Source organism: Centropristis striata, chromosome 11 (assembly GCF_030273125.1).
Source record: "Centropristis striata isolate RG_2023a ecotype Rhode Island chromosome 11, C.striata_1.0, whole genome shotgun sequence".
NCBI classification, from domain to species: Eukaryota; Metazoa; Chordata; class Actinopteri; order Perciformes; family Serranidae; genus Centropristis; species Centropristis striata.
Genome location: NC_081527.1, coordinates 37,254,652 through 37,543,009, shown reverse-complemented (window position 1 = coordinate 37,543,009; position 288,358 = coordinate 37,254,652). Strand labels below are relative to the sequence as shown.

The 288,358-nt window shown below is 36.4% G+C and overlaps 12 protein-coding genes, 2 long non-coding RNA genes and 1 other non-coding gene across 17 annotated transcripts in view; 13 read left to right on the top strand and 2 right to left on the bottom strand.

The window, feature by feature from the left end:
* tgs1 (trimethylguanosine synthase 1) overlaps window positions 1-9,740 on the top strand; it is a 15,455-nt gene extending 5,715 nt beyond the window's left edge. Inside the window, exons 7-15 of the mRNA XM_059343989.1 lie at window positions 1,276-1,396; window positions 1,567-1,653; window positions 2,759-2,903; window positions 4,147-4,471; window positions 5,451-5,615; window positions 7,000-7,146; window positions 7,974-8,192; window positions 8,390-8,466; window positions 9,228-9,740. Coding sequence (XP_059199972.1) covers window positions 1,276-1,396; window positions 1,567-1,653; window positions 2,759-2,903; window positions 4,147-4,471; window positions 5,451-5,615; window positions 7,000-7,146; window positions 7,974-8,192; window positions 8,390-8,466; window positions 9,228-9,341 — 1,400 coding nt within the window. The 3' untranslated portion in view covers window positions 9,342-9,740. The remainder of the gene's footprint in view (window positions 1-1,275; window positions 1,397-1,566; window positions 1,654-2,758; window positions 2,904-4,146; window positions 4,472-5,450; window positions 5,616-6,999; window positions 7,147-7,973; window positions 8,193-8,389; window positions 8,467-9,227) is intronic.
* Window positions 9,741-10,872: 1,132 nt separating this feature from the next.
* Window positions 10,873-25,536, top strand: blvra (biliverdin reductase A). 2 transcript variants are annotated; one of them, XM_059343972.1, is made up of 7 exons: window positions 10,873-11,000; window positions 13,016-13,139; window positions 15,640-15,762; window positions 18,483-18,580; window positions 21,815-21,922; window positions 23,475-23,643; window positions 24,718-25,536. In XM_059343972.1, the coding sequence occupies exons 2-7, from the start codon at window positions 13,021-13,023 to the stop codon at window positions 24,971-24,973; spliced, it is 873 nt and encodes a 290-aa protein (XP_059199955.1). In that variant the 5' UTR covers window positions 10,873-11,000; window positions 13,016-13,020; the 3' UTR covers window positions 24,974-25,536. The 2 variants fall into 2 exon arrangements, with proteins under 2 accessions (XP_059199955.1, XP_059199956.1); XM_059343973.1 differs by having other exon boundaries at window positions 10,876-11,000; window positions 15,643-15,762; window positions 24,718-25,530.
* A 755-nt stretch (window positions 25,537-26,291) lies between these two features.
* On the top strand, window positions 26,292-33,362 carry LOC131979909 (cytochrome c oxidase assembly factor 1 homolog). Of its 2 annotated transcripts, none has more exons than XM_059343986.1 (5): window positions 26,292-26,379; window positions 27,956-28,063; window positions 28,836-28,930; window positions 29,281-29,357; window positions 32,597-33,362. In XM_059343986.1, exons 1-5 carry the CDS (start codon window positions 26,307-26,309, stop codon window positions 32,715-32,717), a joined length of 474 nt encoding a protein of 157 aa, XP_059199969.1. In that variant the 5' UTR covers window positions 26,292-26,306; the 3' UTR covers window positions 32,718-33,362. The 2 variants fall into 2 exon arrangements, with proteins under 2 accessions (XP_059199969.1, XP_059199968.1); XM_059343985.1 differs by having other exon boundaries at window positions 28,836-28,987.
* Window positions 33,363-34,640: 1,278 nt separating this feature from the next.
* LOC131979908 (cytochrome c oxidase assembly factor 1 homolog) lies at window positions 34,641-40,738 on the top strand. Its single transcript, XM_059343984.1, has 5 exons — window positions 34,641-34,723; window positions 34,922-35,044; window positions 37,411-37,562; window positions 38,202-38,278; window positions 40,177-40,738. Exons 1-5 carry the CDS (start codon window positions 34,642-34,644, stop codon window positions 40,283-40,285), a joined length of 543 nt encoding a protein of 180 aa, XP_059199967.1. The 5' UTR covers window position 34,641; the 3' UTR covers window positions 40,286-40,738.
* A 10,209-nt stretch (window positions 40,739-50,947) lies between these two features.
* Window positions 50,948-56,910, top strand: ccr12a (chemokine (C-C motif) receptor 12a). The gene is made up of 2 exons (XM_059343969.1): window positions 50,948-51,045; window positions 55,670-56,910. The coding sequence occupies exon 2, from the start codon at window positions 55,684-55,686 to the stop codon at window positions 56,764-56,766; it is 1,083 nt and encodes a 360-aa protein (XP_059199952.1). The 5' UTR covers window positions 50,948-51,045; window positions 55,670-55,683; the 3' UTR covers window positions 56,767-56,910.
* A 4,639-nt stretch (window positions 56,911-61,549) lies between these two features.
* On the top strand, window positions 61,550-61,736 carry LOC131981144 (U2 spliceosomal RNA). Its single transcript, XR_009395277.1, has one exon. It is a non-coding gene; the product is annotated as a U2 spliceosomal RNA (small nuclear RNA).
* Window positions 61,737-65,568: 3,832 nt separating this feature from the next.
* On the top strand, window positions 65,569-102,024 carry cntnap2b (contactin associated protein 2b). The gene is made up of 25 exons (XM_059343954.1): window positions 65,569-65,929; window positions 75,901-76,011; window positions 76,319-76,512; window positions 79,236-79,383; window positions 80,194-80,397; window positions 81,436-81,620; window positions 82,334-82,477; window positions 83,528-83,786; window positions 84,859-85,008; window positions 85,936-86,098; window positions 87,065-87,171; window positions 88,166-88,285; window positions 89,339-89,454; window positions 90,090-90,174; window positions 91,295-91,451; window positions 91,779-91,906; window positions 92,039-92,209; window positions 94,239-94,457; window positions 95,361-95,597; window positions 96,948-97,181; window positions 97,270-97,403; window positions 97,747-97,840; window positions 99,200-99,430; window positions 99,528-99,602; window positions 101,290-102,024. Exons 1-25 carry the CDS (start codon window positions 65,845-65,847, stop codon window positions 101,487-101,489), a joined length of 3,951 nt encoding a protein of 1,316 aa, XP_059199937.1. The 5' UTR covers window positions 65,569-65,844; the 3' UTR covers window positions 101,490-102,024.
* Window positions 102,025-103,626: 1,602 nt separating this feature from the next.
* LOC131979916 (uncharacterized) lies at window positions 103,627-140,746 on the bottom strand. Its single transcript, XR_009395159.1, has 2 exons — window positions 140,711-140,746; window positions 103,627-103,735 (listed from the first exon to the last, which is right to left on the bottom strand). It is a non-coding gene; the product is annotated as an uncharacterized LOC131979916 (long non-coding RNA).
* On the top strand, window positions 118,415-130,444 carry LOC131979914 (cytochrome P450 7A1). The gene is made up of 8 exons (XM_059343992.1): window positions 118,415-118,711; window positions 121,085-121,325; window positions 121,929-122,138; window positions 124,561-124,755; window positions 125,673-125,872; window positions 127,143-127,273; window positions 127,792-127,970; window positions 128,946-130,444. The coding sequence occupies exons 1-8, from the start codon at window positions 118,629-118,631 to the stop codon at window positions 129,243-129,245; spliced, it is 1,539 nt and encodes a 512-aa protein (XP_059199975.1). The 5' UTR covers window positions 118,415-118,628; the 3' UTR covers window positions 129,246-130,444.
* tmem70 (transmembrane protein 70) lies at window positions 138,415-142,311 on the top strand. Its single transcript, XM_059343979.1, has 3 exons — window positions 138,415-138,654; window positions 139,866-139,965; window positions 141,832-142,311. The coding sequence occupies exons 1-3, from the start codon at window positions 138,478-138,480 to the stop codon at window positions 142,275-142,277; spliced, it is 723 nt and encodes a 240-aa protein (XP_059199962.1). The 5' UTR covers window positions 138,415-138,477; the 3' UTR covers window positions 142,278-142,311.
* A 3,005-nt stretch (window positions 142,312-145,316) lies between these two features.
* On the bottom strand, window positions 145,317-156,122 carry LOC131979889 (dual specificity protein phosphatase CDC14AB-like). Its single transcript, XM_059343964.1, has 14 exons — window positions 156,077-156,122; window positions 155,052-155,142; window positions 154,676-154,751; window positions 153,918-154,010; window positions 153,736-153,815; window positions 151,734-151,800; window positions 151,391-151,453; window positions 150,936-151,023; window positions 150,063-150,293; window positions 148,879-149,017; window positions 147,424-147,643; window positions 146,633-146,718; window positions 145,546-145,680; window positions 145,317-145,368 (listed from the first exon to the last, which is right to left on the bottom strand). The coding sequence occupies exons 1-14, from the start codon at window positions 156,120-156,122 to the stop codon at window positions 145,317-145,319; spliced, it is 1,467 nt and encodes a 488-aa protein (XP_059199947.1).
* Window positions 154,444-241,100, top strand: LOC131979915 (uncharacterized). The gene is made up of 2 exons (XR_009395158.1): window positions 154,444-154,540; window positions 239,162-241,100. It is a non-coding gene; the product is annotated as an uncharacterized LOC131979915 (long non-coding RNA).
* LOC131979886 (xenotropic and polytropic retrovirus receptor 1 homolog) lies at window positions 173,485-218,592 on the top strand. Its single transcript, XM_059343961.1, has 16 exons — window positions 173,485-173,940; window positions 194,688-194,739; window positions 200,640-200,741; window positions 203,291-203,514; window positions 205,064-205,213; window positions 205,457-205,540; window positions 206,871-206,952; window positions 207,495-207,584; window positions 207,717-207,814; window positions 208,888-209,067; window positions 210,390-210,555; window positions 210,639-210,833; window positions 211,901-212,067; window positions 213,641-213,780; window positions 214,827-215,048; window positions 217,212-218,592. Exons 1-16 carry the CDS (start codon window positions 173,872-173,874, stop codon window positions 217,264-217,266), a joined length of 2,076 nt encoding a protein of 691 aa, XP_059199944.1. The 5' UTR covers window positions 173,485-173,871; the 3' UTR covers window positions 217,267-218,592.
* ttpa (tocopherol (alpha) transfer protein) lies at window positions 229,817-241,100 on the top strand. The gene is made up of 5 exons (XM_059343971.1): window positions 229,817-230,097; window positions 233,544-233,697; window positions 235,067-235,260; window positions 237,301-237,411; window positions 238,312-241,100. The coding sequence occupies exons 1-5, from the start codon at window positions 229,918-229,920 to the stop codon at window positions 238,555-238,557; spliced, it is 885 nt and encodes a 294-aa protein (XP_059199954.1). The 5' UTR covers window positions 229,817-229,917; the 3' UTR covers window positions 238,558-241,100.
* Window positions 241,101-250,230: 9,130 nt separating this feature from the next.
* On the top strand, window positions 250,231-287,562 carry asph (aspartate beta-hydroxylase). Its single transcript, XM_059345313.1, has 14 exons — window positions 250,231-250,560; window positions 261,215-261,373; window positions 265,894-265,962; window positions 272,330-272,604; window positions 274,610-274,651; window positions 276,528-277,025; window positions 279,226-279,340; window positions 280,686-280,793; window positions 281,005-281,036; window positions 281,698-281,850; window positions 282,771-283,557; window positions 284,551-284,598; window positions 284,725-284,772; window positions 287,100-287,562. Exons 1-14 carry the CDS (start codon window positions 250,518-250,520, stop codon window positions 287,105-287,107), a joined length of 2,385 nt encoding a protein of 794 aa, XP_059201296.1. The 5' UTR covers window positions 250,231-250,517; the 3' UTR covers window positions 287,108-287,562.
* Window positions 287,563-288,358: the final 796 nt, after the last annotated feature.

Genomic DNA, 288,358 nt, shown 5'->3' with positions numbered 1-288,358 from the left:
GAGGAATTTTGGACCATTTCCACATACACAACAGTTTGATTATATTGGCATTTCAGGAATGTCTTTCATTAGGGCCACGGGGCAATCGCACTACTGTTATACTGTGGATTTCTTCTTCTTCCTCTTCCGGACGCAATTTCGTCCCGCTACTAGTTCTACAACTTGAAGAGTTGCAGGACAAATTATATATCAAAACGTGCGGTTTGATCGGGATCGGTGTGCTATTACTTTTCTCTACAGAATACGAATTTTTCGTGACGTAAGTCGCGAAAAACTGCCCAAAATTTTGCATTGAAGTGAATGGGACGGCCGACAAAAAATGAGCGAAAAAGAACAATAATTGGAGATTTTTAAACGTCTACTTCTCCGGCATAATTTCACCTAGAGACTCCATTTAAACTTTAAACAGTAGACACAAGTCTTGTGTATCGGTGTATTAATCCACGTTTCGATAGGTCATATAGTTTTTTATCAATCCCTGTTCAATGACCATGATCATTTTTGGAGAAATTCTGAGATTATAATGGGTGTGTATTGCACGGAATGTTCGTGTCACAGTGTGTGACATCATCACCAGAGTGTAGAGGGAGAGGTAAAATTGTCAAAAATAAATTTGAAAACTGCGCTCCAGGCCGCAAATTCCACTCTACAGAAATAATTTATACATAGAAACGTAGGAAAATTAGTCTTCTCCCTCACAATCCTCTGGTAAAGCTGTCAGAGTTATAGTTTGGGCGTACGACGCAAAGATGATCCACCAACACCACCAACAGCCTCATTGGCTCCCATATTGAAAACGCAGGAAGATTTCTTAAAGAGGGAGATGCAACAGTTTTTTTAGATCGCTCTTACAAATCGATTTTTTCATTTTTCTTAAAAAAAAACATGTAGCTGTTCAGGAAGAACTCGGATCAATGAAGTCGGATCAATGATAGGTATTATGGTTTTGCCAAAAATGCTTTCTGTTCGAGGCCAGAAATTCCAGTCTGTCCACCTCTGCTGTCACTGCGCCGGAACAGGTGTCAGTTAATTCTGTTGATTGCTTTGATCTTTGATGTGATTACAGTTACACACACAAGCGCACACACTCCTCACACATGCATACACATGCTTCAAACACACACACACAGGTAACTTTATGCGATTTTCGCTACACACACACACACAAATGCGTAGTATCACATATAAGGGTTATAGTTAGGGTTTTGGACCTAAGTAACTAAGTAATAGTGTGTTTGGTGTGGTTGTACTGGTAAACATCTTGTTCTGACCTAGATTCCCAGCAGGCTGCTGGCAGGCCTGATAGACAGTCTGGCTCAAGGAAAAAGATGTCAAATAGAGAAGATGACGATGACGACACACCACCAGAGAGGGGACGTGCTAAAGTCAAACGAAGGTAAGTTTTAAAAAGGAAAAGCACATAATTGCATTCTGTTTTATTAATATTTTACACAGCGTCCACATTTTTATGGAATTGGGGTTGTACAAAACATAAGCATCCTTAACAAAATGTTTATCATATATTTATACATTTATTCATCTTAATGCAGTATTTTCTGTGTGCAGTCATGAGCTGGATTTTGAGGAGAGTCCACATCTGACCCCTGAGGAAGCCTGGAGCAAACTGGGACTCAAACACAACCCCAAGCCTCTGTGAGTCTGTCTCTACTCTCACACACATCAAAGTCATGAAAAAGCACTGTCTGTCTGTGTGGCAACCCTGATTGGTTGACACTGCATTTCATATATTTATTCGTTTATTTATTAACAGGGACAGTGCATGGCTCTCAGCCGTACCAGAATTAGCTACAAGCTAAATTTCATCTGTAGTCTCTGGGCAGGAACAAATAACATACACTACTGGTCAAAAGTTTTAGAACACACCAACTTTTCCAGAATTTAATTGAAAATGATGCAGTTTAGTGTCTCAGTGTTCTCTGAAATTAATGCAAATTTGCAACATGATGATGATGGTGTTTTGAAAGTAAAAAAAAGATTCAAAATCACATTTTATGTTGGACTAAAGGACTAAAAAAAGACACAAAATGACCAAAAAAAGACACAAAATGACAAAAAAAGACACAAAATGACAAAAAAAGACACAAAATGACAAAAAAAGACACCAAAAGACACAAAATGACTAAAAAAAGACACAAAATGACAAAAAAAGACACAAAATGACCAAAAAAAGACACAAAATGACTTACAAAGACATGAAAAGAATTCAAAAATGGACAAAATAGCCCAAGACTCCATAGAGTTAAGTTGTTAACTCATTTCTTGTTCCCTGAAAAAGGCCTACTTGTATAATTCTGAAATGTACATTATTTTCCAGTTTTGGTTAAGCTTACCTTTTTTTATTTACCTCTGGCAGTTCACCACTTACCTTTGGACCCTTTCAAGCTGTTCATTTGACTTGAACTGCTTGAATTTCAATAAAAAACTGGAAACATTGGGCTGTTCTAAAACTTTTGACCGGTAGTGTATATCTAACACAAACAAACAAGCCTTTCAAACAGTAACAACAAAGTTTCACACTCTTTAAAAACAGAATACAACACAGGACAACAACAAGAGTAAAGTCACGGTATTAAGACACAACACAAAACAATGTTAAAATACAACACTTAAGATACAACACATGCTCAAACTAACTGGATCTGGGGCAGAAAAATGTACGCCAAAAAAAAGGTTGTCATATTTCAACTTGAAGTCAAACGTCCCCCTGGATGAGCTTCTTTCTGTGTTTCTATCTCAGGTTCGGCAGTGTGATCAGCTTTAAAAGCAGCGCTGGTCAGAAGCGTCAGAGCAGGTGGTTGGCTAAGGAACACAGCAAACACACCACCTTCTCCCAGAGGGCTGGAGGCAACACACACTCACAGAGCAGCTCTTCTCTCCAGAAGGTATCGTATGGAAACTGTTGAAGGGTTGACGCCTGTAAGACTAGACACAGGGTGGAAGTTTATGATCTGATTGTGGTTGGTGTAGTAATCTTTGCTGACTCATCTGAGTTGCCATGGATACTGGATATTTCAAACCAGATAGATGTGTTGGGAACTGGTAGCAGCAGGTTTGGGTAATAGCAAAGTTACTTATTAAAATTGAAATAGCAATACTAATTCTACTACTTACATTAATACGTTTATGAATTGGAATTAAAAATAACAGGGCACCACCCCCGGCCCCTGACGTAGCGGTTTGCGGTTCAACGTTTGTTCAACTTCGGCATTCTGATCAATAATAATACTCAGCAGCTACACTAGAAGGGCCCACATGTCCTGAATGGTTGATCATTATGATTACTCAAACCATATTGTGATACCCTATCATATAGGAAAAAAGTGGTCAGGTCAGAAGATGAACAACTTCTGTCTTAAAGTCTCAATGGTCGGCACAGCTGGGAACATCTTCAGCCTTTGCAGAGCAAATGTTTTTGGTAGGGAAATAAACTTGAATTGACCGTTTATCGACCTCATTAGTGAGTCTGGCCCTTTAACAAAAATGCATATTTTGTCTCTACGCAGGGAACCAATATTCGCTTGACGGATATTTACCTGACTATTGGTAATTCATATTAGGTGGCTGCAACAATGCAAGGATTTTTATCTCTAATGTTTTGAGTTTGTTTGAAGATACAAATACAATACTGCCTGCAATACAACCTGCACATTATTCCACTATCAAGTCAAGTCAAACTTTATTTATAGAGCACATTTAAAACAACCGGGGTTGACCAAAGTGCTGTACAGATATCACAGTTGCAGGAAATGCGGTAAAAACTAAAATACTAAAATACATAAACACAGCGCAACAATAAAATTAAATAAATTAAAATTTTAAATAAAATTTTGTTTTTGCAAGTTGTCCACTTAAACTTGATTAAAAGCCAGAGAGAAAAAGTGTGTTTTTAAGGAGGATTTAAAAACCTCAAAAGATCCTGCAGATCGGATGTACTATAAAGTTATATCAACCATTTTAGTGGCTTGTGTTGAGATATGGAATAAAGAAAGAGAGCTTGGAAGGTTAAATTACTGTTGTGGATTATCTATGACATCCAAAACTGGAAAGTAGCAGATTGGTTTGTTATTTATTTGTTTGACTGTTACATAGAAGACTCATTAAACGTAGAGTTTTTTTTTTTTTTAGGTCAAAAACTTTCTTGAAAAAAGTCAGAGAGAGACACAGACGACTCCTTGTGATGAAGGTGAGGAGGAAGGAGGAAGCAGACAACAAGCTGAGGACAAGACACTGTTTCTGGGAGAAGGAAATAAAGAGACTGTGGAAGAAGAAGATGGAGCTGCTTCTCTGTCTAGTTTAGCTGCTGAGAGAACTCTCACCTCTAATACTGGGACTGTGGACAAAGAGGAAGAGGAAGAGGAGGAAGAGGAAGAGGAGGAGCCGCCTGGGAGACAGTTAAAATCTCTAGAAATTCCTGACTTTTTTGTGTCGGACACACCTGAAGACAACAGTGGTAAGAATGGCATCTGACTAATGATTATGGCATAATTTAGTAGAAAATCTATTCTGGTGAATTGCTATTTAATTATGGCTGCACCTAACAATTTATCTAGATTTTTATTTTTATTTTTATTATTATTATTATTATTATTATTATTAATAAAATTATTTTTATTATTATTATTTATTTATTATATTTTATTTATTTATTATTTTATTTATATTTATTATTATTATTATTATTATAATCCATTGAGTAATATAACCACAAATTTACCAAAAATAAAATGTTAAACTTAGTAGTAGAAAATCTATTCTGGTGAATTGCTATTTAATTATGGCTGCACCTAACAATTAATCTATCTTTTTATTTCATTATTATTATTATTATTATTATTATTATATTAATCCATTGATTAATATAACGACAAATTTACCAAAAATAAAATGTTAAACTTAGTAGAAGAAAATCTATTCTGGTGAATTGCTATTTAATTATGGCTGCACCTAACAATTAATCTATATTTTTATTTTATTATTATTATTATTATTATTATATTAATCCATTGATTAATATAACCACAAATTTACCAAAAATAAAATGTTAAACTTATTATACTCATTGATATCTCATTATTATGTTGAATAATCTTCTCTTAAAATAAACAAATATATATGCACTGCAGGGCATTCTTCCACAACTGTCTTAACTAATCTCTGTTTTACACTCCAATATAAAGTCTCTCCAAAACAAAGTTATTGCAAGAGTGTGTTTCGTAATTTCGTAATTCAAGTCACTTTTATTAACAATAACAACAGAACAGAACATCTTACAGTAAAAAATGCATGTGCAATTTGATTATCATTTGACTTTTCTCTTAACAGAAAATATTGTAACAATTACATTGTTTCTAATTTCTTTGTGACACATTGACGTATGTGCCCCATCCCTTAATCCCTTGATCTCATGATCTTTATGTATTTATGTGTAGATTTGAGTAAGAGAAATGGAAAGAAGCCAAACAATAAGAAGAGGAGACGAGGGAAGAAGCAGCCAGTCCCAGCAGAGATGATGGCGGACACAGAATTAACTAAATACTGGGCTCAACGCTACAGACTCTTCTCTCGCTTCGATGAAGGAATCAGGCTGGACCGAGGTCAGTCTGCACTCAATAAGTCACTGGTAGTACATTTGAAGTAATATTAATTTCTTCTTGTTACTTTAAGGAAGTCTTTATTGTCCTGGAATTGTATTTAGTATTGTACAAAATAGTATTTAAGTAAGTATTATCCTGTAAGCACAACATCTATTGCACATCACTCCGTCATGGAAGGAGCATTTCTTTCTCAGTTGGACGACTCAAAACAGAGTAAAAAAGGCAACTGCATGTGAAGTTCTACGTGACGTCTTTGCTAAGATATAGACTAAACATCCCGAGGCATTCCTGATAATATTAGGAGTCTTCAATCATGTTTCCCTCTCCTCCCACCTGACTGGATTTACACAGTTTGTTAATTGTCCCACCAGAGAAAATAAAACCCTTGATCTGCTGTATGCTCAGAGAAGCTTACAGAGCTACTGCCTTGCCACCAATAGGAAGATCGGACCACTTAGTTCTTCTGGAGACTTTTTACAAACCCTGTGTGTGGAAGCAGCCTGCAACTAAACTCACAGTCAGGAAATGGACACCAGAGGCTACTGAGGCTCTAAAGGACTGCTTTGAATGTTCAGACTGGAATGTGTTGCTGGAAACAGAGGAGAACAGTATAGAAGTTGACAGACAGGTTGACTGCTTTACTGATTACTAGGGCCGGGACTTTAACGCGTTAATTAAGATTAATTAATTACACAAAAAATGTACGCATTTTAATGGCACTTATTTTTGCACGGCGGAACGTTTCTCACTGGATGAGTTTCAGGAGGAGCGATTATACTGGAGCACCAACTAGCGTTGATGAGTTGAGACAACAACAAACCACAGTGAACATGAAGGAAGAAGCTGATGAGACCTTTGGTTGGCCCCGTGGATGATGGGACATTTAGTTACTAAAAACCAACGGATGGAAGCGTCCATAAAAGCATGGTTGTGTTGCTAGGCAACAAGGAATTCACATATCACCATAGCAGCACATCCAGCCTCAAGTATCACCTCAATGCTAAACATATAGCAGCTAGCGGCTAGTCTGCTAGCTAGCGTGGATTGTGTTTTATTTCAAAAACCAAAGTATTCTAGTTTACAGAAGGTCTACCTACCTATAGGCTACCTGGATTTATGAAATGTACTATATTTATAAATATGCTATTGCTACACTTAATAATAAATGAATAAACAATAATTTTGTTGCTTAAGCTTATGTATAACCGTAGTAGTGCCACGGTCATTTTTACAGATCGAGGAGAAAGTGCATTATGGGAAGTCTCCAAGGAAGCCTGAGCCAGCTCTCATTATGAGCTTTATCAAAGAGGAATGTTTTCAGCCTATTCTGAACACAAAATGTCTAGATTCTGTCTGACATACGTATTATTTCTGTGTGTTTCAGAGGGCTGGTTCTCTGTGACCCCTGAGAGGATTGCTGAGCATATCGCCCTGAGGGTGGAGCACAGCTTCCCCGACTCTCAGCTCATCATAGACGCCTTCTGTGGTGTCGGAGGAAACGCCATCCAGTTCGCCCTCACTGGAAAGAGAGGTAGGTCAGCTGCACAATGACACCTTTCTTCATCAGTTTTGATTCGTCTGGTACTGACTTGTACAAGAAGAGTTTAGCTTATAGTTCAGGCAGGAACTAGACTTCATTTCATGAATGTATCACAGTTGTCCATATGTGACTGACTTGATTATTTATATGTATTTTTTTCTGACTCTTGTTTGATTGTTAGCTGTGGTTGCAAATGGCCTGTTGATCCACTTTTAACGCTTATACAAATTAAATTTTAACTTCCAATGAAAAGTATTTACCAATACAGGATATAAGGCTTTAATTTTTAACAAAAAGTACAAACTGGCAGCACAGTGTTGTAAGTAGTGGGCTGCTCTCTCTGTTATTCAAGTTTAAACCCTGGCTTCAGTATTCTGAATAAACCATTTTTTAAATAGATTTATTAAGTGATTCTCTAAAAAATGTCTTTCCGGTAATAAAACTTGAGATGGAAATATGTCACTTTAGAAATGTGTGGAAAAACAACATTTTATATTGAATAATAATAATAATAATAATAATAATAATAATAATTATACATTTTATTTGTAAAGCACTTTTCATTGTTAAAAGCAATCTCAATGTGCTACAGAGTACAACAAGATTAAAAACAGGTTAAAAGGCCAAAGCACAACGATACATTTAATAAAAGGCTTTTCTAAAAATAAAGGTTTTTAGGCCTTTTTTAAAAGAGTCTGTTGTTTGTGGAGCCCTCAGGTGGTCTGGGAGGGAATTCCACAGGTGGGGAATGAAGTATGAATATTGTTTAATTTGTGCATTTGTCACTTTCTTTGATCCTTCTCTGTGTTTTCTCTCAGTGCTGGCTGTTGATATCGACCCTGTGCGGTTAGACTTGGCCCGGCACAACGCCACCGTTTATGGCGTCGCAGATCGAATCGACTTCCTGCAGGGGGACTTCCTCCAGCTGGCGTCCCGTCTCCATGGCGACATGGTCTTCCTCTCACCGCCATGGGGAGGCCCAGACTACCTGACTGCTGACGTGTTTGACATCAAGACCATGATGCAGCCTGATGGATATCCTTTGATGTTAAAGCAGCATGTTAGCACCTCCTGTCTCCTGTATAGTATATATATATATATATGTTATGTTATGTTATTATACAATAACAACACCATACTCTCAATTCCACCCGAAATTAAGCTTTAAACAGAAATGTTGTGTAAAAAGTGCTTTGTAAACTGTGAAGATTTTTTTCTTTAACTGTAGACACATTTGAGATTTTTCGCCTGGCCAAACTGATATCAGACAACATCATCTACTTCATGCCTCGCAATGCTGACATGGATCAGGTCTGTATGTTCATGTTCGTCCCATGTGTTATTTCACAAAAACACTAACATCATTCAGTCTATTAGACATCCCTGCTTCCTCGGAGGACACAGAGGACACAGGGCACATCCCATGTCTCTTATTTTATGTCTCCTCTATCTTCTATCCTCGATTGAACCTGAAGTTCTTCTGGTGCGCCATCTTTACAACCATCCCAAAGCTCTTATTTGTGCTCGGAGGATAGAGGATAGAGGATAGAGGATAGAGGATAGAGGATAGAGGAGAGAGGATGAATGAAAATCTATGAAATTTATGAAAAGCGCTATATAAATAAAGTTTGATTGATTGATTGATTGATTGATTGATTGATTGATAGATAGATATACTGCACTTTCAAAATAAAAATATATACTGCACTTTCAAAATAAAAAAAAGTAATTGTGCACAAAAATGTCAGTGTATTTGTATCTTCCAAATATACTTAAATGAGATTTTTAAATGAGCTAAAATAAAGGTTTTGAATACCTAAAATATAATCTTTTGCTTAGTTTTTAAATGGGCCCCTCTGATTAAACACTGGCCCTCACAGTAAAATTAGTCTAGAACCGTCACTGCAGTTACCCTCAGAGTTTAGCAGGAGGAATCGTTTTTTCCCCTTTTCTAAAACTCAAAAAGCAAGAGGACCGTTGCTTAATATCACCAAGATCAACATATGTGCGCTCCAAATGAAGCTGCTAGCTAACATGATGAGAACATGTCTGATAATACATTCTGTCCACAGATTGCCTCTCTGGCTGGTCCAGGAGGGAAGGTGGAGGTGGAGCAGAACTTCCTCAACAACAAGCTGAAGACCGTGACTGCTTACTTTGGTGGTTTGATAAAGTCAGACAGCTAGTCTCCCTGGCAACGGCATGGGCCAATAGGAATGTCTTCCTCTCCTACATGAGAATCAAAAAGCAGGAGATCTAAGTTCTGATGTTTTTAAGTACAAGTTGACTTACTGCCATATACTTTTTTCATTACACTTTTGTCATAATGTATGCAGTTAACAGATATTTCAGACTGAATCTGATGATCACAAGTTACATGTTCTGACCACTCTTTAAGTTAACACAAGGGTTTTTAATTTCATGAGCCTCCCAGATAGAGTTAACACTTATTAAGAAGACTGTTATGATAATTTTATACATTTAATTGGGTCCTTTTTTATTATACATTAGAGCTAATAAATGTTTTTTTATTACAATGTTGTTTATTGTCATCTTTGTCGATATGACCATTTCATTACACTATTTAGTGTAGAAAGCATTTTTGGCAAAACCATAATACCTATTATTGGTATTGATTGGACCCACACAACACACGCACACACACACATTTTAAGGTTGCTGTATAAATAAATACTTGAAAAGGAATGCTTGTGTGCACCTTGTATATTATATAGTATCATAAAATTACTAGTATTAATTGTTATAAATCTCATCATAGTGTACACACACCGGCAGTAGCCCTTTCACTATTTCCCCAGAGGAAATGTTCTAGTTGTTATTGTTAGTGCATGTCTCCAGCTGTTAAAGCGACTGACAGCTGATTATTATTATTATTATTATTATTAGTGCATGTCTCCAGCTGTTAAAGCTGACTGACAGCTGATTATTATTATGATTATGATTATTATTAGTGGTAGTGCATGTCTCCAGCTGTTAAAGCGACTGACAGCTTATTATTATTATTATTATTATTATTATTATTAGTGCATGTCTCCAGCTGTTAAAGCCGACTGACAGCTGATTATGATTATTATTATTATTATTTTATTATTATTATTATTATTATTAGTGCATGTCTCCAGCTGTTAAAGCGACTGACAGCTGATTATTATTACTATTATTATTATTATAATTATTAGTGCATGTCTCCAGCTGTTAAAGCCCACTGACAGCTGATTATTATTATTATTATTATTATTGTTATTATTAGTGCATGTCTCCAGCTGTTAAAGCGACTGACAGCTGATTATTATTATTATTATTATTATTATTATTATTATTAGTGCATGTCTCCAGCTGTTAAAGCCCACTGACAGCTGATTATTATTATTATTATTATTATTATTATTATGAAACCAGCTGTTAAAGCCCACTGACAGCTGATCCAGCTGTGATCCGCTGTTGGCGTCATTAGAAACGGACGTCGCTTCACGTGACGCTTCGGAGGGATTCGTCTCATTTCTGTTGAAACGTTTCCTCTCTCCTTGCTTCGTTTCCTTTCCTTACGTCTCTCCATACATCCCTAAGACTAAGACTCAAGCGAACGGCGCAAGTGAGGGACGCACAGGGATGCGAAACAAGGGACATGAGACGCAGCCCATAAAATAAGAGAAATGGGATGCACCCATCGATCACGTGACTAAGCGAGTCACCGTTTTGAAGTGCAGTGTCGCTGAACGGAGGTTCATTACATCAGAGCGAGCCTCGTGTTATATGACCAGAAATGACTGGAAACTAGAAACAGCTCCAGTTCTCAGTGTGTTGACAGGAGAACCATAAAGAAGGTAAGGTTCTAGGTTCTAGTTCTGTCTGTCAGTCAGGGCTGTGTCTTATCTCCACCCTGCAGCAGGTCAGGGTGGGGGCGGAGGGGCAGAGGAGGACGGGACAATATTGGCAATTTGTAATTTCATATCTCTTAAATTATATAAAGTCACAAAATAGCATGTTTTCTATAAGCAAACTGTCCAGAAAAGCCACATAGTAAAACCTTTTGTATACTCCTGTGTGAATTAAATACTCTTGTTAATAATACTCAAATTAAAAGTATTTTCTTATGTATTTTTATTATGTTTAATTGTACAGAAAATATATATTTTTCCATATTTCAGATTAACTACACTGGGATATTCCCATGAGCATAAAGCTTGGCTGCAGGAGTTGAACAATAAAGCTGAATTAATGTAAATTTTGACATTGTTGCTGATAAACACAACTCACAATGTATTTTTGTTATGTTTAATTTTATAGAATATATATATATAATTATTATTTTTTATTTATTTTTATTTTTTATTTATTTTATTTTTTTATTTATTGTTGTTTGCACTTAAAAAAACATACAATCGTTAGGAAATAACAGTACAAGAAACAGTAAAAGAAAATGCAGGAAAGATCAAAGAGCCCAAAGGGCTTATACACAACCCTCCCTCTTAAACCTATAAGTAACTATACTTTACTTAAATTACATAGCTAGATGAAAATAAAAAAATAATATATATATATATATATATCCATATTTCCGATTAACTACACTGGGATATTCCCATGAGCATAAATCTTGGCTGCAGGAGTTGAACAATAAAGCTGAATTAATGAAAACTTTGACATTGTTGCTGATAAACACAACTCACAATGTATTTTTATTGTGTTTAATTTTACAGAATATATATATTTCCATATTTCAGATTAACTACACTGGGATATTCCCATGAGTATAAATCTTGGCTGCAGGAGTTGAACATTGTTTGACATTGCTGCTGATAAACACAAGTCACAGTTTATTTTGTCCAGCATTTTGGTTCCAAGTGGACTTTTGTACACCATAAAGTATGTGCGTGTAGTGTTTTATTCTGGGAGTTGGATTGAAGATTGTTAATGGCTTTGAACTTTGTGATATTTCAGCATCAAGCATTTTTTTGCTGCATTTAATAGGTTTACAATTGGATTGTAATCCCTGAATTGCGATGTTAAAATCAAGCCTGATGTTACGTTACAGTAAAAAAAAAATGGTCCCAGTCAATTCCACACAATGAGACATAAAGCTTATAAATTGAACAAATATGGAGCACAGCTGGTGCCTTGTTCCCTAAAACGATTTGTATCGACGAATACGAAAAGCCCAGGTATCACAATCTGTATCAGAACTTAAAAAGTTTGATCGGTCCACCCCTTGAACATATAAAATGGTTCACTTGGCTATTTATAATTATAGTTTTGATATAAACTCGTTAATCCAATCCAATCCAATCCACTTTATTTGTATAGTCAAGTCAAGTCAAGTCAAAGTTTATTCATAGAGCACATTTAAAAACAACCTCAGTTGACCAAAGTGCTGTACAGTTATTAAAATAGAATAAATCATACACAACTGGGTATAAATAAAAACAATAAAAAGAATAAAATACTAAAAACAGTAAAACAATAAAATAAAATAGTAATAAAAACTCAATCCAAAACAGAGTTAGAGATAAAAAAGACAAATAAAAGGGTAAAAAAGTAAAAAGAAAGCCAAGGATTCTTGCCTAGCTGGGACTGAACGCCAAGGAGAATATAGCACATTTAAACAAAAAATTAAAAAAACATAAAATCAAGAATAAAACAAACAATTCCATATACCAATCAGCAATAAATAATAAGTGTATGAATCTAAAATGATGCCATAAATAAAACAATACAATCAAACAGATAAACATAGTAAAATAAAATAAAGGACGCAGTTAAAAGTAGTAAAATAAATAAAAGAAATAAAAGACACAGAGGACCGTAAAACCACCATTTCACCTCTTTCTTGTTTCCTCAGACAGGATGTTTGGTGCAGTGGTTGTTGGCGTCGGCACAGCTGGATCAGTGAGGATCAGAGACCTGGTGGCTCCTCTAGCTGGCAGCGCTGCAGAGAAACTCACTATCAAAGGATTCATATCCAGGTAACACACACCTGTCAGCATCACAGACCAGCACCAGTAGTCCCATTAGGTAACACAGGACGGGCCTGAAGCAGAGAGGGAGGAAGAGCGCCACCAAGTATGAAGAAAGTAAAAATGTTCTGTAAATAGAAGGTTAGCTAGCTTAACCCATCAAGGCCTAAAACGCCTGTAAAACCTCTGGGCGGTTTTGAAAGAACCCCCTAAAACCTGAAGTTTTTCTGGAAATTCAACAGAAATTCAAAAAATATTTGAGAGCTTATACCCGTGGCTTTCATGAGAAGTTGAGTTTATTTGTCCAAACCTTCAATAAAGTTTTTTTAAAAATCAACAAACTCAGCAAATGTTACATTTGACTGAATAAAAAATCCTATGCATAATACTAATACATGCCCATTAGCAAGATGCAAACATGATATGACCACTGGAAGAAATAGACATAGTTCTCTTTAGCCTACTGTAATAATAAAAATAAATTATCATAATAATAAATAATAATAATACATTTTATATATTGCACTTTTCAGGGTACTCAACGACGCATAAAGTAATATAAGACATAAACAGTCATGATTTCTTATATCATCATCACAATCAATTAGCCTATTATTATTATTAATATTAATATATTAATAATATTATTATTATCTCCAGATGGCCACAAATCTGTCTGTTCTTCGGTGAAAATATGTCGTCTAAAAACATATTCCTCATCCATAAATCTGGTCGATTGGTTCCGAGGGTTCAAAGTCGGATCAGCAATAAAATTATCGGCGCTGTTTTCATCAGATCTCTTCCGTCACTTCCTGCTGAGCTCCTCCGCTATAGATATCTATCTATATATATATATATATATGTATATATAGATATGCCTCTGCTATAGTCGTCTTCCTCCATGATTTAAAGTTCTGGAAAAGTCCCATGATGCATTTCGACACTCCCGCATGTATTCTGATCATGATTCTGATGCATTTCATTGGCCAAGAGACCGAAAATAGGTGGAAAAAAATACAAATACTACAAAATGACATATCCGCTGTCCCGGCTTTAATGGTAGAATAACACAACATCGATCCCGGTTTTAATGGTAGAAATGCGGTAATGCTTTCCCGCCTTAAATGGGGTAAATGGGATCAGTCACCAAGCTCATCCCAACAAATTTCCGCCTCCAGAGGTAGTCACAAAGGAGGAAAATTGGTGGGACTGTTGGAAGCGGGACCTCTATGAACGGGACATCCCGGCACAGATCTTTCCAGTAATATAGCGGGACGTATGCGGGACACAATATGAAAGGGCCTATTTAACTTTTGAGCGATGTGAATTAGTCAGTGCTTAAAATGTCCATTAAGTTGTTTTCATCCGGGTAAAGTCACGACCTACAGAACAGCAGGAGAAGAGGTAGAACAATCTGAATGCAATTAAAGTAATCCTGCTCTCAAACGGAAAATCCTGCTGTTGAATAAAGATGGTAAACAAAGGCCATACATCTTTCATTTTCAGGCCAGTTTTGAGGACAAAATGTTGCTGCAGAACAGGAAGGACCCAGGGGTAATTAGTCTGTCACAGCTATGCAAGGCACAAAACTTTATGGGTCTGTACTGCCCTACAAAGTCTAACTGCAGTAACTACAGTTTTGGTCGAAATTGAGTTTTAACAAAAAATGAACACCTTGATGTATGTTTTATCTTGTGACAAAGTTTCACATTTCAATTTTGTTTTATTTCAGAGAAATAATGATACAAAAATTGCAGTAACTACAAAATCCAACTCAAAACCAAGCAGTAATTGCACTTACCACGGTCTGCTTTGGATATATAAACTAAGTTATACATAAAAGATAATAGAAATTATAAGTTTATTTGAAAGGGAAATTATTATCTAGATAGTGATGACGTACAAAAGTGAGAAAAAATTATATTAAGACTAAAATATAACATTTCTTCATGATATTAAGTCTAAAATATGCACATCTGTGAATAGAGTTGTTAAACACTTTTAAATACATTTATAACAAAATCAATTTGAAAATGTTTATTCACTGAAAACAAAATATAAAAGCTGAAAGAAGACAACAACATTGTAGTGACTGCACTCTGTTTATCATTACTATTAGAACCTTTTACAGCAAAACCAGAGTGCAGTAACTACATTTTTGGGGTCAAAGGTCAAATAAATCATCATTATTTTTGAGCATGAAAATTACATCATCAATACTTGTAGAAATAAGTGTCATATCACTTACCTACCTATAACTAATTTGGCTGGCCAGTTAAAACACGTTAAAAAAACTTTAAAGCAGTTTTTCTCAGTTTTACCTTTTGTGTAGTTACTGCAGTTAGACTTTGTAGGGCAGCGTAGCTGAGATCAAAATGAAGACTGGTTTCTAGGATGGACATGGTTCAAGCAAGGGTCACCCCTCCCACGATTCCCATCACAAGATAGTCATTATTAGTCTTTGAGCCGTCATTCTCATCAACACCACCCTGACGGAGGTTTGTGTCAGCAGGAGGAGCCTGGGCGATCAGCAGGGAGTGAGTCAGATCTCCAGAGAAGAGGCTGTGAGCAGAGAAGACGTCCAGGCGGCGTTCGTTTGTACTGAGAATGTGTCCCACGAGGAAAACATCAGGTAATGTGAACATCTGCAGAAAGAGCCTTGATCTCTGCTACGCTGCTCCATGAACTTAAATAAATTATAACTTCCTTTTTGACAAATTAAAACACAAATACTAATTGATATACACTACCGGTCAAAAGTTTTAGAACACCCCAATTTTTCCATTTTTTTATTGAAATTCAAGCAGTTCAAGTCAAATGAACAGCTTGAAAGGGTCCAAAGGTAAGTGGTGAACTGCCAGAGGTAAATAAAAAAAGGTAAGCTTAACCAAAACTGGAAAATAATGTACATTTCAGAATTATACAAGTAGGCCTTTTTCAGGGAACAAGAAATGGGTTAACAACTTAACTCTATGGAGTCTTGGGCTATTTTGTCCATTTTTGAATTCTTTTCATGTCTTTGTAAGTCATTTTGTGTCTTTTTTTGGTCATTTTGTGTCTTTTTTTAGTCATTTTGTATCTTTTTTTAGTCCTTTAGTCCAACATAAAATGTGATTTTGAATCTTTTTTTTTACTTTCAAAACACTGTCATAAATAATAAATAATAAAGAATTTTAAATGTTGCAAATGTGCATTAATTTCAGAGTACACTGAGACATTAAACTGCATCATTTTCAATTAAATTCTGGAAAAGTTGGTGTGTTCTAAAACTTTTGACCAGTAGTGTATAAAAACTCCCTTTTTGAGTCATCTTAATATCTCACAAACACCATCAACTGAGCATTATCAGTGGTGTCAGTGGACTCATCCACAGCCAGGGAAATAAACTCTGCATGTTTTATTCCATCACACTGTGTCTGCTTGCTGTGGGATCTGAGAGGGGGATTAGCTTAATTTTAACTTTCATTTCTTTTTGTTTTCCTTAAAACATTGTGGTCATCACTTCAGTCATGTATTCTCTCATTATTTCTGCTTCTGAGAATGGCTTCTTGTATTTACCCAAAATAAACGCCACTCTAAGTGAGCACTCTGTTGCTTTTTGTTGTTGTGTCATAGATGTGACAAGAATCCTGCTTGCAGCATTTATTTTTGTTGTTCTTACCTCCTGAATTTTGAGGAAATGTCTCTTCAAAATTCCAATGCTTTGTCTCATAATGCCGTTTCTTTTAGTAGATCATTTGGAACACGCCATTTTTTGTGCAATCTTTTTTTTGTGTGTGCAATCTTTTCTTTTTTTGTGTGCCATCGAGGCTCCTACAGCTGGCAGTGCCAACATGCAAACCGCTCTAAAAAGGAAGTGAAAGTTAAAAATTGCACTGGCAGCACGACCCACAAACAAGCTGTCTGTGTACCGTCGGCATGGAGACTGTGTACCGTTGTCATGGAGACAAGTCCCGATTTACATGTACTGACAAACCAAAACCCATAGTGAAGAAATAACAGTTTGTCCTAAAATATCTAAATTGTCACCAGACCTGATGCGTAACTAAAAAATGCCCTCCTTCTTAGGTAATGATGTGTCCCGTCTTGTGGAGTTGTTGTTTGGTGTCAAAACTATTTCAGTTATTGCTGTGCATCTATTTCATAATGCAGACTTAACAGTTTCTAATCAAAATTAGAAGTATTTTTTTACCAATTTTGATAAAGAAACCTCTCTCCTCCTGTCTCATCAGAACTTTTCTGCAGGCAGGGAAACACGTCTGTGTGGAGTATCCCATGACTTTAATAGTTTTTGATTTTTCATTAGTTTTAGTTTTAATTTCGTTGTCAATTTTGTTTTCAAATTCATTTAGTTTTAATTAGTTTTTAGAGTGAGTTTGCTAGTTTTAATTCGTTTTTATTTTTTGTAAAATCCTTTTTTTTAGTGTTAGTTTTAGTTTGTTGTAATGGGGTATTTGTTGGGTGCCAGATTCAATAAGGTCACAATAAATGTTTCCTTTATTTCCTTTGTCTGATCCATCTCAGCCCCAATAAGTTTATTAAGTCATAAAACCAAATAGATGAAATAGATTTCATGTCAACCAAAAAGCTTTACGTATGAAAAAAGTTAACAAAGACGAAAACTAAGCACATTTTCACTATAATCTTAGCTAGTTTTAGTTAGTTTTGCAACCACAAAATACAGTTTTAGTTAGTTATCATTTCTTGAAAAACTAGTTTTTATTTTTATTTCAGTTAACGAAAATGTTTTTTCAATTCTAGTTTTCGTTATGTCGTTAGTTTTCGTTAACTATAATAAACTTGGTGTGAGGTTCCATTGCACTCAGCAGAGAGTTGCTATAAACTTAACAGTTTCTAATCACAATTTATTTATTTATTTTTACCAATTTTGATAAAGCCCCGCTACTAGCGCCGCTACTAGCCCAGCTACTAGCCCAGCTACTAGCGCCGCTACTAGCCCCGCTACTAACGCCGCTACTAGCGCCGCTACTAGCCCAGCTACTAGCGCCGCTACTAGCGCCGCTACTAGCGCTGCTACTAGCCCCGCTACTGTCGTAGAAAATCTTTAAAGAAAAACACTTGACGACCAGATGAATTCAAATAACAGCCTTGTGCAGACGGAAGCTTGTCGTTTTGTAGTTTTCTTACGGATCCAACATGGCTGCAGCAGACTCCTGTTTCACCACGAAAAAAGATGTTTTAGCCTTGCTTCCGACAGGATTTGGGAAAAGTCTAATCTACTAATCTACCAACTAGCGCCACTACTAGCCACAATTTATAATAATAATCACAATTTATTTATTTATTTTTACCAATTTTGATAAAGAAGCCTCTCTCCTCCTGTCTCATCAGAACTTTTCTGCAGGCAGGGAAACACGTCTGTGTGGAGTATCCCATGACTCTGAACCACCAGGCTGCCGTGGACCTCTGGGATCTGGCCCAGGAGAAAGGTGAGACTACTTCCTAACAATGTTTCAGTACTTACAGGTATGTTCCAGGTGCAGGACAGGAGGGACATTCGATTATTTCATAGATCACAACACCAAGAGTATGCTGATTTACTTCAAGTTCTACTTGTACAGACATAAGAGACTGTTGTTGTGTTTTAGGGCCCGAGCACTGACTGCAGCTTGGGGAAGACCATGTCGGAATTGTAGGAATTATTATTATTTCTCTGCAAATTTAGTGACTTTTGGGTCTATAACCCATAAAAACCCAGGGTGACACCTCTGTAACAAACACTTTAAATCTTCTAGAATCTCCCATATTCAGCTTTATGCTTCACCTTAACTCATTAAATCCCTAAAAGATGTATACTCAACACCCTGGTGTGGTGGTCATGTGACTTTGACAAGAAATGACTTTTCCAAAATGTGGCCGTGACTGGAAACAGAAAAGTGATCATTTTCAAAAAGCTTATATTTTGTTACGAGGCTAAGTTTAAACCTATTTAACAATTCTAATCCGTTAATAAGGTGTCTTGTATTGCATTTAACTTGTTCTGACCAAATTTCTTGAACAAATTAAAGTCAAAATTTTGATATATGTTATGGAGATGCAAAAGAAAAAGGCAAATTTGTGTCTCTGATGTGTATAGTTTTTATTCTATTTTAAAATAACAAATATCATAAACATAAATACCTATGAGCCCATTGTAACATATATATGTCACATCACAGATCTTCGACATTTAGGGGTAGTATTTTTTTTTTTAAACATCAGAAAAGTGTTCTATGTGGTCCACTTATAGAACACATCCTTTAAGGATAACTGGCTCTGGGTTCTTATGGGTTAACATACTCAAAAAGTTGTGACACCTTGCACATGTGTCAGGTCTGGTAAAAATCTAGATATTTTAGGGGTCATGTGGATGGCTCAGTAGTGCTCGCCACAATGTATAAAAGGAGTGTGAGTCAATGGTGAGTTTTCATGTAGACAAATGAAATTTGGTAGGCAGATGCACCAAAAAGGTTCTTGGACTCATACCTTAAAACCAACAGGTGTGCAATTGGCAATTTTAATGCTATTTGTGCCATTTCCATGCTCCCTACTTTTCCGAACTCCTCCCAGAGATTTAATGCCATCGACTTCAAATTTGGTCACTACAATCTTAAAACAGTTTCATTCATTATTAAAGTATGTGGGTTTGGTATCAAATCAATCAAATCAAATCAAAATTACTTTATTTATCCCAGAGGGGAAATTCAGTTAGTCTGGTAACTCTAGAAGTATAAGACAATAAGAGTAAAAGGATCTTTTGTATCTCTACAGAGTTGCTTTAACTTCACTGTACATTTGCCCAAATTTGCCCCACATTAGGCTTGGACCCCTAATAATAACAATGCTAAAAATATGTGCAAATACAATAGGGTTCCTAAGAGAACCATGGCAACAAGTGCAACCACAATCTGGAAAATAAAAACTGAAACATTCAGGGAGGAGGCTACGTCAGGAAATGTATTAATGAGACATGAATGCATAAAGACAGAGAGGAACGAGGAGAGAGGCTGAGACTAGCAGGAGACTTTATCATGACACACTGAGTTGCTATCAGTATAACTAGGGGCTTGTCAACTGTAAGCTGGAGATAGCCCTAACTGTAAGCTTTGTCAGAAAAGAAAAGTTTTAGCAAAGAAACGGCCTGACACTGAGCTTCATTTAAGGCAGTAGTTCTCAACCTTTTTGAGTCGTGACCCCCAATTTAACACGCATGTTGTCCGTGACCCCCGCCCACTGAACACAATCTCACATGCACAGTTCAGATCACCCAAAAAAGAAACAAAATTACCAAAAAAAGGAAACAAAATGAGCAAAAAAGACACAAATTGACCACAAAATGAGCAAAAAAGACACAAAATGAGCAAAAAAAACACAAAATGACCAGAAAAGACACAAAATGACCAAAAAGACACAAAATGACCAAAAAAGACACAAAATGACTAAAAAAAGGAAACAAAATGACCAAAAAAGACACAAATTGACCACAAAATGATCAAAAAAGACACAAAATGAGCAAAAAAGACACGAAATGACCAGAAAAGACACAAAATGACCAAAAAAAGACACAAAATGACCAAAAAAGAAACAAAATGACCAAGAAAAGACACAAAACGATTAAAAAAAGACACAAAATGACCAAAAAAAAGACACAAAATGACAAAAAAAAGACAATGTTTCAGTACTTACAGGTATGTTCCAGGTGCAGGACAGGAGGGACATTCGATTATTTCACAGATCACAACATCAAGAGTGTGCTGATTTACTTCAAGTTCTACTTGTACAGACATAAGAGACTGTTGTTGTTGTTGTTGTTTTAGGGCCCGAGCACTGACTGCAGCTTGGGGAAGACCATATCGGAATTGTAGGAATTCCGATATGACCAGAAAAGACACAAAATGACCAAAAAAAGACACAAAATGACCAAAAAAGACACAAAATGACAAAAAAAGACACAAAATGACCAAGAAAAGACACAAAACGATTAAAAAAAGACACAAAATGACCAAAAAAAAGACACAAAATGACAAAAAAAGACACAAAATGACCAAAAAAAGACACAAAATGACAAAAAAAAGACACAAAATGACCAAGAAAGACACAAAATGACCCAAAAAAGAAACAAAATGACCCAATAAAGACACAAAATGACCAAAAAAAAGACACAAAATGACAAAAAAAGACACAAAATGACTAAAAAAGACACAAAATGACCAAAAAAAGACACAAAATGACCAAAAAAAGACATTAAGTGACCAAAAAGACTAAAACACATTAACACATGAACACTTTAACACAGTGGAGACAGAGCTGACTTCCAAAATGATTTGGCGACCCCCAGAAATCATCTCGCGACCCCAATTGGGGTCCCGGCCCCCAGGTTGAGAACAGCTGATTTAAGGGATACTCTGCTGACTTTTGTATCACGTGTGTCACTGCATTGGACACTTGGCCTGTACTGCAGAGCTGTCAAAAAATCTGCATAGTTTATTACCTTTTAACACGTTTTTTTTAGGTGTTAGTTATGTGTTAACATTATGCAAAAGAAAGCATAGGCCGACATGCATAACCGGTCAAAAATATAATAATCAATAACTGAGATTAGTGCAAAAACATCCAAACCCAGCGGTTAATACATCTCATTTTACTATCTACTGTAAGTAAACATTTCTGTATGTGTGTGTCAGGATTGGTTCTCCATGAGGAACACATCGAGCTGCTGACAGAAGACTACAAACTCCTAAAAAAAGAGACAGAGGGGAAAATCCTGAAGGAAGGGACTCTTCATTTTACTGGTAAGAGACAGGTGACAGTGTGTATGATTCTTCTATGAGATTTAACCAAAACTTTCATCTGTGTTAAAATTGGTGTTGAAATGATTTTCTGGAATTAGTATTTGCATATGGTTTAAAGTCCACATGATGTTGTTTAAATGATGTGTCTCTGTTATGTTCATTTACAAATGTTTGTGGACTCGGCAGACGGAAGCTTGTGGTTTTGTAGTTTTCTTACGGATCCAACATGGCTGCAGCAGACTCCTGTTTCACCACGAAAAAGGATGTTTTAGCCTTGCTTCCGACAGGATTTTGGAAAAGTCTAATCTACTAATCTACCAACTAGTGCCGCTACTAGCGCCGCTACTAGCCCCGCTACTAGCACCGCTGCTAGCCCCGCTCCTAGGCCAGCTACTAGCCCCGCTACTAGCCCCGCTACTAGCGCCGCTACTAGCCCCGCTACTAGGCCAGCTACTAGCCCCGCTACTAGGCCAGCTACTAGCGCCGCTACTAGCCCCGCTACTAGCCCTGCTACTAGGCCAGCTACTAGCCCCGCTACTAGCGCCGCTACTAGCCCCGCTACTAGCCCCGCTACTAGCGCCGCTACTAGCCCCGCTACTAGGCCAGCTACTAGCCCAGCTACTAGCCCCGCTACTAACCCAGCTACTAGCCCCGCTACTAGCGCCGCTACTAGCCCAGCTACTAGCCCCGCTACTAGCCCCGCTACTGTCGTAGAAAATCTTTAAAGAAAAACACTTAACGACCAGATGAATTCGAATAACAGCCTTGTGCGGGATTTAATTGGCAGATAGTAAAAACAGATGATACAACACATCCAAGGTTCAGAACAACTCTGAGATTAGATGGTGTTAGCCAGGCTAGCTAACAGAGTAATATTATGACAAAATATTTATATTCATAGAGTCAGGTGTTACAGTACTTTACCAACATTTTTCTTCGAAACACTTCGGTATGCAGGGACTGGTAGGCTGGACACCGTTCATCTGAATGTGCTGCCTGCGCTGCAGTGAAGCAAAAAAGTTGTCTTTTGAACCTCTTTCTTGTCCGTAACTCCATATCATGCTAAACTCTAAGCCAGCCAACGTTTTAGTGGTCTATTCCAGTGAGAAGGATTTTACCCAAATACCTCTTGTGACTATACAACACTTCAGTATACAGTACAGAAGCTGAAGCATGCTGACTTCCATATCAGTGGGAAGTTCAGGTGTTTTTTCCAGTTTATCAAATGTTTTGGGACCACAGGTATGATGGGCTGATTTAGTTAAATTGGCTATCTTTTCTCTTGTTTTACAGAGTGGTCCATTGTGAGATGACTAAGAGTAAATTAAGCCATTATAATTTATTATAATTAATAGTTATCTATGATAATTATTAATAATTCTCAAAGCCATCTAAACACACTTTAGAAATGTTAAACTAAACCCACACAAGTGGTGCTCAGGATCGACTCATAGTATGTAAACCCCAACAAATGTCATGCTTTCCAATGTGCTGAAAACAAAAGTGATACGAAAAAGTAGTAATAATGTGTGTACGTTGTAATTTGTTCAAGGTGGAGCTCTAAAGCCTGGATTTGGTGCCCTGGTATTCAGTGGCATTGCTCGCCTCACATGGTTGGTCGACCTGTTCGGTGAGCTGTCAGTCACTGCAGCAACCATGGAGGAAGACGCTGGAAAAAACTACAGCAAGATGACTGCAAACATGCTAACTTCTGACAACAGGTGAAGGAGGCTACAACTATAACTAGGGCTGCATGATTAGGGCCAAAATGATAATCACGCTTATTTTGATCAATATTGTAATCACGATTATTAATCACGATTATTCACCATGTTAGGGAAAACATCTGTATTTTATTGCACTACTTTTAAACAAACAACAGGAACAGTTTTTAGTGTCTGGTGCTTGTTGTAAACAAACAGAGATCGCTAAGTGAACACCTCCTGCAGCAGCAGCACATACACACTGTACTGCTACAGAGCTAACTGTTAGCCTGTTAGCACATACACACTGTACTGCTACAGAGCTAACTGTTAGCCTGTTAGCACATACACACTGTACTGCTACAGAGCTAACTGTTAGAGTAACTTTTTGAGTCGCGACCCCCAATTTAACATGCATGTTGTCCGCGACCCCCGCTCACTGAACACAATCTCACACGCACAGTTCAGATCACCCAAAAAAGAAATAAAATCACAAAAAAAAGGAAACAAAATGACCAAAAAAATACACAAATGGACCACAAAATGATCAAAAAAGACACAAAATGACCCCAAAAAAAAGACATTAAATGAGATTAAATTTTCTGGTCAATTAAAGAGATGATTTCTGGGGGTCGCCAAATCATTTTCAGTCAGCTCTGTCTCCACTGTGTCAAAGTGTTCATGTGTTAATGTGTTTTAGTCTTTTTGGTCATTTTGTGTCTTTTTTTGGTCATTTTGTGTCTTTTTTGGTCATTTTGTGGTCAATGTGTCTATTTTTTTGGTCATTGTGTGTCTTTTTTTTTAGCCATTTTGTGTCTTTTTTGGTCATTTTGTGTCTTTTTTGGTCAATTTGTGTCTTTTTTGGTCATTTTGTGTCTTTTTTGGTCAATTTGTGTCTTTTTTGGTAATTTTGGTTCTGTTTTTTGGTCATTTTGTTTCTTTTTTTGGGTGATCTGAACTGTGCGTGATTGTGTTCAGTGAGCGGGGGTCACGGACAACATGCATGTTAAATTGGGGGTCGTGACTCAAAAAGGTTGAGAACTACTGCTGTAGAGGGTTAAACAATAATTTCATGTTTCCGTGTCCTTCTAGACCTCTGACGTGGATCGAGGAACGGGGACCGGGCCTCCCCAGGGCGAAGAATATCAACTTCCACTTTGACTCCTGCACTCTGACCCAGATCCCTCCTGCACCCAGAGGGGCTGTGGGCATTTTCATGCAAGACATGATCCACTTCTCTGCCAAGCTGGCAGGCCAAGTGAGTCCAGAGGAGCTCCAGAGAGAGAAGACCAGGATCCTGCACTGCTTTCATGTGGCGGAGAGGATACAAAAACTGTGCCAAAGTTAAATGGGGACTCCAGTTAATCATAATCATATATCTTGATGGTGGCAAAAATGTTCTATACCAGTATGGGTCATTTCATATCTCAATAGTGATAAATAGTCTCAAATGGCATGTTTCCAATAGACAAATAGAAATAACCACATGGCAAAGCCTGTTTTGTATACAAAATGAACACAACACTTGCAAGTGCAATTATAATAAAGAATAAGGAAATAAAGACAATAATTTGATTTTACTGAGAAGAATTATTGGCTGCATGAGTTGAACAATAAAGCTGAATGAAAGAACAAAACATATTTAATATTGCTGCTGAAAAAACACAATTTATTTTATCCTTTTGGGTTGCAAGTGGACCTTTGTGCTTCATAAAGTATGTGCTGTATGCAGTGTTGCATTCTGGGTGATGGAGCTGAAGTTTGGAGAAGCTTGTGACTGAAAGGTTGCCAGTTGGAATCCAGATTGTTAATCGCTTGAAACTGTGTGGTTACGCCCAGGTTCTTACAGCTGTTCAAGAGTAAAATTCAGTTCAATACACTTTCAAGGAACCTACATTTTTTGTATTCTCCAAGTGTTATCATCACAAAATCTTTTTCAGAAAGCAACATTATACTTCACACATTGTAATGATGGGATCATTTGAAATATTAAAGCATTAATGGTATGCATGAGTGATTCTGAAGATGATCGAACAGCTGATTCCATCCACCTGTGGAGAATCCAGAGCTCTCCCTTAACACCAAAATTCGATAAAACATTCGAAAATGGCAAAAAAAAAAGTGATGGTGTTTTTTTTCTTTTACGAAAAAACATTTAATGCACTAAATAGGAGATGACGATGCTTTTTCCTAATAATTTCTGATGTATCGAACACTTAACTCACAACTGATCAGCTATTTACAACTGATTATTATTATTATTATTATAGTTTATGTATACAGCTGTTAAAGTGACTGACAACTAATTATGATAATAATTATTATTATTATTATAGTTTATGTCTACAGCTGTTAAAGTGACTGACAGCTGATTATGATTATTATTATTATTATAGTTTATGTCTACAGCTGTTAAAGTGACCAACAGCTGCTTATTATTATTGTTATTATTATAATTAGTGCATGTCTACAGCTGTTAAAGGGACTGACAGCTGATTATTATTATTATTATTATTATTATTATTATTATTATTATTATTATTATTATTATTCCCTGCGTCTCTCCATGCGTCCTCGGTGGGCGGGACTACGCGAATAACTTCCGGTTCAAGCGAGGAGGAAGGAGATAGGAGACATAAAAAAAGGGACATGGGACGCAACCATAAAATAAGAGAAGTGGAATGTATCCACAGTGTGTGACGTTTACGGAAGTCAACGCAGCGTCATATTCCTGTCCTGCAGCTGTCGCACAAGGTGAGAATGTTTTCAGATTTTATTTAAAGTGAGCAAAAATATGCAAGGCCCAATCTTTGACCCGGCGGAATGCAGCGCATAGACGCATTATGACGCGTTATGACGCCCGGCACCACGCTGGGTTGATGTTTTCAGTAGACAGCAGAAATAAAGCGGGTTGCCTCGTTGTTCCAATAGTTTCCTAGCGGATTTTTTTTTAGGTAACGTCTAATGACGTCATGACCAGAGGAGACAGTGAAATGCCGTTGGAGCTCACTTAATATTTACATTAAAGTATATGAAAAAATGTTTGGAAGTGCTAAACACTGCAATGTAAATATACTATACAACAATACTTTAAATTTAAATAATCAAACTCTGGCCAAATTTGGCCCTCAGTGTAATTTTATTTGGCCCGCGAGGCAATACCAAATTATTATCTTATTATTGTACTATAAAAGCTGACCCGCCGGTATTATACGGCGCATTTACCGATAATACTACAAATCCCACAATGCCCTGCTGTTGTTTTGGCGCGTCAATCAGGACAGTCGTCATAGCAACCTCAAGCTAGAGCTGTCTCCCAGCTACCCCTTCCCAAAAATGGAGAAAAGGAAGGCAGAATTTATTAACCTGTTGAAAAAGTTTATTTTGATATTTAAATCAGAAGGATGCAAATACAAAAGAGGCATACGGTTTTTATTTAATTTTTATTTAATAAATTAATGACATTGATGTGTTTTTTATTTGAAATTTGATTTTGCATGTCTGCACTATTTAGTTATATATTGTATGTTTATAAGCGTTGCTGGTTCCATATTCAATGTTAAAGCGAAACATGTTTGGTATATATTAAAAGGTTTATTTGTTCAATGTTGGCCCGCGATTTTATTCAAGTTTTAAATTTTGGCCCATTGTGTATTTGAGTTTGACACCCCTGCTTTAAACTACTAGTTAAACAAATACTACGATACACACAAGAATAGAATATAAATAAGACACAGTAATATTAGACAATGGTGGGAGTATAAGTTAGTATTAAAATGCAAAATGTATTGCTCATGAAGCACCATTATTTCACATGAAGATAAACACAGTGGATAATAAGAGTGGAAAGTTCCGGCCAGGTCCTGTAGTTGGGGAACTAGATGATCAGAGGAATACATTGGTACCAACCATGCCGTATCTGGAAGGGGGTGAAACAACACTCCAGAGTTAGGCTTGGCTAAACCAATAAATTTGCCAAATCTGCAACAACATGCTGTATGGCAAAATATCGACTGTTGTCAATGCTCTCAATCAGTGTGTTTTTAACATCGGTAGCCATATCTTTTATTCTCCTTGACACGGTGTCATTTGAAAGTGTCCACACTTCCTTTCGCAGACTGAAGCCACAGCAGTAGTTGAGACGTCTTCGTTATTTTAAAAAACCCATCTCTTGCCATCACCTCTTGCCTGCAAGAGCTACCGTGAATAACTCTTGATGTCAACGGCACTTGAAATTAAGTTGTTAATTAAGTCTAAACTTAATTTGTATCCTTTTTCATTTTCTTGACATTGGTTGATAATATATTTTCAACCACCCCATCCCTTACAGTGAAGGAAGCAAAGATGAGGGTTTCCAACAGTCAACTACAGAAGCTCACCATCTTCACCACTGTACTGACCGGGGCTGGTGTTGGCACCATGTATTATCTCATGCAGAGTGAGTATAACGGAACTGGCTGTGTATATATATATATAGTGTGTATATAAGTGAAGGCAAGTTGTTGTTTGTCTGCTTCTTGAAACTGTTGAGTTGTGTGTAAAGCTCTCTCTCTAACAGCAAAAATGTTGATATTAGAGTTCAGCCTGCCTGTCAGAGCTGGACTCAATGTTGTACATGTATGAGGGATGCCAAACTCTTCAATGAAAATAATTCCAAATTCCTTTACTAAATATGAATATATTCATTTGGTTATAAAGGTTAAGTTAAGTTAATGAGTTCAAAAATTGACAGTGTAGTAAATTTATGAGACTGATTTAGTTCATTCTTTTCTCTGTTTTACAGAATGGTGCCCCATCTCCAGGTGGCTTAGAGTAAATCAAGTCATATGATTTATTGTCATTAATATTTCATGATAATTATTGATAACTTTGATAGGGGTTGCAAGGCTACATTTAGAGCTCATTTTCACAGTAAATGACATCCTGTTTTGCTTCTAGTGTTACAGTCTGTATATTAGCAAAGTGGGTTACTTTTCAACTTCTCTTCTTGTCAACTCACTATTTAGCTGCTCTCATCTTCAGCAGGTTAACTGGTTCATTTAGTCCTCACTCGTTGAATGAGAAGTTTAACAGCTGTCAACTGCTCAACATTTCAACTGTTTATTTTTTAAATCTCTTTCATTTGTTATTTTACAATTTTCTTCATTTTTGTCCACCCCCCCCCCCCCCCCCCCCCCTCTCTCCCCCCTTTCTGTGTACTTTCTAATTAGAGAAATTTGTTGAGTCAGACTACCACAGACTGGCTCTGCAGAAGTTGGAAGCATGTCCACTTGCAATGGAAAGACTGGGGGCCCCACCTTTAAAGGTCCACAACATTCATCTCACTGACAGAAACAACCGCATAGATGAGAGAGTAGCACAGGTATTGTGTTTTAGTAAAACAAAAAGTATTCTGAGAGAAAATTTGTTAATGAAAACACAGCACTGCCTATTGGGAAAGGTGCAAAAAGTGCTACATGAGCATGTTTTGTTATTGTGCATAGGCAACCAAACTAGTTTCCACTCTGCAAATGAAGTTAACTTTCTATATATTTGTCAAACTTGACATTTGTGTGGGAGGCAGATGATGGGTAGCTGTAGCAAAAAATCATGTTGTGAAGAGCTGGTAACTGTCAATACTTGTGCAGATAAATTTAAATTTGCATTGTGTTTCAGATAAAGATCCCTGTGACTGGGTCAGAAACTGGAGGTTATCTGTATACGTCTTCAATTAGAGACCCTGATACCAACAGGTGAGTACATTCTAAGTTGAGTTCAATGCAAATGATGGTGGAAATGAATTATTTTTCAGTTTATTTCGGCATAAAAATAGGTTAACAAAAAAGGAAAATAAGTCAATTTAATGAAATACTCTCCAAGTAGTTAATAAATATATTAAATGTGTTACATTTTAGAGAAAAAACAACAACTATAAGGGCACTAAGAGAGCTCAGCCCTATGCCAAGGCCATGCACTATCTTCCAGTGTTAAGAAAAAAAGGATTGTGATTTAAATCCACTCCAAAATTATTTTTTCCACCAAGTTTTATGAAAATCATCCATCCATCCATTTTCTTCCGCTTATCCGGGGCCGGGTCGCGGGGGCAGCAGGCTAAGCAGGGCATTCCAGGCGTCCCTCTCCCCAGCCACAAGGTCCAGCTCCTCCTGGGGGACCCCGAGGCGTTCCCAGGCCAGGAGAGAGATATAATCCCTCCATCATGTTCTGGGTCTTCCCCGGGGCCTCCTACCAGTTGGACGTGCCCGGAACACCTCTAACGGGAGGCGCCCGGGAGGATCCTTACCAGATGCCCAAACCACCTCAGCTCAGGGTCGGGTGTAGTGGGAGTCGGGCAGCAGGCGACGGCGGGTACCTGGGCGTGCTGACCCCCGGCTCCAGCGGCGAGCTCTGGGGACGTGGAACGTCACCTCGCTGGCGGGGAAGGAGCCCGAGCTTGTGCGGGAGGTGGAGCGTTACCAGCTAGAAATAGTTGGGCTCACCTCCACACATAGCGTGGGCTCTGGAACCAAACTCCTGGAGAGAGGCTGGACTCTCTCCTTTTCCGGTGTTGCCCAGGGTGAGAGGCGCTGACACAAATTGACCACAAAAAAAGACAAAAATTGACCACAAATGACCAAAAAAAGACGTAAAATGACCAAAAAATTCTCAAATTGACCAAAACAGATGCAAAATGACCAAAAAAACACACGAAATGACAAAAAAGACACAAATTGACCACAAAAAATATGTAAAATGGCCAAAAAAAGATGTAAAAATGACCAAAAAAAAGACACAAATTGACCAAAAAAGGCAAATTGACCACAAATTACCTAAAATGACCAACAAATTGACCACAAATTACCTAAAATGACCAACAAATTGACCACAAATAGACGTAAAATGACCAAAAAAGATGTAAAATGGCCAAAAAAGATATAAAATGACAGAAATGATACACAAATTGACTAACAAAATACACACATTGCCTCCAAAAAAGATGTAAAATTACCCAAAAAATACACAAAATTACCCAAAAAAGACACAAATTGACCACAAATGACCAAAAAAGACATAAAATGACCAAAATTTTCACAAGTTCACCAAAATCAGATGCAAAATGACCCACAAAGACACAAATTGAGCAAAAATGCCACCAAATGACCAAAGAAACACACAAACTGAACAAAAAAAGACACAAATTGCCCACAAATAGACGTAAAATGACCCAAAACATGCAAAATGACCAACGTCACACCGGGCGGGTGTGTGGATACTCACAAGCCCCCGGCTGAGCGCCGCTGTGTTGGAGTTCTCCCCGAGAAACGAGAGGGTCGCCTCCTTGCGGCTGCAAGTCGCGAGGAGAAGGTCTCTGACTGTTGTTTGTGCCTATGCACCAAACAGCAGTTCGGAGTACCCGGCCTTCTTGGAGTCTCTGGGTGGTGTCCTGGAAGGGGTACCGCCTGGAGACCAAGGTTATTATAGTTAACGAAAACTAACAAAATAACGAAAACTAAAATTGAAAAAACATTTTCGTTAACTGAAATAAAAATAAAAACAAAAGTTTTTTAAAAAACGACAACTAACTGAAACTGTATTGTGTGGTTACAAAACTAACTAAAATTATAGTGAAAATGTCCTTAGTTTTCGTTTTTGTCACCTTTTTTCATTCATAATTCAGTGTTTCTATTTGAACATGCAACACATGGTGAATATGTTTACTGAGACTGGGATGTTTACACTAGAACCAAAATACAAAACACCCAGAACTGTAAGAGTTAATAACCTTATTGAGGCTGAGATGATAAACCAAAAGAAATGAAGGCACATACCCATTACAAAAAACTAAAACTAACACTAAAACTAATACAAACTAAACTAAAACTAAGCATTTTCAAAAAATAAAAACTAGACTAAAACTAGCAAACTCACTCTGAAAACTAACTAAAACTAACTGAATTTGAAAACAAAAATTCACAACGAAATTAAAACTAAAACTAATGAAAAATCCAAAACTATTATAACCTTGCTGGAGACCCCTATATATATATATATATATATATATATATATATATAGTTCTTCTGGGAGACTTCAACGCTCACGTGGGCAACGATGATGGTACCTGGAGGGGGTGATTGGGAGGAACGGCCTGCCCGATCTGAACCCGAGTGGTGTTTTGGCTTGGTTTCTGGGCCATGTAGGCTGGATTTCTGGCCTTGTAGGTCATTTTTGTCCCTTGGAGCTGCAGGAGACGTGATCAGATCTGCCTCTCTGCAGACCATGCTGAGAAGAGAGATGTTCTCCATGAGGAGTTTGAGAAAGAGAGAGAGGGAAATGTTGATGCTGGTGCATTTTTCATTCAGTTCAGTTAACCTACACTACCGGTCAAAAGTTTAGAACACCCCAATTTTTCCAGTTTTTTATTGAAATTCAAGCAGTTCAAGTCAAATGAACAGCTTGAAAGGGTCCAAAGGTAAGTGGTGAACTGCCAGAGGTAGATAAAAAAAGGTAAGCTGAACCAAAACTGGAAAATAATGTACATTTCAGAATTATACAAGTAGGCCTTTTTCAGGGAACAAGAAATGGGTTAACAACTTAACTCTATGGAGTCTTGGGCTATTTTGTCCATTTTTGAATTCTTTTCATGTCTTTGTAAGTCATTTTGTGTCTTTTTTTTTGGTCATTTTGTGTCTTTTTTTTTTGGTCATTTTGTGTCTTTTTTTAGTCCTTTAGTCCAACATAAAATGTGATTTTGAATCTTTTTTTTTTTACTTTCAAAACACTATCATGCTCAATAAAGAATTTTAAATGTTGCAAATGTGCATTAATTTCAGAGTACACTGAGACATTAAACTGCATCATTTTCAATTAAATTCTGGAAAAGTTGGTGTGTTCTAAAACTTTTGACCAGTAGTGTATACAAATGACCCCTTGTGGCAGACATGTGGCCCTTACAGTAAGCACCACTCTTAACCTGTGTTTGTTTCTTTCCTGCAGGTGGAGTGTAAAGCAGGCAGTTCTGCAGCTCCGGGAAGGACAGATCATCGACCTGCTGGATCCTCCTCCACCAGCTGCACTTCAAACCCAGGAAGGGCTAGAAACCGGGACCTGGCACTGACCAACTCCACGTACTGATGAGAACAATGAAAGTGGACAGGGTCCTACTCCAAAGAAGAGTCTGATTAAGCAAAATTAAATGGAATTTGCCTCACCTCTGGGCTTTTTAAAACTGCTCTGGATCGTTGTGTTGTCTCTAGGTTTGGTTTTGGTTATGGTTAGATATTGTTCTGTAGGCATGTTGTGCACTGGCTGTTTTTTCTTTCAGTAAATTTTCTTTGTTAGTATGACATGCCATGGGTCCAGACCTGCAAGACCAGGTAAATGAAAATCAGATGAGTGTTGACCATGTACCAAGGAGTATGTCACCATCTAAGATATTGCCTTCTGATGTACAAAACTTTTCAGAACATAATCATTTTTGCCATATTACCATGTTAACCCCTAAGTTTTTACTTGAATATGCAGTATACATATAATACAACAAAATGTGGCCTAAGAGGATCTTGGTACATAACATGTTGGTATGTGACATGTTGTTTGTAACCCTTAGTTCAGATTGTTGGAGTCTGGAATATCTACAAGGTTTACATCTTGCACAGTCCACATGAAAGGAAAAGTATTTTTCCGAGTTTTAATCTTGCGTTCCTGTTTTAATTGTTCATTTGTCTCATGATATATGCCAAATATACATATTTTTTTTAAACTGTAGTATTTTTTACATCAAAATCTCTTTTCTCTTCAGTTCCACATGTTTGATGACTCATGCTGTACTCAGGGGCGTTTACAAAAATCAATCCAATCAAATGACACTTTGGTGACTAGCTAGTCAGTTATTGTAGTCATGATTGTAGTAGGTAACACAGAAATATGGCCGTAGATAGGAAGTCTCATGTCACACACCACTACAAATACCCTGTAAACTAGGCAATAGAAACTATAACTTTATACAGACCAGGGATAAACTGAGTGAAATTTTCCTTAAAGTAGCATGAAGAGGAAAACAAAAGAAAAGGTTTCTGACAGCTGATTATTATTATTATTATTATTATTATAGTTCATGTCTACAGCTGTTAAAGGTACTGACAGCTGATTATTATTATTATTAGTGCATGTCTACAGCTGTTAAAGGGACTGATAGCTGATTATTATATTATTATTATTATTATTAGTGCATGTCTACAGCTGTTAAAGCGACTGATAGCTGATTATTATTATATTATTATTATTATTAGTGCATTTCTACAGCTGTTAAAGAGACTGATAGCTGATTATTATTATTATTATTATTATAGTTTATGTCTACAGCTGTTAAAGGTACTGACAGCTGATTATTATTATTATTATTATTATTATTATTATAGTTTATGTCTACAGCTGTTAAAGTGACCAACAGCTGATTATTATTATTATTAGTGCATGTCTACAGCTGTTAAAGGGACTGATAGCTGATTATTATATTATTATTATTATTATTAGTGCATGTCTACAGCTGTTAAAGCGACTGATAGCTGATTATTATTATATTATTATTATTATTAGTGCATTTCTACAGCTGTTAAAGAGACTGATAGCTGATTATTATTATTATTATTATTATAGTTTATGTCTACAGCTGTTAAAGGTACTGACAGCTGATTATTATTATTATTATTATTATTATTATTAGTGCATGCCTACAGCTGTTAAAGGGACTGACAGCTGATTATTATTATTATTATTATTATTATTATTATTAGTGCATTTCTACAGCTGTTAAAGTGACTGACAGCTGATTATTATTATTAGTTTATGTCTACAGCTGTTTAAGAGACTGACAGCTGATTATTATTATTATTATTATTATTATTATTATTCCCTGCTTCTCTCCATGTGTCCTCGGTGGGCGGGACTACGCGAATAACTTCCGGTTCAAGCGAGGAGGAAGGAGATAGGAGACATAAAAAAAGGGACATGGGACGCAACCATAAAATAAGAGAAGTGGAATGTATCCACAGTGTGTGACGTTTACGGAAGTCAACGCCGCAGCAGAGACGTCATATTCCTGTCCTGCAGCTGTCGCACAAGGTGAAAATGTTTTCAGATTTTATTTAAAGTGAGCAAAAATATGCAAGGCCCAATCTTTGACCCGGCGGAATGCAGCGCATAGTACAAATGATACTGCAAGCGACATAGTGAGCGTTATAACGCCCAGCACCACGCTGGGTTGGTGTTTTCACTAGACAGCAGAAATAAAGCGGGTTGTCTGTGTGTGTGGCCTTACAGGGAAGGAAGCAAAGATGAGTTACAGCGAAAAACTCCGTTACCACAATAAACTACTGAGGATCCAGATCTCCTTCTCTGTACTGAACGTGGCTATTCTTGGCATCGCGTATTATTGGGGGAAGAGTGAGTATAACGGGACTGGCTGTGTGTTTATTGAAGTGAAGGCAAGTTGTTGTTTGTCTGCTTCTTTTTTATTTTTTTATTTTTTATTTTTATTTTATTTTATTAATTTAGACAAAACACAACACAAATCACCAATGAACAAACAGAGAAAAACAAGAACAAAACAAAAAACACCACAACAACAAAATCACAAAACCAACCCAAATAAATAAATAAAACCACAATAATAAACAAGTCAAGTCAAATTTATTTATATAGCGCATTTACAGACTGCTGAGCCGCACCAAAGTGCTTCACATAAAAGTGCAAAAAGTGCAATAAAATACAGAATTGACAAAGGTAAAAAGAGACTAAAACAAAACAAAAACAAGAACCTTAACACATCAAAACTAAAACAAGACACAAACATACATCAAACATAATTACCACATAAAACACACAGTATATCAGTAAACTTGATAACCTAAGAAAAAATAAATAGAAAAGGGTTAAGTTAAATTAAATGCCATGTTTGTCTGCTTCTTAGAAATGTTGAGTTGTGTGTAAAGCTTTTACAAGCAATAACGTGGCAAACAAAACAAACAAACAAACCAAGCTCTACAGTCCTGACCAACGATGCCTCCAACAAGGTTATTATAGTTAACGAAAACTAACGAAATAACGAAAACTAGAATTGAAAAAACATTTTCGTTAACTGAAATAAAAATAAAAACTGGAGTTTTTTAAAAAAACGATAACTAACTGAAACTGTATTTTGTGGTTACAAAACTAACTAAAATTATAGTGAAAATGTCCTTAGTTTTCGTTTTGGTCAACTTTTTTCATTCATAATTCAGTGTTTCTATTTGAACATGCAACACATGGTAAATTCAAAAAAATGAATTCACTATTAACTGTAATAGTTAATAACCTTATTGGGGCTGAGATGGATAATAAAAGGAAATAAAGGCAAAAATTATTATGACCTCTTTGAATCTGGCACCCAACACATACCCTATTACAAAACAACTAAAACTAACACTAAAACTAATAAAAACTAAACTAAAACTAAGCATTTTCCAAAAATAAAAACTAAACTAAAACTAGAAAACTCACTCTAAAAACTAACTAAAACTAACTGAATTTGAAAACAAAAATTCACAACGAAATCAAAACTAAAACTGATGAAAAATCCAAAACTATTATAACCTTGGCCTCCAATACAGCAGTAGGGACTGTGCTGTCCCAATTTCAGCTTGGCACTGAATGGCCCATTGCATGTGAGATAGACATTTAAATAAAATAAAAAATACTGAGATTATGTTTGGCAAGCAGTTTTAGAGCTCATTGTATCAGTCTCTCTTACATAGTTTAGTTGCTAACAGCTGTGCTTCCAGCCTTAAAAACATAATCTCCTGGTTACCACAGTGCATTTCCATGAAGATGAACCTTTCCCAACTCCAGCTCATGCAACAAGACTTGACAAATCAAGGTTGGAGGTGACATCATCTGTTTTTATTTGCTCTGTCAGATGAGTGTGCTCACGCTCCCATTCAGACAAATTTCCAACGTGTTCAAAATGTTGATATTAGAGTTCAGCCTGCCTGTCAGAGCTGGACTCAATGTTGTACATGTATGAGGGATGCCAAACTCTTCAATGAAAATAATTCCAAATTCCTTTACTAAATATGAATATATTCATTTGGTTATTAAGTTAAGTTAATGAGTTCAAAAATTGATAGTGTAGTAAATTTATGAGACTGATTTAGTTAAATGTTTTCTCTGTTTTACAGAATGGTGCCTAGAGGTGTGCCATATCGTATCGTTCACGATAATATCGGTATATTTTTTTTATGGTTAAAAAAAATGCATATCGTGATATTGGCAACATTCCTACTTCTTGATGTAGTGGCGTAAGGCTAACGTTAGTTAACAATTAAAGTTGTTTTAATCACAAAAAGCTACTTACTCTCTGTCGTTAAACACATGCAGCTTTCAAAATAAGAGCATGGTGTGTTAAGAGAATCCACCACAGAACTTACAAGAAGACTGTCAAAATAAGATGCCTTAAATAAAACATACAAGAACCTTTATTCTCCTTTACAAAATGTCATCAAAATATGCCCCCGGAACCCCTAAATGGTTATTTTTATTATTTGCTCATACTCGAGTCAAGAGTAATTTTTAAGAGTAATTCTGCTCTCATCTTCGGCAGGTTAACTGGTTCATTCAGTCCTCACTCGTTGAATGAGAAGTTTAACAGCTGTCAACTGCTCAACATTTCAACTGTTTATTTTTTAAATCTCTTTCATTTGTTATTTTACAATTGTCTTCATTTTTGTCCATTCTCCCCCTCTCTGCCCCCTTTCTGTCTACTTTCTAATCAGGGAATCGTGTTAAGGAAGACTACCACAGACTGCCTATGCAGAAGTTGGAAGGATGTCCACTTGCAATGCAGAGACTGGGGGCCCCACCTTTAAAGGTCCACAGCTTTAGTGTCATTGACCGAAACGTCCAAGAAGATGTGACGGGAATAAAGGTATTGTGTTTTAGTCAAAAAATGTTATTCTGTATTCTGTGTCATCAGACTGATTCTCCCAACAGTCGCCTTGGTCAAAAGTGTGACGCGCTGCTAATGTTTGTTTGGCCATCTTGTACTCATATTATCCTTAACTTCCAAGTTACTGCATGGGAACACAAGTCATGATGTTTGGACTTAGTAACTCCTCTCGTTTTATTTATTTTTTATTTTGTAGCTAGGCAATAGGCTTGGGCACTATCTAGGTACTACTATACTACTACTGTTTTGGGGACAATATAGTTCTATGAGTCCTGTTGTATGTTGAGATTTCCAAATTGAAGCCACCAAAATAAGGGATTAAATAATTATACACTCATAAATATCGGATAAAGTAATTCAAATGAGAGAAAACTTGTTAATGAACACACAGCACTACCTATTGGGAAAGGTGCAAAAAAGTGCTACATGAGCATGTTTTGTTATTGTGCATAGGCAACCAAACTAGTTTCCACTCTGCAAATGAAGTTAACTTTCTATATATTTGTCAAATTTGTGTTGGAGGCAGATGATGGGTAGCTGTAGCAAAAGATCATGTTGTAAAGAGCTGGTGTCTGACAATACTTGTGCAGATAAATTTAAATTTGCATTGTGTTTCAGATAAAGATCCCTGTGACTGGGTCACAAACTAAAGGTGATCTGTATGCGTTTTCAATTGGACACCCTCATTGCGACAGGTGAGTACATTCTAAGTTGAATTCAATGCAAATGATGGTGGAAATTCATTATTTTTTAATTTATTTCGACATAGAAATAGGTTAACAAAAAAGGAAAATAAGTCAATTTAATGAAATACTCTCCAAGTAGTTAATAAATATATTAAATGTGTTACATTTTAGAGAAAAAACAACAACTATAAGGGCACTTAGAGAGCTCAGCCCTATGCCCAGGCCAGTGTTAACCAAAGAAAAAATTGATTGTGATTTAAATCCACTCCAAAATTATTTTTTTCTTTCGCTCTTCCACCAAGTTTTATGAAAATCATGTGAGAAGTTATTTTTCCCAATCCTGCTGACAAACAAACAAATAAATAAACCAAACCAAAAACACAACCTCCTTGGTGGAGGTATTAAAGCAATCCCAGCAAGGAATCTATATTTAAAGACAGTAACATCAGTTGAAAATGTAACTGTAACAGAACACAGATACTCGTATTTAGTATTATTAATTAATTATTATTATTATTATTATTAATTATTAGTATACAGTATCCCGTTACTTGAATTCTGTTAGTCCCCAACTGTGGATACAATGGCCCCCATTTATCTAAGGCAGTAGTTCTCAACCTTTTTGAGTCGCGACCCCCAATTTAACATGCATTTTGTCTGTGACCCCGCTCACTGAACACAATCTCACACGCACAGTTCAGATCACCCAAAAAAGAAACAAAATGACCAAAAAAAGGAAACAAAATGACCCAAAAAAGGAAACAAAATGACCAAAAAAAGGAAACAAAATGACCAAAAAATACACAAATTGACCACAAAATGACCAAAAAAAGACACAAGATGACCAAAAAAATGACACAAAATTACCAAAAAGACACAAAATGACTTAAAAAAAGACAGAAAATGAACAAAAAAAAGGAAACAAAAAGACACAAATTGACCACAAAATTATCAAAAAAAGACACAAAATGAACAAAAAGACACAAAATGACAAAAAAAAGACACAAAATGACTAAAAAAAGACACAAAATGACTAAGAAAAGACACAAAATGACCAAATAACACAAAAAAATGACCAAAAAAAGACATTAAGTGACCAAAAAAACTAAAACACATGAACACTTTAACACAGTGGAGACAGAGCTGACTTCCAAAATGATTTGGCGACCCCCAGAAATCATCTCGCGACCCCAATTGGGGTCCCGACCCCAAGGTTGAGAATAGCTGATCTAAGGAGCGTAGAAACGAGCGTACATTTCGTCTTACGACACGGTTCACATGTGATTTATCAAACGATCGTATCTCTCCAATCACAGCGTAAAAAGTAGTTGAATTTACTCGCGAATTTTCGCCCAAGAGACTATTTAGTGCCAAATAATTCCCTCCATTTCATTCTGTCATCAACCTTTGTAGAGAAGTAGCTACAGCAGATAGCTGAAATCACATTGTCACAACTTACCAGGCAGACCGGTGACCTCATCACCCTCCTCCAGGCAAGATCTTTATGGTTCCGGTTGCGGTAGGAGGGTGATGATGTGTCAAAAAGCTCGGGAAGCCCACAGACCGCAACAATAAGTTTCTCCTCCATTTTTCCGGAATAGGCGGGTTCCCGGGATAATGCATGACGTCACTGTCGTCCAGAATCTCAACGCTGATAGGCTGTCCCGACACAGCGTCACGCGAATATTTCGCCAAAGTTGAATTTATTGAACTCACGTGAATTCGCGTTGTTTCATTCGCGCCGCGACATTCGCGTTTCGCGCCGCCGGCAAAAATTTGCGTCTATTCGCGTGTTTGCATTGACTTTGTATGTAATCTTGTCGCGCAAAATATTCGCTACGCGTCCGGTCTGAACACACCGTTACAGTAAGCACCACTCTTAACCTGTGTTTGTTTCTTTCCTGCAGGTGGAGTCTAAAGCAGGCAGTTCTGCAGCTCCGGGAAGGTGAGATCATCGACCTGCTGGATCCTCCTCCACCAGAGGAGCCAGAGCTACAAACCGAGACCTGGCACTGACCAACTCCACGTACTGATGAGAACAATGAAAGTGGACAGGGTCCTACTCCAAAGTAGAAGTCTGATTAAGCAAATTTAAATGGAATTTGCCTCATCTTTGGGCTTTTTAAAACTGCTCTGGATTGTTGTGTTGTCTCTAGGTTTGGTTTTGGTTATGGTTACACTGTAAAACCCAATGCTGCTTGTTTGTTATTATAACTCATTTTTCCTTTTCAATACAACAAAGATTTGTGCAAAAAGTCATTTTAACTTAAAATATTGAGTCAAATAGCAAGATTAATTTGAGTAAACTCCATTGTCTTCGTTGTCTTGACATAAAATTCTTTTGCAGCATGGACAATCAAATATTTTAGTTGAGACAACAAGTTGGTTTTACAGTGTAGATATTGTTCTGTAGGCATGTTGTGCACTGGCTGTTTTTTCTTTCAGTAAATTTTATTTGTTAATATGACATGTCATGGGTCCAGATGTTTCTAGATTATCTCCCCCTCATCTTGGAAATACACGTGCACAAACACACAGATAGCCTGCCACACACACACAAAAGAAAACAAAAGAAAAAAGGAAGGTTTCTGATGCTCCAACTGGAAAATTATGATGTAGGCAGAATTTTCCACAAGGATGAAGGTATTAGCCTCTAGGGGGCATCAGAGGATCCTGCAAGATTATACCCCACATGTGTCAAGCAGTGGTGGGAAGTAACTAAGTACATTTACTCAAGTACTGTACTTAAGTGCAATTTTGAGGTACTTGTACTTTACTTGAGTATTTCCATTTTATGTAACTTTATACTTCTACTCCACTACATTTTGAGGCAAATATTGTACTTTTTACTCCACTACATTTAGCTGACAGCTTTAGTTACTTTTCAGATTCAACATGAAAAAATATTTAATATGATTACACATTTATAAAACATAACAGTGTGTTAAGTAATTAACATTAGTCCTATGTGGACAACAGTAAAATGATACATACATAAATGCATCAATACAAATAATCTTGTAATATATTTAGAATATATAAAACAATCTGAGTGGGTTCATTCTGCATAACGAGTACTTTTACTTTTGATACTTTAAGTACATTTTGGTGCTGATACTTTTGTACTTTTACTTCAGTATGTTTTGAATGCAGGAATTTTACTTGTAGTGGAGTAAATTCACAGTGTTTTATTAGTACTTTTACTTAAGTACGGGATCTGAATACTTCTTCCACCACTGGTGTCAAGCCATGTTGTACTGTGAAGGCTAAATGTCTCGGCCTACAAATCATATTCTACAGACTTAAGAAAATATCTTTGTTTGGTAAACATACTCACAAAAATGGAATATATTCTACCAGAAAATTAGAGTAATGATGCAAAAAATTATAATTGCCTCCAATATTGTGAATCATTGCACATTGAAATATCGAATTAGATATTTTTTTCCAAAGCGTGCTGCCTGAGCCTTAAAATCCTAAAAAAAAAAAAAAAAAAAAAAGCTAATAAAGATTTAATCAAATAATAAAAGGTTCTCGTATTAAAATAAATCACAAAAGAGCAAAAATATATTAAATAATATAATTTATGGAGCTTGTGTTTCATTGTACAAAAATTACATACAGACAAAAGTCTTTACAATTTTAGGCCTTAAAGAAAACATTTATTTTGCAATATCAATATCACTGGAATCATGAATCAATATTGTGTGTTTGCAAGCATTTGCTTATTTCACTGTGATGATTATCTGCTTTCCTCACCTATTTATTATGGTTTTATTTGAGTATTTGAGGTTTTAGATATCTGATAAATCACTATTTGATCAATAGCACACCGATCCCGATCAAACCGAACGTTTTGATATATAATTGACTAGCAGCGGGACGAAATTGCGTCTGGAAGAGGAAGAAGAAAAAATCCACAGTATAACAAAAGTGCTCGGTACGATTGCCCCGTGGCCCTAATAATAATACTGAAATTAATTTTCATGGGTAATAAGAGAACAATACAATTCATGATAATACTGTTTGTTCATTATTTTCATTCAACATTGGTTACACAAGTTTAGAGGAATAGTGAAAAGCAGAGAAAGAAAGAAAGAAAAGAGAAAAACACTGTTATGATAATCACTGTTGTGGCATGGTGATAATAATGGAAAAAGCAATAATAAAGATGGCGGTAATACCGTTGACACTTTTATTAGCAGTGACAATAATAATGAAAACTAGAAAATTTCCTCTGGGGAAATTTTGAAAGGGCCACGGGGGCTACTGCCGGTGTGTGTACACTATGATGAGATTCTTCAGAGATTTCAAACTATGCCCTTTAACCTCAATGTGTGTGTGTGTGTGTGTGTAATTAAAATCACATAAAGTTACTGTGTGTGTGTGTGTGCGTGCGTGCTTACGCGCATGTGTGTGTGTGTGTGTGTGTGTGTGTATCTGTAACTGTAATCACATCAAAGATCAAAACAATCAGATCAAAGCAATCAACAGAATGAACTGACACCTGCCAGTGACAGCAGCCAGAGGTGGACTGAAATTTCTGGCCTCGAACAGAAAGCATTTTTGGCAAAACCATAATACCTATCATTGATCCGACTTCACTTTGAGCGCCCCGAGTTCTTCCTGAACGTCTACATATGATTTTTTTTGAGAAAAATTTTAAAATAGCTTTGTTAGAGCGATCTAAAAAAACTTCCATCTTCCTTCTTCTGAAATCTTCCTGTGTTTTTAATATGGGAGCCAATGAGGCTGTTGGTGGTGTTGGTGGATCATCTGTGCGTCCTACGCCCAAACTATAACTCTGACAGCTTTACCAGAGGATCGTGAGGGAGAAGACAAATTTTCCTACGTTTCTATGTATAAATTATTTCTGTAGAGTGGAATTTGCGGCCTGGAGCGCAGTTTTCAAATTTATTTTTTGACAATTTCTTCTCTCCCTCTACACTCTGGCGATGATGTCACACACTGTGACACGAACATTCCGTGCAATACACACCCATTATAATCTCAGAATTTCTACAAAAATGGTCATGGTCATTGAACAGGGATTGATAAAAAACTATATGACCTATAGAAACGTGGATTAATACACCAATACACAAGACTTGTGTCTAATGTTTAAAGTTTAAATGGAGTCTCTAGGTGAAATTATGCCGGAGAAGTAGACGTTTAAAAATCTCTAATTTTTTGTCGGCCGTCCCATTCATTTCAATGCAAAATTTTGGGCAGTTTTTCGCGACTTGCGTCACGAAAAATTTGTATACTGTAGAGAAAAGTAATAGCACACCGATCCCGATGAAACTGCACGTTTTGATATATAATTTGTCCTGCAACTCTTCAAGTTGTAGGACTAGTAGCGGGACGAAATTGCGTCCGGAAGAGGAAGAAGAAGAAATCCACAGTATAACAGTAGTGCAGCACTGGTCCCTACAGATATTGCTGTATGGGACCAGTTTGGCTGGATATATGGAAAGCTTCTACCCACTTGGACCACATGTCCACTATGACTAGACTGTGTTTTTTGCCCTCTGATGGTGAGAGCTCTATGAAAGCCATTATCAGATGTTTGAATGGTCTGGGTGGGGGCTGATGTGCTACAAATGGGACTTTAGCTAATTTGCCTGGATTGTGGCCTCCACAGATTATACAGGACACACAGTTAAGAAACCTTTTGTAAACCAGTGTGTGTTCATCATGTCAAACATTTCCCCTTTTGACACACGGTCTAACCTTTGTGTCAACTTTGCGTAGTAAAAAAGAGGAAAGAAGTGTTTAGGCAGACACGGATTGCCATCAGGGCCGACCCAAATGGTGTCTTTAAATGTGCTTCTGCTGGATCGCCATGTTTGTTTTACATTGCTCTCATGGCTTGAAACTTTCTTTCCATTCCATTAACTGTTCTGGCTCATAGTTGCATGAGCAGAACAGAGTGTGTGTGTGTCAGCAGAGACAAGTGTGTGTGTGTGTGTGTGTGTGTGTGTGTGTGTTAGCAGAAAGAGGAAATCGTACTGCTGCTTTGGCAGCTGCATCCGCTTTAGCGTTTCCTCTTAACCCCTAATTTCGAGACTAGGTTGAAACCCTGTGTGTGTGTGTGTGTGTGTGTGTGTGTGTGTGTGTGCAGTGCATTTACATACAGCAATGGCAGAGGGGAACAAAATGGTAACCTAGGAGATTTGAGAAAAGGTGATAACTTTGGACAGGGTTACCATCAGATTTAAGGAAGTCCCTACAGCGCTAAATTGCACTGAAGTCATGCACAACACCAAAGACGTAGCAAGAGTCTGTGTAAATTGTAAGAGTCTTACCAGCTGCTGCCTCAGCGAGGGCAGTAAGATCTGCTGCCTGTGCTGAGAGGTAATATGAAAAAGGACTAGAATGGACAATCCCAAAATCCTCTCCTGACCTGTAACATCACTGGTCCTGTTAGAGCAGGGGTGTCAAACTCAAATTACCCAGGGGCCGCTGGATGCAGTATCAAAATGACCAAAAAAAGCCCCAAAAGACCAAAAGAAGACACAAAATTACAAAAAAAAAAGCACAAAATGATTAGAAAATGACACAAAATTACCACAAAACAAAGACACAAAATGACTAAAAAAAAGACAACATTACTAAAAAAAGACAAAATTATTTTAAAAAGACACAAAATTATTTTAAAAAGACACAAAATTACATTACATAACATTTCTACTTCTTCCGGTAAAAACAACACGGCAGATAATAAACGCTCCGGTAGCAGCTGCCTTTCTTTTTGTTAATGTCGTCATAGAAACAAGTGAAACAAAGCTCCAGTTGGAGCAATAAAGGGACCTTCCATACACAACACGTTAAAGTGCCATTCATATAAAACTCACATTAAACTTTCATATCAAGGTGAGGGCCACAAAATATCATCACGAGGGCCACAATTGGCCCGCGGGCCGTGAGTTTGACACCTATGTGTTAGGGCGTAAAGCTTTTACAGCCTCTAACTCTCACCCGGGTTCTTTCTCCTAAACTTGGTCTTACAATCTCCCACAGTTAAACATTGGTTTAACAGTCTTTCTAGCCATGGAGAAGTTAACCTATGCCACCAAGGGAAAAATACAGAGCTTTTTTAAGCTATGGGGACAATTTATTGAATATCTTGAAAGTCACCGATCAAGATGTTGAACACTTGAAAAGGACAATGAAGTGTATAAAGAGAATGTAATATTCAACACAGCAGCTACATAGGAAATACAGGGTTGTACCTTTTTATTTTTTTTTTACTATTATTATTTTTGTATCTATTGTTTTTTTGTTTTACCTTGTTTTGTTTTTTGTTTAGTGGTAATTTGTCTTGTCTGTTTTTTTATTTTTTGTCTAAGAATGTGGGCATGTTAACCCTCATTAATGTATGTGTCATGTTAATTCTAAAAACCCAATAAATATAATTAAAAAAAACAAAAAAAACCTTACAAAACACTCAGAACAAATGAATAAAGTCATTCAATAAATAAAGTATTTCAATAAATAACCATTTATTGAAAGAATCATAGCCAAATGAGTGATTAAAAGCTTCCTTGATGTTACTGAACTTGTGTGATGTAATCTGTGATGACATTAACCTTGTCATTCTGGTTTCCATCAAAAATGTTCCAGTTGGTGCATGCCATGGAGCCTTGGCGTTGTGTAATGGGATCCTCCGACCACTGTGGGGCGCTGTAGCGTTGTAGCTTTTCAGTACTTGTTTGTGCAGATGACGTTGTGGTCTGTTTTTTGCGTTTCATTAAATATTTTTGACATTTCATGAAATATTTTGACGTTTTGTAAAATATTTTTGCAGTGTACCTTCACGGCCACTGTACAAAAAAAAGTTTTTTTTAATGTACACTACCGGTCGAAAGTTTTAGAACACCCCAATTTTTCCAGTTTTTTATTGAAATTCAAGCAGTTCAAGTCAAATGAACAGCTTGAAAGGGTCCAAAGGTAAGTGGTGAACTGCCAGAGGTAAATAAACAAAGGTAAGCTGAACCAAAACTGAAAAATAATGTACATTTCAGAATTATACAAGTAGGCCTTTTTCAGGGAACAAGAAATGGGTTAACAACTTAACTCTATGGAGTCTTGGGCTATTTTGTCCATTTTTTAATTCTTTTCATGTCTTTGTAAGTCATTTTGTGTCTTTTTTTGGTCATTTTGTGTCTTTTTTTAGTAATTTTGTGTCTATTGGTGTCTTTTTTTGTCATTTTGTGTCTTTTTTTGGTCATTTTGTGTCTTTTTTTAGTCCTTTAGTCCAACATAAAATGTGATTTTGAATCTTTTTTTTACTTTCAAAACACTATCATGCTCAATAAAGAATTTTAAATGTTGCAAATGTGCATTCATTTCAGAGTACACTGAGACATTAAACTGCATCATTTTCATTTTCACCATCAAGTTGGTGTGTTCTAAAACTTTTGACCAGTAGTGTATATTTATGTTGAAAATGTCATTATTTATGTACGGGAAAACAGAAAATTTAGGCCACAGGCAGGCCTGGAATTGCGTCATGTTAGGGGCAAGGCCACTTGGCCTTTTGTGTTGTCAATTTTTTTGACGGCACAAAGGCCAAAAGCCAGGGCACCAAGGCCATAAAATATAACAATGATTTTATGTTCACTTCCATAATAAATTTAATTGAAGGACTAGTAATGACGCTTCTGAAGAAGATTGGAGTCTCAGTTGAAACTGTCAAACAGGTAAAGAAATATCTCGTGTTTCACAGCCGGGAAATACCGTATTATAGAATCTTTTTTATCCAATACTGTGTCATTTTTAATTGCAGCAGCCAGCCAGTGTGGAAAAATAGCTGGCTAGATTTTTTTTTTTTCCATAAAAGCCCAAATTTGGTGCCTCTCACACATTCTAATGCCACTATTCCATCAAATACACTGATCTTAATCATTGCATATTTTGAGAACTGTTGTAAAGAAGAATAAGGGTTCATGTATATTTTATTTAAGGCATCTTATTTTGACAGTCTTCTTGTAAATTCTGTGGTCGATTCTGTTAACACACTGTGCTCTTATTTTGAAAGCTGCATGAATCATCATGAACATCATAAATGTGTTCTATGTGGTCCACTTGGTCTGTGGTATATCCCCCATAATTTTCCTTTAAAGATTACTGGGTCTGGGGTTTTCTTATGGGTTAAAAATGATGAGCGAAGAAACAGCGACAATATGAATTTAAATATATAAGTATTTTCAGTATTTTTCATAAAAGCCCCAACATCACCACTGATGATGAATGTCATCAAAAGACGTCTTTTTTCTCAAAAGACGCAGGTGTCAAAGCTGTGTTGACAGGAAAGAGGCAGACTAGAAAACTGAAAAACCACCAGGTGGTTTTGGTCTGTGGCCTCGATGCCACAGACCAAGTGGACCACATAGAACACATTTATGATGTACTACACCTAAATGTCAAAGATCTGTGATGTGACATAAACATTACATTGGCCGTTTATGGTATTTGTGTTCATAATATTTCTTGTTTTAAAATAAATAAACTAGACATTTTCTGCTTACAGAAACACAAATTTGACTTTTTCTTTGCATCTCCACAACATATGTCAAAATTGAGACATTAATAATGCTGTTTAACAACAAATTATCACAAATTTTCAGATTTGTTTTTAAGTAACAAATTAATAATAAATAAAAAAAAACAAATAACCATTTGCCTTTTTGTTTGCATCTCCATAACATATATCAAAATTGTGACAGGAAATATATACACTCTATTAATGGGTTAGACTTGTTAAATGGGTTTAATCTTAGATTCTAGATCAGGGGTCTCAAACTCAAATTACCTGGGGGCCGCTGAAGGCAGTATTAAAATGACCCAAAAAGACACAAAATTACTAAAAAAAGACACAAAATTACTAAAAAAAGACATATAATGACCAAAAAAAGACACAAAATGACAAAAAAAAAGACACAAAATTACTGAAAAAACACTAAATTACTTTAAAAAGACACAAAATGACAAAAAAGACACAAAATTACAAAAAAATACACAAATTAAATAAAAAAAATACACAGAATGACCAAAAAAGACACACAATTTTTCAAAAAATACACAAAATTATTTTAAAAATACACAAAATTACCCCCAAAAAAGACACAAAATTACCAAAAAGAGTAATTGAAGGGACCTTCCACACACAACACGGTAAAGGGCCATTCATATAAAACTCACCTTAAACTTTCATATCAAGGTGGGGGCCACAAAATATCGTCACAAGGGCCGCAATTGGCCCGCGGGCCGCCAGTTTGAGACCCATGTTCTAGATGATTTAAAGTGTTTGTTACAAGGGTGTCACCATAGGTTCTTATGGGTTAAATCTCCCGGTAGCAGTGGTGGTTCTACACAGGGGCCTCCAGGGGCCACAGCCCCTGTGAAGAAGCCCTTGGCCCCTGTTGTGGCCCCTGTGTCAAATTAATATTAAAATGATCAATTTATAACGACGAACAACGGAACAATTCTTACCTATATTGGGTTCAAACAATACCTCATTGTACACAAAAGGAACCCAGCATGTGTACACTGTAAAATAGTTTAATTGTGCAATAAAAGCTTGTGTATTAAGAAAAAAAAAGATCATTCTCACTGTACTGCACTTTCAAAATAAAATAAAAAGTAATTGTGCACAAAACTGAGAAATTTCATTGTTGTACAAAAATAACTGTTATTGTTGGTGTGTCTCATTGTTTCAATCAGTGTATTTGTATCTTCCAAATATACTTAAATTTGATTTTTAAATAAGCTAAAATAAGCTAGTATCCTTCAAATTCCTTTCTTGACATTGGGATACAGCCTGTGACTGTTTTGAATAACTTCCTGTCGCTAAACGCATGCAGCTTTCAAAATAAGAGCGCAGTGTGTTAACAGAATCGACCACAGAATTTACAAGAAGACTGTCAAAATAAGATGCCTTAAATAAAATATACATGAAAACTTATTCTTCTTTACAACAGTTCTTAAAATATGCCATGATTAAGATCAGTGTATTTGATGGAATAGTGGCATTAGAATGTGTGAGAGGCACAAAATTTGGGCTTTTATGAAAAAAACAAAAACAACAATACCTCATGGTACACAAAAGGCCAGCGTGGCATCGAGGCCACCGTGGCCGCAGGGCAGATATGTTTTTCGAGGTCACGAGGCCAAATTGCCTGGTGAAATTGCTGCCCTGGCCACAGGTGACAATTGGAAACATAAAAGAGGAATGGAAGATATTATTGTAAGCAGGGCCTGAAGTAAACTTTTTTGGCCAGCAGCCACTGTGGCAGGTGGATTTTGAAATCCACCTGCCACAGTGGTTTTTTACCAGCCAAAATGTTTTTGTGCCTAAAATAAAGGTGAAAGATAAGAATGGTTCTTGAACTTGTACAGAATACACATTAAAGTGCTGTTGAATTATCAACCAACTTAATCTCATTCATGACTAGACCTAGATCAGTAGTTCTCAACCTTTTTGAGTCGCGACCCCCAATTTAACATGCTTGTTGTCCGTGACCCCCTCTCACTGAACACAATCTCACATGCACAGTTCAGATCACCCAAAAAAGAAACAAAATGACCACCAAAAGACCCAAAATGACTAAAAAAAGACACAAATTGACCAAAAAATACACAAAATAACCAAAAAACACACAAAATGACAAAAAAAGCCACAAAGTAATCAAAAATAGACACAAAATGACAAAAAATACACAAAATTACCAAAAATATGACAAAAAAAGGCACAAATTGACCACAAAATGATTTAAAAAAGGCACAAAATGACCAAAAAAAAGACACAATATTACCAAAAAAGGCACAAAATGACCACAAACTGATAAAAAAAGACACAAAATGACCAAAAAAAAGACACAAAATAACAAAAAAAGACGCAAAATGATAAAAAAAAAGACACAAAATGACCAAAAAAGGTACATAATGACCACAAACTGATAAAAAAGACACAAAGTGACCAAAAAAAGGAAACAAAATTACCAAAAAAAGACACAAAATTACCAAAAAAAAGACACAAAATTACAAAATAGTTAAAGTGTTCATGTGTTAATGTCTTTTGGTCACTTAATGCCTTTTTTTGTCATTTTGTGTTGTTTTTTTGTCATTTTGTGTCTTTTTTGGTCATTTTGTGTCAATTTCTGATCATTTTGTGTCTTTTTTTTTTTTTGTAATTTTGTGTCTTTTTTTGTAGTTTTGTGTTTTTTTAGGCATGTTGTGTTTTTTTTGGTCATGTTGTGTCTTTTTTGGTCATTTTGTGTCTTTTTTTGATCATTTTGTTTTCTTTTTTTGTCATTTTGTGTCTTTTTTATCATTTTGTGGTCAATTTGTGTCTTTTTTGGTCATTTGTTTCCTTTTTTGGTCATTTTGTGTCTTTTTTTGTAATTTTGTGTCTTTTTTGGTCATTTTGTGTCTTTTTTGGTAATTTGTTTCCTTTTTTGTCATTTTGTGTCTTTTTTGGTCATTTTGTTTCCTTTTTTTGGCTTTTTCAGGCTTTAACACTTCATACATTTAAATGTGCATGTGACAGTTGCTCATGGTGAACCTCAAACTTGTTGTGAAATATTCTCAATTTAATAGTGATGGCTTTATGCCACACACACGCACACACACACACACACACACACACACACACACACACACACACACAGGACTGCCACTTTTTCACTATTACTGTTGAGCTCAGTTCGCTGCAGTTATCCTTCAGCATCACTACCTACTTCCTCTTACTGCAGTCCTGCATAGCTGCACTGGTGAGTTAATGAATTAATATATTTATATATATATATATATATACATATATATGCATATTTAGATGGTAAATTGTACTTTGAAATGGGCATGTTTATGAAATGGTAAGGATAAAGATAAAGTGTCTCTTTATGTGGTTGTTTTTAATCAGATCACTAGAAGTAAGTTAAATATTGAACTGAAATACTGAAATTACTCATTAGGTAGAAATTCATCTGTGATAGCAGTTGTAGTGACAAGTCATAATCTGATTCAAACTCATTTAAAAGGCTTATGAACCAATGCAAAGCTGCAGAAATGCACGTTTCTACACTGTAAAAAAAAGATAAACAATAGCTACTCAATAAAATTGAGGCAACAGATTGCACATAATATTATTAATTAAATCTAACTATGTCACAAGTTGAGTTAATAACTGAACAGGAAGTGCCTGTCATTTAAAAACGGACTAATTCTATTGTGTTGGATTCATTCAAAATTCTCTTGATTTAGAATTACAAACACATAAAGATTATATTTAATGTGATCAAAATAAGTAGATTCTATCTCAAACATTTTTATATTAAAGTTACTTAAACAACTGCCTCAAAATCAAGGACGCATTTATATTTAATGCATTTGATCAAATATATTAAGTAAAATGAAATGACTACAGAATAATTTATTACAGTGTATGTGATGTAAGAAGTCTATCCATACTGTTGGTCTTTATGAATAATTATAAAAGTCATGATGATGATTATTTTATGTAAAACAGACAAATCTGCTGAGTACTTAATAAGACAAGCCCTAACTAGACACACTAGTGATGATTGTACACAATACAAAAAATATATATTTCTTTGAGTCTTAACATAGAATCTTTCTTCTTAGTTTAAAATCACTCAACTAACTACAGTTTTCAAGAATAGAAAACGGATTAAATCTTTATTTTTTAGTATAAAACCTGATGAGTGTTTATTCTGATGGGTTGTCAAATAATATCAATAAATAAAATGATGATGCAACCTGATGTGAGATGATGCAACCTGATGTGAGTTTAAACAGAAACCTTTAATTAGGTTTCACAGAGAATATTTAAAACAGATGGTCATGTATGAAACCAAATGTACATCTACTTTGTAACTTACAAATCTAGAATATATTAGCTAACCAGAGTCTCGCTGACAGCTATCACAAAAGAAAAAACAGAACAAAATCTCATCATGTGTCAGTATAATTTATCCATGTGTTAAATATTATTTATCATATGTTCACAATAGCATTGTGCAAGAACATTTGAAGGCTGAAACTACTTTAAGGTTTCCTGTAACTGAGTGATAGAGATCTTAAAGTAAGACTTGAGGGTTAGTTATTGCAGATAGAGTTTGATAAAGTACACGTATATTGTGCTGATATGCTCACATTCATGATTCAGGGGTGACTAAGGCGATGTTGTGTAATTTGTTGCTTCCAGTGTGTCTTAATCATAAGGCACAGAGAAAGCAGAGACTGCTATTTACATTCCTTTTAAAGCTGTAGATCAGAGACAACATCAGCCTGGTGACCTTTAAATATTCATTGAAAATAAATGTCATCCAGTGGCTGATTTTTATCACTGTGGGCTCAAACAGCACACACTTTTGGACACAATTTACACAAGCTCTGCTATCATATCATGCTATCATACTTTGGGCCTGACGCCATGTTTTTACCTCAGCCCTTTGAGCAAGATCTACTGTAGCCTTTGCTGATTTTTTTTCAGATCTGGGTAGGACACATTCCACCCCAAACACATAGACAAGGTTCAGCATATAGATGCAGAACAGCAAAAAAACAAGTATTTCTCAACATTTGTTTTTAGAAATGAAAACTAGGGAGCAGCACTTGTGCTATGTTAGAAAAATTGCATGAGTAAACCTTCAAAATTGAATTATCTGACACCAACAGGAAAATACCTCACCAATTATTTCTGCCTAGTCTTTGATGGGGAAATGATGAGCTGGAGACGTCCGAGTTCTCAGTTTAACGTAGTTTTATTACAATACGTCAAGAAATGTGAATTACAGAGCTCTGGGATTCACTTTAGGAAGGTCACCTGGGCAAAACAATCACTGCTACCCAGGACAAGGCCATGTGACCTGCTAACAAACTTGTTATGACGAACATATTGCCTTATTATGTTCTACAGAAATATAACAAGAGCCCAACTATTCTTCAATATCTACATGTTCTTTTAAAGTTTAAAAAATATAAGACAGACAATACTATTTTTTGTGATTATAGAATCTTAATTAGTTTAAGCAAATGGAATATATGTAATTAAAGTAATCATAGTTTTCTACATCAATATTAACACACAAACACAATCAATGTATCAAAATCATATTACCTGATTAATATAAATGCATAGAGATAGACATTATCAAGGTTTAGTGAATTACGCATGCATAGCGACCTGTGATGACTGTTGGGAGAAAAATCACAAAGAGGAAAAAGAGAGGACAGTAACATTTCATTTTCAACAAGTATAATATTCAAATTATTCTAACAGCTACTTTACAATACTTATCATGTCTGGATGCAAAAAAAACACAAAAAAACCTTAAATGCGTTGAGCTGTGTGACTCATTTCTGGGAACAAGTCTGACACACCAGTTAAGAGAACTTGTACTGCTCAATCAGCAGTTTCCCTTCTCTGTTTTGAGCGAGTAACAACAAGGTGATGGAGCATGCATCATCATTCATTGGACTGTCAGTTATTTCATAACACTACTACGTACTTGTATCTTTTGAACTGTTACTCTCTGGGAATTTATGTTGTTTGGACCCTTTTTAGCTTTACTCATAGCAGCAGCTGCTCTTACCAATCTAAAAGTAATGTGTTATCAATAATATACAGCATAGTATAATAATAATAATAATAATAACTAGAAAATTTCCTCTGGGGAAATTTTGAAAGGGCCACGGGGGCTACTGCCGGTGTGTGTACACTATGATGAGATTCTTCAGAGATTTCAAACTATGCCCTTTAACCTCTAAATGTGTGTGTGTGTGTGTGAGTGTGAGAGAGAAACATGTATGTGGAGGAGTGTGCGCGCATACGCGCGCATTTGTGTGTGTGTGTGTGTGTGTGTAGCAAAAATTGCATAAAGTTACCTGTGTGTGTGTGTAATTAAAATCACATAAAGTTACCTGTGTGGGTGTGTAATTAAAATCGCATAAAGTTACCTGTGTGGGTGTGTGTGTGTAGCGAAAATCGCATAAAGTTACCTGTGTGTGTAATTAAAATCACAAAGTTACCTGTGTGTGTGTGTGTGCGTGTTTGAAGCATGTGTATGCATGTGTGAGGAGTGTGCACACTTACGCGCATGTGTGTGTGTATCTGTAACTGTAATCACATCAAAGATCAAAGCAATCAACTGAATTAACTGACACCTGTTAAAGTTCCGAAAGAGTGACAGCAGCCAGAGGTGGACAGACTGGAATTTCTGGCCTCCAACAGAAAGCATTTTTGGCATTTTTGACCATAATACCTATCATTGATCCGACTTCACTTTGAGCGTCCTGAGTTCTTCCTGAACCTCTACATATGTTTGTTTTTTCAGAAAAATGAAAAAATAGCTTTGTTAGAGCGATCTAAAAAAACTGTTCCATATCCCTTTTTCAAATATCTGACTGCGTTTTTAATATGGGAGCCAATGAGGCTGTTGGTGGTGTTGGTGGATCATCTGTGCGTCCTACGCCCAAACTATAACTCTGACAGCTTTACCAGAGGATTGTGAGTGAGAAGACAAATTTTCCTACATTTCTATGTATAAATTATTTCTGTAGAGTGAAATTTGCGGCCTGGAGCGCAGTTTTCTAATTTATTTTTTGACAGTTTCTTCTCTCCCTCTACACTCTGGCGATGATGTCACACACTGTGACACGAACATTCCGTGCAATACACACCCATTATAATCTCAGAATCTCTCCAAAAATGATCATGGTCATTGAACAGGGATTGATAAAAAACTATATGACCTATCGAAACGTGGATTAATACACCAATACACAAGACTTGTGTCTACTGTTTAACGTTTAAATGGAGTCTCTAGGTGAAATTATGCCAGAGAAGTAGACGTTTAAAAATCTCCAATGATTGTTCTTTTTCGCTCACGTTTTGATATATAATTTGTTTTGATGTATAATTTGTCAAATTATACATCAAAACAAATTATATATCAAAACTAGTAGCGGGACGAAATTGCGTCCGCAAGAGGAATAAGAAGAAATCCACAGTATAACAGTAGTGCAGCACTGGTCCCTACAGATATTGCTGTACGGGACCAGTGCTCGGTGCGATTGCCCCGAGGCCCTAATAATAATTCATTTTATTTAACAGGGCGCCTTTCAAGGCACTCAAGGTCGCCTTACAGCATGGAAAAAAAAAAAAGAATGTTTCATGGAAGTGTTCAGTAAAGACATGAAATATTATAATTGGTTGTGTGGTATTAGGCACATTGTGTTTTTCTATGTGGGACTTAGATGCCGATCAGATCACATTTTATGACAAAGTAATGCAGAAAAAATGAGGTAATTTCAAATGATTAACATACTCTTTCTTGCTACTGTAGACTAACATAGATCTTCCATGTCTCCCAGGTCAAACCTCAGCCATGAGCGATGATGACAACTATGCGTTGTTCAAGGAACTTTATTATGATACCATCAACATGACTGACTCAAGTTATGTGGTCAGTGACAAAGTCATGCTCTGTGCCAAGGAGGCTGTCAACAAGTTTGGTGAAAAATTCATCCCAGCGTTTTACTATGCCAATTTCCTCCTGAGTTACCTCGGCAACGGGCTCGTCCTCCTCATCATCTTCAAGTATGAGAAACTCACCACAGTGACAAACATCTTCCTCCTGAATCTGGTCCTCTCCAACCTCCTCTTCGCCTCCAGCCTCCCCTTCTGGGCAACATACCATCTGTATGAGTGGATTTTCGGCATTGCTCTGTGTAAGATGGTCAGCGCTGCCTACTTCATCGGCTTCTACAGCTCCATCCTCTTCCTCACCCTCATGACATTTGACCGATACCTTGCAGTGGTGCATGCAGTGGCAGCTGCTAAGAGCAGAAAAAAGGCATATGCTGTCATTGCATCAGTGGTAGTTTGGTGCATCAGTATTGTGGCAAGTATTAAAGAGCTGGTTCTCCAAAATGTGTGGGAGAGTCCCCTTAATGGATGGATATGTGAGGAGTCAGGGTACGAGGAGAGCACCATGGAGCAATGGCGTCTGCTTAGTTATTACCAGCAATTCCTGGTCTTCTTCCTCCTCCCTCTGTTCATGGTGATGTACTGCTACATCAGCATCACTGTCCGCATCCTGTCCACCCGCATGAAGGAGAAGTGCCGTGCAATCAAGCTCATATTTGTCATCATCTTCACATTCTTTGGCTGCTGGACGCCCTACAACATCGTCATCCTCCTTCGAGCTATTCAGATCTCCAGCCCCAGTGAGAACGGTGACCCGTGTGCTGTTACAGAACGCTTGGACTATGCGCTGTATGTGACCCGGAACATAGCCTACCTGTACTGTTGCATCAGCCCAATGTTTTACACGTTCGTGGGAAAGAAGTTCCAGAGCCACTTCAGAAGGCTGATTGCGAAGAGGATCCCCTGTCTGAAGAGACACATGAGTCTCAGCAGCCAGAGCACCAGGAGCACCTCACAGAGGACGCCGCACTCTGAGTACTAGCTAGATCAGCTGTTCTCAACCCCAATAGGGGTCGCGAGATGATTTCTGGGGGTCGCCAAATCATTTTGGAAGTCAGCTCTGTCTCCACTGTGTTAAAGTGTTCATGTGTTAATGTGTTTTAGTCTTTTTGGTCACTTTTTTGTGTCTTTTTTTTAATCATTTTGTGGTCAATTTGTGTCTTTTTTGGTCATTTTGGTCATTTTGTTTCCTTTTTTGGTCATTTTGTTTCTTTTTTTTGGTCATTTTGTGTCTTTTTTGGTCATTTTGTGTCTTTTCTGGTCATTTTGTGGTCAATTTGTGTCTTTTTTGGTCATTTTGTGTCTTTTTTGGTCATTTTGGTCATTTTGTTTCCTTTTTTTGGTCATTTTGTGTCTTTTTTGGTCATTTTGTGTCTTTTCTGGTCATTTTGTGGTCAATTTGTGTCTTTTTTGGTCATTTTGTGTCTTTTTTGGTCATTTTGGTCATTTTGTTTCCTTTTTTTGGTCATTTTGTTTCTTTTTTTTGGTCATTTTGTGTCTTTTTTGGTCATTCTGTGTCTTTTCTGGTCATTTTGTGTCTTTTTTAATCATTTTGTGGTCAATTTGTGTCTTTTTTGGTCATTTTGTGCCTTTTTTGGTCATTTTGTTTCCTTTTTGGGTCATTTTGTGTCTTTTTTTGGTCATTTTGTGTCTTTTTTGGTCATTTTGTGTCTTTTCTGATCATTTTGTGGTCAATTTGTGTCTTTTTTGGTCATTTTGGTCATTTTGTTTCCTGTTTTTGGTCATTTTGTGTCTTTTTTGGTCATTTTGTGTCTTTTCTGGTCATTTTGTGTCTTTTTTAATCATTTTGTGGTCAATTTGTGTCTTTTTTGGTCATTTTGGTCATTTTTTTTCCTTTTTTGGGTCATTTTGTGTCTTTTTTTGGTCATCTTGTGTCTTTTTTGGTCATTTTGTGTCTTTTCTGGTCATTTTGTGTCTTTTTTGGTCATTTTGTGTCTTTTTTGGTCATTTTGTTTCCTTTTTTGGGTCATTTTGTGTCTTTTTTTGGTCATTTTGTGTCTTTTTTGGTCATTTTGTGTCTTTTCTGGTCAATTTGTGTCTTTTTTGGTCATTTTGTGTCTTTTCTGGTCATTTTGTGTCTTTTTTGGTCATTTTGTGTCTTTTTTGGTCATTTTGTTTCCTTTTTTGGGTCATTTTGTGTCTTTTTTTGGTCATTTTGTGTCTTTTCTGGTCATTTTGTGTCTTTTTTGATCATTTTGTGGTCAATTTGTGTCTTTTTTGGTCATTTTGTTTCCTTTTTTTGTGATTTTATTTCTTTTTTGGGTGATCTGAACTGTGCGTGTGAAATTCTGTTCAGTGAGCGGGGGTCGCGAACAACATGCATGTTAAATTGGGGTTCGCGACTCAAAAAGGTTGAGAACTAGATGAAGAGATGGTCAGACAACCAGGCAGACTTAAGATAAGACAGCCTGTAGAGTTCACTTTAGTCTGATCTCTTATCCTTGCCTTACGGCTGCAGTAAGTCTTGCCTATATATTTCATAGACAGAGAGGCAAAGGAGCTTACTCGATTTACTTGTTGCCAGACTCCTTTACAGTCTAAAAAGCTCAGTTACAAACGATCAAATCTTCTTTTATCATTACCTTAATGAGATAAGTTTATCAGTTTCAAGACTGCACAGCTATGGACTCCCTAACATCTACTTCTTACATTAAAATTGTTAACTTTCATCAACCTTTATCATCCAAAGCATGCATTGTATTTGTGTTTCTTAAGAAAGCCTTTGTAGGGAACATGCCCCAACTTGGGGAGTCAAAAAGATGTAGCAAACATAGTGGTTACAAATAAAAGTATTAATAAATACTTAACTTGTGATTATGCCTCATCAAGCAAATAAAGGGATATCTAGAGAAAATGAGTAAACAGGATGGACAATATGATGTTAGGGTTTCAAAAGTGGGTTAAGATGGATATCAGGATTGTTAACAATGATTGTAAATAATTATTAATTTTAATAAAATATGATTTAACTTGATTTATTCAAATCACCTCAAAATGGGTCACCATTCTTTAAAAAATAGAGAAAAGATTTTGCCAATTTACCTAAATCAGTCTCATAAAGTTACTAAACTATCAATTTGGAGCACAGATTAATAATTAACATAATAATTATAATCAAATGGCCAGATTCATATTTAGTAGTGGTTGAAGGAATTTGGAAATTCTTTTCGTAGAAGAGGTTGGCAAATCATGCATTCATATGCAACAACAAAAAGGACAGCGTTTATATTCCAAAAGAACATTTATTCTAAAATCAGAGCAAAACGAACAAAATGCACAATATCTAATCTAACAGACTGTTTACAGTGAAAATGTGGGACAATGAGATAATGTCTATGCATGTGAAGAAATGGCCGCCCAGGGTTAGGTTAGGGCAGACAAAGAAGCAGGTAAAATCAAAATGAAACAAAAAAAAGAACATGCTAACTCTCAATTAATGAATGAAAGTGTTTGTTTAAAGGCCAATTTCAAGTGTACTGTATGTGAGTTATTGTAGTAGATCCAAAATGAATGTGTTAGTAAGTAAAGGCCTGGTTTCTGTGTAAACAAAACTAAAATTCAATTTCAAATGGCGTGGCTAGATAAAATCACAACTGTAGTACTTAACAACACACATCAGATCAAAAACCACTGATTAAAGTTTAACAACTTGTTCTTGCTTCTTCTATCTGATCTAGCCGAGAACGTTACCACTGAGTCCGGAGGTGAAAGGGGAAGCAGAAATCCTTTTGGTGAAGAATTAGTTCCCTATTGGGTTTCGGTATTTGAACAACTGCTATTCTAAATGTGCCCAAATCCCCTGAAAAGACCAAAACTAACAATGTGTTAGTCTGTCCCTCACTTTTTATGGCTCCTTACTCTCACAATGGACCTCAGGCCCAATAAATACATCTTTACAAAACAAGTCAAATACATTTTTAAGGCGTATTATTTTGTATAAACTGTCATTTTAAGTGAGCGGTATTTATACATTTGCCCTCTACTAGGTTTTGTCCAGGAACATTACATTTAACAGGAGTGAAAGCCCAATGAAGCACATAGAAAATATTTTTTTAAAGTTGCCATCTTGAGGAAAAAAATGTAAATAGTTTCTGTGTGTTGTTGAATCATTTAATGCAGCAGTTTTTAGACCTGCTCTTGATCTAGTTGTGATTTTTAGTGCCCTAATATATCTATAAAGCAAGAAGCGTGTGTGTGTGTGTGTGTGTGTGTGTGTGTGTGTGTGTGTGTCAAGGTTATAATAGTTTGGGATTTCTCATTAGTTTTAGTTTTAATTTCGTTGTGAATTTTTGTCTTCAAATTCAGTTAGTTTTAGTTAGTTTTTAGAGTGAGTTTGCTAGTTTTAGTTTATTTTTTATTTTTTGAAAAGGCTTAGTTTTAGTTTAGCTTTTATTAGTTTTAGTGTTAGTTTTAGTTTTTTTGTAATGGGTATGTGCCTTCATTTCCTTTGGTTTATCATCTCAGCCCCAATAAGGTTATTAACTCTTACAGTTCTGGGTGTTTTGTGTTTTGGTTCTAGTGTAAACATCCCAGTCTCAGTAAACATATTCACCATGTGTTGCATGTTCAAATAGAAACACTGAATTATGAATGAAAAAAGTAGACAAAGACGAAAACTAAGGACATTTTCACTATAATTTTAGTTAGTTTTAGTTAGTTTTGTAACCACACAATACAGTTTCAGTTAGTTATCGTTTTTGAAAAAACTCTTGTTTTTATTTTTATTTCAGTTAACGAAAATGTTTTTTCAATTTTAGTTTTCGTTATTTTGTTCGTTTTCGTTAACTATAATAACCTTGGTGTGTGTGTGTGTGTGTGTGTGTGTGTGTGTGTGTCTAGGGCATATCTCGCTGACGGTTAGTCAGACTGAACTTGAACATGGTGCAAAGGTGTGCATCTTCGATTTTGAAGATTTTCTAATTCATTTTTCAAAATATAATTATTTACGTAGGACGTATTGCAGCATTGCACTGTTTCCGATCGGACGCCTTTTAGTGTAGCTCCGCCCCATTGTGTGATAGGCCTACACCTGGTCAGTAACACAATTCACTCTGGATTTACACGCCTTAAAGTGTGCTTAAAAGTCAGATTTTCCAACAATATTTGAATAGTTTCCAGCGAATATCAATGTGCAATGTGTATGTGCTGGATGGTGTGCTTACCTTATAAAAAGTAAGTGTTGCAGACGTTGTAGTGTTGCTTATAATGTACGAATACATACTTCCTACAGGCACTGCAGTAGTATTGTTGATTCAATGTTGCATGTGTGGTGTATTTAACACATCATGTCCAATTACTTTGAAATTAACTGTATCTTAACCCTCCAATAAAGATGCCAATCGATTCCCTGTAATCGCTGTCACTTTGTGAGTTTTTTTTCTCTCTCTCAAATTCTAATAAATGACTGTTTCCCTTTTCTGAGAGAACATCTGCTCTGGTGAAGTTTCCTGTCAGCTAAGCACATTTCTCAGTAAAGAAGTGAGCAGCCGTGTGCACCAGCAGTGCGATTAAAAAAAGGCTTTATGGGCGTCCTGGTGGCACACCTGGTAGAGCGCATATAACACGGAGACATAAGCTGTGTCCCAATGTCAAGGATCCTTCCTTGGTAGGATCCTTCCTTCAGAGTCGCGTCCTCCGAAGGCAAGGCAAGAGTCCTTCCTTTGACTGGTGTAATGCACAAATGGGACAGCCTTCGGAGTGTGCAGCTGTGCATCATTGCGTAATTGGACGTCCTGCTTAACTTCAGCGCCGCTCTCGGCCCTTTGGCTAAGATCAAGTGTAGTATCTGTTCTTATCAGTTTAATAAAAAATAAATAAATAAATTCAGCGCCGCAATTTCAAAATCAGTTCACGACATGAATGTGTCTCTGGCATCAGCACTCTGACACATATTTGTGAAAATGGAAGAAGATGCTTTAAGGTTGAATCTCCACGATTTATCAAGTAAAAACCATAAAGTGGATTAAACCTGAATATTTCACTGATCCTGGCTGAATTCGGCCGCTACTTAATGTCATGAATGCAGCGGCGCATAATTCATCATGGAAATATATTCTGTGATTTTTTATTTTTTTATTATTTATTATATTATAAATAACAATAACGGATAATAGCGGACTTTCGGTCCCTGTAAACACAATAAAGAAATGTATAACTTTCTGAATGGCATAGTTGCACATAGTACATCATCATCGGACACATATAAATTAATAAACAATAACTTTAGCGACTGAGACGGCATTAATTAACTTAACCGGCAATGTATCAAGATGACGTTTATTATCTTTAGACAAATATTCTGGCATTTGTTTATGTTTATGTTTTTGCTTGACTTTGAACACACGTTTTGTAAGTTATGTGACAACATTCAGTGTAAACTGTAAATAGCCTACATATTTAAATGCATATTGCGCCGCTAGCGTCGCTGTTTCTACGCTCGCCATTTTTAAATCTCCCGGTAGACCGGTGTGCGCAATGCTTTATGGGTAATGGGAGCGCAAGGAGGATACACACATGCATCCTTGCAATTTGGGCAGAAGAAGGACTCTGTCCTCCGGAGCATCCTCGACATTGGGACAGTCCTTCGGCGGATGTCGATGACGTGGCATCCTTCAAATCCAGCCGTTTGAGCATCCTTCCTTGACTGTGGGACACAGCCATAGTCCTCGAGAGTGGGCAGCCCGGGTTCGAGTTACGACTTGGTGCACTTTCCCACTGTCTCTGTAAAAAATATCGGTAACACTTTCTATGAAGACTACATCTATAGTGCATTATGAGCGCATTCATAGTGAATTATAATGCTCATTATAATCAATCATAATGCATTATGACTGCATTCATAAACACATATAAAGCTTCATGATGCACTATATCAACAGTTATAAACATAGCTTATAATGACTTATAAATCCAAGTGTCTTATGAGTGCTCTTGACTGGTTATAAACTACAGGCTGACTGATGAGGCTTATAATACATTACAACTACTCATAACCCTCTATACACACACCTCAACAATCAATTGTTATAAGGACTCATAGGATGCCATAAGTATAAATAAATGATCAATGTATGCTTTAAGTAAAGTGAGGTTCATATAGACGCATCTATAATGCAGCATAGCTAATCATGATGTTTCATTGTTAGCTATACTGCATTATAGATGCGTCTATATTTATAACTGTTGATATAGTGCATCATGAAGCTTTATATGTGTTTATGAGTGCAGTCATAATGCATTATGATTGATTATAATGAGCATTATAATTCACTATGAATGCGCTCATAATGCACTATAGATGTAGTCTTCATAGAAAGTGTTACCAAAATATCTTTAAAAAAACAAAACTTTATGGTATATAGAGTCGGAGTCTAAGTTATTGCCAGATACGTCTGGGTTCAGAAGGCTACCCTGAGGCATTTACCAGGGAATCAACAAGGCAGGTGAGTCAGAGGCAGGCAGGGTCGGCAACAGGTAATCAGTCCGCAGAAAAATGCTGCATAGTCATCAGTGGCGGTTCTACACAGGGGCCTACAGGGGCCACTGCCCCTGTGAAGAAGCCCTTGGCCCCTGCTGTGGCCCCTGTGTCAAATTAATAATAAAATGATCAATTTATAACGATGAACGACGGAACAATTCTTACCCATTTTTTGTTCAAACAAATCTCATTGTACACAAAAGGAACCCAGAATGTGTACATTGTATAATAGTTTAATTGTGTAATAAAAGCTAAATATAAAGATCATTCTCACTGTACTGCACTTTCAAAATAAAATAAAAAGTAATTGTGCACAAAAAGGAGAAATGTCATGTCATTGTCATACAGAAATAACTGTTAATGTTGGTAAGTCTCATCAATGTAGATCTTCCAAATATGAGACTTTTTGCTAAAATAAAGGTTTTGAATGCTTAAATATAATTTTTGACGATTTTTAATGTGCCCCTCTGATTAAACACTGGCCCCTCCTTGGTCCCCACAGTAAAACTGGTCTAGAACCGCCACTGATAGTCATGCATGAACGCAATGAAGATCCGGCAAACAGTGAGTGTGTGGCAGGAGATTACAGTGGTGTGAAAAGTGTTGGCCTCCTTCCTCATTTCTTATTTTATTGCATGTTTGTCACACTTAAATGTTTCAGATCATCAAACAAAATGTAAATATTACTCAAAGATAACACATGTGAACACAAAATGCATTCTTTAAATGAAGGTTTTATTATTAACCCATTGAGGCCTAAAACGCCTGTAAAACCTCTGGACGATTTTAAAATCAGCCCCTAAAACCTGAAGTTTTTCTGTAAATTCAACAGAAGTTTCAACTCTTCCTACTAAATAATAGATTTTTCAGCCTCTGTAGCAGATAGAAATGAAATTCAAAAAGTATTTGAGAGCTTATACAAATACTACAAAACGACGTATCCGCTTTCCAGGCTTCAATGGGTTAAGCATTCAAAACCTATACTTTAGCTAAAAGTCTCATATTTGGAAGAACTACATTGATTGAAGCAATGAGACTTGTTATTTTTGTACGACAATGACATTTCTCATTTTTGTGCACAATTACTTTTTTTTTATTTTGTAAGTGCAGTACAGTAAGAATGATCTTTAAACTATTATACAATAGACACATTCTGGGTTCCTTTTGTGTACAATGAGATATTGTTTGAACAAAAAATAGGTAAGAATTGTTCCGTCGTTCATCGTTATAAATTTATCATTGTATTATTAATTTGACACAGGGGCCACAGCAGGGGCCAAGGGCTTCTTCACAGGGGCAGTGGCCCCTGGAGGCCCCTGTGTAGAACCACCACTGTAAGAAACACATAATTGTCAGTGCACTCTGCTGGGGCCAGTTCATCGCTGCTTGCAGCTTTAATTTATCTTGTTTTAAGAGTTAACTTCTTATTTTAAGCATTCAACATGTTATTTCTAGAATAATATTCTTAATTTAAGAAATCTTGTCAAGTGAAATTATCTGTCCACGCAGCAAGGCAAGGCAAGTTTATTTGTATAGCACAATTCAACACAAGGTAATTCAAAGTGCTTTACATACACATTAAAAACAGCAAGACACAATTGAAAACAGTAAAAACAGTCAATTAAAACAGGGAAATAGAAATAAAAACATAAATAGGATAAAATAAGATACAGCAGGATAAAAAAAAGAGATAAAATAATAAAAAGCACAAGTCAGCAAGATAATTTCCCTCAGATTTAGTGTTTTTATCTTGGTTTTAGACACACCTTTTTCGCAGTGTGTCTTTGACTTAATTTTTTTTGTTTTGATTTTGTATTTTGATTAATCATTTTTTGTTTGAATTTGGAAAAAGTGTTGTTTGAACATTTTCCCCCAAATCTACATACATATCTTACACATATTTTAATTTTGTATCCTATTATTTTTGCTTGTTCACTGTTTTTGATGATGTTCTGTTATTTTTGTTTTAACTGTTGTATTGCCTCCGTGATAATGTACTTTGTAAAGCACCTTGTAACCCTGGTTTTGAAAGGTGCTATAGAAATATAGTAATAAATAAATAAATAAATAAATAAATATTCCGCTGATGAAAAACACTGAGCTCCGTGTCCTGAGCTTTCTTTTCTCCTGTGTTCCCTCCTGGGACCTCCGCACCTTCTGCTCCCCCCCCCCCCCGTCTCCTCCTCATCCCAGAGCCCCTATACTGTGGTATGGATCGGACCGTACCAAGTGCGGGAGAAAGTGGGGGTGTGTTGATTAGTCCGGCAGCTCAGCGGTTGGACAGCTCCCGTGTGTCTGTTTGTCTGTCTGACCATGCACCTGGAGCGCGAGGCCCAGCCCGCAGCACTACCGGGTTCTGTTGCTAGGCTCGTGCCGCTGGTTGCTAGCCAAAGCCCGCCGCTACCACAGGACGCACGAGACAACAGCCGTTAGTTTTTCGCCTTCACAGCTAATAAAGAAAGAAAGCGGCGACGGAGGATCGGCGGAACAACGGAGGGAACACCGGACTGAGACCCGCCACGAGCCGTTTTATTGTCTCCCTGCGTGGATTTTTATGTGAAGATGTCTCGTCTGACCGTGTTGTTGTTGTTGCCGCCAGTCCTATGTAGCATTATAAGCACCTCCGGCGCTGCATCCTCAGCATCCCGTAAGTAGCTGTAATACACGCACATATATAGGCCACACACACACACACACACACACACACACACACACACACACACACACACACACACCATACACACACACGTCTTCATGTAGTTGTTTTTGAGGAGCCCAACACACACATTTCAGGGTTTGGCATCCCTGTTAGGACCTTCCCTGAAATTCATATAGATGATTAATTAAGGCCTTTACAGGCTATCCTAGCATTTTCTTTGTGAGGACCGGGCAGAATGTCCTTACAACTACAAATAGTCCTCACAATGTTGGTGTCCTGCCAAGGCTGGCCCTCACAACTATATAAAGACAAGCACACACACACACACACACACACACACACACACGTCTTCATGTAGTTGTGAGGGCCACGGTCGTTGAGTTGTTTTTGAGGAGCCCAACACACACATTTCAGGGTTTGGCATCTCTGTTAGGACCTTCCCTGAAATTCATACAGATGATTAATTAAGGCCTTTACAGGCTATCCTAGCATTTTCTTTGTGAGGACCAGGCAAAAATGTCCTTACAACTACAAATGTCCTCACAATGTTGGTGTCCTGCCAAGGCTTGCCCTCACAACTGTATAAAGACAAGCACACACACACACACACTAATTTGGTGGCTTGCTCTTGCTGGGGCCAGGCTGCTGTGCAGCCAGGGATCTGGACTGGAACCAGGACTTCGTATGAATCTAGCAGAGCAGAGACAGCCAGTCTGGGGATCATCATCACATATTCTGTGATGCTGAATCAAAAACATGACCCTTACAGAGCAACATGAATGAATCTGCCATATAGGCCTAAACCATGAAGCATAGTGCAAAACAATCAATTGTGCTGCAAGTATCAACATATAAACTTCAGTTGTACAGATTAAAAACGAAGGGATTTGTAAACCCATCCACTGACAGGTGTTCATGGGTGCTACACACACTGTAAACAATTGTCTTGTAAATTAACAGTAGAATACTGGCAGCAGGGTTGCCAGTATTCTACTGTTAATTTTACATTTCCTCTACTGTTATTTACTTTACAGTATGTTACTGTGATAAAACCACATACTGAATTACAGTAAAATCCTGCATTTCATTGATTTTTACAGTAGACTAAAACACAGTATAGTGCTGAAGCTAGTTGCAATATTGTTGCAGTATACAATGCAGTCATTTTTTGTAAATAGAGCATATTACTGTCTGAAAGCCAATTACTATGAATTAAGCGCTGTCTTCACTGTAACCTTAGTCATTTTAATAAACCATATACTGAATGAGTTAGTGAGTAAAATACAGCCATTAAAATGTGGACAAGAAGAGACATATATTTTATGGGAAACGACAAGCTACCTACAAATATTGCCCAGAATGCATTGTTTTCTACAGTATAATACCTTTTTAATGGAAAACAGTATGTTACTGTCACAATTTGGCTGTTTTCTTACAGCAATTTGTTACAGTGCACATGTGACCAGAAATAGAAGTAGCTTCTGATACTTTGTTGGGTGACATTTTTAACCATTATACCCAAGAAAAGGGCTGATTGTCTCAAACTCATTACTCGGAGCGTTGTAAGATGGATGTGTGATTTTTGTGTGATACCGTGAGAATTACCTTGCTGTCTTGAAAGGTAATGCATAATGTGAAATGACTAATGAAAAACTGATGTCTACAGTTTAGGACCAATGGGAGTGTGTGCTGATGGGTATAATCTTCTCTGCCTGGAAGCAGCATAGTAAAAAGTTAGATGACTTCATCAAAGACTTCAGATGGATCCTGATAGTTTGACTCTGGCGGAACTATTAAGCAAGCAATGGCGCCGGATTTGGCGATTTTCTAACCATTTAGGCATCTTAAATATGGATTATTTATGTTAAAATAGCTTGGGTCAGTATTCTTTCCTGGCTCATAATTATGTTTTTAATCAACCTACCAATACTGCAGAAGGCTACGCCAATAGTAAGCTTTCAGATGAAAGATTACAGTCATGTCTGTATTTTTACGGCTGTGAAATTTACAAATGTGTAGGATATTAATATCCTAAAAAAAATACAAGGTTATTGATGACTCGGCAGTCCCTGGGGCTAGGCCTGTCCATATCTATCCATAACAATCACAATAAACAATAGTATTGTTGATGTTTTAGGACCATTTTATGCCACTGATATAATGATATTAGAGCATAATAATCCAAGAACATCCTTTTCCACAGCAAGTCTTAAATCTCAAGAATATTTAACATTGGAATTGAAATGTTCAAAAGAAATATTAAAATATCCTAGATAACTTAAACATAAATAAATAAATAAACTACAATCAAAATTTATTGTTTAATAAACATTATTCATTTAATAAGCTTATTAATTAAAGCTTAATCATTTTTTCAATATTACAGTGTAAGTCAGGTCTCGTCAGAATTTTTTTCTTCAAGTCTCAGGTAAAACTAATAACATATCAAATACATTTTCCCAAGTATGCTCTCTGTTATAGATAGTTAGATAGATCATGATGCGTTTAAGTAATTTAAGTGACAAGTTTGGTTTTAAGTAGTTATTTAAATCTATAAAACGGAGATGTAATGTTGAGATTGAGAGCTCTTACTGTACTCTGATTGGGGTTTTGCTTGGGAACTCTATGCCATGGCTCACCTGGATGCAGGCTTGAAATGATGTCACAGGTGCAAGATGGCATTAGCTGTATCAGGGATATTTGGGCTTAACTTTTTCTATAATGGGAAGGAAGTGGAGACACATCTTCTATTCATGAGATAGTTAATGAGACAGACAGACAGACAGACAGTCAGAGAGAGACTGAGGCAGACAGAGAAAGTGAGACAGATGGTCATCACCAAACATGGACGTTCTGTTGAACAAACACCTGGAGGTTGGAGCCGAGGGTGCTATGGAGTAGACATGTTTGGCAAGAGCTCCAGAAACTTCGATCTAAAACCTATTTTTTGTGCACTTTTTGTGTACTCATCAAACCCACTGACTCATACCTGGTTAGAAGAGAACAGTATGAAAGGAAGAGGGAAGAAAACTTGCAATTCCATCTCTTCGGAAGGCTTGACAGCCCATTCCGGAGCAGAATTCTTGGGAATGACTGCAAATCTCGACCCATCACAGTGAGATTTCACTACTTGGCGGTTGCAGATCATGTGCTGAAACTGGCTAGAGGGAGCTCTGGACTATGATATGACAACTTTCCAGTGTTCATCTACCTGGGCCTCTCGGCTGATATCCTTCAAAAACATCAACAATTTACTACCATCAGGAAGAAGTGCAAGGCTCGGAGGATATGGTATGAATTTTGTTACCCAGCTAAGTTCATTATCATGGCTGGAGACTGCACTGAGACTTTTGATTCTCTGGTGGAAGCTAGCAAGTGTCTAACAGAGAGAGTAGTGGACTGGGAGCTTTACAGCCTCCTACTGCTTTAGTTTATGGCATTTTCTTGTTTGATGAGTATCACTGCTATTTAACGTGTGAGGTTTCCTTTGAATTTACTGAACATAATGTTACCACAAGTTTTTTCGTATTAGGAGCATTTTGGTTTTGTTGTTCCTTTTTTCCCCGACAGCACAGACTAGGGCTTTTAACCACGAGCATGATTTTGTGGCATTTAATTCACTAAAACGCTATAAAAATGGACCCAACATGATTCCAGTGGGGACTGACATTGATTAGAATGAATTCCTATTTGATCCCTGAGAGTAAAAACACATCCAAAACGTCATCCATTGTGTGGAAGCATTTCGGGTTCAAGGCAAGTCACACAAAACAAGAACAGGTCATATGCAAAGAGTGCCGAGTTATTGTTTTATTTATTTGTATTTATTCTTTAAGGAGATGTGCTGATTTTTGGTGAATGAGACCAATTTTATTTTAATCCACATATTTTTTACATTAGTAGGAAAATAGCACAATATGGATGCGAAAACAGTTATAATAATATGATAATAAAATTAGTTTCTGTTAAGTCAAAAAAATAATCCTGATCATTATTCATGATTTCAATATTGATCAAAATAATCGTAATTATCATTTTGGCCATAATCGTGCAGCCCTAGCAAGGATAAAATGTTAGTGACCATTACAGTCCTTGAGGGTACACCTTTGTTATCATTTAGTAATGTTAGATGAGTAGCCAGTTGGAACGTGAGGGCATGAACAGCCCTGGTAAAAGGGGAAAGGTTTTTGCTCACCTGACGTTACTTAAAGCTAATATATCCTTCCTTCAGAAAACTCATATTTAAAAAGTGCAGCAAAGGTTTTTCATAGTTTCATTGTTTCCAACCAACAAAGCCCCAGGGCCTGGCGGCTTCAGCAAGGATTTAGAGGATCTAACACCATTACTGTTGCATATGATTAACCACTCCCACCTACATTATATAAAGTAAGCATCGCTGTTATTCCAAAACATGGTCAGGACCCCCTATTAGTAGTCTATTAGTATCTTCTTACCGCCCAATCTCAATGCTTCCTGTTAAAGCTAAGATCATAGGGAAGACTCTCGCAGACAGGCTCAAGAAATATATATGTAGTATTGCGCACCCAGATCAGACTGCATTTATTCCAGGGAGCCAACTACATTTTATTTTATGCCGTCTTTTCAATATCTTGTATAGTAAACACTCTACAGAGGCAGCCATTATTTCTTTAGATGCTCAATGTGAATTTGACCAAGTCGAGTGGCCTTACATGCAGATAGCACTAGAATTCTACAATTCTAAAGTGTCATTTAGCAGACGCTTTTATCCAAAGCGACATACAAATGAGAGTTAATACAACACAAGCAACGATGAAGTCAAGAAACATAGCAAGAGTGAGTGCCATGGGTTGAGTTTGAGTCCATTTATTAGGACACAAGTGCTTCTAGGTCACGTGGGCGGTCAGTGCGATACTTATCGTAGTTATCAGTGTAGATCAAGAGTGAAGGTGTTCAGTTAAGACTTGGTCTTCAGTCGCTTCTTAAAGATTGATAAGGACTCAGCAGAACGGATGGAGTTTGGAAGTTGGTTCCACCACCTATAGGGTTCTACAGAGGAGAAGAGTCTGGTTTGAGACGTAGAGGCCTTCAGCGGCGGAGGAGCCAGACGTCCTTCACTGGAAGAGCGTAGTGGGCGGGAGGGTTTGTGGACCTGGACAAAGGAGTTCAGATAAGAAGGGGCTGTGCCCATTGCTATTTTGTAGGCAAGAGATAAGGCTTTGAATTTGATGCAGGCCATGACCAGGAGCCAGTGCAGAAAGATGAGGAGTGAAGTGACATGAGCTCTCCTGGGCTGGAAGTGCATCCACGTTCTGGATCATCTGCAGAAGCTTGGTGGTGCAGCAGGAAGACCTGCCAGTAGAGAGTTGCAGTAGTCTAAACGTGATAACACAACGGCCTGAACCAGGAGTTGTGTCGATTGCTCGGTCAGGTAGGGTCTAATTTACCTGATGTTGTACAGTGCGAATCGACAAGATCTGGCAATTGAGGACACATGAACCTTGAAGGTCAGTTGGTCATCAGTCATGACACCCAGGTTTCGTGCAGAGCTTGTGGGCACAAGTTGCATGGATCCAAGCTGAAGATTGATGGGCTGATATACGGTGGGACGGGGTGGGATGACGAGGAACTCCGTCTTTGGGAGGTTGAGCTGAAGGTGGTGTTCTGTCATCCATGTGGAGATGTCCACAAGGCGAGCTACGAGATACGAGCCGAGACTGTGAGGTCGTTTGGTGGGAAGGAAAGGAACAGCTGGGTATCATCAGCGTAACAATGGTACGAGAAGCCATGATTGCGGATGATTGCACCAAGTGAGGTTGTTTAAATTGAGAAGAGATGGGGGCCTAGCAATGATCCTTGAGGCACCCCAGTGGAAAGGTTTTGTAGTTTGGACACTTCTCCCTTCCAAGATACTTTAAAGGATCTCCCTACTAGGTAGGACCTGAACCATTGGAGGGCAGAACCTGAAATACCAAGTTCTGTTAGTGTAGAGAGGATGATATAGTGGTTAACCATGTCGAAGGCTGCAGAGAGGTCCAGCAGCTATAGAGCTGATGATTGGCCAGCTGCTCCAGCCAGAACAATTTTGGTTTGGGTCCACATTCAGGCAATGGGTAGACATAATATATGCTCAGTACACAGCCTCTGTCATAACCAACCAAACCGTTTCTCCACTGTTCCAAATTCACCGTTCCTCTTTGCCATTCTCATAGAGCTGCTAGCAATCATCATAAGACAAAGTGCCACTATAACCCCTGTAGTTGTCATTGGAACTACCAAAACAAACCCTGCCATGAAATTCTAAACTTAATCAATTCCACCACCTCATTTAAAAAAAAAAATCAAACTTTGCTTTATTAACACCCAAGGATTCCTCTGCTCATAGACAGACATGGGTCAGTGAGTTAGATGAAAAGATAGATGAGGAGTTTAGGGAACAATGTCTGGCAAATATAAATGATTGTTCAGTTAATGCTGGACATAACTTGTTACAGTTTAAGACATTATACTATATTACTGTAGGACCAAGGTGCATATGTTTGACCTATCAACATCTCCACTCTGTAACAGAGGGAAGGTTTCTGAGGGAACACTTGCTAATGCTCTTCGAACTTGTACAAAACTGTCATCTTACTGGTCTCATAGTTTCCAATGCTTCTCTAAAGCTTTTTTAAAGAAGAAATGGAACCCAGACCAGCTTTCCCCGGTCTTGGAGGGGCTTTAACTTTGGCCAGTACATATGAAGCGCAAGCTGTTTCCTTCGGTATTGTACTGCATATGTGGAAAAGGGACTGCACCAAGTTATGAAATGTGGCTCAGGGAAATGGGGAATGCACTAAACCTTGAAAAGATACCACAACAATGATGAACTGAAAGTATATGTTAAGATCTGTTGTACATAAAAGGCTTAGTCTGACACGCTACTGATATTGAACACTTTTGTAAACCTTGTTCAATGTTGGATTTTTTCTTCTTTTTACTCTGTATTTAATTATATTTCTGCTTTGGCTCATCTTATTTTGCCTTCAGTATAAATGTGTAACGCTTGGTGTCTTAATTTGGTATTCTAAAAGGATTTTTTTTGTCAATTCTTGAGGGGTCAAAAATTGTAACATTTAGCACTATATCTATGTAACAAATAGTATCAACCTCAAACATTTCTGCATAACATATGAAGGCCATAAGTCATACATGTAATATCATTAGCACTATACAATTTCAATGAATGAATTAATTAACTAAATTGTTTTAAATATTTATGACTAGGATAACTTGACACACCACAGTGAGCGTTTTCTCAAATTAAGCTACCGGATGATGTACACCATTTCTATGTGGCATCAACTATTTCTGAAAAAATATATATCTGCAGGTCTGTGAATGAGGGCAGCCATTTTTGTTTTTCTACTGAAAGGGCCTTTACTGCCTGCAAGGCATGGATAATTCAGCTGGGAGCAGATACCATGTATCAGACTGTATACAAAAGGTTTTTTCAGGAAAATAGCTGAAGATGCACACTAAACAAATCTAAAGTACAAGCAAATATTCCAACCTATGGGGACAACATACAGGCTACAGTTGTGTATCAAATATGATACAAATGATCAAATATATATATATATAATAATATATGATAGGGGACAGTGTGATGCATTTGCGATGTCACATTCCTGTATTTTTAGCAATGCTTTGCAATTTTAGCTGTCAACATAAACACACTTTTTCTGCAGGAAATGTATAATAATGTGAATGCTGATTCAGCAGCATAATCTTTTAATTTGCAGGTTTTGTTATAATGAGTGACCTTTCCTGAATGTTGCTGTTAAGTTTGGCAGTATAATGCTTAAATAACTCCTAATACAACTGGCAAAATTGCTACAACTATATGGCAAATGACTAGCACTGAGTCATTTAGCTTGATTCTAAGCCATAATGGGATTAACCATTCACACGTTTATGGAAAATAGCATTGCGATCGCAGTAATGTCTGTACAATTTGATCCAATTGTATAACATAAAAAAATGTGTGATCTTATTTACACCATGATATTCTACGTAAAGTAAACTATACAGTGCCTGTTACACATCAGTCATTATGTCTCATTAATAATTTGTTGAAATGCATTTTATTTATGGTGTGGTCTGCTGGTGAAAAAAAAAAGATGCCATTATTGTAATATGGGGATTTGCAAAACCAATACCAATACAATTTTTTAACCAACAGTTTCTCAACCGACATCTTATCTTCTAGTCTTTCTCGGAGAGATGAGATTAAATATTGAGGTTATTTTCCATATTCTTTGTTGATCACATAAAATCTTTGTTTTTTAAAGTGCTTGAGACATGCTTGGCTTGTTGTTTTGTAATGCATATGAGACAACTCATTAACATACACCTGTCTCTCTCTCACACACACACACACACACACACCCACACACCCACACACCCACACACACACACACACACCCACACACACACACACACACACACACACACACACACACACACACACACAGAGAGAGCTGTGCCCCTCCCCCACTGCACTCCCCCCAAAACTCCATCTCATATAAATCCTGATCAATGTGTCGAGAACAAAGACACACACACACACACACAGACACACACACACACACACACAGCCTTGTGTTAAGAATATGTCCAATTACAAGGTTAAAAACCCCAGTTTGGTTTTTTTAAACGAGATCTTTTGGAGTTTATTAGTCACTCTGATATTTTTTAGACTCATTAGAGTCTACAGATGTACCAAAGGTACAGTGGGCCTTTATCTGCTTTCAACTAAATATTAATATAGATTATTGTAGGCATGCTGACATTTAATGTGTGTGGTAATGTTTACCTTCTACACCAGACCTGGGCATTAGGCGACCTGCGGGCCACATCCGGCCCGTTGGCTGTCCTTATCCGGCCCGCGTGAGGTTACCCAGAAATTGGTAATCAATACAACCGCAGTGCTTTTATTTTGAAGGCGGTTTACGTATATCTGCCTGCATGTATACCCACCTGCAAAGACTCGACTCTTTTAACTGATAGTTCACAAGATTTATTTAAAATCGCTCCATGAAAATAACAATAAGACATTCCTTGGTCACATTGTGAATCCACCATAAGAGAAATTACAATCATTATCATTAGCACTTGACCAAACAAGCACTTTTACTATAGTTTAGACAACAAATATAGCCACTAATATATATGACAGAAGAAAATAAACTTTAACAAACGGCACTATAGAAGCATTTTTGATACTTTATATCAACTTTCTATGAATTACGATGCACTCGTTATTATTTACCGTTTTTCATTTGTTTTTCATTTTACCGTTCCACTTGTTATTTCCTGTCGCTACCTTTCAACATAAAAGCACCCGTTTCACACTGGATGGTGCCTTTTCAAAATAAAAGCATCACAACATTGTAAAACACCTAGAAAAATGTGCAAACATGAAAAACAAGCTATATAATACAAAAACACCTATAGGAACCTTGCTAAAGGTAATTTACAGTTATAAATGTTAAAGTGATATAGTGATTGGAGTATTTACTACTTTTTACTGCTATATTTGATTTACTCCACATTAACAGTCTTATCATAACATGTGTTCCTATCAGTAGCAGCTCAAAACCAGATAATTTACTGTATTTTAGAAAGCAATTAAATTAATATCGAGCAAAATTTAGTTCAGAGTTTTGGTCCGGCCCCTGCAACCTTCGTGGTATTGGTCATGTGGCCCCTTGAGAAAATTAATTGCCCACCCCTGCTCTACACCATCTTAGATAATTTGCTAATTAGCCCTACAGCTCAGGAAGGGCATTCAGAAGGGTTTCAGCTGGTATTTGTTAATTGATTTAATCAGTTCTGGACTATTTAAATGTTAGTCAGGGGATCAGAGTCAGTGAGCCTCTGCAGCTGATAAGGAGCTGAACTTTGAATCTGTTTCTGTTTGTGTCTCTCTGTTTCAGGAAAGTGTGAGGACAGCTTGGCCACTCCTCTCCCCTACAGCTCCTTCACCAGCTCCTCAGTGTACGCCAGAGGATACGGAGCCGGTTATGCTAAACTCAGTCGGAAACAAGGTACGCATTTGTAATGTGATATATTGTAGTAGTGGTAGTTCCTACTATTGTTGTACTGTTCAGCTGTATCATCAAATTTAGGGCAAAAATAAATGAATAAATAAGCAGGTCTGCTGCTGGACTATAAATAGCATGATCAATCACTATTAGATGGCATGCTTCTCAATCAGTTTAGATGGCATTAACTCAAGAAGTTTTCCTCGGTGACAATGAGTTACACTTCTGCTCTGTTTTGTCTTCCTGCTCTTTTCCTTTTCTCTTCTTCCAATCTTTCTACCTGTCAACCCTTTAACATTTGCAAAACTAGGTTCTGGAGGCTGGTCGCCCTTGGATACAGACCGTTATCAGTGGTTACAGGTGGACCTGGGTTCTAGGAAGCAGGTGGTTGCCATAGCAACACAGGGTCGCCACAGAAGCTCTGATTGGACCAGCAAGTATCGGCTGCTGTACAGCGACACACAGAAGAACTGGAGGCCGTATCTACAGGATGGAAACATCTGGGTGAGGAAAACGCTCATGTCTCATGTCCCTTTGATATTGTATGCATACACAGAATATAATGATTGTAATAACTCAGTATTAACCATTAACAGTATGCATTAGTTAGGACTCGGTGGAATATTTATTGTTTGAAGTTGTGTTTTTGGCAAAGTTATTGCTATATTTAACAGTGAGTGTGGAATGCTCTACCAGTCAGTATGTTTACATGACACTTGAAAAAAACAAATTATTAGTTTTTTTTTAGTTTTTTTAATCTTTATTGATAATTAAGGAACATTACCATCATGAGGACAAAAAGGGATTTCAAGAAACAAACACATCTCATGAAACAAAGAACTAATCAGGAGAAATAGTCATAAAAAATAAAATAAATAAAAAGAATAATAAAAAGAAAAGAAAAAGCGGTACATACATTGATCATGCAGAGAGTACGAGGTACATAACGTCTGTACATTCATTTTTTTTTTTTTTTCACAAATGACATAAATGTATTCACTGAAAATTGAATACACCAGGGGGTTCAAGAGTCCATTGCCAGTCCTTTAAAATTAAAAGATCAAATCAAACGTACAGTCTTTAAACGGTTGAGTGTCTTTGCAGCTTTGTTGTTGTTTACACCTTCAAGTGTGGTGCCATACTGCTTAAGTTCAATAATAAAACGACGAAACCAGGGTTTGGAGTCAGAGCCGGTCAGATTAGTTATTATCAGTATCGACGGCACAAAGAATCGAACTGAGGTGAACCGGAAAGGAGGCCATATTAACCTGCTGAAACGATGAATATCGCCACCCAGTGGTGAGGAGGAGGACATGCTCCCATCAGTTATCCGATTTTCTCACTTGCAGGGAAACTGGGATAAGGACAGAAGTCCGATAAGACGTCAGAATCGATTTTTAAGCTAGCTCGATTAAACTGTGCATGTAAACGCACTGACCGTGTCATCCCATGGAGTATTGATTTTATTGATATATTTTCAATCTAAATATAGGATGTTATATATGATATTTATAGGTTTTCACAACAGATCATACAGTCACACACCTAGAGGATACAAGCCCATTCTGACTTGGATACTGAAGCCAATAAGTTTAAAACAAATAAAAGAAAACATGGTGACATAATAACATTTTCACAAGGTTTTGTATAATAACCATATAAAGTTCAAATTATGTATTCAATGTAACTTGAAAGTGGCATATGTTGCATTTACATGTTTCCTCTGTTGCGCTGTTAAGCACAGCCCTGCACCAACCTGCTCCGGAGACACAGTACTTACTGGATGTAACATTATCTTCAGTTGTGATGGTAACACCAACAAATCATCTCCAACATGAGATCAGCCTTGGTGTCATCCCTACTAAATATCTTAAAGCGGTTATTGACACAGTTGGGCCCAGTACTTTAATGATCATTAATAACTCTGCTTTTCAACATGCTGTAGACCAGCCTCTTTTTTTTTCTTTTTGTCTTGAGTAATATTTTTATTACATTTTCTATGGACAAAAACAACAATCAACAACACACTGTGGCCACAAAAACAACTATCCAACTGCTTATGATGTAATACAGACAATACAATGGAAAAGCTTTGTCCCATTATATTTGACAGGGATCTTCTAAATACATATCTGGAAAGAAAGAAGAGCAGCAAAAAATATATGTTTTTTACAATCTCTTTTTCCATTTAGAGAGAAAATGCTTTTGTTGTTTTTTAAAGAAAAATTTGAAATAATAATTATCAGTAAATGAATGTCCTGTCTTACAACCCAAAAACATCAGTTAGCCAGTTTTTGTCATTGCCATCTATCATCCCTTTTAATACAATATTTGCGAGTCTTCTCCAGCATATTTAAAGAAGGGTGCCCAGATCTTTAAAACATCATCCATCTTACCCCTCTGTTCTCAGCAATTTGAGGCCGATTTCTAAACTTGTGAAGTAAAGAAAAAGTTGTCCCAACTTTTAAGTTCTAAATGTCTACATTAACATATTTGAGAAGGTTCTGTCTGGTTTTCAAGCCTTACATAGCACAGAAAGTAACCAATGACCTCCTTTTAGCAGCTGACTCATTCTTTTAGACTTGCGTGCTGCTTTTGACACTGTAGACCTGACCAAGCTGTTTTAATTGATACCACAAGGTCCAATTCTATTATTATAGATCCAATGTTATTTTGTACTTAATTGCTCCCACTCATCCAAATAATGAAATGTCACAGTGTCTCTTTTCACTTGTATGCTGACACAGATATAACACCGTCTGAGACTGGAGGACCCAAGAAGCCCAGCTTCAGTTTTAGATTGTCTTGTAATAATTCCAAATCAGAAATCCTACTCTTCAATCCCCCAAACAGAGCCACTGAGTGAAGCAAAGCTCATCTCTCTGCTAATATAAAGCCCAGCTCCAGAAATCTGGGAGTAACTTTTGACTCAATCCTAAACTTTGAACCACATGTCAAAAAAAGTTGTCCAGCCTCTTCCTACAAATAAGAACATTTCCAAAATAAAACCCATGCTCTCACATCCAAACCTGGACATGGTCATCCATGCATTGGTCTTCTCCAGACCTGACTACACTCCTTCCCTCTTCTCTGACATAAACCACAAGTCAAACTCCTGCAAACAAATTCCCAAACTAAATTTGATTTGATTTTGAATGAGTAAAAAACAACATTTCAGAAATTTGTCTGCCAGAATTTTGCAGCATGGTTGTGTCTGTGTATTTCAGACATTTGAGGGGAACGTGAACAGCGAGGGGGTCGTTCGCTACGACCTGCAGCACGCCATCCTGGCTCGCTACATCCGCTTCATCCCAGTGGACTGGAGCAGGGAGGGACGCATCGGAGTCCGGCTGGAGCTCTACGGATGCTCATATTGTGAGTAGAAATCACAGACAAGAGACAAAAATGTGACTACAGCTATTCTGTTGGAAGTTTGTTCTATCAGTAACGGGTTATATACTGGATATACTATATATATATATATGTGTCTTTTTTGGTCATTTTGTTTACTTTTTTGGTCATTTTGTTTACTTTTTTGGTCATTTTGTGTCTTTTTTAAGTCATTTTGTGTCTTTTCCGGTCATTTTGTGAATTTTCTGGTCATTTTGTGTCTTTTTTGATAATTTTGTGGTTAATTTGTGTCTTGTTTTGTCATTTTGTTTCCTTTTTTGGTCATTTTGTGTCTTTTCTGGTCATTTTGTGTCTTTTTTGATCATTTTATGGTCAATTTGTGTCTTTTTTTGGTCATTTTGTGGTCAATTTGTGTCTTTTTTGATCATTTTGTTTCCTTTTTTGGTCATTATGTGTCTTTTTTTTAGTCAGTTTTCGTTTTTTAGTTTTAGTTTTGTTTCTTTTTTGGGCCATTTTATCTCTTTTTTGGTAATTTTTTGATCATTTTGTGTCATTTTGTGGTCAATTTGATTCCTTTTTATTCTTTGTTTTTACTGGACTTTACTTTACCCTGCCCCTAGGTTTATCATAGGTTGCTGTTCTTGCAATGTATATGCTATCTGTCCCAGATGAAGTAATTAGTAATGAATAGTGATAATGGATGAACTGACCTGAGAATGTATGTAGTCTAACTGCCATAAAAGTGATGTAAAGCAACATCAGTGCAGTGAATCTGTTCAAACTTATGTACTAAAGCAGCAATTATCTCATTTTTCTCCCTTTCTTCTCTTACAGGGGCAGATGTGATCAGTTTTGATGGCCAAGGTGTCATCCCCTACCGTTTCAGGAGTAAGAAGATAAAGATTGTGAAGGATGTGATCTCTCTGAAGTTTCGGACCACAGCTGGAGACGGGGTCCTGCTGCATGGGGAGGGTCAGCAGGGAGACTACCTCTCCCTGGAGCTGTCCAGGGCCAGACTGCTGCTCAGCATCAACTTAGGTAACCGTCTCCAAAGTCTGTCTGGTTTTAAGGACGACAAAAGTGTTCTCTAGAGACGGCCATTCTCAACCTTGGGGTCCCGACCCCGATTGGGGTCGTGAGATGATTTCTGGGGGTCGCCAAATCATTTTGGAAGTCAGGTCATTTTGGTCATTTTGGTCATTTTGTGTATTTTTTGGTCATTTTGTGTCTTTTTTGATCATTTTGTGGTAATTTTGTGTCTTTTCTGGTCATTTTGTGTCTTTTTTTGATCATTTTGTGGTAATTTTGTTTCCTTTTTTGGTCATTTTGTGTCTTTTTTTTTGTAATTTTGTGTCTTTTCCGGTCATTTTGTGTCTTTTCTGGTGATTTTGTGTCTTTTTTGATATCTTTGTGGTCATTTTGTGTCTTTTCTGATCATTTTGTGGTCAATTTGTGTCTTTTTTGGTCATTTTGTTTCCTTTTTTGGTCATTTTGTGTCTTTCTTTTCAGTAATTTTGTGTCTTTTCCGGTCATTTTGTGTCTTTTCTGGTAATTTTGTGTCTTTTCTGATCATTTTGTGTCTTTTCTGGTCATTTTGTGTCTTTTTTGATCATTTTGTGGTCAATTTTTGTCTTTTTTGGTAATTTTGTTTCCTTTTTTGGTCATTATGTGTCTTTTTTTAGTCATTTTGTGTCTTTTTTGGTAATTTTGTTTCTTTTTTGGGCCATTTTGTCTCTTTTTTTGGTCAATTTTTGATAATTTTGTGTCATTTTGTATCATTTTTGTGGTCATATATATAAATATATATAAAAGTATATATAAATGCAAAGACAGAGAGATGTTTTAGTTGCTGTCTGCTGCATTATTTGTCCAAAATTCGTCGCATCGACTGAGTTTGTATGATCTGAACTGTGAGATTCTGTTCAGTGAGCAACTTAACAACATGCATGTTAAATTGGGGGTCGCGACTCAAAAAGGTTGAGAGCTCCTGCTCTAGAGACGGCCTTCTACAAACTGTATCGTCTACTGCTGGTAAACATTTCCAACCTGTTGTCTGTGTGATGTATCTTCTCTCAGGCAGTAACCAGTACGGCTCCATTCAGGGCCACACCTCTGTGACTAGTGGGAGCTTGCTGGATGATGACCACTGGCACTCAGTAGTGATAGAGCGTTACAGGAGGAACGTCAACTTCACTCTGGACCATCACACTCAACAGTTCAGGACCAACGGAGAGTTTGACCACCTGGACCTGGACTATGAGGTAAAGACTACATTTATCATGTCACCCTCATGGCAAAATCCTGTGAGAGTTGTAGTGGCCCTTCTAATATGAAAACATACAGAACTACATTACTGGTCAAAAGTTTTAGAACACACCAACTTTTCCAGAATTTAATTGAAAATGATGCAGTTTGATGTCTCGGTGTACTCTGAAATTAATGCACATTTGCAACATTTAAAATTCTTTATTGAGCATGATAGTGTTTTGAAAGTAAAAAAAAAGATTCAAAATCACATTTTATGTTGGACTAAAGGACTAAAAAAAGACACAAAATGACCAAAAAAAGACATAAAAAGAATTCAAAAATGGACAAAATAGCCCAAGACTCCATAGAGTTAAGTTGTTAACCCATTTCTTGTTCCCTGAAAAAGGCCTACTTGTATAATTCTGAAATGTACATTATTTTCCAGTTTTGGTTAAGCTTACCTTTTTTTATTTACCTCTGGCAGTTCACCACTTACCTTTGGACCCTTTCAAGCTGTTCATTTGACTTGAACTGCTTGAATTTCAATAAAAAACTGGAAAAATTGGGGTGTTCTAAAACTTTTGACCGGTAGTGTATGTAGGCCAGTGGGGCTGCACGGGGCCATATGTTTGTTTCGTAAATGAGACCCAAAGTGTTTAATTTTAGTTTTATTTCAGATAAAGTTGTCATTCATACCATGTTGCTTTGCTTTGCTGTGTGTCCTCAGATCAGTTTTGGAGGGCTGCCTGTCTCAGCGAAGCCCGGCTCAGTAGGAAGAGAGAACTTTGTGGGCTGCATGGAGGGAATCACCTACAATGGAGACAACATAACAAACCTGGTCCGCAGGAAGAAAGTGGACACGTCCAGCTTTGTAAGACAACTCGTGTGTGTGTCTGTGTGTGTGTGTGTGTGTGTGTGTGCGCTGACTGACACTGATCCATCAACTGAGCATCATCAGTGGTGTTCAGTGAGTTAATAACGGCTTTTCCACTGGAAAAAACTGCTGCTGCTGATGGAAACGATGTTAAAAACAGTGAAACCTAAGGAGAACTGCAGTTTTATACCAAGCTATACCTCTCACATTACACAAAGTGTTTTGATGTATTGTGGGTTTAAAAAAAATATATATTGCTTTTGATAGTTTGAAAGATTCAATACTTGCAAGACTGAACCAGCATAATCTAAGCCAGCGGTTCCCAAAGTTTTTTAGCCGTGCACCCCCTAAAAAAAATAAAAAATAAAATGCAATAAGCTTTTTTATAGCCATATTGAAGGCGGCATGTTTAATCATGCTCAAATGAGAACACACATATAATAAAATAATCACCATCACAACAATGCGGCCTTGCATTTGAATTAATCTGAAACACAGTTTCAATATAATGCAACAAAGTTATGCGCAAGCTTCCACTTTTAAGAGCAAAGAGGATGATGACAGGCTCAGGATCAGAGGCAGAAAGCACATAAATTGGGAAAATGTTATAATATTTTGAGCCGTTTTGAACAAAAATTGCAGCAAGTTTAAATGAGCGTGGAGCTAAACAACCCGTCATCATAACACAGGCTGGAAACATGGAAGAAGAGAACTTCTTCTATGCTTCATTTTAAGATGGAGTACATTATGAATAGCCTGCATTTATTAATTAATTAATATTACAGTTTTTGATTTTACATTTTACAAAGGAAATGTTTATTTATGCGTCTTTATTGTGTGGGGGGAAAAAAAAATTAATTGTGTAATCATCAGACCGCCATTACATTTTTCATCTTGCGCAGCAGCTCGTGCACCCCCAGGGGTCCACGCACCACACTTTGGGAATCCCTGATTTAAGCTCTGGTGAAATAGTACTCCTAAAGAAGAGTTAACGCACAACAACAGGTCAAATCTTCTCTCTCTCTCTCTCTCTCTCTTCCACTACAGCGTAACCTGACGTTTTCCTGCGCAGAGTCCAAGTCCTTCTCTGTATTTTTCAACTCGACATCCTTCCTGCAGCTGCCAGGTCAGAGTGACAGCGACACTCTGTCAGCCAGCCTCTCTTTCAGGACCTGGAACCCCAACGGGCTGCTGATGTTCACACAGCTGGCTGACGGCTGGGTGGAGGTGGGGCTGACGGAGGGCAAAGTCACCGTCTATATGAACGTGACACAAAAGAAGAACACACGTATCGACATCTCATCAGGTGAGTTTAGCTCGTTGGTCTTCAGAATGGAAGTTCAGAAGACCTCGCTAGTCTAGACGGATTTCACAATAAAGGCCTTCTATAAGAAGTGAGGAGCATTTATGGGTACAAGTCAGGAACCGGCCTACCTTACATATCTCAAGGGTGCTGAGTCCAAAAAAAATGGTTCCCAAGCAAAATTTTGAGTTTTTGACCTTCTAATTTGCATATCAAAATGGCGGCCGTTGGTCGTTGGACCATTTCCCCTTAGTTTTTTTGTAAGTAGGCAATCAAAGATGAGGAAATTAAGTTTCTGGATCTATAGTCTAGAGTCAGAGCAAGGATATAGTGGAGGCTCAGTGCCTTTTTTATGCATATATATATGCAAAATACCAACTAGAACATTTAAAAGTGATATTGATTGAATATTTATGTCGGCCTTAAAAAAATGACACAAATAATGCTTAATTTCACCTTAAAAGTTGGTATTTTGCATATATATATATATATATATATATATATATATGCATAAAAAAGACACTGAGCCTCCACTATATCCTTGCTCTGACCCGAGACTCTATATATATACTATATCCTTCCTCATCTTTGATTGCCTACTTACAAAAAAACTAAGGGGAAATGGTCCAACGACCAACGGCCGCCATTTTGATATGCAAATGAGAAGGTCAAAAACTAAAAATTTCGCTTGAGAACCATTTTTTGGGGGATTCAGCACCCTTGAAATAAGTAAAGTAGGCTGGTTCCTGACTTGTACCCATAAATGCTCCTCACTTTCACTTTTTGGACAATTCCGTCTAGACTATAAGATTAAGATTAAGATTTCCTAATAAGTCCCACAATGGGAAGCTCTGCATTTAGGTGCCTTGCTCAAGGGCACATCAGTCCTTGACCTGTCAGTCCTGGGATTTGAACCGGCCACCCTCTGGTTCCAAGCCCGAGGGCCACGGACTGCCCACTTAGTTCAATTCGTTCCACCTTTATCTGAATTTTTATTTTTGTGCTTTCTCCATTTATTGTTGTTGCCAATTTTATCTCTAAGTTTCGTAGAATTAAGGTTGTTTTTCCTCCCCAGGCTCTGGTCTGAATGACGGCCAGTGGCACAGCGTCCATCTGAATGCTCTGGAGAACTATGCTATGCTAACAGTGGATGGAGACGAGGCGTCCACAGTCAGAACAGCTATCCCCATCCAGATCCAGACCGGAGGAAGCTACTACTTTGGAGGTGATTCCTCAACAACATAACTAGTAATCCAAAGTCATATACACTACCGGTCAAAAGTTTTAGAACACCCCGATTTTTCCAGTTTTTTATTGAAATTCAAGCAGTTCAAGTCAAATGAACAGCTTGAAAGGGTCCAAAGGTAAGTGGTGAACTGCCAGAGGTAAATAAAAAAAGGTAAGCTTAACCAAAACTGGAAAATAATGTACATTTCAGAATTATACAAGTAGGCCTTTTTCAGGAAACAAGAAATGGGTTAACAACTTAACTCTATGGAGTCTTGGGCTATTTTGTCCATTTTTTAATTCTTTTCATGTCATTGTAAGTCATTTTGTGTCTTTTTTTTTGTCATTTTGTGTCTTTTTTTGGTCATTTTGTGTCTTTTTTAGTCATTTTGTGTCTTTTGGTGTCTTTTTTAGTCATTTTGTGTCTCTTTTTTGGTCCTTTAGTCCAACATAAAATGTAATTTTGAATCTTTTTTTACTTTCAAAACACTATCATGCTCAATAAAGAATTTTAAATGTTGCAAATGTGCATTAATTTCAGAGTACACTGAGACATTAAACTGCATCATTTTCAATTAAATTCTGGAAAGTTGGGGTGTTCTAAAACTTTTGACCGGTAGTGTAGATAGATATAGAGACCTGTTAAGGGGTAGGACTCGATACGTTTTTTTTACTTCTTCCTACCCCCTTTCGAGCTTGCAGAAAGTGTCTGTTTTCTCAATTTTTTTTGCTTTTTTGTTTTGTTTTTTATTTATTCATCTATTAATATTTAAACTTGTTTTGTTTTTTTATTTGCTTGCATGTTTGAAATTAAGACAATCAATCAATCAATCAATCAAAAAAACAACAGTTAAGATTGACAGACAGTTCAGTATTTCTGTAGTGGTTGCAATAATGACCTTTAACCCCCTACACCTGTCTCCAGGTAACTTCCTGCACAGCAACCCCCGGTCCCTGCAGCGCTCCTTCCAGGGCTGCATGCAGATGATTCACATAGACGACCACCTGGCGGACCTCAGGGCTGTGGAACAGGGCCTGATTGGAAACTTTGAAAATGTCAGCTTGGATATGTGCGCCATTATAGACAGGTATACAACTCGGTCAGACTTTTAAACTAATAGTCTAGACGGAATTGTCCAAAAAGTGAAAGTGAGGAGCATTTATGGGTACAAGTCAGGAACCGGCCTACTTTACTTATTTCAAGGGTGCTGAATCAAAAAAAATGGTTCCCAAGCGAAATTTTGAGTTTTTGACCTTCTCATTTGCATATCAAAATGGCGGCCGTTGGTCGTTGGACCATTTCCCCTTAGTTTTTTTGTAAGTAGGCAATCAAAGATGAGGAAATTAAGTTTCTGGATCTATAGTCTAGAGTCAGAGCAAGGATATAGTGGAGGCTCAGTGTCTTTTTTATGTATATATATATATATATATATGTATGTAAAATACCAACTTTTAAGGTGAAATTAAGCATTATTTGTGTCATTTTTTAAGGCCGACATAAATATTCAATCAATATCACTTTTAAATGTTCCAGTTGGTGTTTTGCATATATATATATATATATATATATATATGCATAAAAAAGACACTGAGCCTCCACTATATCCTTGCTCTGACCCTAGACTATAGATCCAGAAACTTAATTTCCTCATCTTTGATTGTCTACTTACAAAAAAACTAAGGGGAAATGGTCCAATGACTGTGCAAGATGGGCAATTTGGTGGCCATTTGATACAAATGAGAAGGTCAAAAACTCAAAATTTCGCTTGGGAACCATTTTTTTTGGACTCAGCACCCTTGAGATATGTAAGGTAGGCCGGTTCCTGACTTGTACCCATAAATGCTCCTCACTTCTTATAGGAGGCCCTTTTTCTGAAATCCGTCTAAACTATAAAGATTATCATAAAATAAGAGAAAATCCAGGCGTATTATATGCCTGATTTGGTGGCTGGTGTGCCTCACAGCAGATATTGTGTCTCTGAAGCTGGTCTGCTGTGTTTCTGTCTGTGTTCACATGAGTTTTCCTTCCGTTGTCCGTCTGTGTTTCATGTCAGGTGTGTTCCCAACCACTGTGAGCACGATGGGCGCTGTTCTCAGACGTGGGATACATTCAGCTGCAACTGTAGCGGCACTGGATACACTGGAGCTACCTGCCATACCTGTAAGTTTTTGCACAAACACAGACACAATCTTCTTTCTCTTTTAGGGAAATTAGATAGATAGATAGATAGATAGATAGATAGATAGATAGATGGATGGATGGATGGATGGATGGATGGATGGATGGATGGATGGATGGATGGATGGATGGATGGATGGATGGATGGATGGATGGATGGATGGATGGATGGATGGATGGATGGATGGATGGATGGATGGATGGATGGATAGATAGATAGATAGATAGATAGATAGATAGATAGATAGATAGATAGATAGATAGATAGATAGATAGATAGATAGATAGATAGATAGATAGATAGATAGATAGATAGCTAGCTTAGCTTAGCTTAGCTTAGCTTAGCTTAGCTTAGCTTAGCCCAGCCCACTTCATTCAGCACCGAAGGGAAATTCGGTTGTCACAGCAGTCCGGTATTCAAGTACGATAAAATACAATAGAATAAAATACTATAATACATAAGCTTGCATAGAATCTTGGATACTAACCCAGACTTTAACTACTACTAGCCTAACCTTGTCCTAACCCTAACCGTAATCACTGACTCTAAATAAACTTTTAATAAGCTTTTCTCACCAACTGTATAAGCCATGTGCTGTGTGTTCCTTAAGTTGTGCCCACCCACACACACTTAGGCCCTCATTTTCAAAACAAACGCACAAAACGTGAAACGTGCTAAACAATAATGATGATTAAACTAAAGAATTAACTAGCAAAACAAAATATTATCAAAATAAACAAACGTCTAGAATAATCAAACAATACTCATTGTTAATAATAAACTAAACAGACAACTAAATACTAACAAGAACTAAATAGCTCCAACATATTTAAATGACACTTTTTTTCAGCTGCCACATTAATCATCACCAGATTATTCTTACGCTGTGTGAAGAATCACACGTGACCCTTGTTGTAAGATGATTTATACGCTGGTTTCTTGATTGATAAATGAGGCCTTTGTGTGTGTTTGCAGCGATGTATCAGCAGTCCTGTGAGGAGTATAAACACCAGAGGAAAGGATCAGGGAGCTACTGGATCGACCCAGACGGCAGCGGACCCATCACCCCGTTTAAAGTCACCTGTGACATGACAGGTGAGCTTCAGTCAGTGCTTGTTCTTGTGTTTTGTAGCATTGCTTACTCCACTCCACACAATGTCTTCCTGTCTCTGTGTGTAAATCAGTCAAGAGCTGTGTTTGTCAATGAGACAGCAGCTTCTGTGTTAGGGAAATATGCACCTGTCATACTATTCTTTCCTCATACACTACCGGTCAAAAGTTTTAGAACACACCAACTTTTCCAGAATTTAATTGAAAATGATGCAGTTTAATGTCTCAGTGTACTCTGAAATTAATGCACATTTGCAACATTTAAAATTCTTTATTGAGCATGATAGTGTTTTGAAAGTAAAAAAAAGATTCAAAATCACATTTTATGTTGGACTAAAGGACTAAAAAAAGACACAAAATGACCAAAAAAGACACCAAAAGACACAAAATGACTAAAAAAAGACACAAAATGACCAAAAAAAGACACAAAATGACTTACAAAGACATGAAAAGAATTCAAAAATGGACAAAATAGCCCAAGACTCCATAGAGTTAAGTTGTTAACCCATTTCTTGTTCCCTGAAAAAGGCCTACTTGTATAATTCTGAAATGTACATTATCTTTCAGTTTTGGTTAACCTTACCTTTTTTTATTTACCTCTGGCAGTTCACCACTTACCTTTGGACCCTTTCAAGCTGTTCATTTGACTTGAACTGCTTGAATTTCAATAAAAACTGGAAAAATTGGGGTGTTCTAAAACTTTTGACTGGTAGTGTATATATGTGCCAAAACTTTGCATAAATAAAATTTATATAAAAAAAAAAAGACATAAGAAGAAAAAATATGTTCAATCATCAGGTTAAGAAAAATATGTACAGAAGAAATAAATATTTCCAGTTTTACCGACACAGTGGTGCTGAGTGTTGCTCATCAGAGACTTTAGACCGTTTTTTTTAAATGTGAGGGGTCTGCAGTAATGTTTCCGGATGATGTTTATGTTATTATGCATCTGCTAAAATATTGTAAATCAGAATCTTTGCTGAAGAAGTTGTGGGCACTATTGATGACTGATTATTTATTTATTTATTGGTCTTTTAGAGGAAAAGGTTTGGACCACGCTGAAGAACAACCTGTCTCCTCAGACATTAGTCACACGTGCAGACCAGGAGGGGAAAGCAGTGCTTCAGATCAATTACAATGTGACTGATGAACAGGTAAATAAATCAACACACACTGACTTTAAGTAGTTCACCTGCAACACACACACTTTCTGTTGGTAAGTGTAGTTTAGCACTGAGTTCACTTCACATCAGGTGTTTTGTGTCTTGGTGCTAATAGTTATAGGATACAGCCACAAATGGAAGTTAGTTAAAGTTTAAATTCACCAAAAAACGGAATGAATGAATAAGTGTCTGTCAACATGTTTAAAAGTGACTTTAAGTGGTGAATCTGGGAGAAAAAAAAGTTGCTTTTTTTCCACTTTTTTCTCGTAAATCGCCGACTTTTTTCGCACAGATTTGCCACTTTAAATCTCTTAAATCTGCGACTTTTTTTCTTGTAAATTTGCAACTTTTTTCTCGAAATATTACCTGAAGTTACCAAATATAGTTCGCCTTGCAGTTTGCCTGATAAAGGGAAACAAAAGACAACAAAAAAATATCTGTGGTGGCAAATTATTTGCATGATGAATTGTAATCATCTCCAAATAGCTGCGACTAACAACCATGAGTTAAAAATGAAACGTGCTGTATGTAATAATAGAAGTTCTCTCTTTCCTGTGTGTGCGTGTGTGTGTGTGTGTGTGTGTGTGCGTGTGCGTGTGTGTGTGTGTGTGTGTGTGTGTGTCCAGGTGTTGGCCGTTACCAGCAGTGCAGAGCATTGTGAACAGTACATTGCTTATGCCTGCAAAATGTCTCGTCTGCTCAACACTCCTGGTAAAGTATTCCTCACAGCTATCATCAGCTTCACCTGCAATTTCTCTCTCACTATTTTTACAGATTTGCAAATCCTATAAAGCAGGTAGTGGTGTGTTAATGAAGCCTCAAGAAGCATTTTCTTTATTTTCTGAGCCCATTTGATGGTGTTGTCTGACCAACAAATGGCTGAAATCACACTCCATTACCATTGCCTGCTAGCCTGGCTAACACCAGACTAATCACAAATGAGATTAGTCTGGCAACCAGCCGTTCATTTCTCCGTAGAGGAGGTGTGGTTTACGATCCTCTGGAGCCGTTTATTGGACGCTTAGAATGTCTATCAAAGCGTCTGTAGGTAGCTCTTAGCCAATCAGATCAGTTATACCAGATGACGTAGTAGAGCAACAGAGATGGATGCTTACATCTATGGTTTACATAGCCAGACTAGCCCATCTCTACTTTGAGACTAAAATGCTCAAATCTGCTTCTGCAACGTAGTTAGTAGGGCTAGTAGCGGCGCTAGTAGCGGGGCTAGTAGCGGGGCTAGTAGTGCCGCTAGTAGCGGGGCTAGTAGCGGCACTAGTAGCGGGGCTAGTAGCGGGGGCTAGTAGAGGGGCTAGTAGAGGGGCTAGTAGCGGCGCTAGTAGCGGGGCTAGTAGCGGGGCTAGTGGCGGGGGCTAGTAGAGGGGCTAGTAGCTGGGCTAGTAGCAGGGGCTAGTAGAGGGGCTAGTAGCGGCGCTAGTAGCGGGGCTAGTAGCGGGGGCTAGTAGCGGGGCTAGTAGCGGCGCTAGTAGCGGGGGCTAGTAGCGGGGCTAGTAGCGGGGATAGTAGCGGCGATTGTAGCGGGGGCTAGTAGCGGGGCTAGTAGCGGGGATAGTAGCGGCGATTGTAGCGGGGGCTAGTAGCGGGGCTAGTAGCGGGGATAGTAGCGGCGATTGTAGCGGGGGCTAGTAGCGGGGCTAGTAGCGGGGATAGTAGCGGCGATTGTAGCGGGGGCTAGTAGCGGGGCTAGTAGCGGGGATAGTAGCGGCGATTGTAGCGGGGCTAGTCTAATACTGTATATCATTGTACAAATATTCTCCATTTCAAACATGTTATTGAATGAAAGGTAAAGTAAACTTGCTGGTTTGACTGTCAGATGGCGTTCCCTTCACCTGGTGGGTAGGACGAGCCCACGAGAGGCATTCCTACTGGGGGGGGTCCGGACCAGGGATACAGAAGTGTTCCTGTGGCATCGAACACAACTGTACCGACCCCAAGCACTACTGCAACTGTGATGCTGACCTGCGCGGTTGGTGAGTGGAGCATTGCTCAGCCTAAAGTTACACAGTTAGTATCTTCACACTAGGAATGGGCTCTTTGGACTAAAACATTTATACCGATAATTTCTGGTATTTATCACGGTAACAATAAAAATGACGATTAATAAACACCAATTCAGCCTTTTTGACTAATAGAATAGAAGAGAATATCTAAATCTGAGACCAAATTACAAAAAATGAAAAACGGATAGTAAATATTATTTTCATGCAATACAGGCAAATTTACTACCAATTATAATGGAATCGGAAATTGTTTTTCTCTGTGTGTGTGTGTGTGTGTGTGTGTGTGTGTGTGTGTAGGAGGGAGGATGACGGCTTGTTGGTGTATAAAGACCATCTGCCCGTCAGTCAGGTTGTGGTTGGTGATACGAGTCGAGCTGGATCTGAAGCCAAGCTGACAGTCGGGCCTCTCAGATGCCGTGGGGACCGTGAGTGTTTCCCCCCCCCCAACCCCATAAAAACACACAATAAACACAATAAACAACAGATTCTATGAGATGTTTAATATGGTAACAGAATGTTTTTTTTTCTTCTCCATCTCCTCCTGCTGTTTTCTGAAGGGAACTTCTGGAACGCAGCCTCCTTCAGCAGCCCGGCCTCCTACCTCCACTTCCCCTCCTTCAGAGGAGAAACCAGCACTGACATCTCCTTCTACTTTAAGACTTCATCCACTCACGGAGTCTTTCTGGAGAACCTGGGACCCACCGACTTCCTCCACATTGAACTCAGAGGTGAGTCTGTACATTTAGAATCATCTCAAGGATGAATAAAGACTGCCGGTTCAGATACAAGTCAAACATTTGGTAACGCTTTATAATAAGGTCCTTAATAACCATTAATTAACAAGTAATAAGGCATTGTTCTCGCTTTAGATCCGGTAGTAGCAAAAAGCATAGTTAACTTATAGTTAACTTATAATAGATGAGCAATAAAGTATATTTTAATATCAATAAGCAAACAAAATAAGATTAATAAAGGCATGGCAAAGACATAATGGGTGGGTCATGGGTGTTTGTAATGCCATTATTAACACTTATATAAGCTTATAAACACACAATAATGTTAATAAGCATCTTGTAAGGACTTACAAGGGCCTTATTACTTGTTAATTAATGGTTATTACAAGGACCTTAATATAAAGCATTACCAAACATTTTTATCCAATGAATGCATATAGATGTGACGCTATGTTGTGCTTTCCAATGTGTGTGGTTCCTCCAATGTATTCTGGCATTTTTATCATGTTTCATATGAGTAATTTCCTGGCATCAATGTTGATAAGCCACACTATTTGCCAACTATTTTTGTCTGTGGCAAGAACTTTTGTGCTTGAAGGTTTTGGTAACGCCTTTTCATGATTTTTTTATAACTCTGAACTAACTGAACCTTCAATGTTTGAATCTTATTTTATTGAAAACAATAACACAGCAGTATTTTTCTTTAACAAATAAAGGAAATCACAATGTCTGAGGTAGTTAATAAAATACTGAACTTAAAATAAATAGCAACAATTTACAGGACAAACTAACAAAAGAACTGCAACCACAAAAACCTTCAAGCACAAAAGTTCTTGCCAGAAATCCACAATGTTCTTGTTCAAAATGTCTCCAAGTACCTAAGTAATCATATTCATGTTGTTTTACTGACATTTTTTTAATAACTGGGTGCTAAAGTCTTACCACATAAGCATACATTGCAATATAAGAATATTTTATAATTACAAAAAATGTAAATCAAATTGTTATCAAAAATCTTCACCCGAGATTTATTCATCACGTCTCAAAGTCCCAAAATGATTAAAAACTCACTCTCAACCTGCATCTGGACCTGTTAATACCTGAATGCAGGTCTAGTTTTAGAGGTTGCAGTATTTCCAAACAAATAAGAAATCATGAATGGACCTTCTTAAAAGTCTTAAATTTAGGGGTGCACCGATTGTAATTTTCTGGCCGATCCCCGATTTTTAAAAAGCCTGACCTGCCGATTCCGATTTTGGCCGATACCGATTTTTTTATAACTCTGAACTAACTGAACCTTCAATGTTTGAATCTTATTTTATTGAAAACAATAACACAGCAGTATTTTTCTTTAACAAATAAAAGAAACCACAATGCCTGAGATAGTTAATAAAATACTGAACTTAAAATAAATAGCAACATTTTACAGGACAAACTAACAAAAGAACTGCAACCATAAATAAAGTGTCGTTGGTTTCGTTATAGTACAACATACATACAACTAGGGATGGGCATCAATTTTCGAATATTCGAATAGTCATTAAATCAAAAAAATCGAATAGTTCATCATATCTGGAAGGAAAAAAAGTTGTATTACTGGAGCCTTCCACACGGGGGCAGCGTAGCATTTGATGATACAGTGTGGCGGCTAGATGCCAAACTGTAGAAAAAGAAACAGAGTGTCGGTGCTTGTTGTAAACAAACAGAGATCGCGAACTGAACACCTCCTGCAGCAGCAGGAGGTGTTACAGAGCTAACTGAGAGAGAGTGCTACAGAGCTAACTGTTAGCTTGTTAGCACATACACACTGTACTGCTACAGAACTAACTGTAGCTAGCTGCCGCTAACGGTGGCTCTTCTTAACGAGCCGGCCTCTGAGGTAGATAAGATCGGTTTGACGTAAAAGAATCGGCTGATCGCCGATCCCGCAAAATTAAGGAAATCGGCGCCGATCGATCGGTGCACCCCTACTTAAATTGTCTTAAATTGTTCCTAATGTTTAGTTTTGACCCCGTTGCTCCAGGAGGCTCTGTGGTCGTCTTCTCTTTTGACGTGGGCAGTGAGCGGGTGGAGCTCAGCGTTCACTCGCGGGTTCCTCTGAACGATGACCAGTGGCACCATGTGGAGGCTGAGAAGAACATCAAGGAAGCCGTGCTGCAGCTGAACGGACAGTACAAAGAGGTCAGACACATGCCTCCACAGGGACACAGCAAGCTGGAGTTCTACAGCGAGCTGTATGTTGGTAAGATACACACACACACACACACACACACACATTCTTGTTAGTTAGGCGGCTTGGGACCAGATTTAAGAATAAAGGGGACACGTCGGACAAAAGCACCAAAATTTTTCCACATGCTCTCTATCACTATAGGTTTCAATTTTTGGTAGGAGCCACTTCATCAAGATTGCAGATCGGAGATGGCAGCCATATAAAGTCTATGAGAAACAATACATCTTCCAAGCCACTTAGAAGGTCAATCTTGGTGTCAAAATATACATTTTCTGTTGGGCAAAATTTATATACAAGATCTGACATGAGATTAAAGCTTTCCCTTGATTTTATTTAGCAGTGTACATGCCAGCTAATCCGCACTCTCCCGTGAACATAGATTCCAAACATTTTCAAGTTAGGATTCCCTGCTACAGCACTTGAAGACCTACCAGTCTGGGTGAAAATGAACATTTCTATTTGATCAAATAATCATCTAGTGATATTCTCAACAGCTTTAAATGATTCCTTGACCCAGAAAACGTATATTTTGACACCAAGATTGACCTTTTGAGTGGCTTGGAAGATCTATTGTTTCTCATATACTTTATATGGGTGCCATCTCCGATCCGCAATCCTGATGAAGTGGCTCCTACCAAAAATTGAAACCTATGGTGATAGAGAGCATGTGGAAAAAATGTGGTGCTTTTGTCCGGCATGTCCCCTTTATTTAGCTAAGCCGCCTGACTAATTACTTCTATCTTTGTGAGGACCCTCATTGGAACAGTGAATTCCCTACCAAGGTTATAATAGTTTTGTGAGTTGATTTTACACAGATGCTGTTGAGCCAGTAGCTGTGAAGCATGAATGAAACTGCTGCAGACTTCAGTGCTTTGACTAAACTAAAGGCTTGCTTCATTTCTCATTTCCCAGGAGCCTCCAGTGGTCAGAGGGGTTTCCTGGGCTGCATGCGGGCTCTGAGGATCAACGGTGTGACCTTTGACCTGGAGGAGAGGGCTCAGGTTTCACCAGGGGTCAATCCAGGCTGCAAGGGCCACTGCAACAGCTACGGGATGCACTGCAGGAACGGAGGGAAGTGTGTGGAGCAGTACAACGGATACAAGTGTGACTGCTCCCTGACTGCATACGATGGAGCCTTCTGCACCGACGGTACGGCACTCAGTGGGATTCAGGAGTTTACATCATGTTAGATTAGGTGATGCCGCCTTTTATTGCATCTGATTAGCTGCAGCAACAAGCAACAAAGAGTGATCAGCAATGTTAAGATGTTTTTAACCCTTTGATGCACAACATATAAACACCTTCTAATGCACAACATGAGTCAAAAATGACCCGCATTTATTTCTTATGTTATTTAATGCTGGCTGTGTGTTTGAATATCTTTTTTTATTATAACAGATCATTATATCCATTTTTCCTTTCATACTTAATGAAGAAAAATAGTTTTTGTATTATTACATCAAGTTTACACACACGGGTCTAAAATGACCTTGTGCATTAGAAGCGTAGTGATACAAAAAATTATACACTAAATTAACAATTTGAGTATATGTGTAACTGTGTTTGTCTTATTTTGAAGGTTTAACTTTAAAAGAGTTGTTAGAACCACCAGATTACATTGGAAAATCATATATTTTAACATTTGAGACTTATTAGAGCCACCAAATAATAATCTCCATTGGAAAAACACCAGTTTAACAAAATAGGATAGTTAATATTTGTGTTTTCTTTGTCAGGTTTTAAATTGGTGATTGGTGAATTGATGACAACATATAAAGACCTTCTAATGCACAACATGGGTCAAAAATGACCTTGTGCATTAGAAACATAGTGATAAAAAAAGGGTTTTGTTCAAAAAGTAAGAAATGAAAACAAAAAACTAGGATTTATGATGATCAAATACAAGTTATTTGAGAGAAAACCTGCAATACTGAATGATGAAATTTATTTATTGCAAAGACATAGAATATATAAAAACTTAGTCGGGTCACTTTAGACCAGGGGTCTCAAAGTCGCGGCCCGCGGGCCAATTGCGGCCCTGGTGACGATATTTTGTGGCCCTCATCTTGATATGAAAGTTTAATGTGAGTTTTATATGAATGGCACTTTACCGTGTTGTGTGTGGAATGTTATGTAGTGTAATTTTGTGTCTTTATTTTGTAATTTTGTGTCTTTTTTTTTTATTATTTTTTTTAGAAATTTTTTGTCTTTTTTTTGTAATTTAGTGTATTTTGGGGGTCATTTTGTGTCTTTTTAAAGTAATTTAGTGTTTTTTCAGTCATTTTGTGTCTTTTTTTAAGTAATTTCGTTTTTTTCTGTAATTTTGTGTCTTTTTTTTGTAATTTTGTGTCTTTTTTTTTTTAATTTTGTGTCTTTTTTGTGGTCATTTTGATACTGCCTCCAGCGGCCCCCAGGTAATTTGAGTTTGAGACCCCTGCTTTAGACCCATGTTGTGCATCAAAGGGTTAATGAACCTTCCTTCTTCTGTGTGTGTGTTAGATGTGGGTGGGTACTTTGAGACAGGAACCCTGGTGCGTTACGACTTCCTGCCAGAGACGGAGACTTTGCCCCTGCAGGACACGAAGAGCGTTTTAGGGGTTGGCGTTCCTCGGGAGTCCAATCTGACCCAGGAGGAGCTGGTGTTCAGCTTCAGCACCTCCAGTGCTCCCAGCATCCTGGTCTACATCAGCTCCAGAACCCAGGACTACCTCGCTGTGGTGCTCAGACACAATGGTGAGCTCATCCACACTCTACTCCAGATATGAACCGCTGCTCCATCATTCTCCTGTGTTATTAAAATGCATTCTGCATGTGTGTTCAGGTACTCTCCAGATCCGTTACAGTCTCGGGGGGCTAACAGAACCTTACACCATAGACGTTGACCATCGTAACCTGGCCAACGGACAGCCACATACTGTCAACATCACCAGGAACTTAAGAGAGATACGGCTACAGGTGAGTGCTTCCTGCCACTCCACTGTTTGGACAAATATAAATTTTCGCCACAAAGACTGTAAGCAGCGGAACAGAGCTAGCCTGTCTCTGTCTGAAGCTCTAACTAACCTACTAACACTACTAAATCTGATTCATTAACGGGCTATATCTTGTCTTTTGTTGACTGTGACAGGAAATAAAAAGAAATGCATTAATAACAGTTAGTTGTTTTTGAGGTGGAGTGACATGCATTGTTTCCCCTTAATTTAAGTCCCAAAATGTTGACTTTAAAACACATTTCTACAGACTATATTTTCTTTGAAAAATCTTTGACTTGTACCTCTCCTCTGTCCACATTCTTTAGCTGGACCACTACCCAGTGTCCACATACACCCTACCCGAAGCCTCCGACACCCAGTTAAACTTGATCAAAAGCATCTTCCTTGGAAAGGTCTTTGGTAAGTGTGAAGTAAAGATGAGTAGGATGTTTGTGGAGGAGAGTAGCTGTGTTTTGCCCATGTGAGACTAAGTTCTGTCCACTCATTCTCATCATCCCTTCCATTTGAAAGCAGAGCTCCAGTCTGAGGTGTTGTGAGGAAGCGAACATCTGATGTTGTTGCTGTTGTGGCTGCTTACACTTAAATGTGTGTGCATCTTTGCAGTTTGTGTGATAAACTTCTTCTGTTTTTGAAAATATCTTTGCCACATTATAAATGATTTTTGTGTTTTATGTGTGATTTATGTGTTGTGAATCTAGGGTCTAAACTTTTCAACCATTTTGACATTAAGCAACACGCCGAATCAGACTGCTATACCAACTACTGCCACCAGATGTGACTGATGCCATTAACAATCATGGCCAAAAATATTGGCAGCCCTGCATTTCTGTCAGATAATTGTTGCAATTACAAATGTAAAAAAGCTTTAGCTCCTGAACATTTAACTCCAGATACAAAGTTTCTCAAGGCAACTCTACAAAACAAGTTTTCTTGGTAAGTTTTGTATGATTGTTAAAGTGTTGGAGAAGATAAGTCAAGTCAAGTATAGTTTATTTGCCCCAACTTGGGCAATTTGTTTGCAGTCTAGGTGTATAAAAAACATTAAAAAAATACATTCCAACACACATACATACATACAACAGATCACAGCATATCTAAAGATAAAACAAACAAAACAATAGTGCAGGGGTCGGCAACCTTTACTTAGAAAAGAGCCATTGGTGGCCAAAAAAAGAGAAATAATGTCGTAATGGAGCCACAAACCTTATTATGAGCCTTACTATAGATAAGCCAGCCAACTAACTCTAAATCAGCCAGCCAGCATTACTAATAGCAAGGACCCAAGTGCAAATAAGAGGCTGGACACCAAAGAAATATCTCAGGAGATTCGGAATTAAAAGCTAGTCTAGTTAGAGAAACTCAAAACTAGACTTGAAGTTGGAAAAATTTAGGTTAAGGCACTGAGCTGTAGACTTTTCATAAGCTATGGTGCATATTTTTGGTGACTAAAATGTTTTCAGTGCTGTATAAAAGATACATTTTTTTTTTACAGTTGAAGAATACAAATTGCTTTGGGACTAAACCAATGATAAATTAAAATTAATATGTAAATAAATAACCATTTCATTAATGGTAAAAATAAATTTAATGGTGAAAATAAATTTCACAGCCACAGGGAGCCACTGCAGACTCCCTGAAGAGCCGCATGTGGCTCCAGAGCCACAGGTTGCCTACCCCTGCAATAGTGCAACAGAAGGCAATTCCAGGTGAAGAGTCAACCACATAATAAATAAAGCTCTTGTTGTGTGTTTCTTGTAGAAACAGGACAGATTGATCCCATCCTGATCGAGCGCTACAACACACCAGGCTTCGTTGGCTGTCTATCAAGAGTTCAGCTCAACAGTTTGGCTCCGCTGAAAGCTGCCCTGCGCTCCGGCCTGGCAGCACCCGTCAGCACCCACGGGATCCTGGTCCCATCCAACTGTGGAGCCTCTCCCCTGACCATCTCCCCCATGGCCTCGGCCAGTGACCCATGGCACAAAGAACCAGGTACAGACACAGACAAACAAAACAAAACAACAAAAACTCAACATTTCAAACAGTGAAGTGTCAGAATTTAAAGAAATGACAATTTTTTTGTCCACAGCTGGAGCTGTTTTCCCCTTTAGTGAAGAAAAGGCCATTGGTGATGGAGTGGATCGCAACTCTGCCATAATTGGAGGTAAATGTAACTTCCAACCAGCAAGTGTGTGAGCTGCAGCTGGAAACAGTCCTTAACCCATTGAGGCCTAAAACTGCCTGTAAAACCTCTGGGCGATTTTAAAATCAGCCCCTAAAACCTGAAGTTTTTCTGGAAATTCAACAGAAGTGTCAACGCTTCTACTAAATAACAGATTTTCAGCCTCTAGCAGATAGAAATTAAATTCAAAAAGTATTTGAGAGCTTATACAAATACTACAAAACGACGTATCCGCTTATTAGCAACCCACATAATACTGTTTCCATCAACATCAAGCAAACATAGAAAATATAATGAGTTTTATCATGAGAATGTAGGCTTGTACCTGTATCAAGACAGAAGTGGACATCCATCAGAAGCATTTGGCTCCGCTAGTGGAGAGGCATGTTGGGAACAGAAACCACAGCAAAACTCTAGCGCAGTAGTTCTCAACCTTTTTCAGTCGCGACCCCCAATTTAACATGCATGTTGTCCGCGACCCCCGCTCACTGAACACAATCTCACACGCACAGTTCAGATCACCAAAAAAAGGAAACAAAATGACCAAAAAAGACTCAAAATTACCAGAAAAGACACAAGATGACCAAATATGTATTTGTTCCCTATTTCTAAAAGTTAGTCTTTCCATCTCTAAACTTCACAGGATAACTTTAAAGTAATTTCTCTCAGTTCTGCACTCTGCCTAGTTACTGCCTTTTTGCTTTGTAGGGCAGCATAGTGCTGCTGCAAGAGATTGGTGTTCTGTCATTGTTTCTGTCTGTCTGTTAAGATTGGGTCTTATTATCCTCTGAGGTGAATTTATGCACAAAGAGTTCTGGGAGGTTTTTCACAGATCCTTTTCAGATGGGGTTGATGGAGAGAAAAGAATAATGGCTGTTGTAGTTGCAGAAATTGCTCTAAAAATGTCCAAAGGGCACGAGGAGTACTATAGTCTAGACGGATTTCAGAATAAAGGCCTTCTATAAGAAGTGAGGAGCATTTATGGGTACAAGTCAGGAACCGGCCTACCTTACATATCTCAAGGGTGCTGAGTCCAAAAAAAATGGTTCCCAAGCGAAATTTTGAGTTTTTGACCTTCTAATTTGTATCAAATGGCCACCAAATTGCCCATCTTGCTCAGTCGTTGGACCATTTCCCCTTAGTTTTTTTGTAAGTAGGCAATCAAAGATGAGGAAATTAAGTTTCTAGATCTATAGTCTAGAGTCAGAGCAAGGATATAGTGGAGGCTCAGTGTCTTTTTTATGCATATATATATGCAAAATACCAACTGGAACATTTAAAAGTAATATTGATTGAATATTTATGTCGACCTTAAAAAATGACACAAATAATGCTTAATTTCACCTTAAAAGTTGGTATTTTGCATATATATATATATATATATATGCAAAATATATATATATGCCATTTTGATATACAAATGAGAAGGTCAAAAACTCAAAATTTCGCTTAGGAACCATTTTTTTTGATTCAGCACCCTTGAAATAAGTAAAGTAGGCCAGTTCCCGACTTGTACCCATAAATGCTCCTCACTTTCACTTTTTGGACGATTCCGTCTAGACTACTATTGTTTGATTCCTGCGTCTCTCGTCAGCTTCAAAAACATCCGACGGCACATTTCATCCTTCCAGTTTACTATAAATGAAGTGCACGTTGTCTTTGTTTACAGGCATCATCTCCATGGTGATCTTCACCGTCCTCTGCATCATGGTGTTTGTGATCCGCCACATGTTCCGCCATAAAGGCTCGTACCACACCAACGAGGCCAAAGGAGCCGACTCGGCAGACTGCGCCGACGCGGCGATCATCGTCAATGACCCCGCCTTCACTGAAACTATTGACGAGAGCAAGAAGGAGTGGTTCATCTGAGCCGCTCCGCCACACGGACACATGACAGTAGGATGTACGTAGTTTTCTAAGCATAGGGAGTCGTAGTGGGGGTCACCACGTGTGAAACCTTGAGAATGTGCTGTGAGTGGTTTATTTAAAAACTTTATTATGGACAATGGACACCATAGCATTACAGTGTGGGTATTACAGCACAGGGCGCCGTGCTGCCTAGCAGAGCCAATGTGGTTTCCTTTAACTTTATTTACAACGGACAGTGTGACAGGATGACAGCCTTCAGATGGCGTAGAGGACGCTCCATCAACTGAAAGGCCATGAATGAGTGAATGTGCTCTATAGCTTTTATTTTAGTATTGGTTTTTTTTTTTTACATTTTTTTATTTGATTTCAGTTCAATTTATTTATTTATTTATTTGTATCTAATTTATATAATTTATTGCCTTCTTGCAATGTGCTGGTATTTCAGAAAATTATGCCATTAATGGTAATGATCACTGATACACATCTGACGCAATGTAATTTCATCTTTTTTTAAGTATTTAATGTCATTTGTTGACTTTTGCCTTATTTTACATTTCTTTTAGTCGAGGTGATGAACTGGTGTGTGTGTGTGTGTGTGTGTGTGTGTGTGTGTGTGTGTGCGTGTAGTATTGTTTTTTTTTACATTTTTTTATTTTGATTTCAGTTAAATTTATTTTATTTATTTATTTGTATCTAATTTATATTTATTGCCTTCTTGCAATGTGCTGGTATTTCAGAAAATTATGCCATTAATGGTAATGATCACTGATACGACACAATGTAATTTCATCTTTTTTTTAAGTATTTAATGTCATATGTTGACTTTTGCCTTATTTTAAATTTCTTTTAGTCAAGGTGATGAACTTGTGTGTGTGTGTGTGTGTGTGTGTGTGTGTGCATGTGTGTGTGCGTGTGTGTGTGTGTGCGTGTAGTATATTTTTTTTTTTTACATTTTTTAATTTGCTTTCAGTTAAATTTTATTTATTTATTTATTTGTATCTAATTTATATTTATTGCCTTCTTGCAATGTGCTGGTATTTCAGAAAATTATGCCATTAATGGTAATGATCACTGATACGACGCAATGTGATTTCATCTTTTTTTTAAGTATTTAATATCATATGTTGATTTTTGCCTTATTTTAAATTTCTTTTAGTCAAGGTGATGAACTGGTGTGTGTGTGTGTGTGTGTGTGTGTGTGTGCGTGCGTGCGTGTGTGTGTGTGCGTGTAGTATTGGTTTTTTTTTTACATTTTTTTATTTTGATTTCAGTTAAATTTATTTATTTATTTATTTTTATCTAATTTATATTTATTGCCTTCTTGCAATGTGCTGGTATTTCAGAAAATTATGCCATTAATGGTAATGATCACTGATACGACGCAATGTGATTTCATCTTTTTTTAAGTATTTAATGTCATATGTTGACTTTTGCCTTATTTTAAATTTCTTTTAGTCAAGGTGATGAACTGGTGTGTGTGTGCGTGTGTGTGTGTGTGTGCGCGCGCGCTCTGACTGGCTTGCTTGTTTGTTTGTTTGGACTTAGAATGGAAAGAAAGGAAACGTCACACTTTTATTTATTTTTGCATCAACATAATTGACAAATGTCTCTTAATGACTTTTAAGCATTGATTGTTGAAACTGTTGAATTATTGCATATTTTTATTTTACTGATTCTGCTGCCAAATGAGGTGAGGGGTACGAGCATGAACTGAGCCCTGGCAGTCCACTAGAGCTCCACTCGCTGCTTTCTTTCTTTGTTTTCTTTGTTTTTTTTCATATTTCTCATTTGTACATGATACTGCAGAACATGCTTGTCTACAAGTGGAACCATATACCATAAGCTTTCTGTTTCAGGAACATTACAAAATGTGGAAATCTTCTTGAGTCCGATCAGAGGAAACATACACTACTGGTCAAAAGTTTTAGAACACACCAACTTTTCCAGAATTTAATTGAAAACGATGCAGTTTAATGTCTCAGTGTTCTCTGAAATTAATGCATATTTGCAACATTTAAAATTCTTTATTGAGCATGATAGTGTTTTGAAAGTTAAAAAAAAGATTCAAAATCACATTTTATGTTGGACTAAAGGACTAAAAAAAGACACAAAATGACCAAAAAAAAAAGACACAAAATGACCAAAAAAAGACACAAAATTACTTACAAAGACATGAAAAGAATTCAAAAATGGACAAAATAGCCCAAGACTCCATAGAGTTAAGTTGTTAACCCATTTCTTGTTCCCTGAAAAAGGCCTACTTGTATAATTCTGAAATGTACATTATTTTCCAGTTTTGGTTAAGCTTACCTTTTTTTATTTACCTCTGGCAGTTCACCACTTACCTTTGGACCCTTTCAAGCTGTTCATTTGACTTGAACTGCTTGAATTTCAATAAAAAACTGGAAAAATTGGGGTGTTCTAAAACTTTTGACCGGTAGTGTATGTTGGAGGGTGTAGCACAGAGAGAGGTGGGCTGAGATTAGCCTAGCTTAGCACAGAGAGTGGAAACTTGACTAGCTCGATCACAAGTGAACCGATATAATTCATCTTCCAACAAGCCAAAAGCTCTTCTATGAACTCATGGACAGTTTGAGTCTCTTCTCTACTGACAAGGCTACTAGTTGGTTAAGAAACATAACAAACGTGTCCAACTAGACTTTAACAAGGTTACTGTAAAGTTAGCGAGCTAGCACGTAGTGATATAGTGGGTTATGAATCAATGGTTATGAAGGCTCAATGAATCAAACAAAGATACAGTACAGGCCAAAAGTTTGGACACACCCTCTCATTCAATGCGTTTTTCTTTATTTTCATGACTATTTACATTGTAGATTGTCACTGAAGGCATCAAAACTATTAATGAACACATATGGAATTATGTACTTAACAAAAAAGTGTGAAATAACTGAAAACATGTCTTGTATTTTAGATTCCTCAAAGTAACCACCCTTTGCTTACTAGAAAATAAGACATGTTTTCAGTTATTTCACACTTTTTTTGTTAAGTACATAATTCCACATGTGTTCATTCATAGTTTTGATGCCTTCAGTGAGAATCTACAATGTAAATAGTCATGAAAATAAAGGAAACACATTGAATGAGAAGGTGTGTCCAAACTTTTGGCCTGTACTGTACGTTGTATTATTGGTATGAGCGATACTAAATCAGACCACATACCTGGTCTGTCGGAGCACAAGTACATATTTATTTCTGCAGCATGTGATTCATGATTTCTAATGGCTTTTATATCACATTATTGTTTAAAAAGATGTATTGAATCATGCTCAATTTTATTACTTATTTACTTACTTACAGTTACTTCAATTTTCCTTGTAGTTTAGAAAACTAGTATAAGTTTACTTGGAGATTTTTAGCAGGATCTGCACTGCAAAAAAAGAAAAGTTGGGTGAACTCAAAATTTCAAGGCAACAAACTTCGATAAAATTTTAAGTTGGACAACTAAACTAAATATTTTAAATAATTTAAGTTTTGTTTTTGAGTCTGCTCAACTCTGAATTCAGATTTTTGTCAACTCAACTGTAAGTTGCCGCTAACATCAGTTATCCGCTAAAATCAGTTAGCCGCTAGCATCAGTTAGCCGCTAGCATCAGTTAGCTGCTAGCTTTCGCTAATGACCGAATTTCACCGCTTTCCCACATTTCCCAACAAAGAAATAAGAGTTATCAGAACTATTGTCCCTTGTTGTGAACCCCAACTTAAAGATATAAGTAACAACAACTCACCAACTTGTTTTTGAGCAGACAACTGGCTTCCTTTGTTGTGCTAACTTACATTATTGCCCTAAATGTCAATAATTTATATTTCCAAGTTTTACCAACTTAAATCACTGTTTTAGGCCAAAAAATACAAGTTGGCTTTTTTTGCAGTGTGGGTGAGGAGTGAGACTGGAGGCTGAGAATAAGAACAAATAACAAAACATCTCCAAGACTGGGACCAGTGTGGGAAACCAGAGTCAAACTTGTGGAGAAGTTGAGTCCTGCAGCTGGTTGGAAGGTGTTTTTTTTCTTCCACTTGATGGAGCTAGACTTGCAGTTTCCTCTTGCATCCAGTCTGTGTTGAGTGGGACTAACATGACCTTGACCTATCTCTGTGCTCGATGGAAGAAAAAACAAATAGAAACTGATACTGATCATTTTGTCCAAAAGTGACAAGCAAAGCAGGTAACTTAATATTAAAACAAAAAATGTTAGTTTCTCTTTCCTTTAAATCAGGGGTCTCAATCTCAAATTACCTGGGGGCCGCTGGAGGCAGTATCAAAATGACCAAAAAAAAGACACAAAATTACTAAAAAAAGACACAAAATGAAAGAAAAAAACGAAATTACTTAAAAAGACACAAAATTACCCCAATAAAGACACAAAATGACTGAAAAGACACTAAATTACTAAAAAAAAAGACACTAAATTATTAGGAAAAAGACACAAAATTACAAAAAAAGACACAAAATTACATTACATAACATTCCACACACAACACGGTAAAGTGCCATTCATATAAAACTCACATTAAACTTTCATATTAAGGTGAGGGCCACAAAATATTGTTACGAGGGCCACAATTGGCCCGCGGGCCGCGACTTTGAGACCTCTGCTTTAAATGGACAAGTAAACAGCCTCTTAGCTGCATGATTACATTTCCTCCAGCTACTGACAAAGTCTTTTGTGTTTACATTTAATGTAGTATTTTAAAAAAGATCAAAAAGTGTTAATGATTTTGAATGTCTAGGGTCTGGAGAACAGTAGGTTTATAGCCATGTTGAGGCCAACAACACAACAAAACTCCTTCTGACTGACTCTTTAGATCAGCCATTCTCAACCTTGGGGTCGGGACCCCAATTGGGGTCGCGAGATGATTTCTGGGGGTCGCCAAATCATTTAGGAAGTCAGCTCTGTCTCCACTGTGTTCATGTGTTAATGTGTTTTAGTCTTTTTTGGTCATTTAATGTCTTTTTTTGGTCATTTTGTGTCTTTTTTGGTGATTTTGTGTCTTTTTTTTGGGTCATTTTCTGTCTTTTTTGGTCATTTTGTGTCTTTTTTGGGTAATTTTGTGTCATTTTTGGTCATTTTGTGGCTTTTTTGATCATTTTGTGGTGATTTTGTGTCTTTTTTTGGTCAATTTTGTGTCTTTTTTGGTCATTTTGTGGCTTTTTTTTTTGTCATTTTGTGTCTTTTTGGTCATTTTGTATTTTTTTTGGTCATTCTGTGTCTTTTTTTTTATCATTTTGTGGTCAATTTGTGTCTTTTTTGGTCATTTTGTTTCATTTTTTTGGGCCCTTTTGTGTCAAATTCCTGAGTTTGTATGATCTGAACTGTGCGTGTGAGATTGTGTTCAGTGAGCGGGGGTCACAGACAACATACATGTTTAAATTGGGGGTTGCGACTCAAAAAGGTTGAGAACTACTGCTTTAGATAGACTGAGAGGCCTCTTAGTTCAGGGTTCTTTGAAAATGTGTCTTTTAAAAACCTGCTTTCTGTCTTTGTTTTTTTGAAGCAGGATGACATTTCTGGGGAAAAAGTAAAGTTTGTTACCCACATACAAAACTATGACATACATCCTGACATTTGATTGTATTGCATTTGTATTCCTTTTACTGCACTGCAGTGTAACGGCATGCTGTTTGACACCGAATGACACATATATTTCTGTTTTATAAGTCACTGTAGCAACACATTGCCTTTTCTTCATGTTAAATGTATAAAACTTTGCTTAACAGTTTTTATAGCTGATTTCTCATTCTTTGTGCTTTCCTCATTGTCTTAAAAATGTAATGTTTCCTGTTTGGAAGAACAGTAAAATATGAGTAAATCTTTCATTGGCTAATCTTAGTTTTTGTACTTGAACAGGTACAAAATGACATGTTCATGTGGTAAAGGTCAGATATCAGAGGAATATCTGGAATATCAATCAGATGTCTCCTTTATTTCCAGCCAAACATACGAGTGGTGCCCCGTAATGGGATTATTTACATAGACGCTGCATTGGTCAGTTGGACCTCTACCAAGGTTATTATAGTAAAACTAACGAAATAACGAAAACTAGAATTGAAAAAACATTTTTAACTGAAATAAAAATAAAAACTAGCTTAAACTAACTTAAACTGTATTGTGTGGTTGCAAAACTAACTAAAACTAACTAAAATTATAGTGAAAATGTCCTTAGTTCTCGTTTTTGTCAACTTTTTTCATTCATAATTCAGTGTTTCTATTGGAACATGCAACACATGGTGAATATGTTTACTGAGACTGGGATGTTTACACTAGAACCAAAATACAAAACACCCAGAACTGTAAGAGTTAATAACCTTATTGGGAATAAGATGATAAATTAAAGGAAATAAAGGAACATTTATTATGACCTCTTTGAATCTGGCACCCAACACATAGCCACAAGAGATGGCTCACTATTGTCATTTCTAATTAATTGTGTTGGCTTTAAATTAAAAAAAAGTTTTAAAATATTTGTGAGAGTTACTGCTCACTTAACCCATAAGAACCCAGACCCAGTTATCCATCAAGGAAAGTTATGGGGGATATATCACAGACCAAGTGAACCACACAGAACATATTTATGATGCTTGTTTGTTTTGTTTTTTTGTAATTTTGTGTCTTTTTTAGTAATTTTGTCTTTTTTGTGTCTTTTTTTTTTAAGTAATTTAGGTTTTTTTCTGTCATTTTGTGTCTTTTTTAAGTAATTTAGTTTTTTTCTGTCATTTTGTCTTTTTTTTGTAATTTTGTGTGTCTTTTTTGTGTCTTTTTTAAGAAATTTTGTTTTTTTTCTGTCATTTTGTGTCTTTTTTCTAAGTAATTTAGTTTTTTTCTGTCATTTTGTGTCTTTTTTAAGTAATTTAGTTTTTTTTCTGTCATTTTGTGTCTTTTTTTTTAATTAGTAATTTTGTGTCTTTTTTAAGTAATTTTGTGTGTCTTTTTTGTGTCTTTTTTAAGAAATTTAATTTTTTTCTGTCATTTTGTGTCTTCTTTTTTAGTAATTTTGTGTCTTTTTTTTGGGTCCTTTTGATACTGCCTCCAGCGGCCCCCAGGTAATTTGAGTTTGAGACCCCTGTTCTAGAATATTTATAGTGTTTGTTACATGGGTGTCACTGTGGGTTCTTATGGGTTAAGACATGACATCAGCAATATTAAAAACATATCAGAATTGTCAAGATCCATAAGATTATTTTAGCTAACGTGAGCAATAAGACAATGACCTCTCACCCAAATTACACAATTGTGTTACACGATTTTTATTATTTTATTCACTTATTTTACGATCTGATTGAATCCCATCATATCCACAGACAGATAATTGATCCATTAACTGAAAGCACTATCACTGCTCTACACACACACACACACAGACTGAGTTTCTTATCGCCTCATGGGGCAGACAGCAGTAGATAAGGTTGATATTTCTAATGTTCAAGGTCAAGAGAGCAGCAGATACTTTACTTATAGTTGAGATTAGCGTTCATGGACAGTATGAGGCAGTTAAAACCAAGGTTATTATAGTTAACGAAAACTAACGAAATAACGAAAACTAGAATTGAAAAAACCTTTTTGTTGTTAACTGAAATAAAAATAAAAACTAGAGTTTTTTAAAAAACCGATAACTAACTTAAACTGTATTGTTTGGTTACAAAACTAACTAAAATTATAGTGAAAATGTCCTTAGTTTTCGTTTTTGTCAACTTTTTTCATTCATAATTCAGTGTTTCTATTTGAACATGCAACACATGGTGAATATGTTTACTGAGACTGGGATGTTTACACTAGAACCAAAATACAAAACACCCAGAACTGTAAGAGTTAATAACCTTATTGGGGCTGAGATGATAAACCAAAGGAAATAAAGGCAAAATTTATTATGACCTCTTTCAATCTGGCACCAACACATAGCCCATTACAAAAAAACTAAAACTAACACTAAAACTAATAAAAACTAAACTAAAACTAAGCATTTGAAAAAACTAAAAACTAAACTAGAAAAAACTAAACTAAAACTAGAAAACTCACTCTAAAAACTAACTAAAACTAACTGAATTTGAAAACAAAAATTCACAACAAAATGAAAACTAAAACTAATGAAAAATCCAAAACTATTATAACCTTGCTTCAAACTTTAACCTTGGATACTACAATCTAGTTTTTGCAACAGGCTCCAAAAATTCCCTAAAAAAAGGAGCTTTACTTGTAAAAGAGTATATATCTACAATGTGCTCATGCATTCCTTTACTTCAATATCATATATAATATGTGTTCTTCTTCCACCACTCTCAGTCTAGAGTCACTTTTATCAGCTTTGATTGCTGACAATAAGATGATGAAAACACATGAAATTACTCCTGTAAGTGAAGTTTATTTTGTAGAAAGCTGTCTTATTAAAAAGCAGGAGAAGTTCAGAATAAAGTGATACAGAGCTTTGACATCATTGTTGGAAAACAGCCATTAAAAAAATAATTCAGTTGATTTAATTGACTACAAGTCTAAGATTAGAACCCATATACCATTTGATATTTTCTGATATTTCCAGTATAATTACTGCGATGTTACTATTCACACTGTTTGATATAGATTTTGTATTTTATTTTAAAACAGCCATCACTTAAACTTGTCTTTCCAACTTAACTTTTAGGCCCCGTTTACACGAGGACGCTTGCGGGTAAAAACGACAAAATATTTTATGTGAAGTGCCTTTCGTTTAGACGGTGACGGCGTTTTGGGGGCTTAAAGACTCAAAAATCTGAAACCACCCTCCAGAGTGTAAAAGTGTAATCCTCTCCTCCGTAGCGTGTCGTCTACACTGACAAGACACAAAACTCTGATCTGATCTGCTCACGTCACGTATGTGTTTACGTCACATACATGCTCCAGGACAGGAAATAAAGAAACGTGGGATTATTTCCATGGTGGGACCTTCAAGCTGCTCTGGCAGCTCTAATAAACTTACAGGAGTCTTTCCACCAAATGTCCAGGATATGTACAGATAGTATTAGTGAACAGAGAAGGATCTGGAATTACCTCCATCACATTCTGGATGCAGCGATTGGTGGGAGGAGCCAGACGGCTGTGAACGAGACCTGGGAGATCTAGTGATGGTGGAGAACTTTGTGGAAGGAGTAGCTGATGAAAATGTGTGGCGTGAAAACTTCTGCATGCCCAAAGATGCTCTTATGGCTTCAAGTGATGCCGCCTGGCTGCATACAATCACATTTCACACACTTTTGCGTCACCGTATGCAGCAGATTTCCTCCTGAAAACGCTCGTCTAAACGTGTCGTCTGAATTCAGAGTTGAGCAAACTCAAAAACAAAACTTAAAATATTTAGTTTAATTGTCCAACTTAAAATATTATCGAAGTTTGTTGCCTTGAAATTTTGAGTTCACCCAACTTTTCTTTTTTTGCAGTGTGTGGATGTCCATGTATGAGCATTCATTCATATTTTATATCTTTTGGAATATATTTGGATGGAGAGACAGACCCAGCTCTACTTCTTCTCTAGCGTATGGAGCCACAGACAGACTGTACCAACAGGGAACCATACAACTTGAAGTTGAATGTAAATCTTGTTTTGCGTCAGTACATTTTGTTAGCATAGTTACATGTCTTCTTTAACCCGTAGCCCTTGGACAGCCTTTCATTTCACCTTTATTTATTCAGGGAGGGCCAATTGAGAGTAAGCTCTCATTTCCAATGGCGCCCTGATTACAGTACAAATACAATTTTAACACATTACACTACATATCCATAATAATATACATACATACACATTCAGAATTCATAAGATTAATAAGAATGTCTTTAAAATGATTAAAAGGAATCAGTGTATCCAACTGAAGCTGTGACAGTAAATTATTCCATTTAAAAGGAGCGAAATAAACAAAAGCGAATTTCCCGACCTCCGTTTTAATAGCAGGGATATTTAGAGCCAGTGGGTTATATGATATTATATTATTATATCTAAGAGCCAGTGGGTTATATGATATTATATTATTATATCTAAGAGCCAGTGGGTTATATGAACGAGTTGGAAAGTTAAAAGATCTGAAGCTCACTAGGCTCGATAAGTAGAATGGTAGTTTTTTTTAGTAGTGCCTTATAAATAAACAATAAACAGTGTTGCTCCCTTCTTAGAACCAGGGAAGTCCAACCAACATTATGATAGAGATGCAGTGATGGGTCATGAACCCATCGCCAGTAATAAATCTAATAACAGAATGATAAATTGTATCAAGTGGTTTTAGGACAGAGGGACAAGCATGCATATAAATAATATCACTGTAATCTAAAACGGATAGAAATGTGGCATTCACTATCTGCCTTCTACAGTGCTGCCTTAGTCCCCACTGCTCAGAAACTCATATTTATCCTGCCTCCCTACAATTATCTTGCAGTCTTACCGTCTTTATTACAGCTCTCTGAATATCCCTACTTCAACTATTTAGCTGGGTTTCAGTGAAACTAAGTAATGTGGTTAAATGAGTTATTTTCATGTTATAGTAATGCTGTAAATGTAGAGGATATTTTTTTTGTCATGTTAAATGGACAAAAGTGCTCATATAATATATATATATATGTGGTTATGTGTGCTTTTGTAGGCAGTTCAACAGTGAAATAAGAGGTAAGAGGTTACAGACAACAGTTTTTAATATACTGGTGAATTTATTTAATTATATTAAAGTTTTTGTTATTATTATTGTTATTATTATCATCTTCATCTATTTATTTTTCATTTGTGTGGTTAAGGAACTGCTCTAATCGCTACTTTTCTGTTAGCTATTCTACCTGCTCTGCAAATAATGCTCAGAATCACCATGACTACAGAGAAAAGGACACTGTTTGACAGTAACACAGTATCAGAGCAGAGATAAGGCAGCAGAGCACTGAAGGTACACAGATCTCAAGGTCACTAATGTGTGTGTGTCTCTATAAACTGTTAGAATGAGGCTGATCAGTCCACTCCATCCAGTAGAAATGTCCTGATTCAAATTATTTCACATCTTTTCAATAATTTATCCCTAAACACTTGAATTATGCTACCAAAAGTTGAATACATTGAAGAGAAATCCTGGCATGATTTCAGTTCAGTCATTTAATCTTTCAGAGAGATATTCCAGTTTAAATGGGGTGAAAGTCAAATTTGAGACAAGAGGCTTTGACAGTGTCACATTTATTATATATGTAGAAATAGGTTATTGTATTTTTGTGGTTCAGACCAATCCAATCCCCTTTATTTATATAGCACAATTTTAGCAAACACAAGGTTTCCAAAGTGCTGCACAAACAATAAATACATAACACAATACAAAGAGATGTAGTAAACAATAGAACAGTAAGATGCAATAAGATAAAATAAATTAAAAATGGGATAAAAATAAATAAAATGAAATGTAAAATGTACTGCCCACACAAAATAAAATATGCATGAATACAATAAAAACAAAAAAATAAAAATAAATATAAAAAAAATCCACAGACCCACAATAAAACATATTTTAATTACATGGTGAATCAGAAGATAAATAAAATATAAAACTTGTGACACACTTGAGTTTAATCTGTGATCTGTCTTCACTCCAGTATGAAACTACAGAGATGGATCTGATCTGATCATCTACAGCGTCCAATCAATAACCCAATTTATTGTTCAATTTAGGGACTAAATTATGGATAAAACATTTTCCCATCTGGCAAAGAACTTCATCTCTGTAAAATGCTTCAAAAGATGTCTAAAAGCTCATTTAACTGCTGTTTTAAAATTCTAATTCACACACAAATACACTTTCTTAACATGTTCATTTTTGTTTTTAATTGTTTTTGTTATTGTCATTATAACTTGTTGATGTTATACATTTGTTTTTTATCTATTATCAGTTTATTACTTTCTAATAACTATGAAATTTTAGGTGGAGGCTTTAAATAAATAAGCCCATGTGGGCTTTCTGCCTCTCCCTGCACTTTACATTATATGTTATCTTTGTCATTTTATGTCATTCTAACTGTGCAAATAAAATAAAACCTAAAATGTCCAGTAAGGGGGCGGGGCCACCGCTAAAAGACTCTCCTCTCTCTTCTCTCCTCTATCCTCCGAGCAATAATAAGAGCTTTGCACTCCACAAAATAACTCATTGGATGAACTCAATTCAATTGTGGGCAGAATTTCCATCCAACAAATATATGTAGCCCAAACTCAAAACAAGTGCATCTACAACTGGTCCAGAATGCTGCAGCGCGTCTTTTAACAGAAAAACAAAGAAACATGAACACATCTCCCCAGTTCTGGCCTCTCTGACTGGCTTCCTGTCCGTTTCAGAATAGATTTTAATATCCTGAAGTTTGTTTTTTGAAATTTTAAACGGATTGGCTCCAGCTTATTTGACCGAACTGATACAGGTCCACAGAGCGACCAGAGCTCTGAGCTTTTCATATCCGCTCGTCAAAGACTTTGGACAATTTTAAATCTTCTCTTAAGACTATTTTTTTCTCCCAGGCTTTCCAACCTGCGTGAGAAGAAAGTTGTTTCTGTGTGCTGTATTGAACATCTCATGTAATATATTATTAGATCAAATTGTCTCTCTATTTTTATTTGTGAGTTTATTGTTATTCAATTATGTATCTTGTATTGGATTTTGTTGTTGTTTGTTATTCAGTTATGTAAAGCACTTTGGTCAACCTTGGTTGTATAAAAGGTGCTCTATAAATAAACGTGACCTTGATTTTGCATCGATGCAATATAATGTATTTGAGTTAATGTAGCTCACTTTTTTACATTTGGTCGAACTCAAATGAAAAACATGTATGTATAGTATTTAAATTGAGTTACCTCAACTCATTTATGTCGAGGAGAGCTGAAATAAAGAAACTGTGTTCGTTCAACCTAAAAACATAGAATTGGAAAACTGAAAGTCATTCTTTTTGGGTTGAAGGGAAGGACAGGGGAGTGAATGAATACATTTTAGGTTACACTTCTTAAACTACTTTTGATTTGATTTTAATTGATATATTTTCATTAGACCAGCTATTCTCAACCTTGGGGTCGGGACCCCAGTTGGGGTCTTTTTGGTAATTTTGTGTCTTTTTTTTGTCATTTTGTGTCTTTTTTTTGTGTCATTTTGTGTCTTTTTTTTTTTTTTAATCATTTTGTAGTCAATTTGTGTCTTTTTTTTGGGTAATTTTGTCTTTTTTTTGTCATTTTGTGTCTTTTTGTGTCTTTTTTGGGTCATATTGTGTCTTTTTGGGTCATTTTGTGTCTATTTTGGTAATTTTGTGTCTTTTTTTATCATTTTGTGGTCAATTTGTGTCTTTTTTGGTAATTTTGTGTCTTTTTTTGGTAATTTTGTTTCTTTTTTTGGTAATTTTGTTTCTTTTTTTGGTCATTTTGTGTCTTTTTTGGTCAATTTGTGTCTTTTTTATCATTTAGTGGTCAATCTGTGTCTTTTTTGGTCATTTTGTTTCTTTTTTTGGTCATTTTGTGTCTTTTTTGGGTGATCTGAACTGTGCGTGTGAGATTGTGTTCAGTGAGCGGGGGTCGCGGACAACATGGATGTTAAATTTGGGGTCGCGACTCAAAAAGGTTGAGAACTACTGCATTAGACAAACAATACATTAATGTGTCACATCTAAGAAGGGCTTGAATCATTTTTTTGAGTGTGGGACGGTCGTAAAGATGGCGCACCAGAAGAACTTCCAGTTCAAGGGAGGAAAGAGGTGACATAAAATAGACTTAGATTCAAACCAAAACACTCACGCTCCAGTGCATGCTCAAGGGGGCGCGCCTATAATGTGGGGAGGAGGACTATGACTATGGCTATGAATAAAGCTGGTATTTGAGCTGTGATGAACAAAGAACTGGTGACACAAAAGGGGGTTATATCCAGGGCTAATGGGGGAGTGATGAGACACAGTTGTGGAAAACACAATCAGGTGCACAGAGACGAGGAGAGGGACAGGAAGCTGAAACAGAGACATAATAAGACATGAAACACAAGACATGAATGGAAAATAAAATTCTTAACAGACAGTGGAAACATGGCAATAATTGATATTGACAATAAAAGGGTTTCTCAGCAGTTGGTTTCAATAAATAATGAATTAAGTCATGTTTATTGGACAGAACAACTTGACACGGTGCTGAGCTGTATTTCTAATTAATCTTCAGGTTTCAGCTGATGTTCACCACTTCTATGTGGCATTTATTGTTGACCTGCTATCTCCCCCTGAACATCCACTGCCCACAACCACCAATTCTCAAAAAAAAAAAAAAAGTTTCTTGGTTCTCGTCAGTACACGTCAGTCAGATTTTCGCAATGTTACATAGGTTAACCTCTTACCATTCCAAATCCCTTTTTTTTATTTTTAGAATTGATGGTTGTAGCAATGGATGTTTAGGGGGAGATAGCAGGTCAACAATAATAAGTGGTGTTCATCATCTGAAAGCTAAGAAGCAGCTCACTGCCGTGTGTCAAGTTGTTCTGGTCAGAAGTATCTCATAAAAATGACTTAATTAATTATCTATTTATTTAAACCTATTGAGGTGTATAAGGGGATGATATGGGTTCAATGGGTTTGGTTATTTTGGTCACTTTTGTTCTTCAAACTGCTGAGAAACCTTATTAATATCCTGAGGAAAGCTGCACCTATTTTCATTGTGATTGCATGACGTCAGAGGTCACATGACCACTTTGAAAATCACCATTAAACATTAAAAAAGCATAACTTAGCAGCATTATTTCTAATTTCATATGATATCCGGATCTCCAGTATATTCCTAATATTGAGCCCGCTACAGTTGTTGTAGAAAATCTTTAAAGAAAAACAACTGACGACCAGGTCGATTGGAACAGCAGCCTTGTGTGGGATTTATTTAGCAGGTATCAAAAAAACAGATTCAGATGCCAAAGGTGTCAGACGAGTTCATGTGTCATTGTTTCATTGTAACTAAGGTTCAACGTTGTGTAATTTCCTGTTATGAAATACACTTTATATAAGAATACACTTGTGATTTCCTAAATAAGAGCTATTCATATCTCAATCAAGCAGAAGTTTCCTGTAAAGAAACTGTGACTGTTGGTCAGATTTCTGTGTGTTTATCAAAACATGTTTGATGCATATTTAAACCCCTATATGTCAGATATTTTAATACATCCTCAAATTAATTCTACGACACAACCACATGTATTGTATTTAAATTGAGTTACCTCAACTCATTTATGTCGAGGAGAGCTAAAATAAAGAAATTGTGTTCGTTCAACCTAAAAACATAGAATTAGAAAACTGAAAGTCATTCTTTTTGGGTTGAAGGGAAGGACAGGGGAGTACATTAATACATTTTAGGTTACACTTCTTAAACTACTTTTGATTTGATTTTAATTGATATATTTTCATTAGACCAGCTATTCTCAGCCTTGGGGTCGGGACCCCAGTTGGGGTCTTTTTGGTAATTTTGTGTCTTTTTTTGGTCAAGTTGTGTCTTTTTTTAGTCATTTGGTGGTCAATTTGTGCCTTTTTGGTCATTTTGTGTTTTTTTGTCATTTTGTGTCTTTTTTGGTAATTTTGTGTCTTTTTGGGGTTATTTTGTGTCTTTTTAAAATCATTTTGTGGTCAATTTGTGCCTTGTTTGGTCATTTTTTTGGTCATTTTGTTTCTTTTTTTGGTCATTTTGTGTCTTTTTTGGTCAATTTGTGTCTTTTTTGGTCATTTTGTGTCTTTTTTGGTAATTTGTGTCTTTTATTGGTCATTTTGTGTCTTTTTTGGTCATTTATGTCTTTTTTTGGTCATTTTGTTGATCTGAACTGTGCCTGTGAGATTGTGTTCAGTGAGCGGGGGTCGCGGACAACATGCATGTTAAATTTGGGGTCGCGACTCAAAAAGGTTGAGAACTACTGCATTAGACAAACAATACATTAATGTGTCACATCTAAGAAGGGCTTGAATCATTTTTTTGAGTGTGGGACGGTCGTAAAGATGGCGCATCAGAAGAACTTCCAGTTCAAGGGAGGAGAGAGGTAAAATAGACATCCTCAAATTAATTCTACGACACAACCTCCGGCAAAAATAGTTTTTCGCCATATTAAACCAGACAGTTAAGGCAGTCCTTGGAGTTTGTTTTATATGAGCGCTAAAGGACAGATCCTGATCACAGATAACTCCAGGATTTCTTACCATGGTTCTGGAGGCCAAGGTAACGTCATCCAGGGTTATTAAATCTGTAGATAATACGTTTCGGAGATTGTTTATCAACTAGATTTCACCTACAATGGTACAATGGTATGTATGAATAGGTCACACACACACACATGCATATACACACACACTTACACACATACAGAAGCACAGTGGGGACCTTGAATCTGTTTGGCAACTCATCTGCACTATCACTGTACAGCCCCTCAGGTAACACTGTCCATGGACTCCGGTCAAGGCCATCACACAAACACACACACACACACACACACACGCATGCACGCACACACACACACACACATGCACACACGCATGCACACACACACACTGAGCTTACATAATTGCATCATATCTTGTAGAGAAAGCCAGATTATATATGATTATATGCTACATCATCTACTATTTGAGATAATTTACTAGAAGACACCATGTGACTTTTTATTCTGTTAACACACATAAACAACATAAATTCCACACTAACCATGTGTGGACTTCTGTTTCTGCACACACACACCCACACACACACACACACACACACACACACACACACACACATAAATACTTTTTTTTTTTTTTTGGTTTTCATGTGTGAGCCAGCTGACCCAGCTGTGATGATATCACAGCATTCCCCTGAATCCTCCCTCAGGTCCACCCTTATAGTCAGCAGGTATAAAAACCACACTGAGCCACTCTGCTCTCTCAGGCTGCTGCACAGTTTAGAGTGACAACTAGTGTCAATGTGCACTCTGAGTCTCTGAGTCGGGAAACTCCTGGATCTTAGGTCAGCATTTCTAATATAGTTTCTTTCATCGAGGGCTGTTGACTTCAGTGACTCAGGCGACAGTTTATGAGTTTATGATTATTTCTGTGTGCAGCATTAGTAACGTTTAGTAACTCCTGCAGGGTTTGATCTTCTGTCATTGTCATCAACATCATCACTATGATAATTAGCATAGCTCTGATCTGGGCAGTAGTGGTTGGATTGTGCTGCCTTCTTTGGCTCGCTGTGGGAATACGTCACAGGTAAGACTTGACATTGGTCATGCAGATATTAGACATTTCTTATTATAGTTTAATTATCTGACAGTTTTTTCGATTATGCATGATGAACAAAATTGGTTAAGTTCTGTCCAGTGTGCATGATGGATGTGGCCATCTGTGTAACCCAGGGATGGGCAACTGGAGGCTCGGGGGCCACATACGGCCCGCACCCTCACTTGAAGTGGCCCTCAGTACAGCTACATGCATTTGAGCATGAAATCTTAAAAGTGCAGTGTAGAAATGCACAAAATGACTTCTTGCAATTAATGTTGGTCTGCTGTTGTTGCACTGAAAAAAAAAAGAAATCACAGAAAGTGGTTATTTTTTATTTGCTTCAAACCTTTTGTATTCCTATTTATACTGTTAAACATGCATTAGAGCATGAAATATATTAAGTTACTGCACTGTAAACAAATAGACACAAAATAAACAAACAGTCACAAAATGCCAAAAAAAAGACACAAAATGAAAAAAAAACCCACACAAAATGAACAAAAGAAGAAACAAAATGAACAAATAGACACAATATGACCAAAAACATGAAATCTTAAAAGTGCAGTGTAAAAATGCACAAAATTACTTCTTGCAATTAATGTTGGTCTGCTGTTCTTGCACTGAAAAAAAAAGAAATCACAGAAAGTGGTTATTTTTCATTTGCTTCAAACCTTTTGTATTCATATTTATACTGTTAAACATGCATTTGAGCATGAAATATGTTAAGTTACTGCACTGTAAACATATTTAAAATTGCAGTTTCATCATATCTGGTGAAGTGAGGCTCCTATATGTGGCCCTGTGGTCGTGAACATGAAGAAATGCATTTAAGTTGCCCATGCCTGGTGTAACCTGTTATGTAGCCACAATGAATGCATTGTACAGATGTTGGAATTTGAGTGGTATGCTGTCGAGTCACAAACTGGTGTGCTGGAGTGTCATAATGTCATTTCGGCTGGTATTTAACTAAGGCAACATTGTTCTGTTTAGAAAACGTGATTATTGATAAGATCATGGTTTAACTAAGCAAGCTAGACAAGCTAGTGAAAAAGTCTGACTGAGTTTTAATGAATACAAGTGCATCTCAATAAATTAGAAAATCCTAGAAAAGTTTATTTATGTCAGTAATTCAATTCAAAAAGTGGAAATAACACATTCCATTACAGATCCATTACACACAGAATGAAACATTGCGTGTCTTAATTTATTTAATTTCTTCTAAATCTGCAGCTCTTCTGTGTGGAGTTTGCATATTCTCCCCGTGTGGGTTCTCTCCGGGTACTCTGGCTTCCTCTCACAGTCCATGCACTTAGGTTTAATTGGTGACTCTAAATTGCCCGTAGGAGTGAATGAGAGCGTGAGGGCATGTCAGTCTGGCGACAGCTGGGAAATGCACATTTGTGGATTCCAACTATTTTTCTTTGTCTTAGACCAGGGGTGTCAAACTCAAATACACAATGGGCCAAAATTTAAAACTTGAATAAAATCACGGGCCAACATTGAACAAATAAACCTTTTAATATATACCAAACATGTTTTGCTTTAACATTAAATATGGAACCAGCAACGCTTATAAACATACAATATATAACTAAATAGTGTAGACATGCAAAATCAAATTTCAAATAAAAAACACATCAATGTCATTAATTTATTAAATAAAAGTTAAATAAAAATCGTATGCCTCTTTTCTATTTGCATCCTTCTGATTTAAATATCAAAATAAACTTTTTCAACAGGTTAATAAATTCTGCCTTTCTTTTCTCCATTTTTGGGAAGGGGTAGCTGGGAGACAGCTCTAGCTTGAGGTTGCTATGACGACTGTCACAGAGGAGCGTTTCTGGGTCCTGTCCTGATTGACGCGCCAAAACAACAGCAGGGCATTGTGGGATTTGTAGTATTAGCTGTAAATGCGCCGTATAATACCGGCGGGTCAGCTTTTATAGTACAATAATAATATAATAATTTGGTATTGGCTCGCGGGGCAAATAAAATTACACTGCGGGCCAAATTTGGCCCGCGGGCCAGAGTTTGACACCCCTGTCTTAGACAATGTTGTTTTTCTGATTGAATTTAATAAAATTACATTTTGAACATGCAAGGTTTTTATTGGACAAGAAGTAAAACCTTTCATGAGCTGGATAGAGGTTAAATCACTGTTGATAAATATCAGTAACATTAGCATACCTCCTATTAAAACATAAAGGATTCCTACTTACTCACTACGTCCCTCACAGCCTCTCTTTACAGTCAGCTGAGCTCAACTCTAGAAAGCACATTCCCATCACTTTCCATCACTGGTCATTTGTTTTCATTGTTATTGAATATTGACTGTAATCTCTTTCTTGCCACCGCCTGCAGGCAGCCAGGTGAGCCTGCAGTGGAGAATGGTTTGATCCCTTACCTGGGCTGTGCTCTGCAGTTCGGAGCCAACCCTCTCCAGTTCCTCCGGAGCCGTCAGAAGAAGTACGGACATATTTTCACCTGCAAGATCGCAGGCCAGTACATCCACTTCCTGTGTGACCCCTTCTCCTACCACTCAGTCATCAGACAGGGACGACACCTGGACTGGAGGAAGTTCCACTTTGCTACATCGGTTAAGGTATTTTTTTTTTCTTCTGTTAACCCTCTATGGTACGCATTATGATGCCAGTTAGGGAAAAAAATGTTTGGAGTGATTTTTTTTGTTGTTGAAGTTTTTGGGGTTTGTTACCTGTAGGCAAGTGAAAAAAAAGTGAAAAAGAGAGGGGTTTTTTTTTCAATTTGAACATTATTTATTTAATAGACATGTGTAAAATATTCAGTAGCTTCAACAGGGTACAATACAAAACATTTTAAATTTAAAAACATCATGAAAGGAACTTTTTAAAACCGGTTTCTTGTCTGTAGTAGCAATATATATTTTTCCAGATGGAAAAGGGCCAGGAAATGACATTTTGAGTGATTTTTTGTGGCGCGAAATGGCAAAGCTTTTTCCTTTGGAAAAGTCTGCAAAAAAGGGTTTCAATATGGCCTCCTGGAGGTCATGTGACACATTAAAGCATTGCTATTGGTTCCCTATACTCTTTACTCTTTTTTAAAGTATTGCATCACTCAAAAACATGCATTCTACAAATTTAACAAGCCAAAAATGGGTATGTTGACTTTTTCATGCTACCAGCGAGTAGTTCAGTGGTCTTTAACCTCTTCTTTCCACCGTCTCCAGGCTTTTGGCCATGATAGTTTTGACCCTCGCCATGGTCACACCACAGAGAACCTCCACCAAACCTTCCTGAAGACCCTGCAGGGTGAAGCTCTGCCCTCCCTCATAGAGACCATGATGGGTCACCTCCAGGACGTCATGCTGAGGTCTGACACCCTCAGCCCCAGCAGAGACCACTGGGAGGTGGACGGCATCTTTGCTTTCTGCTACAAGGTAACTAACACGACTTCAGAAGCATTGAAGATGAATTAACCCTCTATGGTACACATTATGATGCCAGTTAGGAAAAAAAGTGTTTTTATGTCTTAAAATAGACTAAATAAACATAATCTGAAAAATAAAAAAATGGGGATGGGGTTTGTCACCAACATAGTCCCATAACGGTGCACAAGTGAAAAAGAGAGTTTTTAAATTAATTTTAACATAATTCATTTAATAAACATGTGTAATAGACTCAGTAGCTTCAACAGGGTACAATACATAACATTTTAAATTTAAAAACATTATAAAAGTCACTTTTTTAACCAGTTTCTTGTCTGAATGTTGCCTGTAGGAAACATTGTACCATTGAACCAACGACCCATTGAAATGTATTTCTTGAAAAGTCTAAGTGTTTGAAACTATCAAAAATGAAGGTTTACTCACCTATTAGTAGGAATATATTTTTCCAAATGGAAAAGGGCCAGGAAATGACTTATTGAGTGATTTTTTTTGTGGTGCAAAATGGCAAAGCTGGGTTTCAATATGGCCTCCTGAAGGTCATGTGACAAATTAAAACATTGTTAGTGGTTCCCTATACTTTTCCCCCTTTTTTAAGTATTGCATCACTCAAAAGATGCATTGTATACATTTCACAGGCCAAAAATGGGTATGTTGCCCGAGGGCAACACCGTACCATAGAGGGTTAAGATACTGCTAGAAGTCAGATTGACTCACAAAATTGACTTCTAAATTTTGTCCAGCAAAGTAAATTGTCAAGGCTTGACAAAAAATAGAAACAAAATTATCCAGGAGGGACTAGAGCAGTAGTTCTCAACCTTTTTCAGTCGCGACCCCCAATTTAACATCCATGTTGTCTGTGACCCCCACTCACTGAACACAATCTCACACGCACAGTTCAGATCATACAAACTCAGTTGATACGACAAATTTTGGACAAATAATGAAGCAGACAACAACTAAAACATCTCTCTGACCAAAAAATGACATAAAATTAAGCAAAAAGGGACTCAAATTGACCACAAAATGAGAAAAAAATGACCAAAAAATTACACAAATTGACTAAAAAAGACACAAAATGGCCAAAAAAAGACACAAAATGGCCCAAAAAAGACACAAAATGACCAAAAAAGACACAAAATGACCAAAAAAAGGAAACAAAATGATCAAAAAAGACACAAAATGACCAAAAAAGACACAAAATGACAAAAAAAAACCCACATTAACACATGAACACTTTAACACAGTGGAGACAGAGCTGACTTCCAAAATGATTTGGCGACCCCCAGAAATCATCTCGCCAAGGTTGAGAATAGCTGGTCTACATGGTAAAACAATTATGACTTATATAATAGATTCATTTCACAGATGTTGTGTCCCACAAAATATCAGTACGACCTGTTAAACACAATCCCACATAGACACACACAACAAACCCTCAGTACTTAAATAGTTGAATTCAAAATATCAAACTATTCATATATCTATTTGTTATTGTAGAATCACCACCTAATTGTGTTATTTATTTATTTATTTATTAATGTAACTTTATTATTAGTGTTATGTAGTAGTATGATTGTTATTGTCTGAATTGTATTTATTTATTTGTTTTAGGGAACCAGTAGGTTATTAGGTCAGAACCAGCTAATATTACTTAATCAGGACAATGCTGATGCTTTTTCCTTTACACAAACACAATAATACACATATAAAGCCATATTTAACACATTTATTATGGCCTTTATTCCATCCTTTTTTCTTTCTCATTTTTCAAAATTAATATATTTAGCTTACCAAGAAAGAAACATAATAACCAAAAAAAGACACAAAATGACCAAAAAAAGGAAACAAAATGACCAAAAATGACACAAATTGACCAGAAAATTATCAAAAAAGACACAAAATGACCAAAAAAAGACACAAAATGACTAAAAATAAAAAACAAAATGACCAAAAAAAGACACAAAATGACCAAAAAAGACACAAAATGACTAAAAATAAAACACAAAATGACCAAAAAAAGACACAAAATGACCAAAAAAGACATAAAATGACAAAAAATAAAACACAAAATGACCAAAAAAATACACAAAATGACCAAAAAAGACATAAAAGGACCAAAAATAAAACACAAAATGACCAAAAAAGACACAAAATGACCAAAAAAAGACATAAAATGACTAAAAATAAAACACAAAATGACCCAAAAAAGACTAAACCACATTAACACTGACTTCCAAAATGATTTGGCGACCCCCAGAAATCATCTCGCGACCCCAATTGGGGTCCTGACCCCAAGGTTGAGAATAGCTGGACTAGATGAACAATAATTTTCCAAATGTATACTCAGTTTGCATTACATTTTGAGTGTTTGGAAGCGTACTGACAGGTCTCCGTCTGTCCTGCTGTCCTGCAGGTGATGTTTGAGTCTGGCTACCTGACTCTGTTTGGTAAAGAGCTTGGTGAAGACAAGGTTCAGGTCCAGCAGGCGGCTCAGAAGGCCTTGGTGCTCAATGCTCTGGAGAACTTCAAAGAGTTTGACAAGATCTTCCCAGCGCTGGTGGCTGGCCTGCCCATCCACGTCTTCAAGAGCGCCTACAGCGCCAGAGAGGTCAGTGGGCCTTTATAGTCTGGAAGGAATTGTCCAAAAAGTGAAAGTGAGGAGCATTTATGGGTACAAGTCAGGAACCGGCCTACTTTACTTATTTCAAGGGTGCTGAATCCAAAAAAAATGGTTCCCAAGCGAAATTTTCAGTTTTTGACTCTCATTTCCCATCTTGCTCAGTCGATGGACCATTTCCCCTTAGTTTTTTTGTAAGTAGCCAATCAAAGATGAGGAAATTAAGTTTCTGGATCTATAGACTAGGGTCAGAGCAAGGATATAGTGGAGGCTCAGTGTCTTTTTCATGTATATTTATATATATATATGCAAAATACCAACTTTTAAGGTGAAATTAAGCATTATTTGTGTAATTTTTTTAAGGCTGACATAAATATTCAATCAATATCACTTTTAAATGTTCCAGTTGGTATTTTGCATATATATATACATAAAAAAGACACTGAGCCTCCACTATATCCTTGCTCTGACCCTAGACTATAGATCCAGAAACTTAATTTCCTCATCTTTGATTGCCTACTTACAAAAAAACTAAGGGGAAATGGTCCAATGACTGTGCAAGATGGGCAATTTGGTGGCTATTTGATACAAATTAGAAGGTCAAAAACTCAAAATTTCGCTTGGGAACCATTTTTTTTGGACTCAGCACCCTTGAGATATGTAAGGTAGGCCGGTTCCTGACTTGTACCCATAAATGCTCCTCACTTCTTATAGAAGGCCTTTTTTCTGAAATCCGTCTAGACTATTACTGCAACTATCAAAGGAAGCAAAGGCAAAATAAACTGCTTTGACCTGATTCTATAACTCCTCTGTGCAGCTATTTCTAAAAATGTCTAGCAGTATAAACTTTATCTACACTCAAATATTTCAACACTTTTTTGTACTCTGTATTCTTTTCAAATATCTAGAACCTGGCAAAGACCATGAATGCTGAGAACTTGTCCAAGAGGGAGAACGTGTCTGATCTGATCGCTATGAGGATGATCCTGAATGATTCCTTATCTACCTTCAATGATCTGAGCAAGGCCAGGACCCATGTGGCTCTGCTCTGGGCCTCACAGGCCAACACCCTGCCTGCCACCTTCTGGAGTCTGTTTTATATGATCAGGTAACAGTCGCAAGGTTCATTCAGAAAGTACAGTGATGAGTGACGCAATAACAAAACACAATTTTTGCTCTTTCTTGTTCTCAGTAAATTACAAATTAAGCCTTTACTTGTCAATTGATTGTATTGAGAGAGTAGTCAAACAGTAGACTAGTATAGTCTACATCAGTAGTTCTCAACCTTCTCTCTGTCTGTGCATTTATATATGTTTTTATATTCTATTGTTACTTTTAATCCTTTGCTATCAGTTTAAAGGTCCATTCTGACCTCCTGAGTGTGTAACAGTCAGCTTCAAGCCAGAGACTCCTTGGAAAGTAACAACTTGATACTTTGGGATTTGTAAAAAAAGACACAAAATTACCCAAAATAGAATCAAATTGACCACAAAATGACACAAAATGATCAAAAAAGACACAAAATGACCCAAAGATTACATAAAATTAAGCAAAAGAGGACTCAAATTGACCACAAAAAGACACAAAATGGCCCAAAAAAGAAACAAAATTACCAAAAAAAGGAAACAAAATGATCAAAAAAGACACAAAATCACTGCTGACGCCGCACCAAACCGCCTGTCCATCTCACGCTCCGTTCTACCCTCACTGCTGAACAAGACCCCCAGATACTTGAACTCCTTCTCTTGAGGCAGTACCTCTCTCCACCCAGAGGGGGCAGTCCACCGTTTTACGGCAGAGAACCATGGCCTCTCATCCCAACCGCTTCACATTCGGCTGCAAACCGCCCCAATGAGTGCTGGAGGTCTCGGCTTGATGAAGCCAAAAGAACCACATCATCTGCATAAAAGCAGAGATGCAATTCTAAGGTCACCAAACCGAATCCCTTCCTCCCCCGGCTGCTCCTTGAGATCCTGTCCATGAAGACCACCAACAGAATCGGAGACAAGGGGCAACCCTGGCGGAGGCCAACACCCACCGGGAACGTGTTTGACGTTGTGCGGAGTATGCGGACACAGCTCTCACTTTGGTTATATAGGGACCGGATAGCTCGTAGCAACGAGCCCACGCGGTCATAAGCCTTTTCCAAATCCACAAAACACATGTAGACTGGATGAGCAGACTCCCATGACCCCTCCAGGAGTCTCGCCAGGGTAAAGAGCTGGTCCATTGTTCCACGGCCAGGATGGAAGCTGCACAACAACAACAATGAGTTATAATTATAGGAAAAGAGTACTTCTTCCTGACTTGGCTGAAATGAGTTTAAACTGGCCACCAGTGATAGTAATGTGTCTAACAGACTCTGTATCTGTGCTCAGGAGTCCAGATGCTATGAAAGGAGCTCGTGAGGAAGTTCACAGAGTTCTGGAGGATGCAGGTCAGACGGTTGACCCTAGCAACCCCACGCTGAACCTGACCAGGGACCAGCTGGACAACATGCCTGTTCTGGGTAAGATTACCAATAGATTACTTGAAAATAAAAGTTATTTGTAGTGGCGGCATCAGACTGTCTGTATAAAAAGCCACCAGCTGCATGCAGTGAGGCAGTGTGCAAAAAAGTTTGGTAAGGCTTTATAATAAGGTCCTTAATAATCATTAATTAACAAGTAATAAGGCATTGTTCTCGCTCTAGATCCGGTAGTTGCAAAAAGCAAAGTTTACTTATAGTTAACTTATAATAGATGAGCAATAAAGTATATTTTAATATCAATAAGCAAACAAAATAAGATTAATAAAGGCATGGCAAAGACATAATGGGTGGGTCATGGGTGTTTGTAATGCCACTATTAACACTTATATAAGCTTATAAACACACAATAATGTTAATATGCATCTTGTAAGGACCTTATTACATGTTAATTAATGGTTATTACAAGGACCTTAATCTTAATATAATCTATGTGCAGAATGTGGGCGAGGAATAGTCAAAACATATTATAAACCTGGTTTCTTTCTTTTTGTCTGCAGACAGCATCATAAAAGAAGCCATGCGTCTCTCCAGTGCTTCCATGAATGTACGTGTTGCGAAAGAGGACTTCCTGCTTCACCTTGACAACCAAGAAGCTTATCGCATTCGAAAAGATGATGTCATCGCCCTTTATCCCCCCATGCTGCACTATGATCCAGAGATCTACGAGGATCCCTATGTAAGTTCCTCACTCTATAGTTTTGGATATTTCATTAGTTTTAGTTTTAATTTCGTTGTCAATTTTTGTTTTCAAATTCAGTTAGTTTTAATTAGTTTTTAGAGTGAGTTTGCTAGTTTTAATTAGTTTTTATTTTTTGAAAATGCTTAGTTTTAGTTTAGTTTTTATTAGTTTTAGTGTTAGTTTTAGTTTTTTGTAATGGGGTATTTGTTGGGTGCCAGATTCAATAAGCTCACAATAAATGTTTCCTTTATTTCCTTTGTCTGATCCATCTCAGCCCCAATAAGTTTATTAAGTCATAAAACCAAATAAATTAAATAAATTTCATATCAACCAAAAAGGTTTGCGTATGAAAAAAGTTGACAAAGACGAAAACTAAGGACATTTTCACTATAGATAGATAGATAGATAGATAGATAGATAGATAGATAGATAGATAGATAGATAGATGGATGGATGGATGGATGGATGGATGGATGGATGGATGGATGGATGGATAGATAGATAGATAGATAGATAGATAGATAGATAGATAGATAGATAGATAGATAGATAGATAGATAGATAGATAGATAGATAGATAGATAGATATACTTTATTTATCCCAAGCTGGGAAATTACAGCGTAGCAGCAGCATTACACACAGAGACAATGACAACACAATTAAATAAAAAGAACAACCTAGGCATACTTCAAGCAATAAAATATAAAAATACAATACAAAATAAAGTGTCTAAAGAAGGAGTATGTATTAAGGAGTAGAATAGAATTCCAGTGCAGAATAAATATGAATATACAATATAAAAATGTAGGTGCTATGAAACAAATAAGGTGCAATGAACAGTGTGCATAGTTAACGAAAATGTGTTTTCAATTCTAGTTTTCGTTATTTCGTTAGTTTTCGTTAACTATAATAACCTTGCCTGCTGAAGACTCATCTTCCTCTCTCCCTCTCTCCTCCTCCTCACCCTGCAGGAGTACAAATTTGACCGTTTCCTGGATGAAGGTCAGGAGAAAACCACCTTCTACCGCAACGGGCGGCGGCTGCGGTACTTCTACATGCCCTTCGGCTCCGGGGTCACCAAATGCCCCGGCAGATTTTTTGCTGCATATGAGATAAAGCAGTTCCTGACTCTTGTGCTGTCATACTTTGACATGGAACTATTGGACCCTGCTATCAAAATCCCTCCTCTAGATCAGTCCCGTGCTGGTCTGGGAATCCTCCAGCCCACCTACGATGTGGACTTCAGGTACAAGCTGAGATCTCACCACTAGGCTCGCTGATTGAACTACATATTGTACATAGTGTATAAAAGGGTGCTAAGTTAAAGGGGCAATATGTAATTACTGGCCAAATGCTCCAAAAATATGGGGTAGCATTTCATTTCATCTTGTGCAAGATTTGCATAATTTACTAAATGCAGCAGTGACACTGTTCAAGATTGTGTACAGTTAGACACATAATCAACCATGTAATGCCCTCAAAAATGTATAGCAACATATAGTCTAGCTACCCTATATATATATATATTTATATATATATATATCATTCTTCTACATTTTGTTGTTGTTTGTTGTATTGCTGTATAGCTCATTTTACCATTACATGATAGAAATCATTGTGGATTGATACACACATTGCCCCACACATAAACAGAAAAATGTATATATATGGTATTATATCTGTGTATTTATTGCAGACCATGTACACTGTAAAAAAAAATCTGTTTAATTTACGGTAAAATACCCGCAGCTGTGGTTGCCAGAACTTCACCGTAAGAAATACAGTGAGCATATGTAAATGTAAATATCAGCCAAAAAACTGTTATTTTGTCCAAAGCGACTTACAGTAAGTGATAAATTAATGATAAATAAATGTATACTGAATAATCCCATTACTTTCTGGATAATTGTGTCATCATGGTATTTCTCCATTCATTTTACATGAAAATTGTTTAATTTTACAGCACAACTGTGTGTTTTCTACAGTTTATGACAGTAGAATTTAAAGTTGTATGCTATTCTTTGATTTACAGTAATTAAAAGTATCTACTACGGTTATGTACAATGTTCAATTTTACGACCTATTTCTGATGCAATTTGACAGTGTTTTACTGTAACTTCTACAAACATTTTTTACAGTGTAGAAAAATCTGTGTGAAGACATTTGGTTTTCCATTTTGCTCTATCACCACTTTGATACTTTGTCATTTTGTGTCAGTTTATCTCAGGTGAAATTGCTGAGTGCAGCATGACCAAACTGAAAAAAATGCATTACTGTAATCAGTGTCATTTACTGACTGAACCTTGAAGTGACAGATAGCGCTCCCATCAACCTTGAACTCTGCTCTTGTGCTGTCTAACTGTTCAAGACGTGTCTGATTATTGACTGAACTTTATAATGTCATGTCTCAGTGTCTCAGCCAACGTGGCTACCATGTTTCTTTTATTAATGTGTGATGATGATTTCTGTATTAAAAGGCTAAAAAACGAGAGTGTCCTGAGTTTTATTGTCAGACTTGCAGCCAGTGGGCACAGAAAGCCATCAACATGTTCTCATGCTGACTTCTTCCTTTATAGGCAGTTATTTAGACATTTACACCTTATGCCATCCACATAATGAGTAACTATAACTCATTGTTATTAATCAGACATTCTGGAGCTCTGAAACATTTCAAAATGTGTCCTTGCTGATTGTGAGGGGCCAAACAAAAAGTTAGGGAAAGAAACATGGCTTCTTGGAAAAATATGCTTTCTAATTTTCAAAAAAGTAGTTACAAAATCATCAAATAAATAATCTGGCTTCAAAATCAACTGAACTAAACTAAGGTAGGGGTTTAACGGAAAATTAACATCAAGATGGTCTCAACACACAATGGGGGCTTTTATATATATATATATATATATATATATATATATATATATATATATATATATATATATATATATATATATATATATAGTAGCTGATCAGGCCAGACTATGTCAGACAATTAGACAAAGTGCTATAAACAAACTACAATAACACATGCCAGCCTAATGCAACCTAAGAAATAAAAATAATAACAATAAGAAGGAAAATACAATAATATATAAAAAAGAGAGCAATCAAAACTACCTCCCTATGGCAGTGATTCCCAACCGGGGATAATGAATGAATAGCTAAATCAAGCTTTGAAAAAAAACAGGAAAAATGTTTTGCTACTCAGTCATGAGTAGTTCCTTCCTATGGAGTTCCCCAAGGGTTATATGCAGGTCATAAGAAATGAAACTTTCCAACATTCCTCATTCATGGAAAAGCTACTACACACACACACACACACACACACACACACACACACACAGTATTTTGACCCATAGGATTTTTGAAATAGTTGTATCCTTCCACAGGAAAGAGGGAGCACATTAAAGATAATAGGTGAGGCTGGCAGACTTGAATTTAATTCCATGGTAGCCTATACTATCTCTAAATGTAGAAAGCCAGACAGACAGCTTAGAAAATGTTCGCCGACCTGTCATAGTGTAAAGAATTTGATGGGGCTAAGCAGAACCCAGAAGCCTGAGACAATGCAACGTAAAAGGGAAATTTACAGTCCAAAAAAATGAACTAAAGCTAAGAAGGTTAGTGGAGGTTAGTGTTCTGAGAGGGAAGGTCCAAAGGCTGCAGGAATGGTGCTGAGTAATCTGGTTTCTGAGTCCGTCCTCAGAGACGTCCCCAGTTAGCCATGGTTTCTGATGGGCACGACACTTGATGGTTTTGACCACTGTCACATCATCAATGCATTTAATGTTGTAGCTGCTGACAGATTCTGTGTATTCCTGGAGGTCAGTAACGTTGTAATGTTGCTGCCTCTCTGACAATGTCCCACTGTGTGCTCATATATGTTAAGTAAACTTAATTTTGTACCTATCATTTCAAGTCAATATCAGTATGCCTATGCATAAATAACTAAATCCTTTCATCAAGAGCCAGATCAATGCTCTCATAAATTTGATCCAGATAAAACAGACTTTTTTCACAAAGTGCTGAACCATGTAAACATGTAAAAAAGCAACTTTATGCTTACAAGTTTACCAAATCAACTGAAAAGGTGATACTACTCAGTCAGTGTGTATTTACAACTTGTTTATGTAGCCAAACAAATCTGTTCTTACAGGTTTTTGCAGGAAACCAGATACCTGTTCAAGAGGTTTCCTTTGGCTATGGGATAATATATGTATGGGATATAAAAGGAAAATTTGCAAAAAATCACAACTGCATAATAAAGCCAAGTAGTGATCCAAAGGATTGGTTGTGTCACTTTGTCTCCTTAATAATTAATAAAACATAGACGGGTTGAACCCATTCTCTCATTTCTGATACTGATTTTCCAAAACATGCCTTTTACTAGTTAATATATATATGAAAAATATAGGATGCATCTAGCAATATTTATTTATTAAAGCTGAACATGAAGTAACCTGTAATAACCCCGTTAGCCTTAGGTAACCTCTGTAGTCCAGACAGTTGACACCAGGATGGAGAGAAAAGCTGAGTGATGCCTAAAACTGAATTAATGAGTCACGGATTATATGTGTTGCTGATAACACACACACACACACACACACACACACACACACACACACACACACACACACACACACACACACAAACACACACACAGAGTTGTCCAGTCAAGGCCAGTTTCTCTGACACGTGGATGTATGAGTGTCACAACCCGAGTTTGTGTCTCGGGATAAGGGGAAGTAACACAACGCCAGAGTACTTAAGTACAAACAGACATTTATTGATTAGGAGCAAATTTGGCAAGGAATAACAAAAAGAGAAGCTTCTTCAGGCTGATAACTGAAGTATGGAGGTGAGGCAGTGAACAAACTCATAAAACAATCTAAAACAATCTTCCTACCGCTGTTTTCCCCCACTTTCTTTTTGTTCAAAACGAACACAATAAATGAAAAAACTCTGCCGCTTAAACAAACAAAAATACATCAATGCAGCCACCCATAAAGTAGTGAGACTAACAAATGGAATATCATAGCACAAAGATATATAAGACCCTTATGAATGACCTAATTGATGAAGACCAAACCGGTTTCATCTCAGGGCGCCAAACACAAGATGCTGAAAAAGCTTTTGATAGCATCAATTGGAATTTCCTAGTAGTAGTGGAAATGGAGGATACATCATGTTCATCAACATTATGTGCGCTGTATATGAACAAGGTGAAAGTGCCGTTTATTGTGCAGTGACGGTTTCTGTATTTCAGTTAGTCTTTCCTTATGCTCCTGGCTTGTTGTAGATGTGGCTGACAGCAGGAAGTGGTGCTCTGGTGATCTGCTGGGCGGTTTTCACCACCTTTTGCAGCGCCTTCCGGTCTGAGGCCGAGAAGTTCCCGTAGCAGACTGTAACACAGTTGGTTAGGATGCTCTCGATTGTGCTGCGGAAGAAGTTCACCAGAATGTCTGAAGAAAAGTGTTTTTTCTGTTTCTGTTTCTGGGGAGAACAGTTGAACATGGACTGGACTTTAAAAAGCGTACCCTAATGTTATGACCCTTTATTCACTATAATTAAGTCATTTTTATTAGATATTTTTGGCCAGAACGACTTGACACACAGGAGATGTGCACCACTTCTTTGTGACATTTATTGTTGCCCTGCTATCTCCCCCTAAACATCCACTGGCCAAAACCACTAAAAAGGTGTTTGAACAATAACAGGATAAACACTGATAAGAAACCCTGACCTAAGGTAACACCGTGAGAGGTTACTGCAGGTGAAACCATCAGCATACTAGTCAGCAAGACAATAGATGTGTAGATAATATTCCACTTAAGGTGTGTATATTTAATGTGAAAGGCTGACAATATTAATGACTTCATTTTTTTTTTACTTGACTATTTTAAACGATATGATGTCATTATACAGCATGTTTAACATTAGCTTAAGTGTGAAGAAATCCTAAAATATTAATATATGTGTCATTTCAGCAGGAACATAGTTCACATGCAGAGGTTTGTCAGGAATTTATAAATAAATAACACATTTTCCTATCAATATTGTCATATTTTTAAAATAGCTTTGGTTTCCTGCCCTGTTGGGTGTGTATTGGAGAGAAATGGATGGGTAAATGCTCTCCTTCACCTCTCTGGATGAACTGGAAAAGCCTCCACAGATGAACCCATGTACCTGCTGGTCAAATACAGAGAAACTGAGTCCCTGGAAATACTGGAAACTGAATTCACAAAATTAGTTTTGATCCCTTTACCTACTGATTAGATTTGGGGTGTCCACGCTGTCTCCAGCAAAAGCTTGTGAGGAAGTAGCTGGTTTTGCTTAAATGCCTTCATTAGAGTGATTAAACTCAACTTAGGGCTGTCAGTATTTACAATATATAACAGTAATGTGAATTGTATATTATGATGGCCACATGAACATGGACCAACCATCTCAACCCTGCTAACACTGGGCTATTTGGAATTCAATTTTCTCAGCACTGAAGGTTCGGATCAAGAAGGGACAAGACACAAATATTAAACTAGCTTGAAAACAAATGAGTGTCTCTTAAACAGAAGCAGACGAGACAACTGCCCTCTACCTTAAGAGGATATAGGAAGGGATTCGCTTTGACCTACATGACAACCTTGTCGAAAATCCATCGGAGCTCAGGAAGGCTTATCGCATTGTTGAGGAAAATCTTTGACAAATACTTTAGATGACAAAAGTTAGAAAAACAGCCTTGTGTGGGATTTAATGAAAGGTTACTAAAATTCAGATACAAAAGTCAAGATACAAAAAAGTGAGTTCATTTCTATTCTCGGCTCTTTATACATTTGTGCATCTTCACTCATGTGATTCAGACTCATGATTTCCTGTTTATTCCATTCTGGTGCATTGGGAACTCCTAAATCACCATCTTATCTCAATCCACCAGCACCTCAGAACAGACTTCATGTGGGATGTTAGTCCAAGCGGTAACCTCCGGTCCTGAGTTGTGAAGCCTATGTAGAAGTACCAAAAACTGCAATTCCAGACCCTCATGTTAAAACGACCTGGTTCAAAAGATGCCTCTATTCTCAAAAGCTGATTTCCCCTTCCATGACAACTCTGAGGAGGGTTAAAAAAAAATGTATATCTCACTCTTTAAGTTTTGAAAATTCTGCATAATTGAGGGCTGCGCTTTGAGTGACAGGTGACGTAGCTGTCCGTCACTAGCCGCTAGCTGCCTCTAGCTACTAGCACTGCAGCAGTAGATGTACTGTATATTTTACAGTAACTTACTGGCGAAACTGCTGCCAGCAATTTACTGTAATTTTACAGAAAAAAGTTTTACAGTGTATATTTCCATCATCTCTTATTATTGGATGTTCGTATTCTTTTCTATTGACAGATATTCTTTGTCTCTTTAACTAGTACATTGTTATGGGTTTAATAAAAAAAAAAAGTTCTAATCATTACAAATTGATGAGGTTTTTATGTTAAATCTTGACCTGAAAAGTACCTGGCAGCTAAATGTACATTATTTGCCAAAAGTACAGTACTTACTTACTTACAGTAAATGTACATAGTTAAATTCCACCTCTGTTGGTCACACAGTGCTTGCAGAGGGAGCACGTAATCCTAACCTGATATTTTGATTAAATAAAAATCAGTTCAACAGTGCAGGCAAAAATTGAACTTCCCTGACTACAGAATAGGTCTTTTGACATTTCACTGGAGAAAAAGTACAGCTGGAGATAACTTAATGATTGAAACATTGACAAATGACATTTGTTGTGTACATTCACATTCTCTAAAGCAGCGGTTCTCACCAACCTGATTATTTTGAGGGTAAGAGAGTAAGAGACTAATCAAACAGTATATCGCCAAACTTTAACTATTAGATCAGTAGTTCTCAACCTTTTTGAGTTGCGACCCCCAATTTAACATGCATGTTGTCCGCGACCCCCGCTCACTGATCAGAATCTCACTTGCACAGTTCAGATCATACAAACTCAGTTGAATTTTGGACAAATAATGAAGCAGACAACAACTAAAACATCTCTCTGACCAAAATGACCAAAAAGTTACATAAAATTAAGCAAAAAAGGACTCAAATTGACCACAAAATGACAACAAATTACCACAAAAAGACACAAATTGACCAAAAAAGACACAATATGACCAAAAAAAGAAACAAAATGACCAAAAAAGGAAACAAAATGACCAAAAAAGACACAAATTGACCAAAAAAAGACACAAAATGACCAAAAAAAGACACAAATTGACCAGAAAAGACACAAAATGACCAAAAAAGACGCACAATGACCAGAAAAGACACAAAATTACCACAAAAAAAAGACACAAATTGACCAGAAAAGACACAAAATGACCAAAAAAGACGCACAATGACCAGAAAAGACACAAAATTACCACAAAAAAATGACACAAAATGACAAAAACACACACAAAATGACCAAAAAAAGACACAAAATTACCAAAAAAGACACTTAAACACATGAACACTTTAACACAGTGGAGACAGAGCTGACTTCCAAAATGATTTGGCGACCCCCAGAAATCATCTCGCGACCCCAATTGGGGTCCCGACCCCAAGGTTGAGGATAGCTGGTTTAGAGCACAGTAACAGTAAATTATTGTTTAGAAGATTTTGCATTTGAATGTTTGCAGCCTTATGTAAACTTTCTGGATTGACACAAATGTGGAGCTGTGCTGCCCTCTGTGGTAAACCTGGAGTAGCTGTACTTGTAATAAGAGTAATAAGCTTCTTGTAATGCATTTATTTCTTGTCATTTCTTGTTAAGTATTGCAATGGCCTCCTCACTGGTCTGCAAAAACTGTGGGCAGATTACAGCAGTTTCTAAACGCCAGATGGAAATTGTTCTGGTCTGTGTATGTTTTATTTTCAAATAAATAGAAAATTGCATTTTAATTTTAATTGCGACCTAAATTATGAGTGTCCTGTTTAGGATTAAAACAAACACTCCATAGAATAGGCCAGCACCCTACAGGGCTTTGCGGTCACTACAATGAACCAGAAACAGTCAAACATGTGCTGGTAGAATGTAAAACGTACAATGATGAAAGAAAGAGACTTCTAGAGCAGTAGTTCTCAACCTTTTTGAGTCGCGACCCCCAATTTAACATCCATGTTGTCTGCGACCCCCACTCACTGAACACAATCTCACTCGCACTGTTCAGATCACCCAAAAAAGAAACAAAATGACCAAAAAAGACACAAAATGACCAAAAAAAGACACAAAATGAACAAAAAGACACAAAATGACCCCAAAAAGAAACAAAATTACCAAAAAAGACACAAAATGACTAAAAAAAGACACAAAGTTACCAAAAAAAGGAACCAAATTGACCAAAAAAGACACAAAATTATCAAAAAAAGACACAAAATGACTATTAAAAAAAACACAAAATGACCAAAAAAAGACATTAAGTGACCAAAAAGACTAAAACACATTAACACATGAACACTTTAACACAGTGGAGACAGAGCTGACTTCCAAAATGATTTGGCGACCCCCAGAAATCATCTCGCGACCCCAATTGGGGTCCCGACCCCAAGGTTGAGAACAGCTGTTCTAGAGGATGGGAAACACAGTAACACCCTGGAAAGTATTCTTGGGGAAAAATCATGCAAAGAAAACAAGCCTCTATTTGATTACCTGAAGGAAATAGGATTTATAGAGAGAATTAAGTTGTGTATTTAATTTTTTATCTTTGTATTGTAATGTGCTATTATTAGGGCCACAGGGCAATCTACGGTGGCCCTGAAGTGCAAATCGCAATGGCAAATCAGAAAACACAACGACAAATCAAAAAACACACAACAAATCAGAAAACATAACGACAAATCAAAAAACATAACGACAAATCAAAAACACACAACAAATCAGAAAACATAACGACAAATCAAAAACACACAACAAATCAGAAAACATAACGACAAATCAAAAAACATAACGACAAATCAAAAAACACAACGACAAATCAGAAAACACAACGACTCAGAATTTCCGCAGAGGAAATTTTCAAGTTATTAGTTATTTTCTAGTTATCTCTCTCTATTCAATTGGCTTTATTGGCATGACATAACAATGTATATATTGCCAAAGCAAGCATCAGAAAAAAAGATAACAAGATAAGGAAAGCAATATTTACAATAAATTATTATAATTCTGTTATTCATTTTAAATGAAATGAAAAGAAAAACTAATAACAATAAAAGAAAGCAATATTCTAAAATATTATTATTAATATTTATTTATTAAATATTATTATTATTTATTCTATAAATATCTCTATCTCTCTCTCTCCTTAATCTACTGCTCCTCACTCCAGTCCAGCAGGTGGCGGTAATGCGCCTGTACGTTGGTCTGCCAATAAAACTCAAAAGAAGAAGAAGAGGTCAAAGAACCGGAAGCGGAAGCAGTATGGCGCCTGTCAGCTGTTAGCTAGTGTGAAACATCAGTCAGTGTCGGTAACTATCTAACAATGTTTTCTGTGGGGGTTCTGCATAGATTACGACCCTGCCGTGTTTCTCAGCTCTTCAGTAACAGACACGTCACGGCCACGCGACATGTAGCGACGCTGAGCGCGTGCTGTGTGAGGACAGAGAGCGCGAGGAGGCTCCGCGCGGAGGGAAGGTCGCTGCTCTCCCTCAGCAACAAGGTAAACACTGAGCTCACTGTGTGTCTTTACATGGACAGCAAGCTAATGCCTTAGCTAGTATGATAGCAAGAGATGGGCGGATGGAGCTTTGTGAAGCTTTTGCGGCTTTTCTCTAATTGTATCGAAAAAAGAATCGAAGCTTCCAAGCCTGAAAGACAGACAGACCCTACCAGTGACATCTAGTGGTGAGCTGCAGGTATAGCAGCCACAGACTAACAAATGATTCACACATCTTATTGATTCCAGTCCCAACACAAGAACAATAACATCAGTATTAACCCTATAAAGCCAAGTGTATCATATTTGATACACAAGTTTTTGAGACCTATACATCATCAGTGTGATATTTTTTTCCTGAAAAACCTGATGTATACATGTGTTGAAGAAAAAAAAACTGAGCAACAAATTGCACAAAAATACAAGATATAGCAAAATGTATATGCAGGTTCCACTGGTGGATCAGTCATTGCTGCGTGAAAACTTCATATCAGCAGATGTATGATGTTGTGTTATATGGAAAAAAATATTTTGCATGTTTGAGGAAAATGTTAAAAGAAAGTAAAGCCTTAAAAGGTTAAAAATGTTGGGTTTTATATGTTTTTGTTAGTTCAAGAAAAACAAACTGTGAGCAACAAATTGCACAAGAAGAACTGATGTATCAAATATGATACAAATTAGAATCATATATCCCTATTGTTTTTGGATTTTTTAAAAATTATCTGTCAGCAGGTTCAATAAACACTCAAGTTTAAAAAAAAAGAAGAATTTTCTGGCAATTATTTAATGGTTCAGGCTTTATAGGGTTAAGCAGCTGTCTTTTTCTTACATGACAGTGTTACAACACTTGGAAATGTCATTGCTAATAACATGTTTACATGTGTTGTAACAAATAATATGAAAATATTCAAATTCAACAATGTAGAAGTACTTTTGTTTGAATGATTTTGAAGGACTCCCTTGTGCCACAATATGAGAGGATAGAGGAGGTATATCGGGCACAAGCGAGGATACATGAGAGCATCCTATGCGGAAGTCTTTTAGTGTTGTGTATATATATATATATATATATATATATATATATATTGCATCTCTAATAATGTCTACCACATGAATGCCTTACTTTGACTTCTAGTCAATACTTAAAACAGAGCAGCTGAGGACTGCCAAAGCCAGCTTTAATTGTTTTGTTTTTTTTGTATTTCTTTGAAAAGGTGCAGTCCCACCTTCCATTCACCCGTTGTCTCTTTGGGGCAACCAACTCTGAAGATGGCAACCTCATTTACACTGGCAACCTGGGCCGCACTGTTCGAAGTGAGCTACTTTCATTTTATCTTTCTACATCTTTTTCCTTTTTCCCTTTATCTGGTATGTATAATGGCCTGGGCCATTACATGATCGCCATTAGTGCTCGCAATCAATTTCAGGTTGATTACGGTGATCAACTGTAGAAGGAACAGGTGAATGTTTGGAAAGAGCAAAGGAAATGAATGCAAACGCAAAAGACCAGCATACAATACTTTGATAAGATAAGAAATACTTTATTCATCCCAGCAGAGAAATGTAGCTGTTCCAGCAGCCAACATACACACAACACAACACAACACAACACAACACAACACAACACAACACAACACAACACATGTATACATACACTACTGGTCAAAAGTTTTAGAACACACCAACTTTTCCAGAATTTAATTGAAAATGATGCAGTTTAATGTCTCAGTGTACTCTGAAATTAATGCACATTTGCAACATTTAAAATTCTTTATTGAGCATGATAGTGTTTTGAAAGTAAAAAAAAAAGATTCAAAATCACGTTTTATGTTGGACTAAAGGATTAAAAAAAGACACAAAATGACAAAAAAAGACACCGAAAGACACAAAATGACCAAAACAAAAGACACAAAATGACAAAAAAAAGACACAAAATGACCAAAAAAAGACACAAAATGACTTACAAAGACATGAAAAGAATTCAAAAATGGACAAAATAGCCCAAGACTCCATAGAGTTAAGTTGTTAACCCATTTCTTGTTCCCTGAAAAAGGCCTACTTGTATAATTCTGAAATGTACATTATTTTCCAGTTTTGGTTAAGCTTACCTTTTTTTATTTACCTCTGGCAGTTCACCACTTACCTTTGGACCCTTTCAAGCTGTTCATTTGACTTGAACTGCTTGAATTTCAATAAAAAACTGGAAAAATTGGGGTGTTCTAAAACTTTTGACCGGTAGTGTACATATTCCACCTAAACAGAACATGAGCCCACAATAAATAGCCTTGTATAGAAGAAGTGGAATGGATGGTCCATGTGCATTAGTAGCTGTTACTCATAGATAACAGTTACAGCAAGTGTGCAAAAATACAGTTTGGTAAATACAGTATAAGCAGCTAAGCTAAAATTTAAATAAATATTAAAAGATTTACCATTTTCCAGAGTGGGGTTGCGAGATGATTTCTGGGGGTCGCCAAATCATTTTGGAAGTCAAACCACTGTGTTAAAGTGTTCATGTGTTTTAGTCTTTTTGGTCACTTAATGTATTTTTTTTTGGTCATTTTGAGTGTGTTTTGTCATTTTGTGTGTTATTTGGTCATTTTGTGTCCTTTTTTGTGTCTTTTTTATATACTTTTGTGGTCAATTTGTGTCTTTTTGGTCATTTAATGTCTTTTTGGTCATTTTGTGTCTTTTTTGGTCATTTTGTGTCTTTTTTTTGGTCATTTTGTGTCTTTTTTTGGTCATTTTGCGTCCTTTTTTTGGGTCATTTTGAGTGTGTTTTGTCATTTTGTGTGTTATTTGGTCATTTTGTGTCCTTTTTTGTGTCTTTTTTTATCATTTTGTGGTCAATTTGTGTCTTTTTTGGTCATTTTGTGTCTTTTTTATCATTTTGTGGTCAATCTGTGTCTTTTTTGGTCATTTTGTGTCTTTTTTGGTCATTTTGTGTCTTTTTTTGGTCATTTTGTGTCTTTTTTTTGGTCATTGTTTCCTTTTTTTGGTAATTTTGTGTCTTTTTTTTTTTAGTCATTAAATATAAAAAAAATATTCTTCTGTCCTTACTAAAAACCACATACCAGCATACAATACTTTGATATAATGGATATATGCCTGATGATATTGTATGTAAAAGTTTACCGTCACATCTGTTAAATGTGTTCTCTGAATCTTGTATTGTTCCAGCGGTGAAGATGTTTTCCTACGGCACCAGTGCAGTCAGCATCGTTCTCGTGCCCCAGATCTTCCTGAAGTCAGAACTAGTGGCCCAGAGCCTCATCGCCACAGCTTCTATGTATGGAGTCATTGCATTCTTCACCTTCCTCACCCCCGTCCTCCTCCACTACCTGACCAAGGTCTACGTGCTCCGCCTGTACCATAACCCCGACACAGACACCTATACAGCCATTACCTGCAATATCGTCCTGGCTGAGAAAAAGACAGTGTTCCACCAGAGACAGGTGAAGGTCCCAGCGGTCAGCCAGATGTTCACCACCTTCTACGCTGACAAGAAGGGTCTGCTGGTCAACCCGGACTTGTTTCTTCTCCCTCAGGACTACAACCACCTGATGGGCTACGATAAACCCTTCAGCTTTGACATAGACGACGTAGAGAAATCTGAGAAGAACTGAGCTGCTGATAGTCTAGACGGATTTCAGAATAAAGGCCTTCTATAAGAAGTGAGGAGCATTTATGGGTACAAGTCAGGAACCGGCTTACTTTACTTATTTCAAGGGTGCTGAGTCCAAAAAAAAATGGTTCCCAAGCTAAATTTTGAGTTTTTGACCTTCTAATTTGTATCAAATGGCCACCAAATTGCCCATCTTGCACAGTCGTTGGACCATTTCCCCTTAGTTTTTTTGTAAGTAGGCAATCAAAGATGAGGAAATTAAGTTTCTGGATCTATAGTCTAGGGTCAGAGCAAGGATATAGTGGAGGCTCAGTGTCTTTTTTATATATATATATATATGCAAAATACCAACTTTTAAGGTGAGATTAAGCATTATTTGTGTCATTTTTTAAGGCCGACATAAATATTCAATCAATATCACTTTTAAATGTTCCAATTATTTTGCATAGATATATATATATATATATATATATATATATATGTATGCATAAAAAAGACACTGAGCCTCCACTATATTCTTGCTCTGACTCTAGACTATAGATCCAGAAACTTAATTTCCTCATCTTTGATTGTCTACTTACAAAAAAACTAAGGGGAAATGGTCCAACGACTGAGCAAGATGGGCAATTTGGTGGCTATTTGATATACAAATGAGAAGGTCAAAAACTCAAAATTTCGCTTGGGAACCATTTTATTTGGATTCAGCACCTTTGAAATAAGTAAAGTAGGCCGGTTCCTGACTTGTACCCATAAATGCTCCTCACTTTCACTTTCTGGACTATCACTATGACTACAAACAGGTCAAATGTAGTGTTAGTACATGGATTATATCCACAACTCCAAACTGTACAGAACATACGCTCAACCTTGATGGATGTTTCATTTTAATAAATTACAACATTATCATGAGCTGTTATTTCTTTGAAACTGTTTCCTTTTGTTGGTCAGTGCAGCTGGTTCGTGATTCTGCACATTACAAGCTGCTTTGTAGAACAGAAGTAGCCACATTTCACAAATGTTTGTTATGCTTTAGTTAGTCAGGTCCAGGTTCAGCAACCATATCTGGCCAGTTGAATATACTGAATGACCAGGTACTTCAGTCATGGGAATTTTTCTAACTTGACAGCACTGCATTATCCTAGATAACAATGCCACGATTCTCCAGGTTATTTCTGGAGTGTCTGCAGAAATAGTGGTCCATGGAGCATGAAAAGTGACTGTGCAGAGCGACTGATTTGTAACAATTGGGGACATTTTGCTCAGAGCCTCTGTAGACCGTTAGAAAATACTCAGCCTGAGTTTGAAAAAGTAGTGATAGCGTATTTTGTTGATCCAGGTGGAAGTGGCCGTGGCCTATATCCAGAGTTTCAGCTGAATGCAGTGAACATGTGCATGTAATTATTTTTAATGAACGACATAATATGTGGGAGTTATGGACCGTGACATGAACATGTGTCATTTTTGCTGTACGTCGGTTTAGGCTGCAGTATGAGTTTTTTTTAACGTAATAATTACATTTAAATCTGAGCGATTTCAATAGGTGCAAAGCAACAGCGATCCCAGTAGCAGCGGTGCTCTAAAAATAATTTTTCTGATTTTTAATAGTGTATTTGAGGGCCGATATTTTCTTCATGCACCATGCAAAAACTGTTTTTACTTTTTTGGACAATGTATATTACCGTCATCATGAGGCCAACCCTTGTATATCATCTTTATTTAAAAAAATAACCCCTACAGCAGAGGTGTCAAACTCTGGCCCGTGGGCCCAATTTGGCCCGCAGTATAATTATATTTGGCCCGCGAGGAAATACCAAATGACAACCAGAGCTGGCCCGCCGGTATTATACAGCGCAAATAATACTACAAATCCCAGAATGCTCTGCTGGTGTTCTGGCTTGAACACAGTAGATCAGTGTGGAGCAAACTGAGCAACAATTAAAGTTGTCTTTATGCACTTTTTCTTGCTAGTCCAAGGCTTGAATGGCTGCACATTCATTGAAGGATATTATTATTAGTCATTTGGTTTATTATTGTTATTTTATTCTCACATTTATTTTTAGCCTGTGGAAAAAGATTACTGTTAAATTAAAATTTAAAGAAGGCAGCATATAAAATAAAGGGACATACGATTTTTATTTTTATTTTATTTAAGAAATGAATGCCATTGATGTGTTTGTTTGATTTTGCATGTTTGCAATATTAAGTTATATCAAGCTTTGCTTGTTCCATTTCGTTTGAACTTGTTTAGGTCCATTTTTTCAATAAATATCAATGTTGGCCCGCGACTTTGTCCAAGTTTTACATTTTGGCCCACTGTGTATTTGAGTTTGACACCCCTGGTCTACAGCAACACCAAAGAAGCTATCTCAGTACACTGAATGTCTCAAAATATTTATTTATTTTATCTTTTATTAACCAACTAGTGAATTGTCAATACATGACTAAAACAACAGCAGCAATGATGATCACACATAATTCACCACCAGGTTAGTATATTTCATGTATAGAACATTAGCTTTGAAAATACATATTATACATTATACACATTATATAACAATATCCTAAATACATATGTTTTCTCAGAAAAGACATGTTTTAATAAAGATGGGTCCATGTTTCAAGCAATGCCATTTTTATTTTTTGATTATATATTTCTTTCTGTATTCTTGTTATTTTATCTCATTTATTTTACTTTTGAGTGTGAAAATGTTATGCTGTGTTCTATAGTGTTTTATATAGATATAGAACACATATTGGTTATGCTGGTATAATAATTATAATTCCAAATCTAACATGTACCCATACCATTTATCCTTTAAAGTGCAGTGATGTACAGGTTATTATTTGAAACTAATACAGGTTCACTACAAATATATGGTACATACATACCTAGTTGTCAGTTAATACAACAAATAAATATGTGTCTCTACTTTGAGTGGACTCAAAGCTCTTGATTCCCTTTACTGAGACCAGACATGTTGGTCATCCACTTGTTTTTACTTCATCTGTCGACTTCACAGTCCAAACAGTCAGTCAGGGATCAGTGAACAGCAGCAGGTCTGGTGGAGCTGAACAGACCCAGACTGAAGGGACTAAAGAGAGAGAGAACAGTGAGAATAACACCAGAAGTATTACTCATGTCTGCAAAATGGTGTGTAACAGAATCACATATATTACCTGTTTCATCTTATTTACCTGATAGTAGTGCTGTTTAGTTTTGCATTTCAAAAGTGCATTTAAAGTTAACGAAACCGAACATGGACTCTCACCTTTTGATCTGTGTGGCAAAGGAGGAGGAACTTCGTACCAGCTTCTTAGAAGAGGAGGAAGAGAAGGAGAGGGGGACTCTAGGGGGCTTAGAGGGAGGAAGAATAGAGCAGGAAGAGATCCTGGACAGGTTTAACCTGAAGAACAAACAAAGAACAAGACAGTCGCTGTTTCTTGTGTGTTAATAACTGAAAATTACAGAGTTACAGAGAAAAAGTAAAATGATATGTTTTAAAACATTAAGGATACCAAGAGACATCAAAATTAGATCAATCCAATTTAGGATTCTCAACTGCTTTTATTGGATGCCACCGATGCTGCGCTCATCGGTGTGTGAATGTATTCCTGGTGGTGGCAAGTGGCACCATGCCACCAGCATGAATGTGTGTGTGAATCGATGAATGAGTGCTCTCTGTAGTGTTAAAGTGCTTTGAATGGTTGCTAAGACTAAAAGAGCTATACGAGTGCAGTACATTTACCGATTTTTAGATGGTATTCCCATGCATTTAAAGTAAACCTGGACCCTGATTCTGAAACCGCTTTATTTGGCTTTTCTAACACTTTGGACAACATGGGTCGAAATGTTACTACAGTGGTGGCTTATGGTATGGTCATAGCGAAAAGATGCATTTTGAAACTGTGGAAATCTGACTCACCACCTAAATTCGAAGCCTGGCAAAGGGAGTTGGTAGGAATCCTCCACAATGAAAAACTGAGATAAGAGATATTCGGCAACTTACATAAATTCTATGGTGTATGGAGATCCTGAAGCACTTGAAACTATAGTTAACCCCCCTAAAGTCTACCTAGTCTGACATATTTGACTCACTCAAGTGGACACTCACTTTTGGCATTATACTGTGCCTCTTTGTTTGTAATTTGTTTTGGTATGTTATGGTATGTGTCAAGTTTTTTATTTTATTTATTTTTTGTCTCGTTTCTTTATTTATTCATCTATATTTTTATTTTATTTATTTTTATTAAAAAAATGAATAGGCGTGTTTCCCAAAAAGACAAACCATAAGAGCTACATGTCTAACCCCCACCATAACCATAACGCTAGCCAAAAAAGCTATAATGAAGTTGTACCTTGAGGAGGAGGAGGCTGATCTCGGTGGTCGTTTCCCCTTCAGTGCTCTGAGTTTGTCCCCCTGAGTCGGACTGTCCTCCTTATTCTGAAAGAGGGAGGATTGTCAATATGAAAAAAAATCAACAAACTTTAATTGTAAATATAAAGCACTGGTCAGATGTAATACTGCAATCCTCATTTTCAAGGAAGCAATAATCAAGATGCCAGGAATGTCCTCCCCTTACCTCAGGGATTCCCAAAGTGTGGTGCGTGGACCCCTGGGGGTGCGCGAGATGAAAAATGTAATGGCGGTCTGATAATTACACAATTAAAATTTTTTCCCCCACACATTAAAGACGTGTTATTAATTAATTAATAAATACAGGCTATTCAATTTTGTGACATTTTTTGTTCATTTTTGCATCTATTTTGGTCATATTTGCATCTATTTTTTGGTTGTTTGGCAATTTTCTACATGTATTTTTGGTCAATTTGTGTCTATTTTGATAATTTTGTGTCATCTTTGGTCATTTTTGCATGTATTTTTGGTTGTTTTTGATCTTATAATGGAGCGTAGAAGAAGTTATCTTCTTGTTCTTGTATCATTTTTCCAGCCTGTGTTATGATGACGGGTTGTTTAACTCCACGCTCATTTAAATTTGCTGCAATTTTTGTTCAACGCAGCTCAAATATTATAACATTTTCCCAACTGTTTTTTTTTTTTTGAAATTTTTTGATTGGGGGTGCGTCAACCCGGTTGGGACATAGAAGGGGGTGCACGGCTAAAAAAGTTTGGGAACCTCTGCCTTACCTCATCCAAGCTGTATGATTTATAGAGCGTGGTGTTGATTGACAGGTCGTCCATGCTGGAGAGGAGGCGGGACATAGCTTCCTGTCCTCCCTCAGAGTCGGAGCTGGGAAGCTGCTTCTCACGCTCCTGCTGTAGCTGCTGACGTCGACTCAGTCTCTGCTGGATGAGTTTCTGTTTGGAGCGATGGACGTCACCCTGGACCCACAAACTGTGCTGTTTCCTACACACACACACACACACACACACACAAGTAACAGACATTGCCCATTACTCAAATACTTGAGTCAGGTATGATTGCTGGTCAAAAGTCTTTTCAGTGCACAAACATTGATAATAAAAAAATATCAGAAATGTGTCCTGGTTTTACAAAATCCATGTTTGTATTCATCTTTTTGTACCTTAGATAACACAGTTCAGCTTCCAAATGTAAGATTACCATTTCACTTTGTTTTTAGCAAGATTTTATAAGAATTTTTTTTTTTTTTCTGCATTTTTCAGTTATGCAGTGATTTATTTCAGCTTTTAGCATTCACACACATTTTATGTAGGAAATGCATTCTGCAGTTGTGTTTGGTCCTTTAGGGCCACCATATAAATATCTTACTACAAAATTACCTTAAGATTTAGCTCAAAAGTCTACAGCCATGCCAACAACTGTGTGAGGCTGCACTGAATTGTGGGTTAACCCTTTATCAGGCAAAGAACTATATTTGATAACTTCAGGTAATATTTCGAGAAAAAAGTTGCAAATTTACTAGATTAAAGTGGCAAATCTACAAGAAAAAAAGTTGCAGATTTACAAGAAAAAAGTGGGAAAAAGCTACTTTTTTCTACCAGATTCACCACTTTAACCCTTAATAGGACACTCATTGAAATACTTGCAAATTCCAAATTTCAACCCTAGAGAATATTGGAGGATATTACATACAGCCAGAATGTGTAAAAAAAAAAACATACGAAAATAGTATTTTGAGAAAAAAAGTTTACGAGATTAAAGTGGCAAATCTACTAGAAAAAAAAATTGCAGATTTATGAGATTTAAAGTGGTGAATCTGGGAGGAAAATTATGCTTTTTTCCCACTTTTTTCTCGTAAATCTGCAACTTTTTTTGCACAGATTTGCCACTAAATCTCTTAAATCTGCGACTGTTTTTCTTGTAGATTTGCCACTTTAATCTAGTAAATTTGCAGCTTTTTTCTCGAAATATTACCTGAAATAACCAAATATAGTTCTTTGCCTGATAAAGGGTTAAAGGCTAATGTAAACATACAGGCTATAACAGGCTAATGCTGACAATGCTAACATGCTGATGTTTATCAGGTACAGTATAATGTTCAGCATCTTATTTTAGCATGTTTGCATGCTAATTAGTGCAAAACCCAAAGTCCATCTGAGGCTGATAGGAACACATATAGACGTAAGGTATTTGGTCATTAAAAAAGATTTAAAACTCACTCTTCTAAGAAGTTCTGCTGAGGACCAATGATGGATCCAGGTCGGCAAATTCTGATCCATGCGATGGCCTCAGCTGCAGTGAACCGGAAGTGCTTCATCAGGTAGCAGCCAATCAGAGTGCCTGTACGGCCCAGGCCAGCTGAGATTGAAATCAGTATTTATTAAGAAAAGGTTAGATGATACAACTCTGAAACAAATGAAGAAAAAGACTAGACTAAAAAGACACCTAGACTTATTTACACCAGTAGTTCCCAACCTTTTTAAGTCGCGACCCCCAATTTAACATGCATGTTGTCTGCGACCCCACTGAACACAATCTCACACGCACACAGTTCAGATCACCCAAAAAAGAAACAAAATGACAAAAAAACGGAAACAAAATGACCAGAAAAGACACAAAATTACCAAAAAAAGACACAAAATTACCAAAAAAAGACACAAAATTACCAAAAAAGGACACAAAATGACCAAAAAAGAAACAAAATTACCAAAAAAAGACACAAAATTACCAAAAAAAGACACAAAATTACCAAAAAAGGCACAAAATGACCCAAAAAAGACACAAAATGACTAAAAAAAGACACAAAATGATCAAATTAAAGACACAAATTGACGACAAAATGATTAAAAAAAAGACACAAAATGACCAAAAAAAGACACAAATTGACCACAAAATGATCAAAGAAAGACACAAAATGACCCAAAAAAGAAACAAAATTACCAAAAAAAGACACAAAATGACCAAAAAAGGAAACAAAATTACCAAAAAAAGACACAAAATGACCCAAAAAAGACACAAATTGACCACAAAATGGCCAAAAAAAGACACAAATTGACCATAAAATGATAAAAAAAAGACACAAAATGAACAAAAAAGGCACAAAATGACCAAAAAAAAGACACAAAATGACCAAAAAAAGACACAAAATGACTAAAAAAAGACACAAAATGACCAAAAAAGACACAAATTGACCACAAAATGATCAAAGAAAGACACAAAATGACTTAAAAAAAAACACAGAATGACCAAAAACGGACATTAAATGACCTAAAACACATTAACACATGAACACTTTAACACAGTGGAGACAGAGCTGACTTCCAAAATGATTTGGCGACCCCCAGAAATCATCTCGCGACCCCATTTGGGGTCCCGACGCCAAGGTTGAGAATACTCCTCCTACCTTTACAGTGCACGGCCACAGCTCCTTCAGTACTTTCACACACATGCAGGAAGCGCCTGATGATGATGTCAGAGGGCGTGGTCCCGTCCAGGAAGAAGAGCTCATGGTGCTCAAACCCTGCGTCCTCAAACCTCCTGCTGTCATACAACTTCCTGTTCAAACGCACAACGGCTGTCACGTCATTTTGGCGAAAGTATGCAAAATACGCCTCCGGTGCATGGAGAGGATAACCTGGGAAATTAAATGTGTTAAATTGTATTAGCACTGAGTAATAGTGTTCAATAAAGCATGAGACATTTCTGGTTAAATACTCTGTACATGACATAAAAAATTAAAATAAATAAATCAATGGTATCAGTGGTAAAAATGTAGACTGTGCGACCTTTGATCAGAAAAAATGAAATTCTCATGCTGACTTTAAATTATTGAATTCAAATAAATTATATTATTATTATTATTATTATTATTATTATAAATTCTATTCCTTCTGAACAAGAAAGATGCCATCCCTCCGTGCCACACACTTTGGATCAGAAGTACTTTATATTATATGAAATTGGAAAAAATAAAACACACACTTAGAGGTTCAGCTGGCAAATTCAATAAGATTTGGCAAACTTTTCTGAAATATGTGGAAGAGAAATCAGAGCTGCATGACTCTCTCCCTACTTCTCTAATGTTTTTTGCTTGTTTTTTTTGTTTTGTTTTGTTTTTCTGTAAAATTCTCTCCTTTTTATGTTTATAGATGTCCTCTTTTACAACATACTTAACTTATATTGTCTTAGATATTTTTGTGGTAACCTTACAAAACCCAAGATGGGCCCTTGATAAAGTATTTTAAAGCCAGTAGTTTCTAAATAGAATGAGACTCACCGTTGTCTATCTTACTGTGAGGGTGAGGACTGCTGAAAGCCAAAACTTTCCCTGGAATGATCCAGTTCATATCGCCGTTTTCTACTCGCTAAAAACACAGAGAGACAATAAAGACATTCAGTGTGTGTCTGAGGTACTCCAACAAAGTCTCACATAACAGGAAACATAACAAATGTTTGTCTCATAGCTACATAACAGCATGTGAAGTAGTTAAAATGAGCTAAAAAAAAATACCTTTTTCTCACAATTCTGCAATTTTTTTCTTGCAAATTTTCCACTTTAATCTCAATTTATTTATTTTTTGTCAAAATATCACCCCCATCATGTGTAGTCCTTTATGTTAAATGCAATTTAAATGCTTTTATGTTTTTAATTTGCCTTGTAAGTTTATTTCATAATTATTCATATTTTCGTTTTTTGTCAACTGTAATGGACATGGGTCTGAGTGTCCTCACCTCATAATATTCATATTCCTCCACATCAAAACTTTCAAAGTCAAAGAAACTATGTTGCAATGCCTGGAAGGAGAAGAAAGGGTAAAAGAGAGAAAAACCAGAGGGACAGTGAATGACTAGGACACAATCTACATGGTTGCCCCTAATAATTGGAATAATTTTGTTTTGAGACACAATCTTCTAATTATGGTTTCATTTTGATTGTAATATATCTGGAAGAGATTGATTCATAAAGTTTTAAGAAGATATACGCTTTATCTGTCAAGAATAAATCACATTGTCACAATCATTTCATTTCATTCCACTGCAGTTTAGTGTCGATGTTGTTGTTGTTGTTGTTTACCTTGCGTATTCCGTGTAAGCAGTCGAGGACAGTCAGGTTGAAGGAGCACTCTCCAGCTGTTGCATCCCTGTGAAGTAAAAACATCAATGTCAGTTTACTAGTTATTAGTGGTTGCTTTTCATGACATTGACATTGATCCTGTTCATTTTGCTGTTGTGTTGTGCCAAAACATAACACACATGCATGGATCTCTATCAAAAAAGACTTTGCATTTGTATTGTAGTGTAATATGAATAAATGCAATGATTTTTAATTAACAATAAAGAAAACAATGTTGCAGTCAAAAACAGCAGGATTCATTTCACCAGAATATTCCATTCTGTATGTTACAAATCATCCAAATATTTAATCATTTTCATGTTAGTTGGTTTGAGCTGCAAAGTGTCTCACATACACTACCGGTCAAAAGTTTTAGAACACCCCAATTTTTCCAGTTTTTTATTGAAATTCAAGCAGTTCAAGTCAAATGAACAGCTTGAAAGGGTCCAAAGGTAAGTGGTGAACTGCCAGAGGTAAATAAAAAAAGGTAAGCTTAACCAAAACTGGAAAATAATGTACATTTCAGAATTATACAAGTAGGCCTTTTTCAGGGAACAAGAAATGGTTAACAACTTAACTCTATGGAGTCTTGGGCTATTTTGTCCATTTTTGAGTTCTTTTCATGTCTTTGTAAGTCATTTTGTGTCTTTTTTGGTCATTTTGTGTCTTTTTTTTTGTCATTTTGTGTCTTTTGGTGTCTTTTTTTGGTCATTTTGTGTCTTTTTTTAGTCCTTTAGTCCAACATAAAATGTGATTTTGAATCTTTTTTTTACTTTCAAAACACTATCATGCTCAATAAAGAATTTTAAATGTTGCAAATGTGCATTAATTTCAGAGTACACTGAGACATTAAACTGCATCATTTTCAATTAAATTCTGGAAAAGTTGGTGTGTTCTAAAACTTTTGACCAGTAGTGTATGATATTTTGCACCAACACAAAAATGTGTTTTGTCTGTTTCTGTTTCTTATTTTTGCTGAGCATACAAGGAGGAGATTGACACAATCGTCATATCTGTTTCTTGAATATGGAGCGTCCACCAGCAGCCAGTTAGCTTTCCTGAAAGACTGGGAAACAGCTAGCTCTGTGCAGAAAAATACACCTATGTTCTTGCATATTTAAAGCAAAAAAATTAATTAATTAAGGTTGGCAGCTCTGTAAATTTAACATTTCAAAAAAGATGTGCTCGATGTATTGTAACATATTTCATGTTTTGGTAACGCTTTATAATAAGGTCCTTAATAACCATTAATTAACAAGTAATAAGGCATTGTTCTCGCTTTAGATCCGGTAGTTGCAAAAAGCATAGTTAACTTATAGTTAACTTATAATAGATGAGCAATAAAGTATATTTTAATATCAATAAGCAAACAAAATAAGATTAATAAAGGCATGGCAAAGACATAATGGGTGGGTCACGGGTGTTTGTAATGCCATTATTAACACTTATATAAGCTTATAAACACACAATAATGTTAATAAGCATCTTGTAAGGACTTACAAGGGCCTTATTACTTGTTAATTAATGGTTATTACAAGGACCTTAATATAAAGCGTTACCGAATAATTATAAGTTGGGAAATTTAATCTAATTGCTGAAGGCAAACAGTGCTGCTCAAAGGTTTGTGAACCCCTTGATAAAAAAAAATACTAAAATAACATTTTTAAATGTTAAGTTATGAACCAATTCACAATACTGATATTCCAAGTAATGGACTCAAACAAAATAAATGGTTATATTGTCATTCTTTATTTAACTAAAGTGGTTGATTTAAGAAAAATATCCGATTTCATGGGTGCAAAAGTATGTGAACACACAATAATGTTAATAAGGCTCTTGTAAGGACTTACAAGAGCCTTATTACTTGTTAATTAATGGTTATTACAAGGACCTTAATATAAAGCGTTACCCATGTTTTAAACACAAAGGCATTTTGTGAATGTGTGTGTTTGTGTGTGTCTACCTGAAGGGCAGGTAGCCTGTGTTGTTTCCTAAGATCAGAGTTCTGTAGGCTTCGTCTGGGCTTCTTTTCAAATAGATTACCTGTATGGGGGAGAGGATAGTGGATTAATAATGATGGAAAGACAGACTGATATCAGACAAGAATGTACAAAAGGATTGTTGGATAAATAAAGAGATATTTACAGCGTAAGCACCGATGAGTAGAGCAGCATTTGCTCTCTTCTTCTGGTCATGACCAGTGTAGTGAACCAGTTTCTTTCTATACATCATTAAGGACTGAAGTGACAAAAAAGTGTCAATATATAATGAAATATCACTAACAACAACAAAAAAGCAACCTGGTCTCACAGGAATCCGTGAAATAGCCACAGATTTGCTTAACTCAAAATCCGTGGAATAGCCACGGAATCACTCAAATTTCCGTGAAACTGACACGGATTTTGCTACAATGCAAGTTAATGCCAGTCATATCCCGTGGCTATTCCAACATACAAAGTGATTATGTACATTCACTGAGTGAATATTTAGAAAATAAAACATATATTTCTCGCTAGAAATGTGATCAAAATCCATTTTTATGCAGAAACTAAGTCAAAATATTGATTTTTCACTAAAAATGAGAGAACTGTCCGCCATGTTTTTTGACCTTGAAAGTCACGTGACTTGGAACAAACCAATAGGAACAAATATCCATGGAATAGCCACGGGATATGACTGTCATTAACTTGCATTGTAGCGAAATCTGTGTCAGTTTCACGGAAATTTGAGTGATTCCGTGGCTATTTCACGGATTCCTGTGAGACCAGGTTCCCCACACAATGTAGACTATTAATTGACACCACATTGCTTCATGTAAGCCTAAGAAAGTTGCTTAAATGTTTATTTTCGGCATTTGTGATGAGTTCTGTCTTGCATGTAAATTGCAGTTCTGTTCCTGTTACCTTGAGTTTCTTATTGACTTTGCTGCAGTATCTGTACAGCATGGCCAGGTTTAGGGGCCCAAAGTCTGCATAGAAACTGTAATGCACAGAAACAGATGCTATCAGTCATGTTGTCTGTACATACAATAATTCATTCATTCATTCATTCATTCATTCATTTATTTATTCATTAATTATGTTGAACCACTTAACTACTGGTAATAGGTAGAATATATAAATTATTTACTGTTTTGGTGCACCTGCCAGATATTAGAAATGTCTTTCTGTCACACTGCCTGGCACTGGAACCTGTAAAGTTTAGGGTTCTGTGGCCTCATAATTGGTGGAATTGACTGAATGATGTTAATTAGATCCAGCTGTTTATCACAGAGCTTACCTCTCATAGATGAACTCCTCGTCCATGCTGAAGTAGTGTGTGTTGGCTGTGTTCTTTGGTTTGACACGTAGAGTGACAAAGTACAGCCGGTCTTTGGTGTCAGGAACACAAACACAGAGACAGACAGACAACATGGCGTTATGAGGTTCTGCAGGTGGAACACAGTCATGCTGTTTAAGCACTTGTCATCTAGAGCAGCTATTCTCAACCTTTTTGAGTCGCGACCCCCAATTTAAAATGGATGTTGTCTGAGACCCCTGCTCACTGAACACAATCTCACACGCACAGTTCAGATCATACAAACTCATGATGCGACGAATTTTGGACAAATAATGAAGCAGACAACAACTACAACATCTCTCTGCCCAAAATGACCAAAAAAATACATAAAATTAAGCAAAAAACGACTCAAATTGACCACAAAATGACAAAAAATGAGCAAAAAAACCCACAAAATGACCAAAAAAAGATACAAAATGGCCAAAAATAGACACTAAATGACTAAAAAAAAGACATAAAATGAGCAAACAAGACACAAATCGACCACAAAATTACCAAAAAAGACACAAAACTACCCAAAAAAGACACAAAATGAATAAAACAAAAACATAAAATGACCCAAAAAATACATGGAATTACCAAAAAGACTAAAACACATTAACACATCAACACTTTAACACAGTGGAGACAGAGCTGACTTCCAAAATGATTTGGCGACCCCCAGAAATCATCTCGCGACCCCAATTGGGGTCCCGACCCCAAGGTTGAGAATAGCTGCCTTAGACTATTCCACACAGTTGTCTTTATATCTAAATATGTTGTTAAAATATTAAAAATCTTATATTTTCCTATAGAAGTCTGATTGTCCATAGTGAATTTATTTTAGCGACCCAATTACATCTAACATTATCTTAATCTCACAGGATTCATTTAGGTATAGCAGAGATATTTTTGTACAACAAGGTTTATTGTTCATTTCATAATTCTTATTCATTACAAAGACAAATAATTAATGTGTAACTTACCTTTGATAAACTCTGACGCCCCGGACTGTTCATATTCCTCTGCCATTTGTCTCACTAACAAGTAAAATCTGTAATTATATGATTTTCATATATAAAAAAGTCTTCTGTTTTAGCCTTTACAAAAACGTAAAAAGTTATGTTTTATACTGCCATAAAATCACAAACTCTGTATAAAATAACAGCAGGTCCATTATTCAGCTTCATTAAGCCTTTCTTGGAGTTAATAATGTAATTCTTTTACAAACTGTTGAGTTACATGACCATTTTCACAGAGGATGAGGCGAGCCACACGCATGAAAAGTCATGAAAATTCAGCCCCAACCTCCATTTCCTTTCCCTTTGAGGCTATTGACTGTTTGGATGATGAAGTCCCTCCATGTCTTCATTCAGTCGTCTCCAGAAATAGTCCAGTAAACAGACTGAGGGCTGAGGACAAGACACCACGACATCCAGAACTAGACTGAGCGCTAATCTCTCTACTGTTCTGCACATGCTCAGTCCGTCCTTCTCCTGATTCCTGCAACTAAACATGAACTATTTAGTTTCAGACAGTTATTCTTTCATTATATCTGCCCTCCTCCTAGATTTACTATAATATGGTGTAACATAAGATCACATGGTAACACTTTACAATAACCATCATTTATAAATGGTAAACAGATAGTTTATTAATGTTTAATCATCATTTATAAATCGTATATAGGCCATTTAGAATGGTAAATACATAATTTATTAATGTTTAACTAACTAAATCACTTATAAATGGTAACTAGATGGCATATTAATGTAAGTTTATAGTTACTTTACCACTAACAAACAATTAAATTATAATGGTAACACTTTACAATAACCATCATTTATAGATGATAAATAGACCATTTATAAATGGTAAACAGATAGTTTATTAATGTTTAATCATCATTTATAAACCGTATATAGGCCATTTAGAATGGTGAATAGAAAATGTAATAATGTTGAACTGTAATTTATAAATGCCAAATAGATTACTTTACCATAAACAAGCATGATTATTAGTTTATTAATAGCTTTACACTCATTATAACATTTTTAACACCATATTAAGTATGTAAATTATTTCAAAATTATTCTTATGCCTTTAAGAAATGGCTTGAAAACATTTAAAGATTAAATATGTATTGAATTTTGTAAATGGTTAATAATAATTGGTTTATAAACCATCTATAAACATCACTTAGATGGTTATTGTAAAGTGTTACCATTATAATTAATAGTTTATTAATAGTGTTAGTTGCACTCATAACATTTTTAACACCATATTAAGTATGCTAATGGTTTTGAAATGATCCATATGCCTTTAAGAAATTGGTTGAAAACATTTAATAGATTACTTATGTACAGCACTTTGTAAATGGTTAATAATTGGTCTATAAACCATCTATAAACATTAATTAGATGGTTATTGTAAAGTGTTACCGATCACGGTAACACTTTACAATAACCATCATTTATAAATGGTAAACAGATAATTTATTAATGTTTAATCATCATTTATAAATCGTATATAGGCCATATAGAATGGTAAATACATAATTTATTAATGTTTAACTAACTAAATCACTTATAAATGGTAACTAGATGGCATATTAATGTAAGTTTATAGTTACTTTACCATTAAATTATAATTAATAGTTTATTAATAGTTTTAGTTTCACTCATTATAACATTTTTAACACCATATTAGGTATGTTAATGATATTGAAATGATTCATATACCTTTAAGAAATTGGTTGAAAACATTTAATAGATTACTTATGTACAGCACTTTGTAAATGGTTAATAATTGGTCTATAAACCATCTATAAACATTAATTAGATGGTTATTGTAAAGTGTTTCCGATCACATTATAGTACATATTTATAATAGCAAACCCTGCAGATAGGCAGTCTGTGCTGAGGAATGTAGCATGCTAATGTCACCCAAGGGTGTCGTGGGTTCACCGGGTGCCAAATGTCTGAGCTCCCTGATTGCCGGTCTGAGCTGTGAAATTCACATGGAGCCAACAAAGTTGTATAACTGTTTGAGATGGTGGTGATACAGCAGATTTTTGCTTGTTTATCAAATAAAATCCCTTTATTTTAGATTCTTCCTGGAATTTCCCTGTAGAAATGTGTCGTGGTACTCACACTGCAAAAAAGCCAACTTGTATTTTTTTTTTGCCTAAAACAGTGATTTAAGTTGGTAAAACTTGGAAATATAAATGATTGACATTTAGGGCAATAATGTAAGTTAGCACAACAAAGGAAGCCAGTTGTCTGCTCAAAAACAAGTTGGTGAGTTGTTGTTACTTATATCTTTAAGTTGGGGTTCACAACAAGGGACAATAGTTCTGATAACTCTTATTTCTTTGTTGGGAAATGCAGGAAAGCGGTGAAAGTCGGTCATTAGCAAAAGCTAGCGGCTAACTGATGCTACCGGCTACCTGATGCCAGCGGCTAACTGATGCTAGCGGCCAGGGCCGGTTCTAGCCCATTGGCTGCCCTAGGCGATATTGAGATTTTGCGCAAAATACGAATAAATAAATAAGAAAACACAGATCTCCATCAAATTAAGAATGGCAAAGACTGAAAATAAATAAAATGTAGACATACAAATGCAATAAAAATAAACATAAAAATGAAATTTAAATGTACATTTATATTTGATACATGAACTACATACAGGCAATATAATGGTCTCAACATTTTAATTTTTAGAAACTTTGGAACTTTACCAACAACAACTGAATTGAAAATAAGAATAAATAAATGAGAAAACACAGATCTGTTGATTGTAAAGACTGAAAATAAATAAAATGTACAAATGCGCCAATTTGGCGCCCCCTGCCAATTTGGCGCCCTAGGCAGCCGCCTTGGTGGCCTGTAGGAATAACCGGCCCTGCTAGCGGCTAACTGATGCTATCGGCTAACTGATGCTAGCGGCTAACTGATGCTAGCGGCGCTGCTTGTTACAGCTACAAGAGTAGCCATTAGCGTATCAATGCTAACTCAAAATTATGGTCGCAACATTAGCTGACATTTCATAGCGGCGTTACAATCGTGCCAATTCAGCACATTGCAGAAGTTAGCAGAAGTAAGGATTAAAAGTTATTACAATGTAAAATTATAAGTTCAAAAATCTGAATTCAGAGTTGAGCAAACTCAAAAACAAAACTTAAGATAATTAGTTTAATTGTCCAACTTAAAATTTTATCGAAGTTTGTTGCCTTGAAATTTTGAGTTCACCCAACTTTTCTTTTTTTGAAGTATAGGCTGTAAAGCAATACAAGTGCAATGAACAGTTTTGAATGGACTTCTTAGTCTCTTTCAAACTAAATCAATGTCTGTTTTTAGAAAATTATTGTATTGCCATTTTATTGACAGTGAGTCTTTCAAAGGTGTTTTTTCATAGAAGGACTTTCTGTCAAACTGGAGCAAAATGTAAATGAAATATGTTTCATTCTTGGATACACTGTAAACAATTGTCTTGTAAATTAACAGTAAAATACTGGCAGCAGGGTTTCCAGTATTTTACTGTTAATTTTACATTTCCTCTACTGTTATTTACTTTACAGTATGTTACTGTGATAAAACCACATACTGAATTACAGTAAAATCCTGCATTTCATTGATTTTTACAGTAGACTAAAACACAGTATAGAGCTGAAGCTAGTTGAAATATTGTTGCAGTATACAATGCAGTCATTTTTTGTAAATAGAGCATATTACTGTCTGAAAGCCAATTACTATGAATTAAGAACTGTCTTCACTGTAACCTCAGTCATTTTAATAAACCATATACTGAATGAGTGAGTTAAGTAAAATACAGCCATTAAAAATGTGTACAAGAAGAGACACAGTTATTTATCATATATTTTATGGGAAACGGCAAGCTACACTGTCAAAAATAATCTGTTAAATTTACGGTAAAATACCGGCAGCTGTGGTTGCCAGAATTTTACCGTAAAAATTACAGTGAGTGGGTTTTCTACTGTAAATTTAAATGTTAATATCAGCAAAAACTGTAATATAACAGTCCTGAGTAGTCCGTTTATTTAAAGGTAATTGTGTCCTTGAGACAATATAGTATTTCTCCATTCATTTTACATGATTTTTAAAAATATTTTTACAGTAAAACTGTGTTTTTCAAAAGTTTTGTTCTATTCTGTGACAGTAATTAAAAGTGTCTATTATGGTGATATGCAATTTTTTTTATTTTAGGCCGTATTTCTCATGCAATTTGACAGCATTTTACTGTAATTTCTACAAACACTTTTTACAGTGTACCTACAAATATTGCCCAGAATGCATTGTTTTCTACAGTATAATACCTTTTTAATGGAAAACAGTATGTTACTGTCACAATTTGGCTCTTTTCTTACAGCGATTTGTCACAGTGATAAAGCTATTCAATAATATAACTTTTTCTTGGTCATGTTGTTCCGACCTGAGTCTCTCTATCCTCTAACTTGGACACTCCCTCCAGTAGCTCTCTGAGACGTCGTCCTATTCCTGGTCTTAGCTTCATCTGCTCTACTTAGCCAATTAGACATGAGATTAGCAGGAGGAAGGAGTGAGCAGGGTCATCGTCCAGGACACCGTCACCATGAACACAGACTAGAATACAAGCTGAAACAGAGCACTGTTGGTAGATTAAAAAAAAAATGAATTAATGTCATATTTTGAAATGAATTAATCCAGATTGATACATGTCTTTCCACTAAAGTCTAAAGGATCTTAAATGACATATGAAATACAAAAGAAAACACCAAATTAATGAGTAACTAACCATTAAGGGGTGTAAATTTTAAGGGTGTACAACTGTTTAATAGCATAATAAACAGATGCAGGTTTTTAAAAAAGTGTAAAAATGACATTCTGTGGTAATGATATGAAGTGTGGTGTTTCTCATGTCGTGTAATTCTTGTCATGAAAGACTGCCCTCTCATGTTCATACAAATAATATCATCATCTAGATTTAAAATGTAGTAATGTTAAAACTTTTTTTTTTCTACTACTTTAATGTTCAATTACATTGTGGATTTGGTTCAGAGAGCCTTGATCAATCCAATCAAATCCACTTTATTTATATAGCACAATTTTAGCAAACACAAGGTTTCCAAAGTGCTGCACAAACAATAAATAAATAACACAAGACAAAGAGATGAAGTAAACAATAGAACAGTAAAATACAATAAGATAAAATACATTAAAATTGAATTTAAAAAAAATAAAATGAATAAAATATACTGCCCGCACAAAATAAAATATGTATGTATACAAATAAAAACATAAAATCTACGTGGCTCTACGTGGTGTTAAAAGCCAACGAGAAGAGGTGGGTTTTAAGAAGAGATTTAAAATGAGACAGTGAGGAGGCCTGTCTGATGTGCAGCAGCAATTTGTTTCAAAGTTTTGGAGCTGCAACGGCAATGATCAAGTCTGGATTAGCAAATAGGGAGAGCAGGTAGCAGCCTGGGAACAGCTGGTTTGTGGTGATTTCATTAATGGCACATTTGTATTGTAGAGGCCCTGTATATTAAAACGAGCATGGTGTAAAACATTTGCAATTTACCAAATAACCTTAAAAAGGGGCCAATAGGAGTCTACAGCTCATTCTTGCCCTGGGGCACATGAGAACTTCTCTATACTCATCTTTATGTGTCTTCTTAGATCTGTGCAGAATGATTTGACTCCTGATGTTCATGGCTCATAGATGTAAAAACTGCACAGAGCAAAGTGTGTGCATGCAGTGGTGGACTCAGACTGTTATAAGGGCGAAAAAATAAAAAGGGCACATTCTGCACAACATGGAGCCCCACCAGGTAGCCAAATTATGATGCATCATGTATGATGAAATATTAGCATTAAGTTAAAGGGAGTTCCAGATCAAAGTAATTAATGATATGGTACTGACAATTAAAAGTATCGAACCAAACCATCTAGGGGGGTCCGGGGGCAAATTTGTACATTTTTAAGTAAAATGCATCTATTTTGTGCACTTTGAGAGCTAAATGAGAGCAAACATATCACATAACATTATTCACAGTTCGGTGATACCGTATTATAGAATCTCTAGAGGGCACATCATCATAATTTATTGTATAAAGGGGAACCGTAGAGGGCAATCAATAAGTTTTTTCATGTGTAAAGGGCAGCCAATAAGGCACTTTTCTCTCATTTTCACCATCTAGAGGCACTTTTTCTTTCAGCTTTCTTTCAACTTTCAGCTTTTTCAACCACAGAAGCACCAAACAGGAAAAAGGGCACTAGAAGGGCACTAGAAATTTAAACTCAGAATTCTGACTTAAAAAAAAATTCTGAGAATAAAGTCAGAATTTTGAGGATAAAGTCAGTACTCAAATATTTTTTTCTTGTGTGGTTCTAATCATCTTCCGTACATTCATACTCGTGTTCAAATGAAAATTGTGTAGTCTTTTTAAAGTTGTTTAAAAAGACTACACAATTTTGTTGTAAATTGTATTTATTATCATCTTTTGTTGTAAAAAAGAAAAAAAGCACCCTTTTTTTAACTTATTGTTGACTAAATTACCTTCAGTGTAAGATAAGATAATTTCTGAATGTGTTTTAATCAATTTTCTTGCTCATACTTAGTGCTTTTAAAGCTTTTAACCCATAAGAACCTATGGTGACATGGGTGTAACAAACACTTTAGTGACTTCTCCAAAATGTGGCTGTGACTGGAAACAGAAAAAGTAGCTAATTTCAAAAAGCTTATTTTTTGTTACGATTTTTTGTTTAACCCCATTTAACAATTCTAATCCGTTAATAGGGTGTCCTTTATTGCATTTAACCCTATTAGGGTTTGTTGTTTATTTCTATTTTTTATTATTGATTTATTATTATTTTGTTACTAAAAACAAATCTGAAAAATAATTTGTTGTTAAACAGCACTATTAATGTCACAATTTTAGAAAAAGACAAATGTGTGTTTCTGTAAGCAGAAAAGGTGTCATATTAAAATAAGAAATATCATAAAAATAAATACCATAAACACCCAATGTGACATATATGTTACATCACAGATCTTTAACATTTCGGGGTAGAATAAAAATATTTATATATTTTTTATTGGAAATTAGCATTCATAAGCATCAGTACAAGACATAACTTATTCCACAGCTGTTTTCCACATTTTTGTTTTTTAAAGGGTACATTAGAACAAAGAACCACAAAAGAAAAATAAATATAAATACAAAACAAAAAACATAGTATTATAATAATAAATAATAATATATAGGGAGGCAAAAAGCAGAGAAACAGAAACATTAACAATTATGCTAATAATACCAATACATAAATAAACACAGGATGCCAAGTATGCTCATTAAAAAAATAAAAAATAAAAAATATATTTTAAAAAATACCTTAATAAAATAAATGAAAATTGGATGCATCAGATCAACTCAGTTGGGGTCCAGAGAGGTGAGGGTTCTCACATATGTGATGACAGGCTGCCATCTTTTATAAAAATTGGCTAAAAAAAAAAAAAAAAAAAAAACATCATTAATGTGCTCTATATGGTCCACTTGGTCTGTGGTATATCCCCCATCATTTTCCTTCAAGGATAAATAGGTCTGGGTTCCAGTGGCAGTTCTACACAGGGGCCTCCAGGGGCCACTGCCCCTGTGAAGAAGCCTTTGGCCCCTGCTGTGGTCCCTGTGTCAAATTAATAATAAAATGGTCAATTTATAACGATGAACAATGGAACAATTCTAACCTTTTTTTTGTTCAAACAATATCTCATTGTACACAAAAGAAACCCAGAATGTTACATTGTATAATACTTTAACTCTATGGAGTCTTATTGGGCTATTTTGTCCATTTTTGAATCCTTTTCATGTCTTTACATGTCTTTGTAAGTCATTTTGTGTCTTTTTTTGGTCATTTTGTGTCTGTTGTTGTGTCTGTTTTAGTTATTTTGTGTCTTTTTTTTGTCATTTTGTGTCTTTTTTGTCATTTTTATGTCTTCTGTGGTTTTTTTTGTTATTCTGTCTTCTCATTTTGTGTCTTTATTTGGTCATTTTGTGTCTTTTTTGTTGTTGTCATTTTTATGTCTTTTGTGGGTTTTTTTTTTTTGTTATTCTGTCTTCTCATTTTGTGTCTTTTTTTGGTAATTTTGTGTCTTTTTTGTCATTTTTATGTCTTCTGTGGGTTTTTTTTTGTTATTCTGTCTTCTCATTTTGTGTCTTTATTTGGTCATTTCGTGTGTTTTTTTGTCATTTGTCTTTTGTGGGGTTTTTTTTTTGTTATTCTGTCTTCTCATTTTGTGTCATTTTTTGGTCATTTTGTGTCTGTTGTTGTGTCTGTTTTAGTTATTTTGTGTCTTTTTTTTGTCATTTTTATGTCTGTTGTTGTGTCTGTTTTAGTTATTTTGTGTCTTTTTTGTCATTGGTGTCATTTATGTGTCTTTTTGTGTCTGTTTTAGTTATTATGTGTCTTTTTTTGTCATTTTTATGTCTTCTGTGGGTTTTTTTTTGTTATTCTGTCTTCTCATTTTGTGTCTTGATTTGGTCATTTTGTTTCTTTTTTGTCATTTTTATGTCTTCTGTGGGGTTTTTTTGTTATTCTGTCTTCTCATTTTGTGTCTTTATTTGGTCATTTTGTGTCTTTTTCAAGACTTTTTCATTCAAAGATTTTCTTCTTACGGGTTAAAGCCAACAGCTGAATAATGTGACAGCATCCTCCCCGCAGGAGGCCTATCCCGGTCTCAAGGGCAAAGAGGGGGAGGGGAGGTAGTGGTGGTGGTGGCGGAAGAGAGAGAAAGAGGGGGGGGGGGCATCTGTCTGCATGGTGACGTCATCCCGCCCTAGCCGCTTGAAGCTTCTCCTGTGCGTAAACCACCGCCCGCACGTCCGCACTGTCCGGGAGGATGAACCCAAACACTGTGATTTCATTTAACAAGTCCGTCTCACAGAATAAAACTATTAACCAAGATCCTTTAAACCCTGCATGGAGGAGGAAGATGGTCCTGAGAAGAGAAGAGGGCAGGTTGATCTCCTTGTTCTTGGATTAGGATTTGGAGAGAAGAGGAGGAGAGGAGGAGGAGAGGAGGAGGAGGAGAGGGAGCATGGAGAGGCTTCGGGATGGATCCTGGAGGAGATGATGCGACAAGCTTTCACTGCAGATGTCGACGCTTCATTCTGGTTCTGCTGGAGACACACAGGCCTGCTGCCTTTTGTTCCTTAAATAGACGCATGTAAGTTGGATCAAAGGGGAAATTTCTGTTGATGTATTTATATATTTCTGAGCTCCTTTCACGTTATGTGTATAGGCTATTTTTTATATTCATATTGTGTCAGTATTTGGTGGAGCATATAGGCTATAAGCTAACGCTGCATGGTCCGGCCTGCATACTGTAATATTCTGATCCATATGATGATGTTGGGAGGGCTGATGTGGAAAAAAAATCTCTTATATAACATTCCTAAACGGACATTTTGTTTGTTTGCGCTTGTCAATATTGAATTTATGTGACCTTCTTCATTCTTATGATGTATGTAGCCTATATATATATATATATATATATATATGTGTGTGTGTGTGTGTGTGTGTGTGTGTGTGTGTGTGTGTATTTGATCATCACTACAGTATTCCAGCAGGGACAATATGTGTCTCTAGTACTCAGTGGCTTGTTTACAGTACTGCGGTGTCTCTAGGATGTTTTTTACCCCTTGTTTATTTTTATATTTTTCTATTTAAGTAAATAGACCATCATAACATTTAAATATCATCATTGTGAATATTTTTATGCTATTTTAAATATTTTTTCTTGAGTAAAATGACTGTGTTGTCACCATTTGGATGAAAAAATGACAACAGAATTAGCATATATCTATATATAGGCCTATATTTAAATTGATTAAACACTTTATGATAATGTCATTCATCTGTTTACATTCTGATGAGGCTCCATTAAATCTGGTCTTAGTCTCATTTAAATCCCTGCATCCGGGCTCTACTCTGTAATGGCTGCCTGCTTGATATGTCCTTGACATAAAAAATAGAATATTATTTGTGTTTGTGCAGTATTTTTACTTCTGAAACCTGTCTATTAAGGCAGGCTGTTGTAAACAGCTGAAGCACAGATGGAAAGGAAAATGATCAGCATGCAGACGATGTGTGACCTTTAAATATTATCGGCAAGGAAGTATATTCTGAAATAACTCACACAAAAAGGTATTTCCCTTTGTCACTTAAAAATAAAGTTAATTATTTGGGATTTCTACTGAGAAATGCATTGCTGCTGCATGCAAACATGGCAACTGATGCTTTACATCTATTTGCAACTGAGATATTCAGTTGAAATGTGTTCTACTGGACAATATACAGTCCGCCAAACACAAAAAAAAGGATTTAACCTCAGCACTTTCTACCTCAAGGTTATTGTTGGTGCTTTCTCCTGTGACTCTTGGCTTCCTCTCTCAGTGTTCACAGTGGACCTTGATTTAAAATCAGTCAATTAAGGCACGCGGTGAATGCCAAGAGAGGAGCCTCGCTGCTTCAGACGGGCTGCCATTTATTAGGGAATGTGTTCTGTATATATGAGAGTATGCTGCATACAGTTTTTCCCTCAGGAATGAACATTATAGCTCACAATTTCATGCCCTTCTGTGTTCGGAAAATGTCTAAAATCATTTATTGTCTGTGAGAGGTTATTGTTCTGATAAGCAATGTATTCTCCATGTATAATGCTTTTAACAGAGAGGGATATTATCTACAGAATTATCATTGTTCTTTTGTTCTGACCTAATTAAAAACACTATTAAAGCAATACTGTGGTAACTCTTCCCTTTGCTGTTAAGTGGACTCAATGATGCATGTTATAACACCAAATAAGAAGATATACACTACCGGTCAAAAGTTTTAGAACACCCCAATTTTTCCAGTTTTTTATTGAAATTCAAGCAGTTCAAGTCAAATGAACAGCTTGAAAGGGTCCAAAGGTAAGTGGTGAACTGCCAGAGGTAAATAAAAAAAGGTAAGCTTAACCAAAACTGGAAAATAATGTACATTTCAGAATTATACAAGTAGGCCTTTTTCAGGGAACAAGAAATGGGTTAACAACTTAACTCTATGGAGTCTTGGGCTATTTTGTCCTTTTTTGAATTCTTTTCATGTCTTTGTAAGTCATTTTGTGTCTTTTTTTAGTCATTTTGTGTCTTTTTTTGGTCATTTTGTGTCTTTTTTTAGTCATTTTGTGTCTTTTTTTAGTCATTTTGTGTCTTTTTTTGGTCATTTTGTGTCTTTTTTTAGTCCTTTAGTCCAACATAAAATGTGATTTTGAATCTTTTTTTTACTTTCAAAACACTATCATGCTCAATAAAGAATTTTAAATGTTGCAAATGTGCATTAATTTCAGAGTACACTGAGACATTAAACTGCATCATTTTCAATTAAATTCTGGAAAAGTTGGTGTGTTCTAAAACTTTAGACCAGTAGTGTATATTTAAAGAATTTATTTATTTTAATTGTATTCATTTATTTCAATTTTTTTTGCTTTTGCCAAACAAATGTATACAATGCAGATTAAGCCTATAGCTGCCTTTATTTTGTAGTACTAGTGCAGGTGCAATGTTAGATTTGTGCATAAACGATCAGCCAAACAACTTCACATGTGATAATGTAAGTAAGTAAGTAAGTAAACTTTATTTATATAGCACCTTTCACAGACAGAAGTCACAAAGTGCTTCACATAAAAATCATACACATAACATAAAAATGTACATACAAGTTTTAAAAGACCAAAACAACAGCAATTTAAACAACCATAGCAGTCCCGAAACAATTAATCAAAAGCCTGAACAAATAAAAATGTCTTCAGTTGGCTTCTAAAAGTGACAACAGAAAAAAAAAACTTACTTCAGACCGTTTTAATGTAATAAAACAATCTTTCCAAATGAATATATACCACTTTTTAAATGTGTTTAACATTTAATATAAGGAAATATGTCCATGGTCTGGCATGGGCTTACTGAATGGAGCCTTTTTTAGCCCATGTGTGTTTCAAATAAGCCCACAATATGACATAATGATAAATAAATATATGTTTTAAATTAAACAATACAAATCTACAGTCTCTTAGGTCTCAACAAGGTTTCTTAATATGAAGTCTCAGCTCCTATCATATGGTCTGTACATGGTATTTGCACAAGGAGTGGCTGGTATGTTTGCTGTGTTAACAACAAAGAAAAAGCTAAATTTGTAGCATGTAGCCATAACGCTAGTTATGGCAAGGCAAGGCAAGTTTATTTGTATAGCAAAATTCAACACAAGGTGATTCAAAGTGCTTTACATAAACATTAAAAACAGCAAGACACAATTGAAAACTGTAAAAACAGTCAATTAAAACAGGGAAATAGAAATAAAAATATAAATAGGATAAAATAAGATACAGCAGGATAAAAAAAGAGATAAAATAATAAAAAGCACAAGTCAAACATTGTGTAGTTATGTACAAAATCAACCTCTAATCATTGCTTTTCTAACTTTGTGAAACAAATTTGTTACAATAAATATGTATGGAAGATATTGATGTAGATATTTGTTTTAAAATGATATAATCTAATCATGAATTGATGAGTTGGTGAAGTCATGGGGTTGGTTCAAGACAGCATACACAAAGTACATTTACTCAAGTACTGTACTTAAGTACAGTTTTGAGGAACTTGTACTTTACTTGAGTATTTTTATGTTACTTTTTACTTGTACTTCATTTCATTTTTAGGCAACTATTGTACTTTTTACTCCACTACATTTAGCTGCCAGCTTTAGTTACTTTTCAGGTCGAGATTTAACATAAAACATAATAGATTTTAAATTTGTACTAATTAGACCACACAAAAGTATATTAAGTAGTTAAAATTAGCCCTACCTTGACAACAGTAAATTCAAAGCTAACATAAATGCATCAAAAATAATAATACAATAATATATTTGGACAATCTGAGTGAATCCATTATGCATTGCGAATACTTTTACTTTTGATACTTTAAGTACATTTTGATGCTGATACTTTTGTACTTTTACTTCAGTAAGTTTTGAATGCAGGACTTTTACTTGTAGTGGAGTAATTTCACAGTGTGGTATTAGTACTTTTACTTGAGTAAGGGATCTGAATACTTCTTCCACCACTGGTTAAGATGTTAGCTAGATCACTGTTCATCCTGGCCTAGTGATGTCACCTGACTTATGCTAACGATGGTTAGCTCACTTGACGTTAAAGTAAAAGTTTGGCAGACTAATTAATGGAAGGTGGGCTAGCATTTACTAAAGATAGCAAACATAGCCGCATGCTAGCTAACTAATGTGCCCAAATGAGCTTTGAAGCAAGAGATTTCATCTGACTCTCTTTTAAACTGGTTAGCTTAGGCTAATTCAGAAGCTTGGCAGGCTAACATTAAATAACTAAATGAAAGGTGGAACAGTATTTACTAAAGAAAGCGTCCATTTAGAAAAACAAAAAATTGGTGCTGTAGCAAAACTATTACAAATTTAGCAACAATATGAGCTCATCTTAAGCACTTCTTTACGTCCTCAGCAACACACCTGACACACACACACACACACACACATAAATTCTTGTCCTTCTATCTTTGTGAGGACCCTCATTTGAACAGTGAATTCCCTTGCAAGGTTATAATAGTTTTGGATTTTTCATTAGTTAATAATTCAGCACCAAGTGTGCAACAAATGGTAAAAACCCACAAATTTCTGCAACAACTTATGGGACATAGTTGAACAAGGAAATTAATTTCAGATAGCAACATATTAATGTTATGAACCCATATAGACCTTAATAGGTTGAATTAATTCAATAATTAATAAATGGACAGAACAACTTGACACAGTGCTGAGCTTTATTTCTATTAATCTTCAGGTTCACAGCTTTCAGATTATGTTCACCTTCTATGTGGCATTTATTGTTGACCTGCTATCTCCCCCTAAACATCCACTGCCCACAACCACCAATTATATATACACTGTAAAAATGTATAAAAAATCTGTTTAATTTACGGTAAAATACTGGCAGCTGTGGTTGCCAGAACATCACCGTAAAAAATACAGTGAGCATATGTAAATGTAAATGTAAATATAAGCAAAACTGTAATTTATACTGAATAATCCCATTACTTTCAGGATAATTGTGTCATCGTGGTATTTCTCCATTAACTTTACATGGAAATTTTATATTTTTACAGCAAAACTGTGTGTTTTCTACAGTTTATGGCGGTAGAATTTAAAGTTTTATACTATTCTTTGATTTACATTAAAAGTATCTACTACGGTGATGTACAATGTTTAATTTTACAACCTATTTCTGATGCAATTTGACAGTTTTTTACTGTAATTTCCACAAACATTTTTTACAGTGTAGAAAAAAAGGACTTGGAATGGTAAAAGGTTAAAAACATTATGTCACAGGTAAACTAAGCGATCTACTTTAAGCTGCATTTGTAAAGATACTTTTCTTTAATTGTGAGTCTACAGGATGGGGTTTAATAATTTACATTTTCCCTTTGAATTAAGCAAACATTCCACAACGGTTATATAAAACGGTGAAATAATTTCTGTGAGAAAAAAATGGCTTCCAAAAATTGGGACATGGCTGCCTGATTTAATATAATAACTAGCAGCATTAGCACAGATACAAGTTGATTTTAACTTATCTATTTAATATTTCCAAACAAGCATTTAAGTTAAAAAATAAAGGGCAATTAACAGCAACGAGTGGCAACAAGATAAGAGAATAGGTTAGTCTTTCATTTGAAACAAAGAATCAAAAAGTACTGGATGCAATGTCAAAGTTGAACACTAGAGGATGTTGTTAATCTGATTATCACCAACCCCCTTCAGATAATTAAACATTTCAACTACTATTTCATAATAAGAGCTGAATGGTCAGAAAGAGCTACAACAGCATCACCATCAGCAGGTAACATCATTTTGTTTGTTTTCTTTTTGACTGGGATTTAAACCTGCAACCCTGAAAAAATATTGGATGTTCCATTAACAAGTTGAGGTGATCTCTACTTTAAACGAAAGTTCACCCTCATGAGTCTTTGACATAATTATTTTATTATTATTATTATTATTATTATTATTATTATTATATCTATTTAATTGCTGTGCAAAGACATCACAGATATTTCTTGTGTGACTAATGGCATATTATGTATTGTGTTTACAGTGTGACCAATAAACACACTTATGGGATTTTTTTTTTTTTTTTTTGATTGAGAGAATTTATTTGAACACAAAATAAAAGATGAACATTTAAAAACAAACGAACAACAATAAATACAAGACAACAACACAAAATGAAACAACAACAAGACTCAACACTTATTTGTGTTCAAAAGAAGTCAAAGCTTATTAAATCCCCTTCTCCCTATGTTAATTTACTATATTCAGTTATATAACAATAATATTTATATATATGTATGTATAACACATAGTAATGTAGTTTATAAACTCATTATTACCATTATTATTAACACACATGGAATGACAGTGAGATTTTTTTTAAAAGACAAAGAGACCGAACTCATTGATTTGACTAGCCACTACAGACAGCAAAGGTTAATTTATTTAACGTGGCTTGTTGTAATACGAGTATTTAATAGAATAGTAAACTGAAATGGATGTGTTGATGACTTAATTAGCTATTAAAAAAACAAATCATACATTTATTCCAGGTGCTTTAACAAAACATATTTAGCCCCTCCTTCAGAGGAGGCTCTGGAATTAATTCATGTATATATGAAACATTTAATGTGGAAAAAACATCTAAATTCTTCATCTCACATTGTTAAATAACAGACAGTACTTAAATCACCAGGACAACATTGCAATCTGTGAAGGCTATGAAGATGGTTGACTTGCATGGTTCATTTCCCCTGGGAATGATCTAACTACTGGTATAACATTAATTTATTTAGTCTATTTGATCGTTTTTTGATGTTATATGCTGTATTTACATACTCAGCACAGAAAAATATCAATAAAAATAAAATAATTAAAGGTTAGGCTGCTTACTCTCTGTTACTAGGTACATATAATTTCGCAACATGTCTATTTTTGGATTTTGTAGCTGTATTCCCACCAAGCCAGGCTCCAACACAGCCAGAGGAAAGGTATTTGATGGTAACTTTCCGTTCAATTCTCCCCCTGACTAAAAAAAACATCTACATGTAGTACGTCATCATTTCCCAAAGGTGGCTAGCGACGTCACACATGGGACATTCACGCATCATCAAAATACATAGTAAATATAAGGTTTGTTCACTGATATGCAGGCAAAAGACAGAGTTGAGGGGAAAAAGATACATTAAAAAAGATTAGCTGTGTTACAAGCATGAGCAAGAACGAATTATGATAATTATTATTATTGTTAAAATGAAAACATCTTTTTCTCAAACTGAATAGGAGTCTCTGTGAGGCTAAGGGAATTTAGATATGCTAGTCGAAGGCTTTTAATGTGAAGCAGCTAGACTCTAAACAATAAGTTCAACAAAATGATTGTAGTCAAATCCAAAAAAAGCATTGTTAATAAGGAAAACACTATGTCATGATGAAAGTTTTATTTTGCAAAAGCATACCAAAAGTGACATCGTCTCTAAAGATAGCGGCTGGAAATAATATGATTTTTTGTTTAATGTTGTTATAAATGTTTTTAATAATAATTTAATGTGAATGTTGACCCAGAATGTTTGTATGACATCACATGAGAAGAAGACATGGTCTGTGATTTCAATGTAATTTTCAAAGAATGTGCATAAATTGTCATTGATATTAAAGTGTAGTCTAATACGAATACGAAAACTTTATTATCCACTGAGTGGAAATTCCTCTTTGGTTTCACCATAGACATGTCTCAAAACAAACGGAATAAATAGTAAATCAATAAAGAAAAACATTTCAAGGATAGAAAAATATAAAATAGCCTACAGCAATAACTGTACTAAGTACTAAGTAATTCTTTAGAGGGATAAATGTTGTTCATAATTATAAAATGTGTTTCTTTCATTTTAGGGGGTATAGGAAATTTTTAGGTACATCGTTCTTAGTTTATCAATCATGAAGGTTTAGAACGGCTCGTTTTTTGACTCTCCTAATGTCATCTCTTGATTTTGTTATGTCACTGAAAAATCAATAAACAAATGTAAAAAAAAGAAAAAAAAGAAAACGGCGAGTTTACCCGTCCTGCTTAGATGACGTTTCCTGCAGGAGACTTTTTAGACCACACCTTGTTTACACCCATCAACAAAATGCTCATGTATGCTCGAGATAAGGTTGTTGTTCACAATTCCAACTGCACCTGAAGGCAGCGGGAGACAGGAGGCGGAGAGAGATAGCCTCGAACAACAGTGAGACAGGAGGAGAGACAGACAGCAGGAGAACAGTGAGACAGGAGGCTAGACAGCAGGACAGCTAGCGCCAGTACAGAGAGCCTCTTTACCACATTATCTGCGCTATTTTTGCGGCAGTGGCGCTTCAGATAAAACCACATTTAAACATTTATTTTAGCTAAGATGTGACTCCGCCAAAAAAATGAGCGCCGGCAGCTAACGTTAGCTAGCTTAACGTGAAAACAAAAAGGGCATCTCTTCTCTTCTCTTCTGCCTTTGAAATATTCGGATGACAGTTTTAGTGGGAACCAGTTAACCAGTTCAGCTGCTCAACTGGTTAACAAACAAACCAGTGCTGGTTACAACAAACAAACAAGGGGAGGAAAAAAACAGCAAAGTGTCAAGATGAAATTCACGGAGCATCTCTCGGCTCATATCACCCCGGAGTGGAGGAAACAGTACATCCAGTATGAGGTGAGTTAGCATCCTGCAGCTAGCCACATGCTAGCTAAATGTGCAGCCACATTATGTATGGTATGTGTAGATGTCTAGTTTCATATAAAAAACATTTTAATGGGGTTGGAGCTGGAGATGGCTTCCTTTTTCCCCACTCTCCTGTTGTTGTATAAGGAACAGCTTTATTATTTTTTTTACACCAGCTAATCAGGTAACAGCAGCCCTCTAGCTAGCTAGCAAACTAGACCAGCTGGATCTGCTGTTTGTTAGTTGCTCAGCCAGTTATACACCAGCAGAGCCTTGTGTGTCTGCCCTGTATGTGTGTGTGTGTTTTGGAGACAAAAGGCATTTAGCTGAGTCATCAATTATTGAGCTAACGTTAGTTAATGTTAAGTAGCCTGTCTGAACCCAAATGCAGACCCACTCAGCAGTCTTGCTGCTGGTGTTTTATCATAAGGCTCACTCAGTGACAGAGAGCTGCTGATAACTCAATCTGCAACCTTTGACTCATTAATGCCATTATAAATGTACAATTCAACTGTTATCTTTATGGTGCTTTTATTTGTTCACACGGCTGATGGTAAACACATTATATAAAAAGCTGCCTTTACATTTGTAATAGTGTTTTTTTTAATGTTTTTATTCCAAACATACTTGTTAAGGATTAGGGGTGGGCGATATGGCCCTAAAATAATATCACGATATTGCAGGCATTGCAGTTTTTTTTGGTCGCAAGTAGCATCCTTGATGGGAGATATAATTGGGGTTAATATACCATGTAACCCGATTATTTTACTGTTAAATGATGATTCTCAATTACTTTTTAAGTTTTCTCAGAGAAGCAAAGCAGCAGCAAAGAAAATGTTAATACAAAGATGGAAACCACCACATGCACTCAATATACCTCAGTGGCTGGCCCTATTACGATATTGCAGGCATTTTTTGCGATAACAATATTCTTGACGATATTAGGAAATACCTAAAAAGATATAGAAAATGTGATTTTTTTTAGTCTGCATAAATAAATAAAAATCTAAAATGTAGTTTGAAGTGCAAATCTCAACACTTGCCAAATAGAAAAAATTTACTCTTGACTCAAAGCAAATAATAAAAATAACCATTTAAGGGTTCCGGGGGCATATTTTAATGAAATATTGTAAAGGAGATTAAAGGTTCTTGTATGTTTTATTTAAGGCATCTTATTTTGACAGTCTTCTTGTAAATTCTGTGGTGGATTCTCTTAACACACTGTGCTCTTATTTTGAAAGCTGCATGTGTTTAGCGACAGGGCGTAAGTAGCTTTTTGTGATTAAAACAACTTTAACCACCACATCAAGAAGTAGGAATGTTGCCAATATCATGATATGCATTTTTTATAACCATGAAAAAAATATACCGATATTATTGTGAACGATACGATATGGCACACCCCTATTAAGGATATATATTGGATCCGTTGTATAGTGTATTTTTACACAGCAGGAACATGGTGCAGATCCCTTAGAACCCTATATAAGAGGTATATAGGGTTCTAGGGTCCTATCTGCACATCCTGTCCCTTCCTCTGTTATGTGAAAGCAGATGGCTAGCTCTTTATCTACCACCATCAACTCTGATTACAATTAATTACTTTATTAATCCCACAATGGGGAAATTCAACCTCTGCATTTAACCCATCCTTTTTTACACACAAGTGAACACACCATGCAAGGAGCATTACTGCGCCCGGGGTTAGGTTAGGTGCCTTGCTCTTCCTAACCTCTAGGCCACGGACTGCCCTCTGGAGAGAACAGTGTATTTGATCAGTTATTGATTTTAAGTAATTTTTTGGAATCTGTACTTGGGCAGAATAGATAGATAGATAGATAGATAGATAGATAGATAGATAGATTACTTTATTCATGCCCGAAGGGAAATTCGGTTGTCACAGCAGTCTGGTATTCAAGTACAATAAAATACAATAGAATAAGATACTGAGGTAGCATAAATAAAAACAACAATAGAAAAAAACACAGAATAGAACAAGGACACAAGTTAAAAAAAAGCAGATCAGTTGGTAGGATGGTTGGCAAGATGATGGTAATGATACTGATGATATGATGGCAACGATGCTATGGTGACTAGACGGTATATAATTGTAATAATAGTACAGTATATAGTATATAATGTGTAATAATAAATAAATAGTAACAATATAAAATAAAGGATGGTCCGTGCAGAAGGAAAACACTAATGTTGTCAGCTAATGCCTTAATTAAAAGCTAATTACTTTTGACCCTTTCACCATGCTTGGTGAACATGTTTGTCCCTTAAAAATATAATTTTCACTGTTCACCAAGTACTAAATGAGATTATAAATGAGTCAGTGGTTCATTTTGAATTATAGATGCACCTTTTTAACCAAACTAGCTAACTAACACTCAAGTTCTAAGACAAAAACACAGTGCACTGTGGTAATGTGGTGTTCTTTATCTAACAGCTGTACAACCTACAGAATTTACAAAGAGTCCAAAAAACACACTGTCTGAACCCCCTCAGACAGTCAAACGATACTGCTGCAACACACACTAATACAATACTCCTAACCACACAAATTGATGTGGAAGTAGGTGGTCTGTCAGCTCCAGAAGGTCCAACCAACTCCGGGCAACCTCACAGCTGGATTTACATAAATGGCAGAGTAATGCAGAGAAACAATACAATAGATAAAGAACGGCAGCCAGCCGTAACAGATGTCACACATGGCTCAAGTTGATCAAAGTCACAAAACCTGTTCTCAAACTCTTGCCCTGTTTATGACTTGAGGACTTTTCTGCAGCTTTGTCAAAAGCCCCAACTGCAGAAGCATTATTATCCAGCACTGACTGCACTGAGGAAAAGTGCAGCACTTTTTTCTCTGTGAATGCACAGAGGAAATGTTCTTCTTTGCTTTAAATGCATTTTCAGCTCTTATCATGTCAGCAACAATCTTACCTTTGCCTTGCAGCTCACATTCAAATCATTCAGTTTAGCAGTGACGTCCACTAAAAAATGCAAGGTCAAAAAGTCAAAGTTTGCAGCTCTAAATTAAGCTTCAGTTACTCATAGTGACTTTTTCACCAGCCTAATGAAAAAATATCACCATTTTCCCAAAGCTTACATGCACACTTTTCTTTAACTGTTTGATCATATGAACAGAAATACATTGAAAAACAATTGATTTTGCAAGCATAAAGGTAGATCTCCTGTTTTTAAATATTTTTAAAATTGTTTTGGAGTTGTCCCCTCAGACATTTTCACAAGGCACAATTGAAAATTGTGATCATTTAACTTCCTAATTTAAATTGTTTGCTTTTATCTGTATTTGTGGCAATCATATCCTCAGATGTAAAGTATGCTTGAACATTTGTATTCTATAAAGTGAGGAAAAAAATTGATAAACTGTTTTTTTTACATTAAGTTTCCTTATGTTTTTAATGTGTTAGGATCCTGATAGAAATGGACAATTTTGTTAAAAAGTAAAAACCCTTTTGTTTCAACAGAAACAGCTATATTTCACTTGCCAAAGACACCAGACTCCATTGACATAAACACTAATTTCACCGCGTCAAAAACACACTTTAATCACCAACTAAGGAATGGTCAGAATAATCACTTAATTCACCCCTTTGTCATTTTTATTTTGTTTCTGTCCATAGTGTGTTTTATGACCTTTACTGTTTTTGTCAATGGAGTCTGGTGTATTTGGTGAGCAAGATGTAACTGCTATTTACAAAAAAATAGGATGCTTTTATTTTATTCACTGTTAAAATCATTAAAAAGCACAAGCAGCGTGTGTCTGTGTTGCCAACTTAGCGACTTTATCGCTATATTTATTGACTTTTCAGACCCCCCTTGTGATTATTTTTTAAAAAAGCAACTAGCGACAAATCTAGCTACTTTTTCTGGTGTTATTAGAGACTTTTGGAGACTCCCTCGTCCCAAAGCACTCACAAGCGGCACAGTCCTCGCGTCACTCCCAGCTGCAGTCAGAGCAGGAGATATTAACCCCTCTGCAAATCACGCATGCGCGAAGTCGCCGCTGGCTGTCTTACAGTCAGAGTTTCTCTTTTGGGTCACTATTGCCAGTCCTGAGGTCAGATAAAGGAGGAGGGTTGGAATTGTGACAGAAGACAGTGCATTTGCAGTTCTAAACATATTTAAGGTGTTTTTTACTCTCTTTTTGTCTTTCCCACAACGTTTTTCCTCTCTCCTACAGCATCCAATACAAGTACATGCAAGTAAATTGCAAATTAGGCGTCATCTAGCGCCTTTAGGACAGCCAACAGCTACTTTCCTTACTGAGGAGTTGGCAACATTGGTGTGTCTACATTCAATATACCACTATCAGTTGCTTACAGCATAAAAGTTCTAGTTAATGACTGATTTGCTGTACTCTGCTAATGTTTGCTCCACAGGTTTTTCCTTCTATGTGATCGGAAAAATGCTTACTTGCTTACTTTTCAAAATTCACATGAACCACTCTTCACATTGGCAGAAATTAAGTCCACGGCACAGTATTTATTTAGAAAATAATAGTAAGTAATATTAAAAGAAAATGTTACTTTTAAAGCTTATTCGCCTGTTACTGCTATTTACTTCTTCCAAAATCAGTTCTCACTAGGAACTAAATTATGACTGATGTGGTAAACTGCGTGCAAATTACCCAGAGCCAAAAAGGCTTAATTCCCTCAGAAGTTGCTGCATGACTGATTTCTAACAAGCACGTAGTAGAATTTTTAAGGCTATTTTTCTAAACTGAGACCTAAGATATTCTTTGTCCTGGCTGGTACGATTAAAGGGGAAACACTAGGATACAATAATTCTAAAAGTTCTTGTGCACTTTTCAGATTATTTTCACAACAGTCTCATGTAGTTGGTTTTCCTGCTCATGCAGTGTTTGGATGCAGACCAGATGTAGCTTGTTGTTGCAACCAGCTGTAAATCTGGCTCTGGGCCCAGTTAGTTTTAGTCCTGTGAGGATGTCTGAACTAGCCTTGTGAGATTTGCAGAGCCATGCTGACAAGGGCTGTAACATGCATGCCATGTTTTGTCATGCCAGCTGTGTTTGTGTCAAACACTTAGCAGGACAGTTAAACTAAGCAGGACCCTGAGCTATTGTGAAGTATTTTAAAAAATGATCTCACAGGATTATACTGGTTGGATTGGATGTCTGAAGATGATTCTGAAGATTTGGTTTTTGATCTTGAAATCCAATCCAACCTTTAATCTGGACAAAATTCTGCATTGACAATGAGTGTGTATTTCTTAAAGTTATGGCATATGGCCCCCAGTTTTCTAATCTGTCACCATGATGGATGGCCTTCAGATTGTTCATTGGTCATTGTTAAACAATATTCAGTTAATGTGACCCCTGCAATGCACACAGAATGTTTAGCTCCATTTGAATGCACCACATTCAATGTGTTTGCATCTGTGGAAATTTTTAGGATCCGAGCACCGACTGCAAGGTAGGTGAGGACCCTACTGGAATTGAAAGAATTATTATTATTTTGTACCAAATTAATTTGCTTTTTGGAGGCTTCATCATACTTAAAAAGTTGTGAAACTCTGCACATGCGTCAAGATCTGGTGAAATGTACATATTTTAGGGGTCTCATGAATTGGTGTGGCAAAATACCTCAGTGGCGCCACCTATAAAATTTAAACGTAGTAGAACCCAATGGTGAGCTTTCAAGTAGACAAACAAAATTTGGTCATGCCAGCTGTGTTTGTGTCAAACACTTAGCAGGACAGTTCAACAAAGCAGGAGCCTGAACTATTGTTAACCCCCGGCCAGTATTTAGAAATGATCTCACAGGATTATACTGGTTGGATTGGATGTCTGAAGATGATTCTGAAGATTTGGTTTTTGATTTTGAAATCCAATCCAACCTTTAATCTGGACAACATTCTGCATTGTGGCACAAATTTTGGTCAATCTGATGTCAAAATTCTAGATCCTTTGGATCTCATCTCAGAGGTGCATTTGGCTTAGATTGACAGTCTAGGCTTGATTTCTACCACTTATTATCACAAAAGATGTTTGATAATTACATTAAATTTCATGTCTCCGTTAAATGTACCCTTTTTTAAAATTTTTAATTTTATCTTTATTGAGGCCAACAGGTTACATACAACATAGGATATTTTCCCTTCTTAAAAAACAAAACATAATTTCTCTTATATGTACAGGTTCCTGATACATAGGAAAAGCAAAGAAAGGAAAACAAAACTAAATCATAGAAAAGATAACCATCAGGATTTTCATTCTGTACCCATAGATATACATCAACATCAGTTTTCTTCCCAGGCCCAATTTTTTTACATTTTTATGTATTAACATTATGAACAGTTCGAACATAAGAGGGAGTTTCACTTTAATTCTCTGAAAGAAAATAAATAAAGAAAAAGGAACATGCATACACATAGATAATTACAACAAGACAAAAACAAAAAATACTCAAACAAAATCTGATTTTAGGCCTATATGATCAACATACCCAGTCCATTTAGACCATATTCTAGAAAATTTGTCAGTCTGGATTTTGAGGGAGTAGGATAACTTTTCCATTGTACATATATCATGGACCACATCTAGCCATTCTCCTATTGTAGGTGGGTCTTGTTTTAACCACCTTCTTGAGACTGCTTTTTTGCTTGCCACCAGAAGTATAAATGTACCCTTTCAAATGTGAAAATTTTGAGTTCAGACAGAACCAGATAATGGAGATAGTTTGACTGACAATCACAACAAAACAAAAAACATTAGAGATGGCCTTTTCCTCTTTTATATATGGCTGAGACAGCTGAAGTGGCAAAGGATGAAAACTAACTAACTAAGAAAACAAACTAATGACCGATGCCCAAAATAATATTTTTTTAAATAAAATGTGATGTCATGTAACTTCATGCAGTAATATACTATATACACCACTTTATGAGCTGGCAAGCTGTACCTTATAGTGTCAGTGTGGTCTTCATCTGCTTCAAGGTAGTGCTTTCAGAGATGATCTTCTGCATACCTTGGTTGTAACAAGTGATTATTGGAGTTACTGTTGCTTTTCTATCTAACCACTGGTGTCAACAATGCATTTTGCCCCAGAGAAATGCCGTTCACTGGATATTTTCTCCAGAATAAAATGATGAAGTGATGATATTTTCAAATCCAAAAGGTCAACTTCATGGCAAAGTCGTTTTTTTCTGCAAAAACACTTTTCTGGCTATTTTTCAAAGACGTAAATCGTTGTTGGGACTAATCTTGGGTGTCCCCCTCGACACTGTGGTAATTAGACCTTCTGTGCTGCCGAAGTGAATATGTGTGACTCATCCACTTTTTAGAATTTGTTTCTTTGCAGCAACATCCATATTTATATCTACTGTCATGGCTACATGAGTCCAGACAGACATGGATGCAGTAAAATATCTGCCAGGATCATTTTCCTTTAGTCACAGGGTGTCACTATATAAGAGTATATATAAGTGTGGAAGCAGAATGCTAACCTCTCTACTATGCAGAGAGTGGCAGCACCTTCTTTGTAATGTTATTTTACGTATGCAATTGTGTTTTGTTTAGACATGATAGTGTGGTGAGGTCTTTGAGTTCTTTGGTGGAAAAACCATGGCGCAGCAGCCCTCGTTCATGGGAAGTTAGTTTGCTGATGGTAGCTAGTTTCAGTTGGAGTGATGAATATAGCGGCTGACAGAAAAATAAGGGTGAATCAACTATTTCCTTGCACTCATAGTCTGCAGTTGGGAGTCTGAGTCAGCAGACATGTAGAGAAGAGTCTCTAAAACTACACTGACAGACTTATTAAACACTGCCAAATAGTCCATTTTCACGAAAATGTGTGTGGGATTATTGTTTTGGGATTTAAAAAAAATGAGTTATATTGTACACAGCCTGGCCAAAAAAAAAGTAAAATTGGTAAGAGACTTCCATTGGATAAAAGATGGACTTCACTTCCATTAATTATGATAAAAAATATAGATACCTCTAGCATTTAACTACATAAGATAATGCAATTAAAAACATACAAGCCGAGGTTGAGGAATATCAATCTTTGAAATTATTAAAAAAAAGTCTAAAATTTCAGAAAAGCTTCTACAATTTCGCTTTCTCAAAACTCGGATCTCAGAAGAACAGTTAAGAACTTTGGGATTGAGAAAGGCATCCTCGACCTTTGACCTGTTTGACTTTTAGGAGTAGACAAGCCACAGTGTGAAAAGAGAAGGAGTAGTCTTAATTGTTAACATGTATGTGTTTGCTGTGGGAGAAGCAGGAGCACCTTGGAACAACCAGACACAGATGCACAAATTCTGTCATTCTATTATTACCTGTTTTCATGTCAAAGCAACTAGTCTGAAACAAAATGAACAGAAAAGAGGTAGTGCCACCACAATCCCTTGATTTTCACCTTGTTTAAAAAGCACAGTAATTGTGATGCTATTTATAGAGAAACTTCAGACACTCCGCTTCCATCACATTTCGCTGTTGTATTCTATTAACCCATTAAGGCCTAAAGCGCCTGGAAAAAAATGCCTGTAAAACCTCTGGGCGATTTTCAAATGACCCCCTAAAACCTGAAGTTTTTCTGGAAATTCAACACCTACTAAATAATAGATTTTTCAGCCTCTGTAGCAGATAAAAATGAAATTCAATAAGTATTTGAGAGCTTATACCCATGGCTTTCATACGACGTTGAGTTTATTTGTCCAAACCTTCAATAAAGTTTTTTAAAAAATCAACAAACTCGGCAAATGTTACATTTGACTGAATAAAAAATCCTATGCATAATACTAATACATGCCCATTAGCAAGATGCTAACATGATATGACCATTGGAAGAACAAGACATAGTTCTCATTAGCCTACTGTAATAAAAAAAGAAATAATTATCATAATAATAATAATAAATAATAATAATAATAATACATTTTATATATTGCCCTTTTCAGGGTACTCAACGACGCATAAAGTAATAGAAGACATAAACAGTCATGATTTCTTATATGATCATCACAATCAATTAGCCTATTATTATTATTATTAATATTAATATATTATTAATAATATTATTATTATCTCCAGATGGCCACAAATCTGTCTGTTCTTCGGTGAAAATATGTCGTCTAAAAAAATATTCCTCATCCATAAATCTGGTCGATTGGTTCTGAGGGTTTAAAGTCCGGATCAGCAATAAAATCATCGGTGCTGTTTTCATCAGATCTCTTCCGTCACTTCCTGCTGAGCTCCTCCACTATAGTCGTCTTCCTCCATGATTTAAAGTTCTGGAAAAGTCCCATGATGCATTGCGACACTCCCAGATGTATTCTGATCATGATTCTGATGCATTTCATTGGCCAAGAGACCGAAAATAGGTGGAAAAAAATACAAATACTACAAAATGACATATCCGCTGTCCCGGCCTTAATGGTAGAGTGACGCAACATCGCTCCCGGTTTTAATGGTAGAAATGCGGTAATGCTTTCCCCTGCGCCCCGAGAGCGGATAAACGGTGAAGGATAATGTATGTATGAATGAAGTATGGGGGCTTGGCATGATGGCGAAATATGGTGTTTTCGTGATTAAACAGGAGTTTTGTTTTGAAACAAAATTTTGAACTGAGCCATGTTGGTTTTGAAAAAGCTGACTCTTCAGAATGAAACAGATCACTTTTCATTGTGAGCGAAAAAGAACAATAATTGGAGATTTTTAAACGTCTACTTCTCCGGCATAATTTCACCTAGAGACTCCATTTAAACTTTAAACAGTAGACACAAGTCTTGTGTATTAGTTAATTATTATTAGGTAACAAGTTTTTTTTTTTTTTTTTTAGAGAAGACTGTACGTTTTCGTCAGACATATAAATATTGACACGAAGTCATAGAACCCCTTGCTGGCAACAGGAAGTAACATTTTGGATTATGATGTCCTGCTCCTAGCCGGTTCACCGGATCAACTTTAAAATGGGTCAGAAGAGCCTCAAGATGTTGATAATGCATTGTTGTGAAGATTGTGTATTTTCATCAAACGGCGTGCCTCTGGCGGTGCAGCCAATTTCGAGTTCTGGCCATGAACAGGAAGTTGCTCTTCAGCGTACATTGTCCAATCTGCCCCAAATTTCTCCTGCGTGATGGGAGTCCAGACCTGAACATCCACACGTCAGTACTGACGTACATAGTCATAGGCAACAGGAAATAAGACGTTTTATCATTTTTTATACTTTGTCTTGCTCTGACGCATGAACTGTTTCATCATCATCGATTATTTTCCCTGTACTCTTTTGGAAGTTTTGGGAGAACTGCCATAGTGACAGTTTGCCCTGCCACCTATTAGGGGTGTGCCATATCGTATCGTTCACGATAATATCGATATTTTTTTTTTATGGTTAAAAAAAAATGCATATCATGATATTGGCAACATTCCTACTTCTTGATGTAGTGGCGTAAGGTTAATATTAACTAACAATTAAAGTTGTTTTAATCACAAAAAGCTACTTACTCCCTGTCGCTAAACACATGCAGCTTTCAAAATAAGAGCACGGTGTGTTAACAGAATCCACCACAGAATTTACAAGAAGACTGTCAAAATAAGATGCCTTAAATAAAACATATAAGAACCTTTATTCTCCTTTACAATATTTCATTAAAATATGCCCCCGGAACCCCTAAATGGTTATTTTTATTATTTGCTTAAACTCAAGAGTCAAGAGTAATTTTTTTGTATTCGGCAGCTGTTGAGATTTGCACTTCAAACTACATTTTAGATTTTTTTTTATTTATACATTTTCTATATCTTTTTAGGTATTTCCTAATATCTTCAAGAATATCGTTATCGCAAAAAATGCCTGCAATATCGTGATATTCTTTTAGGGCCATATCGCCCAGCCCTACCACCTATAATTAATTTTTTTTGTTTTGCTGATGAAGTTTAAAATAATCTAGTTTAAGCTTCTCAAATGTGACAGTTGGCTGTTTTTTTTTCTTTACTGTAACTGGGTTTTATACAGTTTTATGGACAAAGCATGCAATCTGAAGATTTCTTTGGTAGAAAAATATTGTGATGGGACATTTTTCACAATTCTGTGATATTTTATAGATTTGATGGAGGTTATAATTTGCAGATTAACTGATAATGAAAAAAATGCTGGCCTACACTGTCATACAGAACATATGTTGATTTTATACTAACAGCAGGTAGATCTATAGACAAACTTCTTGATTTTGAAGCACTAAATCTTTTAATATTCACAACAGTGAACAATATCTAAAAATTAGCTTCAGTCAGTTTAATTCATTTTTGCATTTTATAAGAAAACCAGCCTATATTTTCAGTAATATTTTCACCTGCAAATGTAATGTAAATAATGGACAAAAGAAAAGGAGGAAGAAAAAGTAAAATTGAAGAAAAAATAAAAGGGATTTGGGAAAACACGCGAGGAAATACCAAATGACAACCAGAGCTGGCCCGCCGGTATTATACAGCGCCAATAATACTACAAATCCCAGAATGCTTTGCTGGTGTTTTGGCTTGAACACAGTAGATCAGTGTGGAGCAAACTGAGCAACAATTAAAGTTGTCTTTATGCACTTTTTCTTGCTAGTCCAAGGTTTGAATGGCTGCACATTCATTGAAGGATATTATTATTAGTCATTTGGTTTATTATTGTTATTTTATTCTCACATTTATTTTTAGCCTGTGGAAAAAGATTACTGTTAAATTTAAATTCAAAGAAGGCTGCATATAAAATAAAGGGACATATGATTTTTATTTGAATTTTATTTAAGAAATGAATGCCATTGATGTGTTTGTTTGTTTTATTTGATATTCGATTTTGCATGTTTGCAATATTAAGTTATATCAAGCTTTGCTTGTTCCATTTCGTTTGAACTTGTTTAGGTCCATTTTTTCAATAAATATCAATGTTGGCCCGCAACTTTGTCCAAGTTTTACATTTTGGCCCACTGTGTATTTGAGTTTGACACCCCTGGTCTATGTGATAAAAAACAGAGACAAACAGAACATTTGAAGACGCTGGAACAAATTAATGTCACATACTGTAGCTTAAGAAATGTTCTAGTTGGTAACTGTTCTTTAATGTGTATTTTTCTAAACTCAGAACAAACAAAGCGACCAAGAAGAAACAGTCACTGTTCAGAAACACAACAACATGTACAGACAAAGCAGTGTTTCTCAAGATTCATTCTTTTATTTATTGTAAAAGACTGTCAATTATTTATCAAAAATTGATTTTGGTAAAGGCCTCTTATTAAAAAATATCTGCAACAAAGCTGGTCCCACAAGTGTCCACTGAAAATGTGAAACAACTCTATAATTCCTCTTTTGTGCGACTGCTGTCTTTACAGTAACAGGTTAACAGCCTGTTGGAGGTGATAACAAGTCATGAGTCTGGATCAAGGCAGACGTATGTGAGAAAGAAAAGAAAATGCCCGCAACTTGAGTCAGGCCAGCAAGAGGGAGTGAGCTCCTGTGAGAGAGGTGGAGAGGGGGAAAGTAGGGTAATCTGTGAGGATAAGCAGAGCTGCCCTCCTTCCTGTTGAGCTGCGTGCGTTTTGTTTTGGAAACTTGCGCTTTAGCACATGCTGAGTCTGCCGACTGACAACTCACACATAGACGCACAGTTTCACACACGTGCACATATTCTGCGGGCCTCAGGAGTGTGGGAAAGCATGACGCTGTGCAGTTATTACTCAGATGTGTGTGTGTATATTTTGTGTGTTCGCTGCTGATGATAGCATGTTGAAAGCACTCTGTCACCACAGATTATCGTCTGATTACAAGAGACCATGTATCTATCTGGCTGTGTGTTTAGACATTAGGGCTCATATAGCTCCGCGACACATGCACAGTTCAGATCACCCAAAAAAGAAACAAAATCACAAAAAAAAGGAAACAAAATGACCAAAAAAGACACAAAATGACCAAAAAAGACACAAAATGACCAAAAAAGGAAACAAAATGACTAAAAAAAGACACAAAATGACCAAAAAAAGGAAACAAAATGACCAAAAAAAAGGAAACAAAATGACCACAAATTGACCACAAAATGACCAAATGACCAAAAAGACACAAATTGACCACAAAATGATCAAAAAAAAGACACAAAAAAGGACACAAAATGACCAAATAACACACAAAATGACCCAAAAAAAAGACACAAAATGACCAAAAAAGACACAAATTGACCACAAAATGATTAAAAAAAAAGACACAAAAAAGGACACAAAATGACCAAATAACACACAAAATGACCCAAAAAAAAGACATTAAGTGACCAAAAAGACTAAAACACATTAACACATGAACACTTTAACACAGTGGAGACAGAGCTGACTTCCAAAATGATTTGGCGACCCCCAGAAATCATCTCGCGACCCCAATTGGGGTCCCGACCCCAAGGTTGAGAATAGCTGACCTAAGGCATCAAGTTATTTCTCATTATTCACAGATCAACAACACGAGCTTTGAGGTTTAAATTTAATTTAGACTTACCATGAAAGTAAAGCTAGTGGTTGTGAGTCCCATCAAAGATTTACTGGATGACAATACATATGTAATGCGAACAAGAAAAAAAAAACTCCTTAAAAAAAAAGGGGGGAAACCTCAGGGAGAGCAACAGAGGAGGGATCCCCCTCCCAGGACGGACAGACGTGCAATAGATGATGCAATGGATGTTGCAATCATAGACTTTATAAACAGTGGAGGTATTGACGTCACCCGTTGGTTTGTGGCCCGTTTGAGGCATCAAGTTTGGCATTACACTCGTCGCCATCTTGTTTTTGGGAACATGGAGCAGACCATATTTGGACTGTGGAGGAGAGAGAGGAATCTGATGACACCTCAACCTGACTGAGAGAAGTCACTGCTAATTCATGTTAGCATTAACTGTGATGTTCATTTTGGCAAAAAAAAAAAACTAAATGTACGTTACTTACGTCAGAAAAATGAACAGTGACTCCTTGGAGTGTCTGTTAGTCCAACCAAACACTGAACAAGACATTTTTAACCCATTGACGCCTAAAACACCTGTAAAACCTCTGGGCGATTTTAAAATCAGCCCCTAAAACCTGAAGTTTTTCTGGAAATTCAACAGAAGTTTCAACTCTTCTACTAAATAATAGATTTTTCAGCCTCTGTAGCAGATAGAAATGAAATTCAAAAAGTATTTGAGAGCTTATACAAATACTACAAAACGACGTATCCGCTTTCCAGGCTTCAATGGGTTAATTAACAAAATGTTGAAATAAACAAAAACAAAAAATGATGTCAAAATACAGTATGAAAGGGTCAAAATTATGAGACCAAACCGATAAATGTCCTTTTATTTCTTTTCAAACTTTGTTGACACATTGCCGTGGAAATGCATTGCATTTCTTCTCTTCTGATGACAGCTCGCCTTGTCACCTGTCAATCAAAGGTAGCCACGCCCCAAATCATACGATTACATACATTCTTTATCTTCTGTTTTCTTCTAAATGAGGCCATACATAGTGTCAAACCCTGAGGGTTTTATTAGAGTTAAGTGAGAATGGTGGAGTCATTGTTTAACGTTACAACAATGTTTTCTCAAACTATTTTCCAACTCACCATCACTCCTTGACTCTTCACTGTCTGACTACATCTGTGAACAATGGAGTCGTAGCGCCCTCTGTTGGATAAATGTGATGACGCCATATACTGGTATAAATCGTGATTATATGGTTACATTGTCACAGAATTCCCATGATGCATGGCAGCAAAGAGAGTAAACTAAAATTTAAGTTAACTTTTCCATTTTTCGAAAATGCAAAAAATACAATATGTAACTTTATGATTTATGATGTTTTAAATATGTCTAATCCGAACATAGTATTTTTACTTTTTGTAATAGTCAAAAAAAATGCACAATGTCTAAAAAAAAAGACACAAAATGACCAAAAAAGACACAAATTGACCACAAAATAATTTTAAAAATGACACAAAATGGCCAGAAAAGACACAAAATGACCAAAAAAGACACAAAATGACCAAAAAAGGACACAAAATGACCAAAAAAGACACAAATTGAGCACAAAATGATTAAAAAAAGACACAAAATGACCAGAAAAGACAAAAAAATACCCAAAAAAGACATAAAATTACCCAAAAAGACACAAATTGACCACAAAATGTCTTAAAAAAAAGACACAAAATGACCAAAAATAGGAAACAAAGTGACCAAAAAAGACACAAATTGACCACAAAATATCTTAAAAAAAAGACACAAAATGACCAAAAAAGACATTAAATGACCAGATGAATAAAACACATGAACACTTTAACACAGTGGAGACAGAGCTGACATCCAAAATCATTTGGTGACCCCCAGAAATCATCTCGCGACCCCAATTGCACTGATCCACATTTTCCTCCTTTGGGTTTTCTTCTGAGACAGGGTTCTGTAGAAACATCTCAACTCATCTTGCTTGTTTTTGCATCAAACTGAACAACGACTGATATTCTGGCTAACTGTGGTAAAAGCTGAGCTGCAGACAGTGAAAGGGAACTTTGTTTTGCTCACCAGGTGGGCGTTCCCACAGAGCAGTGGTGTTATGTGTAAACTATGAAAAGGACAATATGGCGTCCTAATGGACGTTTTGAGCTCCTCACCTGAGAATATTTAACACTGAAGCCCTGCATCATTCATATCTATATCTTTTCAACCAACTAAATGATTTGTATCTTTTTTTTTCACAATCGTGTACAGAATCATATTCAACATATCTGCTGTTTCATACACATGGTAACACTTATGGTACATCAAAAAAAATACAGAGACTATAATGACAAAGAAAAATATAAATTAAAATGGAATAAAAGAAATAAAATTATATCAGTTTACCCATAGCGGGGCACCACCTTTTAGTGAATATATGTTTTTGAAGTCTTAAGGAGTATGTTATTTGTTCCATTTGATATATTTCTTTTATTTTTTCAGACCACATACTATATGTTGGGGGGTCAGGCTTCAACCACAATTATTTGTATCTTTATCTGAATTCAGAATGGACGGAATTTTTTTGTTCCTTTCATGAAAGTGGACAACAAAATGTGTACAGAGACACACTCTACACCTTCATGATTAGAAAGGAGCAGCAAGAAGAAAACATTTCTTATGTTTGTCTGCCAAAATGTCTGTAGATTTTACGGTGAAAAACTGCTAAACCATGAGAGTAAAATGATAAATGGGTTAATTCAGTTTCAGTAACAATGAAACATCGTAAATGTATATATCAGCCAAAACAGTATTTTTTACATTTAAAAAAAAAAGAATACATTACTCCACTGTAAAATACACTGGCACCATGTTTGTCGTGCAAAAAATATACTGTAATATATATATACAAGCCGTCATTTTTGCATTTATTATTTTTTTTAAATACTTTTCTGTTAAATGTACTAAACACCATATCTCCAACAGAAATATACTGTAATATTTAATGGTAAAATCTGGCATTTATAAAGTGTTTCTTGTCAGTTATATGGCAGAGCAGCGTTTCTTTTGATGGAAAAACTTTTTATTTTTATGCTAAAATATGGACTAAAATGGCATCTTAAACGGGATATCAACAGTGCTAATACAATTTTACTGTAATATTACAAAAAGTTGCACCGTATTTATTACGGTAAAGTTCTGGCAACAACAGCTGCCGGTTTTTTACCGTAAAAACAACAGGTTTGTTTTTACAGCGTACTTGAACAATAAAAGTAAAAAAAGATGGTCTGACATCACATACAATGGATTTTCAGTAAACTTTGATTATAACAAAACACTTAAAACAACAAAAACAAACAAGACAAAAAACAAACAAAAACCCATACAAGCACATGTTATCATCTCAAAAACAAAAGACCAAAAAACAACTGATCATAAACAATCAGTTTAAGATTCTAGTACATATTGACAATTTTTTCTGCATTCATACATTTTATTAAATCTATTAATGTCTGTACAACCTTTTAAATCCTGTAGTTGGGAATTCCATATTTTTACACCAACAACAGAAACACACATTTGTTTTAAAGTAGTACGAGCAACTTGGTGCTTACAATTAAATCTTCTTCTATGATTTTCTTCTTCTGCAGTGAACACAAATAGCTTTTGCAGGTTTACTGGTAAAACTCTGTTTCTGGCTTTGATCATAATTAAAAGTGTCTGGTAGGGCTGGGCGATATGGCCCTAAAAGAATATCACGATATTTCAGGCTATTTTTGCAATAACGATATTCTTCACTATATTACGAAATACTTAAAAAGATATAGAAAATATGATTTTTTTAGTCTGTATAAATAAATCTAAATCTCAAATGTAGTGTGAAGTGCAAATCTCAACAGTTGCCAAATGCAAAAAAAATTACTCTTGAGTATGAGCAAATAATAAAAATAACCATTTAGGGGTTGCGGGGGCATATTTTAATGACATTTTGTAAAGGAGAATAAAGGTTCTTTTATGTTTTATTTAAGGCATCTTATTTTGACAGTCTTCTTCTAAGTTCTGTGGTGGATTCTGTTAACACACCTTGCTCTTATTTTGAAAGCTGCATGTGTTTAGCGACAGAGAGTAAGTAGCTTTTTGTGATTAAAACAACTTTAATTGTTAGCTAATGTTAGCTCGTGGCTAACGAACGTGGGGGTTTGACTACATCAAGAAGTAGGAATGTTGCCAATATCATGATATGCATTTTTTTAACCATAAAAAAATATACCGATATTTTAATGAACGATACGATATGGCACACCCCTAGTGTCTGGAGTTCTATTATTTCTGTAAGTTTCAATAACCCTGATTTAATAAATAAACCATCTGCCCTGTCTTTGGCTGTTTGTTTGTCTGTGTTGTTGTTTACATTGTTGTGAGGCTGCAGTGGGCGGGCCCAGTGGGCCCAGTGGGCTATAGCATGACCTTGACTCTGCTGCTCCTGCAACAGGACATTACCAAAAAAGACACAAAATCACAAAAAAAAGACACAAAATCACCAAAAAAAACCACAAAATTACCAAATAAACCCACAAAATCACCAAAAAAATACACAAAATCACCAAAAAAATACACAAAATTACCAAAAAAACCCACAAAATTACCAAATAAACCCACAAAATGACCAAAAAAAACACACAAAATGTCCAAAAAAAGACACAAAATCACCAAAAAAAGACACAAAATTACCAAAATAACCCCACAAAATTACCAAATAAACCCACAAAATTACCAAATAAACCCACAAAATTACCAAATAAACCCACAAAATCACCAAAAAAATACACAAAATCACCAAAAAAATACACAAAATTACCAAAAAAACCCACAAAATTACCAAATAAACCCACAAAATGACCAAAAAAAACACACAAAATGTCCAAAAAAAGACACAAAATCACCAAAAAAAGACACAAAATTACCAAAATAACCCCACAAAATTACCAAATAAACCCACAAAATTACCAAATAAACCCACAAAATTACCAAATAAACCCACAAAATCACCAAAAAAATACACAAAATCACCAAAAAAATACACAAAATTACCAAAAAAACCCACAAAATTACCAAATAAACCCACAAAATGACCAAAAAAAACACACAAAATGTCCAAAAAAAGACACAAAATCACCAAAAAAAGACACAAAATTACCAAAATAACCCCACAAAATTACCAAATAAACCCACAAAATTACCAAATAAACCCACAAAATTACCAAAAAAGACACAAAATCACCAAAAAGACACAAAATCACCAAAAAGACACAAAATTAAAAAAGGAAAAAAAAAAACGCTAAAAACTGGCTGTTTCTGGCTTTGAACATAATTAAAGTGTCTGGAGTTCTATTATTTCTGAAAGTTTCAGTAACCCTGATTTAATAAATAAACGATCTGCCCTGTCTTCGGCTGTTTGTCTGTGGTGTTGTTGTTTACATTGTTGTGAGGCTGCAGCAGGCGGCCCAGTGGGCCCAGTGGGCTATAGATGACCTTGACTCTGCTGCTCCTGCAGCTCTAGCTCTCTTGCTCTTTGACTGGCTGGCTGGCTGGCAGACTGGCTCACAGTGCAGCCATTGTGGTCTTGTGCTCTGTTGGCATTCTGAAACACTGAGTGAATGACCACTCTACTATCTGAGCCTTCAGAGAGCATATGAAAGAGGGCGCCTGTCCTGCTGTCCTGTAGTACTTGCTGAGACTGAATGACTGCAGAGACGAGCTGCAGCAAACACTGCAGATTTCCTCTCACACAGCATGAAGGAGACTGGCTGGCTGCATCATTGGCACTGCATTATTACAGGGAAGGCAACAAAAGGCCAGATTATACTAATTCACCAGTGCAATGTCAGCGACATTGATGAATGAATTGATAATGAAACCAGTTCTGGCTTTTATTTCAATCTTTTTCACAATAACTGACCTCAAACATGCCCAGTTAGTGTATGGTGCCTTATACTTAGCATGTTGTGCCTGTAAATCCTGAAGCCATCAGATTTTTTTTCCTTTCATATGAAACTACTGTAGAACAGCTATTCTCAACCTTGGGGTCGGGACCCCAACTGGGGTCGGGAGATGATTTCTGGGGGTCGCCAAATCATTTTGGAAGCCAGCGTGTGTTAATGTGTTTTAGTCTTTTGGTCACTTAATGTCTTTTTTTGGTCATTTTGTGTCTTTTTTTTTGGTCATTTTGTGTCTTTTTTTGATCATTTTGTTTCTTTTTTGGTCATTGTGTCTTTTTTTGATCATTTTGTAGTCAATTTGTGTCTCTTTTTGGTCATTTTGTTTCTTTTTTTGGTCGTTTTGTGTCTTTTTTTGTCATTTTGTTTCTTTTTTGGTCATTTTGTGTATTTTTTGGTCATTTTGTGTCTTTTTTAGGTAATTTTTTGTCTTTTTTTGATCATTTTGTTTCTTTTTTGGTCATTGTGTCTTTTTTGGTCATTTTGTTTCTTTTTTTGGTCGTTTTGTGTCTTTTTTTGTCATTTTGTTTCTTTTTTTGGTCATTTTGTGTATTTTTTGGTCATTTTGTTTCTTTTTTGGGTGATCTGAACTGTGTGTGTGAGATTGTGTTCAGTGAGTGGGGGTCGCGGACAACATGCATGTTAAATTGGGGGTCGCGACTCAAAAAGGTTGAGAACTACTGCTGTAGAAGATCTAAAGAATCCATTAGTGTCAACCATGCCATGCTATCCTGTCAGGACGGATGTGAAGTAACATACCATAGCTATGCTATTTTATTTTTTAGCAAGCTGTCCTCTGACCTCAACATATCTGAATGAAAATGGGCTCTTAAAATGTGTTCTTTTTGCCTTTGACAATGTAAAGTGGATGTACAGTTACTTTATTGTGAAGGGGTAAAGTAGTATGGTATTCAAGTTAAGTTATGTGTTCAGTAAAATTTAAGCATATTAGTGAATATTGGAACTTATCACAGTAATTGTGTACATTACAATTTGGAATTTTTAATCTATAATAGCACTAAATAAATTCTGCTTAATTCAATGACAACAAAAAATCCTTTGAGCTTGACACTTCACTGTATGTTATGACAAAACATTTATCCAGCGGGATATAAGGATACATCTACTGACATTATGTAACAGGGCGTACATTAATGGGACATAAGATAGCACAAACCTTTTTAACCTTGTGGGGACGTTTCACAAGATTTCAAATATCTCAATTGTTTGATATTTAACGAGTTGATCAATTATTCTTTCTTTGTGTCTGTAGGCTTTCAAAGAGATGCTCTATGCTGCTCAGGACCAGGCCCCATCTATTGAAGGTATTTATTACACACACACACACACACACACACACACACACACTAATAATAACAAGCCGTGTGGAGCTGCTGTTTGCATTAAAAACAGGAAGTTGCAATGCAAAAGCAAATAAGCAGGAACCCTATGAATGTGAACCAAAATTTGATCTGTTTTCTTTTCATGACTTAAAGGAACACACCAGTATTTTCACAGAAAATCCTTTGTGCTTACAACGTTTTCTGATCTCATGCAAGTGGAGTCGTCATTTTTAATGATGTGATTCTCGTACCTCCCACTTAATTTTAGTGCACTCTTAAATTAGCATGCAGTCATGAACTTGCTCAACTTAGCTAATGCATCATAATGAAACACACACTTTGTTTTGGTTATACTTATTTTAATTGAGAGCTTTTATAGTGTTAAAAAATGTGGAGTCATGGTTATTCATAATAAGTCATTGTCTTAACAAAAAACTAGGTTTGCTGAAAGTTTCCAAGGAGTCCTCTTCAGAATGACCCAAGCTCTTACCATGTCAAATGTGTAAAAACTGATTTTACTATCTCACTCCAAAATAAATAAGGTGGCCATCTGGCCACCTTAAAAAAGAAATTGAAGTTAAAAATTAGTTTTTTTATAAATGTGTTTTTTCATTCTGTGAAATGTGCATGTGACCTGTTATAACCTTGCCCCTCAAAGAATCAAAATCATGAACCGTTAATCACCGGAATTAATACGCAGAATTGGAATCCAACCCTTGTCTTGCACGATTTCCTCAAATGATAGTACAGTTAGTCAGTGGTTCCCTTTTTCTGTAAAGAAAAATATCCCACAAGTTTTCATTCAACAAAACTGTATGTTCTGTAACAGTGGTTTGCAAACTGGAAAATTAGCAAATATTTTTACTCTGTTTTATTTACGTTTTATACAACACCCCTTTTTTTTTTTTTTCAATCAGTGTGTTATATACACTATATATATTGCTGGCTGAAAAAACTTACTTAAAATGCCTTTAAGCATACAGTATGTTTCATTTTAGTGCAGCAAGTGAAACAGACAGCTCATATTAATGGCTTAGGGATAGGGTTAGGGTTGGAATGGCATTATGGTTTTCTATATCATCACTACCTTTTTAGAAACTATGATAATCAAAGTGTTACCGGCAAGAAGCTTTTGCACCAGAACCAATCAGTTAATGTTGTGGGCAGAATCATTTATAGATATTTATGGTCCTACTAACTTGAATGATGCCTGGACTTCTCTGCCATTACGAGGTTTTTGGTTTTGAGTGAAAAGTCTCAACGATTATCAAATAGATTGCCATTAAAGTTGGTACAGCCATTCATTTAGGATTAATTTAAACAACTTTGACTTTATCCTCTGACGATTCCTCCAGTGCCGTCACATGGTCAGGATTTTGATTACTTGCCAAAACATTCTCAACAGCCTCAGTTGTGTTTTGTATTAATTAGTTTAGAGTAGTTTGCAAACAGTGAACTGATGCACTCCAGGCCTAGTACATCCATGCAGGCAGGACAGTGATCCAAACACTTCAAAATCTACATAAATATGGTGCACTGGCTGCAAGGTTTTCACAAAATGACTAAAAAAAGACACAAAATGACCAAAAAAGAAACAAAATGACCAAAAAAGTCACAAATTGACCACAAAATTATCAAAAAAAGACACAAAATGACCAAAAAACACACAAATTGACCACAAAATGATCAAAAAAAGACACAACATGACCAAAAAACACACAAAATGACCAAAATAACCCCCAAAAAAAGACATTAAGTGACCAAAAAGACTAAAACATATTAACACATAAACACTTTAACACAGTGGAGACAGAGCTGACTTCCAAAATGATTGTGGCATACACATTTTTGAGAATAATTTAAGTATATAATAATATATGTTTTATTTCATTATAAGAATGTAGTGTTTCTTTCACCTATGTTACTTGAACTAAAGGTTAGATTTTTGTCAATATTTTGAATGAAATATCTTGAAGATAAACAATAAATCATTTTTCCGCTGTATATGGCTCTGTGTTATAAAGAAGTTGTGATTCAGAGGTTGTTCCATTCTCGTCTCCTGACTTTGAATAACTCCACCTGACTGTTTGTCCTCACACTGACTGTCATTGTGTTTATTTCTTCCCCTTTACTTCCCTTCATGGTCTTGGCTTCAGAGGCACATCTAACAACCAGCAGGATTAGTGATACAGTCGTCTGGAAGAGTCCTTCATTCAGCTGCTCTTCCCAACAAATTACTTTTAACAAATTAACTTACATACTGTTCAAGTACACTACCGGTCAAAAGTTTTAGAACACACCAACTTCCCAGTTTTTTATTGAAATTCAAGCAGTTCAAGTCAAATGAACAGCTTGAACCAAAACTGAAAAATAATGTACATGTCAGAATTATACAAGTAGGCCTTTTTCAGGGAACAAGAAATGGGTTAACAACTTAACTCTATGGAGTCTTGGGCTATTTTGTCCATTTTTGAATTCTTTTCATGTCTTTGTAAGTCATTTTGTGTCTTTTTTTGGTAATTTTGTGTCTTTTTTTAGTCATTTTGTGTCTTTTTTTGGTCATTTTGTGTCTTTTTTTAGTCCTTTAGTCCAACATAAAATGTGATTTCGAATCTTTTTTTTACTTTCAAAACACTATCATGCTCAATAAAGAATTTTAAATGTTGCAAATGAGACATTAAACTGCATCATTTTCAATTAAATTCTGGAAAAGTTGGTGTGTTCTAAAACTTTTGACCAGTAGTGTATGTGTGTTTCCTCCTTTAACCGTCAACAAACAAATTGTAGTTAAAAACCTATTGAACAACCAGCACAAGCAGACCAATCATTTCACTAATCCAAGAGAGGCTACATTGTTTTATCAATCCCACAAACCATCTATCTATTTACTTATCCTTTCATCTTGAACCAAGGCCTCCCTCATGATTGGCATGTCTATTTCTTTTCTTCACTCTCTCTTTTATACATAAAATAATTGTGTAACTTCAGTGTTTTCGCTACAGCATCAGTGAATGCTGGCACAACAATGGAAGACAGACTAATAACACAAATGTCTCATGTACAGTTTGGAAAGGACCACCTGCAGAAAATGTACAAATGTGCATCATGACATAATGAATACACAGGATTTTAAGCAGCATTTCCAGATCCAAAACAGAGTTAAAGATAAAAAAAAGACAAATAAAAGGGTAAAAAAGTCAAAAGTGAAGCTGGAGTGAACCATAGAAGTGCTGTTTTGGTAAAAAGAGTTAGTATACAAAAAAAGGCTTTACAATATTGTTTCATTAAGACTTTTGATTTACTCTAAATGACCATCTATGAATGTTCTTATCCTTTCATTACAAGATGAAAGGGTAAGTAGATTCATAGATGGTTTGGTGGGATTCATAAAACAATGTGACCTCTCTTGGATTAGTGAAAAGCTTGTTGTGTTTGACTGTGCTGGTTGCTAAATAGATAGATAGACTTTATTTATCCCAAGCTGGGAAATTACAGTGTAGCAGCAGCATTACACACAGAGACAAAAACAACACAATTAAATAAAAAGAACAACCTAGGCATACTTCAAGCTATAAAATATAAAAAATACAATAAAATGTAATGTAAAAATAAAAATAAAGTGTTTAAAGAAGGAGTATGTATTAAGGAGTAGAATAGAATTCCAGTGCAGAATAAATATGAATATACAGTATAAAAATGTTGGCGCTATGAAACAAATAAGGTGCAATGAACAGTGAGCATAAAAAAACACATAAAGTGCATAGACAGTATGTAATGAACCAGACTATTTGTTATTGTACAGTGTGATGGCATGTGGCAGGAAAGATTTTTTACATATAAACATAAATAGGTTTTAACTCCACTTTATTTGTAGATGGTCGCTCCCTCTAACTACTGTTCAACTGGAACAAAACACAAAACAAGCTCACCTGTGCAATGTCTGACTTTCAGGTGTGAATGTGTGTAACTGTGAAAGTAGAGCGAAAAAACATCAATTGTCAAATGTAAAGTATAGACTATTACTGAGAGACAGACATGTCATAATGATAATAATGATCATAATTATGATGACATGAGTCAAGACACGGAGAGAAAAGAGCAGAATAAGGTTGAATAAGAAAAAGAGAGAGAGAGACAGAGGGAAGTAGTGGTTGGGACACTCCAATTTAGTTAATTTGGTGTCTTGTCTAAAAGGAGCCAGTCTGAAAGTGAATCACCGAGTCTGCAGAGTCTGACTCAAAACCACCTGCCCGGCCTGTTGTTGGGTTGTTGTTGACGTGACAGAGTGTTCATGTTTGTGGTTGGACACAGGTTCTCTGTGACCATTTTTGATGGAAATTACAGGACTCCGTTCTGGAAAAACTATAAAAAAAACCATTTGACTCAATGGGAGGAACAGGCATTAAACCTTTTAACATGGTATTTGGGAGTAACAAGTAAATTTAGCATTGTTATCGACATAATTATCCAAAACAACACAAACCAGATGCTGTTATTCAACACAATGTTCTTGGAGACGATCCCAAACCTTAATGGAAAACTTCCTGTGCACTTTAAACAAAAAATTGTTTTTCTACATTTTTGTCTGTCTTATCTCTCTTATTTGTCTTATGATCTTTGATTTTTCACAGACCGCAAAAGGGTCTTGTGAATGGATGTCTGAACTTTGAAAGTGATTAATCAGTAATATAGACACTTTGTGGGGATAAAAGCATGGTGTTGAATGTATCTAAAATTGAGATGTTAATGGTTAACGTTTTAACTGTTAACCGACAAGAATTTTGACAGAATTAATACTATCAGTTAAAAAAACAAGCTACCAAGCTCCTTAATTTAGTAAACAAAAGTATGAGTTTGTTGGCCCAAATGTAAACCTACAACCCATTTCCAAAAAAAGTTTGGACGCTAAAAGGCCCAATAAGAATAAACGGGAGCAAGAGACAAAAAAAAATGAGTAGGCAATTTATTGAAAACTGCTTTTAAACTCAAACAGGCTGTTCATCCACTGATCAAAGTTTAAGACCATAGCCTTAAAAAGTCAAAATCTGTGCAGAACTCTGGCTTTCATGTAATTTTCTATCAGACATTTTACACTGTCATGATCTCCTGAAGGTAAAGGCAAAAAGGCTTTCCATCTTAGCAAGGGAGCACTGTTTTTTGTTTTTTTTAGCTATGGTCTTAAACTTTCAATCAGCTGATGAACAGCCTGTTTGAGTTTAAATGCAGTTCTATTACTGCATATATAATAATAGAGAGAGCACCACTCAAAACACACAAGCTTAGCAAAATTAGCACTCTAAAAAAAGTGCCATATGGCCAGGCGGCCTATTTAATATGTACCAACCAAATGAGGAAGCAGTCCTGTGGTGTGTGTGTGTGCGTTCAAAACAGAAAAATAAATTCTTCTCAAATAGAAGCTTTAAAGGTTCTGAGAACAATCATTTTAAGTGTTCCAGGTTTTGAGGTTAACAGTACGCCTTCTCCTGTTCTGTTTCCTCCTCCAAGTCTGCCCAAAGCCCATATCAGTCATAAAATGAAGGCTGAAAAAATCCAATTGTTCAAAGAAAATGACAGATTTCAGCTTGTGTTGACAGAGCTGGTTGCTGTTCCACTACTCCCCCTGCTGGTCACAGCAAGAAAGTACAAGGCTTTGCTGCACAAATCATGAACTTTTACATTTACACTCTCAATCCTTCGTCCTGACTTGTCCTTGTTCTAACTTTGCTGTTCTGTCTTTACCTTTTTCCCCCTCCTCTCTCTTGTTAATTTTCTATATACATCGAGGTGGATTAAGGTGGTTTATGCAGTGCTGGGTTGGCAAATATTCTTTACTTTGTTGTTGAAGGTTCAAAAATCTAACAATTATTATTATTTTCTTGCAGTCACAGATGAGGACACAGTTAAGAGGTACTATGCCAAGTTTGAGGAGAAGTTCTTCCAGACATGTGAAAAAGAACTGGCCAAGATCAACACCTTCTACTCAGGTAATGTATTGATGAGCAAATTCCCATACCACCCTCTTCAAGTCCAGTCTGCGTGCACATTTATTGTCGATACTCAGTATGGCCAGCCCCGACAGTCTCTCTTGTGCCATGGTGCTTCTCAGATAAGTCTTAATTAATTTAAGTTTTGAGAATGATCTTTCGGCGCTTGCGACAGTTACAGGTAGAGTGAGAAACAGTTTAATAGCCGTGGCAACATCAGGCACACTTGCTAATATGGAGTGGTGCTTTATGAATAGAGTGTGTGCCAAATCTTGAACTGAGCCACGCTCGATTTCTTTTATGGTGGACATGAATGCGGTTCTAAATGAAAGCACTTGTTCTGGAAAATCCGCAGACAAGTCATCTTTGTATTGGTCTGCTAAAGCACTTGCTGATTTATACAGTTCATCACTGGATTGTGACAAAAGTTCCTGTGGGCGTAAAAACCCAAACCTCCGTGGGAGCCACCTCCTGCATGCCCTGAAACCTGTGTGTCACCTGCACAATGGCAATGTCTAGAGCTGCGTAACATACTGACACTGTGAAGTGCTGCTCTGCTTCGATAGCCTTTCATCCTCGCAGAACTCACCAAAGTGTCTTTTGGTGCGCCTTGCGCGTTTTTGTGGAAATGAAGGCGGAATACCTCATGACTGGACAAGATTTTGCGCAGTTTCTTTAAGGTTTTGAAACTCCCCTCTGAGTGACACAAGGGTCTCAGATGCACCTGCTAGATATTTGCTTGCCTACAAAATATCATTGTTTTGTTTTTGGAGACTTCATGAAACAATAGTTTCCAGAATTTTACCCTGTATCACTGTTTTTATTTTAAATATTTGTTTTATTTTACGCTCAAAATACAGACAATATCATGACCTGAACCCTAAATGTTACGGTAAAAAAAAAAAAAAAAAAAGAAAAACGTTTTTTGTTTTACAGGCAGGGACGGGGCCCTATGGTATGGGGGGCCCCCCCGCCTCGCGGGGGCTGCAGGGGTATACTTTACGGCCCAGGGATGGGAATAGGGAACTCACTGTATCAACATATTTGCTAAAAACTACACTTGTACATTTTTGGAGATGTACGGGTTTCTTTTCTATCTCTGTGGGATAAAAAAAAACTGCCCAGGCATGTTAAGGCTTTGGATGACACACTTTCAACAGAAGAACTGTAGGGCCAAAATACATGTATGAGGCTTCATCTTCTAATTTCTGCAGTTGCTCATATCTAGAATCTATCGTTTTAATCTCTCTCTTTTTTTCTTCTCTCATATATGGTAATTTTGTGTCTTTTTTGGTAATTTTGTGTCTTTTTTTGATCATTTTGTGGTCAATTTGTGTATTTTTGGGTCATTTTGTTTCCTTTTTTTGGTCATTTTGTGTCTTTTTGGGTCATTTTGTTTCCTTTTTTTGGTCATTTTGTGTCTTTTTTTTAGTCATTTTGTTTCTTTTTTTGGTCATTTTGTGTCTTGTTTTTGGTCATTTTGTGTCTCTTTTGGTCATTTTGTGTCTTTTTTGGTCATTTTGTGTCTTTTCTGATCATTTTGTGGTCAATTTGTGTCATTTTGATCATTTTGTTTCCTTTTTTGGTCATTTTGTTTCTTTTTTGGGTGATCTGAACTGTGATACATGGCCAAAATACATGTATGAGGCTTCATCTTCTAATTTCTGCAGTTGCTCATATCTAGAATCTATCGTTTAAATCTCTCTCTCTTTTTTTCTTCTCTCATATATGGTCAATTTGTGTCATTTTTGATCATTTTGTTTCCTTTTTTGGTCATTTTGTTTCTTTTTTGGGTGATCTGAACTGTGATACATGGCCAAAATACATGTAGAAGGCTTCATCTTCTAATTTCTGCAGTTGCTCATATCTAGAATCTATCGTTTCAATCTCTCTTTTTTTCTTCTCTCATATATGGTAATTTTGTGTCTTTTTTGGTAATTTTGTGTCTTTTTTGTGTCTTTTTTTGATCATTTTGTGGTCAATTTGTGTCTTTTTGGGTCATTTTGTTTCCTTTTTATGGTAATTTTGTTTCTTTTTTGGGTCATTTTGTGTCTTGTTTTTGGTCATTTTGTTTCTTTTTTGGGTCATTTTGTGTCTTGTTTTTGGTCATTTTGTGTCTCTTTTGGTCTTTTTGTGTCTTTTTTGGGTCATTTTGTGTCTTTTTTTTAGTCATTTTGTGTCTTTTTGGGTCATTTTGTGTCTTGTTTTTGGTCATTTTGTGTCTCTTTTGGTCATTTTGTGTCTTTTTGGGTCATTTTCTGTCTTTTTTTGGTCATTTTCTGTCTTTTTTTTGGTAATTTTGTGTCTCTTTTGGTCATTTTGTGTCTTTTTTGGTCATTTAGTGTCTTTTTTGATCATTTTGTGGTCAATTTGTGTCATTTTTGATCATTTTGTTTCCTTTTTTGGTCATTTTGTTTCTTTTTTGGGTGATCTGAACTGTGATACATGGCCAAAATACATGTATGAGGCTTCATCTTCTAATTTCTGCAGTTGCTCATATCTTGAATCTATCGTTTAAATCTCTCTCTCTCTTTTTTTCTCCTCTCCAGAAAAGCTGGCTGAGGCTCAGCGACGATTTGCCACACTGCAGAATGAGCTGCAGTCCTCATTGGACGCCCAGAGGGAGAGCTGGGCTAACGGGCGGGGCCTGAGGAAGAGGAAGACAGTGTTTGCCCTGTCGCAGCAGGAGAGGTGCAAACACAGAAACATAAAGGACCTGCAGCTGGCCTTCTCAGAGTTCTACCTCAGCCTCATTCTGCTGCAGAACTACCAGGTGCATAGTCACACACTCACACTTCATTTCAGCATCGCACTCCGAAAAAAAGAAATGCAAAGATGATGTGACAGATTTTCATACCTTGATTTAATTGTCCCGTCTCCCCATGAATGAAGACCATTTATTTTATTGCATAGGATTATTTGAGGCAAGGCAAGTTTATTTGTATAGCACAATTCAACACAAGGTGATTCAAAGTGCTTTACATACACATTAAAAACAGCAAGAAACAATTGAAAACCGTAAAAACAGTCAATTAAAACAGGGAAATAGAAGGATAGGATAAAATAAGATACAGCAGGATAAAAAAGAGATAAAATAATAAGAAGCACAAGTCAAACATTGTGTAGTTAGTAGAGCAGATAAGTGTTAAAGTTAAGAGTACGCTGCAGTAAACTATAGTGTTTTTAGTCCTGATTTAAAGGAGAAATGTTCTATGATCAAAAGAAAAAAAAATCTAAATGGTCCCGAGATGGCCTAAAAGGCTTATTAGTATTTGTTGTCAAACCATGAACCCGTAAGTTATTTTCTTCACAAGTAGGGGTGTCAGGATTAACCGGTTTTGCAATAACTTCATCTGCATAACTGTAAGAATTGTATCCTGATTCCTGCATTGTTGCTAAGACAAACATTCCCTTAAATCAGCAGTGTGGGAGCATTTTGAATATCTACAACATGGCCAGGGAGTAGCTGTAGACCAGGGCTGTCAAACTCAAACACACAGTGGGCCAAAATTTAAAACTTGGACAAAGTCGCGGGCCAACATTGATATTTATTGAAAAAATTGACCTAAACAAGTTCAAACGAAACGGAACAAGCAAAGCTTGATATAACTTAATATTGCAAACATGCAAAATCGAATATCAAATAAAACAAACAAACACATCAATGGCATTCATTTCTTAAATAAAATTCAAATAAAAATCGTATGTCCCTTTATTTTATATGCGGCCTTCTTTAAATTTCAATTTAACAGTAATCTTTTTCCACAGGCTAAAAAAAGGGCCAGCTCTAAGTCATTTTTTGTCTTTTTGTGTCTTTTTTTGGTCATTTTGTGTCTTTTTTTAGTCATTTTGTGTCTTTTTTTTGGTCATTTTGTGTCTTTTTTTAGTCATTTTGTGTCTTTTTTTAGTCCTTTAGTCCAACATAAAATGTGATTTTGAATCTTTTTTTTTACTTTCAAAACACTATCATGCTCAATAAAGAATTTTAAATGTTGCAAATGTGCATTAATTTCAGAGTACACTGAGACATTAAACTGCATCATTTTCAATTAAATTCTGGAAAAGTTGGTGTGTTCTAAAACTTTTGACCAGTAGTGTATATTCAACTGAAAACTGTACAAATGTAATTTAATGTTAAAATGTGAGGCTATACTGCAGTGTGCATGTTGTCTGATTGACTAAATACTGCTGTAGCACATGCAGAGTCTGATGTCATATTAACATCATTTAAAATCTTTCATCAGCTGAGTTTAATCAGCTGGTTTCGACAGCTTTCATTCTTCTTTTATTCATCACCTTTCTCCCCTTTTCTTTCTCTGTAGAACCTGAACTTCACAGGTTTCAGGAAGATCCTGAAGAAGCATGACAAGATTTTGGAGACATCGAGGGGGGCCGACTGGAGGGTGGTCCATGTTGAAGTGGCTCCGTTTTACACATGCAAGAAAATCACACAGCTCATCTCTGAGACTGAGGTACACACACATATTTAAAGATATTCATATAAAGATGTTCAAATTCCTTTGTGCCTTGTTGACCTTGCTTAGTGCAGTATTGATAAACCAGGGTGTACAATAACTAATGTCAGTATTATTCTGATTATATTTCAAAAGTAAAAGTAAGGACAATTTTACGAGCCATCAGTATGACTCAATATTTTATCAATTACTACAAGTTAGGAAGAGATCACCCCTTAAAATTGTCTTTGTGTTTTTCAGGCTTTGGTCACAACAGAGTTGGAAGGAGGTGACAGGCAGAGAGCCATGAAGAGGCTGAGGGTTCCTCCCCTCGGAGCTGCACAGGTCAGACACACACACATTATTCATTCTTACAGTTGAAACCAGAAGTTTACATACACTATATAAAAAGACACATGCTTTTTTTCTCACTGTCTGACATGAAATCATTCAGTCATTTTTCCTGTTTTAGGTCCGTTAGGATTACCAAAATTATTTCTATTTGCTAAATGTCAGAATAATGAGAGAAGGATTTTTTAGACAATTTTTTATTACTTTCTTCAAAGTCAGAAGTTTACATACACTAACATTATTATGCCTTGAAACTATTTGGGAAAGCCCAGATGATGCTGTCATGTCTTTGGAAGCTTCTGATTGGTTTATTGACAACATTAGAGTTAATTGGAGACACACCTGTGGATGTATTTTAAGGCACACCTGAAACACACTGCTTCTTTGTGTGACATCATGGGAAAGTCAAAAGAAATCAACCAAGATATCAGGAAGAGAATTGTGGACTTGCACAAGTCTGGTTCATCCTTGGGTGATATTTCCAGATGCCTGAAGGTTCCACATTCATCTGTTCAAATAATTATACCCAAGTATAAACACCATGGGAATGTCCAGCCATCATAGCGCTCAGGAAGGAGACGGGCTCTGTGTCCCAGAGATGAACGTGCTTTGGTCCAAAATGTGCAAATCAACCCAAGAACAAAAGCAAAAGACCTTGTGAAAATGCTGGCTGAAGCTGGTAAAAGTGTGTCATTATCCAGTGAAACGAGTCCTGAGACATGGACTGAAAGGCCACTCTGCCAGGAAGAAGCCATTACTCCAAAAGAAACATAAAAAAGACAGATTACAGTTTTGTCAGACCAAAAATTAAGGTCTTTGTCCCTGTGTGCATTTCCAAAAGCGACTTACAATAAGTGCATTCAACCTGAAGGTACTAGACATAGACCATAGGAACCAATTAAGTACAGAACTTTAAGAGCCAACTGTCCTCGCTAAAGGAGTGCTATATGTTAAAGAAGAAAAGAAGAGAAAAGAATAGCAGAAAACCATAAATATAGCAGAAACCCACAGCAAACAGAAAAGCTGCAAACTGGAATCACTGACTCACTGTCAAGATGTTCGAGGCCATCCTGAAATACCCGGATCATCCACTACACAAAACCTTTATGGACCAAAAAAATGTCTCATTCTTCAATAATCTACAGAAGAGCTAACAGACTAACTGAATTTCCCCTTGGCGATAAATAAAGTATTTTTGATTTGATTTGATGTATGTCTTTTTATTTATATTTTATTTTTCATAAAATCTGCCGTTTTTGCCTTTGACTCTTGGTCAGATTGTCCTGCTCTGAGGGGTTGACTGTGTTTTTCTTTCTGCTTCCAGCCTGCTCCTGCTTGGACCACCTTTAGAGTCGGGCTTTACTGTGGAGTTTTCCTCGTCTTAATTGTTACTGTGGTCATTACAGGTAACACATACATACAATTCTCAAACAATTGTAACATAAATTGTGCATCTAAGAATATTGTAAGAACGTCTGAAATGTTTAATCATCTCGTGACTCAGTTTTCACTTTCTGGAAAATAACAGACAGCGTGTCCAGGCCAGAAATGTACAGTGGTTGCAGTATTTTGGCAAACATTGATCAGAAATGAGTCTGCATTTCATCGTTTGTTTGTTTTTTTAATCTTATAACCTACTTATCTATATTTTGCATTATGTATATTGTTTCATATTACTTAGGTAGACTGAAGGATTGTGTTTTTCTTTTAGTTTGGTCTGTGCAAATAATTAAAATTAAAATATCTTCTGTGCTTTGCAGTATCAAAATATGATGTAGGTAATATTGAAAAAAAAGCAGCTGTAAAAAGTGGCTTTAAAATCATTACAATGTACTATATCACCAAATGTCAACATTGTAAAATTAGCTCTGGTTTTGTACTTGTATCATTTTTCTCTTTCTGCCCATACATTGTACACTCTTTTTTTCATGTCTCTTCCTGTTACTAGGAGCTGTGGTGATCCGTAGTGCTGATGTTTGGCCTATGGTCAGGATCTACAGGGGAGGCTTCCTGTTAATAGAATTCCTTTTCCTGCTAGGTATAAACACACACACACACACACACACACACACACACGTAGCGTATCACAGCCATTAGCGTATCAATGCTAACTCAAAATTCTCTAAAAATGTACAGTCAGTTCTTTATCTGTTTTTTTTTTATTTTGCAGGCATCAACACCTACGGCTGGAGGCAGGCGGGGGTGAACCATGTCCTCATATTTGAACTCAACCCCAGAAACAACCTGTCACATCAACATCTGTTTGAGGTCTGAGCTTATGCATTCAAACATTCTGTCCAACAAACACAACACATCACTCAAAATGACAAATAATAACTCAATATAGAATAGAATAGGTCTTTATTTGTCATTGTCACATGTACAAACGAAATTCAAAGTGCTCTCCAGTAAGTGCAACATTTAAGAGTCTATAAAAATATACCGTATTTTCCGGACTATAAGTCGCTCCGGAGTACAAGTCGCACCAGCCATAAAATGCATAATAAAGAAGGAAAAAACATATATAAGTCGCACTGGAGTATAAGTCGCATTTTTGGGGGAAATTTATTTGATAAAATCCAACACCAAGAACAGACATGTCATCTTGAAAGGCAATTTAAAATAAAAATAGAATAGAGGCAACAACAGGCTGAATAATTGTACGGTATGCTTACGCTACATGACACAACTGAGAACGTGCCTGGTATGTTAACATAACATATTAAGAGTTATTCTGATAACTATAGCATAAATAACATGCTAAGAAGTTTACCAAACCATCCGTGTCACTCCAAATAACTAAAATCCAATGAAATCTTCATCCTCGGTGTCACTTTTAAACAACTCCGCTAACTCCGGAGGTAGAAGATGCGGCACTTCTTCTTCTACGTCGCTTACGTCAGACTCATCCTCATACTCGGCCTAGAGCGCCCTCTGGCGGTTTAGTGTGAAAATAACATGTGAAATGATATACTGGTAATAATGTGTTAATAATTTCACACATAAGTCGCTCCAGAGTATAAGTCGCACCCCCGGCCAAACTATGAAAAAAACTGCGACTTATAGTCCGGAAAATACGGTAAATATAAAAAGAAAAAAATATGTACAATTCAAAATACCCAGTTTAGACAAACACATAAACACACCCAGACATACATGCATAGTCGCACAGGAAAAAACAACAACAAACAAACAGCATGAACACACAGTCGAGACAAACAACAGCACAGAACCATGAGCATTTCTGTCAGTTGCTTTTTTACAAGTGTTTATAATCTGGATATTAATTCAGCCTCCCTGGATTTCAGATGCTGATGAATATTGTGTGTGATTGTGTGCAGATTGCAGGTCTGCTGGGCGTGTTGTGGTGTGTCAGCCTGCTGTCCTGCCTCTTCAGTGATAGCATCCTGGTACCGATGCAGGCTAACCCTCTAGCTCTCTACGGCCTCTTCCTCCTCTTCCTCATCAACCCCTTCAAGACCTGCTACTACAAGTCGCGCTTCTGGCTGCTCAAACTCCTGGTATTGTCACTCAATTACAAATTATTGTCTTTCTGTTGTTCCCATTAAGGTTCTGTCACCGCTGTTCATCTTTTTATTTTTTATTTTTTATTTTATTTTATTTTTTTATTTTTTATTTTTTATTTTTTATTATTTTTTATTTTTTTATTTATTTTTAATTTATTTTTATTTTATTTTTTTATTAACGAATAAACAAAGAAAAGAACATTGGATTACTTATTAGGAGCCACAATATAAAAACAAAACACTAAAACACAACAGACAACAAAGACTCAGAAACATATTTACAAATTAGACATAATGTACACACAAATAACATACAAAGAATAATATAAGGATAACCACAACAACAAAAATGAAAACAAGGATACACCAGTACAAAGCCACACGGCGAAAACAGACAAAAAAACAAACAAAAAAAAACAAACAAACATGAATTTAGCCCAAACAGAAATATAGAGAGACTGGTAATATACACAGATTCCAAGATAAAACGAGAATCATATGACTTGTTAATTAAATTCAAAGTAACCCTTGGACCACAGCGATAGCTTTAGACCAGTTGATTATGGTTTCAGGTGTAGCATTATTAATCCTGGCTGTTGACCTCTCAAGAAGACAGACATCAAAAAACAATAAAAGCCAGGTTCTCTTGACATTCGTGACAGGTTCAAACCAGTTCTTTATGAAGGTTTTCTTGGCTCGTGAAGCTGCTAATATTATTCTTTTCTGCTGAAATGAAACTAAAATGTTGGGATTAGATCCAATAAGATATAGAATAGGACATAAGGGAAAAACTTTATCTATAGTAGTGTTAGTAATATAATTTATATATTTCCAAAGAGGTTTGACAACTGAACAGGACCAAAACATGAACACCGCTGTTCATCTTTTCTGTGACTGTGTAGTATATTTGATGCAGCAAATTATGCTTATTGTCATTGACCAAGATGTTTTAGAGTGTTTGACTGTTTTAAAATATCCAGTATTTAACATTTTGGGGGGAAAGTTGCTCTATCATGCATTTAAGTTGAGGTATGGTTGAGCAACAGGCAGACAACTACAAGAAATAATACATATTGCTTTTTTGCTTATAAAAATCAATGAGATTGGGTTTGACCATTGGACCACAAATAATCAGCTTTTGGAATTGTTGGTAAATTGTTTTTTGATTTGATCATATAAAGTCACAACACACAGTGGCTTGCAAAAGTATTATCCTTTATTATGAGTGAATGACGGATCCTACTAATGATTGTTCAGGATTCTGAAGAGAAAGCTCTAATAACTCCCTCTGTCCTCTCCATTCCTTTCTTCCACAGTTCCGAGTGGTGACCGCTCCTTTCCACCGTGTTGGCTTCGCAGACTTCTGGCTGGCTGACCAGTTAAACTCTCTGGGAGTGGTTCTGATGGATCTGGAGTACATGATCTGTTTCTACAGTTTTGAACTAGACTGGAAAAAACACGATGGACTGATAAGCAGTGAAGGTGAGACTGAACAATTAAAAGCTATAAGATGAATATCTAGAGATGATCCAGACCACGTTATGACCACCCTCCATTCTCTGCAGGTAAAGATGTGTGTAACTCCTACTCCTATGGCGTCCGTGCGGTGATCCAGTGTCTTCCTGCTTGGTTCCGGTTCGTCCAGTGTCTGAGACGTTACCGGGACACCAAACGAGCCTTCCCTCACCTGGTCAACGCTGGGAAATACTCCACTTCCTTCTTTGTTGTCACATTTGCTGCTCTTTACAGCACGCATAAAGGTAGAATGAGAATTTCTGCACACATATTTATAATATTCAATGCACAGACCTATATATATATTCTCAATTTTGAAAGATGTCTATTTGCCTGATCTTCTCCTGCTTCACTGTTTTCTTTCCCTTCTTGTTTTCCTCTTGCAACAACAATACAATAATAATAATAATGCATCAACAGGAGTCAGCCCTAGTGACTCCTGCACTGATAAGGCCGCCAAGCACTCTATAAAAATGCCACAACATATTTGAAAAGGGGTGGGAAGAAGTAAAAACTTGTTCAATCCCACCCCACTTCATTAAACAATATTAACAGGTCAGAAATCAAAATCGAAACTCAAACTCAAAACTACCTGTTTCCTTCAGACTCATTTCTCATTTTCATGACATCAATTCTGTGTATCAACACTTGCATATCTGTACACCATACCGATACACATAGATGCACACAAACATACCAATACATTTCCTGTATGGAACCCAAAGGCTCTTTGTTAACGCCCATAGATCAGCTATTCTCAACCTTGGGGTTGGGACCCCAGTTGGGGTCGCGAGATGATTTCTGGGGGTCGCAAAATCATTTTGGAAGTCAGCTCTGTCTCCACTGTGTTAAAGTGTTCATGTGTTTATGTGTTTTTGGTCACTTAATGTCTTTTTTTTGTCATTTTGTGTTTTTTTTTGTCATTTTGTGGTTTTTTTTGTCATTTTGTGTCTTTTTTTTTGTCATTTTGTGTCTTTTTTTGATCATTTTGTGGTCAATTTGTGTCTTTTTTGGTCATTTTGTGTCCTTCTTTTGGTCATTTTGTGTCTTTTTTTGGTCATTTTGTGTCTTTTTGGTCATTTTGTTTCTTTTTTGGGTGATCTGAACTGTGCGTGTGAGATTGTGTTCAGTGAGCGGGGGTCACGGACAACATGCATGTTAAATTGGGGGTCACGACTCAAAAAGGTTGAGAACTACTGTTATAAAGTGTTACCCACATCTCTTATCCACCCATCCATGACATAGAAATAAAAAACATTTATGATTAAAGATTCATTTTTAGTGTATAAATCTGTCTTTTTTCCCTCCTCAGCTGAAGCCCATGCTGACGCCCACATCTTCCTCTACTTGTACATCGCCTGTTTGGTGGTCAGCTCGTGTTATACACTGATCTGGGATCTGAAAATGGACTGGGGCCTGTTTGACCGCAACGCAGGAGAGAATACCTTCCTGAGAGAAGAGATAGTTTACCCACATAAGGTCTTTCTCCACACAGGAACAATCCTGATACAGCAGGGGTGTCAAACTCTGAGGCAATACCAAATTATTATCTTATTATTGTACTATAAAAGCTGACCCGCCGGTATTATACGGCGCATTTACAGCTAATACTACAAATCCCACAATGCCCTGCTGTTGTTTTGGCGCCTCAATCAGGACAGGAACCAGAAACGCTCTCCTCTAAATAATAATAATAATAATAATAATACATTTTATTTGGAGGCGCCTTCTTGGCACTCAAGGACACCGTACAAAAAAAGAGAGAAAAGATTCAGCAATAAAATACAATAAAACACACAGAATTAATAACAATACAATACAAAAGATAGATTGGACAGGGTAATTGTGATCAGAGGGAATAAGCAGTTTTAAACACATGTGTTTTGAGTTGTGATGTGACAGTCGTCATAGCAACCTCAAGCTAGAGCTGTCTCCGAGCTACCCCTTCCCAAAAATGGAGAAAAGAAAGGCAGAATTTATTAACCTGTTGAAAAAGTTTATTTTGATATTTAAATCAGAAGGATGCAAATAGAAAAGAGGCATACGATTTTTGACACATTGTGACATTAATAGTGCTGTTTAACAATAAATTATTTTTTTAGATTTGTTTTTAACTAACAAAATAATATTAAATCAATAATAAATAAAAACAAATAACCATCTGCCCTTTTTTGTTTTCATCTCCACAACATATATCAAACTTGTGACTTTAATAGTGCTGTTAGACAACAAATTCCATTTCAGATTTGTTTTTAAGTAACAAAATAGTAATAAATCGGTAATAAATACATATAAATAACACTGCCTTATTGGATGGCTTCACCGTGGGTTCTTATGGGTTAATGTTAAAGCAAAACATGTTTGGTATATATTAAAAGGTTTATTTGTTCAAGACACAAAATGACCAAAAAAAGGAAACAAAATGACCAAAAAAGACACAAATTGACCACAAAATGATCAAAAAAGACACAAATTGACCACAAAATGATCAAAAAAGACACAAAATGACCAAAAAAAAAGACACAAAATGACCAAAAAAAGACACAAAATGACCAAAAAAGACACAAAATGACCAAAAAAAGACACAAAATGACCAAAAAAGACACAAAATGACCAAAAAAAGACACAAAATGACCCAAAAAAGACACAGAATGACCAAAAAAAGGAAACAAAATGACCAAAAAAAGACACAAATTGACCACAAAATTATCAAAAAAGACATAAAATGTCCTAAAAAGACACAAAATTAACAAAAAAAGACTTGATGTGTTTTGTATTTGAAATTTGATTTTGCATGTCTGCACTATTTAGTTATATATTGTATGTTTATAAGCGTTGCTGGTTCCATATTTAATGTTAAAGCAAAACATGTTTGGTATATATTAAAAGGTTTATTTGTTCAATGTTGGCCCGCGATTTTATTCAAGTTTTAAATTTTGGCCCGTTGTGTATTTGAGTTTGACACCCCTGTGATACAGTAATTTGATCCTTTCAAAATAAGAGCCTGATGAACTGTCATGTGATGACGTCCCTGTTCTCTCTTTCCCTACAGGCTTATTACTACAGCGCCATCGTGGAGGATGTGCTGTTGCGTTTTTCATGGACTTTAACCGTCTCCCTCAGCACCGTGTCTGGACTTCATGGCATCTCTGACATACTGGCGACAATACTGGCCCCAATGGAGGTCTTTAGGTACACACAGTCTTTCTATCTAATGACTTTTCTCTCTTTTGCGTTTTCTTATCCCACTTATTTTCTTCCTCCCCGTATTCCTGTATGGTTAATATTAAAATGAATATTTTCACTGATCCATTAGTCTATAAAATGTTGGAAATAGTTTCCAAGTGTCCAAGGGGACCGAGTTGCTTATTTTGTCTGCTTAACCCTTTATCAGGCAAAGAACTATATTTGGTAACTTCAGGTACACACAAGCACTTTTACTATGGTTAAGACAACAAATATAGCCACAAATAGATATGACTAAACTTTAACAAACCTTGTGTCCTGTCAGCCACTATAGAAGCATTTTTCATACTTTATATCAACTTTATATGAATTACTACGCACTCGTTATTATTTACCGTTCGTTTTTCATTTAACCGTTCCACCTGTTATTTCCTGTCACTACCTTTCAAAATTAAAGCACCCGTTTCACACTGGACAGCACCTTTTCAAAATAAAAGCATCACAACATCGTAAAACACCTTGAAAATGTACAAACATGAAAAACAAGCTATATAATACAAAAACATAAATAGGAACCTTGCTAAAGGTCATTTACAGTTTAAAATAAATGTTAAAGTGATATAGTGATTGGAGTATTTACTACTTTTTACTGCTATATTTGATTTACTCCACATTAACAGTCTCATCATAACATGTGTTCCTATCAGTAGCAGCTCAAAACCAGATAATTTACTGTATTTTATAAAGCGATTACATTAATATTGAGCAGAATTTAGTTCAGAGTTTTGGTCCGGCCCCTGCAACCTTCGTGGTATTGGTCATGTGGCCCCTTGGGGAAATTAATTGCCCACCCCTGATCTAAGTCCTCACCCATGCCCCGACTTGGAAGAACACATTTTTGACTGCTGACTCAGTATGTTATGGTGATTAGCTGATTTGAGGATTTGGACCATTGTTATTCACTATCGTTAATATATATATATATATATATATATATTTAATATGTGAACCGTAAATCAAACTGGTCACTGACTTAGTGTTTGTTCTTCCAGACGTTTTGTGTGGAACTTCTTCCGGTTAGAGAACGAACACCTGAATAACTGTGGTGAGTTCCGAGCGGTCAGAGACATCAGTGTGGCTCCGCTCAACGCTGACGACCAGACGCTGCTGGAGCAGATGATGGACCAGGAGGACGGGGTCAGGAACCGCCAGGGCAAGAAGAGCTGGAAGAGGAGCTACAGCATGAGCCTCCGCAGACCACGCCTGGCCTCACAGTGAGTCTCTACAGGAGCACATGTCAACCTGATACAGGAACAGATGACCACATTTAGCAAACAAGTGTAGAAATCAGCGTATATTTTATCTTACGACAGGGTTCACGTGGGATTTATCAAACGTTCCTATCTCTCCAATCACAGAGTATAAATGATCGGCTGTTGATAAATATGGCGGCTTGAAACAAGCCTCATTTAAATATCTACACTACTGGTCAAAAGTTTTAGGACACACCAACTTTTCCAGAATTGAATTGAAAATGATGCAGTTTAATGTCTCAGTGTACTCTAAAATTCTTTATTGAGCATGATAGTGTTTTGAAAATTAAAAAAAAGATTCAAAATCACATTTTATGTTGGACTAAAGGACTAAAAAAAGACACAAAATGACAAAAAAAGACACCAAAAGACACAAAATGACAAAAAAAAGACACAAAATGACACAAAATGACTAAAAAAAGACACATAATGACCAAAAAAAGACACAAAATGACAATAAAAGACACCAAAAGACACAAAATGACTAAAAAAAGACACAAAATGACACAAAATGACTAAAAAAAGACACAAAATGACCAAAAAAAGACACAAAATGACAATAAAAGACACCAAAAGACACAAAATGACTAAAAAAAGACACAAAATGACTAAAAAAAGACACAAAATGACCAAAAAAAGACACAAAATGACTGACAAAGACATGAAAAGAATTCAAAAATGGACAAAATAGCCCAAGACTCCATAGAGTTAAGTTGTTAACCCATTTCTTGTTCCCTGAAAAAGGCCTACTTGTATAATTCTGAAATGTACATTATTTTCCAGTTTTGGTTAAGCTTACCTTTTTTTATTTACCTCTGGCAGTTCACCACTTACCTTTGGACCCTTTCAAGCTGTTCATTTGACTTGAACTGCTTGAATTTCAATAAAAAAATGGAAAAATTGGGGTGTTCTAAAACTTTTGACCGGTAGTGTATATATTAAATATCAGCAAGATAGCTTACATGTTGTCTACTTCCATTATTTTTGGACACAGCGATCATTATTCCCTGAGCTGATGATAAAAGTAGTGAACGAGTGAGCCATGATGCTCCTTCCTCATTTCTGTTGAAAGACGTAGTTGTTCCTGTGTAGCTGTTAAATAATAGATTAGCATGATATCCCTCCGGTTCATAGACTCATATATTGCTCTGTAATAGAAGATGTGTGTGAACTTAATAAACTAAACTAAAACACTGTAGCTTTTTTGTAAATGTGGAAGTGCTTATAAATATTTTTTTTTCCAAAATGAGTCTACAGTAGAGTCCAGAAGAGACGGTGAGGCAAAACGTTCTCTTTGCACCAATCAACATGCCAACTTGTGCTGTCACCCTACAGTTTTCACCTATACATCAGCTATTCTCAACCTTGGGGTCGGGACCCCAATTGGGGTCGCGAGATGATTTCTGGGGGTCGCCAAATCATTTTGGAAGTCAGCTCTGTCTCCACTGTGTTAAAGTGTTCATGTGTTAATGTGTTTTAGTCTTTTTGGTCACTTAATGTCTTTTTTTTGTCATTTTGTGTTGTTTTTTTGTCATTTTTTGTCTTTTTTTGGTAATTTTGTTTCCTTTTTTTTGGTCATTTTGTGTCTTTTTTGGTATTTTTCTTTTCTTTTTTGGGTCATTTAGTGTCTTTTTTTGGTCATTTGGTGTCTTTTGGTCATTTTGTGTCTTTTTGTCATTTTGAATCTTTTTTGGTCATTTTGTGTCTTTTTTTGATCATTTTCTGGTCAATTTGTGTCTTTTTTTGTAATTTTGTTTCTTTTTTTGTCATTTTGTGTCTTTTTGGTTTTTTACTTTTCTTTTTTTGGGTCATTTGGTGTCTTTTGGTCATTTTGTGTCTTTTTTTTGGTCATTTTGTGTCTTTTTGGTAATTTTGTGTCTTTTTTTGGTAATTTGGTGTCTTTTTTTGGTCATTTTGTGTCTTTTTTTGGTCATTTTGGTCCCTTTTTTTGTTCATTTTGTTTCTTTTTTGGGTGATCTGAACTGTGCGTGTGATATTCTGTCCAGTGAGCGGGGGTCGCGGACAACATGCATGTTAAATTGGGGGTCGCGACTCAAAAAGGTTGAGAACTACTGCTCTACATAGTCCGTACTGTAAACACTTTCTTTCTTCTCCTCATTCCAGGTCCAAGACCCGTGACACCAAGGTTTTGATAGAGGACACCGACGATGACTCCTGACATCAGGCCACGCCCCTCGCCTGGGTCCAGAATCTATTCAAAGGAGGAAACTCCACCTCCTAACCGAGAAATCACCCAGCGAGTCGGGCGTCCGTTGAACTATTAGCAAAGCGCGGGTTCAAACTCTCATGCCTATGTAATCCTTTCTCCAATACTTGAGCCTCTTCATGGCTTCACAATGATTTGAAGTATTTCGAGCGAGGAAATTTCCACCTCATGAACAAACAACCCAGCACCATGGCCATCAGACTTCTACTCCCACCTTCAGTAATAATAACCAGGGGTGGGCTTATAACTTAAACTCTACTTGTGGGTCATGCACAGCCACCCAGAGGAGGTGGTCTCTTAAACTGCTCCCACTCCTCAGCCATTGCTTAGGCTCTCCTAAAAGCCTCGGCCTAGCATGAAAACGCAGCTTAAAGGAATGCAAGCAGCTCACCTTAGCAGGACCTTAGCGTCCCTGCTCTCCATCGGTGCCACGCAGCTTCCACACAAGGAGAAACGGCGGGAAACTTCAAACCAAAAGGATTTCTCCCCACCTTTTAGCTATTCGTCTCAACCGAAACCGCACCTCAACTTGTAATTTGGACCTCAGAATAAGTTAAAAACTTGCTTAAATCTGCCTTTTACCCAGAGGATAAGAAGGTTTAAGAGGCCTTGTGACCTTCTTTCTCCCCGACAACAGACGATGCTGACGAACATTTGGTAACACCAACCAGTCACTGGCTTTGACTCCTTGACTCCTTGACTCCTTGACTCCTCTGCTCTTCAGCTTGCCCCCTTCAAATCATCACAGAGCTGCCTACCTGCACCTTACACGCTTTAGAAAAATACACACACACACACACACACACTGAAACATGCACTTTGTAGGAGTGAACTGGAGTGGAATGCCTCTTGTGTGTTCACACACAAACAGTGATTTAATACTTTTTATTGTTCATGGATGTTTCAACATTTAACCATACATTTTTGAGACCCTGGGGAATAAGAACACACTCAAGTAAGTGATTATTTATGACCGTGGTTGTAAATATGAAATGGACCAAAGTAGGAGATGGTGTGAAAATATTCCGAAAATATTAAAATACTTCAGACAGACTGCATGGACCAGCAGCTGGAATGACGCTACTTTTGATTCCGAAAAAAAGAAGAAGATCACCATAAATCATAATCGATAACTCTGTCATGTGGAAAAAAATCTACTGGAACTGGTTTTACTGAATGTATGCCAAATGATGTATGAATGAATGGGAGAGATCACCAGTCAACCCATGCAGGCTGACACGTTTTTTTTAAATTAAAAACAAGATGAGTTCCAAGAAATTTTAATTTGTCAACTAAAATCTTGATTGAAGACTGATTGAAACAGTAAAGTGGTTCATTGTGATGAAAAGGGGAGTTCACCTGTCTGTCACATTAAACATGAGATACATGCTCAGGATCCATAAACACTCCAGTTTGCACTTATAGAAACACTTCAATAAATAACATGTTTGTTTTTTTTACTATATTTGTGCTGTTTGTTCAGTACAACAGTATGTAATCGGACTCTTCAACACATTCTTTAAGTCTTTTATTACCTCAGTAGCAGAGAGATGTAGGGCTTTATTATAGTCTAGACGGAATTGTCCCAAAAAGTGAAAGTGAGGAGCATTTATGGGTACAAGTCAGGAACCGGCCTACTTTACTTATTTCAAGGGTGCTGCATAAAAAAAAAATGGTTCCCAAGCGAAATTTTGAGTTTTTGACCTTCTAATTTGCATATCAAAATGGCGGCCGTTGGTCGTTGGACCATTTCCCCTTAGTTTTTTTGTAAGTAGGCAATCAAAGATGAGGAAATTAAGTTTCTAGATCTATAGTCTAGAGTCAAAGCAAGGATATAGTGGAGGCTCAGTGTCTTTTTTATGTATATTTATATATATGCAAAATACCAACTTTTAAGGTGAAATTAAGCATTATTTGTGTGTTTTTTTTTAAGGCCGACATAAATATTCAATCAATATCACTTTTAAATGTTCCAGTTGGTATTTTGCATATATATATATACATAAAAAAGACACTGAGCCTCCACTATATCCTTGCTCTGACCCTAGACTATAGATCCAGAAACTTAATTTCCTCATCTTTGATTGCCTACTTACAAAAAAACTAAGGGGAAATGGTCCAATGACTGAGCAAGATGGGCAATTTGGTGGCCATTTGATACAAATTAGAAGGTCAAAAACTCAAAATTTCGCTTGGGAACCATTTTTTTTGGACTCAGCACCCTTGAGATATGTAAGGTAGGCCGGTTCCTGACTTGTACCCATAAATGCTCCTCACTTCTTATAGAAGGCCTTTATTCTGAAATCCGTCTAGACTATTTGGAACAGATTGATATTCGAGCCATTTTATTGTAGTGAGACCATTTCATGAAAGTTGAGCTCAGTGATTTAAAATGAGCTGCTGTGACCTCCAGGATAATCAGCCTCTCGACACTTTACAACCACCAACTAGACACCTAGAGCATTCAAAAGATGTTTTTCATACCAAATCACAGCCTTATTTTTTTTTTTGGTTTTCAGTTCTTGGTGTCTTAATGTGGCATGTTGGACGGATTTTTTAACATTTTTTTTAACCAATTTTATCAATTCTCAAATGGTCGAAAATTGATAAATGTATTTTTATTTATTTTTATTATTATTATTATTATTTTTTAAACATTTGTTTATTGATTTTTCAGTGACATAACAAAATCAAGAGATGGCAATACGAGAGTCAAAACAGTGTCAAGTGTAACAAGTAAAATAATAATAATAATAAAAATAATACATAAAATAAAATGAAATCAGATAAGGAATAACTAATAGTAAGAAGAATTACCAAAAAATAAATAAATAAATAATTAAATAAATAAAAATGGAAGCGAACAACAAATACACAGAACAAAACAAAAACACAAATAGGTCACCCACTGCTAAATAAAAGTCTAATAATAAATAAAAAACATTCCCAGCATGCTACAAAATCACACAAGAAAAACTCACGAAAATTGATAAACTTATAAGACATAATTGAGTCTCATAATCATATAGTTCCATCATAATGTTCTAGCTCTAATAAATAAATCAGTATAATGTACATAATGTCACACTCCTCATGCTGCTGTGGTTCCTCTTCTCTAACACAAATACTCTTTTCTTTCACTTATTAATTCCAGTTTTTTGATTTCGCATTTTTCCAAATTGCTGTTTACCTCCCATCAATGAAACTTCCTGCAGAAATGCTTTAAGTGTGGAAAGATCTACCAGAAATGTTTCTTTGACGGCAGCTCAACGTTGATCAGAGCAGCAGAGCAGACTTAGTTATGTGGAAATGTACATTTTGCTTAATACACTATGTGAGCGCCATTGTTGTTGGCTACAGGTCATTTCATCCCTCTTAACCCTTTATCAGGCAAAGAACTATATTTGGTAACTTCAGGTAATATTTCGAGAACAAAGTTGCAAATTTACTAGATTAAAGTGGCAAAACTACAAGAAAAAAAGTCGCAGATTTAAGAGATTTAAAGTGGCAAATCAGCGCGAAAAAAGACGCAGATTTACGAGAAAAAAATGGGAAAAAAACAACTTTTTTCTCCCAGATTCACCACTTTAACCCTTAATAGGGCACTCATTGAAATACTTGCAAATTCAGCATACAGCTAGAATGTGTAAAAAAAACAAACATACAAAAATAATATTTTGAGAAAAAAGTTTACCAGATCAAAGTGGCAAATCTACGAGAGAAAAATGCTCAGATTTATGAGATTTAAAGTGGCAAATCAGCGCGAAAAAAGTCGCAGATTTACGAGAAAAAAATGGGGGAAAAGCAACTTTTTTCTCCCAGATTCACCACTTTAAATCTCATAAATCTGTGCATTTTTCTCTTGTAGATTTGCCACTTTAATCTTGTAAACTTTTTTCACAAAATATTATTTTCGTATGTTGTTTTTTTTTACGCATTCTGGCTGTATGCTGAATTTGCAAGTATTTCAATGAGTGCCCTATTAAGGGTTATTTAAGTGGTGAATCTGGGAGAAAAAAGTTGTTTTTTCCACTTTTTTCTCTTAAACCTGCGACTTTTTTCGCACAGATTTGCCACTTTAAATCTCTTAAACCTGAGACTTTTTTTCTTGTAGATTTGCCACTTTAATCTAGTAAATTTGCAACTTTTTTCTCTAAATATTACCTGAAGTTACTAAATCTAGTTCTTTGCCTGATAGAGAGGCTTGGTGGGGTTTAGGGTCACCTCTCAACTACAGAGGGAAACATTTTCTGTTTTTTGATGAACGCAGGTAGTTGTGACAACACTGTTAAATTAATGTTTCTCTAAGTGTTTCTTATAAAACGAAGATATTGATTTTGTTCGCGTTTTTCACATTCCTAGAGTGACACACTGGTTAAAGTCAAATATCAGCTCATGTTGTGGTCTGACATGAATTGTTAGCTTGTGTTTTAGTTGATTCACTTCTGTTCAGGTTTGATTATCTTCTACTCATTCTTTTATTAATCAGCTGTTTAATACAAACCATCCTGCTTCATGGTGTTTCATCCACTGTGTGACTATTTGGAGTGAATGAAGGTGGCTGACTTGAATATTTACTGCCCTCATTGAAGTCCCTCAATGATTATGTGCACTTTAATGCCAAACTTCATTCCCCCCACATTTTCTTTGTCTTTGTAAACAAAGAAGCTGCATAGCATTTTAATTTAATTGTAAAGTTTCAGTTTTAGTTTGTAGTAGCACTTGTTTGAAGAGTAGGAATATGGTCTCACAGGAATCCGCCACAAAAAATCACTCAAATTGTAATTTGCTGGCCCTTTAAAAAAAAAAAAACTAAAATTAATTAAATAAGGAAAAAAATTGTTTTAAATTTAAAATGTTTTGTATTGTACCCTGTTGAAGCAACTGACTCTTTAACACATGTTTATTAAATATATAGTGTTCAAATGATGGATAAGTTATGTTAAAAAACACTAACAAACACTTTTTCAATTATTGTGCACCAACCCCAAAAACTTCCACAAAAAAAATACAAATTATAAAATTTCTTCAAATTATGTTTATTTTGTCTATTTTAAGATGAAAAAACACACATTTTTTCCTTACTGGTATCATAATGCGTACCTTAGAGGGTTAAAACATTTATTTAGCAACACCTTTGATTATATACATAAGTAGAAGTGTTTTTTTGTGTTGAGAGAACCTTTCTAGAACCTCAGTGATGTTTTTCGGTATAAACACTGGCTTCTTGAAGGCAAGTGTTGAAAATAAAATGCGTAAAAGTGTCTATAAATGTAACCTTTCAGTAAGAATAACATTGCAGAAGTGTGTTTTCAGAGGTGAGCAGCAGATTTCATTCTATTATTGTACAGTAAAAGAAGAAGCTAGGGATAGATAGAGTAGGATATATATCTTTAATCAGAACATTTGAGGCCTTTTAAACTTAGTTTTCTAAAATGTTTAAGCAGCGAGTACAATCATTCCATCAAAAACAACTGTTAGGTTTCTGATATTCTATGCAGTGCATTTGTTCAGGGCTTTTATTGTGCTTATTTGTTACTGTAATGAAGAAAAAATACAGGAGAGTGGAAGGTGATATGCTAGATATGATTTGAACTCAGGAGCATATTAGCACCTTTAGCCTCCGAACTCACAATCAACACTGAAGCTTCCTGACTTCCTGTTTTCTTTAAGAATGTACCATTTGAAACCTCACTCCATGAATGTATTTGTTTTTGACATGAATACACCAAAGCTTAGCAAAGCAACCTCTAGAAAGTGATTGTAGAACCTGATCATGTAATAAATTCCCGATAATGTAATAAAAATCTGCACTTGAGTCCATTGAAAATGTAATAAAACCTGATAATGTAATAACTTTCCGATAATGTAATAAAGTGCATTTCCCAATAATGTAATACACTTTTTACCAATAATGTAATAAAGTATAACATTAGTGGAAGGTTTTTGATAAAATCAAAGATGGCAGAAAATCCAATATGGCCGAAAAACCCCATTGAGGATGCATTGAGCTCTGATTGGCCGAAAGGGTTCCAGTGATACATCCTTTGATTAAAAACGGATGAACGGGTCAAAAGTGAATAAACATTCAACTTTGACCTGTTGGTGGCGCTAGAGCTCTGGAGCTAGAGTTGATACACAGTATCAGTATAACATTAATGGAGGTTATTACATTATCAGGTTAGCCTTCATTTCCCAAGTCCTGATAATGTAATAATTCCCCAATATTGTGATAATTTAACAGCAGACCACCCATTACTTGGGTTCAAGTGGTGATACTGTGTATCAACTCTAGCTCCAGAGCTCTAGCGCCACCAACAGGTCAAAGTTGAATGTTTATTCACTTTGAACTGGAACCCTTTCGGCCAATCAGAGCTCAATGCATCCTCAATGGGGTTTTTCGGCCATATTGGATTTTCCGCCATCTTTAATTTGATCAAAAACCTTCCATTAATGTTAAACTTTATTACATTATTGGTAAAAAAAAAAAAAGTATTACATTATTGGGAAGTGCACTTTATCACATTATCGGGAAGTTATTACATTATCAGGTTTTATTACATTTTCAATGGACTCAAGTGCAGGTTTTTATTACATTATCTGGAATGTATTACATTATCAGGTTCTACAGTGATTATTTTTAGGTTTTTGGAATCAAATCGATGCCAAATGCAGCAGAATGATCTCCAAAAACTTCCTGTGTTGTTGGACAGCAGAGTCTCCTGCTGTTTATTTTTTACCTCTGAACATTTGAACATTTCAGCTACATTCCAACCAGCGACCCACATGAACACCACACGGCTTTATGTTGCCATGTTTGAGACTGAAAGACAGGTGAATCCCCCTTTTAAGAAGCTCAGTTGTCGAGGGTAGGGCTGGGTATCCTCAATACTTTTTTGCAGAAAAGAGTAAATGATTCCCAGCTCTTGTCCAGTGTGCTGACATATGCAGAACCAAGCAGAAGTTATGTCTGAATGTCCTAGGAATGTTTCATTATTATCCTAGTTTTTATTTCCTCACATGTTACATTGTACCGGCTGGTTTTGCTTCACAACAAAGCTAACTTATTGTTGTTCATGCAGTGTTTTCTTGTCCTTTCCTTTAACTTTTCTCTGTGAGTTTGTTCCAAGTCATTCAATGAACACAAACTTGTTTTAAATCGCTGGTTTTAACTTGATGAATGTCACTTGTTATACAAAATATGCTTTTGTGAGATCATTAGTTTAATGGACACGCCTCAGATTGCCAAGTTTCCCAACGCAGAGCTTCAAGTAAACAAAACATATTTAATTTAGCAGTGTCAGATATAAAATATTAATAGAGCTACAAACATGTCATCAGAGCATTGAAGAGGGAATGGTCTGATAAGAAGTTAGAAAAATGTTTTAACATAGTTCCATGTTGATGTTGCAAGTAGTGATATGATGAACACAATATTCATTTTTGCACAAGGTCAATTTTTGTTGTGTACTTTTTTTTAATTATTATTATTTTGGAATCACCTTTAAACTGCTAATTTCATTCAGGTTAAGGCATTGTGACTATTACGTCAAATGGCTGATTCCCCTCTTTGGGCTCTGTTTATGACTAGTCAGGCAGGTCTGGATCACAAAAATTGGAGAATTACTCGCACATGCTACTTAAAAATAAATCTGTTTATACAGGAGTTTCTTCCATGAGGTCCAAAATCTTACTGTCCTCTAAAGTTTTCTCTCTGGAGTCTCTTCTAGAGTTGGTGGATGCAGCACAAACCACAAAGACTTCCTCTGCTATTAATAGTTTTGATGGTTTGTTTACAGGTGCATCTCAACAAATTAGAATATGCACTGCAAAAAAGCCAACTTGTATTTTTTGGCCTAAAACAGTGATTTAAGTTGGTAAAACTTGGAAATATAAATTATTGACATTTAGGGCAATAATGTAAGTTAGCACAACAAAGGAAGCCAGTTGTCTGCTCAAAAACAAGTTGGTGAGTTGTTGTTACTTATATCTTTAAGTTGGGGTTCACAACAAGGGACAATAGTTCTGATAACTCTTATTTCTTTGTTGGGAAATGCGGGAAAGTGGTGAAATTTGGTCATTAGCGAAAGCTAGCGGCTAACTGATGCTAGCGGCTAACTGATTTTAGCGGCTAACTGATGCTAGCGGCTAACTGATTTTAGCGGCTAACTGATGCTAGCGGCTAACTCATTTTAGCGGATAACTGATGCTAGCGGCTAACTGATGTTAGCGACAACTTACAGTTGAGTTGACAAAAATCTGAATTCAGAGTTGAGCAAACTCAAAAACAAAACTTAAAATATTTAGTTTAATTGTCCAACTTAAAATTTTATCGAAGTTTGTTGCCTTGAAATTTTGAGTTCACCCAACTTTTCTTTTTTTGCAGTGTGATGGAAAACTCCATTTCCAGTAGAATAAATCAAACAGCCCGAACCAAGTATTGAGTCATATAGATGAAATACGTTTCAGAGGCAAACATTTCCATATTAAACACACTTTTTAAAATTGGTCATTTGTAATACTCAAATTTTTTGAGATACTGAATTTTAGGTCATAATCATTATAATTAGAAAAAAAAAAAAAAAATTATGACATGAAATGTTTCATTCTGTGTGTAATGGATCTATATAATGTGTTATTTCCACTTTTTGAATCGAATTACGACATAAATTAACTTTTCTATAATATTCTAATTTATTGAGATGCACCTGTAGATGTCCATAAGAAAGCATTAGATCTGTATGGAAGATGTGTAATTCTGTATAGTGAAATAGTTCTCAAGATTTTTTTTTAATCACAATTGAGTGGTATGATTATGTCCTAATGTTGATAAAAGACTAATGCAGATTATTACACAGTTGGAATCTCCAATATGTTATATACCAACCTGGTCTCACAGGAATCCGTGAAATAGCCACGGATTTCGCTTAACTCAAAATCCGTGGAATAGCCACGGAATCACTCAAATTTCCGTGAAACTGACACGGATTTCGCTACAATGCAAGTTAATGACAGTCATATCCCGTGGCTATTCCAACATACAAAGTGATTATGTACATTCACTGAGTGAATATTTAGAAAATAAAACATATATTTCTCACTAGAAATGTGATCAAAATCCATTTTTATGCAGAAACTAAGTCAAAATATTGATTTTTTTCACTAAAAATGAGAGAACTGTCCGCCATGTTTTTTGTTCTGACCGCCGGGACCTTGAAAGTCACGTGACTTGGAACAAACCAATAGGAACAAATATCCATGGAATAGCCACGGGATATGACTGTCATTAACTTGCATTGTAGTGAAATCCGTGTCAGTTTCACAGAAATTTGAGCGATTCCGTGACTATTCCACAGATTTCTGTGAGACCAGGTTCTATATACGCATTAAAAGGAAATCAGGGTTTTTGATTTTGATCTTCAGGTTGCTGATGTTTCTGTCCAGTGAAAGGGTTGTCATGGTGATCTTTGGTGTCTGGTGATCCCTGTGGAGATACTGTGTGTCCTTTTACCTGTTTGGACCACCTGTTAGCCACCATACACTTCTATACACAGCACTCATCTTCTTTAATTGTCTTTTTACATCACAAACTTGTCTGTTTTTTTATTTTTTATTATTATAGTAATTTGGTTTATTCAACTCAGCTGAGATGCTCACTGGTCCAAAGCTTTCTCTGTGTGGAACATAAAGTCGGTTGTGACAAACAAAACCAAGATCAGAATTATCTGACATCCATATAGTTTAAGAAACGAGAATACAAAGGGGCCAAAAACAAAATCAGACAGATGTTTTCTGGTTCGTCTCCATGTACCAGAACTAGTGATATTCTCTGATTGAAACACAGCATTCTGTTCCATCTTCTCACCCACTATGGTGTGACCCAGAGCTGTTGATTATACAATACAGTATATATTGATGATATGTTGATTAGAAGCATTGTATAATCGTGACTGTGCTGTGGCTGTTGTCTTGTATGTACAGTAGCAGCGTGATGCTACAGGTGCCTGGTTCACCAGACACTAGTCCACTTTTTTCCAGTAAAACCAGCTAAAGCTTGAAGAGAAGAGAGTTTGTGACTGGGAGTCTTTTCTGTTCTCAAACATACTGTCTGTTTCCTACACACCTTCTTTAAAATCTCTTTTAAAGTATTACATGAAAGGGATGAAATGATATTAGAGTTTAGAAAAACAATTTTTGGATTTGAGATGCTCACTGAAATATTCAGCATTGTTAAATATGACACACACAGACATACATACATATATATATATATATATATATATATATATGTATATAGTCTACTTTCCATCAATACTACATTGATTCAACTATTTTCAATAGAGTCCAGGCTTTGACTGGCCCATTAAATGAAACTAAAATGTAGCACTGAGTGACAAAATTCAGGGTGCAAGCACATTCTGATGGTTGTTTTAATATTTACTGGCTAAAAGAAAAACTCTTGAATTCCTTTTATATAATTCTAATAGATAGATAGATTACTTTATTCATCCCCGAAGGGAAATTCGGTTGTCACAGCAGTCCGGTATTCAAGTACAATAAAATACAATAGAATACAATAGAATAAAATACTGAGGTAGCATAAATAAAAACAACAATAGAAAAAAACACAGAATAGAACAAGGACATTTAAGAAGTTAAAAAAGCAGATCAGTTGGTAGGATGGTTGGCAAGATGATGGTAATTATAATTATACTGATGATATGACGGCAACAATGCTATAGTGACTAGACGGTATATAATTGTAGTAATAGTGCAGTATATAATATATAATATAATATGTAATAATAAATAAATAGTAACAATATAAAATAAAATCATAAATAAAATAATATGATATATAATATATAAATAAATATATAATAATAGTAATAATAATAATACAGCCGGTATAATAATAATAGTAGTATATTACAGTATATATAATAATAATAATAATAATAATAGTAGTAATAATATTAATAACATAGCAATAACACAGCTTTATGCTGATGCTCTTCGGTTAGGAACCAGTCAGATAGTAATCAAAGGCAAGGCACTCTGAGATCTCTCAATAAATGAACTAGTGTGTGTGTCCACGAAAAAGGATAAAGTAACAATGCAATGAATAACTGAATATGATCTGTGTGTAAACACTAGCATGCCATGTGTGATGAGGGACGATGCTGCTGTTGACCAGCAGGGGGCGATGTTGGAGCACTTTCTGCATGATGCTTCAATAACTGATCTCTCCGGCATAATTTCACCTAGAGACTCCATTTAAACTTTAAACAGTAGACACAAGTCTTGTGTATCGGTGTATGAATCCACGTTTCGATAGGTCATATAGTTTTTTATCAATCCCAGTTCAATGACCATGATCATTTTTGGAGAAATTCTGAGATTATAATGGGTGTGTATTGCACGGAATGTTCGTGTCACAGTGTGTGACATCATCGCCAGAGTGTAGAGGGAGAGAAAAAATTGTCAAAAAATAAATTTGAAAACTGCACTCCAGGCCGCAAATTCCACTCTACAGAAATAATTTATACATAGGAACATGGGAAAATTAGTCTTCTCCCTCACAATCCTCTGGTAAAGCTGTCAGAGTTATAGTTTAGGCGTAGGACGCACAGATGATCCACCAACACCACCAACAGCCTCATTGGGTCCCATATTAAAAACGCAGGAAGATTTATGAAAAAAGGGAGATCTAACAGTTTCTTTAGATCGCTCTAACAAAGCTATTTTTAAATTTAAAAAAAAAAAAAAAACACATGTAGACGTTCAGGAAGAACTCAGGACGCTCAAAGTGAAGTCGGATCAATGATAGGTATTATGGTTTTGCCAAAAATGCTTTCTGTTCGAGGACAGAAAGTCAGTCCACCTCTGGCTGCTGTCACTCTTTCATTAACAGGTGTCAGTTAATTCTGTTGATTGCTTTGATCTGATTGCCTTTGATCTTTGATGTGATTACAGTTACAGATACACACACACACACACATGCGCGTAAACATGCACACTCCTCACACATGCATACACATGCTTCAAACATACGCATGCGCACACACACACACACACACACAGGTAACTTTATGTGATTTTAATTACACACATACACACACACACACACAGACACACATTTTGTTGAAAAGTGCATAGTTTGAAATCTCTGAAGAATCTCATCATAGTGTACACACACCGGCAGTAGCCCCCTTGGCCCTTTCAGAATTTCCCCAGAGGAAATTTTCTAGTTCTAACTTCAACTTTAAAACCAAGCTTTAACCCTCAAACAGGCTTTTGAAGAAGTGAGAATCAGTCGAAATGTCCTTACTTCACAAAAAATGTCCTCACTCTGTTGGTTAAGCACATGTTCCGGTTCTCACTATGTAGAAAGGACAAGAACATAGACAGAAACGCGCAGCTGCAGCGGCTCTGGGACCTCCCCGGCTGCAGCCAGTCTATGAGCCCTCCCCGGCTGCAGCCAGTCTATGAGCCCTCCCCGGCTGCAGCCAGTCTATGAGCCCTCCCCGGCTGCAGCCTGCTGCCAGTGACATGTAGCCGGACCATAGACTGTATATAAATGTAGCCGGACCTGGCTGCGACATGAACGGGCCGCAGCTCAGTGAACTCCCGGACGAGTCGGAGCAGCTCGGGCCGTATGTGCGCGGCCTGAGGCGGAGGGCCCTGCAGAGCAGCGAGCTGTGCGCTGTCAGGACCTTCTCCGACGAGTTTCTTCTCAAGTTTCTGCGGGCCAGAGACGTGGACGTGGAGCTCTCTGTGAAGGTAGATCACTCTCTCCCTGCAGGGAAACAAATCACACACAACATAGTGAAAGTAGACGAGGCTGCAGAAGCTTCTAGTGAGTTTTGGGAAATTCAACTCTGACTTTATCGAAGTTAGTACATTCTGTTCACTGGCTGTGCAGCACACAAGTGGTTTTCTTTTTATAGTCCAGAAGGATTGTGCATCATCATTCAGCACATAGCTGCATGTGTAGCTCCATTTACTTCAGACGGATTTTCTGTATTTAGCACTATATTGTACAACATACATTTTAATCAAATTAATTGTTCTTTTCTAATATTTAGCTGTTGTATAGCTGGAAGTTGTGCATTTATTCACTGTATAGTCTAAACTGTTGATTAGACTCACTTTTCTATGGAGATTTTTTACTGACATGAATTGTGTTGCTACTTACTTTTCCTGCAATGTATATAACTATAACTATAACTATATATAATGGACACTCCTCCACAGTATAGAGAACCTATACCCTATTTAATGTTTGTTTGGCTCTTACCACCCTGTTCAATACCCTGAAGACTGTTTTAGATAGATAGATAGATAGATAGATAGATAGATAGATATACTTTATTTATCCCAAGCTGGGAAATTTTGTCGAAACATTGGTAAATCATCAAATAAATAAATATAAATATATATATATATCGTCACCCTGTTAAAATAATCGCCTCAATAACTCATTTTTTCAAGTTTTGCAGGAAACACAAAAAACTTCACCAAAAGTGTAACATATGACATTTATTGATCATTTCACTCAAAAAGGATGTAACAAAGGATGGCTATTGACATAGTAATAACACTGTGTGTAAATTATGTAACTTAAGAGAAATAAATGACTTAGGCAATTTTTTGAACATGCCTTTGTGACTTAAGCAAGATATGGTAACACTTTATTTTGAAGGTGTCTACATAAGAGTCACACAAGCCTGTCAGAAACATGACATGACAAGTATCATGAACATTAATGTTACTTCAAAGTGTCATTAATGTTCATGACACATCCCATGTCATGTTTATGACACGCTCATGCCACTCTTATGTAGACACCTTCAAAATAAAGTGTTACCATATCTTGCTTAAGTCACAAAGGCATGTTCAAAAAATTGTCTAAGTCACATTTTATTTTGACTTAGGCATAATAAATCTGCTTAAGTCACACACTTGACATAGGCCATTATCTTAAAGAGGTAAAATCACATGATCTGATCAACTGAGGATGTAGGTGATTTTACCATAGGTGGCTATGAGGAGATGATTTAGGCAAAAAAACAAAACAATTTTGACAAAAAATAACTTTAACAGTGTGACGATATATTAATTGTTATTGTTAGCCAGTGCTTCACACGGTGAGGCTGTTTTTAAACCTGAACAGTCAGAACAGTGAGATTATATAGTGAAGTAGCACAGTACAATTATAGTTATATATTTATAGACGTTTGACATGTCGCTGTAGCAAAAACACAGGATTCAATCATTAGATGAATGGTTGATGAATGCTCCTGTTTCAGGGTTCTGGTGCTGTTATTGTTGGCTCACTTTCCCAGTTAATAATATTAGTAACACCTGTGCTTTTCCTACTACGGCAAATCAAAATGTCTGCTATCAAAAAGGCCTATTAGGCCACTAGTTCTCAACCTTTTTGAGTCGCGACCCCCAATTTAACATGCATGTTGTCCGTGACCCCCGCTCACTGAACACAATCTCACACGCACAGTTCAGATCATACAAAAAAGAAACAAAATGACCAGAAAAACGAAACATAATGACCAAAAAAAGACAGAAAATGACCAGAAAAGACAGAAAATGACCAAAAAAGGAAACAAAATGACCAAAAAAGACACAAATTGACCACATAATGATAAAAAAAAGACACAAAATGGCCAAAAAATACACAAAATGACCAAAAAAGACACAAAATGACCAGAAAAGACGGAAAAAATGACCAAAAAAGGAAACAAAATGACCAAAAAAGACACAAATTGACCACATAATGATAAAAAAAAGACACAAAATGGCCAAAAAATACACAAAATGACCAAAAAAAGACATTAAGTGACCAAAAACACATTCACACATGAACACATTCACACAGTGGAGACAGAGCTGACTTGGCGACCCCCAGAAATCATCTCGCGACGTTATAAGTTATATGTTGTGATGTTTGTTTGTGCCATGCACCCTCATCTAGTTTCACTCCAAGTGACAGACGCCAAGAAAAACTTGTTTTCAGTCATATAACAGCAAACAGCTCAGACAGACTCAGCCCCACTACTTCTGTCCTCTTTGGCCAAAAGTTTATTAAGATGCCTTTTACAATCCTCTGTTCAAACAACTGTGACTGCAAATTCCTCTTTAACAGAACTAGTGAACCAGGGCTGTATTTAGTTCAGACTGTATTCATAAACGGGTCCAAAGTGTCTGCACGCACAGTGAGTTTACAGGGACTTTGTCGTACTTCACTGTGTTTTTACAATTACATTTTTAAGACTAGGTGTAAAATCACAGCAGTCTTTGATTTGAGCATGTTGTGTCTGTCACTGTAGGTCTGTCTTAGTTTCTTATGTTCATGTGGAAGCAGCTGGACAGTGAAGTGGGTCTAAACCATAGACTGTATAAAGGTCTAAGCTCAGCACTCTGTACTGGAGACTTGATCAGTGATACACTGACTTTTACCACACAAATAGTTATTTGAATTCGCTTTTATTACAACATCACAGCCCAGGCTCGTATTTTTATTTCCTGTTTGACCCAGCAGCAGGAATATTTACTCAGAGGGTTTGGCACAGATAACAAGAGTAAATTAAAGCTTTAAAGCTAATAAAACAATTTAATGTGTGTCAACTCCTGAAAGCTTCTGTGTTTTTGGCACATCCCATCTGCAGGAACTTTTGAAGTTTTTAAATCCTCCTTAAAAACACACTTTTTCTCCCTGGCTTTTAATCAAGTTTAAGTGGACATCTTGCAAAAACAAAATTTTATTTAAATTTTAAATTTATTTTATTTAAATTTTTAATTTATTTTATTTAAATTTTTAATGTATTTTATTTACATTTTTAATCTATTTTATTTAAATTTTTAATTTATTTTATTTAAATTTTTTATTTATTTTATTTAAATTTTTAATCTATTTTATTTAAATTTTAAATTTATTTTATTTAAATTTTTAATTTATTTTATTTAAATTTTTAATTTATTTTTTTATATTTTTAATTTATTTTATTCTATGGTTGCACTGTGTTTATGTATTTTAGTATTTTAGTTTTTACCGTATTTCCTGCAACTGTGATATCTGTACAGCACTTTGTTTTAAATGTGCTCTATAAATAAAGTTTGACTTGACTTTTAAGTGCAGTCACGGATGATGACTGATACCGTAGAACCCTATGAGAACCTCTCACCTGATGCCCTGCATGTTGCATGTGCAGCTCTTGCTGAACTACCAGCGGTGGAGGAGAGAGAGTCCTGAGATCAGCACCTGTCTGTCTCCCTCCTCAGTGCTCGGCCTCCTCAACACCTCCTACCACGCTGTCCTCCCTCGGAGGGACCACACGGGCAGCAGGGTCCTCATATACAGGATAGGTTAGTACACGTGTGTGTGTGTGTGTGTGTGTGTGTCACAACTTCAGTGCAAAAGTGTTTGTTTTTTTTAAATCACAGCTTGTATTATTGGCTTTAGCTCTTTGGCTTTTGAGTGTTTGGATACAAAAATACCAATAAAATTCCCAATAAATCTCAATTGTGTTCATATCTCTGACAAATTACTACAGAAATAGCTAAAATTGAAGCAGCTGAGTAAAGAAACAAGAGTTCAGATTTATACATTAAGGAAAGAAGGACACACAAAGTCGAAACAATAAAAACCCAAAGACCTGATTATTATAGTAAAAATGTGTTATAATAAGTTGTTGTTTTGTTTGTTTTATCTTTATATATATATATATAATGAGGCTGTGATCTGTTGTATGTATGTGTGTTGGAATGTATTGGTTTTTTTTCTTTTTTTAATGTATTTTATACACCTAGACTGCAAACAAATTGCCCAAGTTGGGACAAATAAACTATACTTGACTTGACTCTTTATATAATAATCACACTTATTTTGTTGCAATGAAATTATGATCTTTTTTTTTTACAAATTTGATCTTGCTTCCAAACTTTTGGCCTGTACTGTAGGTACACTTTGCTAGCTCATAAAGTATTTGGTGAGTATATGCATATTAGAGGCACCATTCCTTTTTACATTTTCAAGAGGTGATGTCAAACATAGTCGTACATATAGTTTCATGGTATTTCACTGTTATTATAAAATACAATATCTTAAAATGCCATGTTTGTACTATATGAGAAAAATGGGGTGCACAGGATTAGTCAAAAGTGGGCGTGTCTGTTAAGCCAGTAGTTCTCAACCTTTTTGAGTCGCGACCCCCAATTTAACATGCATGTTGTCCACGACCCCCACTCACTGAACACAATCTCACACGCACAGTTCAGATCACCCAAAAAAGACACAAAATGACCAAAAGAAGGAAACAAAATGGCCTAAAAAGACACAAAATGACCAGAAAAGACAGAAAATGATCAAAAAAGACACAAAATGGCCTAAAAAGACACAAAATGACAAACAAAATGATCAAAAAAAGACACAAAATGATCAAATAAAAGACACAAAATGACCAATTGGGGTCCCGACCCCAAGGTTGAGAACAGCTGTGTTAAACTATGACATTGCCTTTAGATTTCTTAGATCTTCAAGTTTCATATGATACCAGTATTCTCAGTTTAGCTTTATAACTGAGTCCATTACATCCTCTGAAAGAAAAGAGTTGGCAAAAGTTGTGACTGCTATGAAAGTAAGGTTTTAAATGGATTACAGAGTTAGCCCGTTGGGTTTCCTTGATGTTTTCCACAGTAATCCTGGTTGAATCACTTGTGTCTCCTCTGTGTGCAGGACAGTGGAAGCCTAAAGACTGGTCAGCGTTCCAGGTGTTCAGGGTCAGTCTGATGACATCAGAGATCATCTCCAGGGAGACGGAGACCCAGAGACGGGGTCTGAAGGTCATATTTGACCTGCAGGGTTGGAGTTTGGGCCACGCTCTGCAGATTAACCCTTTCCTGGCCAGAAAGATCTCCTCCGTCCTCTCGGTAGGCCTCAAATGTTGCAGAAAATGATCAGGTTGGATTTACTGTGAATTCAGCTTATACCATGTGCTATAAAGCAGCTGTTCTCAACCTTGGGGTCGGGACCCCAATTGGGGTCGCGAGATGATTTCTGGGGGTCGCCAAATCATTTTGGAAGTCAGCTCTGTCTCCACTGTGTTAAAGTGTTCATGTGTTAATGTGTTTTAGTCTTTTTGGTCACTTAATGTCTTTTGTTTGGTCAATTTGGGTTTAGTTTTTTTGTCATTTTGTGTCTTTTTTGGTCATTTTGTGTCTTTTTTTGATCATTTTGTGGTCAATTTGTGTCTTTTTTGGTCATTTTGTTTCCTTTTTTTTGTAATTTTGTGTCTTTTTTTGTAATTTTGTGTCTTTTTTAGTAATTTTGTGTCTTTTTTTAGTAATTTTGTGTCTTTTTTTGTAATTTTGTGTCTTTTTTTGGTCATTTTGTGTCTTTTTGGTCATTTTGTGTCTTTTTTGGTCATTTTGTGTCTTTTTTTGGTCATTTTGTGTCTTTTTTGATCATTTTGTGGTCATTTTGTTTCCTTTTTTTGGTCATTTTGTGTCTTTTTTTTGTAATTTTGTGTCTTTTTTAGTAATTTTGTGTCTTTTTTGGTCATTTTGTGTCTTTTTTTTATCATTTTTCGGTCAATTTGTGTCTTTTTTGGTCATTTTGTTTCCTTTTTTTTGTAATTTTGTGTCTTTTTTTGTAAATTTTTTTCTTTTTGGGGTCATTTTGTGTCTTTTTGTGGTCAATTTGTGTCTTTTTTGGTCATTTTGTTTCCTTTTTTGGGTCATTTTGTTTCTTTTTTGGGTGATCTGAACTGTGCGTATGAGATTGTGTTCAGTGAGTGGGGGTCGCGGACAACATGCATGTTAAATTGGGGGTCGCGACTCAAAAAGGTTGAGAACTACTGCTATAAAGCATGACACGTCACTCTTCAAATGCTATGGTGCTATGCTTCATATTCACCTAATCCACAATATCATTTTTATTTCTATAAAGTTGACATCCAACACTTTAAACAGGTTCCAACAACAAAAAGGAGAACTTTAAATCTCAACTAACTACATTATGACAGTATGTTTCACCACAGGAAGGCCGTTGGATGTCATCACTGTAACTTTCCAGTCAAAGATTAGGAAAACGGCTTAAACAACACACCGTTGATGTCACACTCTTTCTTTCTCTAAGACATAGTTGTGCATGCATTTGTTGCACAGTGGCGAAATAATTGTCATGTCAACCTACAAGATCTGCCCACATTTTCTATTATACAGTCACAAGAAAGAAAGAAATGTTGTCACTGTAATTATTTTTGCCCATTCTAATCAAAAACAGGTAAAACATCTGTCGATATAACTCATTTTTAGTTAACACAAGCTTTTGAGGAAAGAGTTTGCTGAAAAAGACTAGCAGTGTTTATCAAGAGCATTAAATGTGTAATCTGTAAGTTATGAACACATTTTTATTTTCAAACAATTTAAAAATGAACTAATATTATCAACAGAATGTGAAGAGGTGAAAGTGTTGATGTTGTGCAAAATAGTCTAGATGGAATTGTCCAAAAAGTGAAAGTGAGGAGTATTTATGGGTACAAGTCAGGAACCGGCCTACGTTATTTATTTCAAGGGTGCTGAATCAAAAAAAAATGGTTCCCAAGCGAAATTTTGAGTTTTTGACCTTCTCATTTGCATATTAAAATGGCGGCCGTTGGTCGTTGGACAATTTTCCCCAAGTTTTTTTGTAAGTAGGCAATCAAAGATGAGGAAATTAAGTTTCTAGATCTATAGTCTAGGGTCAGAGCAAGGATATAGTGGAGGCTCAGTGCCTTTTTTATGTATATGTATATATATATATATATATATATATGCAAAATACCAACTTTAAAGGTGAAATTAAGCATTTGTGTCAGCATGGAGCTCTACTGCAGAGGTTATGGAATATTAATTACAACTAGCCTAGTATCACAGCTGTGTGTGTGTTGTATAGACCTAATATGCTGACCATGCGTGTTGCATGTTCAGGACTCCTTTCCACTGAAGGTTCGAGGAATCCATCTGGTCAACGAGCCGATGTTCTTCCGGCCAGTCTTAGCCATGATCCGTCCCTTCCTACCAGAGAAGATCAAACAAAGGGTAAGAAACTAGTTTTCACCACAGATACACTACCGGTCAAAAGTTTTAGAACACCCCAATTTTTCCAGTTTTTTATTGAAATTCAAGCAGTTCAAGTCAAATGAACAGCTTGAAAGGGTCCAAAGGTAAGTGGTGAACTGCCAGAGGTAAATAAAAAAAGGTAAGCTTAACCAAAACTGGAAAATAATGTACATTTCAGAATTATACAAGTAGGCCTTTTTCAGGGAACAAGAAATGGGTTAACAACTTAACTCTATGGAGTCTTGGGCTATTTTGTCCATTTTTGAATTCTTTTCATGTCTTTGTAAGTCATTTTGTGTCTTTTTTTGGTCATTTTGTGTCTTTTTTTAGTCATTTTGTATCTTTTGGTGTCTTTTTTTGTCATTTTGTGTCTTTTTTTGGACATTTTGTGTCTTTTTTTGGTCATTTTGTGTCTTTTGGTGTATTTTTTGGTCATTTTGTGTCTTCTTTTTGTCATTTTGTGTCTTTTGGTGTCTTTTTTTGTCATTTTGTGTCTTTTTTGGTCATTTTGTGTCTTTTTTTAGTCATTTTGTGTCTTTTGGTGTATTTTTTTGTCATTTTGTGTCTTTTTTTGGTCATTTTGTGTCTTTTTTTTAGTCATTATGTGTCTTTTTTTGGTCATTTTGTGTCTTTTTTTAGTGCTTAAGTCCAAAATAAAATGAATCTTTTTTTTTTACTTTCAAAACACTATCATGCTCAAAAAGAATTATAAATGTTGCAAATGTGCATTAATTTCAGAGTACACTGAGACATTAAACTGCATCATTTTCAATTAAATTCTGGAAAAGTTGGTGTGTTCTAAAACTTTTGACCAGTAGTGTACATTAACATGGAAATACCTTCAAAAATCAAGTCAAGTTCCCTCTCTCTCCACTGTAGATCCATATGCATGGGGCTGATTTCCACGACTCTTTAAGCGACTTCTTCTCATCACCTGTGTTGCCTCCAGAATATGGAGGGGAGGGGCCTGACATAGAGGAGGCGTGTAAAGACTGGACCAATCAGCTGCTCCAATCAGAGAAGCTCCTGCAGCAGATCGCCTCTCACCCAACAGGTGACATCGCTATTACACCTGAGGACTCCTTGATCTCAGAGAACGTGGAGAACGAGCTCTCAGAGGGATGATGATGGCTCACAGATACATTCTGATGGGGGTTTTTAATACTTTGGATTAAAATAGCCTAACACACTCTTTGGCAGCCATTTAAGGCCTCACTGTGCACGTTGTTGGTTGCATCAAGCAACCTGGTCTCACAGGAATCCGTGGAATAGCCACGGAATCACTCAAATTTCCGTGAAACTGACACGGATTTCGCTACAATGCAAGTTAATGACAGTCATATCCCGTGGCTATTCCAACATACAAAGTGATTATGTACATTCACTGAGTCAATATTTAGAAAATAAAACATATATTTCTCACTAGAAATGTGATCAAAACCCATTTTTATGCAGAAACTAAGTCAAAATATTGATTTTTTTCACTAAAAATGAGAGAACTGTCCGCCATGTTTTTTGTTCTGACCGCCAGGACCTTGAAAGTCACGTGACTTGGAACAAACCAATAGGAACAAATATCCATGGAATAGCCACGGGATATGACTGTCATTAACTTGCATTGAAGCGAAATCTGTGTCAGTTTCACGGAAATTTGAGTGATTCCGTGGCTATTCCACGGATTTTGAGTTAAGTGAATATGTGGCTATTTCACGGATTTCTGTGAGACCAGGTTGTTAAAGTAGCTTTAAACATTTCAACTCTGGTCCATCTGATTTACTTTGTGTTTACTTGAAGTTTGCCTGTTCACACTCTTCCTGGTTACATTTAGTAGACACAATGAGAAATTATAAGTTGTATCTTATAATTGAAATATGCAAATGTATTACTTCTTGGGAGACAAACTGCACAATACTGCATGGTGGTATTTGTCAGGAAATAATTAGAGTATGCAACCCCCAAAACCATATTGTTCTTTTTACATTTCTGGTCATTTACAGGAAAAACAAACAATACACTGTGTAAAGAAGAAAGCCTTAAAGATGGACATTTTTTCCCCCTTACTCTCAACAAGACCAGGTCTAAACCTTGTTTATGGCTGACCTGATTGGTCAATGTGATTTTGAGATTTTGTGGGCAATGCGTTACAGGAATAGTAATCTCAGGAATCAAGGTGTCTATGTGTGAATATGTTTTATATATTAGTAGTTAGTATTTTGTCCCAGTAATACGAACAAGTAATAATATGCTCTGCGTGTGTTTCACAGCACATCAAATAGTATTCCGTTCTTTCAGATTAACTGAGCCAACTCTTCTCAAGCTACTAAATGTTCTGGCCTGGATTGGAAGGTGCCATAGTTTACTGTAACCTGTGTCACTTTAACAGGAATGTTGCAAGATGCTATTGTATACACCAGCTGTTCTCAACCTTGGGGTCGGGACCCCAATTGGGGTTGCGAGATGATTTCTGGGGGTCGCCAAATCATTTTGGAAGTCAGCTCTGTCTCCACTGTGTTAAAGTGTTTTTGGTCACGTAATGTCTTTTTTTGGTCATTTTGTGGGGGGTTTTGTTTGTTATTTTGTGTCTTTTTTGGTCATTTTGTTGAATTTTTTGGTTATTTTGTGTCTTTTCTGGTCATTTTGTGTCTTTTTCTGTCTTTTTTTGATCATTTAGTGGACAATTTGTGTCTTTTTTGGTCATTTTCTGTCTTTTTTGATCATTTTCTGTCTTTTCTGGTCATTTTGTAGACAATTTGTCTCTTTTTTGGTCATTTTCTGTCTTTTTTTTGATCATTTTGTGTCTTTTCTGGTCATTTTTTGTCTTTTCTGGTCATTTTCTGTCTTTTTTGGTCATTTTGTTTCTTTTTTGGGTGATCTGAACTGTGCGTGTGAGATTGTGTTCAGTGAGCGGGAGTCGCGGACAACATGCACGTTAAATTGGGGGTCGCGACTCAAAAAGGTTGAGAACTACTGGTATAGATGTCACACCAAGACAAGATGTTATTTCCTTCAGGGATTGCTGTTGTTTAGTTGTTCTACAGTTAGACATTAGGAACCAGCAGCCAATTCTTCAGTGGCACTCAGATGGATAGTTAGGAGGTTTATGTAGCCGCTGCAGAGGACCAAGAAAGAAATAATCAACTCATCACTCCATCAAGACCAATCCATCCAGTATTCTGTTGTGGTTCATCATTTTAACTTTGGTTTTCACAGTTTAAAAGTTTACCTTCTCTCTTTGCTTTCATGACAAGTAACATTTAACAGTGTTTGGACCAATATTATGAAAATCTTATATAACGTGGTGAAAAAAAAAGAGAGAAAGAAATGTGAAGTTGCACACACACTGAGTTTATAATTACATATTTCTAATTTATTTGCATTGCCCTTTAAAAAAGAGAATAATTGTATCTTTTTTGGTGTTTGAGTCTTTCTGGGCACATAAAATAGTATTAACTTTAAAGTTACATAAAGGGAAAGTAAACACAAAGACTCAATTTATTTTAACACATTTTGAAGTGTTTATACTCATTTGATGTACACAGTATGAATGAAGTTATTAATATATGAAGCAAAGCTCCACACTGTATTCTTGTATGTCTGGTCATTGTTAACATTAACAAGTGGATGGTATAAATGTTTGGTATTATTGTGAATAAATGATGTGATGTCTATGCACAGGCTCTAATTCATATTATTTATCATTATATATATATATATATTATTAATTCATATTCTTCTTTGGCTCAGCTTCTTATAGAATCCTATAATGCCCATTGTTACATAAACACAGCTAATAAACAATGAAGTGACTTTACTGATAAAATGAAGCACTGAAAAAAAACTATATTATAATATGTGTAGCCTATAATGTATATAATGAAACTGACTTTATTATTTTACAATGTAATGTTCAGTAGTATCAGTACATTTTTCAGATTTTAGCCTTCCTGTGCTGTTTCTGTTTTTGTGCACTTCACTGTCCAGACCTTTGATCAGTAAACATCTGTCAGCCCTGCTCAGTCTCCTAAACATTATCTACACTGCAAAAAAAGCCAACTTGTATTTTTTGGCCTAAAACAGTGATTTAAGTTGGTAAAACTTGGAAATATAAATTATTGACATTTAGGGCAATAATGTAAGTTAGCACAACAAAGGAAGCCAGTTGTCTGCTCAAAAACAAGTTGGAGAGTTGTTGTTACTTATATCTTTAAGTTGGGGTTCACAACAAGGGACAATAGTTCTGATAACTCTTATTTCTTTGTTGGGAAATGCGGGAAAGCGGTTAAATTCGGTCATTAGCGAAAGCTAGCGGCTAACTGATGCTAGCGGCGCTGCTTGTTACAGCTACAAGAGTAGCCATTAGCGTATCAATGCTAACTCAAAATTGTGGTCACAACATTAGCTGACATTTCATAGCGGCGTTACAATCGTGCCAATTCAGCACATTGCAGAAGTTAGCAGAAGTAAGGATTAAAAGTTATTACAATGTAAAATTATAAGTTCAAATATCTGAATTCAGAGTTGAGCAAACTCAACAACAAAACTTAAAATATTTAGTTAAATTGTCCAACTTAAAATTTTATCAAAGTTTGTTGCCTTGAAATTTTGAGTTCACCCAACTTTTCTTTTTTTGCAGTGTACTCTACAACTCTGCAGCACCAACATGCCTTGTGTCAATCTATGGTTTAAATAGTGTCACTGTTGACAAGACCACTAGAAAGATGGACTGAGACATTTTTCCCAACTCATTTAGGCCTTTGTGCAATCCACAAATGCTTTGATATACTTTTCCAAACTTTCCCCCATGTGTTGCTGACTATGTGAACAGACAGCGTGTCCCTATCAGGTGTCATTTGCAGCAATATATCTTCCATCATGTCTCCAACCACTAACTTCCTCTTAAGGCAATATTGCAATAGTGTTTGGTTGACATTTCAACATGTAGCATGCATACACAACTCACAATCAGTGAGATGCACTTCTTCTGTTTGACCAAGCACACACCCAAACAGATGATCATTAGACATAGTTAGAACAGCCATATTGTGCTTCTCTACAGACTTTACTGACCTTTATTCCTCAGTTATTTTTTGTCACTATTTTCGACGGATGTGATGCAAATAGACTGGAGGAAATCCACAGGTTAATCAACAGCCCTGTGTCCACATGGTTCCTCTGAAACACAGGCTGCAGTGACACTCATGGAGTGTCCTTCAGTGGAATAAGATAAGATATCTTTATTGTGAATGTACAAGTACAATGACATTTTCCAGGAGCTTTCAGTGTACGTGTATACACTACTGGTCAAAAGTTTTAGAACACACCAACTTTTCCAGAATTTAATTGAAACATATGCAGTTTAATGTCTCAGTGTACTCTGAAATTAATACACATTTGCAACATTTAAAATTCTTTATTGAGCATGATAGTGTTTTGAAAGTAAAAAAAAGATTCAAAATCACATTTTATGTTAGACTAAAGGACTAAAAAAAGACACAAAATGACAAAAAAAAGACACAAAATGACCAAAAAAAAGACACAAAATGACTAAAAAAAGACACAAAATGACTAAAAAAAGACACAAAATGACTTACAAAGACATGAAAAGAATTAAAAAATGGACAAAATAGCCCAAGACTCCATAGAGTTAAGTTGTTAACCCATTTCTTGTTCCCTGAAAAAGGCCTACTTGTATAATTCTGAAATGTACATTATTTTCCAGTTTTGGTTAAGCTTACCTTTTTTTATTTACCTCTGGCAGTTCACCACTTACCTTTGGACCCTTTCAAGCTGTTCATTTGACTTGAACTACTTGAATTTCAATAAAAAACTGGAAAAATTGGGGTGTTCTAAAACTTTTGACCGGTAGTGTAAGTGCACGTCTATGAAAAAATATTTAGAAAAAGCTATGTACAAACAGTGCAAGGTAAAAAAAACAAAAAAAACAAACACTATAACAATACTATCAAATAGTAAGAAAAATACTATTATACACACAAGACTATAATATAAATAAGACAGAAAGTGATGGTGCTCCAATGTATCCTGAGTGAAAAGTATGCAAAGTTGAATTAGAACATGAAAAAACATTGTTGCACATTAAGATAAGGAGTGTGGGAAAATATTACACATATGGATCAATACAGTCTACAGAGTTACAGTGGACTCAGAGAGTTGTGAGAAGCTGTTGTGGTAGTCGAGCACTGCAAAAAAAGAAGAGTTGGGTGAACTCAAAATTTTAAGGCAACAAACTTTGATAAAATTTTAAGTTGGACAATTAAACTCAATATTTTAAGGGTTTTTTTTAGTTTGCTCAACTCTGAATTCAGATTTTTGTCAACTCAACTGTAAGTTGTACTAACTTATAATTTAACATTGTAATAACTTTTAATCCTTACTTCTGCTAACTTCTGCAATGTGCTGAATTGGCACGATTGTATGAAATGTCAGCTAATGTTGCGACCACAATTTTGAGTTAGCATTGATACGCTAATGGCTACTCGTGTAGCTGTAACAAGCAGCGCCGCTAGCATCAGTTAGCCGCTAGCATCAGTTAGCCGCTCAAAATGACCAAAAGAGACACAAAGTGACTAAAAAAGACAGAAAATGACCAAAAAAGGAAACAAAATGACCAAAAAGACACAAAATGACCAAAAAGACACAAAATGACTAAAAAAAGACACAAAATGACCAAAAAAGGAAACAAAATGACAAAAAAAGATACAAAATGACTAAAAAGTCACAAAATGACCAAAAAAAGACACATAATGACTAAAAAAAAGACACAAAATGACCAAAAAAGGAAACAAAATGACAAAAAAAGATACAAAATGACAAAAAAAGTCACAAAATGACCAAAAAAGACACAAAATGACCCAAAAAAGACACAAAATGACCAAAAAAGACATTAAGTGACCAAAAAGACAAAAAGACAAAAACACATTAACACGTGAACACTTTAACACAGTGGAGACAGAGCTGACTTCCAAATTGATTTGGCGACCCCCAGAAATCATCTCGCGACCCCAATTGGGGTCCCGACCCCAAGGTTGAGAATGGCTGGTCAAAACAGCAACGTCCCCATTATCTCTCTCTCTCTACCAGGAGATCAAGAGGGAGGACACACACATTGGGACGACTGGAGATCAGCTGTCTGTTACAGTAACACTAATGCAGCATGTATCAGATAAAGTGGCTCTAAAGAAATGAGGCCATCTAGAAAGATAGATGTGTTTGGTGATTGTCAGCAGAGGGCGCCAGAGAGCTGCTGGACAGAGACAGATATGACTCATCACTCACTCAACCTGGTAGAAAAATGCTTTAAAGTTCAATTTAAAAGAAGCCATTCTTCAATCCTCTCTTTGTTGGAGTCATTATTTTTCCGACAGCATGTGAGCCTGCAATTATAGCATAAAAAGTCAATTGGAAGCATACTGGCTGGCAGTACAGGGAGGAGTCTGTGGCTATACTAGGCAGGAACATATTTAGTATCTATATGTTCTTGTTAGATCTACATCTTGTAACATGCTTCCCTTTATTGCTCCCTTTTCTGTATATTCTTGTGTCAGGAGGGACCTTCATTTGAAATTGTTGGTAATTACACTACAGGCCAAAAGTTTGGAAGAAAGATCAAATTAGTACAAAAAAAGATCAAAATATCAACAAAATAAACATGATTATTATACAAAGAGTCACTTATTATAACACATTTTTTACTATAATTATCAGGTCTTTGGGTTTTTATTGCTTAGACTTTGTGTGTCCTTTTTTTCCTTAATGTATAAATCTGAACTCTTGTTTCTTTACTCAGCTGCTTCATATGAACGAGATATGAAGACAGACAAATTTATTGGGAATTTTGTATCCAAACTCTCAAAAGCCAAAGAGCTAAAGCGAATAATGCAAGCTGTGATTTAAAAAAAAAAAACTTTTGCACTGAAGTTGTGACTCTTCCAAATCTTCTCAACTCATAAAATAAGCCCTCCTTTTTTTTTTTTGAACAACTGTGAACAGAAAATGTAAGTTGCTTCCAAACGTTTGGCCTGTAGTGTACATGCAACAATAAATGCTACCATAGCATTCAGTGGAGTGTCATTCAGACATGAATGTCCATTGTGCTCAACCATGCCATCATTAACGCCCATTAAAACCAACAAACTTTTCTTCAATCAATCAATCAATCAATCAATCAATCAATCAATCAATCAATCAATCAATCAATCAATCAATCAATCAGCCTTTATTTGTATAGCACTTTTCATACAAGCGAGATGCAACACAAAGCGCTTTACATAAAAAAGAAAGGAGAAAATAATGATAATAAAAAGATAACAAAACATAGAAACAAACACCCTCCGCCCCACCCATCCTATTAAAAACAAAGCACAAACTGAGGAAGTGAGGAAGCTCCATCTCAACATGGAGCAGTGAGGAAACACTGGAGGCAGGTTAGAAATTAATTAGATAAAGGATAAAGTAAGATAAAATAAAATAGCTGCAATTTTTCTTTCCAAACGACTCCATTTGACTGGAACAGTCCCCCTGCCCCCTACCATCAAACAGCCCTCTAGCACCCAGCCCCCCATAGATCACCAGCAGATAGTGTGCTGCTGCTTTAAGCTACCTGTCTGATCTAAGAGGTCACAATGCAACAGGTTAGCTGCAAAACACAGAATGTGGCATGTTGCTTAGTTACTGTGGTATATTACAGCTTTTAGCAGCTATTTCAACCTTAGGCGGGACCCAATCGGGGTCGCCAAATCATTTTGGAAGTCAGCTCTGTCTCCACTGTGTTAAAGTGTTCATGTGTTAATGTGTTTTGGTAACTTAATGTCTTTTTTGGTCATTTTGTGTCTTTTTTTGGTCATTTTGTGTCTTCTTTTGACCATTTTGTGGTCAATTTGTGTCTTTTTTGGTCATTTTGTTTCCATTTTTGGTCATTTACTATAAGCCAGTAGTTCTCAAAGGTTGAGAACTACTGGCTTATAGGATACTGTGAATCGGTAGGAGCTGCAAACATGAATGCTGTGGGCCTTTACCAAACAATATTTGATCAATGGAAAAAAAAAAAAAAACTGGCAGAATGATTAGTAATGAAAATTATATTAAGTTATCCCACAGATATTAAAAGGTGAACCCTGAATTGAAGCATGAGCTGAATGCAAACCAGCTTGTATTGTTTGACTGCCAGTGCTATTAAAATGTCATGCACTGGAAGAACATTTTTAAAACAAAGGTTTCCCACAGTGAAATTGCATTCCCTCTAAAACATATGAGTAAATACAAATTGATTGTTTTTGGACATACACTACTGGTCAAACGTTTTAGAACACACCAACTTTTCCAGAATTTAATTGAAAATGATGCAGTTTAATGTCTCAGTGTACTCTGAAATTAATGCACATTTGCAACATTTAAAATTCTTTATTGAGCATGATAGTGTTTTGAAAGTAGAAAAAAGATTAACATTACATTTTATGTTGGACTAAAGGACTAAAAAAAACACAAAATGACAAAAAAAGACACAAAATGATTAAAAAAAGACACAAAATGACCAAAAAAAGACACAAAATGACTTACAAAGACATGAAAAGAATTCAAAAATGGACAAAATAGCGCAAGACTTATTGTTCCCTGAAAAAGGCCTACTTGTATAATTCTGAAATGTACATAATTTTCCAGTTTTGGTTAAGCTTACCTTTTTTTATTTACCTCTGGCAGTTCACCACTTACCTTTGGACCCTTTCAAGCTGTTCATTTGACTTGAACTGCTTGAATTTCAATAAAAACTGGAAAAATTGGGGTGTTCTAAAACTTTTGACCGGTAGTGTAATTCATAGGAGAAAGGGTTGACATGATCATGGTATTTGTATCATCCAAATCAAGCTGTACAGGGAACTAGTTGGAGTTTTTAATGTTACAGTTTACTGGTGAATGAAGTCAAATGTAACCCCCACAAACACCCAGCATGCAAATTCCATTCAATTCAGGTGATTAGATCCAAAACCACCTCTCCACACAGTGATTAGGTCAATTCAAAGCTCTCGCCAATCACTGAGCCATGTGAGAACAGCACACACCCAAAGCTGACCAAAAGGGAGATAACCATATCAGTGATCTGCTGTAGTGTGTGTGTGTGTGTGGTTTTGCAGGAACTTGTGAAGGCTATTAAAGTGCAAATTTACCATTCATGTTTATGTAACACGTGTGTCGTTGGTCTCTATGTGCTATGCTAACAAAGGCGTGGGTGTTTGTTGGTTAGCAAGTCATCTGCATATAATTTGTATTGTCTGTTTGGGAGACAGATGCCTGGAAGTTCTGTGGGTTACATCTAGTTTAGTTTTTTATATTTTGAACATGTGTGAGTAACACAACAAAGTAAACACATCCAATGAGAATAATCAAAAAAACAAGAGCAATAGTCAAGACAAAAGCTATAATGTGAACACAACATGTCCAAAAATGTATTTTATTTTATTTTATTTTATTTTATTTTATTTTATTTCTGTCTGTTTTTGGTGTCTGTCTCGGTTGTTTGTAAGTGTCTGTATTATATGTTGAAAAATTAAAAATTAAATAAATACTTTAATAATAATAATAAAAAAAAAAAAAAAACATGTCCGAAAAGGAGTAGGATGAAGCATATGCTTATTTAAACCTAAACCCCTTCTCCATTACTACTAATACATATTTACAAAAAAATAGAAAATAAATAGATTAAATAAACAAATACATAAATCATTTATCATTTTTGAAAACACCCAAAGCCCTTCTTCCTCCCTGTACCTGGTGAAAACCATGTGTTTGTACAGCTTTTTAAACTGGATCATGCTTGGACATTGCTTGAGAAACTGAAGGACAAAAATGTTTTAATGTTGTACGTACTTTTTTTTTTTTTGAGTATTTCCAGGAAGTAGATTGTTTATTGGATCTATGGAGCAAATATGAACACAATCATTGTCTAGCAGACAGCTTACTGTTAGCTTATGTAAAACCAGTTTATGAATCACCATTGCAAACCATGTTGGCATCATGTTGGTGCAATAAATAAGGTTTAAAATATTATTGAAGGTAATTAAGTAAATGCAAAGGTTTTATGTTGTTATGCTTAAGGGGAACCTATCAGTGCTAAAGTTTCATGGAGTCCTATCAAACATCAGTTGAAGCTGATATATATATATATATATATATATATATATATATATACACTTCTGATCAAAAGTTTTAGAACACACCAACTTTTCCAGAATTTTATTGAAAATTATGCAGTTTAATGTCTCAGTGTACTCTGAAATTAATGCACATTTGCAACATTTAAAATTCTTTATTGAGCATGATAGTGTTTTGAAAGTAAAAAAAAGATTCAAAATCACATTTTATGTTGGACTAAAGGACTAAAAAAAGACACAAAATGACAAAAAAGACACGAAAAGACACAAAATGACTAACAAAGACATGAAAAAAAAGACTTGAACTGCTTGAATTTCAATAAAAAACTGGAAAAATTGGGGTGTTCTAAAACTTTTGACCGGTAGTGTATATATATATATATATATATATATATATATATATATACATATATATATATATATATATGTATGGATTTTGTTAATTCTGGTTAATGGCCAATGAATTCAAAGACTCAAAGGCAACTCTGACTGAGCATATGTCACTGTTTATTCTGTACTGACAGGAACTTTTCTTTTTTGAACATAAATACAATGTAAAGGCTTAGAGTTGTATTAAACGTTAATAAAGTTACAGTTGTATTATTCATATATATTCACCGTCAACAAAATTTCTTAAAGAAAATGAACACATAGCCCAACTGAAACTGTATACTACAGTCCCACATCAAACGAAGTGGATTAAAAAAATGTCTCTGTGTTGTGTTGAGGAAATTATAGAATATTACTCTAAATAGGACACAGAACGTTTAGTCAGATAAAATAAATGTATCTAGAGTAATCATAGTTCTCTTACAAAAAAAATCTATCAGACAGCTTCAGCTAATTCAGAACGCTGCTGCTCGAGGACTCACCAGGACCAAAAAATTGGATCACATCACCCCAGTTCTGAGGTCTTTACACTGGCTTCCTGTCACTCAAAGAATTGATTTCAAAATATTAATGTTGGTTTATAAAGCCCAAAATACATTACCGATCTGCTGATACGTTATGAGCCGTCCAGAGCCCTTAGGTGGTCTGGGACAGGTCTACTTACAGTCCCCAGAGTTATATTATATTTATATATATATATATATGTATATATATATATTAGGACTAAACAAGGAGAAGCAGCGTTTAGTTTTTATGCACCAAATCTCTGGAACAAACTCCCAGAGAACTTGAGGTCTGCTGCAACTCTCAGCTCTTTTAAATCACGTCTGAAGACTTTTCTGTTTCCATTTTAACCTGTCATTTTTATTCATTCGCTCTTAAATGTTTTATTCATTCACTTTTTTTTAAAATTCGCATTTAAATGTCTTCTAATGTGTTATATGTATTTTAATCTTGCCCCTGTAAAGCACTTTGAATGGCCCTTGTGTCCGAATCGTGCTATATAAATAAACTTGCCTTGCCTTGCATGATTAATCTATAAATGCACAGAGAGAAGGCACACACACAGTTAGTGAATTACGCATGCATAGATAGTGACCTAGTCAATCAGAAAGTGATCCAGAAAAAGAAAAACAGAGATATAATAACAGATTATTTCTAACAATTGATATATTTAAGGTTGAAATAAAATTGGTACAGGCCAGAAGTTGCCAGATCAACCATATTGCCACGTTCCAGAGGGGCGGGGGGCGGGGCCGAGATAAGACTATCCACACGGTTGAATAAGCTCGACGCCTCTCGCAGCTGATTGGTCGAATCATCGTCATGACCCGCCTACTTTTGCGTCGCAAGCCTGCGATTGGTTCAGAGCGCAATCAGTCCCAAACTGGAAGAGGTGGTTCTGAGCTTTATGAGACAGGAGAAGAGATTCTGATTCCTTTCCACTGCTAGAAGTTCAACCTCCAGCCGCTCCAACCTTCTCCTCCTCTGCTCCCACAAGCCCACCGACTCTCCTGCTGCAGACTCGCCATGGCTTCCAAGAAAAACGCGAAAGTTCACGTCAAATCCAAAGGTGCGTGGCTGCTTTTGTTCGTCTCCTTCCATTAACAGTGATGCCGCTTTCACTGGCAGGCCTTTACAAGTTAATCGGGTGTCAAGCTGTTATTTCATCAGGGCCCTGGTTGGTGCTAGCCAGCTTAAACCAGCTGTAGAAAATGCTGTTAGCCATGTTAGCTGCTCCGGATAAAGTGACTTTAAACAGCATTTAAACGCGTCATAGCTCCTCTAAATGTGCTAGCACTACATTAACGTTTTTGCGCCTCTTGCCTCTTCTGACGTCGTCTCTAATTATAGTTAGCCTACTATCCTTATCTGTGTTGGCAAAATAAAGCTCATAACGTCCCGTTAATTGCACCCACGGTGTGTTTTAATGATGCATTAAAGAGATTGCCGTGCAGGAATACAGCAGTTGTTTATCCGGAGCCCATCCAGGCTGGTGAACCATGGCGACTCACTCCCACTGGTGGGATTACAGCTGAACAGCAGCTCGCACGGGAGACATGCCGTTAGTGTGTTAGTGTGTGTTAGTGTGTGTGAGTCCTGCCTGCAGGCCCGAAGCTTAGCAAGACATCCAGGCCTGTCTATCTATCTGCCGTTTGGTTTCAGGCAGAGTTGCACCAGGATTGCTGTGTGTGCACCCCGGGGCGCAAAGCGCAAAGCACCCCGCCCCCAATTTAGTCCAGTCACTCTTCCAAATGCTCACGTGTCAATATGAGGACCCGTGGGTGGGGTTATACGTGGCTGTTTGGAAGAGGGGGTCTCTCCGTTAGTACCCGGACCCCATGCACTAATTCATATGAATATAATATCGCTTTTGTTGTATCTTGGAGTATCTGCGCGGCTACATTCAAATATCCTGCAGAGTCACTTTAATTGCATGCGTAATCCAATGCGTAAAGTAAATAAAATAAACGCTGCACTTTGTCCGGTAACTCCCATGGAAGTTTATCTTAATTTGCAAAAGCTCAGGCTGAGTATAGAGTGTCTAGTGGGGCAGGAGTCACTTTCAGCCCCACGCTGACTTGTTGCTGAGTGGATGAGTGTGAAACCATGACGCGTGTTGATACAAACTCTAAGACCCAAGTGTGGCACAACTTTGAGTACACGTTGTCCTCTACCGACTGCAACATGTGCTAATGGCCCCTTAAAGTGCAGTTAAATAGGATGATATCCGGACACCACACCGGAACCTTAAAATATTTATATAATTGTTGCAGAAACTTTTGGCTGCATTTGTTGGTCTTTAAACGCAGCGCGTAAAACCCCAGACCAGTCTCTGGATGAATGAGAGCTGGTAATGATGGCACACAGGGGAAAAGTAATGCAGCCTTGTTCGTTTTGCTTTCCAACTGATTGTAGCTTGATTTGAAGAGTTCATAATGTCTCTGTTGTAGCCGATCAAAGGGCAGTGTTACGTTAGAAAGGCCCAGGGAACAAAATGTTCAGTTTTTTCGTGTCTTTTCTTAGCCCCGCCCCCCACAGCCCCTGCATGCTGTACCGTGCAACACTTTCTATTGAAACAAGAAGCGAGAACAAAAGGCTTTGAGATATAAAGGAGGATTGGCCAAATGCACAAATTTATGCATGGGATTTTTAAAAAAACAAACTTGAATATTGTATTTTTATTTTATTTCTAAAGTCCACAGCCTGCTGCTGGATGATCTTTATGTCCTAATCTTTTATTTGAAAGGAGAAAATGCTACTACAACAACTCACAACTGAAAGAGAAAGACTTGTGTACATTCTTTGTATTTATTTGGGTTACATCATATTATCAAATACTTAAAGCGGCTCATCAAATATTGATTTTGGCTCTCTCAGCAAAGTTTACTGGAGAGTGTAAACAGTAAATTGTATGTCTCGAGTTTTGAACACAAACTAAACAGTTTGGATGAATTTCTTCTGACATAGCTCAATATTATTGATATTATTTTTAGTATATTTGCACTATACTTAAATCTTAGCTTCATATTCACCCATATATTTTTGTTTTTTCTTTTGTTTGTCATGCAATCTTTACTTTTCTTTACTTTTTTTTCAACATTACGCATCATTTCAGCCCCCAGGCCTCTCCTCCCTGTCCAAAGGGCTGGGAGTTGCTGCAGTATGCACAGCTGAAAGGGTAAAAACCTGAATGTTCCTCTGAGACTGGTGTGCCATGCTGTGTTGTGTTCTTTGCATGGCATTTTACATTTATATATTACAAGGCAATATTTTATTGACACAGTTGCTTGATGCATTTATAAGTTACTAGTATTTCAAATGCAAAAAACGTGATGGTACATTAATCATTTTTGATATGTTAATTTCACTTAAAGAACGATTTTGAATTCAAGTTGCCAGTTGCTGAAGGTGTTATTGTTCACGTTGTATTATTCAGAATACCTGTACAGGAGATTATACACATTTACATTCAGTGAAGTTGGAATAAGTATAAAATGTTCCATTTTTCAGGTGCAGGGAACATGTTTGACATAGTTGCTTGGCAATCCCAACTAAGATGAAAAGACTGAAAACTGTATCTAATTAGATAAAAAAACATATTGGCGGGTCCTTTGGTCAGTTGAAAAAAGGAATAAATTGCAGTGAATCACAATTATGTCATTGCAATACCCAGCATGTCTCCAAATGTTTAAAATTGCAGTAATACGGTATATTGAGTAAAGTGTTGTAATAACATTATATTGATAGATAGATAGATAGATAGATAGATAGATTACTTTATTCATCCCCGAAGGGAAATTCGGTATTCAAGTACAATAAAAATAAAATGGAATGGAATAAAATAAAATACTGAGGTAGCATAAATAAAAACAACAATAGAAAAAAACACAGAATAGAACAGAACAAGGACACTTAAGAAGTTAAAAAAGCAGATCAGTTGGTAGGATGGTTGACAAGATAAAGGTAATTATACTGATGGTATGATGGCAACAATGCTATAGTGACTAGACGGTATATTATTATAATAATAATAATACAGTATATAATATATAATATATATATATTGTGAGGCCCCTGGTACTACATGGTGCTTTTCTGTTGGTGAATTAAACCTTACAGCACAAAATCAAAGATGAGAAAATCAAACCTGAAGATCCTTCTCTCTCTGGTGATCACACAGACTTATTATTACTCATTATAAGGACTTTATGACAATGCCTGATGGAAAACATTCCAAGCTGCCATTTCTGCATTGTTTCCATCCAGACCTTGCAGAATAAACATTGTTGAAACCGGTTTTGAAGTTGTGAACTTGAAGCTAAACCACTCTGCTTGTTTGCCCTGAGCCAGTGTTATAATCTAATTAGTTTGACACTAATACGTGTGACTTTCTGTAGATTTCTCACATCAAAGCCAGGCTTGAGATGAGATAATATAGGATGTGTTTCCTGCCTTTCCAGGTGGTTAAAGGTTGGTCCGTTGGGTCTTAGTGACAGTGAAAGGCATACAAACCTGCATATGGGTGTACATAGATGAACACGCATGCATTTTAAAAGCCAGAGGGAAGAAAAGTTTGAAGGCGGTGCACATCAGGCCTTACATAAGACTTAAAAGGAGCTGCTCAGACTGAACAATGTGTACTGAGCCTCATAGAAGAGACAGAGCAGAAAGAGTTAGACATTTGTTTGGGAAATCGACTGTAATTGTGTTTGCATGCACGTGTTTATGTGTGTGAATTAGCTGCAGAAATGGAGTCTATAGAAGAACACTGGGGTATGTTACTGCATGGTTTTTAACTTGGTGCACAGCTGTTTGGCATTTGTGGAGGTGTTCAATGACCTTTTTGTTGGCCTGTGTGTGAGCTGTGTGTCCATATTAGACTGCACCAGTAAAGGTTTATGATGGGAGAACTCTGACTACCACAGTGGGAGTTTTTTGTGTAAATGGTCTAGGGGTGTGCCATATCGTATCATTCACAATAATATTGGTATATTTTTTTTCATGGTTAAAAAAAATGCATATCATGATATTGGCAACATTCCTACTTCTTGATGTAGTGGCGTAATGTTAACATTAGCTAACAATTAAAGTTGTTTTAATCACAAAAAGCTACTTACTCTGTCGCTAAACACATGCAGCTTTCAAAATAAGAGCACAGTGTGTTAACAGAATCCACCACAGAATTTACAAGAAGACTGTCAAAATAAGATGCCTTAAATAAAACATACAAGAACCTTTATTCTCCTTTACAAAATGTCATTAAAATATGCCCCCGAAACCCCTAAATGGTTATTTTTTATTATTTTCTCATACATTTTTTTTTTTTATTTGGCAACTGTTGAGATTTGCACTTCACACTACATTTTAGATTTTTATTTATTTTTACAGACAAAAAAAACATATTTTCTATATCTTTTTAAGTATTTCGTAATATTGTCAAGAATATCGTTATCGCAAAAATAGCCTGAAATATTGTGATATTCTTTTAGGACCATATCGCCCAGCCCTAAAATGGTCTTAATTATGCTGATGCACATCAGACAAGCCTCCTCACTGTCCATTTTTAAAAGTCATCTTAAAACCTATTTTTATTCCTTGGCTTTTAGCCACGCATGAGACTCTGCTCTTGTTTTTTTAGTGTTTTATGGTTTGCTTTTATTATTTTTTAAATTGTCTTAAAAAGCAATGAATCAATTTATTTTAGTGTTTATTTCCTGTTTTATTTATTTTATTGTCTCTTGTTCTGTTTGTTTATCTACAGCACTTTGTTGCGGTGTTTGCTAGGACATAAGTGCTTTACAAATAAAGTTGAGTTGAGTAATTAATCAGTAGGCTTGTTTTGTATCATTAAATACTAATAATACATTTTATTTGTAATGCACTTTACATTACAGGAAATCTCAAAGTGCTACAGGTTAAAAGCATAACATTCTAATTATAAAAAGGATAAAAAAAGAAAAACAGCTAAAAACAGAAAACATACATACATAATCTAAGAACCATCTAGATGGGAGGAACCAAAGGTTTTGCTAAAAAGGAATGTTGATTGAGAACAAGTTATAACAATTCACTGAATAATACAAAGCCAAGAATCAATTGAAACTGTTGCAAATTTGAATAACAATGACTGTAATGTGGAAGCCTGAATATCTGGCTGTGTCAAATATGTCACCATACAGGTACTGTGTTCAGTGACACTATGAGCCCTGTGGCTCTTAATTAAAGAAACACTGCTGTAGCATATGGTAAACCAGTGTTAATCAGACAGGATCGCTTTGCAAACAGTTTTCTAGTCAGAGACCTGCCTGAGTTCTACTTTCAGTGGTTGCAGACTTTATCAGTGAACCAAACTTAAGTTATCTTTCATTTTTACATTATTAATATAGTTTTACATGTTTTTACATTCATGTGACAGCAGTGTCGACATATTTAACTAAAATGCTCCTTATTTCTGCATGCTTTTTATGATTTAGTCAAAATATTTTCTATGCAGTTTGGTACATAAGCCAGCCTATTATGCAAATGAATCAGGGGTGAAAAGGTGCCCAAGATGAATTGCCACCAAAGCTTTGGACAGAAGATGTGTATGTGAAGAAGTGGATGGATGTGAGAGGAAGATCTACCACTTGGTGAACAGCTGGCCAGTTAGCTAGCTAGCTAAAAAAGCTAATTCTGTCTTGCTCTCATCCTACACTGTTTACAGAAAATAAGCTGAACACAGTTCACTCATCTGACAAGAACAGTGTACTCTCCTATACAGGGACAAGAGTATGTGGTTAAAAACATTACCTTGTTGACTTTTATTTATTTAGTGGTTTGCTAGATAGTTAGATAGATCTTCCACATTTAAAAAAATGTGCTAACAGGATACATAAGACCAGATATCAGACCCCCAATGATTCCAATGATAAAAAAATCCACAGTGGACTTTTTAAAATTCCACGGTGGACTTTGAGACTAGTTTCTTTGCAAAAACCTTAATATTCCCAACAGATCAAAGGAAGGCATACACAATTATTGAATATAAAACCCATTCATTCAAGTTTTTTAATGCAGAAACATTCATGTTTTCCTGTTTTTCTTACTATGACATGAAAAAAAATAAACCTTCAATGCAATTATAAAAATGTCTACTGCGGTTTTGTCAAGGAAAAGACTGGATTCATGTGTAGCTGTTACTCCATGTAAAGAATCAATGTAAGAACATTATGTAAACCATGTTTAAATACAAGTGTAAAATACTCATTTGACTCTTTGGATGGGCATGTAACAGAGTGCAGCGCGTTCATTACTCCTACAGTTCTGATTGGAGGAGGATTCTTCACACAGGTTTAGGTTTGACAGCAGTCAGTGATATTTATTTAATATTAAGATGATCTTCACTGCTGTCAGTGCCAGGAGCAAACAATTTGTCACATCAAAATCTCGTAATTTTCTGTTGTATGCAGTGATTTAAAATTTCTGCAGTGTGTTCAGATTCAGGCCTGATATATGGGTCAGTGACAAATAAGGGTTGGCAAGATGTCAAACGGTGTAACCACAAAAAAAAGATAAATATAAAATACTTTGTCCACCTACATCGCATTTAAGTGGACTTCTACATATGATTACTTCATTTTAAAAAAACCTGAAATGATTTTTTTTTTTTTTTATCACTACTACATTTGCACATTTTCGTCAATATTGAGCAGAACATATTCTAAATACAACCCTTTTTTTTGTAAAGTTTTGACAAATTATGTAAAATTTGTTATATACAATAATGTTGGAATGTAAACATGGATTGTATTTTTTTTCTCATTTTAGTTCACATTTATTTTCCTGTATATGATCAGATTTTTATGGGGGAAAATGACACAGTTACACCAACTGACACTGGGTTAGATGACGTCATTGACCCGTATCATGGTGTCAATCAACCATAATTCATTACGGCATCACAAACTATCAGGTTTAGGGAACATCACGAAAACTTTAACATGCGTTTTCAACAAAAGTTTGTTTAACGAGATAAATTTATACCACCATGTCAAAGTTGTGAGCCAAAAACAAACCAAGTTACATTGACATTAATAGGATTATCTGTTTTCAGTCTTGACTTTTTGTGAAGTACTGATGTGCTGGTCTGATTTATTTATTTTTGCCAACATTCTCTAAATCAGCTATTCTCAACCTTGGGGTCGGGACCCCAATTGGGGTCGCGAGATGATTTCTGGGGGTCGCCAAATCATTTTGGAAGTCAGCTCTGTCTCCACTGTGTTAAAGTGTTCATGTGTTAATGTGTTTTAGTCTTTTTGGTCACTTAATGTCTTTTTTTGGTCATTTTGTGTCTTTTTTTGATCATTGTTTGTCATTTAGTGTCTTTTTTTTGGTCATTTTGCGTCTTTTTTGGTCATTTTGTGTCTTTTTTTTGGTCATTTTGTGTCTTTTTTGGTCATTTTGTGTCTTTTTTTGATCATTTTGTTTGTCATTTTGTGTCTTTTTTGGGTCATTTTGCGTCTTTTTTTTGGTCATTTTGTTTCATTTTTGGGTGATCTGAACTGTGCGTGTGAGATTGTGTTCAGTGAGTGGGGGTCACGGACAACAAGAATGTTAAATTGGGGGTCGCGACTCAAAAAGGTTGAAAACTACTGCTCTAAATCATCAGCTCAGCAACCCATGCTGTGACTGAAGATCTGACTTGAGAACCTTATCAGGTTTACCAGCAGTCAGAATAAAACTTTAAAGCTGGCAGAGCAGCTACACTGTTCTTCCCTCCCTGTCAGGGCCAGCTGGCCTAACAGCACTATAAATAGCTGCCATTGACCTCAGAACCATCCAACGCTTAGAGAGAAAAGTGACAGAGAGAGAGAGAGAGAGAGCATGGACCACTGACAGATGAGCAAAAGAAAGAAAGCCAGTAGAGAAAGGGGGGCGGGACTAAAAGAGACAGAGAGCAGGCAGAGATTCCCTTTTCTCTAGCTGGTCTGTGTTCTGTCTTTGTGGCCACTAAACCTGTTCTCCAGTAAGTCGGCAAGCTGGTCTGTGGGCAGGGATGGGGGATCCAGCCACCCTGGTAGAGTCCGCCACGACTCCTGTCGTCATGGCGATCCCCACGGTGGTAGCTGGGGAAAAAATACAAGGTGAGGAAAGTTGTTGAGTGTCTCAGAGAGCTGAACAGGACAGAGAGGGAGTGTGAAGGTCATGGTGTGGGCCTGGTGGGTTGGACTGAGCTGCTTTAGTCTCTGAGCTCCATGAAGTATTTTGTTCTGGAGCTACTAGCTCAACTTTTGTGATGTGTATTTGTTTTCTGTCCTGTTTGCTTAGTGGCTAGTATGTAAACTTGTAGTGTATCAGCCACACATTGTTGTTTCAAGAGATTTGGTCCTTAACATTCATGTGAGGCGTCTCATTGAATTTATTAATAGTAGGGTCGTGTTGTACATGACACGTGCTTCCCACTAGTAATCGAATCTCTTATTCATATTCATTTTTTCAGTATTTGTACAGGACTCTGGGTACGGGATGTGACTTTAGCTTCCTAACACTACTCTCATATGAATTCTGAAGCACAAGTCTAAGATGGAAATCTTTCGCAGTCCGACAGTTATTGTCAAACATAGGGGTGTGCCGTATCGTATCGTTCACAATAATATCGGTATATCTTTTTTATGGTTAAAAAAAATGCATATCATGATATTGGCAACATTCCTACTTCTTGATGAAGTGGTTAAAGTTGTTTTAATCACAAAAAGCTACTTACTGCCTGTCGCTAAACACATGCAGCTTTCAAAATAAGAGCACAGTGTGTTAAGAGAATCCACCACAGAATTTACAAGAAGACTGTCAAAATAAGATGCCTTAAATAAAACATAAGAACCTTTATTCTCCTTTACAAAATGTCATTAAAATATGCCCCCGGAACCCCGAAATGGTTATTTTTATTATTTGCTCAGAGTCAAGAGTCAAGAGTAAATGTTTTTGTATTTGGCAACAGATCAGATCTGAGGTAGTGCAGAAAATAAATAAATACAATAAACAATAACAACTAGGACAATATTTTGAGGTTGTATGCTGTGCACAATATTAGACAAGCTTGATTTAAAAAAAAAAAAATATATATATATATGGTATGGTATTGATACTTGAATTGAAAATGAGTATCGTATCCGGATACAATGTTTTAGTATCAATACTTTTTGGAGTATCGATACTCTTGACAACCCTAATTAGAAGAAACAGAAATTAAATGCTATTTAATTTTATAATGAAGAATGGATATAAAAAACAAACACAAAAAAAAACAATCTTCAAATGATACTCTCAAAATGTTAATGGCACAATATCTCTGATTACATCTTGATATGATTAAATTGAAAGATGATACATTATATTGATTTATTGCCTTGTTCTGAGCTGACTTAGTAATAATGACAACAAGAGACTTGTGAGTGCTTCAGGTGTTTTTCAGATTTCAGTTTGTTGCTCAAACTTTGTTCTCAGTGTTTTACGTTTATCAAGCTAGGCTCTCAGTAGAATGTGTGAGTGTCTATCTGTGAGGAGTAATCTCTGTTTTAAAATATCTTGCTATGTGAGTACTTTGAACTATGTGTGTGTCTGAATTCGACCTTGCACCATGTAGCAGAACAACAACTGTTCTTACTCTGACACTATTTTCTACCCTGAGCACTGTGGGATGTCAGACCCATGGAACAGCTTCTAGGATGTGTGTTGTTGTTTTTTTTTGCATTGCATTGCATTGGGTCCAATAACCGAAGTGAACTAAGCATAACTAATTATATGTTGCTGTGGTTTAGTTTGGACAGTGTATTAACAATTAAGATCCTACAAGTCAAGAGGTTTATTTGGTTTAAAAATGTGTGCAGTCGGGATTATTGGCATGTGATGAAACTCAAAGACTGCCTCAACTTCAACAACTAAGAATAGTGCTAAGAAAAATACATTTTTTTTTTTTGATTGTCTTTATTTCGAACATGCAAGCAAATAAAAAAAACCAAGTTTAAATATTAATAGATGAATAAATAAAAAACAAAACAAAAAAGCAAAAAAAAATTGAGAAAACAGACACTTTCTGCAAGCTCGAAAGGGAGTAGGAAAAAAAAACAACAACTTACATATATATATATATATATATATATATATATATATATATATATATATATATATATATATATATATATATATATATATATATACACACACACTATAAACAATTTATATTACATTGTAAATACCTATACATGTATATTACAAAACTACAGTCTACATATGTCCATGTTACAGAGGCTTTTCTAAATTTCTGTACTTTGTAAAGATGATGTCTTTATATTTGTTTTTAAACTGTCTTATGTTTTGGCTTTTCTGTACTTCCACACTTAACTTATTCCACAATTTAACTCCGTAGATGCTGATACAAAAGCTCTTTTTGGTTGTGCGTGTGCGGTGGACCTTGAAGTTTAGCTGTCCCCTTAGCTTATACCCTCCCTCCCGTTCAGAAAACATTGCCTGTATGTTTTTTGGTAGCATATTATTTCTGGCTTTGAAGATTGTTTGGGCATATACAACATACACGATGTGTGAGTGATGCATTTGCAGATATTGTTTTTTATTGACATCATTATCAAAATATACAGCATGTAATAAAAATAAAAAAAAGGATGCCCCCAAAGAACTGTGTCCAGTGTGAACAAGTGAGCCTGACATCACTCTGTCTTTGTTTCCAGATGGTGCTAAAAGCCAATCAGCCAACAAGAACGGGAAGAAGGCCGACTCTGGCTCCAGCAGCAGCTTCTTCACCTGGTTCATCGTCCTGGCCCTGCTGGGGGTCTGGACCTCAGTAGCCGTGGTCTACTTTGACCTGGTGGACTACCAGGGAGTCCTCGGTGAGTACCTGGTGCCACACTAATACATTTAGATTAAAGAGTAGCTGAATGTGTTCTTCTTCCCTCTAGTCTTTTCCACATCGTGCACCTTGCTGGGAAGGTGTGGTAGCAGCTAGTTTGGCATTTGTCTTAACATGCTTTTATATTGTCTGTCCACAAACGCATGTGTCATATGTCCCTAAAGTCAACTTCAACCCTGAACAACCAGTCTAACCACCATACTTAGGCTTGTCAGAGCACTAATGTCAGATCAGCAGTCACTACCACCCTGACATAACTCTTCTATTGGTCATCCAAAACCTTGGACTTGGAAAGTAGAAGATGCAAATCAGCCGCTCAAATGGCTGTAGATTTCTTTTTAGTTTAGATTTGAAATTTTGTTTCATATTTATTCTCATTATTACAGACCTTCACAAGATCTTCCTCGTTGTCAGTGTTTCGGTTCATTTTGTAAAAAAAAAAAAAAAAAAAGTCATATGTTTAATGAAATCTTAAGATTAAGAGGTAAAAATGAAACACCAAAGTTTACATTTACGGTTTACATTTTGTACTACCTTGTCATTTGCAAGTGCCTTCATCATTTCAAGTGTTAATTGTAAAAAAAAAAAAAAAAAGTTATTTTTGTTAGCTTGGCTGAAGATGCCCTGAAACATCAGCTAATTCACATCAGAATTGTGCTGTAAGCCTCCTGATTATGTAGTCAGACTATGAATAGAGTTGAGCATTTAATTGAAATGGCTTATACCAGGGGTGTCAAACTCTGGCCCGCGGGCCAAATTTGGCCCACAGTGTAATTTTATTTGGCCCACGAGGCAATACCAAATTATTATCTTATTATTGTACTATAAAAGCTGACCCGCCGGTATTATACGGCGCATTTACCGATAATACTACAAATCCCACAATGCCCTGCTGTTGTTTTGGCGCGTCAATCAGTGACAGTCGTCATAGCAACCTCAAGCTAGAGCTGTCTCCGAGCTACGCCTTCCCAAAAATGGCGAAAAAAGGCAGAATTTATTAACCTGTTGAAAAAGTTTATTTTGATATTTAAATCAGAAGGATGCAAATAGAAAAGGCATACGATTTTTATAAAATTTTTATTTAATAAATTAATGACATTGATGTGTTTTTTATTTGAAATTTGATTTTGCATGTCTGCACTATTTAGTTATATATTGTATGTTTATAAGCGTTGCTGGTTCCATATTTAATGTTAAAGCAAAACATGTTTGGTATATATTAAAAGGTTTATTTGTTCAATGTTGGCCCGCGATTTTATTCAAGTTTTAAATTTTGGCCCATTGTGTATTTGAGTTTGACACCCCTAGCTTATACTATATAACATCACTTTTGTGACCTTTTTGATTGTAAAGTGTTTTTGTTTACAATAAGATGGTTACATTTATTACAGTGGCATTTCATGAACAACATATTATTCACCATAAAAACTCACATGTTTATCTCATTGGGCTGTAGCATCTGAATCACAATTTTACTGCAACTACTCATAAACAATCTGTTTTCTTACTTAGATGCATGTCTAAATGTTTTCTTTATCTCTGATCAGAATACTGTCTGTCACTAATCTGCACCCTGACTGATTAATGTTTAACTTTCTTGTCTGTGTAATACTCAGTTATTTATGTCTGAATTATGAATCTCTTCTGTCTTATTTCTCAATCTAGCTCTTGTTCCAATATATATGTTTTGTTTTTGCATGCAGACAAGGCTAAGGGCTTACAAATTAACCTGTCTGAGGCCTTGCAAGGTAAAAGTCTCAATGTGTATTTCTCTTAAACAATGTACTAACATTAATGACGTCTTGTTATGTTGTGCTCACAAGACATTTTCTTCACTTCCTCTCACACACTTCTCTCTCAGAGCCCTGTATCTAAAACAAGCAAGGCAATAAATATTCAGGTGTGTCAGGTTAACTGCTGCCATAAAAATGTGAGGTAATAATAAAAAGAGCCTGACCAATAGGGTTTTTTTTTTTTTTGAGGCGGATACCAATTTTTAGAGAGGAAAAAAAAATCACAGATTACCCGGAAAAAAATGCCTGGAAAACCTATTAAAAAAAAAAGCGATTTTGAAAGAACCCCCTAAAACCTGAAGTTTTTCTGGAAATTCAACACCTACTAAATAATAGATTTTTCAGCCTCTGTAGCAGATAGAAATGAAATTCAAAAAGTATTTGAGAGCTTATACCTGTGGCTTTCATACGAAGTTTATTTGTCCAAACCTTCAATAAAGTTTTTTAAAAAACCAACAAACTCAGCAAATGTTACATTTGACTGAATAAAAAATCCTATGCATAATACTAATACATGCCCATTAGCAAGATGCTAACATGATATGACCATTGGAAGAAATAGACATAGTTCTTATCCTACTGTAATAAAAAAAAATAATTATCATGATAATAATAATATAATTTATCTTTATTGCACTTTTCATTAATAAAATCTTTACTGAATGTATTATTATCATTTAGGCAAAGTCCTTCATGCATTCTCATGCATGAATGGTTACTTATTAGTTGTTATATTTTTTCACAAAGCAATAAGCGGAAAAGCGGAAGATCCTTTGTGTGATTCACAAAACTTGCATTCACAGCCAAGTCTCTGAATTGTGTTTGATCTTAAATTGGATGTGTGTGCCAAGCAATTTGCCCCATGAATAGAAAGTGGACTCAAGTATCATGTGGAAACCACATACCAACAATCCAGACATTTGACTGGTTACAGCAAACTCAAGCAAAAGAATAAAAGAGGAAGGTTTTCATAAAGGGAATTCCCTTTTTCATGGAGTTGGCTTGCGTTCAGGGAACTCTTGAAATTGATCTTGCTCCAGAAAAAATGGAAGGCATGCAAGTATAATGAATGCCACAAAAAGTCTTAAATTTTGTACAATATTTGGATCAGATCTGTGCCTAATGTAGGGTGCACATTTTAAAAGGCTTGACACACTAAAAATACGTAAGCTGAGTTATTTTGAAATGGATACTTGGTAAACTTTGTCTTAAAATGGTAATTTTCTTTTTGTAATATTTCAGACTGAAAAAAGTAAAGCCATTTAAAAACAATCAGTGATGTAATTTAGCTGAAATTATGTTAAAAAAACAAGCTGTTTTTATTATGGGGATAACATTGTGTTTCTTTGTTCAGCAGGAAAAAAAATCTATTGCATTAATTTGAAACAAAACAATTTTCCATTGTCTCAACTGTTTTAGATTCAGGGCTCCTGTCCAACCTCATGTCCATGCTTGTCCTCTGTGGTGCACTCACCCTGTATAATATATATTTATTATAATATAAAATGTATCCCACTGTGCCATTTATAGTGTTCAGTCATGTAAATAACACAGATCCCTGGAGGGCAAAACACTTGAGCTTCAGAGTTTAATCTTTTCCATCCCACAAGTGTTAAGAGCACCTCGAATGAGGAAAAACCCTGCAGTATTTCATCATTAATGTGGAAGTAGACACCTTCTCAACTAGCAAGCAGGCTAGCTAGCTAGCTGTTGCTGTTTGCTTATGAATGCCCTGATCATAATAGAAGCTTGTAACTTTCACCACTGTTGTTTTTAAAGAGTCTTCAAGAAAACTGGTCTATTTGCATTAACGGGCCATAAATAAAGGCTTGCTAGCAAATGCTAGCTGGAAACAAACATCTGTAAGCTATACTCTGTTTGATAATCTAAAAAAAACTACAAAAACATTTTGTGGTGGCTCTTCTGAAATGAATTGTGAATGTTACTATTTTCTGCTGTTATGAAGGGGTGATTAGCCGCCAGCTAGCTAGTTGAAAAGTTGCCTTCTTCCACTGGCGATGGTTAACGACATAATATCATATCTTGTGGATAATCCATCCCCTCAACTGAAGGCGTAATCATAATAGTATCTTTACTTGTGTTCTGGATGGCTCAAATCCTGTTGTTTGGGATGTGAAGGACGAGAAATGCTCAATCTGGTAAACCAAGGCTAATGAACTACCTGCTGTTAAGCTAGCAGTCACCTTCATCTCCAGGATCAAACCAGCTGCTGCTGGTTGCAGACAAAATTGGAGGAGAGGAAACAGAATGTCTCCCGCAAAACCATATCTGGAAAATAATTCAACTGAATTGAGTCGGTTTGTAAGGCAGCTTTGTTTTGCTCTCCAGTGGGTGTTCCCATAAGACAGTGACATCTCGTCACAACTATGAATTGTTTAGTAATAGATATTGTAACTTTAAAGCCCTTCCTGTTACTCACACATCCTCTCACATTTAAAAGAATTCACTAAGCTTTTAGCCAATTGTTACCATGGCCATCTTACCCATTTAAATAAAGATATGATGGACGATCAATGGGAGATCAATGGGCCAATGAAGTAGCCAGTCTCTCACTAGCTTGGTGCATGCTTTTAATTGTTTGTCTGTGTTAAATAATAATGCATGTTAATGTACAATCATCAATGTGTCTTTGTAGTGCCTGTAAGAACAAACAGTAAGTCTACGTGTGTGTGTGTTACTACTATAGGTAAACTGGTGGCATACGATACAGATGGCGATGGTGATTTTGATGTCGAGGATGCTAAAGTACTGCTAGGCAAGTTGATTTATGTCTAATTTACAACTCATTTGAGTGTTTACTATCAGTGTCTTGCATAAAGTTAATCAAAGGGAATCTAAATGTGTCCAATGGTAAAATCTTCACTAAAGTTCTGACTGCATGACTGGGTAATCATGTAACTGGTCACCATTGATGGTTTAGAGTTTGACCATTAATGCAGGCCACTGATGGGGTGTTTTCTATTCAAATGGAAAGGCAACACAGATACTCCGAAATATAAGAAAGAAATGACCAAGGATTTACTAAAAGGCCTTTACTAAAGAGCAGTAGTTCTCAACCTTTTTGAGTCGCGACCCCCAATTTAACATGCATGTTGTCCGCGACCCCCGCTCACTGAACAGAATCTCACACGCACAGTTCAGATCACCCAAAAAAGAAACAAAATGACCAAAAAAAGGAAACCTAATGACCAAAAAAGACACAAAATGACAAAAAAAAGACACAAAATGACCAAAAAAAGACACAAAATGACCAAAAAAAGACACAAAATGACCAAAAAAAGACACAAAATGACCAAAAATGACCAAAAAAGACACAAAATGACAAAAAAAAGACATTAAGTGACCAAAAAGACTAAAACACATTAACACATGAACACTTTAACACAGTGGAGACAGAGCTGACTTCCAAAATGATTTGGTGACCCCCAGAAATCATCTCGCGACCCCAATTGGGGTCCTGACCCCAAGGTTGAGAACAGCTGCTATAGAGGTAAATCATTAAGAAAAAGCCAACATATTGGGCAACACGGGTGTGGCCTCACCCATACACAATGGGAAGCAGTTACATTAATGATTAGCTGGATAATAATATGACAGGTGAAACAAATTGAATATAATGAAAATATGAAATGGCCTTAGATATTATATTAGAGATTACACAGAAAACTGTACAGTATAGTTTAAATGTCTTTCTTTTTTTAAAGAGAAAAATGGGATAAATGAAAGGGAGGCTTTTCTGTGCAATCTCATTTTAATTATTTTGTGTTTTCATTCATTTCACCTGTTGTGGTATTATCCGGGCCAGACATGGAGACGAACATCGGGTCTCATTGTATGCTGATGACTTACTACTATTTGTAAGCGATTCCCTGTCAAGCCTGCCACCTATTCTCTCAATTTTGGACTCTTTTGGTGTGTTCTCCGGGTATAAATTGAACATCTCAAAGTGACTGCTTTCCAATAAATCAGTCAGCTACATAGGTGAGGCCTATGTGATTGGCTTTTAATAATTTAGCCTCTACAATGAAGGCTTTATTGAAGGTTTTTCTGATATTCTGGAGTGCTTGGAATGCCTTCCCGTTTATCCTGTTGTTATTTTTTCCAAGAGTAATTTTAATTCACAGTTAAGAGTACAGAGCAACAAGTCATCTATCTCTGCGCCTTGTGCTTTTCTGTTTAATTGCATTAGCTGGCAATTTGGACATTTTTTTTTACATGAGTGACAATTGTAGAGCTGACCATTACCATAGAGATAATTTCAACAATTTAAAAAAAGCAAAGAAAAGCTGAGCATCCCAAACACGTATGACCTTAGTACAGTTTAAATGGTTTGTGTGTTTTCTTAACTGGTTTGTAATCAAAAGAGATAAACCCCATTTCAATGTCCCCACATTGAACGGGTATTAAAGTTTTAGTTAATCCAAGATCTCTCCCAATTTAAAAAGGTAGGTGTTTAATAGTGCGGCTGAAATGAACAGATTGTATTTGTAAAATCATGATGTTTCTCAGGATCAGGGCTTTAATTTTTACCTCTCAGCTGAAGGTAAATTAAAACTTAAAAGCAACTGAGGAGTTCCATTGCTTTATTAGAAGATTGTTTGCCAACAGTGGTCTTAAGTGCAGCCTTTCCTATGGAAATGTTTAGTTTTTTCTTCTTCTGCTAGTGTTGATGACACTGATCTTGTTGGTTATTTTTGGAACGTTTCTCCTATAAAGCTCAAGTCGTCTGCGAGTTTGATAATATAGTGTAGTTCCCAGTTATCATCTGTACTGTTCCCCATGTGATGTCTGCTGCATGTTGCATGGTTTTATATAGGATTGGCTATAGTTATTTTTATTTTATGTTTATGAATCTCCCAAACATACCAAATGGTGTACAGTAGGGAAAAGAATATCACGATATTTCAGGCTATTTTTGCGATAACGATATTCTTGGCAATATTACCAAATACTTAAAAATATATAGAAAATATGATTTTTTTTTTTTAGTCTGTATAAATAAATAAAAATCTAAAATGTAGTGTGAAGTGCAAATCTCAACAGTTGCCAAATACAAAAAAATGTACTCTTGACTCTTGAGTATGAGCAAATAATAAAAATAACCGTTTAGGGGTTTCGGGGGGCATATTTTAATTACATTTTGTAAAGGAGAATAAAGGTTCTTGTATGTTTTATTTAAGGCATCTTATTTTGACAGTCTTCTTGTAAGTTCTGTGGTGGATTCAGAGAGTAAGTAGCTTTTTGTGATTAAAACAACTTTAATTGTTAGCTAATGTTAGCTCGTGGCTAACGAAATGCATAATGCGGCAGTGTTTGGAGGGCAGCTCGGTATAGTCAGTTGTGTAAGTGTCAACCTTACGCCACTACATCAAGAAGTAGGAATGTTGCCAATATCATGATATGCATTTTTTTTAACCATAAAAAAAATATACAGATATTATCGTGAACGATACGATATGGCACACCCCTAGTGTACAGTAGGTTTGACTTGTTGGACCACAGCTGCAAATTGATAGATTTTTAAGGAAGCTAAACACTTGTTTGTATCAGGTAAAGGTGTTGGCAGGGTGTAGTGGAGTCACACCCTCTGAGTTGTTATCCGAGCTTCTTAGTTCTTTATCTTGGCAGCCGGTTTGGCTGTTTAGCATGTTGGTGCATGTGAGTTTCTCCCTTTTGGTGTAGCTGCTCTGCTTCTGTGTCAGATTTGTGCTCATACGGCCATGACCCTCAAATTTCAAAGCTTTAACCATGTTGTTGATGAGCACCATTCTCCCGCTGAAGCCTGATCACCCCCATTGCTACTATAAGCTCTGTCACTGTGCCATTAGCACTTTCTGTTGTTGTTTTTTCACTCTTCTTGTGATCTGATCAATGGTTTGCACCATTATGAGCATAGATCTCTCGGCCTAGGTTGTGCACAGTGCCAATCTGCAGCAATTGAACACTACTGTTGTTGTTAGCTTGCAGCTAGCTAGCATTGCTAGCCGCAACCATTACGGCTCAGCCACCTCCATGTTTGTTTGTCATATCAGACGTGAGAGGCTCGTCCAGACTCTGAATGTCAATCAAACTCTAGTGAGAGCCATGTGGAGGCAATCCCAGCCCAGAATTTTTTTTTCCTTCAGCATTTCGAGTACAGCACCTTTGTGATATTTTTGTCTTTGGCCCTCAAATTGGACCGGCATGAGAATCATAACTTGCAGTTGCTGTTGTCTTTGTTCACTTACTTTCACAAAGAGGCTAGTTTGGATCAAAGGGACAGTTTGTTCTGGTCTTCAGGTGGTTCTTTTGGCCCAGTCAGCCTTCAGCTTCCTTTTGCACTATCCATACCTCTGTAACCATCCCTGCTCAAATTAGCTTTCACAAATTCAACTTTCTGTTTGCTTATTAGCATTATAGTGCATGCTTCCATGCATGTCCTGTGCTTCTTTTGCCCCCTTTATTTTCATCTTTTTTATTTTCCCCTTTGTGTCCTCTTTGTCACACTCCTTATGTGTGTTGTAGCCAGTCTCTCTTTAGCTTACAGCTCAATCTTTGCTAAGTCCTGCCCCTTCGTCGTTAGCCACAGCTGTTGGAGTTAGCATGGAGCCCACACATCATTAACTGCACTCTTTTTTTCTTTTTTCTTGATAAAGCAAAAAATAATTTCACATAAACCGATAGAAGGGTCTACAAAATGCTTGTAAAGGATATACCCAGAATGTCAATCTGACCAAGCAAAGAAAGGGGGTTAAAACAAGTGGATACTAAATAAACAAATACAGATTAGTGTAACAAGTAAACCATCACATCATCTGGCAATCGAGACAGAAGACAACGAGATTAAAGAGGAAAACGCAAACAGGATTTATTCAATAAATCAATAAAAAGCAAACGCACTGTGCATACATTCAGTTTACCTTCAGTAGCTAGCCTAGCATAGAAGTGCTAGTTAATGGTGTGCTGTGCTCTACTAATGCTGGCTCCACAGGTTTTTGCACCCATCTGAACAAACTCTGTCAGTTTCACTACTGCACATGCCCCAGGCACAACATTAAAACCGTTGAAATGCACAAAACCAGTCTGAAAATGAAGAAAGTCCTAAACAATTGCATAAGTTGTGGGTCAGAGCTGGAGGATGCAGTGATACGATTGGCTAGTCTGCTATCAAGGGGCAAGACTAAGTTTCCATTACATTTACAACACACAGAATAGTAACACCTATTTTAAACTAAAGTGTCACCAAAATACTCTTACAGTTAAACATCCCACTGGCTCACTTTCCGCTGACAAATTCTTGCTTTCCACCAAACTAAATGTGTATTTACTATGGAAGAATTATCCTATCTTTATTCAAGAGCGTAGATTTTCAGTTTGAGAGCATAATTTGTCTTTCTCGTGCTCAGATTTGTTCTCCTCATGCTCACATTTTGCACTCGCACTCAGATTTCTGCTGCTTTCTTTCAAAATGTGTGCGTGCACTTAAAAATCACATGCTTGTGCTCACATTTCTTCTTCTTGGACACAAACATTTCGCTCGCACTCAAATATGTCCTGTGCGCGCTCAAATCTAAAGTCTACGCGCTCAGATCTCAACTCTGCGCTCTCAAAACTTTTGTGCTTGCACCCAGAACACAAAATGGTGTGTTTCACCAGCCAATAGGGAGACAGCTAGAGTTTGGCCCCGTCTTGGGTGCGTTCCCTCACCTTTTTGAGCGCTCCGTAGAGGTATATGGTCTGTTTGTAAAACTGCTTCTCTCTTAAAATACACCAATTTACATTTAATTTATATTAGGGAGGAGAACAAATCTGAGCACGAGAAAGACAAATTATGCTCTCAAACTGAAAATCTACGCTCTTGAATAAAGATAGGATAATTCTTCCATAATTTACTGGCATGTGGTTGTGTCCACATGGAGACCAAGCTTCAGTTTTCTCTAATATGTGTATCTTAACTCTGTCTATGATTCTAAGGCTGTCTCCACATGAAAATGAGTGTCAGTGCGGAGCGTTCAGCTCAAAACTGAAGTTATTCTATTCATGAAGAACTCTTAAATTCAGCACTAATAGTCTAGATGGAATTGTCCAAAAAGTGAAAGTGAGGAGCATTTATGGGTACAAGTCGGGAACTGGCCTACTTTACTTATTTCAAGGGTGCTGAATCCCAAAAAAAATGGTTCCTAAACGAAATTTTTAGTTTTTGACCTTCTAATTTGCATATCAAAATGGCGGCCGTTGGTCGTTGGACCATTGTCCCTTAGTTTTTTTGTAAGTAGGCAATCAAAGATGAGGAAATTAAGTTTCTAGATCTATAGTCTAGAGTCAGAGCAAGGATATAGTGGAGGCTCAGTGTCTTTTATTTTTATATATATATCTATCTATCTATCTATCTATCTATCATCTATCATCTATCATCTATCATCTATCATCTATCTATCATCTATCAATAAATCAATATCACTTTTAAATATTCCAGTTGGTATTTTGCATATATATAAATACATAAAAAAGACACTGAGCCTCCACTATATCCTTTTTCTGACCCTAGACTATAGATCCAGAAACTTAATTTCCTCATCTTGATTGCCTACTTACAAAAAGACTAAGGGGAAATGGACCAATTTGGTGGCCATTTGATACAAATTAGAAGGTCAAAAACTCAAAATTTCGCTTGGGAACCATTTTTTTTGGACTCAGCACCCTTGAGATATGTAAGGTAGGCCGGTTCCTGACTTGTACCCATAAATGCTCCTCACTTCTTATAGAAGGCCTTTATTCTGAAATCCATCTAGACTATAATGTGAAGTTGTTGGTGATCATGTGTAGACAGCTAGACTCTTATAGCTGCTTATGATAAAGCCTTAGAAGTTCCCTCGCTGCCTAATCTAAGCTTAAAACTCTCTTACCTTCTCCTCTTGTTTCTTTCCCTCCTTTTTCCTCCTCTGCTCTTAACCCCCTTTATTCTTTCATTGCATCTTCCGCCATTGGAATCCTCCTTTCTCTCGTCTTTTTATTTGTTTTTTTCCACTTCCTTTCCCCACACTGTTCCATCCCCCATCCATCCACACATTGTGCTCCCAAACTTTACCCTCCATCCATCCACCACCCCTCCCCCCCAATCCAACCCCCTCTTGTTTGCGTAGGCCTGACCAGTGAGGGCGATGGTCAGGGTGAATCCAAGGTTCTGGATTGGTTAGAAGAAGTGGAGGAGGGCAGCTCTGATTGGTTAAATGGTTTCTTCACTTTCCTGTACGGTCTGATAAACCCCTTGGAGCCGCTGGAGGAGGAGGAGGAGCACAGAGCCTCAAGAGGACTCGTGGAGGCACAGGAGGAGGAGGACGAGGAGGACGAAGATGAGACAGGATTCAGAAATAGAGGAGCGAAAGATGATGGAAATCAGGGTCAGAAGATCGTCATAGTTGGCCTCCATAACCAATAGCCTCAGGCCAACTGCAGCAGCCAACATATCCAAGATAATGCACTTTCTGAACCAAAAGCCACAATAGAAAACAGCCCAAGCTATATAGTGTCGGGAAAACTGATCCTACAATAGGTTATCTGCTGATTTTGGCAACTTAATCTGGTCAGTAGCTTTGGATATGGATATCTCCAGTCTGACATCATGTCTTAGACCCCTCCCATTCCAGGTTTCACCCACTGCAACCCCCTAATGTTGTCAAACTTGACAAACTTTTTGAAGACTTTTCTATGACGATGATCCCTGTGCTGGGATATGGACATGACACTCAGGAACACTTTTAGAAGTTATTTATTTTTTATTAACATCTTTTTCTGGGCCAACCTATTTGCAGCCAATAGCACTAATGACAAAATGTAAAAAAGAGAATTTGCACATGAACAGCTGCTCTCTTTTACTATTGCTGCATGCCATAAAAATTGATCCTCAACATTTCCTCTGGACTCTGGGACTAAGCATGAATTTGCACTCTTTAAATCTAAAGTTTAAGGCTTTTGGTTTGGTATTGGACTGCCTTTCTACCTGGTATTAACATACAATGTTTTCCTGGATAAAATGCATTGATGCAGGTGTAAATTCACCCTGAACTCATTGCAATGTGTCATGCTATCAGAACATTGAGACCACGCCTGGAGCTGGTCTTCTTCACATTGACCGAAGCCAACTAGTTTGTTTAATCCAATGTCCAGGTGTGTGACTGTGCACAGATAGAATCCATCCTTGTCTAAGTTGTTCTCATGCCAATTGATTTGTGTTCTGGGTCAAAGATAAGAGTCAAGTGATGCTGAGAAGAGGCCTGTTTGATTCCTTACGCTACAAAATGCTACAATTTTAGACTGCTGAAACCAACTGAGGGTGTTTTGTCTGGTGCATGAGACAGAAAAATGCCTGATTTAGGAACCGGCTCTTCCTGTTCAGGGTGTGGTGACTCCAGGTTTGGCTGTTTAGAGGAATGAACCTGCAGGCTATTGATGCACCAAAACTAATATTGGACGTTTGTGAATTGTACTGGGGTTAAAGGAAGACTAACAAGGTGGGGTGGGTTTTTTTGTTTGCCACTAGAATAACAACGGGTGCAGCCAGAGCTGGCTATGCAAGACTACAGCCAGTATTGGTCAATATTAAACATAAATGATATATATAAACATACACTACTGGTCAAAAGTTTTAGAACACACCAACTTTTCCAGAATTTACTTGAAAATGATGCAGTTTAATGTCTCAGTGTACTCTGAAATTAATGCACATTTGCAACATTTAAAATTCTTGATTGAGCATGATAGTGTTTTGAAAGTAAAAATAAGATTCAAAATCACATTTTATGTTGGACTAAAGGACTAAAAAAAGATACAAAATGACAAAAAAAGACACAAAAATGACTAAAAAGACACAAAATGGCTAAAAAAAGACACAAAATGACAAAAAAAGACACAAAATGACAAAAAAAAGACACAAAATGACTTACAAAGACATGAAAAGAATTCAAAAATGGACAAAATAGCCCAAGACTCCATAGAGTTAAGTTGTTAACCCATTTCTTGTTCCCTGAAAAAGGCCTACTTGTATAATTCTGAAATGTACATTATTTTTCAGTTTTGGTTAAGCTTACCTTTTTTTATTTACCTCTGGCAGTTCACCACTTACCTTTGGACCCTTTCAAGCTGTTCATTGGACTTGAACTGCTTGAATTTCAATAAAAAACTGAAAAAATTGGGGTGTTCTAAAACTTTTGACCGGTAGTGTATATAGCAACAGTGCGGTTTGCTTCAGCATTAGCTTCATGTTCCATTTCTAGGTGAGTTCAGGTGTAAATTGAACTGATACTGGACAGCAGGAATGATGACCGATTATGTAAAAGGTCTAATCACTTGAGGCTGTGAACGATGAAGGTATAAGCTATAAAAGAGCCCAGTGTGGTAACTGTTGTCTTTGTGTTAAACATCAGATGAAAAACCTGCAGAAGCAGCCAGGAGAGGAGCTAAACAAGGTATCGTCATGCAGCAACAAGCATGAGTCTGTGCTGTGTTCTAGTGTGGCTGCACTAATGGATCCGTGTGAAATTCTCACAACTCGGCAATCTTAGATCCAGCTGTTCTTATTTGTGCCCCAGAGTTATTAACCCATGGCTAATTTGCTGTGATTTGAAAAGGTTTGGCCTAATTCTGTGAGTGATTGGTATGCAACCCAGGTTTAACGTACAGTACAGGCCAAAAGTTTGGACACACCTTCTCATTCAATGCTTTTCCTTTATTTTCATGACTATTTACATTGTAGATTCATCAAAACTATTAATGAACACATGTGGAATTATGTACTTAACCCTCTATGGTACGGTGTTGCCCTCAGGCAACATTCCCATTTTTGGCCTGTCAAATTTCTACAATGCATGTTTTTGAGTGATGCGATACTTTAAAAAAGAGGGAAGAGTATAGGGAACCAATAGCAATGCTTTAATTTGTCACATGACCTCCAGGAGGCCATATTGAAACCCTTTTTTGCAGACTTTTCCAAAGGAAACAGCTTTGTCATTTTGCGCTACAAAAAATCACTCAAAACATCATTTCCTGGCCCTTTTCCATCTGGAAAAAAAATATTCCTACTGATAGATGAGTTAAACTTTCATTTTTGATAGTCTCATACACTTAGACTGTCATTTCAATGGGTCGTTGGTTTAATGACAAGAAACCAGTTGAAAAAGTTCCTTTTATAATGTTTTTAAATTTAAAGTGTTATGTATTGTACCCTGTTGAAGCTACTGAATCTTTTACACAAGTTTATTAAATAAATTATGTTAAAATTAACTTTAAAAACTTTCTTTTTCACTTGTGCACTGTTATGGTACAATGTTGCCTTATGAGCAACAAACCCCAAAAACTTCCAAAAGAAAGAATTATAAAATTTCTTCGGATCATGTTTTAGTCTATTTTAAGACAAAAAAACACTCCAAACATTTTGTTCCTAACTGGCATCATAATGCGTACCATAGAGGGTTAACAAATAAGTGTGAAATAACTGAAAACATGTCTTATATTCTAGTAAGCAAAGGGTGGTTACTTTGAGGAATCTAAAATACAAGACATGTTTTTAGTTATTTCACACTTTTTTGTTAAGTACATAATTCCATATGTGTTCATTCATAGTTTTGATGCCTTCAGTGAGAATCTACAATGTAAATAGTCATGAAAATAAAGAAAACGCATTGAATGAGAAGGTGTGTGTCCAAACTTTTGATGCATTTATGTAAGCAGCATTTTACTGTCGTCAAGGTGGAGCTAATTAACTACTTAACATGGCAGCTAAATGTAGTGAAGTACAAGTAAAAAGTTAGATAATTGGAAATACACAAGTTTGAGTCGACATACCTCAAAATTGTACTTAACCCTTTATCACGCAAAGAACTATATTTGGTAACTTCAGGTAATATTTTGAGAAAAAAAGTTGCAAATTTACGAGAAAAAAAGTGGGAAAAAACAACTTTTTTCTCACAGATTCACCACTTTAAATCTCATAAATCTGCGCATTTTTTTTCTCGTAGATTTGCCACTTTAAATCTCTTAAATCTGCGACTTTTTTTCTTGTAGATGTGCCACTTTAATCTAGTAAATTTGCAACTTTTTTTCTGGAAATATTTACAACCTGTACTGTAAATACTTTGAGTTTATGGATAAAGAAACTGGTGTCAATCCGGATTAATCTACAAAGTCTACTCACAACTCTTAGGATAAAAAGTAAGAGTATGGCATGGAGCTGGTTTATCATTTTTTAAATTTGTCTGCAGACAGTTGCACGCCAGCCTGATGAGTGGTGGATTTGCGCATGGTCTTTGAACTATAAAAACTATTTTTTACGAGTGGTGAAACCACAAACGGTGTTGTTACTCATCCATCCCAGAAACCTCTCCGACCAAGGATGTGGGCTGGAAGCTCCGAGAGGCTCTAAAGCAGCAGCTGGCCATCATTCACGAGCGCGTGGAGGCCAAGAAGCTGGCCAAGATGGCTCTAGCTGAGGTCAGACAGCTCCTGGCCAAGGAGGAGGAGGAGAAGGAGCTGGAGCTAGGGAGGAAAGAGATCACAGCCAGAGTGAAAGAGAGAGTGGCCATCAGGCTAAAAGAGGAAGAGGAGAAGATGGAGAAAGAAGAGATGGAGAAGGCTCTGGTGAAGCTCAGCAAGGAAAAACAACTGGCAAAGGAAGAAAAAAGGGAAGAGGGCAAAGAGGAGCAAGAAGGGGAGAAGAAATCAAAGAAAGGAGTTGAGAAAGAAGAGAAAAAGGTAGAGGGGGAGGAAGACAAGGGGAGAGGGAAAGAATCTGCCAAAGAGATAAGAACAAGGATCAAAGCTGAGAAATCTGAAAGAAGAGGCAGGAAATGAATGATGATTAGGTTTTAGAGGAATATTTTGATCCAAAAAGAAGCCAGAGCTCGCCATTTCAGTGTTACACTGGCCAAAATGTTGCTGTTGCACCATTTTTCTGTTAAATTTAATATATTTGTCGTAATTACTTCCATTTCTTGCCATTTCTGGTGCTAGCTAGCATGCTACTAGCTAGAGAGAGACAAGGGGAGAGGGAAAGAATCTGCCAAAGAGATAAGAACAAGAATCAAAGAGATAAGAACAAGAATCAAAGCTGAGAAATCTGAAAGGAGAGGCAGGAAATGAAGTGAGATGATTAGGTTTTAGAGGAATATTTTCATCCAATAAGAAGCCAGAGCTCGCCATTGGCCAAAATGTGGCTGTTGCACCATTGTTCTGTTAAATTTAACATATTTGTCGTAATTACTTCTGGCCATTTCTGGTGCTAGCTAGCATGCTACTAGCTAGCTAGAGAGAGAGAGAGACTGGAGGGCCAGTGATGATGCAAGAAAGACAAGGTTGCATAGTTTGTGGATGTCAACCAGTGCTCTACTGGAAATGTTCTCTTTTTTTTTTGATTTGTGAACTAACCAGTTGGGATCGCTAACCACTAGTATAGTTGCTTGTTTTTCACAGTGTACTTTAGTTGAGGGTTGGAAAGGGACTGGGATGATTAGGAAGGATTAGAGATTGGTTCTGGTTAATATTGGGGGTCAGAACAAGCATGGAAAGATCCTCAGAGTGTTGATAGTTAGGGTAATGTAGTGTTCATGACCATGTTTAGATTTGATTAGACAGAAATTTAGATTTCCAAGTGGAGAAAATGTTGGATATTCTAATGTTTTCAGTCATAAATGTGTTATTTTTCTTTTGCCAATAAAGTTTCTGGATCCCTGTTGGTGCCTCATTTCTAGTGGTGAATGCTGTCTATGTTGCCACCAGAATGCATGCTGGGAAGCTCAGAAATAAATGGAGCTCATACACTTTGAGTCTTTATGACCTCAGACCAACATTCAGTTTTTGCACAGAAACGCCAGTTTAACTTTTGTTTTTATACATTGTATCTTGTTCGTACCAAGGCTGTAGGTTTGGTTTTAGTCTCTGTGGGGACACGTCAGGTGGACACTTCCTTTCCTCCAATGTGAATTTTTATGAACTAACTAGTACCTTTTTGGATCAATTTATGGTGAAAATGTCTTAATGTAAAGGAAAATACCAAATTCGGGCATTGGATAACAACTCAAAAGCCATACCATATTATATTCCATAATCTTTTAAGTCTCCTAAATTATTGTCAAATATTTATAATCCTGTAGATCAGCTTCTGTTTGTTGTCCCTGCTAAGTCAACACACGCATAGGCATGATTTTCCATCTTTTATGTGTTTTTTTTCAGGACAATGCCCTCTTCAAATGTGAGCCTAATCATGTCTCTGATACATGTTTTAATTTGTAAACTAATTTGTAAACTTTTTGAGACTTAAATGACTTAAATGACGTGTTTCAGCAAGATGTTCAAAACATTCTGCACATTCAGAATATTTGTCACATATTTGCTCTCTGAGGATTTGGGGGTTCTGAGGTTTTTGGTTTTTAGTTTTAATTTTGTTGTGAATTTTTGTTTTCAAATTCAGTTAGTTTTAGTTAGTTTTTATAGTGAGTTTGCTAGTTTTAGTTTAGTTTTTATTAGTTTTAGTGTTTTTTTGTAATGGGCTATATATTGGGTGCCAGATTCAAAGAGGTCATAATAAATTTTGCCTTTGTTTCCTTTGGTTTATCATCTCAGCCCCAATAAGGTTATTAACTCTTACAGTTCTGGGTGTTTTGTATTTTGGTTCTAGTGTAAACATCCCAGTCTCAGTAAACAAATTCACCATGTGTTGCATGTTCAAATAGAAACACTGAATTATGAATGAAAAAAGTTGACAAAAACAAAAACTAAGGACATTTTCACTATAATTTTAGTTAGTTTTGTAACCACAAAATACAGTTTCAGTTAGTTATCGTTTTTTGAAAACTCTAGTTTTTTAGTTTTCGTTAACTATAATAACCTTGGTCTTTACCTTGCTTATGTACAGCTATCCCTTGCTTCATCCATAGAAGTGACATTTCAAACCCCAGTCAGTAAATATTGTTCAATGTGATCAATGCCACAGTATACACATGCACATCCTGTATGTCTCTATAGTGCACATACATCTGTTTCCTCCCAGCAACATGTGCATTCATCTCATGTAGGACTGAAAGAGAAGGCTGTTGTGGTCACGTCCCGTAGTGAAGAAGCTGCTGCACCACTGGAGACGCTCCGAGCTGAACCCACACCAGAAGGTACACACACTATCACACACACACTCTCCCTGCTGAGTCAATACGGGGACATGTAGATAGTGGGGACACAGGTGCTGGATGGTGGTGATGTCCCAGTGTCGCTGCTCTTATCACTTTCTATTTGTTCTGGGTTCCAGTATGGCAGCATCTCATGGATATCACAGCTCACACTGTGTAATGTCAACCTATTAGAGACAAATATGATCAAATATGATTTGATAGCAACATGAAGAACTTGATTAAATGCCATTAGATACAATTTAAAAACATATACCATCTACTTGGTTTTTAACTATTAAAGCTCCAGCTGGCACCTCAACAGTGAGCTGATTTTGTGTGCCACTTTCCCTCATAACCATGATTTTTCCTAAACCTAAAGTTATTGTAGTAACATCACTTTAACCCTTTGATGCACAACATGGGTCTAAAGTGACCCGACTGAGTTTTTATTTTTCTATATCTTTGCAATAAATTAATTTCATCATTTAATATTCCAGGTTTTCCTAAATCAACTTGTTTTTGATCATCAAAAATCCTAATTTTTTGTTTTAATTTCTTACTTTTTGAATAAAAACCCTTTCTGTATCACTACGCTTCTCATGCACAACATGGGTCAAAAACTTCATTATGGGGGTATTGTGTGTATAATTTTAAGGAAAAATGAATTGAATCAATTTTGGAATAAGGCTGAAACATAACAAAAAGTGAAGCGCTGTGAAAACCTTCCAGATACACTGTATGTGTGACAAAATTATACATAAACATGTTAAATATATTAAATATGAGTGTGGAAAGTAACTATTTGAAACAAATCACTATTATTATAGTATTAGGTCATTTAATTTTAAATCAACTTTGGATGAATGAGTCAATTTTGACCCATGTTGTGTATTAGAAGGGTTGTCCATATGTTGTGCATCAAAGGGTTAAATGCATACTTTTAAATTAAAAAAAAATATTTGTAAAAAAAAACCAAAAACAAATAAATGTGGGGGTACTTTATACTTAAACATATAACTTACAAGGCATATATGCAAACCTTTTTTAAAGATGCTGAAGGACAAAAATTCCATAAAAAGTCAGCCGGAATGAAGAACGACCCTCTTCCCCCTCAGCAGTTTTACTGGAGAGGCACTTTTACTTTACTACCTAAACAATAAAATTGTTTTTATAGAAGAAATTGAAACCAAAATTAAACACAGTATTAAAGCACACAAAGTTGAAGAAACTGCTCCATAGCTTTCCTGCACCTTTGTGATAAAGCTGCAGTGAGTAATATTGTAGTATTGTAATATTGTGCTTGGCTAGAAAAGAGTGCTTCAGGAATGTTCTGTCCTGTCCTCAGCTGTTGTTGAGCCTGAGCCTGAACCTGAACCTGAAGCTGTACCTGTGGAGGAAGTGATTGAAGCTGCTGTAGCAGAAGACATTGCTGCACCGCCACCGCCACCACCAGGTATGTGCTCCTCATCAGTCAAGGCTGGCACTTTAATAAATGCAGAGAAAAAGGTTATTAACTCTGTAATAAATCCTTCTGTTCGTTGGATAACCTTCACTTAATGTGACATAATGGAAAATGTCTTTTCTCTAGCTGATATGTGTCAATGTGGGACATTCTGTTTATTATATTTTAGTATATGACTCTTCCTTGTGCTTGTCCCTTCTAGAGGCTGAACCAGAGCTGGTGGAGACTGCCGAGGTTCGTACTCTCAAACTTATTTTTCATAAAAACCATCCGTGGAACTGTGTCCAATCACTGAGGGCCATTTATGGATTCTCTTTCAATCTTTACCTTTTCTGTTGAAGTTTAACTTGTAAAATTAAATGTATAGAATGAGCTCCATATTTAATTAATTAGAGAAACACTTGATAAATACAGTAGAGGTTGTAACTGATACCCTTAAGGCAGCTATTCTCAACCTTGGGGTCGGGACCCCAATTGGGGTCGCGAGATGATTTCTGGGGGTCGCCAAATCATTTTGGAAGTCAGCTCTGTCTCCACTGTGTTAAAGTGTTCATGTGTTAATGTGTTTTAGTCTTTTTGGTCATTTAATGTCTTTTTTTTTAGTCATTTAGTGTCTTTTCTGGTCATTTTGTGTCTTTTTTTGGTCATTTTGTGTCTTTTTTTAGTCATTTTGTGTCTTTTTTTTGGTCATTTTGTGTCTTTTCTGGTCATTTTGTGTCTTTTTTGGGTGATCTGAACTGTGCGGGGGGTCACGGACAACATGCATGTTAAATTGGCGGTCGCGACTCAAAAAGGTTGAGACCTACTAACTTAAGGAATAGTAATGGTAATAACTTGAAACTTAAATGATCTATATACATCAAGTGTGACGTGTGGGCGCTGTATTCCTTTCCAGGTGATTGAGGAGGATCCAGAGGTGCTCGAGGACGAGCCTGCCCCTGTGGAGGAGGAGGAGCCTGCCGCTGTGGAGGAGGAAGATCTCCCAGTGGAGGAGGAAGATGCCCCGGTGGAGGAAGATGCCCCGGTGGAGGAGGCTCCTGTAGAGGAAGTATGTAGTTTTGGGACTGGAGCTGTGATTCTGGAGGGTTAGAGCAGACAGCGCTAGAAATAAAGAGATGGATTCTGCTCAGTTAGTCATTGGGTACCCATTACCCCACGACTCCTTCTCTTGAGGGTTAGGGTTAGTGTTTCCATTACAGTCCAATACCTGCTAACAGGCTAACAGTTAGCTCTATAGCAGTACAGTGTGTATGTGCTAACAGGCTAACAGTTAGCTCTGTAGCAGTACAGTGTGTATGTGCTAACAGGCTAACAGTTAGCTCTGTAGCAGTACAGTGTGTATGTGCTAACAGGCTAACAGTTAGCTCTGTAGCAGTACAGTGTGTATGTGCTAACAGGCTAACAGTTAGCTCTGTAGCAGTACAGTGTGTATGTGCTGCTGCTGCAGGAGGTGTTCAATTAGCGATCTCTGTTTGTTTACAACAAGCACCGGACACTCTGTGCACAGTTAGCGATGCTGGTTAATTCACGATCACGATGCTATGATCAGCGGAAACGCTGTGCATAATTAGAGATGGCGGCCACAGTTGCATCTCCCGTGTTTAATCCGTTGCGTATGTGATCACGGTCTAGTAGTATACAGCTTAGTATGATTGTATGAAAACAACTGCAAATTTATGCAAGCATCCATTGTACATAAGAAGTTTCATAAAAGATGTCATATCATTTTATAATCACCAAATTTACCCTAACACTGAAGTACATTTACTGTAAATGTTGCTGCGGCAGGAAATTGTAGGACATCACTGGCTCCTTTCCTTTGGTGAAGGATGCTCTTGTGTCTCCTAGGCTTCAGGAGACAACAGAGGAAACCTCCCAACCTTTTGACCCCGTGTTTCCTCTGATGTCACAATGTGTTTTAACGGTAAAGATGTGTAAATGTCGTCTTTTTTCTCTTTGACATTTCAGGCTGTTCCAGTTGAGGAGGTTGCTGAGATGGTGGCAGACCAGCCTGAGGAGGAGGAGCCTGCTGTGGAGGAGCCTGTAGCAGAGGTGGAGGCTGCATTCGGAGAGGCAGAAGAGGTGGCTGAGGCTGCTGATGAGGCAGAGGAGGAACCTGCTCAGGTGGAGCAGGAAGAGGAGGCTGCTGCTGAGGAGGAGCCAGAGGCCGAGGCCGAGGCCGTAGAGGAGGAAAGCGCTCCTGTGGAGGAAGCTGTTGAGGAAGCTGCTGAAGAGGAGGAAGCTGTCGAAGAGGAGGCTGCAGCTCCTTCAGAGGAGCCCGCTGAAGAGGAGGCGGCACCTGCAGAGGAAGCTGTCGAGGAGGAGGTGCAAGAAGAAGAAGAGGCAGCTCCTGCTGAGGAAGCAGCAACAGAAGAGGCAGCTCCAGCAGAAGACGCAGCGGAGGAGGAGGAGGCAGCACCTGTTGAGGAGTCAGCTGAAGAAGAGGAGGCCGCTCCTTCAGAAGAGGCTGTGGAGGAGGTGGCAGCAGCAGAAGAGGAGGAGGCAGCACAGTCAGACGAACCTGTTGAGTTGGCTGAAGAAGAGGAGGCTGCTCCTTCAGAAGAGGCTGTGGAGGAGGCACAGGAAGAGGAGGAGACGGCACCTTTAGACGAAGCTGAAGAGGAGGAGGCTGCTCCTTCAGAAGAGGCAGTTGAGGAGGCAGCGGAAGAGGAGGCAGCTCCCGTAGAGGAGGCAGTAGAGGAGGCAGCAGACACAGAGGCAACTCCAGAAGAAGTAGAGGAGCAGACAGAAACAGGTAAGAGTGAAAAGAGGAGCTGTGTAGTCAGGATATCCAGCTTTAACATGGATCACAGCTTTTAGCTTAAAGAAAAAGTCCAACAAATGAATCCCAGTCTCCTCATTACAGACTTTACACATCAAAGTGTGCTTGGGGTCCTCCACAGTACTTTTTTGAGTAAATGAAAAGTGAAAAAAAAAAAAAAAAATGTGTGTTGTAGAAAGATTCACCAGACCTCTGTAGCTCCTCGTCTGGTGGAGGAAAAACTATAATTTGTTATCCTTTTTAGACAAGTAGTGCAATACTTAATAAGTGTAATACGCAAATGGTTATTTGGGAAATACGCACAAAGTGTTGACCAGCATGCTTTGGACAGCTTTATGCTGAAAAGCTGTGGGCCAAAAAAACCAAGATCAGAGGCAGTTTAACACTAGCTAGGCACTCGTTCCCATGACGACAGTCACCATGTCTGAACTGTTGGCAGACTGGAGCTGAGGGTCACCAGTCCATTGCAGACACATTCCAGATATCTGGCATGATAAAGCATTTTGTTGGAGAGGTCCAGTCAGAGGCCCTCATTTATGAAACAAATGTACGGCAGAAAAGTTGCGGTACGATCATTTCTACAAGGCTCAGCAAGGCACAAAATGACCAGAAAAGACAGAAAATTATCAAAAAAAGACACAAAATGGCCTAAAAAGACACAAAATGACCAAAAATGACACAAAATGACAAACAATGATTAAAAAAAAGACACAAAATGATAAAAAAAAAAGACACAAAATTGCCTAAAAAGACACAAAATGACCAAAAAAGAAACAAAATGACAAACAAACAAAAAACACACAAAAAGACCAAAATAAGACATTAAGTGACCAAAAACACATTAACACATGAACACTTTAACACAGTGGAGACAGAGCTGACTTCCAAGGTTGAGAACAGCTGCTATAATGTGTTATTATCAGATACGTAGTTTGTTCATGGTGTCAAATGTTTTGTGCTCCACAGTCACAGAAGAAGAAGTAGCACACGAAGAAGAGGAGGCAGCAGAAGAAGGTAGATACACACACACACACACACACACACACACACACACACACACTCACTGTACATTTAATGGGGTAAAAGCTTTGTGAGGTAATATCATTAGTCTCATTTTATAATATGCATATTTCTTTCCAGCAGCAGAGTTTGCTGAGACAGAGGAACAGATTCAGGATGAGCCCACAGGTAAACACTCTTTATTTAATGAGTAATATTTAATGACATTTTCTTGATTGTTTATCCATTAAAATGTCCAAACTAGAAAAAAATGTATTGGTAACGCTTCATTATAAGGTCCTTAATAACCATTAATTAACAAGTAATAAGGCATTGTTCTCGCTTTAGATCCAGTAGTTGCAAAAAGCATAGTTAACTTATAGTTCACTTATAATAGATGAGCAATAAAGTATATTTTAATATCAATAAGCAAACAAAATCAGATTAATAAAGGCATGGCAAAGACATAATGGGTGGGTCATGGGTGTTTGTAATGCCATTATTAACACTTATTAACATTATTGTGTGTTTATAAGCTTATATAAGCATCTTGTAAGGACTTACTTATTAATTAATGGTTATTACAAGGACCTTAATATAAAGCGTTACCTATATATTTTTTCTAAAGCCAGAGGGTGACATCTTGTTTTGTTCGACCAACACTTCAAAACCCCAAAAATATTCACTGAACAAAAGAGAAATATTAAAATCTTAAGTTAGCTTAAGAATGTTTATAAAATTATTATTATTATTGGAATTTTGTTATCAAAGTAGTTTGCAGTTTATTTTCGATTAGGTGTTTTGTTGTGGACAGAGATCTGAACTTGAGTGTTTTTTTCCATAATGTAGGCAGCTTTCTATGGATGTAGTTAAACTTGAAACTTCTATGTACATTTGTATTAATTTATTTATTTTATTTATTTATTTATTTATTGTTGTTTGCACTTAAAAAAACATTCAATCGTTAGGAAATAACAGTACAAGAAACAGTAAAAAGAAAATGCAGGAAAGATCAAAAAGCCAAAAAAACAAATACAAAGGTGTAGAACATCTATAGGGATTTTTTTGAGCTTGGTCTTAAAAGTATTTAAAGAGGAACATGATTCTGTTAGATGTTTTATGTCATTCCACTGCACCTTGATAAACAAATGAGAATTTGGCAATAATGAGAATTAAACTCAAAGTAACTATGACAAAAGTTAGGTAAAGATGCAGGAAGGCAAATTACTTTATACATAAGAACCCCTGTTTGATACTTATTGACCTCATAGATTGTAAGTAGTTGCAATTGTTTAAATAATGGTTTAGTTTATGAGCTAAATAATGTTTTCTTAATGTTCCTGTATTTATGGTGACTGGGAGCAGAAACTTGTGAAACACGATGTGATAGAGAGGTGATGATGGCGTGAGGCCACAGCAGCTGATAGGCAGCTGCACTTTGGAACACATTATCTCTTCTTTCTTTCTGTTTTTTTTTTTTTTTTTTTTGTTTTACAGCTTTCCTGTGCTATAGTTGCTTCAGCTGTAAAATAAAAAAAACAATCCCAGACATGAAGGAAAAGCCATCAGGGGTTACTTTTTGCACATTTGCCTTAATCACACTTCTCAAAAACCAACATATTTGCATTTTATCATGAATTAATGCAATCTCTTTATTATCCTTCCTGTACAGATTTAGCCTTTACGCCAGACCTGGGCATTGGGTGGCCCGCGGGCCACATCCGGCCCATTGGCTGTCCTTGTCCGGCCCGCATGAGGTTACCAAGAAATTAGAAATCAATATAACCGCAGTGCTTTTATTTTGAAAAAAATAGCAAACATTAGCATTAGCATTAGACCTAACAAGCACTTTTACTATAGTTAAGACAACAAATATAGCCACTAATATATATGACAGAATAAAATAAACTTTAACAAACCTTGTGTCCTGTCAGTCAGCCACTATAGAAGCCTTTTGATACTTTATATCAACTTTATATGAATTACTACGCACTCGTTATTATTTACCGTTCGTTCTACCGGTTATTTCCTGTCACTACCTTTCAAAATTAAAGCACCCGTTTTACACTGGACGGTGCCTTTTCAAAATAAAAGCATCACAACATTGTAAAACACCTTAAAAAATGTACAAACATGAAAAACAAGCTATATAATACAAAAACACCAATAGGAACCTTGCTAAAGGTCATTTACAGTTGTGTTTAAAATAAATGTTAAAGTGATATAGTGATTGGAGTATTTACTACTTTTTACTGCTATATTTGATTTACTCCACATTAACAGTCTCATCATAACATGTGTTCCTATCAGTAGCAGCTCAAAACCAGATAATTTACTGTATTTTATAAAGCGATTACATTAATATTGAGCAGAATTTAGTTCAGAGTTTTGGTCCGGCCCCTGCAACCTTCGTGGTATTGGTCATGTGGCCCCTTGGGGAAATTAATTGCCCACCCCTGCTTTAAGTGTAACTGTGTCAGCACAGTGACTTGTAACGTGTGTTTTTGTTCCCATAGAAACGTAGAGGCTGCTGCAGTCGCCGTGGTGACGGAGCAGGGACCCACTGAGCTACATCAGCACCAATCTGAGCATGCTCAGAGCCGTGATGCAGCTCTCCACCTCCAGAGAAACAATGGTTCTACCAACACACTCTCCCATCTGTCTGCCCCTCCCTCTCTCTTTTCACACCTTCCTTTTTAATTTTTCTTTCGGTGTAAATGTGAGCTAATGGATGAATTGTTTACTTTGGTACTTCCTGTTTTTACCATTCTTGTTTTTCTTTGAATCACCATTCCTTTTTTGTTAAGTAGAGCACCTATTTCCTTTTTTTTTTTTTTTTGTGTTCAGAGTGAGTTATCTCTCTGTGACTGTGGCCACATGGTCCGGCCATGTGAACTGTAAATGTGCTCTACTTGTAGCCAGTCTACCGGAGTCTTCTTATCTGCAAGAGCTGTGTCATTAAACTGGTGTGGAACTTTGTCTCTGATGTAGTTTGACAACAGAATTCAGCTCCAGGAAGTCAAAGTTCATCGCTGAACCACAATGTGGCAGTTTGAAATCAGTCTAAGTGAGACGATTCAGGTTTATACTCAGCCGTGAGGTGTTTGACTTTGCAGGTTTAACCCATTGAAGCCTGGAAAGCGTTTACGTCGTTTTGTAGTATTTGTATAAGCTCTCAAATACTTTTTGAATTTCATTTCTATCTGCTACAGAGGCTGAAAAATCTATTATTTAGTAGAAGCGTTGACACTTCTGATGAATTTCCAGAAAAACTTCAGGTTTTAGGGGCTGATTTTAAAATCGCCCAGAGGTTTTACAGGAAGTTTTAGGCGTCAATGGGTTAAAAAGCTTCACAGATTCAAAACTTTTGGCTTGATGGAGGCAACAAAATATTACCTATCAAATTAAAAGTGTAATTTTCTGTCCCTGCTGCAGTGTGAACTCAGAATTGAGTGTAGTTCTGCTCACGATGATGTAGATTCTATGCAAAGCTGACCTCCCTCACCAGTTTATCTACCACTCAGTATGTGTCGACTCCAGCATGAGCTGTGTGTGAATCCAGAGAAAGTGTGTGTGTGAGTGTGTGTGTGTGGATGAATTCCTCCCGTATCCCATGATGAGCTTGTTTTTGTGTGTTAACTCCTCTACTAATCGATCCTTTCTGTGAGCCGTAGACGTCATGAGACTGTCGTTTTTTTTGAGACTGTTTAACTTCTTCTTGTTTGTTCTTAAGCTACCTTTACCTCTCTTTGTGTTCTGTAGGTTCCTAGCTGTT

Bases quoted from the DNA above. Each gene is read 5' to 3' on its own strand.
- blvra (XM_059343972.1), top strand. From the start codon at position 13,021: ATGTTTGGTGCAGTGGTTGTTGGCGTCGGCACAGCTGGATCAGTGAGG. The intron at 15,763-18,482 runs GTAATGTGAACA...CTGTCTCATCAG, and splicing joins TCCCACGAGGAAAACATCAG to AACTTTTCTGCAGGCAGGGA. The intron at 23,644-24,717 runs GTGAAGGAGGCT...GTGTCCTTCTAG, and splicing joins ATGCTAACTTCTGACAACAG to ACCTCTGACGTGGATCGAGG.
- LOC131979909 (XM_059343985.1), top strand. From the start codon at position 26,307: ATGTATCCACAGTGTGTGACGTTTACGGAAGTCAACGCAGCGTCATAT. The intron at 26,380-27,955 runs GTGAGAATGTTT...CATCCCTTACAG, and splicing joins TCCTGCAGCTGTCGCACAAG to TGAAGGAAGCAAAGATGAGG. The intron at 29,358-32,596 runs GTGAGTACATTC...TCTTTCCTGCAG, and splicing joins AGAGACCCTGATACCAACAG to GTGGAGTGTAAAGCAGGCAG.
- LOC131979908 (XM_059343984.1), top strand. From the start codon at position 34,642: ATGTATCCACAGTGTGTGACGTTTACGGAAGTCAACGCCGCAGCAGAG. The intron at 35,045-37,410 runs GTGAGTATAACG...CTTTCTAATCAG, and splicing joins CGCGTATTATTGGGGGAAGA to GGAATCGTGTTAAGGAAGAC. The intron at 37,563-38,201 runs GTATTGTGTTTT...ATTGTGTTTCAG, and splicing joins AAGATGTGACGGGAATAAAG to ATAAAGATCCCTGTGACTGG.
- ccr12a (XM_059343969.1), top strand. From the start codon at position 55,684: ATGAGCGATGATGACAACTATGCGTTGTTCAAGGAACTTTATTATGAT.
- cntnap2b (XM_059343954.1), top strand. From the start codon at position 65,845: ATGTCTCGTCTGACCGTGTTGTTGTTGTTGCCGCCAGTCCTATGTAGC. The intron at 81,621-82,333 runs GTAAAGACTACA...GTGTGTCCTCAG, and splicing joins ACCTGGACCTGGACTATGAG to ATCAGTTTTGGAGGGCTGCC. The intron at 99,603-101,289 runs GTAAATGTAACT...CTTTGTTTACAG, and splicing joins CAACTCTGCCATAATTGGAG to GCATCATCTCCATGGTGATC.
- LOC131979914 (XM_059343992.1), top strand. From the start codon at position 118,629: ATGATAATTAGCATAGCTCTGATCTGGGCAGTAGTGGTTGGATTGTGC. The intron at 124,756-125,672 runs GTCAGTGGGCCT...TCAAATATCTAG, and splicing joins GCGCCTACAGCGCCAGAGAG to AACCTGGCAAAGACCATGAA. The intron at 127,274-127,791 runs GTAAGATTACCA...TTTTGTCTGCAG, and splicing joins GGACAACATGCCTGTTCTGG to ACAGCATCATAAAAGAAGCC.
- tmem70 (XM_059343979.1), top strand. From the start codon at position 138,478: ATGTTTTCTGTGGGGGTTCTGCATAGATTACGACCCTGCCGTGTTTCT. The intron at 138,655-139,865 runs GTAAACACTGAG...TTCTTTGAAAAG, and splicing joins TGCTCTCCCTCAGCAACAAG to GTGCAGTCCCACCTTCCATT. The intron at 139,966-141,831 runs GTGAGCTACTTT...GTATTGTTCCAG, and splicing joins CCTGGGCCGCACTGTTCGAA to CGGTGAAGATGTTTTCCTAC.
- LOC131979889 (XM_059343964.1), bottom strand. From the start codon at position 156,122: ATGGCAGAGGAATATGAACAGTCCGGGGCGTCAGAGTTTATCAAAG. The intron at 153,816-153,917 runs GTAAATATCTCT...TCCCCCATACAG, and splicing joins TACTCATCGGTGCTTACGCT to GTAATCTATTTGAAAAGAAG. The intron at 146,719-147,423 runs GTAAGGCAGAGG...TCCCTCTTTCAG, and splicing joins AATCATACAGCTTGGATGAG to AATAAGGAGGACAGTCCGAC.
- LOC131979886 (XM_059343961.1), top strand. From the start codon at position 173,872: ATGAAATTCACGGAGCATCTCTCGGCTCATATCACCCCGGAGTGGAGG. The intron at 205,541-206,870 runs GTCAGACACACA...TTCTGCTTCCAG, and splicing joins CTCCCCTCGGAGCTGCACAG to CCTGCTCCTGCTTGGACCAC. The intron at 210,834-211,900 runs GTAGAATGAGAA...TTCCCTCCTCAG, and splicing joins TCTTTACAGCACGCATAAAG to CTGAAGCCCATGCTGACGCC.
- ttpa (XM_059343971.1), top strand. From the start codon at position 229,918: ATGAACGGGCCGCAGCTCAGTGAACTCCCGGACGAGTCGGAGCAGCTC. The intron at 235,261-237,300 runs GTAGGCCTCAAA...TTGCATGTTCAG, and splicing joins AGATCTCCTCCGTCCTCTCG to GACTCCTTTCCACTGAAGGT. The intron at 237,412-238,311 runs GTAAGAAACTAG...TCTCCACTGTAG, and splicing joins CAGAGAAGATCAAACAAAGG to ATCCATATGCATGGGGCTGA.
- asph (XM_059345313.1), top strand. From the start codon at position 250,518: ATGGCTTCCAAGAAAAACGCGAAAGTTCACGTCAAATCCAAAG. The intron at 265,963-272,329 runs GCAAGTTGATTT...TTGTTTGCGTAG, and splicing joins GGATGCTAAAGTACTGCTAG to GCCTGACCAGTGAGGGCGAT. The intron at 283,558-284,550 runs GTAAGAGTGAAA...TGTGCTCCACAG, and splicing joins AGAGGAGCAGACAGAAACAG to TCACAGAAGAAGAAGTAGCA.